Raw genomic sequence first — 265678 nt, forward strand, 5'->3', positions numbered from 1 at the left:
TGCCTCCCCCCATCCCCACCAGATGAGGAGAGCCGGGGCCTGCTGGGTGCTGAGCCCCTCCCGGGAAGGGCAGCGCACCCTGGCCCCGGTACATGGCTGGGAACAGGCACGGGGCCGAGCCCTCGCCTGCCTTGCGCCGAGGGGCGCACCCGGAGACACCCCCAGGGACAGGGCGCATCCGTGCGGAGCGGGCGGGATGGTGGAAGGGGCAGTGCCGGGGGTCCTGGCCCCATCCCCACCAGGCACCACCATCTGTGCGCCCCCCGAGCTCTGCGCCAGGGCACCCCGAGGCAGAGCCCTGCGCACTGCCCCCCCTCTGCTCTGGGGGCTGGGGACACCTTCCCGTTTTGTGACCTGCCCCCTGCTCTCTGCAGCCCACAAGGTCTCGGGAACGCCATCACCGCGCAGTGATTTTGACAGGGGAAGGAGCGCTTGTTTCTTTATGATATGGAATGGTTTCAGCCCTAGTTAGTTCTAAATCGTGCTGGTTTATGAGCAACCACGAGCTCACCCTCATCACCCCACGCTCACCTCCCAGAGCATCCCCCTGTGCTGGGCAGGGGCTCAGGCCGTGCCTCGTGGGCAGCTGGGAGGCTGCAGGGAGAGCAGAGGGGGTGAGAGCAGAGCTGCTGCTCCTCAGCCCTGCGCTTTGGGCTGTTAGGATTTATTGGAGGGGGAAAAAAGACCGAAATAGGAAGGAAGAAAAACAGCAGATACATAAAATTCTGTCACTGGTGAGGTGCTCCCAGGGCCAGCTCTGAGCAGCGTGCCATCAAACGCCTGCCGCAGCCACCACGAGCCATCGTCTGGCAGCAGGAACGCCTGGAAGGGGAAGACAAATGGCACAGGACACAGAAATAACAAGTGCTTTGTGGAAACCGGTAAGAAATAACGAACGGATTAAAATAGAGGATCTATTTTGGGAAGGCCTGGCACAGGATCTGACCCAGAAAGCCACCTGCAAGCCCGGCCAGCTCTGCCTCCCGTGCTCAGACCTGGCCAGCTCTGCTCCAAGGGCCGAGGTGTACCTGCCCTGCCATGCACGAGGCACCCGGAGGGGCTGGGACCCGCTCGGTGCCACCCTGAGGGGCCCCTGGGCAGAGCGAGGGCACCTTGGCAAGGCTGGGGGGACACGGGGGCTGCAGGAGCTGCAGGAGCAGCACTTTGCTATTTGCACGCTGGACACCAGCTACAGGCCAGGTCAAGAAAAACCGATTTCAGACTTTGGTGGCCAAAACGTCACCACCTGTTTGTCAAGGTCTTGTTAGGGGGGTGTGAGGCGATGCCACGTGCTATAGCCAGGGTCCCACAGCCCCTAGAGCCCTGTGCAGGGCTGAGCTGAGCAGTGCCCCCTGCGTGCTGCTGCTTTGCCCCCCTCGACAATCCCCAGGCACTGGGGACAGAGGGCTGGGAGGCGATGGCACAAGCCCGGGTCCCCCGCACAAGCCACATTCCCTGTCCCCCGAGCCGCAGCCTTCCTCCGCTTCCCGGCTCCTGTTCTCCTCCTCCCGGTGCGCCGAGGCTCCTCTCCTGAAACCCTTCTTTGTCATGGAAAGTTCTGCAGCTGGAAAATGCCTGGGGTTGGGGCCAGGCGCGGGGGCAGCCAGGTCTCCTTGGAGCAGCCCCGAGCGCCGTGTTTGTTTTGCTGGCCGGTGCCAGCGGCTCGGCGGCTGCGTGCCGTGGCTGAGCGCGGCCGCTGCGCCAGACCCAGCTCCCTGCGCAGGCACTGGGTGGGTTTTCGGCTGGCTGCATATGGAACGGGTTATGCTTTTATAATCATCTTTCTGCAACCCTTTTTTTTTTATCTCTACACTCCCAATATTATTCCGTATCGCTCCTCCCCTCTCCCCTCCACGGTCTTTCAAGCCCCTGTCCATGGGAGCGCACCCACAGCCCTTCAGAGGCTGCCTCGCACGGTGCCCTCCAGGACAGAGCTCCCTGTCACCGTGCCCACGGCCAGCGGGGGCCACAAGCAGAAGGAAGGGGCAGGGTGGGAGCAGCTCTGATCATGCCACCACGGGTCCCCAGCTTCTGGCACTCCTCGTCCTCACCAAGGAGGTTCCTGGCACAGGGCTGTGCCCTGAGCTGCTCTGATGGGGACCTGGAGCACCACCAAAACCTCGCAGCTCGCTGCCACCAGCCCAGACTCGGTACAATCGCACTGGACATTGCCACTTCCCTCCCTGCACTGGTGCTTTGCCAGTTACCTGGGGATTTCTCGGGCAGGGAGGGTCTCTCCCCCCTCCTGAGGCACAGAACATGAATGGGCCATGGGCATGGCGGGGGGCAGGAGGCAGCAGGGAGCCGGTGCCCCTCTGAGCCCCCCAACACCCCCTGCCCCACGCTGCCTCCCCACGCAGCCATCCCGCGACCTGCAGGCTGGGATCACTGGGTCGGAACAGAAACCAGCGGCGTGCCAGGATCGCTGGCTCTGGGTTCACTGCCCTGAGCCTGCCTTCGTCTTTTCCAAAGAAAACAAGGAGACAAGGCTCCATTTTTCCACGACTCTGACATATTTAAGCCCACCCATGGCCCCACTGTTAAATCTTTGTGTTTAGAGGACCAACCTACTGTGGTTTTGTTTTTTCTTTGCTTTTTCTTTCCTTTTTTTTCTTTCTATTGTTTTTTCTTTCTATTTTTTTTTTAGAAAGAGACTGAGAGTGCTGGTGCTACCTGCTGGAGCCAGCTGCGGGTCCTGTCCTTTGGGGAGCCTGGGCTTGTTTGGATGCGTCCTCAGGACGTTTTGCTGGCGAACACATTCCTCTGCCCCGTCCCCTGGAGCTCAGCACCACGCCAGCCGAGCTTTAGCTCCTGTGCAATGGCAACCTGGAGCCTGGGCTGGGAGCAGCTCGTTGAGCCCTGCAGCAGCAGCTCCTGGGCAGCCCCGGGGGCTCCTCGTGGCCGGACCTGGACCATAAAAGCAGAGGGGGCTTGAGATGCAGGCAGGGCACGGGCAGAGAGCGTGTTCTCCCTGTAAATAAAACGAGATGATTAATTAAAGTGCGCGTCTGCTGCCAGGAGGAAGAATGGGGCTCAGGTGGCTAATTAAACTCAGGCTGCAGATCCAGGCGGAGAATTCCTGCCGTATGGTCGCGCGCGCAACATCTGCTTCGTTCAGATTTCGGGAGATAAAGGCAGGAGAGGTGCCAGAGCTCCGGAATTCCAGGAGAGCTGCGGCAACAACCTGGCTGCCGTCACACCCAGGACACACGGGTGGCAGCCTGAGGCTCTGCGGGGACACGTCCCTGGGGACCCCCCTCCCTGGTGGGAGCAGCGATGCCCCCGTAAGCACTGCCTCCTCCAGCGAGCCGTGCTGTGCTCTGCTCCCGCCCGTGCGGCGCGGTGACGTGGAGCTCCCTCCCTGAACATCTGTGCAGATGTTAACAGGCGTTGCGGGGCTTGGTTTTCAATACGAGAGGCGAAGGGTTAGAGTTGAGCTCTTGGGTAAGCGACACCAAGAGAGCCGACGTTTAATTGGCATTCCTGCCCGGGATGAAAGCCCGCGGCTGCCAGCGGTCACGGGCTGGAAAGGCCACACAGGAGGCCCCGGGGCAGGTCCCCGTGGCAGGAGGCATCGCAGCCAGAGCAGCATCCCCGGCCCCTCTGGTAGCGGTGGGGCAGGACCACGGGGCTCAGGTGAGCCTCCAAACATCCGTGAGCAAAACAAACCCATGGGCAGGGCTGCTCCTGGCCTGGCTTTGCATTGGGGAGGGGGTAACACACGTGAATTACAGCCCATGCAGGACCCAGCACAGCCCCCCTGTCCTCCCCCAGGCTGTCCCTCCCGATGGAGATGCTCACTCTGGGGCACCGAGGGAAGAGCAGAGCCCCGCAGCCCCGGCGCTGCTCCCTCCCTCGTCTCAGGGGCTCCTGGTGGCGGGGCTGGGGCCGGGTTGATGGTTCCCATTAGCGTGAGGTCCCCTCGCTGTGCCGCCGAGCTCTTCCCACGTGAAACGCTTCGCTGGGAAAACGGAGCCACCGAAGGCAGCCAAGGCCCCCCCGTCCCTTTCAACTCCAGCGTTGCAGGGGAGCTCGGGGCCCTGAGGGAGCATCTCAGTTTGGGATCCTCGGAGGAATCAAAGCAAGCGGAGGAGCATCCTCCTGGAGCCGGCCCGTCGGGGGGCTGGCAGGCAGCCCGCGAGCCCCCGCGCAGCAGCCGCCCGCGCCGTGCCCCTGCGCAGGGCGAGCAGCCCCCCCGCCAGCCCCGCGTTGTTTTCAGTTTGTTAGGGAACAGCGAAGCATTTAGTCCTCATTACAGAGCTCTCGGCTGCCAAATCCTCTCCTTCGACTCCACATCTGTTCCCGAGTTGCAAGAGCCACGAGCGCGCAGGGGCTGCAGCCTGCAGCTGGAGGGGGAGCTGGGGGCCAGGGGGGCAGAAACCCCCGGGCATGGGGATGGGGATGGGGACGGGGATGGGGATGGGGATGGGGATGGGGATGGGGACGGGGATGGGGATGGGGATGGGGATGGGGACGGGGATGGGATGGGGATGGGGATGGGGATGGGGATGGGGACGGGGATGGGATGGGGATGGGGATGGGGATGGGGATGGGGATGGGGATGGGGATGGGGACGGGGATGGGGATGGGGATGGGGACGGGGATGGGATGGGGATGGGGATGGGGATGGGGATGGGATGGGGATGGAGATGGGCAGGGACGAGCAGCACAGCTCAGGCTAGGGCTGCTCAGGGTGCCTTTGCACCAGGATGCACGAGCCAGGGGATGAGGATCCCATGTCCCACCTTGGCAGCCGCACAGGGCACGAGGTGACAAAGCCACCACGCCAGCTGAGGACACAGAGCCAGGGCCAGCCCCTGCCGCAGCCCCCAGCCCCCCGGGACACCCCCCAGCTCCGCAGCACCCTGCGGCTGCAGCCCCCGCTGCCGCCCTGCCCGGGCGGTGCTCCCCGGGAGCCTGACCCCCGGGGTTACACGTGAGCTTGTCGGAGGTCCCTGAGAAAGGCGTAGCGACTGGAGCCAATTGTAGTCAGGTGGTTGTTATTATCAGTAGTTTTCATCGTAATTCAGAGCTGCTGCCACTTGCCAAGCGCTTTCTGCAGCAGCCCGTTATTAATAGCACATTGAAACGCGGCCGAGCTTTGCTTTTCCTGTCAGACAACAACTTCTGCTGTCAACTGCTCCCCGCAGCCCGACAAAACTTCGGGTTTCCCCTGCAGACAGTGGGTGCTCGGCGTCCCGGGGCCACCGCCGTGCGTGGCTCCACCTGGCTGCAAAGCCCTGCGGGGCACCGGGGCTGGTGGTGCCTCGTGGAGGTACCCCAGGAGCACGATGAGGCCGCTGTGACCCCACACCCCTGCGGCCAGGCTGGGTGCTTCCAGCAAGCTGAGGGATCCTGGAATTACAGAATTCACACGAATTCATCCTGATCCCCACCAGCCAGCGGCTGATGCACCCCGTGCAGCACGATGGAGCCAGCAGTGCCCTCGGCTTTCACCCAGGGGCTGGCACTGGGCAGGGGGGGACCAGCCCCGTGAGCCCCCAGTGAGGATTTCACTCCCTGCTTCCTCCAATTCCAGTGAAACCGTGATTTTCACACAGAGAAACTCGAGAAAGCAACCTTTTGGCATGTTTGTGAGGCAAAGAAACCCTTTGATTGGAAAACAGACCAAAGCCTAACCCGTATTTGCTTGGAAATTGGCTTTGTTCTCTTTGAAAAACAGCCCGATTTTTCTACGGAAAATTGGAAAAAAGACCCAGATTGGCTTCAGAAGAATGCATGTATCGCAACACAACTTTCCACGAAAATGACGGAGGTGGCAACAAAGCAAAAAAAACCTCGAAAGTGGAATTTTGCCCCGCACCTTGTGGGGCAGTGGGGCAGGGCACGGGGCCGGGCGCTCACACCATCCCTCAGCGAGCATCCCACTTCGCTCCCACCAACGCCACGGCCGCTGTGCAGCCTGAGGAAAGGCAGGTGCCCCGGAAGGTGCGGCTGGTTTTTTTCCAGCCAGCTGGTTTAATACGAGAAATTAACTCACCCTACAAAATTTGCCCTGTTAATGCGATTTTGGCGTGGCATGTTGCCCGATAGGATTTCTATTAAAATGTGATTTCCTCCTGCTTATAATTTCATTATCCGAGGCATTTGTGTAGCACATCGACCACGCAGGTAATATATGGGTAGGGTTGCTAAATTAGAGAGCGGGTACATTTTTTAATGGAAGGTTGCAAACAGACACGAAATAATCAAGGCTGGATACAGCCGCCATCATTTACTGCTGTCTGACACGGTGAAATACTTCATGGAGGGGTTATTGCCATTTAACACATCCTTCACTTCTCCCATCTTTCCTGAATGAAGTGCCCGGCTGTCCCATCCGTCTCCACGCGGGGATCTGTCAGCGCCGCGCTCCGCACAGCCTGCCAGCAGCGCAGTAATTCTGATGGATGCTGCAATCAGCGCGGCCGAGCAGGAAGCATATTTCTCTTTTATTTATCAGCAGCGAAGGTGTTCCCTGTGAATTCAAAGACAGGCCTGTGCCGGTGAGGGGGAAACAGCCGCGTTCATCTCTTGCCCCATCCATCTCACCCCAGATTCTCCGGACCATAAATTCGGCTCGCCGCCCATCCGCGTGTCAGTACAGCCCCTTCCCCACGGCTGCAAACTCCTCTGAAAAAACCTTCTATTCTATTCTATTCTATTCTATTCTATTCTATTCTATTCTATTCTATTCTATTCTATTCTATTCTATTCTATTCTAGCAGCTGGGAGGGAGCAGAGAGGTGTTGTCGTGGTGCCGGCCGTGCGGAGATGCTGTGCCCGGTGCTGCCACTTAGCATTCGCCCAGCGTCTGGCAAATAAACACGGCTTTGTTCTAAGCCCCTCACTGCAGAGGCAAGAAGCACTCAGGGGCTTTCATAAAGCCCATCTGCATAATAATGGTGGGGAATTCTTATCGGGAGTGATCCGAGTGTCAAAAACCGCAAGCCAGCCGTGAATTATGGGGAGGAAACAGGGAGGAGAAAATGACCCCGGCTGCTGCGGAGCCCAGGGAGGAGGAGGGATGGCTGGGAGCTGCTCTTGTGCTTCGCCCTTTCCACCCAAGGTATCGGCAAGGCTGGCTGCATCCGTACACGTAGAGAAACATCCAGAGGTGCTCCTGAAGCCATCTCAGGACCTTTGAAGCACCGTGGCACGGAGAGGGGCACTGCAGAAGGGCACCAGGGCCAGGCCAGGGGTGCTGCCGAGCTCCCTCGGGGCTCCCTGCCCGTGGGATTCGTGCCGTGCCACCCACCAGATGGGCGACTGCTGAGGAAATTCTGATTTACGAGCAGCCAAACCTGCCAACGCCGCCGCTCTCCGGAGGGGGAGATGTGTTTTTTCTGGAGCGCTGCAGGGCCGGGGGCTGCTTTGAGCCCCGAGCCTTCCTGAGCCCCCAGCCCCCGGGGGTGTGAGAGACGCGGAGGTGATAACTTATGCAGACACACACGCTGTTACCCGGCCAGCTGAAGTTAGCGTGGATCAGGAACTCCGGCTTTGCAAGAAAAACAAAGACAGCGAAATGAGGCAGGGCAAATGGAACAAAAGCCCCTTCCTAATTAAGAGGAGAGCACAGACGGGGAGGCAGCCAGGACCAGGGCTGTGCGGCCCCGCAGCCCTGCCTGCCCCAGAACAGAGCTGGGGAAACGCTCCCAGAGCAACCCTGAGCAGCGCAGGGGCTTCGTGAGCCTGGTGCTGAGGTTTGGGACCTCGATCTCTTATGGGGGGTCAGACCAGGGGGCAGGGGCTGATCCTGCCCGCACTGGGACGCAGGCAGCAACGCCTGGGGAGGGGAGCGTCCCCCCCGCACGGCTCCCAGCCCCGACACAGAGGGAGGAAGCTGCAGATCGGAATCACATCCATCAGCCGAAAAGAGCCCTTGAGAGGAGCCAAGAGTTCAGCTCGCACATCTTTAAATCATAATTTACCCTGTCGAGGAGGAGTTCAAAAGTTACTGGCTGCGAGGTCGGCGCAGACCCCTCCGAGCACACCAGGGTATTGCAGCACGGGACACGAAGTACCCGCGGTGCTTGTAAGTCATTCGCTGCTCGGAGCTCAAAACAAACCCACGTGTGTCCAACCCCAGTCCTCAAAACTTCCCCTTGTTCCTCGCAGAGTGCAAGGAGAACATGGACGGGCAGGGAAGGAGCGGGGCTGCTGACAGCCGCAGATCTGTGCCCGGTGTCACAAGCAGAGCCGATGCTCCTGAGCGTTCCCATTCCCAGAAGGATGCTGGGGGGTAGCACAACAAAACACGATCTTATTTCTGCCAAGTTGCATTAGGATTTACAAGGCATTTCCAAGACTGAAAAAAAAAAAGGTGGGGAGGGGGAATTCTTGTGGATGCACATGAATTTCAGCTCCATGCATGAGAAACTTTCACTGACTTTGGCAGGAGCCGACCGGGTCCCCTGCACCCACCGTGCAGCAGCGCCAGGCACCAGCCACAGCCATGGGCAGGAAGGGTTTGTTTTTTACCCTGGAGGGTAAAATAGGGGGGTGGGAGTGTGGGCTCTTGGGCTGCCTTCCCGGCTCGGGTCTAATTTGCTGAGTGACCCCAGGCAAGTGCCTTGTTTTGCTTTCTGTGCCCTCTGGAAGCCACCCATAAAATCGGTTTGTGAGAGGCTTTTTTTCCCCTGAGGAGCCTTCCAACACAGGGAAACGGTTTGCATGGAGAAGTGCCGTGGCACCGGAGGAGCTCGGAGCCCCTCGCAGCAGCGCCTGGAGAGCCCGGGGGGGCGGCTGGGGGTGGCACCTCGCAGCCCCTCGGAGCCGCGGCTCAGCCTGGGGGGACCGCGCCGGCCGCGGGAGCTCTGCAGAGCGAGAAGGGAATTAAGCATGCAGTTATTGATTCATTCCAGTTATTTTAACAGATTACTGGAAAGAATAAAGCAGGAAACCTGGCATGGCTCGGCTCAGCCCGCAGTGTGCTTCCTCCCAGCCACTCCCCGTGATTGCTCCCTGCGGACGCATTAGGGGGAGAAGTGCCCTGCTGCGGGCAGCACCGGCCTCCTGCACCGGCCAGGCTGGAAGTTGGAGGAGGCACTGCTATTCTTAGCTGCCTGCCGCATCCTCTCGCAGCATCCAGGCACGGTTTGCCTAATTTTTTCCTCCACCCCCAGCTGGCTCTGGACAGACGTTTTCGTGTGCAGGAGCGTGAGGTGGGGTTTCTAGGCAGGGCAGATCTGCAGCAGTACCCCGAACCTCAGGGCAGCAAGCACTTACAGCTTTCTATACCAGCGATGGGCACCTTCCAGAGAATTGTTCCTCCTCGCAACCTTCAGCAGCCTGCAGGCTCCCCTGGCAGTGCGTAGTGCCAAGTGCGGGCTGATCGCAGGGCCGGGTGCCTCAGTGCCCACCCAACTTGGTGCCCTCCGTGCCTTTGGTACCCCTGAGCAGCTGCCCTACAGCCACCAAAGGACACCAAAGGACACCAAAGGACACCAAAGGACTGGTGCCCAGCACTTGTCCCCTGCCCTTCACCACCCCCCAGAACTTTGCAAAATCGCTCACACCACTGGGAACAGCAGGGACGTTTGTGGGGCTGCGGATGCCCTGTGAAAAGGGACCTGGAGCAGCCCTGCAGGCACTTGTCCCCCCCCAGACACCCCCAGGCAGCACAGGAGGCTCCTTCCCTCGGGGAGCAGAGCAGCCCTGCAGCACCCTGCGGCACGGCACGCACCACGCACCCTGCACACCCCCCATGCACCGCACGCACCACGCACCCCACACGCACCATATGCTGGTGCTGCGCTCACACCCCGAGGGCAGAACACAAACACCTTTTGTTGCGTTTGCCTCCTATTAAATATTTATCAGCCTGATTTGCATGGCTCCTTTGCATAAGCTGCTGGAGCTGTCTCTGCGAAGTGTCTCTCTTTAAGACAATCTGAAGCATTCATATAAATAATTCTGCAGGCATTTTGACTTCCCAGGACAGAGCCTATGTTTTATGCCATTGCCAGCAAATTCCTGGTCACATGGGTTCAGGTTTCCAGCACCAGATTAGTGCACAACAGTTCCCATTGAGAGCAGCGATGGAGAATTCCCCCATTTCCTTCCAACCCGGAGCAGCGACAACCCAAATCGTGTTGGGAAATCTGGTCCTCATTTAGGTGTCCAAACAGAACCGTGCTGAAAATCCTGCCTGGAAGTGCCCTGGCACAGCAAGCCCCAGCAGCGCCGCGCCGTGCAGCAGCGTTTCTGCTGACATTTTTACGTGCTTTCCTTCCCGAGGCCGCTCAGCCAGGAGGCTCCTTTCTTACTTCTCACAGCTCCACTGAGCGAGAGGAAATAGGGTTGTTATGCTTTTGATTTCAGACCCTAATTAGGCCTCAGGAAAGGAAATAGTGCTGCTAAGGTAGTGCACGCGCTGCGCACTGAAGGGTCCCAGCCCTCGCTCAGAGCTCTGACAGGTCTCAGCCGGGCAGCGTCCCCTCGGCTCTGCGGTCGGGAGCGAGGAGGGGACGCTGCCCCCGTGACAAAAGCCCTATTGAGGGCTTTCGGCAGGGATGTGGGGAAGAAACATTTCCTTGCCACCTGGCACATGGGCAGAATGAGCATTGGGAAAGTGGCTTTTAAATGAAACACCTCAGGGAGCAGAGCCCCCTGCCTCTGCAGCCACTGCCCGGGGGAAGGCGGCAGCGACCGTGGGCACGGCCAAACCCCACGGCCGGGATCCCCGCGGGTGCACGGAGCAGGCGATGCTCGGGGGGGGAGGATGGTTTCAGATGGAGGGAGCTGGAGCAGAGCCAAGGGGCTTGGACTCGGTCCCAGCTCTGCCACAGGCTGCTGCTGGCTCTGGGGACAAAGTGACGCTGCCTTGGTGGCACCTACAGGGAGGCGGCCGCATCGCCTGGCCCCGAGGACAGGGCTGAAGGGGGGGGTGAAGCATCCCCAGCCCCAGGCGGGCAGCTCAGCTCACACACATCCCCGCCTGGGACACGCTGAAGGGCTGGATAAACCCTCCAGAAAATATTGTATTGCAGCGCTGAGCAGCATCCCCCCGAGAGCCATCTGCCACTTGTTTTTTCCCTGAAAAACTGCCCCGTCATCATGGGAAAAGCCCTTTGCCACGGGGAGCCTGACTTCCACACCAGTGTCTTCCCTAGCTCGTGGGGGGGCCATGCCCAGCCTCCTGTCCTTGCCCCTTCCCGTGCTGCCACTCCCAGCCCGCAGCTCATCCGACATCCAAGCAAAGTCCTGAGCCATCAGAAGGAAAGCACAAAAGGCCACGGTTCCCGTTATTTGGTGAGAAGCAGCCACTCCGTGACACATTGCCCAAACCAGCTGCTGCAGCTCTGGCTGGGGAGGGAAGGGGCAGCATGCAGCTCTGGCTCTGGGAGCACTGGGAGCACTGGGAGCACTGGGAGCACTGGTGCTGAAGGCAGGAAGCCTTCTGCTCCCATGGCCATGGGCTCGCTGCACACGCAGCCTGCGTGACGGAGCCCGGAGTGTTTGCCTGGAACAGCCTCCGGCCTGAACAAGGCCATTGATTGAACAATTCTGGAAAAAGGAAAAGAAAAAAATGCCCAGCAACAACCCAATCAGCTGTTTCCGCAAATACATCACTGCCCATTAGGCCAGCACGCGGCTCCTCGGCTGCTCGATGGCTCGGCGGCACGGCGCGGTGGCTCTGCACGCCAGCCCGGATCGATGCCCCCGCCGTTATAAGGCCACTAATCACCCTGATTTATAGGCAACGTGTCTCCGAGGCACCTGGAGGCCTCCTGCGTTTGTTCCAAGAACAGAGCTTGAAACTCGGCTGCTTTTTAGTAATTCTGGTTGGGAGGAACTGGTGGTTTCAGACTGCCTCCAGCTCCTGCCCTGCCGGCAAGAGGTGCACGGGGAAGCCCCGTCTGGGGGGGGGCTGGCCGGCCCCTGGGGGGCTCGGGGCAAGACGCACAGCTTTGGTGACCTACCAGGGGAAAGATGAAAACATACAGTGTCTTTTGTGATGGGACACACTTCCACAGGGAGAATGAATTTGTCTGCTCTCTGCCCTGCCCCAGGGGACGAGCAGTCCCAGGACAAAGCCCCCACGGCTCCCACAAAGCCAAGGAAGCCCCAGATCCCTGCTGGGGACATGGGGCACGGGGCAGAGGTGTCGGGGAGGTGGCGCAGAGCACTAAAAGGAGGGAGCTGGGCTGGGGAGGGCACCTGGCAAAGGTCCCCACCATGGGGAGGGAGCAGGAGAGCGGCCCCGGCACCCCACGGGGAGCTGGCACAGCCTGATTAGCCCGGGAGGCCTGCGGAGCAAAGGCTGCTCAGCTCACCAAGGGGGGCTGAGAGCTGCCTTGATTACGGTGTCTGAGTACCTGCAAGGGCAGAACCGCCAGGTACTGGAGAGCTCTTCAATCAGCTCGTGCAGAGGATGGCACAGCGAGAGCCGGGCGCACTCAGGGACCAGCGAGGATGACGAGGGGAGGACGGGGGGGGCTGCGCCATCTCCATCCCTGCCGGGGGCTGCAGGAGACCTGCCAGCCAGGCTTGGGCACACGGGCCTGGGGGCTACTTCTGGCCCTCGAATCGATGGGTTTTATGTGTTTTCAAAGAATTTCCTGTATTTAAAGAGGGATGCTCTTAAGTGCTTCTCTGGACGAGGGCCAGAGCCGAGCGCCTGCAGGACAGACGCGGGATGGGGGCTGTGGGGCTGCCGGCCTGGGTCTGGAAGGGGGAAATTCCCCGTGCCTGGCACCTCTCACCTCTCCTGCAGGGCTGCAGTGTGCCCAGCCCCCTGGGCCATTTGCCAGCTGCAGGACGGCCCCAGGGGGGCTGTGGGGATGCCCCCCACACTCTCCCATCCTGCGTGTGCCTGAAATGATGGGCAGCAGCTCCTGGGGCCGGCATCATCCGTGGGGAACAGGCAGCACAAACCTGAGAGTTTAACCCTTCATATTAACCTTTGCACTGTTAGCACCTGTTAAGAGGAGGCAATTAAACACCCTCACCTGGGTTTATGGACAGGCTTTGCACATGCCTGCACGCCCAGAGCGGCGCCGTCCCCGCGGCGGGGAGCTGCTCACCACGGGCATCAGGGGTGACACCGGCTGCTCTGCGGCTTTTGAGGTGCACTCAGGTGGATTTTTTTTCCCCCCAAGCCCCCTTTTTTTATGCTATTTCCTCCAGGCTTTCCAAGACAGGCTCTTGGCTCCCCAGAGCTGCCTCCCCAGCCCAGCCCAGCAGCCTGTCCCGAGCCCACAGCGCGCCTCCAGGGGACCAGGAACCCTGGTGCTGGAAAGGGAGGAGAGGTGTGAGAGGCTGCTTTACTTGTGTCTTGTAAATAATGCATTAGTTTGCACTTACAGGAGCCTGAAAACACAGGGAACCGTTTTGTATCTCTGCCAGGCTGCTGAGCCGGCTGCTGCTCCCTCAGCGGCTGCTCCTGGAGGCAGAGGCGCAGCATCTGCCCCTCCCCTGGGCTCCTTCCTTCCCACTAACCCTGCGTTTTACTCTTAATTTCCTCTTTCCTATTTAATGAGCTGGTAAATATCAGGGATGATGCCTTTCTCAGCGCGCCCTGTGCATTAGTGAGAGATGATCCCATTGGGAGCAGCCCAGCTCAGTGCACCAGAGCTGCTCCTGCAGGAGCCCCCCCAGGCAGCTCTGCCCTCTCCCCGGGGAGCAAAATTCCCTGGGGAGCCCCGAGCATGCCCTGTCCTGGCCCTGGCCCTTCCCCAGGCTGGACACGGCCCTTGCTGTGCACCCTGCTGTGCAAAACAAGTGAGGCTTCACCTGGGGAATGCAGAAATTCCCAGAACTGCGGGTCACACTCTGAGAAAAACACGGTGGTTTTGGTTTTCTGCTCGTCAGAAAGGCAGCAGAGAGCAAACAGGTTCTGCTTTTGGAAAGCACGACCTTGTAGCCCAGGGACCAGGACACGTCAGCTCATCAGCGCCCATCTGCCAGAGCCTCTGCATGTACCGGAGGTGTCAGAGCGACAGAGAGCGTAATTGCTAAATAATTCATCAGAACAGGCCAAACAACAGCAAGTGAAAGAGCAGCCCAGCAGAGTACACACGCAGGCAGACCCCAGAACGCCGGAGACACAGCGCGGCTTCCACCCCGCCGCCAGCTCTCTGCTGGCAAGAGCAGCTTGGAAAACTCCGGGCGGCTTCGCTCCCGAGAACACGCCTGTTGGTTCTCCCTCCGTCCCTCCAGCAACCCCTGGGACACCGCTTCCCCTTCTGCCCCTCCTGCTCGTCCCTATTTCCAACCACGCTGTGGGAGGGCTCCCCCCGCACAGCCCCTCGGCTGCACCCCGGGGTCCTCACCAGGGGCGAAGGGGGGGCCCCAGTCCCCACCTGCAGGTGCCGGGCTGGGCACTGGCTCCCCTCCACGGCTGGGTGAATTTCCATCCAGAAATTGCCCGGGGGCACGGCCGGCAGGTTCCTGGCACCCCTCGCGCAGGTTAAATCTGTCTCAGACCACAAATGAGACGTGTCTGCTGGGCTCTCCGAAATTACAGTGTGGAGCAGCCCGCGTAATTAGGAGCTTTGCTCTGAAAGCACAGCCCTGCAATGAGAGCCCTGCACACGCTTCTTCCTCCCCGGCATAAATCAGGGCAGGAGGGCCCTATCCTGCCCCCAAAACAGCGTGCAGGAGGGCTGCACCCCCGGGAGCTGCCCCGTGCCGGCTGGTAGCCGCCTGGTGCAGGACTGCAGCACGGATGTGTGTGCACAGGGCACGGGACTGCTGTATCTCTGCGCCTCGTCCTCCCCCTGCTTTGGGATTTCCAGCCCTGAGACAGGAACACGGGGCCCTACACTTCCAGCTCCTCTCAGAGGGTCTGGCCACAGCGGGGCTTCCCGTGGGGGAACCGCGGTGCGATGGGGATCGCCCGCCCCGTGCCACGCAGCAGCAGCAGCAGCAGCAGCAGCAGCAGCAGGAGCACAGCCCAGCCCTCGCAGCCACCCCGGCCCCTGGCACAGACCCCGCGGCCGTGCCAGGAATGCACTTGGCCGGCAGCTTCCTGGTCCCGTAAGTGCCCGGCTCTGGAGCCAAGTGGCCGCTTCCCAGTGCCCGGGCAGCAGCAACATCTGCGGAGGCGGCCTTGGAACCGCAGGAGCCTTTGTCCTACAGAGGGAAACGGCGAAGAACCCGCATCTGTCAGAAAAAAAAAGCCCTGCAGGAGAACGGGGGCTGCTGCCCGTGTGCTAGAGAAGCGGGGCAGGGCTGTGGGGTGGCAGGTTCCTCCCGCAGAGAAACGCCTGGGACAGGGAGGTTTAGCAGCTGGCAGCCCGGTGAAATGCAATGCCAGCCGCTGTGCAATCTCCTTGCCCATCCATCACCAATTCCTCCGTCTGCAGCCTCCGAGCTGGGCCTTGGCTCCTCCGGCCCCCTCGGCAGCAGCAGCGGTGTGTGCACAGCCCTCAATAAATCTCGCTAATGGAGGGCCTGCAAAATCCATTTCCAGGCTGCAGGGCAGGACCGAGAGCCCTGGCACAAGTGGCAGCTGTCCCCGTGCTGCCAGCAGCGAGGACATGGGCACCAGCGGCACTCATGCGGGGGGACCCCTCTGCGGGCTGTGCCAGAGAACCAGCAGCGAGGAGACTGGGGAGGTTCTCCCACGGAGCTGGCCTTTTTGTCAAAACAAAGCAGAACAGAAAATCTGGAGTTTTGTGTTGTGTTTTTTTTTCACTGAAACCTCACATTCTCCCTAGCAGATAAAATTTCACTTTCTGTTTTTTTTTACTTTAAAACCAAAATAACCTAAAACATCTCAGAAATGCGCTCCGTAGCCCAGCCCCAGCTACCAGCATCCCCGTCCCAGCGGCACAGCTCCCGGGGCCGCTCCTCCCCACCGCATCCCGCGGCGCAGATGCGAGGGCGCAGCCGGGCGCAGGATGCGCCTGCGGTCTGCTGCCAGCCCCACGACCCCGGCCTCGCCCCTGGGCAGCAGCTTCCTGCCCGCCCGATGTTTCCGAAGTCTTGCAATTGAGAGCAAAATTGCTCTTCCCTTCCTGCCCGCGCTGGTTTTGGTCCCGCTTCCAGAGCGGGCGGCTCGTGCCAGCACGGGGACGCGCACGGTGCCGGGGGCGCAGCTCCCCGCAGAGCCCCGGCCCCGGTCGTGTCCTGGCCACGCAGGGTGAGGGACAAGCAGGGGACGCTGCCCGGGATGCGGGGGGTGCATCCAGGCTCCTTGCCACCCCCTCAGTAGCGGTGCTATTCCTGGCCTAATTGCTGCTCCCCAGCCAGCCACGCACGCAGGCTGCGGCTCGGTAATAGCTTTAGTGCTCGCGCACGTCGCTGGTAATTGCATTAAGGCTCGGCAGGATCCTCCATCAAGCCCTGCAAGCTCCGACACTCGCGTAGCGTGTGCGTGTCCTGGCAGGAGGGGCGGGCAGGTCCCACCTCGGGCTCCCTAGACCCCTAGGCCCCCGGTGCCTGCCCCCCACCACCCTGAGCCTCGTCGCAAGCCCTCGGGTGAGGCCACTGCGGGCGCCTCCAGCTGCGTCGCACCAGATGTACGCTTGGGCCGTTGTCCCTGTGGGTCTTTTGTCACCTAAAAATGCCACCTCTGTCTTCCTGCGCACTGGAATGGTTTGTAATCGGTGCATCTAAATATGTACGTCTGTATATATACGCGCACAGCTGAGCAGGAGAGCTATTTAAAGCCCAGGCCAGGAGGAGGACCGACGTCCAGCCCAGCGTTTAGGAAACGGCTGCGAGCCGAGGACACGCACCCACCCTAGTGCCTGTGCTGCGGGGTCACGGGCTGGCAAAAATCGGGCCGTAAGCAGGGCTTGGAGGAAGTTTAACCAAACACCGGGGGCGGCACCTGCCCCACGGGGGGCAGCAGCTCAGCCCCGCGGCACCCCAGGAGCGCGGCGCCCCGGGACAGCCGCAGGGCGCGGGGCGCGGGTGCCGATGGCGCAGCCGGCGCTGCCCTGGCCGCCCAGCACCTGCTGTGCCCTCGCACCTGGGCACAAAGGCAGCCACTGTGCCGGGAACCCGACACCGGCCAGCTGAGCCCGGCCGCCGGGGATTTGCGCAACAGAAACCCCAGGCCCCTGCCAAAGCCAACAGAGGCTGCTGCCGGCCGGGGAAGGCGCGGAGCGGAGTTCAGAGCGGTTGCTCCGGCCCAAAGGCAAACCACCTCCTGCCAGCTCGGATGCAGTGGCTTTGGGGGTTTTTTGCTTCCTCCCCACGATCGTTTGCGTCAGCCCTTTCTGCAGCACGGTGGGAACAAAAGCCTCTGCGAGAGGCTGAGCGCTGCAGCTTCCCCGTGGCCAAGCGCTGCCACCAGCCCTGGGCACGGGGCAGCCCCCGGGCCAGCAGCGGGGCTGGGGTGATGCTGCACCCCCAAACCTGCCATGGCCCCGCGCCCCTCGGAGCTACCTCATGGTTGCATCCATGTGGAGACACTGCTGCTGGGCAGCTCTGCCTGGGAGCTGAGGGTGGAGGTGCTGCATTTTGGGGCAGGGAGATACTGCCGTGGGCACAGACACCCCTGGGTGCGGGACACCCCTGTGCCATGCATTCCCAGACAGCCCCATCCCAACCGTGCCGCAGGGATGCGTGCTCAGGGGACCAACAAGGTCTCATCTGCCCCCCTTGGTGCCAGGGGCAGCGTGCCCGGGGTGGGGGAGCTTCTGGCCCCCAGCCAGCACAACATCTGGGCAAATTAGGAGCGGTGCTAATGAGCAGCCCCCTCCAGGAGCCAAGGCTGGGAAGCCTCCTGCACGGGGCCGGGCGGGAAGGGCTCTCCTCGCCGTGGGGTCGGGTTTGGTTCTCCCTCCCCAGGACCCATGGGGGGGTCGTGCAGCCTCCAGGGGCAGGTACCCCACACAACAGCACCTTGCAGGAGGACAAGACCTGGGGTCGTTCGTGCTGTGATGCCTCTGGGCATCCTCCTCCTCCTCCTCCTCGGCTCCCCGAGCAGTGCTCCCGGCACAGCCGTGCCGTGGGGGTACCTGCTGCCGGCTCTGTCCCCCCACGGCCACCGCCCCTGCTTGGGGCCAGCTGGCAGGTGACGATGCGGGGGCTTTGTCTCTGGCCTATGATGTTGCCCATGATTTATAGGTCATTTTACAGCAGCTGTAAAGAGGCTGTAAATTATAGGAGGGGCATAAATTAGCCATGGACCCCTTTACTGGCCATAAAGATCTAAGGCCCACCACAGCTGCCTTTGGAGCTGGCACTCGGGAGCATTCCCAAGGACAGCCAGGGGTGTCTTCAGCCAGGCCACGGGGGCCGCGCGCGGTTGTTTGGCAGCCCGACATAAATGGGCCCTTTTATTGCAGCGGGGCCCAGGAGCCGGCCGTGACAGGTGGGGAGGGGCCGGGGGCACCCAAAGGGGCCGGGCATGGGGGGCCGGGGGCTCCCTTCCAAGTCCATACCTCTCCAAACCCATTTCATTGAGGGGTCGCTTTGTGCCCCCAGGGGCCCCCAGCACAGCCCCGGCGGGGTTGGGGTCCCACAATGAGCCCCTCACCCAGCTGCAGCGGGGCTGTGTCGGGGTGCTTGGTCTGGGGGGCTGGGGTGGGCGATGCTGTTGGGCTCCTGCTCCTGGCAGGAGGCAGCGGGACCCCCCCGCAGCACCTCTGTGCCGTGGGACGCCGGAGATGTCGAGGTCCCCGGCTATAAATACCGCGGACGAGGGCAGAGGCGGCTGGCACGAGCCCAGGCACACGGCAGCTGAGGCGCAGCACAGAGCTCGCCCGGGGCTGCAGGGGGGGTGCACGGAGCCCCCCGTGCACGCTGAGCTCCCGCAGCATCAGCCCCACGGCCTCCTCCCAACAAGCCCCAGCTCGGCTCTGGCAGCTCCCGGCGGGTCGCTGCCTCCGGTGCCGGTGCCCTCTCCGTGCAGAGCCTCTCGTCTGTGCGAAATTCCCCCAAATTCCTTCACCGTCTGGCCTGCCCCGGCGTCAGTTGGTGCCCTGTTGTTCTCGTGTGTGACCCTGGAGCACAAACAGCTTTGCAGCTCCTCGCCGTCCCGTTAATTACATTATGTCTAACGAGCAGGATCAGGCGGAAGGGATTAAACTTGGATTCTGCTTCCGCGGTCCCAGCGCACAGGAGAGAAAAGCAGCTTTATCCCTTCGGAACGGGGGTCGTTTTTCACACCCGCTCCGATCCCAGCGCTAATCTCCTTGGTTTGCACAGCCCGCAGGCAGCTCCCCGCGGCCGGGCAGGGTCCCGGGCTCTTCCCTTCCCTTCCTTGCCCAGCCCGGCAGTTCGCTGGGTGCCGATGGAAGTGATGGAGCCGAACTTTGCAGCCCCTGCCCCAGCACTCGGCTGCTGCCACAGCCCTGGCCCTTTTGGTGGCTTCTCCCCTCCCCTCAGCCTTCTGCCCATCCCAGCCGGGCAGAGCAGCACGTTTGGGATTTCGGAGAGCTGCCGGAGGCTCAGCGTTTCCCCCTGCCTGGGGCTGCAGCTGCTGACCGCATGGCCACGAGCAGCAGATATCTGCTGGGATTGCAGCACGTACCCCGGCGTTTCGGGGGGGGGCTTCAAACATTCGGGGTCCACGCGTGCACAGCACCCACCCAAAGCCCCACAGAGGGGAATTTGCTGCGTGAACACAAAGGCAGCTGGAATTGCCTGGCTCGAGGGTAGGACCCAGCAAACCTGTCAGCTGGAGCAAGCACGCTGGCACCCTTGCTCCTGGGCGAAGGATTTGCATGATTCTCCTGCATCAATTTGCCTTCGTTACCGTGCAGGGCACATCCAGCATCCCCCAGCAGAGCTCCAGAGACGGAGCGGGGTCAGCTCCCTGCCACTCAGGCTGCTGGCAGGGGGGTGCTTTGCATTTTGAAAGGCTGGGGCACGACCCCTCCTCTCCGCATGCAGCTCTGCGCCTGCCCTCTGCTCACCTCCGTCACCAAAGTGCCGGCTGCCGGCTCCCAGGGCTGCCCAGCTCCCCGGGGAATGGGGCAGGTGTTTCCTGCAAGGCCATCGCCCTCCTCAGCTCAGCCCATGGCACTAAGACAGCTCGGAGGCAGCATTTCACAGCCCTGGCAGGGGCAGGGCACTGAGCACCGAGTGCCGTGGCAGAGCCAAGGACCGGAGAGACGTTTTGCTCTGGGTAAGGGCTGCTCAGCTGGAACGATGCCTTGCAAGCCCCGGGATAGCACCGGAGCTGAGGTTTCTAAGCCCTGTGGAGGACGAGGAGAGCTGTGCCATGATGCTGGTGGGGCAGGGATGTGCCAGCACAGTGCTGGGAGCAGCCTGGCCGCAGCCCCACGGCCGTACCAGGTGCAGGGCCCCGCTCCCCCCAGTGTGCCCAGCATCCAGCCAGCACACTGCCTCTGCAAGCTCCTGACCCCCGGGTCTCCCAGCAATAACAGGGACGACCTCTGCCCCCCGCGCAGCACAGAGGGACCCTTGTGCTCCCCACCGTGCCCAGACCCGGCAGCAGCTCGGCGGCATCGCGTGCTGCAGCTGTCAGAGCTAACGAGAGGGCCGGGGGCTGCCCCGGGATGCCGTCAGCGGGGGCTGTGGGGTGGCAGCCTCTGCCGAGCCCCCCGGTAGCTGCAGCACCGCGGGGGCCACGCGCAGCCACTGCCCCCAGGCTGGGAGCGCAGCTGCCGCCCGGCGCTCCCTGCTCGAGTGCTAGACAGCAGCAGTAAATCTGGGCTTGTTGCTGGAGACCCCAAGGAGAGCATCTGCAGCTTGTTTTCAGCATGAACTCCTGTAAAAAGGGCACCGTCCCTATAAATCCGTCACGGGGAAACTTCCTGGAAGCTTCTGTTCCTCCAGTCCTTCGTGCGCAGACACCCTGCCACCGCCGGGACACGCTGCGGGGGGCTCACACCCCACCCCTCACAGCCCTGCTCATGGCACCTCCTCGGTGCCCAGCAGCGGGGGCCGGAGCTGCCGGACATGGGCACAAAAAGTCCCCACAGAGCCCCAAAAGGCAGCCAGAGAGCTCTGCTGGGGCCCTTCACAGCACGCAGACAGCGCAGGCTTTGAAGCCTTCTTGGAAACCATTGCCCATCAGCCAGGAGAAGGGTAAATACTTCCTAGCCAAGTATCGGAGAACGAGCATACCGCAGGATGGTTCCTAGCCCCGCAGATTAATCCCCGAGGAATTAATCAATAAGAATCCAATTTAAGAAGCTTTTATGCACCTGGGCTCTGTTGCGCTCTCTCTGTGCCACTTGCGCAGCCCTGCACTGCAGGTGCTGGCTGAGGACGAGGCACCGGGGAGCTCTGGTGGCTGCTTATCTCTTATCTCTTATCTCTTATCTCTGCCTGGGGCTGTGGTGTGGGACCAAGCTCTTCCCAGCCGTGCCGTGAGCCCCATCCCCTGCCTGGCCCTGGGGGCAGCGGGGGCGCAGCAGCAGGGCACCCCCAGGGCTGGGGCGGTGTCCCGGGGTGCAGAAGCTGCCCCTACGGAGGGGATGACCCCCCCTCTGCCGGGTTTGCATTCCTGTGTCAATGGGAAATGTGATCCCAAAGCACGGCCCCATTGTGCCCCAGGAAAGCCGCTGCTGACGAGCCGAGGCTGCAGCCCCCAGGACTGGTGGGATGCGCTGGGGGCTGCGGCTCGGCCCCGGCTCCTGGTGCAACCAGGGCCTGGTGTGGGGCTGGGGGCTGCCCCGTGCTGTGGCCGTGCCCCGTGGCTCTCGTCCCTCTGGAGAGGTCTCTGAGGGGCTGGAGGAGGTGACGGGCGGACTGGAGGTTGCAGGGGATGCGTCCGGGCAGGGCGAGCAAGGCAGGAAGGGCTCCGAAAGTGGGCGGTGGAAGAAATGAGCTGGAAAAAGCTAAATGTAGGAACGTGGTGCTTCCATCTCACTGCTTGTCAAAGGGCAGGGGGGAAGCGTTCTGCCTTCATGGAGACACCCTTAGGAGAGAGCCTTCGGCCCCTTACGGCCCCCAGATGCCCGGGGAGGCTGGCAGAGCCCTGCAGGAGCATCCCCAGCCCTGGGGGTGTGCGAGATGTGTGAGCACGAGGGGCTGAGCGCTGGTGCAGGGCAGTGCAGCGAGGGTGGGAAGTGGCTGGGGGGGACGTGAGAGCCCTGCTGGGGTCTGGGGAGGGTTTCTGGGCGGTGTGTGTGGGGGGGGGTGTGATGGGAGCGCTGCCTCTGCTCTGGGTAGCTGCTCTTCCCAGGAGGGCAGGGGCACTTCGGGTGCTGCGGGAGCAGGGAAAGGGCCAGAGGAGCCCAGAGAGCCCACGGGGGAAGGTGAGAGGAGCCTCCTGCAATCTGGAGGGGGTGAGGGAGTTTAGGGTCTGCCTGTGGTTTGCTTTGCCTTCCTCCTCCTCCCCTCTTCCAGCGTGTGGGAGGCAGCTCCGTTCCGGCCTCAGCAGCAGCAGCCTTGTGTGGGTTTGGCAAAACAAGCGGGCAAAGCTCTCTGCCCTGCTCTATAAATACAGCGGCTTCTTCAGGGCTGTCTAGACAGGAAGCCAGCCTGAGAACGGGGAGAAAACTCCCCACGTTAAAGGGCACCAGCAGCCCGTGCCGGGAGCCCGGGGAAATCCTCCCCAAATACCCAGATGTGCGCGGGGAGCTCCTCAGTGGGGCACGGGCACCGTGAGCGGGGTCACCGCTGGGCCGGGTGCATGGACGGAGACTCCTTGGGCTCCAAAAATCCTCCCTGCCCTTCCCTGGGAGTGGGCAAAGCCAAGCACCAAGGACCTCGTGCCCAGCTCCTCGCCTGGTCGGGGGGGCAGCGTGGCCACGCAGCGCCCGTGCATCACTGCGGGGCCCCGAGGGTCGCCCTCCTTCCCTGCGGGCTGGGAGGCTGCTCAGCGTTCGCTTTGCTTTCATTTTGTACCCGTGCAGGGGAAAGCCATCTCCCCGGTTGTTTTGTTGCTGGCTGTGGCTTTTTTTTTCGCTATAAATATCCAAGTGTTGCTTGAAAGAAAGAAGAAGGGAAAAAAAAACAAAAAAACACCACTCTAGGTAGTGGGAGAAAAATCATAGCCCATGGGTAATGACACATAATTGCAGCCTTTCTCCTGATGAAAGGAGCTGCCATTGGGCTCCTAAATGACAGCGTGCACAAAACGCTATTATCAGATTATCTGAGTGGCGGAATCTGTGCAGCACCAGGGGGGCGCAGCGCCCGCTCCTCCCGGCCCCGACGGCTGCTGGTGCCCACGGAGCTGCCTGGGGAGGAGAAACCCGCACCCCCTGCGCCCCCAAACCCAAATCCTGCCCCAGCAGCCTGCGTGGTGCCACCCTGCGCCCCCCGTTCCCAGCAGGAGCTGGGCTGTGCGGATGGGGCTGAGCGGATGTGATAAAGGGAGCAGCTCGTGCCCTCGCGGGCCGGGGGCGATGTGCGCCAGTGATTTGTCTCTTGCTCTTTGCCTGTGTCATGGGGAAAGCTGTAAATTACCCGCATTTGTTATCGGGAGCTTCCTCCTCTGCTAGGCTCAGGCCACAGCCAGCAGCAGCCGCTGTTATCGCCCCTCTCCTGCCTCCCTTTACCCCTGGAGATCTCTGCGGGTCTGATCCTGCAGCCACAGGAGCCCCTCTGGGACCCTAGGCAAAGGGTGCCCGGCACCAAACACCTCGCCCCAGCCCTTGGGACAGCGGCTGCGGTGCTCCTGGCACCTCGTGGGGTGTCCTCCAGGGGCTGACCCGCTCCGTCCCAGGGCCCTGAGCCTGCCTGGGCTCTCCAGAGGGGGCCGAGGGGCGTGGGATGAGCACAGCATCAGCGCAGCTAATGAAAATGCTGCACGTCCCCTGGGATGGTTAATTAAACGCCGCAGCCCTGCGAGAGCTGGGCTGGAGCAGCGCAGCACTCACAGCAGCTCGGCTGCGGCGTGAGGGGGCCATGGCAAGCAAACATCATTAATTTCCCTCCGCAAATCGATCGGGGGCAGGAGTCAGGCCCGCCTCGTACCGAAGGTGCAGGGCAGGGAATAATCCCCCGCACGGCTCCTGCTCAGCCTCCCAAACGCCACGTCTGTGACCCCAGGGTGGTCCCAGGGGAGCCCGGAGCACCCCTGCTCCTGGAGCTGGCCTCTCCTCTGGCTGGTGTGGTGATGCCAGGGCAGGCGGGGGCACCCGAAGGATCCGCTTCCCTTCCTCGCCATCATGACAGCAGCACCAGATGGAGGCTGTTATGGTGCTGCAGGATGCAACCGAGGAAGGCAAAAAGCTGCTTTGGGTCAAAGAAAATAAGCAGAAAAACCTCAGAGTGAGGAGGGTGCTGGGGCAGCGAGCTGAGCTGCAGTCCTGGGGCCCCGCAGCCAGCTCCTCGCCCCGGGACAGCCGCGTCCCAGTGCCCGTGTGGCCAGACTGGGGCCGCGGGCAGCCGAGTGCCTGTGGCTGCAGCCAGAGCCGCTAATAAGGCTTTATTGAGCCGCAGCGGAGGGGCGAGAGAGGGGGCTTCCTGTAAAGGCTGCACTTAGCCTCTAAATCACGCCCGGGAGCTAATGTTTGCTTCCCGTCGCTGCTGATTTCCCTGCGTCACATTTTCCTGGGAAAGCTGGTGCTGTGCAAGCTGCCGGGAGAGCTCCCTGTGCCGTACCCGCTGGAGGCCGGGAGCTCGAGAGGGGCTCGGCTGCTCCCCGAGGTGGCTCCAGCAGCCCTGCAGCAGGCTGCCCCCCCCCCACAGACTGCAGCTGGGGCAGCCCCGGGCTTGGCACAGCGTGCTGGAGCCGCTTGGTGTGATTCAGCTTGCCAAGGTCGGCCAGCACACCTGGGAGCCTCCGCAGCGCGGGGGAAGCAGAGGAATGATGACAGGGACAGGCAGAGGCTCCGGCTGCCTTCACGGCACGGCTCAGGTCTCCTGCCCCAGCCACGGGACTGGGCTGCAGCCCTGGTGCCCCGCAGTGGTGCCCGTCCAGCCTCGAGCACCCACGCAGCACAGCAGCACCCGCGTGTGCAGCCGGCCCCCGGCACCCTGCACGGCCCCTCCTGCGGGCTGGGACCCAGGAGCCCGGCAGCTGCCTGCAAGAGCTGCACCCTGATGGGCTCCGGCCCTTTCAGGGAGAGCTGGAGCTGCCAAAGTCTTTGTCCCGTCAGATCTTTCAGGGGAAAGCTCTTTGTTCTTCAGCACTTGCTCCTGCCTCCCCCTCTCCGAAGCTGAACGAGATGCATCTGCTTTTGTTTTCTAAATGCAGAATTAGGGACTGGGAAGGGCTCCCTTTGTGGTGGGGAGGAGGGGAGAGCTGCAGATCTGTAACTGGGAAACCTAAGGTCAGGGGGGAACCGCTCCATTGTGCCGCAGCTCTCCTCCTCCCAGCTCAGCCCTTCTGGTGTCCCCCCTGCTCGCTCTGGTTCCCAGTACAACCAGTCTGGAGACACAGGGGAACAACTGGGCAGGCTGCACCGGGTGCTCCCCAGCACTGTGCCCGGGGTCCCTGTGTCCGATGGCAGCGATGGTGGGGGTTCACCCTTGGGTGGTGTTGGTGCCACGTGGGAGCGAGTGGGTGGTGGGGGGCACCCCATGGCCTTGGTGGGGTGCTGCTGTGCGTGCTGTGTACGTGTGGAGCCTGCAGCGTGTGTCCCTGCGTGGGGATGTGGATGGGGGGGGCTCCCCAGCACGGTGCAGGTTCCCAGCACCTTTAACTCAGGCCCTGCTGGTCCCACAGCAGGAGCACAGGAGAATGTGCTTTGGAGGAGCAGGAGAGGGGCCTGAGCATGCCCCAGCACAGCGAGCCTCTGCTGAGCCAAACCTGAGCTGCTCCCCTCCAGCTGCTGCCCGCAGGCTGCCCGACGCACGGCAAGCTGCTCGGCTGTGTGGCAGCCACGACCTCCTTCCAGGTTATCTTAATCCTGTTCCTGATTAAGGGCAGTTAGGCTGAAACCAGCCCGGGTTCATGTGAAATTAGCATCTGCCTTGCCTTGAAGTTGCATCAGGTATAGAGGAGCCCAGGACATCGTGCCCAAGGCAGGGAGGATGCCCAGGGGTGGGCAGGGGCTGGCGCTTCCCTGCTGCAGCCAAGTCCTCGTTCCCTGCCCCTCCGCCTGTCCCCAGCAGGCAGCGAGCCCCAGCTCAGCCCCCAGGGCCCTGTTGCTCCTCAGGGTCCCAGCCTGGGCTCTCGGCAGCCTGAGGCCACCCCTGGGGAGTGCTGGTCTCCCCCTCCGTCCAGGAGGACCTGCTCATACTCCAGTTGTGCCACCAGATGGTGACAACTTGTGGTCACTCCCGTGCTGGGCCCCGATGCGATGCTGGGGCCGGGGCTGCGGGCAGATCCCTGAGCATGGAGCAGGGATGGTTCTCCCCATCCAAGCACCCCAGTGATGGAGCGAGCAGAAAACCACAACCAAGGAACGGGAGCAGCAGGGGCACGGTCCCTTTGCCTTCCATCACGAGGTGTCACAGCGCAGCCCTGTAGGACCCCTTCGGGGCCAACTTTAACAAAACCGGGACAAAGCCGGGGGTGGCTCTGCAGCCCCCACGCTCCCTGCTCCTGGCTCAACTCCCCCGTGCGCGGTTTGCTGGGGGAGCATCGCGGCGGGCGTCTCCCCGTCCCCTCCCTCTCCCCGTCCGCACCTCTGTCATCCCGGGGGGAACCCACGCCGGGGGCTCTGCACGGCTGCTGCTGGAGGTGGACGCCCGGATTTTGGTCCAAACGCAGCGCTGCGACCGCCACGGCCGCCCCGGCCGCTGCCCCGCCGCGATTGCAGCGCCGGCGGCACGGAGGTGTCCGCCCCGGGGGCTGCCCCGGGGGGGGAGCGCGGCCCGGGGGGCGCCGAGGGGGCGGCCCGGCGGCGACTACAAGCCCCATCAGGCCGCTGAGGAGGAGGAGGAGGGCTGCGAGGAAGGCGGGGGAGGAGCCGGGGGGAGGCGGCGGGGTGCCGGGGGAGCGGCTCAGTCCGGCGGCGGCGGGCGCACGGCGGGGACGCGGCGGCAGCGGCAGCGCAGCGCCAAGGGGCGGCCGTCGGGGCGGCCGCGGCTCCCGGGAGCGCCTCCCGCCGCCACCTCGGGGCCGGCCCCGCCATGGGGCGGCCGCTGTGAGCGCGGCGGCGGCGGGGCTGCGCCTCTCGCCCCGGCCGGGGCTCCCCTCCATTGTTCCCGGGAGCGGCGGGCACCGCGCCGCCGCCGCCGCCCCGAGGGGCTCCGGTGAGTTCGCGGGGGCGCGCACCGGCACCGGCAGCGCGGCGGGGGCGGGAGGGGGAGCGGGGCGGTGAGACCTCGCTTTGTGCCTGGAGGGGGGGGGGCGATCGGGACCGCGGCCCCTCCGCCGCGCTCCTCGCCCGCCGCCGGGCGGCTCGACGGGGACCCCGGCTCGGGGCACCGGGGGGGCTCGGCGAGCAGCGGCCGAGCTCTCGCTTGCGTGTCCGGTGCCCGTGCGCGGGGGGGGCTCCGCTTCGCCTCCGCTCGGCGCCCGCTGCTGGGGCCGGAGCTGGGCGCCGGGACCCCCCCCTGTTCTCCGCAGGCTCCGTGCCGGGCTCGGCGGCGCTGCCCGGGCCCCGTCCGCCAAAAGTTCGCGAGGGGGGAGCCCGGCGGCCCCCGGGAGGAGGTGGGAGAGGTGGGAGAGGAGCTGGGTTTTGTTTCGCCTGGGGCGCGAGGTGTCGGGGCGTTTCGGGAGAAGCCGCGCACGGAGGAGCTCCAAATCCGCGTTTTGGCTTTGTGCCGCCTCGGTGTGTCCGTGAGCCCCTCGAGGGGAGCTGGGGGGCTCGGAGCTGGGGGGCTCGGAGCTGGGGGGCTCGGAGCTGGGGGGCTCGCCGCGCCCTCCACCCAAATTCCTGCCCGGGGGTCGCTCCCGGAGGCGCGTGGCGGAGGCTCGGGGGGCGCGGCGGTGCCGTTACCGCCGGGTGCCCGCAGCCCACCGGGCACAGCCGGCGCTGGATGGGGCTGGCACAGCCCGGCCAGGGCACGGGGAGCGGGGCCGGGGGCCGGGGGCTGCGTGCCCGTTCCCGACGCGTTCAGGTTCCGCCGAGCAGCGCCGAAGCCGCCTCGCGATTTCCCCCCTGCGCCGGGTTGTTGGATAACTGCGCCGTGCCTCGCGGGCTGCGGCTGTGGCTGCCCTGCGGTGAATGTTTAAACCTTCACGGAGCGCCTCGGTAAAACTGCTGCCGTTGGTAGAACTGGCGGATTCGGAGCTTGCTGGTGTGTCGGGGTCCCAGATGGGATGAAATTGGGATCCGTGTCCGGCTGTGAGCAGGCAGAGGCTGTGGTTTGCTCTTGCTGGAGGTCTCGGGGTGCCTCCCAGCTCCCCAAATTGGTGCCGAGGAGCGGGGCTGTGGGCGGCCGTGACCCTGCCCAGCCCGGGGGTGCTGCGGGAGCAGGGGCGCGGACCCCGCACACCTCTCTGGCTAGCAGCCATTTTCCCCGCACGGGAGCACTTCCTCCCCTAATCTCTGTGGTGGCTGGCGTGCTCTGTTGCCTTCTTGTGTTGCTCAGAGAGGATTAAAACAAACGAGCACAGTCCTTGCCCCGGCGGGCTGAGGGCAGGAGCGGTGCCGGGCGCGGGGCTTCGCTGTGTGCGAGGCACCTGGCTGCTCCAGCTGGGCTGGGCAGGAGCCCAGGTCACTTTTGGGGGCAAACTGGAGCTCCCTGTTTATTTATCTGCCCAAAAATGTAAACTGAACTGGGAGCTGCTTTGCCTGCAGCCCCAGCTGGTTTCGCCCCGGTGCTGCGCTCTCCAGGCCCAGGCTGGATCGCAGATGCTCGCCCGCAATTTGGCTTTCTCCCCGTCGGGGACCTCCTGCTTCTGGGGATGAAGGCAAATGTGAGCAGTAGGGGATTCGTCTGCCGGAGAAGCGCGTGTCCTTCCGCTCCCAGCAGCTTTCCTGGGAGGAGCTGCGTGCAGGGAAGCCCCATCCAGCCCCAGCCTCTCGGGCAGGGGAACCGGCCCCTGCCTCCTCCAGAGGCTGCGGCTGCGTCCTGGGGTCCTCATCCTGGAGCTCTCCTCGGCACAGCAGGCAGCGGGACCAGCCCGGGGAGGTTTTTGGGCGCTGATGGATGCTCTGCAGATCTGAAAACCGAGCCCTGAGGTATGGGGCCCGGGGTTTGGGGATGCCGCTAAACCTGAGCTGGTTTTACAGAGATCTGGGGGTGAGGCTGGGCCTTTCCCCGTCCTTCCTGCCCCCTGTGCCAGACCCCTGATCACGGGGAACTCGGCGCTAGAGACACTCCTGGCAGGCTGTAATGCGTGTGGCTGGGAAGGGTTAACGCTGTATGTGTGCTGCACAGTTGGATATTTATTTTTCCAAGCATGCGTCTGCTTTAAGCATTACAGTTTTTCCCTGTAGTTACATTTGCAGTTGTGTTTGCTTTTTATTTCAGCAAATACTTGGTTCCCGACCTGAGGCCGGGGCAAGGAGTGCTGGGTGAGGGGAAGGTTCTCCGTGTCCCCTGGGAGCTTTGCCTTTGCCGTGCCCTTCTGTCCCAAGGGAGCTCGGAGGGGCTGCTAGCGCTGGGGCTCGGAGAAAAATATCAGTCTGTCTTCTTTGCGGCTGGGCACATGCAGCCTGCTCCCGGGGGGCGAGCTCGGGGAGTTTTGGGAGCCCCCAGCCCTGCTCCAACCCCAGGGTGCCCCAGCCGAGCGGCCACGCTCCTGCTTCTGGCACCTTGGATGCGTTCCCAGGGATGAGCCACGCGCCGGGAAGGGGCTTCCCCGCCACACTCAGCTCAGAAACGCTCATCGGAGCCGCTGACCGGCAGGGGAAGGGCCCTGCCTGTGCTGCGTGCGTGCCGACAGCTCAGCCTGACTCACGGCGTGGGAGAGCAGAGGGCGAAGGTCTGGCCCCCGGTCGCGCCGAGGACAGCAGATGCAGCAGGTTGCACGGGGCTGCTCCCCGGGGGCACGCGGGTGTGCAAAGGCTGGGCTGGGGCGCGGGGTAGGCGGGCACGGGGGTGTTCCTGCCGGCGCTCCTAAATAGCTCCGTGGGTGTAATGGCCAGCTGTAATTGCAGCCTGGGCAGGCAGGTCTCTAAGGGGCACTTAGCCCTGGTTCCTCTCGCTGCTTCCATTTTTAGTTGCTCGAATCCACCCCAAGCAGCAAATTGCAGCGTGCTGGGGCCGTGCGGGAGCGGGGAAGATGCTCTCCGAGGCTTGTGCCTGGAAGGAGCCAGGGACCCTCCCTGCCTGGGCTGCAGCCCTTCCGAGCAAGCGATTTCCTGTTGGGATTTATATAAAAGCTGTACAAACACGGAGCAGAGCCATGCCTTTGTCTGCGCAGGTAGGAGCCCTCTCCACTGCCCCGGCTCCTCGCACAGGGCCCCCGGCTCCCCTTCCACCGGCACCAACTCCTCGCTGCTCTCCAGTGTCCCCAGTAGAGCTGGGAGAGCCCCCGCTTTGTCCCCACGTGCAGGGCAGGTCCCTGTCCTGCTCCTCCGCTCTCCAACTGGGCCGTAGCTGCCGCCTGCCTCTGCTGGGAGCCGAGCACAGAGCTGAGCCCCCGCTCCCTGTGTCCTGGCACGCGGCTCCCTCCCCGTTCCCCCCGGGACTCTACCCTCCGTGGGGCAGCTCCTGGCCGCTGGGAGACCCGTGAGCAGTGGAAAGAGGCCGAGAGGCTGCTGCCGAGCCCCTGAATCAGCCGGCAGGGCCCTCTCCGAGGTGGATCTGGCGAAGGAAGGGCTTCGCTGTGTGCCGAGCCAGCACTGACTCACTTGTCAGGAACTGCCGCTCATCGAGGTACAGCGCGCCCCCCGCCCGCCCCTCGGCACCGAGCCGCCCGGGGGCCCACGCAGACGCTGCGCATTAGGGCATGTTCCGGGGAGCATGTGCTGTCGATAAACAAAACCGCTCAGAGACAGAAAATAATTTCCAGAAACACCGACGACTTTTTTTTTCCACCTCCCCCTTCCAAGCCCTGATAAATCGCTAACACTCAATCACGGCTCTGAAGCGCGCTGCCTGGCGCCCGGGAGTGCCGGGACTGGGAGATAATGCCGGCATTTGCTGCGTGCTGCTCTTCCCTGCCTGGCCTCATGTCAATATTTGGGGTCCCAAACGCTCCAGCACTGGTGAGGAAGGGGCAGCTGGAGCCCCCAAACCTGCTGGAGCTCTGTTTGAGCCCCCCAGGCAGCACCCAGTGTTAAACGTGGGTCTTTTGGGGACAGCAGGGGCAGCTGCCTGCCCCTGGGAGAGGCGACGCTTTGGGAAGGGGAGCGGTGACCCGGATACGGGGCTCGGTGCCGTCCCCACGCGCCTGCTCCCGGAGCGCCCGGCACCGCCGCCCCGGCCAGCGCAGCCGGGCTGGGGTTATGCAATTAGCGGGGCAGGGAGCTCGTGCGCGAGCCCTGCGGTGAAGCCCGGGGGAGCAATTACTGGCTGCTGGTGTCGGGACCTCGGTCGGAGGCTTTGCGGCGTCGCAGATGTTGTGGAGGATGGAGCGCGGGGCCTCGCGCGCGGCTCCCTGGGGAAGCAGGCGGCTGGCTGGGGACGGCCGAGGGCGTCCGGGCTCTGGCTCCAGCCGCACACCCCGAGCAGGGTTTGCTCCTGCTTCTTCCCACGTGGCTGAGGGAAGGACGGAGGGCAGGAGGGACGCGGGTGGAGGAGGCCACATCCCTTCGGCTCCGGCACAGCAGCCACCTGGAAGGGTTCCTCAGCGGAGGGAGCTCTGTGGGAGGTGGAGGGGCTGAGGTCTGTGGGGTTTGTGCCATGCCAAGGGTGCGTGGTGGCACAGGTAACACCGTGATTTGGTCTGGGTATGGGGAATTGCCCAGCAGGAGGTGTGCAGCGAGACCCCTCCTGTTTGGGGGCATCAGTGCGCAATGTGCCTCGCCTCCCTGCAGCGCTGACACCCCGAAAGGGCTTCGGGGGCACCCAGCTTGGGTTAACCACACCGGCACCTGCCGCGTCCCCGGGCTCGGCACGGTTCAGGAGCTGCCTGGGGTGCTTGTAGCAGAAGGTGCAGTGCAAACAAGGAGAGGCAGGCAGGCGTTTGCAAAAGTCCTGCCTGCAGGCATGCGTGCATGGGAGAGAGGTGGCCTGGCGTCCAGAGGAACACCTCTCCGGTCCCGCAGGACGTTCGGATCTTGAGACTTCTCCGTTCTGCATGTGGGCAGAGTTAAAACTGAAAGGCTTCTGCCAAGTCCTGGAGATCTGGCTGGAGTAAAGGGAGATTTTTTTTGTTGTTGTTGCAAAAATTTTACAGCATTTCGATCTGTATTAGACTTGCCTTTCTGGTGCCAACTATGTGAAGGAGAAGGAAGGGAGTCGAGCAGAACCCTCCCCTCTTTTAAACAGCCTTTGACAATTTCCCCCACCGTTCTGGGGAATTCTGCTTTACTCGGGGCTGCTTTGCCAGCAAGTTTGCTCTCAGCACATCAGCACGTTCGGTTTTTTGGTTGTTATTTTTTTCAGAAAAACCTAAATCTGCCGATCTGGGTTGCTGGAGGCTGCGGGGGGTCGGGGTGGCTCTGAAGGTCACCCCTGACGGGCTAGGGACACAAAGGGTGTCACTTGCCGTGGCGAGCACGTCCCAGCACGGTGTCCGTGGGGCTGTTGGTGGGGGCTGCCAAAGGGGCACTATGGGGTAGGGGCCGCGTGGCGTGGGGCTGCTCTGCGCCCTGTCCTGACTCTGCTTTCCTCCTCCGCAGCTTGCAGCAGCCGACGGCCCGGCGGAGACCCCCCCAGTGCCCCCGCCGGCCGAGCCACCCGGGGCCCCCATGGAGTGGGAGCTGCGGAGCCCAGTCGCCGAGCAGTAGCCGCAGCAGTGGGATGTTGACCTGGAGGTGCCTCATCCTTTGGGCTGTGCTGGTCACAGCCGCGCTCTCTGCTGCCAGGCCGGCCCCCACCCTGCCCGACCAAGGTAAGGCGAGCACAGCCGCCACGACGGCTCCTTCTTTGTGTTCCTCACGGGGTGATAAGATAGCTGCTATCTCTCCCCTGCCTTGCAAAAGAGGCAGAGGCTGGGCTGAGGGCCAGTGTGGGGCTGCTGCCCGCGGAGCCGCAGCGGGGGGCTGCCCGGTGCCCTGGGGCCAGGGGCTGGTGCCAGGAGGGCCGTGGTGAGCATCGCCTGCAAAGAGCGAGGTGCAGGGGTGTGAAAAGCCTGTGCACGCTTCCAGCATCACCCATGGGTGTCATAAACCAGGAGGGAAACGGTGGCGAAGCCAAACAAGGGTTTGGAGGAGGATGCAGCCCCTGGAGACCTGGCAGAGGCTGGGAGCTCGGGCTGCCCTCTCCAAAAGCAGCGGGGTTGTGGCCAGGGGCTGCAGGAACTCGCTCCTACGGCCCCACAAATCCCAGGCCCTGGTGGCACCTTGAGACACGGTGGATGGGGCTGCGAGGGTCACCGGGCCCCAGAGAGGGCCGGCCCCGCGCAGGGAGGACCGATAGCATTTCAAAGCCCGGCCTTCCCTTGGTGAGGCAGAGAATAAACAGACCAGCCACCGCCGCCCGGGACTTCTGACTGGCTGCCTTTTGGTTTTAATTACCCGAGAATGTCTGGGCTGTGGGGTACGGCTTTTCTTTTTAAGGCTCGCTCCTCCTTCCCCGCTCCTCCCACCCAAACCCCAAAATGCGGACGGACGCGGGGCTGCCCAGGAACAGCAGCGGTGCTCCCTTGGTGGCTTGGGACAAGAGCACCCACCCCATGGCAGCGGGCACACCAGAGAGCAAACCCTGCTTGGGCTGGGGCTGCAGGCTGCTGCCACCCCCGAGCGGTGCCTGGGCAGAGCATCGCTCACCAGCAGCCTTCCCCGAGGTTTTTCCACTGGCACGTTCGCCGCCTGTTTTTGTAAATAATGCGGCTGACAGCAGTAAACATGTTTTGCTCGGGAGGTTGCTTCTCCTGGAAGAGGTTTCCCGGCAGTGCCTGGGGGAGCGATGGCTCTGGGGGCTGTGTGGGTGCACAGCAGCTCCCGGGGCTCCGGGGAAAGCTGCCCGGGTGCTCGGGCCGAAGGCTGGTGTGAGCCGAGCTGGGTTTGGGGAGCCCCCAGGGAGCAGCGTCAGGCCAGTGGTGCTGGTGGTGGAGGAGAGGAGGGAGCTGGGCCCTCGCCAGCCCCACGGCAGGGCTGACAGTAACTGGGAGCGCTCCCCAGCACGGCTCCCAGCAGGGCGGCCCAATTAGTGCCACAGCAGGAGCCCGGCAGGGGCAGAGCCCGGCCCTTTGGCTCCGGAGCCGGCTGCCGGGAACAAAATGTTCCAGCCCGACACGCGCCTCCGCGCCGGGCCGCGAGGGAAAGGGCCGGGCCCAGGCCGGGCCCCTCAGCACCACCCGGAGCTTCACCTGAGAGGGAAGGCTCCGGGTCCGGCCCCGGGGGGTTTGGGGTCCCGTGGGGGCTGTGTGTGGGGTGCCTGCATCCCACCCCGGGGGTGGTACACCGTCCTTCCCCGCATCGCCCGGCGGCGGCTGCGGCCGCGCTCCCGTCCCCTCCGTGGCGGAGGCAGCAGCTTTTCCGGACTTTGTTCTGGATGTTTATGGGGTTTCAGTTTACTCCTGGTTTTGAGGCGGCTAAGCTCCCTTCCCGGGGAGCGAGTAATCCCCCGCGCTCGCTCGCGCAGGGCGAGCGGCCCCTGCCTTGGCTGCAGGGGGGGGGTTTCAAACCGCCGGCCCGCCTCCTCCTCGTGGCCTGGGGAGGGGGCTCGGAAAACCCTGCCTTTGTCAGGGACTCGCTGCCGTGATTGAAAAATCTGCAGCAAATAAAATATTAATGGGCACTTACTGCATTTTATAGTTGCCTAAATTTGGAGGTGGTAAAAAAAAAAAAGAAAGTTAAGGGAAAAAGCCAAGAAATTTCCATGAGCAACCTCCATCTCCCCGCCTCACAAAGCCAGTCTTTGTCTTCAGGTTAAACAGAAACCTGCAGAAAATTGCAGAGGGGATTTTTTTTTTCCCCCTCTCTCCTTGTCTGCTATTGTCCTCGCCGCTGTCGGGGCTTTTCCACCGCCCCGGGTCTGCCTCATCCCTGCGTGCAGGGGACGCCGGCGGCACGAAGCGCCCGAGCACGTCCCCGCGGGGAGCCGGGTGCTGCTGGACCCATTTGGGGAGCTCTGAGCCCCCTCCCCAGTCCCCTGGGGAGCTCCAAGCCCCCTCCCCAGTCCCCTGGTGCCCCATTTCCCAGTACAGATGCTGGCCCAGCTGGCTGCAGGCTTTATCCCCCCTCCCTGGGGCCCTGCTCCCAGCTGCAGGGCTTTGTTGTGGCCGCCTCGTCCCAGGGGGCTTGCTCTGGACCCAAAGGGGCAGAGCTGGGGGGGCTCGGAAACCTGCACCTCTGCTGAAGGTGGCAGCCCAGGATTGTTTCGGGAGCCTGGGGGGCCCGGCAGCCCCCACCTGCAGCCGTGATCCCACCGGCCGGGGGGGTCTGTCTGCCCTGGCCCCCCGTTGCTGCAGCCGCTCTGTCCCCGGGGCACGGCCGTGTCCGCTGGGGCATCACGCTGCTCCCTTCCCCTCCCAGCCTGTCGAGCAGGCATTGTTCCCCGCCTCCCGCCTTTCCACTCGGATGCTGTCACTCCAGCCCTTAATTGAGGAGGGAAAAAAAAAAAAAAAGAAATATGAGTCTTTGGGAAAGGCAGCAGCGCTCGGCCGGAGCCTGGGCTGCGGAGCTGCCCCGTGCCTTCCCCGTGTGCGTGGGGCTGGTGCTGTCCCCATGGGGTCTTGTTGTGCATGGGGTGTGCAAGGCGATCCTACAGCTCTGGGGGAGAGGAGTGGGGGCCCTGGCAAACCCCTTGCTTATTGCAAAAAGCCACAGGCATGTGTGCGGGTCCCTGGGGACATGCGGGACCCCCGGCTGCCCCAAGCTGCCACCCCACAGGCTGCTTGGCTCCTGGGGTGTCCAGGGGACAGGTGAGCATTCACCTTGGTGGCCTTGCAAGCTGCTGGCGTGCCCGGTACTGAAACACGGCTCCATGTCATGCTGCTGCACCTCACACTGCTGCGTTTCAGCGCTGGCTCAGCCACGCAGCGTGCCCGGGGCTGCGGCGATTCGCCTATGCTGCTGGAGAGCCGGGTGGGAGAGGGCACGGGTCAAAGCCCCGGAGGAGAAACCGGTCGTGGTTCTACGTGTGGGCATCTCCCCGCTCCCCAGGCAGAGGTGGCGGGACCCCAGGGCAGGGGTGAGGGGACCCCCAGCCCAGGGGATGCTGCGGGGGCCACTCGGCCACCTCTGTGCGCGCCCAGGGGCAGCTGCGGGGGCGAGCCGGGAGAGGCACTTTTTAAATAAGAAAGAAGCCAATCCCCACGTCCCGGTAAGCGCTTCCTGTTGGGATTAGCAGAGCTGTGGGGCATGTGTGTGCTTTTTCTTCAGGAAATACCTTCAGTGAGCCCTGGTGGGGTTTCCAGGGCAACCGGCGGCCGGACCCGCTGCTCGCGGCCATTCAGCCCGGATTGTTCCTGCGCCGCTTTGTTGGCCGCTTTATTGCGCTCGCTCTGGCAAACACAGCGGTCCGCGCGGTTTTGTCAGGGCTGAATGCAGAACTGCTCCATTCTGACGGCCCGGCCCTGGCGCGGGGCCATTTGCATGCAAAATCCTTCGGGGTTGGGGGGGAAGGAGGGCGGGCGAGCGGCCGGGCTGCGCTGGGAGCAGGGGGAAAGGTTAATCGGAGCCACCCCGGCGACCCGGCCCTGGCCGCAGCGGGGGCCATGCCTGGGGGAGCGGTGGCAGTTGTAGGAAGCCGGTGACACTCTCCATCTGGCTCGGTTCCATTTCAAAGCTGGGACAAGGCAACAAAACCGTCCCGGGCTCGTATCGAGACGAAGGCGCGTTCCTCCGGGGCCGGGGTCGCCGCTCTTTGCGTGGGATGTGGGGGCCCCCGCGGGCTGTGCGCGCTCCCTTCCCCTGCTGGATGGGGTGTGATGGGGCTCCCCCAGCCCCCTCTGCACCGGGAAGCACAGGATTCCTCCCCAGGCTGAAGAATTGAGGTTGAAAAGGGCATGGCGGAGAGTTCGAGTGTGCCAGATTTAACGTGCGCTGTGCTGGCTTCTCCAGGCCGGTGCAGTGGTGCTGGAGCTGGCGGTTTTCCCTTAAAACCCACAGCAAAAAGAAACACCACAACCAGAATCTCAGCTGAAGGTCCCATCCTCAGCCCTGTGGAGAGTGCCCACTCCTGGAGCTGCTCTGGGGGCTCCTTGGCATCCCTGGGACCCAAATTCCTCCTCTTCCTCGCGGTGCTGCCTGCAAGAGTCCCACGGGCACATGGGGCAGGTGTAGGATGGGAGAGCAGCACCAAGCTCTGCTTCCTGTGCTTGGCTCCCTCGCCAAGCAGCAACGGGACGGGACGGGCAAGAGCAGAGCCAAGCGTTTGTCTGGCCGATTGAGCTTTCGGTGCCGGGGCTTGCTTCGGGCTTGCTCGCACCCTGCTCAGAGCAGGCGGCGGCTCTCGGGGGGAGCTGCACCTGCTGGGTGTAAGTTACAGAAAAACGTCTGAAAGAGACGTCTCCGGCTGATGGAGCCCAGCGATCAAACGGGCTCCCCCTAATTAACGTAGGTGGGGGCAAGACGAGCCCTACCGAGGGCACCGTGCAGCCGGGCACCGCGCTGCCCTGCGCGTGGCCGTGTTCCTGCAGGGGCCGTGGCGGTGCCAGCCGGTCCCAGCGGGCTGCGGCACTGTCCGCCTGCCAGGGCCGCCCCGGCAGCCTCATTGTCCCGCTGCCGCCCGGGGGGGAGCTAACCTGGACATGCTCATTAGGCTGTGAATTGGTTTTCAGGCCGTTCCCACCATGCCGCGTTTTCCGCCTCCTCCCCGAGTGCCAGAGATGTGCTTTGGGTTACCGAAGGGCAGGATCCTGCCTTGCCCTCTGCCTCCCCTCTCCGCCGGGGCAGCGCCCCGTCCATCACACCCCTGCTGCTGCAGGGCCACCCCCGTGAGCCCCCCGAGCCCCAGCAGCAGGTGGGGGTCTCCAAGCTCTCCCCACCTCCAAAGAGCTTTTCCCTGCGAGCCCATCCATGGGTCTGGCCGGGAGGTGTTTGGGGGCTGCAGGAGTTCAGACCTGAGCCCAAAGCGGGCGTTGGATGGCATGAAACGAGGGACAGAGCTCTCCCGGTTTTGTTTTGGGTTTTTGTGGCTGTTTTTTGCTGGCTGACCTTGCCGTGTTTGGGAAGGTGACGGGGCAGGACGGGCAGTGTGGTGGTGTTGTGCCGTGCTCGGACACAGCCGGGGCAGAGCTGCTGCATTGTGTGTGCCGGGGGCTGCCTGTGACTAATCCTTTGAAACACAAATCAGAGCTGCAAGGAGTGCCCGTCCTGTGTGGCTGCGGGAGGGAAGCACAGGGAAAACGGGATGGTGAAAGCAAGGCTCGTCCCCCACCGGGGCTCCAGCAGCCTCCATCTCCCTGCTGCTGGACCCAGAGCCTGGCTTTTGGCCCTCTCGCCGTCGAGGAAAGCGCTGAACTCTTCCCCAGCAAGCTGCTTTCGTTTAGGTGCTCAGCACACAAGAGAAGCTCCCAAGCTGTTCCTAGAGGGTTTTCCCCTGCAGCCTCTCAGCTGTGCGAGGCCAGGAGGCAGAGCGCGGAGCCGGGCTCACTGAGTGAGGCGCTGGAAGCCCCAAACCTCGTTTGCAGCAGCAGGAGGGAGCAGAGCGGAGCAGAGCCTCCCCGTCGGGGCGATGGGCACCTGCTGGGCCGGCCCAGGAAGGTTTTGGCACGTCGGGGAGCTGGCAGCCAGGCAGCCCCAGGGGCTGCTACGAGGGAATCCCGGGATCAATGCACGGTCACAGTTGGAAGGGACCTCTGGAAGCCGTTCTGAACCTTGGCACTTGCAGGAGGTGTTCCCGAGGATTTGCTTTGGGGCTGCCTTGTGAAAAGGCTCTGTGCTGAGCCGGAGCGAGTGGAAGGGGACGGCTTTTGCTCTCAGCCAGCCTGAAGCCAGCCAGACACTGCCCAGGGAGTGGCGAGGACCGGGAAGATGCTGTAGGAACGCGGCTGCACCCACCCTGAACGTCGGTGCCTGTGGAAATAAATCGTGACAGAGATCTGCAAGAAAACCGGTGGTGCTGGCACTGGGAGGAAAGCCAGAGCTGCACCTGGCTGAGCCCTTCCTTGGGCCAGGAAATTGGACGAGATTGTTTGAAACCCGGACATCTGCGCCGAGCCCAGCACCTGGGGACCAACAGCTTTGTGCAGCGGCACCGCCGGGCGAGGGCAGCGCTGGGGGACACGGCCCCGTCTGCGACACCAGGGACAGGAGGGAGCAGCCCGCATAGCACCGGGATGGATGGGCAGGATTTTTGTGCTGCTGGCACGAACATCTCAGGACAGCTACAAGCCAGGAGCACCCCGCCGGCCCTCCTTGGCTGGAGCTCCCCTGGGCTGAGCTTTCCCAGCGCTGCTGCTCTCGCTGAGCCTCGCACCCCGCCTGCTGCCCCCCTAATTGACCCGGCCTTCTGCCCTTCCCCGAGGTGCTCTGACCGGGGCGGGGGTCCCTGCAGCATGGGGACCCCGGGGCCCGCTTCGCTGGCTGAGACCCCTCCTGGGCAGGGGGCACCCCGGGACCCGTGAGCAGCAGCGGGGCAGAGCCACCGGGGTTGGTCCCAGGTTGCCCATTTCTCCCCGTTTTAGATCCCTGCCCCAGCACGCTCCCTCCTCGAGGGACGGGGCCAGGCAGAGCCCGAGGGCGCTCGGTGGTTCTCAGCTCCCCGGCTGCCGCCTCGCCGTGCTGTGGGGCCCGGCGCTTGGTGCTGCTTCGGCCGCTTTCAGCCTCTGCCTCTGCTTCCCCCGTGCCCCCCAGGCTGCGTGGCCGCGCTCGGGGACGGCCGGCCCCGGGGCCAGCGGCAGCGTCCCAGCAGCGCATGTTGCCTGATTAACACAGCCCCTCAGCAGCTTGGTGTCCTTTTGTCTCTAGTTCTTTTCTCCTTCTTTTTTTTTTTTTTTTTCCCTTCTCTCCCTCTCTCCCCTAACTCCTCCAGTTCTGCCCAAAGCGAAAATCGAAGTGGAGTCCTACTCGGCCCACCCCGGGGACCTCCTCCAGCTGCGCTGCCGGCTGCGGGATGACGTCCAGAGCATCAACTGGGTGCGAGACGGCGTCCAGCTGGCCGAGAACAACCGGACGCGCATTACCGGGGAGGAGGTAGAGGTCAGGGACGCTGTGCCCGAGGACTCGGGGCTCTATGCCTGCATGACCAACAGCCCCTCGGGGAGCGAGACCACCTACTTCTCCGTGAACGTCTCAGGTTCGTAGCGGCGCAGGGAAGGGGCGGCCCAGGCGGAGCGAGGAGCGGAGGTGCCCGTGCGCAGGCGTTTGCATGCTCGCCGCCACGCGCAGGTTTGTTCGGTGGCGGCGCTGGCCGAGGGTCCCGGCCCCGCACCGACCCCGGTGGCACCGCGCTCCCCACGCATGGCACGGCCATGGAGCCTGGCTGAGGAGCTGGGAACTTGGTGCGAGGGCTCCCTGCCGTGCCCAGAGGCAGCCGGGGTTGTTGCGCCCACAGGGCACGGGGTGATGAGGATGGTGGTGCACGGAGAGCTCTGCGCAAGGGCCGGCACCGCCGGGTGTTGCTGCCGGCCCCGCGGGGCAGGGGGAGGCTGAGGCTCCCAGGGGGGAGCACGGATGGTGTCCGACGCCCCCGCTGCCCCTGCGAGCCCACGGGGTGCATGCGTGGGAACACGTGTGTTTGTCTGCATGGGCTGGCAGGGCTGCACGTCCCGCTGCCACAGCGAGCACGCGCTGGGCTCAGGCCGAGGGTCGCTTTGGTGGTGTTGAGGCACGATGCTGGAGGCGAACGCTGCGGGTCGGGAGGCGTCGGCTGAGCCTTGGGGGCTCAGCTGCCCCCTGGATGGATTGGTGGCACCAGGCGCGGTGCCTGGGGGCGCAGCATGGGGCGCTGCCTTCCTGAGCCCAAAATCAGCCTCGGGGGGCAAATTGTGCTTGGACAGCAGGCGCTGCTAGCCGGGACCCCGCTGGCTGTGCCACCAGGAGCCTCGCAGCTCCCCGCCGTGCCTCGGTGCTGCCCTGGTGTCGGGTCCCGTGCAGGAGGACGGGCAGGTCGGTGGGCGCACGCTCAGCCGGGCGTCTCTTCTCTTGCAGACGCGCTGCCCTCCGCGGAGGATGATGATGACGAAGACGATTCCTCCTCAGAGGAGAAGGAGGCCGATAACACCAAGCCCAACCGTACGTCTGCCGGAGGGGTTTGCCCCCAGGCTGCCCCGACCCTTCCTCCCCTCTGCCCTGAGTTTTTGGGTGGGGGCCAGGGGAAGTCGGGCACACACGTGGGCATCACGCAGGGACCCAGGAGAGGGTGGGCAGGGCCCTGCTGCAGCCCATGGCACCTGGAGTCAGAGAGGGCTCGATGGGGGACCCCTGGGTGCCCTGGGGTTGTGATGGGGAGGCTGCTGCTGCAGCCGGGCTGGGCATACGCCTTGCACCGTGTCCCCATCCTGCCCCGGCCATCCCCATTTTGAACCATGAGCAAACTCAGAGCTCCCCGTGCCCAAACCCCCGCCATCTGCCTGGTGCCCTGCGCCCACCGCGCTGAGCCCCCCGCTCTGGCTCCCCAGAGGCCGTAGCTCCCTACTGGACCTATCCCGAGAAGATGGAGAAGAAGCTCCACGCCGTCCCCGCCGCCAAGACGGTGAAGTTCAAGTGCCCGTCGGGCGGGACGCCCAACCCCACGCTGCGCTGGCTGAAGAACGGCAAGGAGTTCAAGCCCGACCACCGCATCGGGGGGTACAAGGTATGGGGCCGGGCTGGGGCAGCACCCACGGGTGGGTGTTTGTGCGGCTGCCCGGGCTCCATCCTGATGGGTCCGGGCTCCGCGAGCACCTCGAGGGGCCGGGCTGGGGGCTCGCTCTGGGGCGGCGCGGGGAGGAGGGGGAAGTGAATGGGCTCTGCAGCTTAAGAGGCACCGAGCCGCCTGTTTGTGCAGCCCCGGGCCTCCAGAGGGGCAGATGGGCCCCCTGACATTCCTGTTGCAGAACAGACCCACGGCAGTGACCTGCTTCTGGGTCATGTTTGCACCAGCATCAACCTTTGGGGGAGGGGGAAGGACGAAACCAGCCAGCCTTGGCCGGCCGCGCTAATCCCCCCGCGGAGCGTCCGCCCCGGGTGCTCCTCCTGCACCCAGGGCCACCTCCAGCCCCGGCACCCCCAGCTGCTGGGGGGCACCGTCCCTTCCCCATCCCTTCACTTTTCCATGGGGGCTGCTGCTCTGGCAGCCTCTGGCTGCTCCATTTGGTTTTGGAGCTGGGCTGCAGCTCGGGGTGCCAGTGAAGGCGGCTTCCCATGGGGCTGGGGAGGGGAAATGGGAGAGGTGGGGGGGATGCAGGGGCTCAGCGCTGCACCCCGGGGCAGCAGGTCCCTGTCTGTGTGAAGCAGCTCAGCTGGAAGCTGATGGCACGGTGCCCGGGGTGGCTGCTGGGGCCGAAGTGCTGGGCTGAGGGCATCACCAGGTCCCAGCTGAGGGAGGAACGTGGCAGCCCGGTGTGGGGCAGAGGCAGCCGGAGCCCAGGAGCGGCAGGGGATGGGTGCAGGGGGCTCGTCCCTGCGCCCCACGGCCAGGGGGGACCTGGGAGCGCTCACAGCCCTGCAGAGCCACCCGGGGACGGGCTGGGAGGAAAAATGCTCCATCAGCAGCACCCAGGACTCCCCGGGACGCACTGTGCCCTGCCCGCTGACCCCCATGGGGCAGAACAAAGCCGCTCTGTTCCCTCGGGGCGGGCGTCCCCATGCCCGGTGCGCTCAGCTCACAGCATCTGCTGCTGGGCTCCGCGGCGAGCCCGGCCCGGCACAGCTGGGAGCAATTACAGCCCCGCTGCAGGAGAGGGGAAAGGTGACCTCGGACCCAGATTTATGTCGTGCCGGGAGGCGGGGGCCGGGGGGCTGAGCCGGGTCTGATGCGTGCGCCCGGCGCCTCGCACCTAACGCCCCCCCCTGCCCCCAGGTCCGCTACGCCACCTGGAGCATCATCATGGACTCGGTGGTGCCGTCCGATAAGGGCAACTACACCTGCATCGTGGAGAACAAATACGGGAGCATCAACCACACCTACCAGCTGGATGTCGTGGGTGAGGATGGGCTGGGGGGGCACTGCCAGCGGTGCCACCGGTGGGCTCTGCTGCTCCGGGCGCTGCTCCCAAACCGTTCCCATCCCCACGGCCGCCCCTTGCCCGTCTCAGGGGGGTGCTGAGCCCTCCAGCCGCCTGTCCCCAGCACGGGACGGGGACACGGGGAGGGGAGGCGCGGGATGCCCCCTGGTGCAGAGCAGGCGAGGCGGAAGGATCACCCCGAACCGTTCTGGGGGTTTTTAATTGTGGTGGAAATAATTTCATAGACCAGACAGAAACTTTTTCTAATCGCCTTATTAGCCATAATTCCCAGCTGGGAAGGCTGGTCTGAGCAGTTCCACATGTGGAGCTGCTCTAAATGCCAGTAAATGAACCATTAAAAATGTGATTTAATTTGATTACACTGAGCAAACTGAAGGGAACAGTCAGCGAGGTGAACAAAGGGGTTTGTTAATGCTGACTCACCACAGTGGCAGCCGCTTTGTTAACGGCCGGGGCCCTCGTTAGGTTTGTTTGACCTCTGACCCCCCAATAGGTAGCCAAGTCCCCGCACCGGGGTGTCACCTCCCGGGACGTCACCTGTCCCCGGGCCTGGGGCTGCGGGAGGAGACCCCCAGGGACAGGGGATATCACGGCCCCCCCATCCCCAAGTGGGGTCCCCACACGGGGTGCCCCGTGGTGAGGTGGCCCCGTCCCTCCGGCCCCTGCAGAGCGCTCCCCGCACCGGCCCATCCTGCAGGCAGGGCTCCCTGCCAACAAGACGGTGGCCCTGGGCAGCAACGTGGAGTTTGTCTGCAAGGTCTACAGCGACCCCCAGCCCCACATCCAGTGGCTGAAGCACATCGAGGTCAACGGCAGCAAGATCGGCCCCGACAACTTGCCCTACGTGCAGATCCTGAAGGTAAAGCCGCACCCCGGGCTGCCCCCGCCCAGCTCCCTGCAGGGTCCCCCTGGGCACAGCCGGGGGTCCCACAGAGCCGGGGACCCTTCCAGGTGGCACCGAGGCAGCCGGAGCCCCAGCGCCACCCCCAGCCCTGTGTGCTGCGCTCCAGGGGTGGGAGGTGGGCAGGGGGCAGGGAGGGCAGCGTGCAGGGGGGGCATTAAGCCTTGTGGTGCCCCGAAGGTGCACGCTGGGGGGCTGGGGGGGTCCTAGCAGCCAGCATGGGGGTGGATGGCTGCGCCCTGCTCCATCCAGGCAGGAGCAGCACCCTCCGTGCACCAGCCGCTCAGCACCCTGGGGGGCTCGCCTCTCCCCATCCTCACCCCGGACCCCAGGGCACGCAGCTGTCCCTTCCCATGCCCCTGGAGGCGATGCAGCAGGGAGCAGCGCTGCGGTCCCTCGCCTGCTGCTGCCCCCACTGTGCCCCCCAGCCCTGCTGCCCGTGGTGGTGCCGGCTGGGGGCAGCCCCCCCCTCGCCGTGCCGGCGGAGCGGGCGCCGCGAGTTTTGACGCCGTCGATGTGACTCCTCTGTTGTTGGTCTGTTCCAGCACTCGGGAATTAATAGCTCTGATGCGGAGGTGCTGACCCTGTATAATGTGACAGAGGCGGAGAGCGGGGAGTATGTTTGTAAGGTTTCCAATTATATTGGCGAGGCCAACCAGTCTGCGTGGCTCACTGTCACCAGACCTCTGGCGAAAGGTAATCGGAAGGACGCCCAGTGGGAGGCTTCCTTGGACAGTCCGTCCCCAGCGGTGGAGAACAAAACTCTGGGCTCTCTTGTTTCTGCTGTATTTCTGGTGCAAAAAGCCATGGAAAAATACCCAGCGAGGCCGGCTAGGTTCTGTGCTCTGTCCTCCCCCCCCCTCCGTGTGCTTCCCACCCCACTGCGCAGCCACCGGAGCCGTGCCGGGTGTGTGCCCTCCCTCCTGTCTCCGTCCTCGTGCCCCCCCCCGTCCTGAGGCTCAGCCAGCCGGCTCTCCCTGAGCTCTATTTTTCCATGTAGCCCATTGCCAGCATGTTCAGATGGGCAGGACACTCAGTTTGGTGAAGGGTTTTAACCGGCATCTCCGTAGGGCCGCTGGATGAGTGGTCATCCTGAGGGTCTCTGTAACAGGGCTGCAGTGGTCTCTGTCTGCTCCCGGGGGTCTGGCAAATGAGACTGAGCTCCCTCCTCTCTGGCCCGCTTCCCAGAAGATCTCATGTCGTTTGCTTCTCCGTTTTTTGCTTCCATTTTTCCTTCTAGACGGCTGGCGTTAACACGACAGACAAAGAAATGGAAGTCCTTCACTTAAGGAATGTCTCTTTTGAGGATGCTGGGGAGTATACATGTTTGGCGGGTAATTCTATTGGGATCTCCCATCACTCTGCATGGTTGACAGTTCTCGAAGGTATATACTCCTTTTCCTGTCCCTTTCCTCCCTCGTTTCCACGCGTTGTATGCATTGCGGCCGGGGGCAGGGCGCTTCCCCGGCGGGTAGGGAAGGGGTGCGCAGCCCCCCCCCCAGCAATGCATACCCGGCTGCTTTTAACCCAGGTTGGACCCGGGGCCAGGCCAGCATCCCAGGCACACGCCGGCAGCGGGGGGCTTTGGGGGGGCTGGGGGTGCTGCCCGGCTGCGTGTGCCCCCGAGGAGCTGGCCTTGCCCCGCGGGGTGGGAGCGCACCGGGGCTGTCGCTGTGCTGCGCTCCGGGCGCATCGATGCTGCTCCTGCCCATCGATGCTGCCCGGCCCCACGGCTGATAACAGCAGCCAGGGAAAGGTTTTTGGGGTGCTGCCTGCTCCTCGCTTGCCAGCCAAAAACTTTCCCCGTTATCAGCCGCCGCTTGGCGTGCTCGGAGGTGGTGGCTGCAGGGACAGGAGGTTTCCGCTCTTCGCCTCTCTCTGAGGCTCTGTTCTCTGGGGGTCAGGTTGGGGGTGCTGTGGGGGGGGGGGTACAGCAGCTCCCCCACTGTTGATTGTGGTTTGTGGCTGCCCCGAGCCACTCCTGGCACCGCTGCCTCCTGTGCCACCGGCAGCCACCAGCACGGGGTCTGCACCGTGGCACGCGGGGCTGGGACCCCTCCCCAGCAGCCCGGGGTCCCGGCAGGCTGCTGCTGCTGGCGGCGCTTCTGGCTGCTCCGCTTGAGCTGCCCCAGTGTTCCCAGTAACACCCGGACCCCCCCAGAGCTGGCAGTGCTGCATGGCCCCCTCCACCCCGCCGTATCCCTGGGGGATGCCCACAGCTCAGCAGCGGGGCAGGGACCCCAGGGGGCGATGCAGGGAGCATCCCCCACGCACACCCATGGGTGAGCTCAGCCGTGCGGTGCCACCAGCACCACCCCACCCCATATGGAGCGGGGACAGGCACCGTGCCCCCACTTCACACCTCTCATTTAACCCATCCCAAGGCCCCATCCTGCCTCCCCCCACCCCAGGTGCCTGCCTGCGGATGCAGCGCACGGCCCAGGGGTCCCCATGCAGCCTTCCCACAGCCTCCCCGCTCCCCGCTGCGCCCCAGGCAGGGCTGACCCCGAGCGAGGATTGGGGCCGGGGTGTCCCCAGCACCGCGGGGTGGGCTCCTGCTAACGCCCTCCCCGTGCCGACCCAGCTATCGAGGACACGCCGGCCATGATGACGTCCCCCCTGTACCTGGAGATCATCATCTACTGCACGGGTGCCTTCCTCATCTCCTGCATGGTGGTGACCGTCATCATCTACAAGATGAAGAGCACCACCAAGAAGACGGACTTCAACAGCCAGCTGGCCGTGCACAAGCTGGCCAAGAGCATCCCGCTGCGCAGACAGGTAACAGAAAGTAGAGAGGGGGTTTGTTTGCACCTACTGCTCCCCCAGAGCCTTTTTCCCTGGATTAGGGTGGGGGGGACCAGGGCCACCCCTCACCCACGGCACGGTGCGGGGTGGGGGCCGTAGTGCGGAGGGCCAGAAGGATTTATGGCCACCCAGTGTTTGGGGCAGAAGAGCCTGTTGTACCCACCGAGGAGACGGGAGGCCCCCCAGGCTGTGCATTTCGTGGTATCAGCAAGCAGGAAATTAATTAAAAATAATTTAGTTGCGCTCCGACTGGAAGCAGCACTGCAGGGGCCCCGTGCCCGCAGACAGCATCGGGGATCCGGGCAGGACCGGGGGGGCGAAGGGCCCCGGTCAGCGCCTTCCCCCCGGCGGGGGCGGCCGGCCGCGGCCCCAGGCACCACGAGAAGGTAACCCACGGCCCCGCTGCAGGTGTCGGCCGACTCCAGCTCCTCCATGAACTCGGGCGTGATGCTGGTGCGGCCCTCGCGCCTCTCCTCCAGCGGCACCCCCATGCTGGCCGGCGTCTCCGAGTACGAGCTCCCCGAGGACCCGCGCTGGGAGCTGCCCCGGGACAGGTGAGGGCACTGCGGGGTGGGAGCGGGGCCGGGTGCCGTCCCGCTGTCCTTCCCCTGGCGTCAGGCCGTCCGTCTGTCCGTCCTCCTGGCAGGCTGATCCTGGGCAAGCCCCTGGGAGAGGGGTGCTTCGGGCAGGTGGTGCTGGCCGAGGCCATCGGCCTCGACAAGGACAAGCCAAACCGCGTCACCAAAGTGGCCGTGAAGATGCTCAAGTGTAAGTGGTGCTGGGAGCCTGGGGGGGGGCCCTGCACGGTGCCTGGGGCCGGGGGAGCACGGTGTGGGGGGGACCCCAGCCTGGCCCCCGCCCCGACCGGCGCCTCTGCTGCTGCAGCCGACGCCACGGAGAAGGATTTGTCCGACCTCATCTCCGAGATGGAGATGATGAAGATGATCGGCAAGCACAAGAACATCATCAACCTGCTGGGGGCCTGCACGCAGGACGGTGAGCGCCTGGGCGGGGAGGGGGCGTCCCGGCTGCCATGGGTGGGGGGCGAGGACAGCCCCCGGGGGCTGAGCAGGGGCTGGGGTCCCGCTCAGCGCCACCCGGCCCCGCTGCCCCCAGGTCCCCTCTATGTCATCGTGGAGTACGCCAGCAAGGGCAACCTGCGCGAGTACCTGCAGGCGCGGCGCCCCCCCGGCATGGAGTACTGCTACAACCCCGCCCGCGTGCCCGAGGAGCAGCTCTCCTTCAAGGACCTGGTGTCCTGCGCCTACCAGGTGGCGCGGGGCATGGAGTACCTGGCCTCCAAAAAGGTGAGAGCCCCCCGCTGAGTCCTGGATGGGGGGACCCCAGTGGCCGGGCTGTGGGAAGGGGCTGTGAGCCCCCCTTTGCCATGGGGTGGGGGGGTGCTGGGGTTTTGGGACCGGCTCACGGCCCCGCGCTCTGCCCAGTGCATCCACAGGGACCTGGCGGCCAGGAACGTCCTGGTGACCGAGGACAACGTGATGAAGATCGCTGACTTCGGGCTGGCCCGTGACATCCACCACATCGATTACTACAAGAAGACGACAAATGTGAGTGCCACGGGCAGGGGGCTTTGTGGAAGGGGGGGGCAGCGCTCGGAGAGCCCAGTCAGGTTCCCAGTTATCCCCTCCGGATCCTCGGGCTGCCCTGGGGCTCGGTGCTGACGGGGGATTTGCTTCTCCCCAGGGTCGCCTGCCAGTGAAGTGGATGGCCCCGGAGGCCCTGTTTGACCGCATATACACTCATCAGAGCGATGTGTGAGTACCCAGGGCACGGCCCGGCACCAAACAACCCGAATTCTGGGCACGCACCCGAATTTCTCCGGTGTGGCCCCCGCTGGGTGCAGCGGGCTGAGGCTGTGCTCGCCCGGCAGGTGGTCCTTCGGCGTGCTGCTCTGGGAGATCTTCACGCTGGGCGGCTCGCCCTACCCCGGCGTGCCGGTGGAGGAGCTCTTCAAGCTGCTGAAGGAAGGCCACAGGATGGACAAGCCCAGCAATTGCACCAACGAGCTGTGAGTGCCGTGCCGGGCTGGGGGACGGGGGGTGGCCCCCAATGCACCCCCTGCAGACCTCAGGCAAACCTCGTGCTCCCGTCCCGGAGTGCAGGCAGGTGCACGCCGGGGAAGGCAGATGTTCAGAGTTACTTTTCCAGCAGTTCCCGGCCCCGTGAAAACATCAGCTCAATCTGTTTGCAATAATCAACATCTTCCCCTGGTACTGCTCAGCAGGAGCGAATCCCAGAATGACCCCAGAGCAGGGACCAGCTGAGTTTAGGTTAGGTCCTACCAAAACAGCCCCGTGTCCTTCCCCGTGCCCACAGCGGGGGCTTTCCCCTCCTCCCACACAGGAGATGAGCACAGAACAGCACAAAATCCCCCCAAATCCCACCTCTGCTGGCTGACGGTGCCAGCCCACGGTGCAGAGCTCCCCGTGCGCCCGCGGGACCCGGCTCAGCTCTCGCCCCTTGGCCCCCCCAGGTACATGATGATGCGGGACTGCTGGCACGCCGTCCCCTCGCAGCGCCCCACCTTCAAGCAGCTGGTGGAGGACCTGGACAGGATCGTGGCCATGACCTCCAACCAGGTAGGGGACCCCCCGTGCGCCCACCCCATCCGGGACCCCCTCCCGGTGCTGCACCGTCCCCGCCTGAGCCCCGTCCCTTGCAGGAGTACCTGGACCTCTCGGTGCCACTGGACCAGTACTCGCCCGGCTTCCCGGACACCCGCAGCTCCACCTGCTCCTCGGGGGAGGACTCTGTGTTTTCTCACGACCCTCTGCCGGACGAGCCGTGCCTTCCCAAGTACCCCCCCCAGCACACCAACGGCGGACTGAAGCGACACTGAGGCTGGCACGGCCAGCGAGGGACCGGACGCCCGCGGGTGCCGCGGTGCCGGGGGGGTGCCGCCGCGGGGCCCGGCCGTGCCGAGCTGCGAGAGGGGCCTCGGAGGCACGGCCGCAGCATCCCGGCACCAGAACCACCCACGTCTCCTGCCAGCTCCTCCTGCCGCCTCCGCTGGGAACTCTGCAGCCCACAGGCTTCGCTCGGTGTTTTGGGTGTCGGGTGTTTCCTTTCCTTTCACCTCCTCCGTGAGCTCTGCGCTTCGATCTCTCCACTTGGTTAAGCCCAAATCCTCCCCGGGGGCCAGCGCCCTGCTGGGACGTGGTGTCCCGGGGGGAAACGGGGAGCCCAGGGGGGTGATCCCCGACCACGCAGGGGTCCCACGGCACGGCCTCGGGTGCGCGGTGCTCTGAGGCTGCCCCCGGTGACCAAACCCCCGGGACCTCGGAGGGGGGACCCAGCGCGGGCTCAGCACCGGCGGCAGAGGCAGCCGACGGCCGGTGCTGGGAACAAAAGTCCTGTGTACATAGCTAAAAATATGTATAAATATGAATATATATTTACATGTCTTTTTAAAAGGGTTGTTACCAGAGATATACCAGTTTGGTAGTAAGGTACTAGTGGCTGGTAGATATCAGTTGCTATAAAAAAAAAAAAAAATCATATATTTTGCTACTTTTGCTGTTTTTATTTTTTTAAATTATGTTCTAAACCTATTTCAGTTTAGGTCCCTCAATAAGAATTGCTGCTGCTGCTTCAGTTTTATATGGGGTTGTATTCAACAGTAATAATGATGTGTCGATGCCTTTTGGGAGCACGTTGTCATGGTGTAAATGGCCTTTCCTCCCCCCTGGCTCCCGGGGTCTCCGGCGCTGCTGGGCCGGCTGCAGCCCCCCAACACCAGGGCGCTGGCACAGCACGGCCCCCGCTCCCGGGCAGCCCCCGCTCCTGGGCCATGCCCTCCTGTGCCTTACCGGCGCCGCGGGGAGCGTCCTGGTGCCGGGCAGCCCTCCCCGGGCCCTGCCCTGCCCGGCGGTGCCGGTGCCGGTGCCCAGCCCGCGGAGCTGCCCGGCGGTGCCTTGGTGGGGGCGCGCGTCCCCGTCCCTCCCCGGCACGGCAGAGCCAGGGCGCTGTTACTTGAAAAGTTTTATTTTGCCTTTGTATGGAGAAATATTATTTGTTGTAAACTCTTCTGTAATGAATCTGGAATTCTTGTAATTATTAAAGACTTTAACCAAGCCGCGCCGGAGCCCAGTTTTGCCAGTTCCGCATGCGGCCGGGTCCTGGCCCCCGGTGCTGGGAGACGCCGCGGGCCCTCGGCTCCTCCGGGCTGCCCGTTTGGGCAGGAGGAGTTCAAAGGCTGCGAGGAATGCGGGCTGCTCTGCTGGGAGCTGTTTTTCCTGACCCCAAAATTCCCCGTACCAATTCCACCCCGTTCAGCAACCTTTGCCTCCTCTCCGCCACCAGCGCGCGGTGCCCATGACGGCGGCGGCGTCACCCCCACGTGTTTCCCACCCCCAGGCTGGACCCCCCCGGCCGTTCCCCCCCGCGGCCGCTCCATCCCCGGGCAGGGAGCCCCTTCCCAGAGCAGGGGGGGCTCGGCCGGGGGCGCAGCCAGATGTTCTGGCAGCCGCGTGCGCGCCGCCGTCCTCGCCAAAAGCTCGGCGCGCGAGGCCAGCTGGGCTCCAGCCTCCAGCACTGGGGATGACCCAGGGACCCTTAACCCCCTCCCCGCCACCCATCGGGAGCTGCTCCCCGCGAGGAAGAGGAGGCTGAGCAGCTGGGAGGCTCTTTGGAGGCCGGGGGGGGACAGGTTTGTGTTTTTGGGCCCCCCCTGCCCGGAGGTGCCAGGGATGTCTCCAGCTGGGCGGCCGCGCGCAGCCCTCCCTCCGCCCTGACGTCAGCCCCGGGTCGCTCCCTGCACTTTTTTCGTCTTCTCCTCCTCCTCCCAGCATGGATCCGGTGCCAGCTCCAGGCCGTTTGCCTTCAGCTGTGAGCTGCTGCCCGCAGAAACTGCACCGGCCCTGGGAAAGGAACCGGGGAGCACCGGGCGGTTACGGGCAGCACCGGTAGTCCTGGGGGGGATGTGGTGGGGGGGTCCCCAGGGCTGGCAGCGTGGCTGGGACCTGACTCACCCACCGCGAGGGCGAGGGGCTCGCAGCCCCTCTCCTTAGCCAGGAAATGGTTAAGGCTGCAGGCTCGCGGTGCTCCCTGTCTCCCCGGCCCTTTTAAAAGCATCTGCTTGTTGCTATTTCCATGTGTAAATTAAATCGATCAGCTGCGCTCTCGCCCCCTCCCCTCCTAAATTAAGTAGGGCTTTTAATCAAGTGATTTATGTTGAATTCGCAGCCCTAGATTAAACTCGCAGCCCAGGCAGGCAGCGGCGGGGGGAGCGGGGCTGGGGGCATCCATAAATCACCGCTCTCCTTGGGACCGGCTTGGCAAGGCGGCGGGGAGAGATGGAGCTCGTGTTTACATCATCAGAAACTGCTGCTATCACAATCTTCTGCTCATTTCCTGGGGTTACCAGGAGGGCAATTAAATATGATAATAAGCAGAGCGACTCCAGCAGCGCCGCTGGTGCCTGCCCTCACACCGCAGGTTTGGGGGTTCGGGGGTTTCTGGGTGGGCACGGGGCAGCACCCGGGGCAGGGGAATTCTGCAATTCTGCCCCTCTGCCCTTCCTGGGAGCATCCCCTTCGAGCTCGGGGACACCACAACACCCCGACCCCGAGATGGGGACACCCAGACCCCAAACCCCATCCCACACCCTGAGCACGTGGCCGGCGGCACCGGGCACTGGTGGCCACCGAGCACCTCACCCGTGGCCACACTTTTGGCTCCTGCAGCATCCTTTGTGTCTCCCACTCCTTGCCTTCCTCCTCCTCTCCTTTTAAAGCCCTCCGGCTGCGCAGCACCGAGACAATCTCTTGGCCCCGGCCCAGGCTCTGGCTGCTCGGCTGGGCTGGGAGCTGGGCTTTGTCTGGCTGCCAGCGCTGTCAGGAGCCTTCCTCGCCATCCCACCTCGCTGCTCCGGGTGTGCAGGGCCGGGAGCGGGGCTGGGGGCTGGGAGCAGGGCTGGGGGCGTCCCGGGCAGGGCTTTGCCTGCTCCCACCCCATGCCAAGCACAGGAGCATCCCGCGGCACCGGGGGCAGCTCCCCAGCCATAAATTATTTCCCTGGGAGGAAATAACCCCCAACCCCAGGGGCGGCCGAGCAGAGGAAATGGGGTGGAAGCTCCAGAGCCCTGGGCAGGGCTGGGGGCTGGCGGGGGAGCCCCTTCCCCCTCCTCCTGCATCCCCACGGGACAGGCGCTTGTGCGGGAGCACCGAGGGCAGGGGATGGGGTCTGGATGCGGCCGCTGGCACCCCGGGCTCTGCGCCCCAGCGCCAGCCCCAATCCCGGGTGGGTGTGAGGGGTGTGAGCCCCCCAGCCCTGCTGGAGCCCCCCGCCTTAGCAGGATTTCGGCAGGGCGCTCGGCGGGGCTGTCCTGCTGCCCATCACCTCCCTGACAGCGCACACCAGCCCCTGTCAAACACCGCGGCTCGGCTTGATTTCATCCCAACAAACCTGGGGCTGCGAACCCAGGCAGCTGCGGATCCTTCCCGCTCCCGTCAAAGCCCTGCCACTGTGCGGGGGGCTCGGGGGGGATCCCCGCACCCCCTGCTCCCTCTCCGGGTTGGGGATCACCAAAATCCTGGCTGCCCTCAGCACCCACCCACCGGCACCCCCGGCCCTCCCCCTGCACCCCAGCACGAGGTGGGGAGGGAAGATCCTGGCTGATCCCGGGGGATCCCCGCTGTCCGCACCCCGTAACTCTCCCAGTTCCTCTCCCTGCCAGGTTTGGCTCTCGAGCCCTTGTTCTACATTATTTTAAGCTGGTGTAAGCCTCGGCCGCCTTTGTTACAAATTTATACCAGAGACAGAAAGCCTGCGCGGAATGTAATGCTCTAATACCGAGGGCCATAAATCTCAGCCTTTGTTGTGCTTGGGCCCCACTAAATCAGCGCTGCTCCCTCGGAATATTAATCTGCTGCAGAAGTGCTGAGCGCGGCATCTTTCCCCGGCAGCCTTCGGAGGGGAGAGGCTGACGGGGGGCCGGGGATGGCCGTGGCACGGGGACGTCTCAGCAGAAATCCCCCACAGCGGGGCCAGGCCGGGGGGACAGAGGCAAAAAGGGGTCAGAGCCACGGGTTTGGGGTCCCTCGGGGCCGAGCCCTCCCCTGCAGCGAGCGGTGGCCGTGGGGATGCCCAGGGGGAGGACAAAGCTCCAAGGGGAGGGCTGGAAGGTGTCTGGCACCGAAGGGCTGGAAAAGCTCTCCCCACGCCAAAGCACACACGGCCTTGGAGCTCGGCCGCGTTTCATTTGCCCCACGTTGCAGAGCAGAATCCAGAAATTTACGGGGCTCTGCTGGGTTCGCTTCCTCCGCGATCTCAGGGGGGGGTCGCGTAGCGAAAACGCTGATTTTCCCCCAATTTGGGGTCGGGGAGGGGGGGGCGCAGGAAGCTGAGCCCTGCAGCACGGCCGGGGGAGGCTGCGCTCTGCCCCCCCCGAGGGATTTGGGGTCTGGTTTGGGTTTGTTCAGAGCGGTGCGGGACTGCTGGGGGACTGCTGGGGGACTTCTGACTGAAATCAGAAAAAGCCCCCAGCAACTTGAAATTCAGCTCCCAATTCTCTGAGCGCCCGGAAAGCTTTGGGGCCGGCAGGGTGGCGCCGTGCGTGCCGCGTGGCTCCGGCCGTGGCTGATTTTGGGAATCCAAAATTCTTCACCAACGATGGGCGCCTTCAGCAGGGCCCTGCCGAGGGGGAATTTCTGGGTAACGCTCCCTCCCGGAGCTCTCCATTGGAGATAAAAACGATTTCTCCACCAAATTTTTGAGGCCAGGAGCAGGGTGAGATCTGAGGGGTGTGAAATCTGAGGGGTGTGAGGGCAGCAGGGCGCGATCCCAGCCCGGGAGAGGTTTTGCTCCTGGTTCTGAGGCTTCTCCAGCACCACATTTCTCCCCAAAGCCTGAGGGCTGCTGCGACCTGCCGGTGGGAAGCGGCACTGGAAGGCTCGGAGGGGCTGCGGGAAGAGGCAGAGCCCCCCCCGCCTGCACCCTGCGGGGTTTTGTGGCTGAGCCCCCCACACGGCTCTTCCAATAACCTCAAGTTCAGGAATTGTACCTATAAATTCAGGAATTGTACCTATACATTCAGGAATTGTACCTATAAATTCAGGAACTGTACCCATTTACCTGCTGTACCCATAACACAGAACTTACTTCCATTCTTCTACCCCTGCACGTTGACCTCTGCTCCCAGCATCACTGGAATATTGCACTGAATGCTCGTACTCAGCTCTTTAGGGGAGAAAATGCTTTTTCAGGCCCTGCAGATGTCAGGTCCCAGTTCCCCTGGCAGCTCAGCAGCTGGCAGTGTTTTCGGGGAGGCGAGGCGTCCTGCCTCAGAAGCAGTCGAAGGCTGCTCCAGCTCTGACAGCAGAGCACGGCCGCTGGCAGCACCGCATCCACGCTGCAGTGAGGCAGGAGTAAGGTGTGAGCAATGGGGTTCTTTTATTGAAGCCACGTTTGCCCTCATTTACCAATTAAATACCAATATGCAGCACTGTAACTACTGGTAACTAACGAGGCAGAGGCGCAGGTACCGAGCTAAAAACACAGCTGCCTTCTGCAGGAGCCTGGAGTCAGGTGCTTGAAGTGCTGATAACGCCTCACCTTGAGATGACTTTTTTGCCCTAAAGGCTGCCTGGCCTCTAGCAAAGACATTTCGTGCTGCTCAGCACCACGTCTGACTTTACAGTAAGTATGAATACCCGTATCTATTGTCCATAAAGTAATCTCTGAATATTTACACACACACTGTGCACTTTTTAATCAGTTAAACCACACTGCCTAGGATCAAGAGCTTGAACCTATCAAGCCGCAGCAGCAGGGCAAGCTGCAAGCCCTGAATACATGGCTGTGTTCTTGCTTGGGATTTCAAACCACAGAGCAGGCTTCACTGGGCGTCTAGCCTAGTTCCTTGTGTGCCCGGCCCTTCGTGAGGATGGAAAGCTGCCTTTCCTCGGGTTTAGGAGCACGAGCACCTGTTCAGTAACAGCACAGACAGCAGTGCGGGTATCAATGTATTTACAGTGTAAGTTAAAATGGTGGGGGGTAGAGGGAGTGGAGCACAAACGAGAAGCCGGTGTCATCTGGATAATCTTAGCACTGCCCGGTTGCTAATGGGCTTGGAACAGAGGGAGAGAGCCCCTCAGGACGACTGACACGTTTCTGTGTAAAAGCAGCCAGCTGGAAAATCATTCTTCCCTTTTAAGGAGGTGGAGAGATGAAAGCTTTTCTCCTCCAGCGGTGGATTGTCTTTGCTGGCTTCAGGCTGGGCTCCGCTGGCACCGGCCTTGCTGCTCTGAGGTGCTTCCAGTTTAGTCTGAGTATAAAAGTTGCAGATTTTAGACAGTACCAATGCAAATGCTTTTTAAAATCCTTTTTTTTTTTTTTCTATTGCTGCTTTTCTCAGATTGGACTAACACAAGAACTCTCTTTCGGACAACCAGCCGCCTCACACAGGGCGGGATGTGCCGGCACACCTCCTCGTGCTGTCCTTACCTCCCAGGACAGGGCACACAGCTGGGGCTCTCAGGCTAAACCACGTCCATAATACAGGAACCTGCATCGCTGATGTGCTCTGTGTGACGCTGTCAAACTCCTTTTTCCCCTCCTTGCCCTCAGAAGGGTCGCTCACACATTTTTCCCTCAGGCCACAGCTGCATTTTACTTGCAGGCCGCTGTTTTTTAACCTTTCCTCCCTGTACGGCGGGGGCAGGGACCAGGAGGGTGCCTTGGTGCTGAGTGGAGCTGCACCTCCTGGGCTGCACCTCCTGAAGGAAGCACACGCAGGTCAGCGCAGTTAGAAATTACACTTTAGAGGATCAAAAATAAAAATATAGGATTTGTGTCACAGCGCTGCGTTTGTATAATTTGTATTTGTCATGGTTAAACCAGGAACCTCAGAGCCTTGCTCACACCACTCACCTGATTTCCTGGTGCAGCCCGTGCCTGATTTAAAGCACAATTATTTAAACTTTTTAAATTATTTAAATGTTATTATTTAAAGCACAATTTTATTATTTAAATTGTTTAAATTATTTAAATGTTATTACTTAAAGCACAATTTTGTTATTTATTTTTTTTAATTATTTAAATTTTATTATTTAAAGCACAATTTTATTATTTAAACTTTTTAAATTATTTAAATTTTATTATTTAAAGCACAATTTTATTATTTAAGCTTTTAAAATTATTTAAATGTTATTATTTAAAGCACACGGCGCGGGAAGGCAGGCTCCGAGCAGGCCGAACGCCCTCGTTTCAGCGCAGACCCAGCCACTACGGGCAGAAAAGAGAAGGAAACTTTATTTAATCTAACCCGGTGCCCGTTACACAGCCCGGAGCTCACAGAGGCCTCGTCCCGGGGAGTCCCGGGGGGGCTGGGCCTAGGCCCGGGCCTACCCCGGGGCCTACCGGTACCGAGCCCGGGCCCGGTCCGCCAGCGCCGTCCCATCACGCCCTGCGCCGGCCGCTCTAGCCTTAGCGCAGCGCTCTATGGTTTCCCCCCCGCACCAATGCGTCGCGGCCGCTTCGGCGGGAGCCAATCGGGAGGCGCAGCTGCGGCCCTGCCGGCGGACAGCCAATGGGAGCACGGGGGGCGGGGCGCAACCCGAGGTGCCCCGTGGGGAAGGGAGGTGATTGGTGGAGACGCGCGAGGAGGGGGAGTGACGTCACGGGGCGGGGCGTGACGGCGGCGCGAGAGCGGCGGCGGGGACGGGGCGGGACGGGAGGGGCGCGGCGGGGCCCGTTCGGCCCCGTTAGGGCCCCATTAAGCCCCATAAAGCCCCGTTTAGGCCCTATTGGGCCCGTAAGGCCCCGTTAAGCCCCATTAGGACTCGTTAGGCCCCATTCAGGCCCTGTTAGGCCCCATTGAGGCCTTGTTGGGCCCCGCTAGGCCCCATTCAGGCCCAGTTAGGCCTCGTCCAGACCCCGTTCGCCCCGTTAAGCCCCATTCAGGTCCCGTTCGACCCTGTTTAGGCCCAGTTCAAGCCCAGTTAGGCCCCATTCAGACCCTGTTAGCCCCATTAAGCCCCATTCAGACCCAGTTTGACCCCATTGGGCCTCATCCAGGCCCTGTTTGCCCCATTAGGCCCTTTTGCACTGGCGGGTTTGGGCGGGTCTCTTAATAAATAAATAGATAGATAGATAGATAGATAGATAGATAGATAGATAGATAAATAAATAACAAGGAGTTGGGAAACGGGTGAGAAGCGAGGCAGACAGCTCCCGAGGCCGGCCGCCAGAGGTCTCTCGCTGCATTTCCCATCGGGGCTGGTCTCCAAACCCCTAAGTTCTGGGGAAAAAAAACTCCCCGCTGCTCCTCCAGATCGGTTTTTACGATCAAAAACATTTCTGCGGTGTCAGTGCGGGCTGTGCAACGGTACGGCTTGGTGCCCGAGTGCTTTATGCTGCTAACGTGCGTTCTGCTCCAATGGGATTTCTTTCCTTAGGAGAGGTTCTTGCCCTCGGGGGCTGAGGAGGGTCAAGGTGCTGCTGTGAAGCCTCTGTGGCGTGGATTCAGTGTTAGCTCTGGGGGCAGCTTCCCAACCAAGCGGCCATTTCACATAAAAACTTGGGAACGGGCAAAAGTGGCGTGTGAGAAAGCTGAACAGGGAAAAACTGAGGAGAAAAATGGAGGAGGACGAGGATTGCTGTCAGGAGGAGTCAGTGGGAAGCAGCAGCTGTGCTCCCACCCCGCAGCCACGAGAACAGCAGCAGCAGCCCAGCAACTGCGGGCACTTGGGGCTGCAAACGCGCAGCAGGGAGAGGAACAAAAAGGGGAAGGGGAAGGGGAAGGGGAAGGGGAAGGGGAAGGGGAAAGGGAAGGGGAAGGCTTTGGGGCCGGTTTGTAGTTCCCCCAGAACTACATCCCCCAGCATGCTCCGCGGCGGCCCCTCTCCGGCGCAGCCAATGGGAGGCGGCGTCGCGCGCAGGCGCGGCTCAGAGCGGCGGGGGAGCGGCGGGGGGCGGAGGCGGCGGCGCGGGAGCGGGGCCGGGGCCGGGGCCGGGGGCTCGGAGCGGCGCGGGGCGGGCCCGGGGCGGCCCCGCAGCGCAGCGCAGCGCCTCACCCGCCGCCCGCCTCACCCCGCCGCCCGCCCGGCGCCTCCCCGCGGCCGCGCAGCCCTCCCGGGGCGGGGCCCGGCGGCAGCGGCGGCGGCGGCGGCGGCGGGGGCGCGGAACTCGAGGCCCGGGCTGCGGCCTGCGGGCAACGGGCGGCGGCGGCGGCGGCCTGACGGGACGGGACGGGCCGGGACGGGCCCCGCCGCCCCCGCCGCCGGCCTTTGTCTCCTCGGGGCTCGGCGGGGGCGGTTAGAATGGAACTGACGGAAGGTGAGGGCGGGGGCGGCGCGGGCGGGCACCGGGGGGCGGCGGCGCCATGTTCGCGGCGGGCACGGAGCGGAGCGGCCGGGGCGGGCCCGGCACGGCTCGGACAGGCCCCGAGAGCGGCTTCAGGGCCGCCGGGCCGCGCCTGGAGCCTGCCCGCGGCGCCGCTCCGTGCCCCGGTGCCTCGGGGCTGTGTCCGTGGGTCCCGCTCCGTGGGTCCCGGTTCCCCTCCGGGGCTCGGGGCACGGCCTGGAGGCGGCTGCGGGGCGCTGAGGGGAGGCTCAGCCGCGGCCTGGGGGCTCCCGGGGCTGTTGGGGGAGCTGGGAGCCCCGGGGAGCTGCTCGGAGCCTGCCCCAGCCGCAGCGCGAGCGGCTCAGGGGCTCTGTGGTGTTTGCTCGCAGCCTTTGGGTGATTTTGGCCCCGCAGCGCTGCCGGGTTTTGGGGTGGTGCAGGGGCTGTGGGGCCGTGGGGCTGTTAGCCTGGCCTTGGTGCGTGTGAGCGGGTTGTGATTCACACAGCGCTCGGTGCTGCCAAAGCTCTGACTCCTGGTGTTGTGTGGATATCGGGCTCTGAGCCTCCCCAGAGAGCCAGAGGGTTTCCTCCATGTCCCCCGCTTGAGTCCTGAGGCTCTTCAGAACAAGCGAGTACCCCACACTCCTGTTACCCCTTCTGTTTCTAAATGCACAGTGTTTGTGTGAGGTGGCTCCCTCCATTCCCCCGCGGGAAGCTCGGTAACAGTGGCCGTGTCAGAGCCCTCTGGCAGACGGGGCTGTTTCTCCTGGCACTCAGAGCCTGTAGGAAGGTGCCCAGGGAGGTGCCCAGCCCCACCGCGAGCTCTAAACGTTGAGCAAAGTTTGTCAGGAGGCCTCTGATTCACCTGCGGTGCCTGCTGGAGGAGGCTGCTCGGGCCAGCTGAAGTCAGTCTGAATCCACAGGTGCAATTTGTAGCTGACGAGTCTGCGCCCGGCTGGAAAGCACGGGCCTAGGGTGTGGAAGTGGAAATACTGCGGGGTTTCATACAGGTATCCAGGACAAAACGAGACAGAGCAGCCCGTGAACACCCAACGCAGCAGTACCTACAGGTGGTCGCTGCACTCCTGCCTCTTGCTGAGTTACTTCTCACAGCGCAGGGGCTGTAGTGCCCCGGGAGGTGGCTCCCCAGCTGGTTTTGACGCGGCTGCAGAAAAAGCAGGGGCACGGTTGGGTCTAGTGAGGTGTTTGCTGTCAGGTGTCCGTGCTGAGCTGCTGCAGGACGCCAGCCACAGCTGCCAGGGGCACTGAGCTGGGCAGAGTGGAGCCGGGAGGGAAATCAATCGCAGCAGTTCGGAACCAGCCCAGCCTGCCTGGGCCAGACCCATGGGTTTGGAGGGCAGTGGGTGCTGTGAGGCTCAGGGCTCGCTGGGGGCAGGACATGAGCAGGTTTGCAACTCACTCTGATGTAGGTGTGCGTGCAGGGAGTGGGGATGGGAGCCCAGCAGGGCAGGTTCTGCTCCCTGTGTTTCTGTCAAATGCCTCCAGCCCAACAAGTGCCGGGCCATCATAGGTCACGCACGTGGTGGCTGGCAGTAGGCAGTGAGAAGAGGTAAAATCATTCCAGGAGGTTTTATGGGCACTGGGTGTAAAATATTGGTGTGCTGTGCCGGTTTTATCAGCGGCTGGTACCTGTGCTCGGGGCCAGCCAGGTCCTGCCCCCAGCAGAGCTTGTTCCTCCCGGTTTATCCCAGTTACCTCTTCCCCCGATGCCTCGAGCTGTGACTCCTGGCTGCAGCATGAAGCACGGGGCTGTGTTTGCAAACAAAAACAAAAAGTTTTTGCAAACAAAACCAAAACCAAACAAAAGTCCTTAGCACTGACGGGTCCTGGTTCTCCTCCAGGCAGGGCCCTGCCCGCAGTGCTAGGGAGCAGGCTCCTTTTTCTCCGGGTCGGAAATTCAGCTGGGGTCCTGAAGGTCTCTCTGGTTCCCCATTGCTCCCAGTATTGCTAAAAAGTACCAGTTTCGTGCCTAAATGACTTGGAATCATTTCCTGTGCTTGAACTAATGAAATTGCATGCGTTACCTCTGCCTGCGGGGTGAGTTGCGGTGCCCCAGCGGTGCAGTGCCCGGTGCGGGTCCTGTCTGGAAGCTGAGCGCTCCCTGCAGGGTCTGAGGATGTCGTTTACGGGGTTGGAGGGAGAGGAGTGGTGCTGGGGGCGCAGCACGGGGCGCTGCACGTTGCTTGTGGGGCTGGAGCCTGCCCTCGGTGTCTCGGGGCCTGATCCTTGTGCTGGGACTCAGGAGGCTGTCACAGAGCAGCGCTGGGTTTCTGTGCTGAGCTCAGGGAGGGAATTGCTTTAAAAAACTGCTTGGGTTTGTGTTTAGCTGCCAGCTCTCGCCCCAATCCCAATAGTGATTCGAAGTTTGCTAACCCACACGTGTTTCCACATCAGGACATAAAGCAGGCTGCTGACCCAGGGCCTGTTCCAGCTCGGGACTTGCTCCGAGAGCTGAGGAGGAGCAGCCCCTGCCCTGCCCTGCCCCTGGCTCTCCCCGATAGCGCTCGGGTGGTGCCGGGGGCTGAGCAGGGAGCGGCTGCTGCTCCCCCAAGCAAGGCAGGGACAGCACAAAGCAGAATTGCTCACACAGCGTGTGCCACGAGCAAAGCCCTGCTCCTACACGGGGTGCTGCGTGGCTGCCTGCTCTGCAGGGCTGAGCTCTCCCAGGGCTTGTTGCGTGCTGTGCCTCTGGGATATCCCCACCAACATTTGGGGTGAGCTGCGTTACGTGGGGCTGGTGCTGAGCTAAACGCCTGGGCAGCTGTCAGAGCGCTGGGTAAAGGAAGAGGAGAAATCCCTATTTCAAACCCAAAGTGCTGAGCTGGGTAACTCCAGCATTTCTGCCCCTGGTCCTGCTCTGTCCCTGGTGGGTGAGCCCTGCAGGACGCATGGGGCTGTAAGCCTGGGCTCTTCTGGAGCGCTGCAGAGGAGCCCCATGGATTGGTTCTGTTTTTAGTAACAAATAACAACAGCCTGGGGTGAAATTCCCTACCAGTGGGAGAAATCTGTGTGCTCCTCGCTTTGGCAGATGCAAAGCAGCAATTAATTTGAAGCTAGCACAGGCAGTTCCTCTTCCTCTTCCTGGAATGGGCGGGGGCTTGGGGTGCCGTGGGGTGATGTGAGGAGCTGTGGGGTGCTGTGGGGAGCTGTGACCTCGATAGGCAGTGCTCTCACTGCGTGTGCTGCCCCTGCCACCAGCAGCAACACTTCTCTTAGGGGTTTTGTGGCTGAGAGCTGCCGTGGTTTCACTGCCCCAGGATTTGAAGTTGCTGCAGCTGGCAGGTCCTGCTGCACGGCTGTGTGCTCTTAGGTTGCTCCCCAAATTTTCTTAATTACGGTTCTGGATGTGCCCCGGCTGATGGCACCGGGCAGTGGGGATGAGCACAACATAAATATAACCCCAGGACGGAGCTGGCAAAGCACATAACACCATGCTGGCCAGGTTCTCGTTGCTGCTGTAACTCAGTTTCTCCTGGCAGCCCCTGAGGAGGGCACTGCTGGAGACAAAACCTCACCTGAAAGCTGAGAGGTGGGGGACGGGGCTGTGGGGGCTCCTGTGACAGCGGGAGGTGTTGGTGTCACACCAAACGCTGGCTGAAAGGGCACAGCCACCCTGCTGTGTGCCCGCGGCGAGCAGAATAAATAACCCGGGGCGGTGTTTGCTTTGGAAGGGCTGAGCTGACCTTGCACGCTGCTGTCCGTACCTGTGCTCGGGTCACCCTGCATTCTCCGTGCTGAACATCGGGGTTGGTTGGGGAGGGCTTTATTAATGATAATAACGAAGGTGAGAAGCTCCTTCTGAGCCTCTGAGTTCTGGCAATCTGACTGTGGTTTAGTCTGACTTTGGTATTTAATAGAGATGGCAAATGGAAGGCGAGCGGCGTCTCCCCCCCTGTGATACCTCTGTGACCGAGCACAGGTTTGGGATCCTTTGTGCCGGGGCTGCTCCCCCTTGGATTGGGATCAGCCTTTATTTAAGCTCTGGGTGCTCGGTGTTAACATAAGGAGGGGAAGCGAGGGAGCAGCACCCCCCTCTGCCTGCCCGGAGCCAAACGGGGCAGGCTCTGCTCTGCTTCTGGTGAGGGAAGGGATGGGGGAGCCCCCCCTGAGCTCTGCCAGCAGCCGAGGTGGGGTGCGGGTCGCTTCAGGCGCTGAGCAGAGGCCCTGCTGTGGGTCTCTGCCATCCAAGGGCTCCTCCCCAGCCCTGAAATCTGGCAGGGAGGACGAGGAATTGTTTCTGTGTCCTTTGGGTGCTCTTTGTGCCTCCCCTGGCGTGTTCAGCCTGCAGGGGCCGTGGTGTGGGGGCAGCACGGGGTGTTCTGTGCGGTGGGGCGGGCTGAGGGCCTCCTCCCCCTGCCCTGCGGCACAGCCACGCGGCCCAGCACCACGCGAGGGGGGCTCCGTGGTGTGGTTTGCTTTTGGGCACCACTGCTCTGGCCTCCCAACAGCCGGCCTCGGAGCTCCAAAGCACCTCCAGGTGCTTGTATCACTTCTTCAGCTGTCTGGAGAAGCAGGAGGGGGACACGGGGGCACGGGACAAGGGAGCAGCTCCCTTGTGGGGGGCGGGGGGAGCCCGGGGGTGGCCGTGTTCAGCTGTGGGGCTGCTCCCGTAACACTGCCTCCCTCTGCCCTGTGCCCGCAGGCCCTGTGAGAAGAAGGGAGAGCTGAGGATGCCGGAGCAGAACAATGGATTTCTCGTTCTCTTTCATGCAAGGGATCATGGGAAACACAATCCAGCAGCCACCTCAGCTCATCGACTCCGCCAACGTCCGCCAGGAGGACGCCTTTGATGCCGGCAGCGACGCCGCGGAAGACGCCGGCCCCGCGCCGTACGACAGCGCCCTGCAGCCGGGCTTCCAGTACCCCGCGCCCGAGGAGCTCCCGCCCCTCACCAACGGCTTCCCCCCCGCCGGCGGCGGCTACGAGCCCCCCGCCAAGTACCAGGCGTACGGCCAGTACCCCAATGGCTCGGCCAACGGCTTCGGCGCCGTCAGGAACTTTGGCCCCGCAGAGTACTACCAAATGGAGAACTGCAGCGCGCGGCCGCACGAAGTCCTGGACAAAGCTCCCCCTCCCCAGCCGCATCCTCCTCCTCCGCCGCCGCCGCCTTCAGGTGCACAAACGGGGATCCCAAAGAAGACTGGCTCGCCAGAGATCAAACTGAAAATAACCAAAACTATCCAGAACGGCAGGGAATTGTTCGAGTCCTCCCTTTGCGGGGACCTTTTAAATGAAGTACAAGCGAGCGAGTACGCCAAGGCGAAACACGAGGGGAGGAAAGAGAAAAGGAAAAAAAGTAGCAAGCACGACTCTTCCCGCTCGGAAGAGCGCAAGTCGCACAAAATTCCCAAACTAGAACCAGAGGAGCAAAATGTAAGTGGAAAAAGGGTGTCAGCCGTCCGTGTGCCCGCTGCTGGTGCTGCAGCGTGCGCCTCCAGCCGTGCGTTCCCTTGCTCCTGGGTGCGCGCACCGAGAGCCCTGAGGCCGTGCCTGCTGTCAGGGGCTCTGTATTAGGTTGCTGGGAATGTGTTTGTAGAGCAACAGAGTTGTGGTGAAAAGCCTGCAAATGAAAAATAAGCATCAGAAAAGTTGATTTAATGCTTTTTAGTATTAGTGCTTCAGCTTGCTCAGAGGTGGCTGCGCTGTGGGCAGTGTTGGAAGTTGGAGCTCTTGACCAGAAGCTCACAGGTACACGCAGTTCCTGAAGCTGCCTCTCGAAGCACAGCTGGGCTGTTCTGGGTTACCCAGAGCGTTCATCACCACAGCTCCCAAATGTAGGAGCAGTCTGATTCCCCAGGGGAAACGATCGGCTGCTTCTCCAAAGCACAAATCCACCCAGAGCGCCGTCCCTGGCTCTGTGCGGTGTCTGAACGTGCTTGGTGTGTGACTGGTGTTGGCCACAGCCATGAGGTCTTGGTGGATGTGTGAATGTTGTGATGTTGTACAAAAAAACAGAGCTGTTGATGTGGCGCATGCAGGAGCTGGTAGAAAGCAGTGCTCCAGGCAAATCCAAACAGCTGGCCCAGCAAACCCTCAGAACTGTTGGTGCCTTGTAACAGGGCTGCACGGGGCTGTTCCAGGTTACATTCCAGGAGGCAGAGGCACTGGCTGCTGCTCTTTGGTCCTCTCAGCCTTTTTCTTTCCTCAGGCCCTTCGGCCACTTCCTTGCTTCTGCTTCCTTTCCTCTTGCCCATTCCTGCTCGCTCCGTGAGGCTGTCTCTCCATGTCCCAGGCTGGACGTGCCCGCTGCTTTTGGTGGGCTTGGGAGAAGATCTCGCGCTTCAGATCAGGGCTCTGATCTGGTGTAGCAGGTCCATACGCTTGATTTATCATTATTTACTTTTAAAAGTGTTTATTTGAATGGAAGAGCTGCTGATTTGGCCCCTCTCTTACCAGGACTATTTACAGGTCATAGAGCCGCTAATCCAGTGGGCAGAGTTCCCCCAGGGGTTAGCTCGGTGCTGCAGCAGGACCCCGAGCTTCTGCTTTATTTGAGCCTAGCGAAGCTCAGTAAGATTTTAAAATAATTAAATAAAAATAAATAAATAAAATGGACTGTCCAAGTCCTCCGGGGCTGTGTCTGTGCCCTCCCTGCTGTGGCGGTGGTGCTGAGGGCTTTGCTGCTGCGATGATGCGTTCCCCCCAAATTTTGCCATAAACCTCAGTGAGTGCAGTACGTTCGGAGGTGAGTGGGGGCAGGCTGTTAGCACGGCTTTCTGCCCTCTTCTCCAGGGCTGCCCCAACGGCAGGCTGTCAGCTCTGCCCTCTGCTCTGCCTCTTACCAGGGCCGGGCTCTCACAGCTCCAGCAGTGCCCGTCCCTTTGGCTGCTGCTCTCGTATTCGACAAGCGGCTCTGGTGTATACCTGCATGATCCTTCTGGTATCGATGGGGTGAGACTTGTCCCTACCACGCTGAGTTTAGTTTACAACCAGGACTCCTGCTGGAGCTTTCGCTGCCCCTGCTTTCAGGCTCAGCAGTTACCCGAAAGCAAGGTGCCGCGCGGTGGCTTCCTCCTCCCGGTGCTGCAGTCTCAGTGCCAAGCCCTGATTGTGGCAGAGCATTTGCGCAGGGAACACTGATTGGAAAGGAAAATGTTATGCAAACACCGCTGAACTTTACGCCGTGAGGATTTGTTCTAAGAAGTTGTTCTGCTCCTGGGCTGCGCTCTGCGGGCAGCGGAAGCCGGCGGCGCGTCGTGCAGGCTTCCTGTGTACCAGCACAGAGCTTCTGCCAGAGCCGAGGTTTCCACGAGCTCACGGAGGGGAAAGGAGGGCAGACGTCAGCGCCGTGCTCTCCTGGGCCAGGCAGGAGTGATTTCTGCCCAGCAAATCCAACGTGCTTGCTGTTAACGATTGTTTTGTGGGCTCTGAGTGGCCAACTGGGGCCTTGGCTTTACACGCGCTGGGTGTAATTTGGGTTAACAGCACTGCTAGTTCCCCACTGCATGACTCTGGCTTCTCTTCCTGCTTTTCCCTGAGCCCTTTGGCTCACGATGTCTCTGCTGCCTGCTCTGCGTCCCGCTGGGTGCTGGCAGCCCGCCTCTTACCTCGGGGCTTGTCCCAGCGCCCTTCTGCCAAGCCCCTGCAGCCCTCCTCCATGGGACAGAGGGCACGGGCTGCTCAGCCTGCCTTGGAAACACCCTCAAAGGTCTTTTGTTGCCATTCTCTGTTCCCCCAAACACTCATCAACTCCCTGCAGTCCAACACAGATCTTTCAGTTTCCGTATTGAATCTTTAATACCAGTTTTTAATGCACTTCTTGCAAGTACCGGGTACGCGGTGAGGCTCACCGTGTTCCTGCGGATCTCCTCCTTGGAGCTGGTACGTTCATTTGGGTGGGATGTCAGCTGGGTTTATGCCCCTGCGTGTTTTCTGTCACCTGCTGCAGCAGAGCGGTGCTCTGTGGAGGTGTGATGGGAACAGAACTAGTGGAGAGGGGAAGAGGCGTTTGGCTGCGATGCTGCTTTTGTTTTGAGCTGGGAATAAGGAATCCTCACACTTCTGTTCTCTGGGTTCATGGTTGCTTTTCTCTTTGCTGTTTATTTTTCCTGTTTGGTTTCATTACTATGCTTTCTTTGCTTTTACTGCCCCCTTATCTTGTTTGTGTTTATTTTCCTTTTTTCCTCCTCATTCTTACCCATGTCCTAGAGACCAAATGAGAGGCTTAGCATGCTAGCAGACAGACCAAGAGAAGATGCACTGTTGGAGGAAGCCCCGGTTAGTACACCTACTGATTAACGCCTTCTGAACTTCCCTTGTGTTACTGTTTGTGTTCTAGTTACGATGTGGGTACCTTAATTTGTCAGATTAATCAGTGGCCATTTTCTGAAATGCTCGTTAATCACTGCTGCGTCAAACCATTTCTCACACTGTGTTTATTATTTGAGTCTACAACATTCATAATCAACTTACAAAGCAGAAACTGTTTAAATTTTTATTTTTTGTTTGTTCTTTTTTTGTTTTGGTTTATTTTTTAGGTTGTTTTTTTTGGGGCGGGCTGTTGTGGTTTGGTTTGTTGGTGGCTATCGTGTGTAAACCCTAGCTGTGTGCAAGCCCTTGGTGCCACGTTGTTCAGCAATGTCTGTCTCACGCTAGATGACCAAACCCCAATGATACCCAAGAGAAAAATAACAAATCCCTGCGACGGCGTGTGTGTATCTGCAAGTGCATGGAGTTGTCTCCCGTGGCTGCTAAGCTTGCCTTGTTCTTTGTAGGTCCAGCAGTTCTTGCCTTCTCTTCCAACGCAAGGCGCCCATGACGTCAAGTTTCAGGTTGGCGATCTGGTTTGGTCCAAGGTGGGGACGTACCCATGGTGGCCTTGCATGGTTTCATGTGACCCCCAGCTTGATGTTCATACCAAAATTAACACAAGAGGTAAGGGAGGAGGCTGACTGCTAGAACGCCTCAGGTGTCTGTACTTGTTCCTTTATGCAAAATCTCATCCTTGAGCTCCCCTCGTGGGGTGGATTCTGCTCGGTTGTATTCTGAGCTGAACGATTGCTGCAGTGCACAAAACCAGAGCTTTTTAAGTTACTTTTGCAAACGAGCCTGTGCAACCCCTGCTGGTGCACGTCTCCCAGGGCAGTGTGTTAGGAGAAGATGCTCGTGAGGGTGAGAGCACTCGGGGTGGGCAGGGTGCGCTCAACTTCCCGTCTTACCCTGCCCTGAATCTGGGCCTGTCGTAGTTCTGAGCTCAGCGAGGTGTTTCCGACCGCAGCAGCGGAGCGTTGTGGGGTAGGAGAGCGTAAGTTGAACGCAGGAGGTGGCATTAACAAAACTGCTGACTAGAATTTCTCAATTCCAGGTGCCCGTGAATACCATGTTCAGTTTTTTAGCAACCAGCCGGAGCGGGCGTGGGTGCACGAGAAGAGGGTTCGAGAGTACAAAGGACACAAACAGTACGAGCAGTTATTGGCAGAGGCTGCTAAGCAAGCCAGCAACCACTCTGAGAAGCAGAAGGTACGGTGAACACAAACTGTAGAAGAGCATTTACAGTGCCTGTGAAAGTGAAACTCATGGGTGCAGCTGTGAAACACGGCAGTGCCTCGCTGCGTGAAGGGTTGTGTGTGCTCACGAAGATACCTAAAATGTTTCCATGCTCCTCCTGAAAAATTTTGGTAAAATTCTGGTAGCTTAACTTTGTCTGCTCATCGTGGCAGTTGTCATCCTAGGCTTTGGAGATGATTTTACGTCTCCATCAGAAAATTAAATAAATACATCTGTGTGTTCACTGTTAACCAGTTCTGTGGCAAATGCATATTTTAAAGGAGACTCTTCAGCCCCTGCTACTAGTGCATATGTCCTGCATTGCTGTATTTGAAAGGAAGTGTTAGTTACAGCAATTATTTTCTGTGTAGATGGATTACTTGAGTCAATATTTATGCTCATCAGAATATTGATGTGGAAAGGAAAGGATGTTTATGGAAAAACATGGAGAATTTGGAAGTAGGTAAATCAGGTTTCATTCTGTATCCCGTAGCAGAATCGTGGGCGTGATTACTGCCTGCTCGTCTTCAGTGAATTCGTAATTTAGGGCAGACACTTTTAATGGTAGTGGTGGTACAATCTAGCTGGAGTGTCTGCTTGTGCTCCGAGTGGGGGAATTCTCAGTCTACCTTTCAAAAACACACTGTAAATGGAGAGTAACCGTAAATTTGCTGCCTGAGAGATTTGAAGAGCCTCGGGATTCTTCAGTGTAATTAGCTGCTTGTCTTTGTTCCTTAAGATCCGCAAACCAAGGCCGCAAAGAGAGCGAGCTCAGTGGGATATTGGTATTGCCCATGCTGAGAAAGCGTTGAAAATGACTCGGGAAGAAAGGATAGAACAATACACCTTCATTTATATAGACAAAGAGCCAGAGGAGGTTTTGTCAAAAGGCAAAAAGACTGCTGCTTCTAAGTCAGAGACCAAGAAGAACCGACGTCCAAAGCCAGCACTGAACACCCAGGCAGAGCACGCCAACGTGGTCGCAGCGTCGCCTTCCAGTGCGGAGTTGCGAAGACAAAGCCAACGGAGGCAGTCGAGCGTGGAAGAGGAGGAGCCACCTCCTGTGAAAATCGCATGGAAAACTGCTGCAGCTAGAAAATCCTTACCAGCCTCGATAACCATGCACAACCTGGATCTTCAGAAATGTAACATGTCTCCAGTTGTTAAAATTGAACAGGTTTTTGCTCTTCAGAATGCTGCTGGGGACGGGAAGCTCATCGATCAATTTGTTTATTCTACTAAGGTATGTGCCTTGTGGAGTGACGGCTCCTCTTCATCGTTACCCCAAGTCTGACTGGCTGTGGAGCTTAAACTTGTGTCCACTGTGCGTTACAATACGTGTTTCTTTCAGTGGAGAGATCTAACAAAAGCCAGGCTACGATAACAATCTTGTATTGTATTAAACCTCTAATTTCAGGGCATCCCAATGTCTCTGGTAGTAACTACTTTGACTGTCGGCCAAGGAGCTCCCTACAAATGGTCATACTTTTGCTAAGAACGTGTTCAAAATACTAAAGTTGTTTAATTCCAGCTTACTAGTTAAAATAATGGAGCAATTATCTGAAAATCTTAAAAGCAGTTTATTTGTGGGAAACAGATAAGGTGACAAAACTGTTAATAATATTTTGAAAAATAACTACGTTTTGCATAAGACTTCTAAAATGAGTTCTGCCTCCCAGCTTCCTTCAGGTGCACAGCAGCTTCTCAGAGTCAGTGTAAGGAAAAGGTTTAGGACTATTTCTCTGCCTCCTCCTTCTGCCTCTCTACCTGGAGAGTATTTATTTCATCCTAAGCATTAGAGAGAAGGTAATGTTTAGAAAAGTCACTGGAATTTTTTTTTTTCCTTGTATATAAGGGGAGATGGAGAGGGATGGAAAGTTCTGCAAAGAAGCAGCTCTGTAGTACAGCTCATGATGTGTGTGTGTTGTATTGAATGTTTCTGTTCTGGGACTGAGAGGGAGATTAGTACGGGTGGTAGCAATAACACAGATAAATAGGCTAACACAATCTTTTTTATCTTTTTTAAGGGAGTTGGTAACAAAACAGAAATAAGCGTCAAAGGACAAGAAAAACTTAATTCTTCATCAAATCAGAGAAACGAAAAAGCAACAGTGCAAAATGCGTCCTCTCCTGAAACAACTCCTGGGTCAACAGGTAGGCAAAATTGCCGGGGGTCTGCACTGTAACAACCGAGCATTTAAACTCAGATAGCAAACTGGCATTTTCTCGTTAGGAATAAAGGGATTATGGACATTTGTGTTCACATAACAGCTGTACCAAACCTGACTGATAAGCACGTGCTGAGCCCAGGTGTTTGAGAAGCACGGGGTGTTTTTGTGATGGCATTTAGCTGCTTTGGCCTCTGAACTTTGAGCGTCTGCAACTGGCAGGATCCAAGCCGTCTTATTAGAAGGAGGGGTGCCTTGTGGAGAGCAGATGGCTTTTTGTTTTAGAAGATAACGCAGCGGACGTGTGGTAGCAGGGTACCGTAATGGCTTTTGGCACCAAATGTAAAGTATGATGACTGAGATCAAAGGAAGAGAATCTGGAAGTGGGACGAGTGAGGCATGGATCTGAACCGCGGTGGGTGTGTGACCAAACTTTGCCGATGAATTCCGGTGTTACCTTTGTAGAGGGCAGTGATTCTGCTTCTTTTTAACTGCTTCCGATCACTCTATCAACAACATGATGTAATGCTTGATTCTGCAGTTGTTCTAGGGGCCCTATCAGAAAACACGGAGTTTTGGAGTGCTGTCTGAGGGAGAACCACTGAAGCAAATAATGGAGCTTGAGGCTGAAAAGGGAAAGCCCGGAATAAACTATCTGAAGTTTAGCTTGTAGTACAGTAGTAGGGAAGAATGAGAAAGGAAAACAGATTGAGTGCTTTCTAGACTTGGAATAGAAAACCAATGCTTTTTTCATGTTTTGGTTCTGATAAATAGCTAATGGGCATTCTTCCATACGGATTGATCTCCCCACCAGCAGAAAATTCCTTCTGCAGTGTTCTCTCAGCATCCCCAGAAGGAGACGTACCCCTCTGGGGAAAGGATGGAGGTTCCTGAAAAGAGGCAGTTTTGAGTCATCCTAAACCAAGAGATTTTCACGTTCCTCCTGTCACTGTAGGGACTTCTATATCTCAACCACAGATTTTCTACAGTCCGTGTAAAAATCATTAACTGGTGTGTGTTCGTTGATGTGCTGTATCCTTGGGATAGCCTTGAACATAAGTATTTCATTTTACATTGGGCATGCAGAAGTAATTTTTAGGTTGGAGAACACAGCACTGATTTTCTCTCATAGCAGGATGAGCAAATGCTCCTGGTATGGAAGAAAAAAAAAAATAAAAATGGAAGGCTCATTACAGTTAGCATGCCAAAAAAAAACCCAAACCGCAACATCTTTTCTTGAGAAAATCTTATAAAGTTACTAAGTGCCACTTCTGCTTTAACTGTTTGATTATTTCTCCCTTTCTGGACATAAAATAAATGAGACTCCAAGTCAAAAACCTCAGTCACCATGGGTGGGAACACTCTCCTCTGCAAACTCGCTTCAGTTCCTGCACTTGTAGAGCTTTTAGGTAGGCTTTCTTTTACACTACTTTCTGGACTATTTAGGGACTTTACAATGCAGGCTGAGCAGTCCGGATGTTCTGGTGCGAGTGGGGTTTCCTGATGCAAGTGGGGTTTCCTCTGCTGTTGTCGACAGTGGTTCTTTTTTCCAATTTTAGTCACTATGGTTACTTCAGCTTTTTCAAGCAGTTGTTACTTTAATTGCCTTGCAGCAGGAGAGGTGATTTTTTTTTTTTTTTTTTCACCTGGGAACTAAAGGCTTCACCTTCACCATGGCTCTTCAGATGTAGGGGGTGAGAATTCTGAGCCTCTCTTTTCTCATTTTCTTAGGTTTTGTGGATACGTAAAACTCCACCTGGTAACACCCTATAGAGTGCATGAGCTTTACTGCAGTACACACTCCAAACAGTCACTTTCAAAGCCATTTCCAAAGTCCAGACAGTTATTGATCCCCTCTCGTGGAACATAACTGCGAAGTCCTTTTTTCAAATTTAAGGTCACCGGGACGTCAGAATACCTTTACGGTAAAGTATTTTACAGAATGACTCTGGGAGTCCTTATTAACAGCCTGCAGCTAGATGTACACAGGTCCATAAAGCTGGGAAAAGAATTCTGTAACTTGAAGTCTGGTCGTAGGAGAACAGCCGTGAGAATTCGTAGTGCCTCTGGTTCCCACAATCAGCCGAAACAGGATTGGCCTGGCCAGTAGGGAGGTAGATTGCTGGTCTGAAATCCGTCCTGAAACCGGATCAAAATACTCGTGAAGACGGGATAGGAGCATTGTGGAGGTGATGCACTGGATCCTCAGAGAGCAGGAAGAGGAAAAAAGTGCCTGAGTGCCTGTTACGTTCAAAGAAACTGCTTTCAGCCAATGTTAGATGCACTGATTGGAGAGTTTCTCCTCCGACATAGGGCTGGTATCTGAATTCCATGAGTACAGCGAGGCAGCGTGGGGAGGAAATACATTATTGATTAAATTAACTTTCTGGTCACGCCCGTGGCGTGGAGCCTTCAGGACATGATTCTCAGTAGGGCCTGAACAGCAATTCATACTTTCTCTCTTGAAATAACATAATCATCGTTAATCCGGGTTTCTGTTCCATGATAATATTTTTTAAAAACTTGTTTTTCACTCTAATTATAATAACGCATCGCAATCACTGCTTCTGTTTGTGCTTTCTGTTTTCTTCGACTCTCCAAATCTTCAGTTGTCCATTTAGATTTCATACTGATGGCACGTGTTCTAGCGGGGCTCTTGCTTGAGATGTTTGTGGTAGGCAGAGTTGCAAAGGAAGAGCAATGCTCCCCGCAGAGCTGGGGCACAGGACTGGCTTTTCACTGGGAGTGAAAAAGGGGAAGCTCTGGTTTGCGTCTTGATTTTTTCTAGCTTGTTTTAGTTCAAGAAGTTCATTGTGGATACCTCCCCATAAGCACCAAAGATGGACTGTTTGGTTAAAAATAAACCAAAGCGAAGACTGAGAGGTGTGTTACGAAAATCCATTTGCCCTAAACTGGATCCCAGCTTTTTGTTTTGTGCTGTTCCTGGTGTCTCTTTCTGAAGCTGCTCCCTCTGTCTATGGACTCAGAACATGTTCTCTGCAAACCATAGCACCAGTTGGCAAACAGCTTGGAACTGAATTTTAAAATAAAACATTCAAAAGAGGAAAAAGTCTTGGTTTCGTTACTTTATCTGTTGATTTGGTGTTGAACATCTTTCTGTAGCTCAGAAATATAAGGAACCATATAATAGAAACCCTTTTCCTTCTTCAGGTTCTTTAGAAAAGAAGCAACAGAGAAGATCGATTCGAACCCGCTCAGAGTCTGAGAAATCCACCGAAGTTGTGCCAAAGAAGAAGATCAAAAAGGAGCAGGTTGGCTTCCTCCATGTAGAGAGTTAAAATATATTGTATTCATAAATGTTGTGGCTTATATTGGTGCCTTTTTATTTTTCTCCATTTTTCCCCATCGGGTTTCGTTTTGGACTATCCTTCATGAAATCCCCTTGTCAATACCATTGCTGTGACTCTGCTACTGGCATCTTCACAGTATCAGTCAGGCTATGGAAAATGGGAACTCAATGATGCAAGACTCCTAACGAACCTGCCATGTTTGCTATGAGATTTCTGTTATGAGCAAAGTGATTTTGTTTCAGTCACTTCTATTTGATGGAATTGCCACCAGGTTCCTTCCTTTTGCTCTTGATTTAGCTGCTGGTTTGTATTGAGGTTTTGTTTTTCAAATGAAGTTAGACTGATTAATCTGACCACTTCTGAAAATGGACTCTGAGAATGATTTAACTTAACGATGAATAGTCAGACTTTATGTTGGCAGACATCAGCAAAACAGGTCTTCTGGGATATACGTTACCTTTCCTTAAGTAGATCTAACGTGTACAGGGCATTCCTTTAATCTGGATGTCAGAGAGACAAATGTTGTTGCTTTAAAACACACACACAAAAAAAAAGAATTCCACGTGGAAATGAGTAGGAAAGTTCAGTGGATGGACATACTTTAATATTAAAAACTGAGTACACTTTTTAACGAGTTTGTCAAAGTTGTTGGTTCTTTTCCTTATGTGGTCAAGTTTCACTCTCCAAGGGCCTTTCCACTTGAAACCTGAGAATTTTATATACAATGTTTCATAGGATAGCTTTTTTCAATGAGGGTTTTTAAAAAGGGACAGTCAGGATAAAGATTTTATATGGGAAGGGGAAAATTTTTGTTTTTATCTCTTTTATTCTAATTTATTCTTTGCCCTTTACACTTTGTTTTGCACTTCATTCATTTCAGAGGTTGAAAGTAGACCCAAGTTGCTTTTTTTCACGTTTTTCCTTTGATGCTGTAGCATTTACATCTGTATTCAGCCGAAGGATGTTCTAGCTCTAGGAAGTCTCAGCGAGAAACTTGAAAGCAACTTAAATGTTGGGCGTGAGTTACCTGACATAGCCCCGTAGCCTCTTGCCATGGGGCGTTGCAGCCTCCATGCTTTCAAATGAGTTTTGTGTTTGTAAATGCTTCTTAAATTAACTAAGGTATAAGAACCAACAATATGAACTTCATGGGTCCCAGTTAGCTTTGCTTGCTTATATTACCTAGCTAACTAAGACTATGAACATCAAAGTGCTTTTCTCAGGAAAAGTATATGACTGAAAATTAAACACAGATGCACTGTAATGCGCATAACCTTGAATGTATTAAGTTATATTAAAAGAAGAAAAACATACTAACTCCTTACAATTATGCAACAATATTTGTTACCCAAAGTCAAGTTTTCTTGCAACTGATTCCCAAATTAGTCTGCAACAACTTGGTATAAAATTATAACTGGAACGAGTACAATTAATGGGAAAAACAAAATGTTAATGCTACTGTTACAGTGACTAGTGGAGAAATAAAAGTGATTGTTTAGATTTTATATTTGTATTACGAAATGTATCCTATACAAATCCTTCTATTGTATGTTTTTACCTATTGTACAACAAAATAAAATATTTTTTAAAAAAATTAGAGAATAATCCTTAAATATTTACTAAATGTGTTTCTCCATGCATATGTAACCACATTGTAAAGCAGTAACTCGTAATTCCTAACCTTAAAACCAGGACCGTAGGCAACAACTTTCTCCTCTAATTAGCGTACATTCGCCAAATTCTCACCTTACACGTACATTGGCAGAACAGTTCCTAAACTTGCCCTTCTGCTGTAGGATCGAGGACTTGAAGTGCTTTTGCAAGACTGTAAGCTTGTCTGCTTAAGTGTGTCCTGGCATTGAGTTTCCAGCTGTATAGAGCCCTGCAACGCGCTGCGCCAAGCCCCTGCCTCCATCCCCGCGGCCTTGCAGCACTCTATACAGAACCAGTCTGTGTTCCCAGGAGCTGGAGAGTGCATGCTTGGTGGATGTGCCTTAAAATAGCGATGCATTAAGTGTCTCTAACCCGAGTGTCATGCCTGTTCAGGTAAACTTGTGCTCACACAGGTGTGGGGTTTCACAAAGGCGTCAGGGTTGGCTGCCCAGCTGAACCCCGCTCCTGCCTGCTGGACACGGCTAAAGTTTTCCTGTCATCTTCATGCCCAAAGGGAGCGATGGGGAAGGACCTTGTAGTGACCGTGTGGCTGCCCTGGCCCGTGGCACCCAGCGTAGGCAGCTAGGATAAACCCCAGCACGGCAAGAAGGCTCGCGCTAAGAAGGGGATGACAGACTACATCTGATGCTAATCACTTAAACGTTAATGCTTTCTTTTTAATACTAGGGGAAAAAATTCGTCTGTTTTTAACTCTGGATTTTCCTATTCAAACAGGTTGAAATGGTTCCACTGACAGCAGTGAAGACAGGATTGCAGAAAGGTGAGTTGCACACCAAAGCAAACCGTGTTGAAAGTTTCTGGCTCTGCCCCATCAGCAGTGGTTTTCATTCTGTGTGAGCTACAGAGGTCTTGAAACTTTCTGGTGATGAAGGTGGTTTTTTTTTTTGGTTTTGTTTTGGGGTTTTTTGCACTGCTAGTTGGAGGAATAGCCTGTGTTGTTCGTATGCTGTAAGTACATAGTAAAATATAAGATGATATCTTTGACCAGATGTATTTTAAATAGGGATGATGAAATCTCCTAACAGCTTATCCTCTGTTATAGACAATTTCGTAGTTTCCTCTACTATGTCAGCATATTCAGAATTTGTCAGAAGGACTTTCTGAGGTTATTTTCAGTTACTAAATTAGCTTTTAATAGAGAATTAAATATGTAAGTTGCAAACTGAAAATTAAGGCTAGCAAACAAGGTCCAGTTTCAGGCTGTCTCATCTTTGTTGTTCCTTTACTAATTTCAAGCAAAAAAAAAAAAAAAAAAGAATGTACATGAAGACTAATTTCAGTGTGTTGTGTTAAGGTGCCAGCGAGATTTCAGATTCTTGTAAACCATTAAAGAAGAGGAGTCGTGCCTCAACTGACGTAGAACTGACTAGCTCAGCTTACAGAGATACATCTGACTCTGACTCAAGAGGACTTAATGATTTACAGGTAAAGGCAAATTGTTGCTCACGGATACCTGGTTTTTAATTGATGAGTATAATAGACTCCTCAGTTGTCTGTTACTAAATACATGAATGCTGTATTTCCTACAAATCTTGTAATTTGTATTGTCTGAGAAATAACTTGTGATCTTATTTCTAACCCCTCACATTATATCGATGTAAATAAGATACTTTTTTTTTTTTTTTTAACAAATGTTTATACTTTGACAAAACCTTGGTTTAGGTCAGTGACTCATTTTGCCCTTTGAAAAGCTATTAGATTCCTTGGGAATTTGGGAATGCTGCTTGGTGTGAAACTAAGAGGTGTCTGGAAAGAGTAAAATAGACAACTTTTTTTTTGCTTGTATAGGTAGAAGTTTTATGTCAAGAAGGCAGCAGTTCTTGTAGCATTGCAGTGAAGTCCAGCATCTTCCAAGGATGGTTGTATCTCTTGGCATATCGAATGATTTTTTAATCAGTGTTGATGCAATTATTTTTTTCACAATGTGATTGTCCTTTGGAAGTGTCTTGTTTGAGTGTCTTGGATTTTTCCTCTTTGTAGGGTAGTTTTGGAAAACGCTCAGACAGCCCATCAGCGACTGCCGATGCTGATGCTTCTGATGTGCAGTCGGTAGACTCTAGCTTATCCAGGAGGGGAACTGGAACAAATAAAAAAGACACTGTTTGTCAGGTAAATGATGGTACTGTGAAGAGATGAATGCTAAAGACGTATCGATAGTTTCTGTTCATTTGCGATTGTAAATTTATGATATATCAGGCTGGTTTGTTTTCCTCATGCCTCATAATTAGACATCTCAGAATATCGAGGCTTTTAGGACTCTGTGCTATGGAAATAATTCATAAGCTCTGCTACATGCTGGAAAGCTCAGGTGTGATATCTAACCTGTACCTGCTAACAGGAACTGCTGGGATTGCCTCCAGCTCGTAGGTTTTGTCAGGTCTGCTGTGGGACGTGGGGCAGTTCTGGCTTACTGTAGCTCTGAAGAGCTTTCAGCCCATTTCTGTTCTTCCAACATCTCGTAGTCAGTCGTGTTTCAGTACATCAGGTACCCATTGTTCTCTGACTGGCTGTCTGCTTGTTTTAAGATCTGTGAAAGCTCTGGCGAGTCTCTGGTGTCCTGCGAGGGCGAGTGCTGCAGCGTCTTTCACATGGAGTGTCTGGGCCTGAAGGCGATGCCGGAGGAGAAGTTTTTCTGCACGGAGTGTAAGAATGGTGAGTGTGCTCGCACGCCCAGGAAACGGGGAAGGATTTCCTGCTCTGCTGAGGTGCCAGAGCATGGTCAGGCCGAGCTGAGATAGAAAGATTACAGGTTTTACAAGTGCATTTGTGCTGTTCTGTTACTTTTCAACTTCTGAGGCCAGATCCTCATGTTCCACTTAGCAAGTGCTTGATAAGAGAAAAAGTAACAAACCATTGAGGGTACACTCAGCATAAAGCAATTTTGGGTTGACAGCAATGAAGTGGTTACTGTGAATTATTGTGACTGACTGACCCGTTTTACGGGGGGAGCCTACGTGTCTCAGTGATGTAGCTCTGTTCACTTCAGATTTTTTTTTAGCAGCATCTGTGTCCCCGGGTATTGGCAGTTACATTCAAGCTTCTTTTTCTTCTCTTACAAGGAGAACATACGTGCTTCTCGTGCAAGCTTCCTGGCAAAGACGTGAAGCGCTGTTCTGTCAACACGTGTGGTAAATTTTACCACGAGGCCTGTGTTCGCAAGTTTGCCACTGCTCTCTTTGAGTCGCGAGGATTTCGTTGCCCGCAGCATTGCTGTACGGCCTGCTCAGTGGATAAGGATATCCATAAAGCAAGCAAAGGTGAGAACAGAGCTGGTTCTGGACAGGAGGAGGAAACTCAAACACGTCATCACAAAACAATGAGTGTAACTCTGCTCTCGGTAATGCAGCATGCAGCAAGGAACGAGGGTTTCATTTTTAGAAATGAACCAAAAGATGTTAACAAAAAAAAGTTGCCTCTGGAATGATTAAACCACCTTTTTTTTCTTAACAGAGCTTTGAAGTGAAAGTTGAGTTAACTTTTGTGAACCTTTGCAAAGATGTAAATGTCTCTCTGATCTAGCGCTCTGGAATAAAAATCAGTCCTGCATCTGTCTATGGTGTCTTCTGCCATATCCTGACTCCAGGGTGACACGGTGCATTTTTCTGCATTTATATTGAACAGGTCGCATGGTGAGATGTTTCAGATGTCCCATTGCCTATCACTCAGGAGATGGCTGTATTGCTGCAGGAAGCTTGTTTGTGTCATCCCACATTCTCATCTGTAGTAACCATTCCAAAAGGAATCACTCCTCATCAGCTGTAAATGTAGGCTTTTGTTTCGTTTGTGCAAGAGGTGAGCACACTTGATTTTTTTTCCCCCTGTTTTATAGTTCTTCTATTGTCACTTGTGCAGCGTAGTGATAAAAATAATGTATTTCATTAAAGAAAAACATCTCTTAGGGCTCTGAGGGATTTTAATGCTTCCTGGGATTTTTGGATTAGTCAGCAGTTCTCATTAAGCTTTCCGTGTGCTATTTTTGGCCTTAATATTCAATATTCAGAAATACCCAGCTATAGCTAGTCGGAAGGCGTGCTTGTGTTGCCAGTAGGAAAAGCGGCTGCTGAGCCCCCAGTTCTGCCATTGCAACCTGAGAATGAATGTGGTGGTGTTACTCAGTCTGTTAAGCAGAAGGGGATTCCTTCACACCTCACAAACTTAAAACCATTTAAAGTAAGCCTAGAAAGCAGGATTTACTCGTGAGCTAGAAAAATTCATTTTAATTTTTAACTACCATCACATCTGAGAACTTCAAAAGGAAAACATTTACAATACCATGCAAACAAGTTTCATGGTAGGATTTTCCATGTGCCAAACTTTTCTTTTTTTCCTTTTACTTTCTTTCTTCCTTTTTTCCTTTCTTCCCACTTGTTATTCTTAGGGCTCTCCAGTCACCTGACTTGTGCCAGACAGCAGGTTGAAAGGTTTCGCTGCACCAATTAGTCACACAACACAAAAACATCGTTATTTTCTCAGAGGAATCAAACTGTCGATATTAGGAGTTTGCATAATAATAATACATATCTTATACAGTATTTCAAAAGTTTGTTGAAAAGAATATATCCAACATAGCTTTGAAGGTTACTAATAAGGAAAAGGAAATGTGACAGAAATCCTGGATCCACTTGTTTTTGAATGTGTTCGTTGAGTCGTTGGTTTAGTATGGGAAAGATTGTCTTGACTTTGCAGGAGCAGAGTAGCAATTAAAGATCTCTGAATGGGAAGGGAAGGATGGTGCCAGAGTCTTTTCTTTTCCACCTCTCTCTTTTCTTCCCCTTTCCTCATTTCCAAGTAATTTAGGAGCCATCACAAAGGATCAAGTTTAAAAAAAAATCTTCAATAAAAGTGTATTTTTTTCCAGAGAAACGATAGCCAGAAATTCAAAGAGGAACAGTAAGTTTTAGAATGAGTCTTAGAGAAGTTCCTCAGAATGTGTAGAAAGGTGTTTACGTGGTTCAGTATTTTCCCTCTTGTGGACTTAGTCAAACATATCTTGGGCACCCAAAACAAGACACACGTGCTCTGAGTCACATTGGCATTGCTTAAATTCACATGAGCAAATATGACATTGCGTGTGTCTTTTATGTTTTTAGGTAGTGTTATGTATGTTTTAAGATGAATTTTATTTAATATGTACAAATGCCCAGTCTGAACAATCCCAAGCCAGTTGCTGTGACTCAGTACGCTATGTGATGTAAAGCTGTTCAGTCTCTTTGAAGTTGCATTTCATTCGCCCTGTGGCCAGCTCCTGCAGGTGACTGAAGCCGGCAGAAGATCTGAATGTTGTAGAAGAGCCTGCTCAGATTAGAAATCTGCACGAGCTTGTTTTAGGTGCATATGAGGGTTAATCTCACTCCGTGCTTTGGCTATGCATTCTGCTGTAAAGGCAGAAAATAAGAGAGGCCTTGTACTTCTCTTGGGTAGGGCCCATTTAAAAGTGAGTGAAGTGCAGAAGATGATGGTCGGGAGTTACTTTTGTTTTTTTTTGACGTTGTTTTAATAATTCTGTTAGACATTAGCTTCAGGTATAGAGATGAAATTACAGCACTCTGTACTTTCTCCTGGCAATATAAGTGACCTCAACCCCAGCAGATGGAATTTCCCATCCTTGCATTCACTGAAGCTGAGGAGAACTTCAAACACTACAAACGCTGCTGCTGGCTGAGCCCTGCGTCTGGCCATGCACTTGTTCCAGGAAATTTTAGTGGGGTTTGTTTCTAGCAGGCATAGCTGGGGTCAGGAGCCAGGGAGCTTCACCAAAAAGGTTGGGCAAGGTTTATGGTTAGCAAAGTGCCCGGGGGGCTGAATTGAGCCCTGTCCTGTCGTGTGTGGGCAGCGTGAGGGGCATCAGGTGAGGACAGCACTGAGAGCACCTGCCCAGAGGGAACTGGGGACATGGATGCTTTAGAAATATTGGGGCATCTCGATGTGAGAACGGTTCCTTAGTTTTAGTTGATGGTAGGAAGGAGAGACTTTGTGTTTGGATGCAAAACATTACTGGTGTGAGAAAGTGCAATAGCAGATTATCTACAGAATATTAAAACTTGCTTTTCGTGAGATACTTTCTGGAAAATATCTTCCTTATGACTTTACAGCCCACATAACTTCACGTGTAGATCCTTCTTGTTCATGAACTCTTTTGAGGACGTGCGTTTCAGGTAGACTGGTGCTTACGTGAGGTTTTGTAGGCACCCCAGTTCAAAAGCTTCTTTGCAGCACTCAGCTTTGTGCCCCTGTCCCAGGGGAAAGAATTTGTGGCTGTCTTGGTAGCTCGTCTTCCTGCTTCTTTGGGTCTCAGCTGTGATGCTGTCCCCAGGAATTTCTGGCCACGTGCTTCTGATCTGCAGCTGGGGCTCTCTGACCTCCGCTGCCTGACTCAGAGCAATGTGGAAGAACTCTTCTTAGCGGAGACAGGTGGAGAAAAACGAGCACACACCACTGGAAGGAAAGGCAAACGTACAGCAGAACCGAGTGCTTAGCTGCTCCCGGGTGTCTGATTTGGGAGCTGATGTGGCCGGGCTGGTGCAGCTCTGCTCAGCGCAGCGGGCGTAGGGCACTGCTTCCATCCGCTCCTTTGCCCCTGGTGCCTTGCAGAATCGCTGACCCCTAGGTACATCTCTCTAATGCAATTATGAAGGCAAAACACTTCCATAGGTAAGATCTTGGACTTCTAGTGAGAGGGATGTGGGCTCTGCACTGTGCGGGGCCACGGATACGTCTGTTCTTGCAGCCTGTACCCCCAGCATTACCTCTGAGCCATGGCTGTCATCACCCAACGTCTCAAATCCGCTCGCTTTTTTCCACTGGGGAGGGAGGGTGGTTTGGACAGGATTAAAATTGGTTGCTTTTCTTGTGCTTTCCTGTAAATGCACAAATTAAGAGTAAAAGCACTATTGAAATTCCACCTAGAAGCAGCTTATTCATTGTAGGATTTCCCAGTTACAACTGAATTTAGTCTCTCCGACACATAACCTCTTTCTTAGTGAAGAAACTTTGCCAGACTCTTTCTTTTTCTTCATTTTCTCTTTTTTTCATTCGCACATATATGCATTATAGGTGTTCATTTGGTTTATTTTATTTTCTCCTTTACGGAATCATGGGTAGTTTCATTGCAACTCATCTCTTTCTGTTTGTTTCGTATAGGGCTGGTAGTGCAGGATCATTCAGACCCCCTGTTCAGTTCATATGCCTATAAGTCCCACTACCTACTGAATGAATCAAATCGTGCTGAGTTGATGAAATTACCTATGATTCCTCCTCCTTCGTCAGCTTCCAAAAAGAAATGTGAGAAAGGTAACCAAAATAGTTTCTTTCTCTTTAATTTACTTTTGCTTTTCCTATTATTTCTTTACCTTTAAATCGAACGAGGAATGTGTGCTTGTCCAGCATCACTTACTGCTTTTCAGTAAACTTCACTCATTGATTATTGTGAGCGTGTTCATGTTGTTGGCAATTTTTTTTTTTTTTTTAATTATAAAAGGGCTTAAAATAATTGCTGTCACCAAATTCTCCTTGAAAGAGGCGAAGTCGTTCAGTACCTGGCTACTCCAGCGTCAGGGAGCGTTTGCACAGCACAGGGAGAGGTGGCAGATAGAGCTCAGTACCTCAGTGATGGAAAGGCAACGGCTCCTTAAATTGGTTTTAGGACCAGAAGAGGGGTGTCTGGGTCAGATCTTACAGGTAGCTGAGGCCAAGCCCAGAGGAACAGCAGATTTTCCAGGTGGGACACTGGTGGGTGCTGCCGGTCCAGAGCAGGCTGGAGGGGGAAGGCGGTGTGAGGCTTTGCCTGTGTCTGCTGCAGTCCGTGGGCATCGCGTTCTGCTCCCGTTCCTCGGGGACAGCCCGAGCTCCTTCCTCTCCTCCCGTGGCCGATGCTGCTCGGGGCAGGAGGTGCTGGATCTGGAGGGAGGGGGGCTGCGTCCCGAGAAGAAAGCCCCGCTGCCCAGGAGGGAACGGAGGCCCCGCGTCACGGCGGTGCGGTGGTGCCGGAGCATCTCAGGATATTCCTCGTGGGGAGATAACGGTGGGCTCTGTGAAATGCTCAGGTGTAACGTTTTATTCTTCACAGAAATTTGATTTCCCAAGAGCGTTCAGAAACGGTGCCCCCTTAACCATTCCAAAGTTAGGTTATTTTCAATGCCGGTGGCTTTCAGTAGTTTCTGTAAGTCCTGAAAACAAAAATTATTTTGAGCCCTCTGCTTAGCTTGAGCAATATCTAACTAATGCATCCCGAGAGCAGTTTTGTTTCTTGCTTAGCACTGAAAGTTTTATGTTTGATTTTGTTTTGATTTTCGCATCTCTTGGCATTTTACCATGTTGGATGATGCTTCGGTAATTGACACTGGGTCTGTATTTCCTCTGAAATAACAACTGCAAAAACTTATTTAAAAGTTAAAATTTTACTGTGGGTTTGGGGAACTCTGGAAAATCCACGTGGTTGGATTTACAGACTTTAGCAGAGGAAATACAGTATTGGTTGTGTAAATGATTTGTGGAATGCTTATTGCAACATTCAGCTATCAATTAATGCAATGACGTATTTGAAAGTCTATAGGTGGACAAGATTTTCTGATACATGCGTGAAAGTTATCATTCCCATTTCTTTTGATACTGTGATTGAAAACTGCTTTCAATCGCCTCAAATATCTCCTGGATTTTCAGTCTGGCACCCAAAATTTTGATGATTTTTTGTTGTTGTTCTTGCCCTTTAATTCACGTACCTTGATATATATATATATATATATATATTTGAATATATATATGGTATAAAATATTACAGCATGTATATTTTAACAAGTCTTACTGTACGAGTGGCTTTGTTTGCTGAGGGTGGCTTAGAGCTGCGATGTGGTTCTCCACATTTAATACACCCACCAGGACATAAGCCAGCCAGAGCAACTTTTGTCCAAGTAAGTGTAAACTGCAGCCACCTGCACAAAGCTTTCCTTTGTGCACAGAGGAAACTTCTGGGATGGGGACAACCTGAGTGTCTCATTCTTCATTATATAGCTGAATTCACATTGCTGACAGAGGTAAATTTTTTTTTTTCGTGAAATAAACACATTGATCACGTATTGATCATTAGAACCCTTTTATAATGCTGTTACTACAGAAAAGTATTGATCAACCTATAGGCTGTGGGTTTTGGTTTTTGTGCACACTAACTGATTGCTAAGGGATTCAGTCATAACAATGTTGACTTAAAAAGTGTTTCTTAAAATTTGGTTATTTGTCATGATTAAAGGTTTGGTCATCCCCAAAGAAATTACAGCTAACAGCACTGCTTTCCTAGGTAGTGCTTCATTTGGGAATATTGCATCTACTGCCAACGCTGCTCGTGTTGAAAAAATACGATTTGCTTTTTAGTAGATTGTTGATGCAGTTAAGAGGCACAACTTGCACATTGGAAAAGTGCACTGCAGTCTTTTTTTAATCCAGCATTGTAATTTTGGCTTGATCCCTTCCTTTGCCGTATTTTTGCTGTGAAACAAACCAAGGTGTAGAATGTCTGACTTAAAACTGATATTGATTGCTATGCGCAGGGGGAAGCAAATCCTTACTTCTATAAACCAAGCAGGGTTTCTTTGTTTAAGGTGGGAAACTGCTGTGCTGTGAGTCGTGCCCAGCTTCCTTTCACCCTGAGTGTCTCAACATAGAAATGCCCGAAGGATGCTGGAATTGCAATGACTGTAAAGCTGGCAAGAAGCTACGTTACAAGCAGATTGTTTGGGTCAAGCTTGGAAATTACAGGCAAGTTCGCTACTTTTTTGGTTTTTAATACTTGAGATGTTTTTAACGTACTGTAGAATTCCAGGAAGATAACTCAAAGCAGCTCAGTCCCAGCAAGCAAGAACTAGAAATGCGGTGCTTTGTTTCCTTTGTGTCAGACGTTGGTGTTGCCTTTCCAATTGAATTCTCCTGCTTTTTCCAGGCACTGATGGACACTTGATTGCACTCACGCTGGCTCTGTAGGATGGCACAGCTCTATGGAAAACCAGGGGCTGTCCTAGAGAGCCACCATGTCCTAGCTCGTGTTTGCTGTGGGTCACCTGCAGGAATACGAGCATCTGTAGGTGATCTTAGAAATCCACTCTTGTGCCGTGTTCTCACGAGGCTTTTCCAAAATAAGGAATAAAAACACTGAGAGCCAAGGGCTGCTTGTGTTTTGTGTGGCACTTCCCATTTAATTCCAGAAGGAGCCTCGATTGCGTAAGGGAGGAGTTCGTTTCTTTGAGAAAGGAAAACTGTCTTTTATTTCTCAGTCAAGCTCAGCACATGCAGCAGCTGAGGCTGTGGCTCACAGAACTTACATGTTGCTTTTTTTCTGCTTCCAGGTGGTGGCCAGCAGAGATCTGCAATCCCAGGTCTGTGCCTCTCAACATACAGGGCCTCAAACATGATATCGGGGACTTCCCAGTATTTTTCTTTGGTTCACATGACTACTATTGGGTACACCAGGGCAGAGTTTTCCCTTATGTTGAAGGAGATAAAAGCTTTGCTGAGGGGCAAACTAGTATTAACAAGACCTTCAAGAAAGGTAAAATCAAACAAAGTTTATAGTGGTTTATGACAAAAATTCCACGTGTTTGTGTCTCCATCACCACTTAACCTGCATGGGAATATTTTATGCCTAGTGTTCTGTGTTCACATAAAATTGCAAACATTATGCAGATTCCTTGACCGCAGATAAAGATATCTTTAAGTGCCTACTCATTGTGTATTGTTGTGGGCAAGTTCACTTCTTCCACAAACTGGGAAATGTTAAGATGGTGCTTGGGCTCTGCTGCATGGGATCATTGTTCAACATCTCAGTACTGCCGAAAAGTATGATGAAATAGATTCATGATGTACTGTAATAACTCATTTTAGCTTGTGTTTTGTTTATAGACTTCTATTCCTAGCTTTAAAAAACAAAAAATGTAAATACATGTACGTATTGGATTAGCAGCAGCTGGTGCTAATTGCTTTCTATTTTCAACTCCCTTGCACAGCACTTGAAGAAGCAGCAAAGCGCTTCCAGGAGCTGAAAGCACAAAGAGAGAGTAAAGAAGCATTAGAAATTGAAAGGAATTCAAGGAAACCTCCACCTTATAAACACATTAAAGTGAGTTGGCTTCTTTCTTTTCCTTTTTCTCCTCTGTATGAGCACACCATGTATTTAAACAGCCAGTGTTCGCAACAATTCCGGGATAGCAAAATTCAAATAAATCAGTTTGCTTTTCTTTTCAAGAACCTTTTGTTCTGTCTTCTGGTACCATAAAACATTGTTTTAGCAGAGGATCAGCAAAAGAGAGTAAGATCAACTTTACCTAAGGCAGAACTTTGCTGGTCTCATCCATCTTAGATACATCCTGGCTATTAAAACTTAGTGTACTTAACTAAATGTTAATATGAATACAGACTGCTTAGCCTACTGAAGACCTGTAGAGCCTTCTCACATCAGCTGATGACGGGCTTCGAGTGAAGTTGTTCTGAATCTTTGTACATTGTCCTCATCTTTTATTCTTTCTTTTCCCTTTGTTGCACAGTCCAACAAGGTGATAGGGAAGGTTCAGATTCAGGTAGCCGATCTGTCGGAAATCCCTCGCTGTAACTGCAAGCCGTCTGATGAGAACCCGTGTGGCCTGGAGTCCGAGTGTCTGAACAGGATGCTCCAGTACGAGTGTCACCCCCAGGTGTGCCCAGCGGGGGAGCGATGTCAGAACCAGTGCTTCACCAAAAGGCTCTACCCTGATGCTGAAATCATAAAAACGGATCGACGTGGATGGGGTCTCAGGACAAAACGGAACATTAAAAAGGTAGAATTACAACAAGCAAAGGCTGTGATAGCCATCAGTGTGGTTTTATGTGAAAACACTGCAACTTGGTGCACCTTAAGCAAATGCGTATTAAAATTTCAGCCCTCTCCAGTAAAAGTTTTGTATTAAAAAGGCTTGAGACTTCTGTAGGTGCAGCATTAAGGGTGAAATCTGTTTAGCTGTTTTGACGGAAGTGTCATAACCTTGATCTTTACTCACAGAGCAGAAGTTAGCTTCAGGTGACTGTGAATTTGAATTCTATTGGTGGAGGGGAAGAGGTGACCGTATCGTACCTCTAGGAGGAAAGAGTCTGTGTTTGTTCTCTCGCATCAGGAAAGCAAAGAGATTCTAAATTGATTCTTTTGCCATTAAGCAGTGTGTTCTTTAGCTATTGTACGTAGGTGTTTAGGATAATCCACTCAAGAGATCTTTTGTCTTAGTAAGATGCAATAAGCATGGATTTCTTATTTTTATTTTTCAGGGTGAATTTGTGAACGAATATGTTGGTGAGCTAATTGATGAAGAAGAGTGCAGATTGCGGATTAAACGTGCTCATGAAAACAGCATGACCAATTTTTATATGTTAACTGTTACAAAGGTAAATATATCTTCATTCAATGTAAATTGTTTGCAGCTGAATGCAAAGTGAGGGAGGAATCCTCACTCCGTGTTTGATGTGCACAGCTCAATTTCTATACATGTGAGAAGCAAAGCTCATGAGATTCAGTTCAGGCAAAAGGTTTCCAAGTCTTCTGTTTGTAAAGTGCATAATTTATGGCTTTAATTTGCATCAATTTTGATTTAGTGGTGTTAGTTTTGTGTGGAGTGGAAAAATGAATGTGTGGCCTGTTCATAATGTCTCTGAAGAGCTCTGCAAAGACGTAGAGTGGGATGTAGACAACCGCTAGGAGTTCATAGCAACGTCAGCTTATTTCCAGCTGGCACTTGGGTGCTGGTAGGAGGATAACATCTCTCTTTTTCTTGAATAGAATGGGTAAAGAGATGAGACCTGTATCTTAGGTTATTCGTTCTGTGCCTATTTCACTTCCGTAACCACAAGTTTTCAAACGCTTCTGCTTAAGACTAACCCTGTAGGGAAAAGTTCCCTATTTTCATTAATTTAAAGTGGACATATTTTTTTCCTGCATTAGCCACAGCTAGTCACATGTCAGCAGGAAACATCTGTTTGTTTCGAAGTGCTAAGTTTGATCTATGATACCTAAGATGTGTCTCTTTTTTATTTGAAGGATCGGATAATAGACGCTGGTCCAAAGGGGAATTACTCTCGCTTTATGAACCATAGTTGTAATCCAAACTGTGAAACACAGAAATGGACAGTGAATGGTGACATTAGAGTTGGACTGTTTGCTCTTTGTGATATCCCTGCAGGTAAAAAGATGGCACTGTTTTGTGGGTATGGGCTTCTCTTACCATGGCAAAATTCCTAACTTACCCAGCTTCTCTCTGAAGCTACTTAATACAAGTGATGTTTGTGGGAACTTCTGTCACTTGTCAGGGTGGAGACAACTATTTGAGTTCTAGTTTTAGCAGGGATCATATAGTTAGTAGCTTTCAGCCTCAAACTGTTTCTGTTAAAGCTGAATACAGAGTTTGCCACTAAGTACAATGTTAATTCTGTGTTGTGTGAACACGTACAGTATTGATCCCTTCACCAGTACCTGTCTGGTTGGTAGTGGGTTTCTCTGTTAGGTGCTTTTACCCAAATTGTCATTTTAACCCAGTCTGTATGATAGCGTAACACCTGCTAGTTAAGCCTGAACTGAGTAGAATTTGCTACTTTGAAAAATTTTTAAATCAGTGCACTATTGCAAGCTTGCCCTTCTGAAACATACTGCTGCTAATTCCCACAGACTATAAAGAGAGAAGTGCTAATAAAATGTCATTGTCACAAGCCTGTCTTCCTCGACGTATGTGTGGGTGAACTGTTTTTCTTTTCATTTTAGGAATGGAGTTAACATTTAATTATAATTTGGATTGCCTTGGCAATGGTCGGACCGAATGTCATTGTGGAGCAGAAAACTGCAGTGGTTTCCTAGGAGTGCGTCCAAAGGTACGTGGATGCAAACTGAAGCTGCTTCTCCCAGACCCAGAGATCTGTTGAGAGTAGGGCAAAGAGAGATTTTTGGTTTTAACTTCTTACTTTAGTCTGTGTAATACTTTCCTCCCTTGAAAGTGTCCAGAGACTTCAGTTATGAAACACAGAGCTGCTGGCTCTAGGTTGCAGTTAATTTTCCAGGTGGTTACTTCAAATTCATGTGAACGTGCATTCCTGGCTCTTAAAGCTTAAAAACTTATTTGAGCAAACTTAAACGTAATTTGTGCAAATAACAAACCAAAGTTGATTAAATTTATTTTAATGCAAGAGATTTATAAAGTGACTGCTGTTATCTTTTGTAATTGCTAGACAGCATTTGCAACAGCAAATGAAGAGAAGGTGAAGAATGCAAAATTAAAGCAGAAGAAACGGAAAATAAAAACAGAACAGAAGCAGATGCATGAAGACAACTGCTTCCAGTGTGGAGATGGGGGAGAACTAGTTATGTGTGATAAAAAGGACTGTCCCAAAGCATACCACCTCCTATGCCTTAACCTGACTCAACCACCTTTTGGTAAGAGCTTTCATACGGATTCCTTTTCCTTCCTGCAGTAAGGCAATGTTGGAGCTGAGCCGTAGTATCCATTTACATCAAAACCAGCGTATTTGCTTTTGGAGTACCACCTGTTTCTAGAAATGTATTGAGTAGCAGTGTTCCTGAATGGGAACCTGCGGAGAAGAGGCACTGTGATGCTTTCTAACATTCTTCTTGATGCTTCTGTTCCTTGGATAACTTCCCTTCTTTTATTTTGGTTGAAATGCAGGCATCGTCTTGATGTGCCAAGCTTGTCAAACACAATTGCATGATAGTTCAAACTGCTGACAACACTGAGCACAGCATATTAGGGCTCAATCAGAAAATGTATTTAAATTATCTGTGGTATCCTGATGCATTATCTTCCATTTGGCTGTTTCTGTGTTAAGGTGTAGCTTTTTGCAGCCAGGGTTCAAATTATTCAGTAACACAACATCTTAATCCAATTGCAAGATTCTGTAGAAATCCTTATCTCTTTAATCTTCCTGATCCCAAAGCCTTCAATGAAAATCATTGCAAGTCCAGATTAGTCTATGATTGAATTAACCTGAAGGCTGCCATAAGCAGAGCTGAATACGCCACGTGCCTTTTTGCCATATTAGAAGCGTAGCAGCGTTCCCCAAAATAGCTTAGTGGCTGGAGAAAGAAGCGATGGCATCTTATCACCAGAGCAACCTGAGCGAGAGTTCTCAGTGTGGGGTTTTGTTGTTGTTGTTTTTCTGAACTTTCTTTGCATTCATCTGAACAGTTACTACATGGAATAAGGCCTGAAGCCCAGTGCTGTCCCTAAAACGCACTAATTGCAGCATCCTGTCTCTCTCTTCTCCCCTCCCCTTCCACCCTCAGGAAAGTGGGAATGTCCGTGGCATCAGTGTGACATCTGTAGCAATCCTGCAGTTTCATTCTGTGAGTTTTGCCCTCATTCATTCTGTAAAGATCACGAGAAGGGAGCCTTGGTGGCATCAGCTTTGGATGGCCGTCTCTGCTGCTCCACACATGACCCCAAATCTCCTGTGGCACCTGAGTACTGGAACAAGATAAAATGCAAATTGGAACTTCAGAATCCTGTAGAAGAAGCAAAGGAATAAATTGGGTTGGAAAACAAGGGAGAGAAGACGGGCAAACAGGCGATGAACTTGAAGAGACTGCTACCACGCATTCAGTCTTTATCATCGGAGCCGTCTTGTGTGACCTGCGAATGGGACCATTCAATCTCAACAACAGGAGCAGGCAGTGGCATTTGTTTTTTTTATTGTTTGGTCTTTCTTTTACCCTTGAATGTGCTACAGCAGCTCTTACTGTTGGAAAGCAGAAACGTCTCGGCCTTCTAAAGAAAACAGTAGACCTTTCGACAGTGAAAAGAATCTTCTGTTTAAATATGTTCTTTGAGTGTAGAAAGCAAAGCATAGCAACATATTTATTTATTTAATTTTTAAAGGGTGTTGAAGATCTGGTTTTGATCAGTCAACGTGTCTTTAAAAACAGCAAAGCCAATGTAACTTTTATGTCTAGTTTATGGAAAGAATAAACCCTCCTCACTCTGTGTAACATTCAGATACCGTAAAGGCAAATGTGGGTTTCAGACCAGGTGACGGTGAAATGCCTCCATTCCAGTACTTATTTTTAAAGGCATTTTGAGAAGGTAGGTTACGTATCATGTTAACTTGTGAATATTATTGTAAAGCTTTTCCTATGAGAAATCAGGCGGATGATTCTTTGGAAGTGCTCGTAGCATGAGGTCTAAAATTTTAGGGGAAGAAATCATGGTTCCTTGCTGGAGAGCTGTAACTGGAGGTGTCTGCAGACAGGTGGAATTTCAGAAAGAGCTTAATTTCACAATGGTAATTTCTTTACCCTGCCTAATTTGGAAAACCGTCCTAGTTAGGGGAGCGTCCTGGCCTTGGTCACGCACTGCAGCACACGCAGAGCTGGAGGCTGGATCCTGCACTCCCTTTGGCTTCTTTAGGTGGAGGATTGCTCTGTGAGGACGTGTTGGTCCTCTGCCAAGGCTGCACTAACCTCGTGGCAGTTGTATTTCTGTGGATCTCTGCTGCCTTCTTTTCAGACACCCTTTAGCTTTAAAGGAAATCTGAGTGCTTGAGGAATCCAGCCCCCATTCACGGGCTTTTTGATTGAACATTTAGGGTTTTTATTTCTGGGCAGAGAGATCTTCTAGCTTTAATGTTCATTGCTATTGGAGCAGGGCAGGATGTTAGTTCCCTACAGCACTCCTTCAGTGCGCAGGGTATTTGCCCTGGCTTGGTAATGGGAGGTATTCAGAGCAGCCAACTTCAGCCTCGGGAGCTGTTTCTGCCTTGTGTTTCTTTTGTTAATCTGCAGAGGGACGGGCTGCTTCGGTGAAGCTTTTGAAGTGGCTTAGGTAGGCTCCTGCTCCAGATTTTGTTTTGGAAACCTATCCTGTCCTGCAATCCTTGCACAAGGAGCTTAGGGGGATTAGTGTCCCCAGGCTGAAGTTAGTCTTTGGCCAATCTCCTCCCCTAGCCTGCAGTCTTAAAGCCCTGTGCATTTGCCCTGGTGTGGTTACAGCATGCTCCTGGTTTGTGTGCTGATGCTGGCCAGCTTCAGGGGAGCTTTTTGCTAATGGGTGTTGAAAATAACCCTGAATGAAAAGAATTAATATTAAGTGTTGCTGGTATCTGGCTACGTTAAGCCTTTGATTTAATTCTCAAGAACCCTCTCTCTGGAAAGCTCCTCGTGTACACCCAAGGAACATGCTGACTGCTCAGCTCCAGACAGCGGTAGGCTGGAAAAGTTCACGTGGGGTTTTGGAACGTGTCCTGCTTCTGGCTGGTGTCCTCCTCATTCTCAAATTTCTGTGCAGGGGAAAAATTGTGTGCAATTGTAAAGTCAGGAAATACACTACAGTTTCTTTAAGCAGCTGCTGTGCCATTGAGCTGCTCTGGCAGTTCATCTCCAGCACAGCCTGCAGGTGCCTTTCCTACAGACCTGAGGGTGTCTGGGGGGCAGAACCGTGCAGATATTTCTGGGGTCAGTTTATGGTACAGAAGGCTAATGGGAGATACAGAACACTTGGTTTCGCGGTCCATACTACAGTGAATGTCTGAAACACTAATCTTGCTTGAAAGCAGTGCTATTTTTTGGTATTTTTTACAAAAGAAATTTACAAGAAGGATTTTATTTTTCTTAACATTTTGTGTGACAAATGTCTCTTTTTAAGCTCTTACTGGGGGTGTTCAACCTTTCAGAAATTCCAAACATAGCTCCTGCTAGGATGTCTGTAGGGCCTGATGTGTTCACTTTGTTATTTATTAGGCTGGGTAATGTTCAGAGGATTTTCTCTTGGGAAGTCAGAGCATCCTGAGTACTGCAGACACGATGCAGTGTGAGTGTACCCACGTGCTTCTCCAGCCCTGTGTCTGTGCTGACTTCCCAGTGAAGCAGCAGGGAGTGAGCGTTAGCTGCCACGTGCGAGGGCTCGCTGTGCCGAACCGGTATGCTGAATAGCACAGAACATGTGAAGGTTTGCAAAAGGCTTTTAAAAATTTCTAAAATGCTGTGAATTGAGGCCTGCTGCTACTCGTGTGCCATGCCACTTGATGTCTTGGTTAACTTTGTTTTCAAACTTCTTACAGGTGCTCCTTTTTCCACCAAAAAATAATAGTAGCCAACAGGTGGGCGTGAACTCAGAAGGGAAAAGAGGAGGTTGGTTTATAAACGTGTACAATTTATGAACAAAAAGTCTGAACTGGATTTCACACTGCTGGGGTTAAGGTGAATCTTTCAAAAATCTTTAGGATTGAGATGAGTGAAGTCGAATCTTCTGTTCCGAACTGCGCTGTTCCTTAGCTGGAACACGCAATCACGCTTTTCCCTTCCTTTTGTCTTAAATTTCGCGGTAGTACCGTGCTTCTGGCGAACACCTGTCTCCAGCTCAGCAGCCTGTGCTCTCTGTGTAGTGTGCAGCCTCTGAGCTGCTCTGCAAAGTTAACGGGACGTTGTTGTTTACTGGAGCTTTTACTCTACAGTACGCACCTTAGCACAGCGCAGATGCTCTGCAGACCATGGCCAAACGGTGCAATGGCGAGTTCCTACAGGATTATAAATACTTGGTGCAAGCGTTAGCTATCGTAGTTTTCCGATTAGTAGCGTAGATTTGTCTTATCGATAGACTGTAAGAATTGAAGGCATTTGCAGCTCAGGAAGGATGACGTTAAAGGCAATTTTTGGGCAAATTACCTTCTCTGGTCACCACCATGGTCTTAGAGAATCTGTTAGAATGGAGTAATGGGGCTGGAATGTTAATTTTGGCCTTTCTTCTAAGAACTTGTTATCTTAATTTCAGGATAGAATGGGAAAGACACAATTACTAGACGTAATTAACAATGAGCATAAAATCTGTATATATTGAAACTTTACAGAACTATTCGGGTGGGGTGGGGGAGGAGGGAGGGAGGGGGATGTCCGACGCTGGTACGAAGTAGTCACTTTAACATTGAAACCTCTGCCTCATTGAATTCAGGGTTTAATGTACTTGAAGCTCTGCAGTTCCTTATACAGCTTTTTGTTTTATTTTCTTTTAATTTATACATGACTTTTTTTGTATACTACATTGAAACTGTCTTTAACATTCCCGCAGTTACTTTCTGCTCCCAGTGTACAGTGAATCTATGGCAAAAGGGAGAGTTTTTCCGAGCAGCTGTCTCAGAGCCGTGTGCTCGGGGCGTGTGGTGCATGAGACACGGCAACCCTTGGGTAACGCTGTCCGTTTGCTTTCAGTTCCACATCAGCTTCCCCCTGCCATTATCTTTGTGTAGCAAAACCATTTGCACTTACGATACACTCCTGTGTGTTGGATGTATTCACAATGTTGTTCTGAGAAAAAGAAAAAAAAAAAAGAAAAAAAAATTCCCTGTTCTGTTCTGTTCCTGAGCGGCGAGCTCAGGTCCTTGCTGCCCCCTGAGGGGCTCTCACTGCTCGGGAGTGGGGAATCGTGAAGCTGGAGACTTTGGGAATTGATGGGCAAGCAAAAAAGGGAAATCACGAATTCGCCAAAGCCATTCGCCCACCTCCTGCGGTGCTGAGCCCTCGGGGCGCCCCGCAGCGCGCTTTGGGGACTCCTCGGTCACTTTGCTTTGTGAACGGACTGGATGGGAGAGCTTCACCTTCCTCGCTCGGACTGTCCCTCACTCTGGCGTCGCTTTTCCTTTCCACCCCGATCACGTTGCCACAGGACGGGTGCCGGGCCCCGAGGCCGGGTGGGCGCCCGGCGCAGACCCCCGCAGGCTCCGTCTCCATTTCCACGTGCTGTCTGTAACGATGACCTTTGTAGAGTCGTTATTTCTGTAGACTTTGTTTATCTGTACCAAACTTTGTAGATTCTGTGAGATGTTATTTTACCGAAATCACTCGAGTCTTTACCAGCGGCGCGTCGCCCTGCGGCGGGCGCTGCTCGGGGCTGGCGGCGGCTGGCTCCATGCTCAACACTAAGGAAGTGTCCGATTTCCCTGGCCGTGTTCCACGGGGGCATTACTGTATTATGACTTGATGTTGCCGCATAGACTTTGAGATCTACGATATTTTGGGGGGTTTTGTTGTTCGGCCTACGTTCTCTTGCATAGTGTGAAACCTGTAAAGCTTGGGTAACCTGTACATAGGTAGCTGACTGTCCACTAGCTATAGTGTACTTAGCCTTGCCTGTAATATTTTAGCTTCTTACTGAATGTGTGTGACGGTAGGACCATATAATTTTTGTACATTCTATTTACCGAGATGTTGGCCTTTTTTTTTTGTTGTTTTATTTTTTTTTTTGTTAATTTTCCGACTCCTTTGGAATTCCGATGTGGTTTTTTCGCTTCCGTGGAAGGGTTCATTTGGAAAGGTTTTTAACGACATTCCACTGATCTCGATGAACTTTTTTGCTTGAGGTTTGACTTCAATAAATCGTTCTGAATGTTCCGAGGCCCGGCAGCTTCCCGACAATTTTGGGGGGGGGGAAGAACCGGGAGGGGGGAACCGGGCGGGGGCCGCTCCGCCCCGGGCTGAGGCGGAGCCGGGGCCGGCGCCATGCGGGCGGGCGCGGGGCTGGCGGCGGAGGCGGCGGCTCGGGGGGTGCTGGGGGCCGCCCTGCTGTGAGTCCGGGCTGGGGGGACACCGGGGGGACAGCGGGATGCCGGGGGGGGGACGGCGGGGGCCGCCCCCCGAGCCGCCCCGAGCCGCCCCGCTGCCCCCGCAGGGTGCTGGAGGCGCTGCCCCCGGTGGAGCGCGCGGTGCCGCCCGAGGAGCTGCGGCTGTACCACAAACCCTTCCTGGAGGCCGAGCACGTCCCCGCCCTGCCCATGTTCGTAAGTGGGGCTGTGCTGCAGCGCTGCTGGGCTGCCCGTGGCTGTACCGGAGCTCTGAGGCAGGGCTGGGGGCCAGCAGCATCCCCAGTGCCTGGGGTCCCTCAGTGACCACGCTGGAAGGGAGCTGTGGCGTTGCCAAAAGGCACCGGTCACGCTCAGGGGCTCCGTCCTCGTAGCCCTGCCTCATCTTCTGGGTCTCAACCGAGCTTATAAACACCAGCGGAGGCTGCCGTGCGTTATCGGTCACGGGGCTGGGTTACAAGGTCCACGCTGTGTGCTTCCCGTGAGCAGTTGCTGCTTTGTTTGAATCTGCTTTGGTTTTGTGGCAGTTCATCGCCTTCCTGTCGCCGCTGCTGCTCATCGGCCTGGCGAGGCTGCTGCTGGGCGCTGACCACGAAGACACGCGGGAGGCCTGCCTGGGTGAGCGCCTGCCTCCCCCCTGCCCTCCTGCTGCTCTCGTGGGCACAAACACTGAGCTGTGAGGCTCCTGCCGGCCTTGGCAGCATCACAGCACATCAGGCAGGGGCACGGGGCTGTGCTCACGGGGCCGTCAGGCTCTTGATGGGTTCCTTCCCAGCACGGCTGGGCTGCGCTCAGCCTCCCTGCAGCCCCTGCCTGGGGGTGACAGCCCCTTGTGCAGGGTTTGTGCGGCACTGACGCGAGCTCTCTGCTCTCTCCTAGCTGCCAGCCTTGCTCTCGTCCTCAATGGGGTCCTCACCAACACCCTGAAGCTCGTGGTGGGCAGGTGAGATGGTTGGTCTGCCCCTAGCTGTGAGGGGGCACGGCGAGGCCTCCCGAGCATCCTCTGGGCTTTCCTTCTCTGCCCCAGGCCGCGGCCGGATTTCTTCCATCGATGCTTCCCGGACGGACGAGTGAACGCGGAGCTGGTGTGCACGGGTGACCCCAGCATCGTGGCAGAGGGACGCAAAAGCTTCCCCAGCGGCCACGCTTCTTGTAAGTCCTCAGCATCCCCAGGCAACGAAGCGTGGTGAGCAGAAACTCCAGCGCCGTTCCTGAAGCAAATCGTTCTCTTCCAGTTGCCTTTGCTGGTCTCGCCTTCTGTGCCTTCTACCTGGCCGGGAAGCTGCACTGCTTTGCCCCCGGGCAGCGTGGCACAGCTCTGCGGCTCTGCGCCTTCCTCCTCCCCCTGTTCCTCGCCACCCTCATCGCCTTGTCCCGCATCTGCGACCACAAGCACCACTGGCAAGGTGGGTCGGCAGGCACCGCTGGGTGCCCTGAGCTGAAAAGCAGCGTGCTGGAAAACATTGCTGAGGGTTGTGAGGGCAGAAGGAGGCTCACTCTTTCCTGGTCTCGCCTTGCAGATGTGCTGGTTGGCTCGGTGATTGGCTTCGTGCTTGCGTACCTCTGCTACAGGCAGTATTACCCTCCTCTGACGGACTCCATGTGCCACAAACCATCTCTGTCTAAATCCAAGCAGCTGCCAGCGCACCAAGAAAAGGCTGCGGCTGCCGGCTTTCACCTGGACGTCTAACGCTGGGCTCTGTCCTGCTGGCACCTTCGGGAGGCTGGAGGAGGTTGGTCCTGGCCCACAGGAATTGTCTCAAAGGGGGATGAGCCTGAAAACCAAACGGGAACTCTTCTCTGCAGCATTGGTAAGTTGTGCTGTCCAGGGGCCTGTGTTTAGTTTCTGTGAGTTTTGTAGGTGTCCCTTCCTCTGGACCCGATGGAAGGCGAGGTTGGCAGCCTGTGCCAGCAGGACAGCCCTGCGGAAGGTCCTGAAGCTGGAACCCGGAGCAGTGGGACTGTGCTGTGCCCTCTGGGGGTGTTCCTGGGCCAGACAGCTCGGGCAGATGTCCCCCTTCCACCCACCCTGTCCCACTCCTCCTCACGGGAACTGTCCTAACGAGTGCAGGGCCTGTCGGGCGCTGGGGTGATGTGCATCTGTCAGAGCTGAACTAATTTAGAGTGATAAGTGCAAGGCTGCAGCCTTTAACCACGGCTTAAGTGCGGGAGAGAGAAGATGCAACGAGCGTGATTGTTCTGTGCATTATTGTGCTACCCTGGTTTTTGGTTTTTGTTTTTTCTCCAATTTGGTGAATAAATGAGTTTAATTTTTCAAATGAGCTGTGGTACTGAAAACTTCACTTCAGTGACTGGGCTTATGGCTGTATAAACAAACCATTTACTCTGGTTTGTCAGCATGGGCCTCTAGGTGGGGATTTCTCTTTCTTTGCTGCTTTAATCGAGGTGTGAAGAGATGACGATCAGCAGAAAATGCAGTAGTGTTTTAGAGCATCCTTTCAGTGGTGTTCTCTTCCTATGCCATGGTTTGCTTTCTCGTACAATGGAAAGGCAGAGTGCTGCTGAGAAATCCAAGGTATGACCCTGCAGCTTTAGTAAAAGTTACAGAAATACCTTAACTTTCCCTTAAAATTAGGCAAATATAAGTTCTTCAGCCCACTCCCTCGCCTCCAAACATGAACACACCAGAGTCATCTATGTATTTATTTTGGCTTTTACTGGAAAAGACATTAAATAACATTTAAAATTCTTTTTTTCTTCCTTTCCGTTTTTTGTTTTTTTTAAACAAAGTGCATAACTTAAAAAGCTGATCATGAGTTGAATGTCCCATGTTAAGACTGTTCCTTTTCCTACTCTTGTAGGAGACGCTTTAGCAATCAGTAATTCAGGCTCCGACTGAGCAGCATGTCTGTTTCTGCCGTCAGGTAAAAGAACAGCGTCAGTCCCTTTGGGGTGGGAGGAGGTTGGAGGCTGCAAACAACACCTTTCAAATAGTGCAAATAACGTGGTACAACAGAGGACAAACAAACCGAGGCTGTGGAAACAAGGCTTATTACCCCATGCAGGGCAAAAGTCAGGGGGAGGGAAGGGGGCTTGGCTCTTCCCAAAGGCTGTCCCGTATTATCAAAGCAATGGCCTTACACGTCACCGAAACATCTGCCTCTGCCCTGCTCTGTGCTCCAGCTCCAGCCCAGGCAGTGAGTCAGCCTGGATGCTTTTGGTCACAAGGCATGGATCACCTGGGGCTCTCTGGCCCCGCTGCCCTTAGAGCAGAGCTAACAGAGCAGCAAGCTGCAGCCCACACTGCATGCAAAGCTGCTTTTGCTTCTTCAGTTTTGTGTGTTTGCAAACAAAAACAACAACTGGAGCCTGGCTGGCGTGAGATCCCTGTGGGATCCCCTGCAAAGCACGGGAGGGAGCTGGCCCTCCAGGCCTCCGCAGTGCCTGGGGCAGCTGCTTTCCCCCCAGCCTAGCTGGAGTTGGGAGCTGGAGGTAAAACTTCCCTCATGCATGGTTACACCTAGCTGCTAGCTGTGGTCCTGGGGGGGCCCTTGGTGTGCTGGGAGGCTGCTGCCACGGTGTTAGAGCAGGCAGGAGCCTCAGTAGGTCAGGTACTCACAAACATGCCACCCTCACCACTTGTTGATGGGGCAATCCCGCCCCACACAGCCCAGCATCAGCGACAAGGGAATGAGGACAGCTGGCACACAACCTCCTACCTGTTTACCAGATGCCCCTGCTCCTTGTCAGCACCACCCAAAGGCTGCAGCGTGAGCCTCGTGCCCTGTGCTGCGGCAGGGAGAAAGGCAGCGCCTCGGCCTCCCAGGAGAAGGCAGCATCGCCTTCCCTCGGCAAGGCTGCAGGAGCTCTCTCCGTGCTGCGTGTTTAAGGCTTTTATTTCTCAGGGTTGCAAGCTCTCAGTCGTGTCGCTAAGCCCGCAGCAGGGTTCAGGCCCCTCCTATGTCAATTCCTAGCTCAGGCACCCGGTCTGCATCAGTGCTGCGGAGCTGGTGAGAGAACCTCAGGGTGGGCAGACAGCTCAGGGCTGAGGAGTAGTTATTGCACAGGGAGTCACAGTGTGAGTGCTGTGTGTGTGTGTGTGTGAGCAGAAGTGGTTTCCTTTAATTATTTTTTTTCACCCTACCCAAAACGGAGGAAAATCGTCCTTATCTCCAGGTAGCAGCAAGTACTGGGGAAGCAGCATGCGGGACACAGCAGCAGAGGAGAGAGGAAGGCAGAGAAGAAGTCTGGACTTTCCTGGTGAGTACTCGGTTGAATCATATCTAAAAAAGCCAACAGAGAACACAGGAATAGACTCAAAAGCCCAACACAGATCCCTGCCTTGGCTGCAGGGCTGTAAGGAAGGAACATCATTCCCTCAGATGGACCCCGTGTCCTCTGAGGTATCCCAGGAAATCTGAAAAGCACAGCCAAGGTGACTCACGTCAGGCGGCCAGAACAGCCCAGGTAGGTCATTGGCTTCCAGGCAAAGGTTGATCCAGTGTAACGCCTTGGGTCTGGTAGATCTCCTTCAGCACCAGCAGGACCGTGTCCTCTGACTCCCTGGAGGAGGGGGACATGGGCATTAGAGGGGGACACTTCCCTCTGCTCTCAGGACATCGTGATGGCCACGGGGTAGGTGCAGCCTCTGCCAGTGCCAGGCAAGAACACAACAGCCTCCTTCCCACCCCCATCCTGCGTCAGTATGAGACAGGAGTGTACCTTGCTTCCTCACTTAAAGCTTTTCTTATTATGTTGGCTTTAAAAATGAACCATTCTGCTGATATGGGGCAGAAATTTGGAGCTTGACAGCTACGCAGAAGCTTACCAGTAGCAGAGGTGCCCTTGTAGTGCAAATAAATACTCGTTAAAGCTCTCGATGGGCTTCTCCTGCAGCACGTAGTCGATGCGATTCCCTCCGTTCAGCCTCCCCACGTTGATGGGGGAGGCCTCCTCCTTCGCTGCTGGCGGGGGCTCTTCTGGCTTTACGTCTGGAGGAGCAAAGAGGAGTGTGCTTCAGCCACGGGGCACCAGCACCCAGCAAAGTGCAGCCCATAGCCGTGCCCCCCCACGGACAGGAGGAGGAGGGAGAGGTCACAGCATTTGAAGAGACCACGGGTGCAGCTTGAAGGCAATCTGCTGAGTGCAGAGGGCAGCAGCAGCGCCTGGCTTTGACACCAGGATGGGTAACGGGCAGCCCCGAGGAGCCTCTTTGGGGGCTGCTGGTGATGCTGCATCCCTCGTTCCCCACCGCCCCACGCCCCCCACCAACCTGGTGGACCCGTCTGCTTCTCCACGCTGTCCTCGGCCTCCTCTGCCTCCACGTCGGTGCTCCCGGCCTCCACAGCTGGCAGCGGGGCGCGGGTGAAGGACTGCCAGGCCACCCGCAGGGAGCCCAGCAGGTTGTTCTTCAGGTCCACGCTCATGCGCGTCAGCCCCTCTTTCAGCTCTGAAAGGCAGGGGCTCGGCGTCAGCCCCGGGGCTGCAGCTGCGGCCGGCTGAGGAAGCAGCCGTGCCCCTTACCTAGGTGCATCCTCTTCCTGCCTTTGTGGTGAGGCAGCAGCATGGGCTCAAACTCCACGTCCGGGACAATCATGGGCTCGATCCTGTACGCCACCGGGTCGAACTGTGCGGAGGAGGAGGGCAGTGAGCGAGGCGCACACCGTGCCTCCCGCACAGCAGGGCTCTGCCTCTTATACCTACAGGGTGGAAGATGTTGAAGAAGCCTTTGCAGGTGGGCAGGCTGTAGTTGGGGTTGATCCTCTTCACTCCTCGCACCGTGAGAAACATCCCAATGGGAGACCCAAAAGCGAAGAAGATGGTGGGCTTGTAGATCAGCTGGGGATAGTTTGCCGAGACCTAGGGGAGGGAGATTTGGGTTTGTTTTATGAGACAGACTCCGTGCTGGTGCTGCTGGTGCTTCGTTGTTCAAGGACAGCAACGAGCTCAGCCCTTACCTGTCCTAAGCCGATGTCCCGGTACTGGCAGTCCCTGCTGTCACTTGTGCCATCGGGGCCAGCCTGTCCGCTGTGCCCAGGCGCTGCTGCGCCCTGCTCGCTGGCGCCCTGCAGCAACACAGAGAGAACCCTGCAGGGGCAGATCCTGCAGCGAGGCCGTGAGCTGCCCTCACCCCTACCCCTCCAGAGCCAGGGCTGGCGGTGGTGAAGGTGAGAAGCTCCTCCTGAGCACTTTCCCTGTGTTTGAGGCAATGCTACCCTTCCCCAGCGCTTCGGTGGCTGCCACCATGGGCACAGCATCCTGCTCTGGGGTCACCCCTCCTGGCTACGGGACAGAGACCCTGTGGGAGGGCCACATCCATAACACTAGCTCCAAATGTGAGCCCCCGAAAGCTGTCTAAACGGGAACAGCTGGGAATGAGGTGTTTGGGGTGCTCAGGGACTGACACCTCACATCCCGCGTACCACGATTGTAAATGGTGATGCTGCTCCTTGTCTGAGCGAAGGGACGTGGCCTGGGGGAAGGTAAGCCACCCAGGAGACATACCTGCCTCTCCTTCTTGGAGCTGATGTAATTGAGGATCTTCATTCTTGGTCCTAAGGGAATTCCCACTTCTTTAAGGTTTTCCTCTGTGCACAAGAACTAGAAAATAAGCAGCGCAGCTGTTAGCCCCAGAGCAGAGAAGTTTCATGTACAAGTGACTCAGTACCAGGAAGACAGGTGGGAGGACTGGCAAGAAAAATAAAGAAGAAATACAAGAGATGGCAAAAAAAAATAATAAATAACAGAGCTCCTTACCAGTGCTTCCCTGTCCATTTTCTCCTTCTCAAAAACATCGCAGTATTCAGACAGCTCCAGCTTCTCCAGAATTTCTTTTAATTCCTCAATGCCTGTGTTGCTCGAGGCTGTCCTGGAGCCCTGTGAATAGAGCCACCAGGGACTGTGCTTTCTGCTCATTTATTTTCCTGCATTTTGGACCTTCTCCTCCTTCCCCCGCCCCAGCACAGCTCCCCACGCGGTGCTGTGGGAATGCCCTGGCTCCCTGCTCAGCCAGCGAGCTCCTACCTCTCTGCTCTGCTCATCCTCCTTGGGAGCAGCCTTCTGGTTCGTCAGGAGATCAAACAGAATTAGTGACCCTGGAAACAAAGCACAGATGGATCGAGCATCAGCATCTAGTCAAGAAAAACCCTGAGCCATCTCCCTTCAGGGCTGGGAAGACCGGTGCCCTCCCTGCTGCCATGCTTTGGGGACACCGTGGTGACAGCCACCTCGCTGGGACTGCGGGGAATTCCTTACCCAAGCTGTGCCCCGCGATGGAGACCCCCCCTTTGAAGTGGGGGTTCCTCTGCAGGAAGAGCTGGTAGAGGCGGTTCATTTCGGACGCCACCGTGTCCACGATGGTCTGGCAATAGGTGGAGCTGTTGTAGAAGAAAACGTCCAGGATGGTGTCGTTGATGAAGTGACGCAGGCGATTGATGCTCGGCAAAGTGATTCGCTCCAGGTCCCTGCAGGGGCCAAGAAGAGGAGAGGAAACTGCTGTCAGAGGTGCCCCTGAACCCTAGCAGATTTCTAAGGCAAAACTGAGGCTGAGGGAAGGACTGCCACATCGCAAAGGATGTGATGTTGTAACCCAGATTCTTTAGCAGAGGCTAAATCTGGAGCACAGCCTGTGCTCTGCCTGAGCACCCAGGAACCTCCCTAGGCAGGAGCACAAGAGCCTGTCCTTCCTTCCCCAGGAACCCAACCTGCTTTTTCCCCCTCCTAGGGCACTGCAGAGCGGTCTGTAGGTGCTGAAATGGGGTATTCCATTTCCAGAGGTCCTATTTAAAGAGATGTGGATGCCCATGGCCCCTTCTAATCTTAGCTAAGAAAAGGCAGAAGCTTCTTCCCTCCGGCTGCGTGCTGATCAGATCAGGCACCTGCTGCGCTCTGCAGAGCCGGGCTGGGCAGAGGGGTGGGGGTGTGCACGGGGTGCTCCTTGCCCTGGTCACCCGTGCACACACAGCCCTGAACACTCACGGCTTTCCCTTTGTCTGCAGCAGCTGCCACAAAAAGCAGCATTTCGGTGGGAGGGGGCTGGCTGCGGACACTTACACGTCCACCCCGGTGGAGTGGAGGGAGCTGTGCCAGTTCACGGGCAGGAACTCCACGCGGCCGATCTGCTGCTGCTCCTGGGCTTTCTTGAAGTGTGCTTGCAGCATGCTCAGGGAAACGTTCCTGAAGTCGTTCACTGGAAAAAAACAAAAAAAAACAAACATGAACTCTTCTCAAGAGCAGCAGGGCTACAGGGCAAGCCTGCTGCATCAACAACACTTAATAAGATAAAAGAAAAGATCATTACCGGGGGAAATCCCACCAGGGTCTTTAAGCTGCTGCTGCTGCTACCCTAAGACCTTGAATCTTTAACTACAAGATCAGGGGACGGCTCCATGTCCTTACATGTGTGTTTACTGGATTTTGCTGCCCCATCTGTAACAAGCCTCCTTTCCACGTGTGCAGGGCTTTAACCCGGCAGTCAAGATAAGGAAGGTACTTGTAGGAATTTAGAAGAAAGAAACCATTGTGAAGGTGCACACGTTAGAAGGGGAATCCTAAGGGAGATGAACTTGAAATTACTGTTTTGAGGAGGGTGAGAGGCTGATTTCCCTGATTTCAAATGAGCAGCCTTGGAAATAGTTTCACTGGGTGAACGTATAGAAGAACAGACTGCATTAAAGACAGCCTGCTGTGAAAAATCCCAGCTCCCTTGATTTCTACAAGTTAGGTGGTGTTGGGCTTCCAGGCAGTTTCGGTGATGACCTCTCATCAGAACTGAATGTCTCGGAACTACAACTACGAAACAGGTCAGGCTGGAGTTCGTTCTGCTTAGTGTCCTGCCTCGAGTACTGATCAGTGCTGGATGTCTGGAGGAGCACACGACAACAGCACTCAACAGCTTCCTCTTATGCTCCCCTAGCCTGCAGGGATTTGCACTTCAGGGATTTCCTGAGCCGGAAGCAGCGTCCCTGGGGTTTTGTCCAAAATCATGCCAGAGGCTGCCGGGTTGGTGTTACACCCAGCGAGATTAACCTGGAGCAATAGACTGAGCAGGTTACTAATTAGTTTAGCAGGTTTAGACAGTTGGAAAATCTGTATCCAGTTCGGGAAGCTCACTATTTTGAGCAGCAGCGGAATGCAATGATGAAAAGTGGTTGCCCAAACCTTTCCAGATGGTAGGATTTAATGGATTAGCAAGCATTGTATTCACACTCCCCATTGCAGTCAGCAAATTCAGCAGCACAGCTTGCCAAGATGAGTGTCAGGATGGTTTGAATGCGCTCTGACAGCGATTCCCACTGTCCATGCAGAGGGTTTGCTCGCTGTGCTGAACGCAGCGCATGGGAGGAGCTCCCCGGCCAGGCTCGCCACCTACCACACTGGACGATGCTTCTGAACCGAATGTCGCAGGCTGGGCCGATGCCGTGCACCACGAACACCAGGTGATCGATCTGCAGAGGTTCCCCTGCAGATAAACAGAAGAGGTCAGGACGCAGACCCTGCCAGAGACCACCACTGAAGGAGGAGCCGACCCGGTGACACCACGTGCTCTGCAGGACAGCGCCAGCCTGCCATCCTCATCTCAGTCCAGGTTAAAAAAAAATTATTTAAAAAAAGTGAGTTGGTGCCCTGAGCGTGTGCCTTAAGGCAGTGGCACTTCTCAAGTTTCTGACCTCCTTGTCCTGCTGAGTTCTGTCCTGCTGAATTCCCCTTCCCACCTGGGATGGGTCCAGATGGAGGGGACAGCGCAGGAAGGTGAGGTGGCTCGAGGAGCTTCACCCATGCTGTCACTCTCCACGTTTGGCACAGGGAGAGGGCACGACCCCGAGGACTTGTTGCAGCTGCCCTGTGCACAGCCTCGAGTCACCCAGCCTGAGCACGGCCGAGGCTCAGCACTCCGGCAGGAGCTGCCTCTCAAGCATTTTGGTCCCGACTTCCCACACACTTTAGTTTGCATAAATGCTTTCCCAAAGGCAAACGCGCATGGAAAACAAAGGCGTTAGATGGGGAAAAATGCCTGTCCTCACCAACAGGACAAGTCTTGCAGCCTGACAGCAGCTCAGAGCTGATCCACGGCTGCAGAGACGGGGAGAGCACACGAGCCAGACAGATTCCAGCACGGAAGGCTGGGTGGCACGCTTTGGTGTCCCCAGCACGGAAGGAAACTCCCTCCTTTAAGAACATACCTGCCAAAACCTCAGGAGTAATTTCAGGCACCCCAGCGCTCTCAGCAGCTCTGGTTTCAGAGCGCAGGAGCTGGGAGCAGCTCTCTTCCCACGCGTCTGCCTCCTCTCTGCACTGATGTGCACTGGGGGCACTACGAAGGTTTCTAACAACCTTTCGTATCCTTTTGGCACAAAACTCTTAGACGTGCCCTTCATTGGTCAGGATTATGGATGTTTCTGATGGTCTTTTTGAGAAATTGTGTGGAAAACAGACTCGCCAGCTTTGGTTGGGCCTAAGGGAGGGAGAAGCAAGCTCACCGTTGGGGATCTCAACGGCGATGTTTTCTACTCCTCTCTTCACAGTCCGAGGCCGACCTTGTTCTGTAGGAGTTGAGCCCCAATCATCAGAGGTGGCAACCGGGTGGTAGTGCACCATCAGCTGTAAACAAGGAGAGCCTGTCATTAAGCTGCAGCGCACGCTGTGGTTAAGCAGAGGGGACATTTCGCTGCAATGGCTGATACGGGAGGTATGGAGAGGTCCCAGGTCATGCTGCTGTAACCGAGCTGCAACGAGCCCTTTGTACAGAGTGAGAGGTGCCTGGAGATAAATGTTACAGTGTGAAACCCCGCTGGCATCGCCCTCGGCTCTACAGCAGGCAGGAGAGGGGAATGCCATTCAGACAAAATTGATTTCTAAGCAGAGGTGGTTAAAAGAAACCGCATAAAAGCAGAATGACAGGCTCCCAAGAGAGCTAAGGGGAGGCACGTGATGGCTTTCTCCCATCGCTGAGGAATGTCCTCGCCAGCCCGCAGAGGGATCACTCTCCTCACCTTTGGGTTGTGCAAGATGATGATCTCCCTGCTAGGGGACTCCAGTTTCTTCTTCCACTCATCCAGGGTTACAGCAATCATGTAAGCTTCCTGAGGAAAAGAATGCCCCCATGAGTCAGCTGGAGGTATGCCCACGGATATTCAACCACTTGAGACATTTCCCATCCATTTTAAGGCATCACTTTGTGAAAGAGGAATAGAAATCAGCTAGGTCGAATTGGGGAAGCGGCAGGGTTATCTAAATATCACCTCCTAGGAAGTTTCTAAACGTCCCCATCTCCATGGCAGCAACAGACTTCCCCATCAGAATCAGTTCAGAACTGCGTTTTTGGCACATCGGGATACGGACGATTGTAAGTAAGTGCGTAAATAAATACTCTTACATTTACAACTCCTTTGGGCTTGGTGGAGCTGTGAGCATGGCGAGGATGATTCTCACAGGGAGAAGTTGTAACAGGCAGGGTCAGGAGAAAAAAAAAAAGAACAAGGATGCTAGGGAGAGGCTGCAAGCATGGCCCGAGCCGCACGGCTCGCAGAGAACAAGCGGGCTGTTGAGGAGAGGGATGCAGGATGCTGCTGGGTGGGGGCAGGAGGAAGGGGAGGCCGCCGAGCTCCAGCAGGCCAGAAGGGAGACAGTGGCAGTATTTACAGTTATGTTAATCAGCTGTGAAAATGTCCTGCCAAAGCCTCTTTTGAGTTCATGTCCTCAGGCGTGACCGCGGTGCCAGTAGCCCCATATGGAGTTTGGGATGTCAGGGCCAGGGTTTGAGAATTAGAGGGCCCGGTGGATGCTGTCAGGCAAGGCGTGTTTACCTCCAGCTCCTCGCTGAAGGCCTCCGAGTAGGGAATGTACTTGTTGTCCTTGTCTCCCTTGTAAAACCAGGTGCAGCGGCGCACCTCGGACACCTCCTCCTCCCAGTACACCGCCACGCGCTGCCTCTGCTTCAGGTGAACGTCGTACCGACCCCCCGACGTCGGGACAACCACGGCTTCTTTCTCTCTTCCTGCAGGAACCAAAGCCCGAAATTACTCACGAGAGGCCCAGGAAGGCAAAATACCAGAAAGCTGCGTGCAGTGCACAACCAGAGGGCTGCGACCAGAGCACCTTCCATGGGCAGCACACAAATACCATGGATGAGCAGCAGCGATGACCACCCGTGTTCCCGGTACTCGAGCACAGGGAATGGTGTCGGAGAGCACCCCAGGAGGGCGATGCCCCATGTCAGACATCCCCCAGGTGAGCCGAAAGCACCGAGCCCCTGGCTGAGCACGAGGGCCCTGTCCTGAGCCGTGCCGCTCGTGCCAGGCACCGCCGGCTGCCCAGTGCCATTTGCACCATCCCATCCCCTAGAGAGAGGGGCCCTTCGCAGCATGATTACCCATCATTTTAATCAATTACCCATCATTTTAATCAATTACCCATCATTTTAATCAATTACCCATCATTTCGACCACGTGCCGCCGAACCAGGTCGGCGCACCCGCTGCACCCAGTGCCCGGCCACGTTGGCAGCTGGATCTGTGGGGGTGCTGCCACCTCCCCGGGGGTCACTCCGCACCCCCACACCCCGGGACTCCCCAAAATCCCCCCAGCGTGCTGCAGCCCCCCCGGGAGCCCGGTGGTGTCCGGGACCCCCGCTGGGGACCCCCCGCACCCTACCTGCACCGTGCGCCTCCTCCAGCCGGGCCGAGTCCTGCGCGCTGAAGGGCACCCAGCGCTCCCGGGGCTCGGCGGCCTTGCGGTAGAACCAGTGCGGGGCCACCGGCTCGTACCGGGGCTCGGCGGGGCCGGGGGGGGCCGCCGCCGCCACCGGGGGCTGCTCCGGGGGCTGCTCCCGGCCGGCCATGGGCACCGAGCACCGGGCACCGGGCGCGTACCGGGCCGAAGGGCGCGGGCCGGGCCCCGGCTGCTGTCGCCCCCCGCCGCCCCCGTCCCCGTCCCCGTCCCCGTCCCCGCTCCCGTTCCCGAGGCGGCTCCACCGGCGGCGCAGGCCCGGCCCGGCCCCGCTCCCGGCCCGGCCCAGCCCGGGGCGGCGCTCCCCGACCGGGCCCCGCCCGCCGCTGGGCCCCCGGGATGGGGTCGGGGCTGGGGATGGGGTTGGGGATGGGGTTGGGGTCGGGGTTGGGGTCGGCCCCACAAACGCGACCCCCCCGGTTCGGTGGGGCCGGAGCCCGGTGGGCCCCGCGCTGTGGCAGCGGCTGCCGGGGAGCCCTTTTAGAGGCGGGGGGCCCGGGGGCTGGGGGAGGTTCGCCACGGCCCCTTGACAGGAGCACAGAGCTAAAAATACCAGTGCAAAAAACCCCAAATCCTCGTTTTCCCACCCGCAGAGCAAGGGGCTGTGAGCATCACCGCTCCGCTGGGCACCCATGGGTGCTGCGGCCCCGCGGGGAGCAGCCTGGGCCCTGCTGTGAGGGGGTGGAAGGCATTGGGGACCCCACGGGGGGCACCGCCAGTGTGCCCTAATCACATTGCTGCCCCCCCACATTGGGCAGGGATTTGGGGAAAGTGAGGGGACCCCATCTGCACGAGGGCCACGCCGGCTGCTGCTCGGTGGAGGCGTAATTCGGAGTCACATCTTCACAGATCTGCCCCAAATTACCAGCCCTGCCGGAGCACGCTGCTGTGTCAGCCCGCTTTTTGGTTTTATTTTGTGTGATTTTGATTGGGGTTTACACAACCCCCTGCCAAGTCCTTCCCATACACAGGGACTGAAGCTCCGGAAGAGGAAATATCGTGAAGGGATTTGTTACCTGGATGGGTTCGGCACCAAAACACCAAAAACCAAACCCACCTCCCCTCCTCCAGGCGTTGTCTGCTGCTATGCCACGCGCACACCTCCAGTTTTCCTTACGATTAGATAAAGTTATCGCTCACACCACATCCCCGCAGCAGGAAAACCTTTGCACCAGTGCACAGAGCGCTGGTGATACAGCAGCTGCGTGTGCAGCTTTGTGTCCTCTCCCTGCATTGCAGTGCCAGGGAGGCTGCAAGGTGCCCGGGGTCGCTCCAGGCGCCTCCTCGCACGGCTGGAGCCGGGCTGCCTCTGCTGGCAACCGGCGGGGCAGAGACGTGAGCAGGAGAGCAGGCAGGGGCAGGCTGCGGGCACCCCTGCAGCTCTCCGTGCCGTACAGGGCACCGGTTCAAGAACCGAGTGATTTCACTTTATTTCATCTTCGTTGAGGTGTGATTAACGTACCGCCTCTTGCGAGAACCAATTCCAGCCTGTGGCTGGATCCTGCCCGAAGGGAACCCAGGCCTTTATTTCGACACCCACGCCAATGAAACAAAACGAATGTGGTAACGGGGAGAAACGAGCTCTTTGGTAACTCCTTGGGGAGCTCTGGCAGCCTGGGCCTGGACGTGGAGCTGAACCTGGGAGGGCAGAAGCGAGAAGAAGCAGGGTGATCGTGCTCTCCTTCCAGGCCTCCCCCCTGTCCTGCAGCCCTCGCCTGCAGCAGCGTGCGGTGCGGTGCCGCCCGGCCGGCTCCGCCAGCTCGCCCGGTGGCTCACCCACACGGCCTCAGTTACCAGGAAAGCTCCGTGGGCCGCGCTGGGGAGGGATTTCCAAAAGCTTCTGACCTTTGCTCAGGGGATCTGCCCTTCCTACAGCTATCCACGTTGACGCACGGTAGCGTTCCTGAGCTGCTAACCAGGACTGAAGGCGAGCAAGCTGCTGCAGAGCATCGAGGAGCAGCCTCTGGGGCTGTCGGTGATGTGTGACCCCTTCTTGGGGGCAAAGCCCCCTCCTCCCCGCTGCAGAGCACGTCTGTGTCAGCCCCCCACCCCACTGCCTTGCAGGCTGTGCCTCTCGGGTGGGAAGGGAGCTCACCTCCTGCTTGGCCACCTCTGATCCAACAACTCCAGCACACCGGGTGCCGATGTTGTTGCCCCTGTTCCTTTCCAGAAAACTAAATGAAGTTATTGCTGGGTCAAACTCACTCAGCGAGCCTGCAGCAGGCTCCTGGGAAAGATTTTGGGGCCTTAGAGGCAGCGTTTACCAAGACTTTCAGCCCTAAGATGAACCGATAAGGGTAATGACACCGCAGCGCTGCTCTTCGTTCCTCTGGGGGTTGCGCGGAAATCATCCCCACCACAAATAATCTCCCCAAAAGAATCACCCACCGGCAGCACAGATTAATTAATGCCTGGAGAAGCAGCAGGCTTGCAGACAAGAGGACGGCACGAAATCGCCGTCAGGCATTTACCAGTCCCAGGACATTCGGCTTTTTCCTGGCTGGCCTCCAACCGGGCCATTCCTGCGGGCTGCCCGCCGCATGTGATCGCATCCAAAGAGCCCCAAAGGTCAGTCCCGTGCGCGCAGCCCGCTCCGTCACCGACGTGGCATCTGCCGGGCTCCTTGGGGACAGCAGCTGGCTGCCAGCCTGCGGAGCACAAGGTCGGGGCTCCTGGCCTCAGGAAGGCTGAGTTCCCTTCCAGATCCCTTCCGAAACATGGCCACCACCCCTGCAGCAAGGCGAGGGCTCCTGGAGCCTCTGCTTGGGAGCGGATGGGGGCCCCCTAACCCCAACACCCCCCAAAAAAAACACCCTCGGTGCTGCTGATGGGCTGCGTTCATCCCTAACCTTCAGCTGCTGAGACAACCCGGCTGGTATTTTGGTCATGGGCAGGTCTCAGTTACGCAACCGTGCACACGACTTCCCTTTAAAAGAAGAGACTTCAAGAGATCGTAATTACAAAACAGCATTTAAAAGTTGTCAGGGTTTATTATCTCGTTACACGCAGTAATGATTCACTGAACGTGGTGTGACCCGAGGGTCAGTGGCAGGCTGAGCTCCTCCCGTCCCTGCCCCGTCCGGTGCCACTGAGCAGGGGGTGTGCAGCGGGACACAGACCTCGCAGTAGGCGAGAGGACGTTACAATTAAAAAGAGGATTTTTACCCGAGTGACCTGAAAAGCATTCCTATGCCTCCCTCTGTCCAGGGCTGCCCTGTGACATTTCTGGCCGTGCCCGTCTTTTCCAGAGGCAGAACTTGGAGGGCTCCGGGCTGCGTTCCTGCAGCCACACCGGGCACCACGGGGCAGCTCCCCCCGACAGGAGGAACGGCGCGACGCGACGGGCGCTGGTGCTGCCGTGCTGAGCACGCTGCCAGCAGGGTCACGTCCTGCAGCACTGAAAACAAGCAGCACCCCGAGGACACGCACCAGCTTTTATGGCAAGGGATCTGAAGCTGAAAGCACACGCAGTGGTCGGCAGGCTCAGGGGCTCGGCTCACGGCTGCACGGTGCCTTTGTGATGAGATCTGGGGGGTGTTCCAGCTGTTCCCAGGGCTGTGGCTCCACGAGGTGGGGAATTTTGCTCTGTGCGGTGTTTTTCTTCTTGTTCAGAGGATGCAGCCTCCCCAGGGACCTGTGCAGGGGTTGGTACCTCAGGTGGTGCTGCTTTTCCAAAGCCTGGAACACACGATTCGTTTTGCTGCTTCCATCTCCTCTTAATTTGTCCGTATCTCGTGGGGCTGGGCTTTTCCGTGGTTTTGTTTTGTTTTTTTAAATCAGGGCTTATTGCTTTCCATTGTCAATAGTGCTTAGCAGAAAGAGCTGACATTGAGCAGAACTAAAACTCTTTGGAACCTCAGCAGCAGGCTGTGTTGTGGCTGTGTTGTGGCTGACAGGCTCTCAAAATCCCTTTCTTTCCAGTATTTCCAGAATGGCCTGAATTCTATGGACAGCTTCTTTCCTGGCCTGCCGGACGCCGTCCTGGCCACCAGTCTCAATGGAATCCAGTTCCAACAGCAGCTTGGTCAACATCTCCTCCAGGAGCCGGTAGGATTTATCTGTCTTTTTCCCTACAAACTCATCCACCTCTTGCTCCAGCTGCGCAGCCGCCCTGGTGATGTGCAGGATCCTCTGGATCTCCGGCTGGATCTGCTCGCCCCCCCTGAGGCCTCCCTCCTGCTTCCCAGCCGGGGGCTTCCGAGGGGCAGCGCCGTACATCTGGGGCTGAGCGCTGTACTGCACCCGGGGGGCTGGGGGCGCGGGGGGTGCCTTGTGGTCGCTCGTTGCCCCAGCCTGCTGGTGGCTGACATCGCAGTAGTAGTTGTGTTGGTTTGGGCTCGGATCAGGTTTGTCGTAAGCGGTTTCCTACAATCAGAGCGGAAAAAAAATAAATGCTGAACAGATCCCAGCAAGGTCCCCCCTGGCCCTTCCAAAAATCCTTCTCCCCAGCTGACAGCACTGAACTGTCACCTAACCCCCCCCCGGGGCTGCTGCTGCACGTGGCAGCCTCTGGGTCAAACCCAGAGGGATCCGAGGTGACAGCCCCCCCCCAGGTGCATCATTTCCCTGTATTTGCTGCCTAAAAGATTTCTTATTTAGGAGAAGCCTGGGCAAAGAGGGGTCCGACCACAATTGGGACCCAGCACAAAGCATCCCCCATACCTTGGAGTCCCGGGGGGGCGGGTAGGACGCGGCCCCGCTGCCACCACCCCACGCAGGGTGCGGGTCGGTGCCAAAGGGGGTCCCGTGCGCCGTGGTCCAGGCGTTCCGTGGCTGCGCCCCGTAGGCGGCGGGGGGAGCCCAGGCGTCCTCCTGGGGCCGGGGCTGCGGCCCCTGCGGGGTGGTCCCGAGGTGGCCGTCTCCGTACGGGTACTGCGGGACCGGCATCCCGGGGGTCTGCAGGAGGAGGAGGGGGGGGGACAGGCGTTACCCCGTGGGTGCCCGCAGCCCCCCCATACACCCCTGGTGAGCCACAGCATTGGGGTTGCCACCCGCTGCCTGCTGCCCCCCAAACTGTGGGGTGAGTGGAGAGAGGGGCGGTTATGGGGATTTATAGGGACGAGCTTTTGGGGACATTAAAGCCATTTAGGGCCCCAAAATCCCATCAGAGGGGGCACAGGGGGGGCCTCCCCTCCCCTCCCCTCCCCCGGGGTCCCACAAAACTCCTCGCCCCCCACGGCCGCCCTCTTACCTGCGGGGGCGAGTACCCGGGGCCGTGCTGCCGCCGCAGCGGGGCCGCTTCCAGGCTGTCCGCGGTGCCGTAACCCCAGGGAGCGGCGGGGGCCGGGGGGGGCCGGTACCTGGCCGGGGGCTCGGCGGGGTAGGGGCTCCGGGGGGGTCCCGAGGAGCCGAACCCCCGAGGCTGGGGCAGGCCGGGGTGGTGCGGGGCGGCGGGGGGGTACGGGGCGCTGTAGGCTCCGGTGCTGTACGGGGAGTCCATGCCCTGCGGAGGACGAACGGGGACAGGCGGGGGGAGCTGCCGGGAGGCTCAGCCCCGGCACCGAAACCGGGAGGTGCCCAAACGCCCCGGGGGAACCGGCCGGGCCCCGCTTCCTCCTCCCGGCCCCACGCACACCCCCCCCGGGGGGGGGCCGCTCCCTGCGCTCCGGGCCCGGGGCGCTCCCGGGACGCTCCCGGGACACCGGGGCCGCCCCGAGCCCCCCCGGGAGCACCGGGCACAGCCCCGGGACCCCCCGATCCCCCCCCCGGCCCCCCCCCGGCCCCCCCCCGGGACCCCCGGGCCCCGCCCCCCGGCCCCCTCCTGGCCCCGCCCCCCCCCGTTCCCGGCCCCGCCCCCCCCGTACCTGCCCCGCCGGCGGCCCCGGGGCCCAGGGCGCGGCGCTACCGCGGGGCTCCATGGCCGCCGGCCGGCCCCGCCCCTCCCCGCGGCTCAGCCAATGAGCGGCGGCGCCCGCCGCGGCTCGGCCAATGGGCGGGCTCCCCGCGCGCAAGGCTCGGCGCGGTTCTTAAAGGCGCAGCGCCCCCACCTCCCTGCTCGGTGCCGCGGGGCGGTTCCGGGGCGGTCCCCGCGGCGCATGGCGGCGCTTCCGCTCGGCGCCGAGGCACCGGCACCATGAACTACATGCCGGGCACGGCCAGCCTCATCCAGGACATCGACAGTGAGTGCCGCCCGGCAGCGGGCACCGGGCACCGGGGCGGTTGACCTCTAGTAACCCCTCGGTTGACCCCCGGTAACCCCCCGGTAACCCCCCGGTGCCCCGCAGTAACCCCCCGGTAACCCCTCGGTGCCCCCCGCTTAACCCCCAGGTGCCCCCGGTAATCCCCTGGTGTCCACCGGTGCCCCCCGGTAGCCCCCCGGTAGCCCCCCGGTAACCTCTAGGTGCCCCCGGTAACCCCCCGGTGCCCACTGCTTAACCTCTAGGCGTTCCCAGTGTCCCCCCGGTGCCCCCCCGGTAACCTCCAGGCGCTCCCGGTAACCCCCCGGTGTCTCCTGATCCCCCCCCGGTAGCCCCCCGGTAACCCCCCGGTTGACCCCTGGTAACCCCCCGGTGCCCCCGTCCCCGGTGCCGGCTGCCCCCCTTCCCCTGCAGGCACCGCCCCCCATGGGGGCAGCCGGGTCCCTGCCCCCAGCCCTGTCCCCATCCCCCGGGGGGGGTCCCGGTACCGGGTATTGCCCACCGCCGTTACCGGGCCCCCCCCTGGTACCGGGTCTCCGCCTGATGCCCGTTTCCCGCAGAGAAGCACCTGGTGCTGCTGCGTGACGGCCGGACGCTGATCGGCTTCCTGCGCAGCATCGACCAGTTCGGTACGGGGGGGTCAGAGGGGGGTCGTGCCGGTCACCGGGACATGGGGGGGGGGCACCCGGTGTCAGCATCCCCGGGGTCACCGATCCCGGCCCCGGCTGGGGCTGCAGGGTCGCCCCTTCCTTCCCAGCTGCTGGGTTTGGGGGTTTTGGGGGGGCTCCCCATAAATTGGGCAATTTTCGTTATTTCTCTCCGTTCCCACCCCCTGGGCTGAGGCTGCTCCCGCAGCACAATTTGGCCACGGAGCCCGGGGTTCACTGCCCAGGGCTGCTCCTTTCAGCCACAAAATGCAGTGAAAAATGTGATTTTTATTTTTTCTCTCATTTTTTTTATTTTTTTTTCCTTGTAATCGTCACAGCGAACCTGGTGCTGCACCAGACCGTGGAGCGCATCCACGTGGGCAAGAAGTACGGGGACATCCCCCGGGGCATCTTCGTCGTCAGGGGCGAGAACGTCGTCCTGCTGGGGGAAATAGTAAGTAATAAGTAAGTGCTGGGGGTGCCGGGGGGGGGGGATGGAGCTGTGGGGACAGCCTGGGGACAGCGCTCACCTCCCTGCTGGCCCTGAGGGGTGCTGGGGGGGCGGCTGCTGTCCCGTCTGGTGTCACTTTGTCCCTCTGTGTCCTGCTGGGTGCTCCCCAGGAGCCTGCCCCAAAATCCAGGTGCCCGCCCCAAAATCCAGGTGCCCCCAGCTGCAGGCACTCGGTGTCGCTGGGGGTGGTTCCCTGCTTGCCCCCCCGCCCGGCGGTGCCCCCATCTCTGCCCTCAGACCTTCAGGGGCTGCCCCGACTTCACCCCCTCCGGGCACATTGGGGGCTCACATGGAGGTGGCTTTGCCCCAAGCACCAAATCTGAGGTTGGGACCCACTGCAGAGCCCACCCCGGGCTCGGGAGGCAAATCCTGCCGTGGCTGCTCCGCCCGGGGACCCTCCTGCCCCCAGGGACCCTCCTGCCCCAGGGACCCGGGCACCAGACGGAGCAAAACGCCCTGGGTGCAGCAGCGCCCGTGGTGCCGGGAGCGCAGAGCCCGGTGCCCCCAACGGTGCCGCCCCCGCGCTTTGCGTTGCAGGACCTGGAGAAGGAGAGCGACACGCCGCTGCAGCAGGTCTCCATCGAGGAGATCCTGGAGGAGCAGCGGCTGGAGCTGCAGGCCAAGCAGGAGTCGGAGAAGCTGAAGGTGCAGGCGCTGAAGGAGCGGGGCCTGGCGGTGCCGCGCGCGGACACCCTGGATGAGTACTGACGGGGCCGCCACGGATGCGACCCCCGCGGCGGGGCTGGGGGGCCGCCCGCCCGCGTGCTGCTGATGGAGCTCCCCGGGAAGGCTGCCTTTATCTCAGAATTGTGTTTTCTGTGGCGCAGACAACTTAAAAAATCATGGTTTGGGTTCCTCCGTGTGGAGAAGGAGGAGCGGTGCCGTTGGGCTGCCCTCTGAGGCTCTGGTGAGCGAGAGGGGGTCTGTTCCGAGGGGAACCCCTCGGGTCTTTTTGTTTGTTTTTTCCTCATGACTCTGGGCAAGAGTTCCCCCTGATGTGTAAATAAATCCCTGATCTCAACAGCAGAGTTTTGGGCTGTGTTTTGGGCGCGTTCCTTGATTTTTGGATGCTGGCACGTGGGACCTGCCCCGTGGGGTGCCGGGGCAGCGAGGGGACCCCTGCTGCTGTGGAAGCTCCAGGTGAGACCCCCGGGGGCAGCACCCTGGGGGCTCTGCCCCTGCTCCCCAGGTGCGGCTCCTTCCCAGCAGCTGCAATTAATTCCCTGCTAATTAATGACAGAGCTGCCTCACCTGGGCTGCCCCCACCCCCAGCACCATCAGTCCCTCTTCCTCCCGAGGTTATCTCCAAAATTCAGTGCCTTGGTGGAGCTGGCACAGCTCAGGCAGGTAGGAGAGGTGGGGGTCGAGCTGAGTTGGGTGTTTTTGGGTGCCTGGGGGTAAGGCAGCGCCCTCCCCACACCGGGTTTTGGGCAGCAGCCGGGAGCTCTGAGGGTAGGGAGAGGCAAAGCTGGGGGGCGAGGGGAGCTGAGCTGGTTCCTTCCCCCTGCGAGGCTGAAACGCTCCGTGGGGAGGGTGCCCGAGTGCTGCTGGGGGGGGGGGGACCTGGGGGAGCGGATTTCTCCCAAACCCACTGCTTCCTCTGTGAGTAGGGTGGGCGCTGGCACAAAGGGGGCCGGAAAAGCCACCGGCATCGAAGGGGCTGGGGCTGGGTCCGGCCGCTCTCGGGCAGCCCCCCCGGGGCCGTTTGCGCCCCGGGGCCGTGGCCGCGCTCCGAGGGCTGCAGGGGGAGCTCGGCCCGAGGGAAGGCGCAGACACGGAAACGCCGAGGGCGGGGGGAGAAGAAAACAAACCCGGAGGCGCCGCGGGGCTCCCGGGGCTCGGCTCGGGGACGGCACCGGCCGGGGGGGGACCGGGGGGGCGCCGGGCTCCGTGGCACCGACCCCGATCCCGGTGCCGCGGGGGGGTCGCCGTGCCCGGAGGGGAGGGAATTTGGGGCAGGGGGGCGAGGGCTGCGCAGCCCCCGGGGGGGGGGGTCCCCGAATTGCGGTGCCGGGAGGAGCCCCGGTGCCGGGGAGGGGGGGGGGTCCCGGGGGGGGGGGCGGTGCTGCCCTTACATAAGGCGTGACGCCAAGGGGCGGCCCGTGACGTCACGGCCGTGACGCAGCCCGGGGGCGGCGGGAGGGGCCCGGCCCGCCCCGTGCCGCCGGGGCCGGGGCTGGAGCTCGGGGGCTCCGCCGCCCCCTGCCGCCCCCCCGCCGCGCCATGGAGCTGGAGAACATCGTGGCCAACACCGTGCTGCTGAAGGCCCGCGAAGGTAGCGAGGGGCGAGCCCGGACCCCCCCCTGTGCCCCCCCCGTGTCCCCCCGGTCCCCCCCGGCCCCGTCCCGGCCCCCTCGGGTCCCCCCCGCCCCGCCCCGGTCCGGCCCCTCCGCTCCGCTCCGGCCGGGGGGAGGCGGCGGCGGGGCCGGGGGCGCGTCCCGGTGCTCCCGGGCGGGGCGGCGGCGGCGGGGGGGGAGCCGCGTGTCCGTGTGTCCCGGGGCTGGGCGCTTGGAGGGGTCCGGTGCCCCCCACCGCTTCTTCCCGGTCCCCCCCCCCCCGGGGCTCAGGGTCCGTCCGTCGGTCGCTCCGGGCCGGGAGCAGCGCAGGGGGCGGCGGGTGCCCGAACCCCCCCATCCGATTTGGGTCCCTTTGGGGGGGCGACCCCAAAGCCGGGGGGGCGAGGGCCGGGGCCGGGCCGGGTTGTTCCGTACCGGGCTCGGCCCCCGGGGCGCACAAGCGCCGCCGCCGCCGCCGCCCTGGCTCGGCGCTGCCCGGTGCCGTCGGGTCTCGGGGGGGGGACACCGGGGGCTGCGCTCGGCGAGGCGGCGCCAGCGGCCCTGGGGGGCGGCTGCGAGCGGGGCTCGGCCCCCCGGGAGCACCCCGGGTTCACGTCGGGGAAAGGCTCCGGGGGACGGCTCCGGCGCCGGGCCGGGGGCTCCCACGGTGTTGGGGGGGGAAATGGGGCCCCTGCGCCCCGGGGCTGGAAGGTGCCGGGGTCCCCTTGCCCCGCGCCTCCCCACACCCCGGGGGGGTTCGTCCCGGCAGCGATCAGCCGGTGGGATTGCTCCGACCCCCGGTGGGCGCTGCTGGGGAGGGGGCTCGGCAGGATGGGGGCCCTGGGGGCATCTCTGCACCTCCAAAGGGATGGGAGCGGCTGCACCCCGGCTGTAGGTTGGGGTTGGCCTCGTGGCCCTGCTGCCACCGAGCGGAGCCGAATTCCCCGGGGGCTCCCAGCACCGGGAGGAGTTCCTCTGAGCCGCAGGCTCGGCCGCCCGCGGAAGTGCCCGGGGTAAATAACCCAGGAGTTTGTAAGCAGCGAGGAGATAACAGGGCAGGGAGGAACTCCTTATGGCTCACCCCGAGCCGGCGACGTCCAAGGCGCCAAGGCGCAGAGGAGCAGCGACCCGGGGGGCTGGGGCTGAGCCCCCTGCTCCTGGGGGTGCCGGGCAGAGGGGTGCCCGTGGTGGGACCCCAACCCCTTGGCAGGGGCTGGGAGCTGCAGGGCCTTGGGCACGGGGCTGTTTGGGGCTTTTCCTGCCGGCAGCTTTGTTGGTGTAACACAGCTCCTCGTGCGTACGCCTCGCCATGTGGTACGTGGGCTCCGTTCCGCAGGGGAGCAGTTTGATTTTGCTTTCGACAGCTTTTCGCGTGGCGGAGGTCAGCTCGGCAGCAGGGAGGCTCCTCGTGGGGTTTCTCGTGTGCCCGGCGCTGATTTCTCCTCTTATCTCTGCTGCCAGCTGGCGAGGTCCCCGTGCAGCGCTGGGGCCGGGCACCTCCACCCCGGGGCATCCCCGCTGAGCGGGGTGTGGGGAGCTGCGGGGCCACCTCGCCACCTGCCCGGCTGCTCCCTGGCCGCGTCCTGCAGGAGTTCAGGGCTGATCGCAGCCCCTTGGGGCCACTTGCCCTGTTGGGAGCCGGGGTGGCCGTGCCCCGGTGCCATCCTGTCACTGTGGCCGTGGTTCTGTTGGACGTGGGGCTCTCCACGTGCGTCCTGGCTGTCCCCAGTGCGTGTCCCCTCCTGATGCCACCCTTCTGGACGCAGTCTGGGCTGTGCACAGTGGCAGGGCAGGTGTGCCCCGTGCGGCCTTTCCCATTCAAAATGCACCCAAAACACGTAGAATAACATCACTTTATTACGAGATGAGGCACGCGCACTCTGCCCAGATCTTAGGGCGTTTTTCTCCCCTCCTGGCCCTGGCAGGATGGGGACAGAGCAGGGGGACCCCGCGGGGATGCGCTGGGTGCGCGGTGCCGGCTGCCCCCTTCCCGCTGGCTGACGCGGGGCGATTCCTGCCGGAGGAAGCGCGCTGATTCCTGCAGGAAGCTCTGCCCGGCCGCCTCCCCGGGGCCGCCGAAATGCCGGAGCCCGGCGCAGCGGCGTCCCGTGGGCTCGGCTCGGCGTCACCGGGGCGGGCGGCGCTGGCCGGCCACCAGCTGGGAGCCGCGCTGATGTCAGGTCCCTGCAGGGATGACTTCACGCGCCAAGTATCTGCCCGGGAGGAGCGGCTGCAGTGGGGCCGTGCCGCTGCCCCCTCCTCGTCCCCATCCCCATCCCCATCGGGGACCGAGCGGGATCTGGCCGGGCGCTCGCAGGCCCCGCGCGCTGGGGAGAGAAGGAAACCAGATGTTTACGGCAGGGAGCCCGCACGGGACGCGGCATTGTTCAGGGAGGAAGCCTGCGCCCCTCCGGGCCCTGCCCGCCCCACCGAGGTGGGCACGGGGCCCCAAACCGGGCAGGGACCGGGAACAGGACCGGGGTTCTCTGCTGCGGTCAGAGCCCTGTCCCTGGGGTCAGGGTGCCCTCCCCGTGTCCCTGGTGGAGCCCGAAGTTTTGTTTTTCCCACGTGAATTTAGATTTTGCGCGGCTTTTGCTAAGTGTGAGAGCAACGGGGCTTCGTGTCCCCCGGGTCTCCAGGGCGCAGCAGCAGCGGGATGAAGGGAAGACCCCAAAATGGTGCCCGTGCCCCCCAGCATCACCTCCTCTCCCTCCCATCCACCCGCAGGTGGCGGCGGCAAGCGCAAAGGCCGGAGCAAGAAGTGGAGGGAGATCCTGCGCTTCCCCCACATCAGCCAGTGCAACGAGCTGCGGCGAGGCCTGGGTGAGCTCCCGGGGGAGTGGGCGTTTTGGGGCTCAGCACGGAGCTGTCCCCAGCGAGGGAATGGGGGGGGTGTCCCCAAAAGCAGTGGCACAACGCTGGGTCACCGCTGTGCCGGCTGAGCCAGGGGGCACGGTGTGAGGCCGCGCTGGCACCGCGTGGTGGTGGCACGTCCCCGCTGCCCCTTGCAGAGCCCGACTACGGCAGCCTGTGCGAGAAGCAGCCCATCGGGCGCCTGCTCTTCCGACAGTTCTGCGAGACGCGGCCGGAGCTCCTGCGCTGCATTCGCTTCCTGGACGCTGCGGTAAGGGGCTCGTGGGGGGGATCTGGGGGTGCTGCGGGGCTGGGAGCGATGCCAGGAGGAGACCTCAGGTGCTGGGGAGTCAGAAGCAGGAGCATCACCAAACGGGCTGTGCTCCCTGTTGCTGGGATGGTTGTGGGGTCGGTGGGTGCCTGCAGTGGGGTCGCTTGTCCCAGGGCTGCTCCGGGGTGCTGGGGGCTCGGTGCTGCCCGTCCCCAACGCCCTCCTCCCCAGGCGGACTACGAGCTGGCCCCGGATGAGAAGCGCAAGGAGATGGGCGAGGAGATCATCCGCAGGTTCCTGCACCAGGAGGTGAGCCCGGGGGGAGGTTCCTGGAGCAGGACGGGCGAGCAGGGGCCGGGAGCGGGGCCACGTGTCCCCCGCTGGCTGCGTGCCCACCCCAGCCCTGTCTGCTCCCCGCAGTCCCCCGATTACCTGCCCGAGATCAGCCAGGCGCACGTCAGCCGGTGCCTGGAGGAGCTGCAGAAAAGCCCCTGCAAAGAGCTCTTCAGCAGCTGCCTGCAGTGAGTCCCGGCCCTGCTGCGCCCTCATCCCTCCGTCTTGGGGACCAGCCACGGGGTGGGCGTCCCCATGGGGGCTGCTGAGCGTCCCTGGTGTCCCCGCAGCCCCCTGCGCCAGTACCTGAGCAGGGCGCCCTTCGCCGACTACCTGGACAGCATGTACTTCGACCGCTTCCTGCAGTGGAAGTACCTGGAGAGGTGAGAGGGGGGCACCCAGGGGGGGCGAGGGGCCGGCACCGAGCGGGGCTGACGCACGGGGCCGTGTTGCAGGCAGTCGGTCACCAAGGACACGTTTCGGCAGTACCGGATCCTGGGCAAGGGCGGCTTCGGAGAGGTGCGGCCGGGGCAGGAGGAGGGCGCGGGGCCGGGTCCCCGGGGTGCTGACCCTGGTGCGCCCTGCCCCAGGTGTGCGCCTGCCAAGTGCGCGCCACGGGGAAGATGTACGCCTGTAAGAAGCTGGAGAAGAAGCGGATCAAGAAGCGGAAGGGGGAGGCGATGGCCCTGAACGAGAAGCAGATCCTGGAGAAGGTCAACAGCCGCTTCGTGGTGAGTGCGGCACCCCCGGGGTGCGGGGTGGCTCTGCGGGGCCGGGGGCTGACGGTGGCACACAGGTGAGCCTGGCCTACGCCTACGAGACCAAGGACGCGCTGTGCCTGGTGCTGACCATCATGAACGGCGGCGACCTCAAGTTCCACATCTACAACATGGGCAACCCGGGCTTCGAGGACGAGCGCGTGGTCTTCTACGCGGCTGAGATCTGCTGCGGCCTCCAGCACCTGCACCAGGAGGGCATCGTCTACAGGTGGGGGCGGCGGGGGGGGGCACGCGGGGCTGGATGGCCGGAGTGCTCCCTGCTGAGCCGTCCGTCTGTCTGTCCGTCTGTCCCCACAGGGACCTGAAGCCAGAGAACATCCTGCTGGATGATGATGGTGAGGAGGAGACCCGCGGGGTTGGGCTCTGCGCACGCTCCTGGATTTGGGGCCGGGTCTCCGTGCGCCCCCGTGGAGGCAACGTTGGGGCTCCTGGGTGTGTTTTTGGGGAGGGCGCACAGGGGCCGTGGGATGGACCCCCCCAACCCCTCCCTGCCTCAGGCCACATCAGGATCTCCGACCTGGGGCTGGCGATCAAGATCCCCGAGGGCGAGACGATCCGGGGCCGCGTGGGCACCGTGGGCTACATGGGTGAGGTGTGGGGCCGTGGCGGGCACAGGGGGGGCCGGTGGCTGTGCATGGCCACTGAGGGTGCGGGGCCGTGGCCGTGCCTTGCAGCCCCCGAGGTGATCAACAACGAGCGCTACGCCTTCAGCCCCGACTGGTGGGGCCTGGGCTGCCTGGTGTACGAGATGATCGCGGGGCAGTCGCCTTTCCGCGCCCGCAAGGAGCGGGTGAAGCGGGAGGAGGTGGAGAAGCGGGTGCAGGAGGAGCAGGAGCACTACTCGGATAAATTCAGCGAGGACGCCCGGGCCATCTGCACGCTGGTGAGCTGGGGGCACGCCGGACCCCGTGGGGCTGGGGGCTCTCCGCCACCCCTCTGACCGCCCGTCCCCCTTCCCCAGCTCCTGGCCAAGGACCCCCAGCAGCGGCTGGGCTGCGGGGCGGACGGCGCCGCCGAGGTGAAGCGCCATCCCTTCTTCAGGACCATCAACTTCAAGCGCCTGGAGGCCGGCATCACCAAGCCCTCCTTCGTGCCAGACGTAAGGCTCCAGGCCGTGCAGGTGCCGTGGGGCTGGAGGGGGGGTGGATGAGACCCCCAGCTGATGGCACTTTGGGCCCCCCAGCCCCGGGCCGTGTATTGTAAGGACGTGCTGGACATCGAGCAGTTCTCCACCGTGAAAGGCGTCAACCTGGACCAAGCTGACAACGATTTCTACGCCAAGTTTGCCACCGGCAGCGTCTCCATCCCCTGGCAGAACGAGGTGCGGGGGGGTCCCCATCGAACGAGGGGCTCAGCTCTGGCTCCGCGACCCCACTGAGCCCCCCTCTGCCCCCCCAGATGATCGAGACCGAGTGCTTCAAGGACCTCAACGTCTTCGGACCCAACGGGACCCGCTCCCCGGACCTGGACTGGAGGCAGCTGCCCGAGCCCCCCAAGCGCAGCCTCCTGCAGCGCCTCTTCCGCCGCCACGTAAGCGCCGGGGTTGTGGGGCTGCCCCGTGGCTCCCCGTCCCCCTCATCTCACCGTCCCCCTGTCCCTCTGTCCCTCCAGCCAGCCGACTGCCCCATCGGTGCCCCCGTGCCGTCCCCGCAGCCGGCAGCCACGAACTCGCACCTCCCCGCGGCCGGCGCCGCCTGCCAAGCCCGGAGCACGGCACCGGCACCGTCCTGACCCTGCTCCTCCGTCCCCGGGGACCCCCCGAGCCCCCTCCTCACCCCCTCCTCACCGTCTCAGGGCCACCTCGGACCGGGGCCGGGGTCTCGCAGAGGAGAGGTTGGGACAGAGACCACCCGGGGCTGGCGTGCGCGGTGGCCAAGGGGTGCAGGGGGGAAGCGGGTCCCAGCCCCTCTCCCCCAGCCCCCCAGCTGCCTGTTTTTTGGGGGTCAGCACCTGCCGAGGGCACCCTGGGGGCTCCTCTCCCCCCACCCCAGGGCTGGGTGCAGGTGCCGTGAGCGGCAGCACCCATTTTTGCTGCGTTTGAGCCCGGGGCAGTGCCGGCCTTATCTTATCGCCAGCTCCGAGCGTGACCTCTGCGGGCGCGGGGGGGCCGCGGGTTTATCTGAGCTCTCCAAATAGAAACAAAGCAGCCTTGGAGCGGGGGGGCTGGGAGCACCCCGGGGTCCTGCACGGGCTGGGGATGTGGGGAGGGACCTTCTGGGGGGGGCACAGCCTCGTCCCCCCTCGCTTGAGCCACCGACGGCCACCAGAATGTGAAACGGGCTCAGAAAAGGGAATTTTTGTGCAGGGGGCAGCAGCGCACGGGGTGGGGGGGTGCTGCCAACGTGGGGCTGGGCCCCACGGCACTGGGGGGGGTCAGGACCCCGTGCAGAGCCGAGCCCCCCAGCAGAGACGTCCTTTATTTTTGTACGGTGCGCGGGGGGGGGCCCCTCCATCCCCCCTGGCTCCTGCGCCTCGGGTTTGCGTTCGGTTTGGGTTTTGTACATTTGTAAAGAGCTGTAAATATTTGTACGCTGAGCGCCTGGACCTGCGTTTTTGAGCGAAAAGCTGCGATCCGAGCCGCGTGGCACCTTGGTGTGGTGGTGTCGGGGGGTGGGTGAGCGAAGCCCCCATCCCTGGGGTGGGGGGCTCCCGAATGGTTGCTCAGGGGTGGCTGCTGAGTGGCTCAGCTCCCTTTTTCCTGCACCCCACGGGGGTTTGGGGGGGGTCTGGGTGCTTTTCCCAGTGCAGGATCCATCCCAACATCACCAGTTGGGGGCCTGGGCAGGTGGGGCTGGGGCTGGGGCCGTGTCCTGCGTGTGCAGAGCGGCTCTGCTCCTCCTGCCCCAACGGAGAGCTGCGGTGAGGTGGGTGCTGGGGGCAGCAGGCACGAAGCCCGGCCCCGCTGCTCCCCTTCCCCCAGCACCCCGGGGGCTTTCCCATCCCGGTGCCTCTGGGGCGCGGGGGGCTGCGGGTCCCTCTCCCTCCCTGCAGGCTCTGCTGACCCGTGGCACGGCGACACCGTGGGACCCCCTGGGGACGTCTGGAGGAGATGGTGACCCAGCATCGGGGAGCTGGTGAGCAGCCCGGGGACATCCCCAATTTTCCAGGTTCCCCCCCCAAGGGCCCTTGGTGCCCTCCTGGCACAGCCCCGGAGCCGAAGGGGTGGCTCTGCCCGGGCTCTGTTTTGGCTCTTCTCAAAAACAAGAGCGCGTCCTTGTGCCGAGGCCTTGTGTGCGGCAGCGGCTGCTCGGGCTGGGATAACAACAGCCCCGGCTGCCTCCCGGCATGGGGGGCTCCCTGCACCCCCCGGAGGGGGCTGCTGCTCCCCAGTGGTGCTGCAGTAACTGGGGAGGGAGGTGCACGGCTTCTGGCTTCCTCCCAGTGCCACCAGTGCCTCCATCCAGTCACACAAGCACAAGGTGCCTCTCGTGGCATGGGTGGAAAGCAAATTTCTGTGCTCCTGCGTGCAGGTGGTGGCCGTGTCCCACACGTGGTGATGGAGAGCGGCTGTCCCGGAGCAGTGGGGGGGGACCAGCAGGGCCGACCACCCCAGGGGCTCTGCCCAGGGCTCCCCGGGTGCCCCCAGCCCATTTTGGGGGGCTCGGGGTGTCCTCCGCTGGCACAGCGAGCGGCTGACCTCCCCCTGGGCCAAGCTGTTGCAACAGCGAGGAGGAGGAAGGTCAGGTTCCCCGCAGGAGGGTGCAGGAGTTGACGTCAAAGGAAGCAGCTGGTGATTCACGGGGGCTCGCGAGCGCTCGTCTCCGGGGCCGTAACTCATCCCAGAAATGTCATTTCATCCTTGAGCGTTATCGCTGCTCCAACGTTGCCCACCCGCAGATAACCAGCCCTGGGGGGACCCGGGGCTGCCCCTCGGTGCGGGCAGGGGGCTCGGGGCTGCTCGGGGGCTCCGAGCTTGCTGGGCTGTGCCCGGCGTGGAGCCGCGGGGTGCCGGAGCCCGGGGGGTGCCTCCTGCTCCCCGCACAGACCCCTCAGCAGCAGTCCCACAAAATCTGGTCCCGGTAACGGGTGTGAGGTGCCCGTCCCGTGTCGGGGATCTGGGTACGGTGGGCTCTGTCCTATGGCCAGGGCTGGGTCTGGCTGCACGAGGCTGCGAGCGTGCGCCTGGTGCCCAGCCCATGGGCGACCTGCGGCCCCCGGCAGCTGCGCGGGGAGGGGGCTGGCCTTGGCCCCCGGGGCCCTGCCGTAAGTGACGGCTCTTATCTCCCTGCTGACAAGCCAGCATCCTTCAGCGGGCGTATTTAAGGCCGAGCATCCAGAGGGCTGGGGCAGAGGAGCTCTTGCCGTGCAGACGCCAGCCCCGAGATGCTGCCCGCCACCTTCAAGCTGTGCGCTGCCATCTCCTACCGCCACCTGCGCAACATGACCGGTGAGGGCACGGGGGGCTGCCTGGGGGGGTGTTGCATTTGGGTCTCCGGGTGTTGTGTTTTGTTCCCTGGGACCCCTTTTTGCTGTGTTTCTGGGGCTGATGGGGGAGGGCTGGGCGCCGTTTCCAGCGTGGCTGCGCCTCCGCTCTTTGGGAGCGCTTTGGGAGCGCTCAGCCCACTGCAGGCTTCTTGCTCTGGAGCCCGGGAGGAGCAGCTGTAGGTAACAGCCCCTTGGCTATCAGGATCTTGTGCTCATATTCCATTTCCTACAGCCTTTCCTGGGCACCTGCTCGTGCCGTCAGCTCCCTGTGCACAGCTTGGGCTTGGAGCAGAGCCCGCGCAGCTCCTGTGCTCCCGTGGCGCGAGGGCAGCAAGCGGTGGTGGGGGGCGAAAGGAGTCGCACAGGGGGTTCTCAGTGCTGTAAGCTTAAAGGAAAGAAGCACGGCCTGGCAAACGCCCCGCACGGCTCAGTGATGCCCTCTCTGCCCCAGGTCTCCGCCGACAAGCCGCGGTCGCCATCAGCCAGGAGCTGAGCCGGCTGGCCTGCCGCAGCGCGGGGCCCGGCGCGTGGATTAACCAGGTCCGCCGGAGGAGCTCCCTGCTCAGTAAGTGACAGGCAGGGGGGGGACTCTGCCTCCTCCTGCTGCGTTTTGGCCCCCAGGGGTCGGTGCTCGGGGTCTGGCTGGAGGGAAGCTGCTGGTGGGTGTGCTGAGCACACGGCAAGCGCGGGCTGGGGGAGCTGAGCTGAGCTCCTGAGCCCCTGGGCACTGCAAAGTCAATTTGGTGTAGATAAAGCTTATCTGGTATTAGGACTCTTAGCCCGTTGTAATGTTCTTACGCTCCCTCCTGGCTTTTGTCTGCCGCCTTCCAGGCTCGAGGCTGGAGGAGAAGCCCTTCAGCGAGGCGGAGATGTCCTACATCAAGCAAGGGGAGGAAGCGCTGCAGAAATCCCTCAGCATCCTCGGGGACCAGGAGGGCTGGAAGACGGAGACGGTGGTGGTGAGCTGTGCCAGGGGGGTCCTGCTGCGGGTGGGGGTCCCGTCCTGGTGGTGCTGACCCTGCCTTCCCCTCGGCAGGACAACGGAGACAAAGTGCTGAGCAAGGTGCTGCCTGACGTGGGCAAGGTGTTCCGCCTGGAGGTGGTGGTGGAGCAGCCCCTGGACGCGGTGTACAGCGAGCTGGTGGACAACATGGAGCAGATGGGAGACTGGAACCCCAGCGTCAAGGAGGTGAAGGTAGGGAGCGGGGGTGCCAGGCTCCCTTCTGACCCCCTCAGATCCATCCGCTGCTCCATGTGGCCTTACAGGGGCTGGGGAATCACTTTGCACATCACAGCAGGGGTTTTTCCACCCATTCCTTGGGGTTGGACTTCTAGTTTGGATGTTTCCTAGTTCAGACGTGCTGCCTGTTTCGTGGTAATCACACTGCTATTTCAGAAGAGCAGCTTGTGTGCAGAGGGAGGGCTGTTGTTACCGATTCCGCAGGAAATGCACTTGCTCAAAAGCCAGCTTTTAGCTACCTGTAGCCCTTTTTTGCCATAAATGTCTCACATTACGATTTGTACCATCCAGATTCTGCAGAAGATCGGAAAAGACACGGTGATCACCCACGAGAAGGCGGCTGCCACCCCCGGGAACATCGTAGGGCCGCGGGACTTTGTCAGCGTGCGCTGCGCCAAGCGGCGCGGCTCCACCTGCGTCCTGGCCGGCATGGCCACCACCTACGGGGCCATGCCAGAGCAGCAGGGCTTCGTCAGGTAACCACCTTGTGCTCGCTTTGGAGTGCTTCATGAATGTTAAATTCACATCCCAGCATGGGCTCGGCCTTGCTGTGGTGTGTTTCAGTAGCAAAGTGAGTTTTGTTTTGGGGAAGGCAGAAATTGCGAAGGAAACCCTAATTTATAAAGTGCTTCAGCGCTTTTTAAGGTTAAGCCAGAGGTTGTTTTTTAACACGCTGCTGCCCTTGTAGAGCTGAGAACGGTCCCACCTGCATGATCCTGCGCCCGGTGGCCGGCGACCCCTCGCAAACCAAGTTGATATGGCTGCTGAGCATCGACCTGAAGGTAAGCCCCACAGGGAACTATTTCCCCCTAAAATCAAGAGTTACGTCCGTGGTGAGTCCCACTAACCGGCTGCTGTCTGCTCCTCCCTAGGGCTGGCTGCCGAAGACAATAATCAACCAGGTCCTGTCCCAGACACAGGTGGATTTCGCCAACCACCTCCGGGAGCGCCTGGCCCGCACGGTGGCCGTGAGCTGCTGACTGCGCCCAGCCCCGGGCAGCAGCTGCCCTCCTTGTGCATGGACTAGTATTTAATGCTTTGTTCAGGGGTAAAAGTAGGGATCTTGGTAATTAGGTAAGTCAGATGCAGTTTAACTCCAGCCTGTTCTAACAAGCCAGGCCTCTAATAGCAGACATTACTAATAAAGCTTTAACTAATTAGCTGGGAGCTCCCAGGAGCCTGATTTAGAAGGCGAGCCCAGCCAGCACAGGCTCTGAGTGCACGTGCAGGACAACCTGAAATTTTAGTCCCTTCAGGTATTGTGTTTGCACATACAGCATGTGCTGGCTTGGCCTTCTGCATCAGTTAACGCTTTATTAGTAATGTCTACTATTAAAGGCCTTGGCTAATTAGTTATTAGGGAGGTCCCAGGAGCCTGATTCAGAAGGCGGGGCCAGCCAGCACCTGCTCAGTGTGCAAACACGGGACTTAACCTAAAATTTATTCCCCTCCTTTCCCCCAGTGAAGCAGCTCTAACTTATTTGATTATAATTATGCATGTCTGTACAGGAAAACTATTTATTCAAAGCTCTGTAATGATGGTCATTGGCAGGAGTCCCTGTAAAGACAGTCAATGCTTTCATGCAGGTAGCTGGAGGAGAGCTTCAGATTTGAAGTAGCTACTTCGAGTTTACAGGTTACGAATGAAACTAGTTATCTAAACAGAAGAAAAATCACAAGACAAAAATGTAAGAGTTTAAAGAAAGGTTTATTTTTAAACTGGCTGCCAGTTTATGTAAAAAAAAAAATACAGTTTGGGCAGAAGCCCAAATTTCAGTCTTACATGCAGTAGTCTTGTTACAACACAATCCTTCTGGATGGAAGCTGTTTACAATTAGCCAAACGCGGGTGAGCAGAAGTGTCAATGTTGCTTCTGCACGTATACAGACAGCAGGTAGGTCCAGCTGCAGCCTGCTCTCACTGCAAAGTGACTGTTACAACCCCAGTACATCAGGTGAGAAGTTATCTCAACACAATAGTTGCTTCTTCAGCTAGCTACGCCGTAAGTTACTGAAGACTCCGGGAGATGCTCACAAATAGCACAATACATACTAGACCTGCACTCACTTAGACTCCAGCAGAGGGGTAGCGCATGAATCTTCAGCAGGTAACAAATATACATACAAAACACCTGCCAACAAGAGCTGCATTGGCTTCATCGTGTTTGTTCATTGACAGATTGTTCTGAGTGATGCACCTTCTCCTAGAATAAAACCCACTTGATTTGATAGCCACCGTGTCCGTGGTCTGTTACAGCTGCACCTACTTCGTTTAAGGCTCCCAGGGTGGGCTTCGTCTCCCATCAACTTCTGTCTCTACGTGATAGAGAACATCTGCCAGCGTGTGTTCTACCACAGCACCCCAGCCCATGTCACTCATCTGCAAGGGGAACAAAAGGCAGTTAGCTCGATTCAAGACACGCAGGCTCAGGACAGAGGGACAAGCCCTGCTGGCCACTGCTGTTGGTACAGCAGTTGGGGTAGTGCCACCCCTGCGCCTGTACTCGAGGACTGTGTCCCCCCTGAAAACAGTAGCAGAAAGAAAAATACTGCAATTTCCTTAAGCAGCCTCATATTAAAAAGCTATCACAGGCATAATCAGGGATTTATAGTCTGCATATGAAATATTTAAAGTTATTCAAAGGTGGATTTTTTTTTTTAAAATGCTATTTGTCCTTCAAGATTTTTACATACATTCCTTTCAGCTGCAATATCAAGCTACAAGTGCAAAACCTGAAGAGGCTCAGATCCAGGCTTGCTATAAATCTACTCCTCCCCACCATAGCAAATTTTCAACCACATTTAGTGATAGCCCCAGGGTATTTAAACAAAGTAGGGGGGAACAGAAGTTCAGTCATTACTTACTGGCCGGTAAGTGATATCTCTGGGTGGGTACTTGAAATAGGGTCCAAAGTTTATAGAAACCTATGGAAGACATTTGCATTAGAAAAGTGAGGAAAAAAGAGATAGGAGTGTAAGAGGGTGAGGCCTGAAGAATTTTGCCTGAGCTTAACTGCACCCTGTGCAAGAACATGGGGACATACATCCTCCCACCAAAGGACAGCACTCACTCAGTGAAATAAAGTTAAATCCCACATGTGAACAGCTGCATTGCTCTAGACTGCTTTTAATAAAACAACTCCCCATCCTTGTGCAGTTAACTGGGCTTGCTTGATACCCTCCCAGCTTGACACCCTCCCAGCATGTCCACTCTGTGCATTAATAAAACTATGGCTGGACTTAGGCAGTATGTTTGACAGTTCGTTACTTACCGTGCAGCCTTTGTACAAAGAAATAGCAGGAAAATAAACGCCTTCAAAAATGTCTTTAAAAGCAACGCCTTGGCTGACACCGTTCTTGAAGAATATTATCTGAAAAGTAAAATGAAAAGTTTTTTCCACTGATGCTGATGTTCAGGACCTTACTTGTAAGCCACAAAGTAATTGTCAAAAGGCAGCTTATCAGTGACTCCCCTTCTGCCTGATGCCAGACATTTTTAACATACTTAAGTGACAGCAAGAACACTACAGGCAAAGCATGCAGCTGGTTTGGTCAGTTCACTTGTATTCTTTTTGATGATCAGCCTCCCTTTGTGGCCGTTAAATAGAAGTGAGTAACACACAGAAAACCCAGTCCCAGCAGACTCACCATTCTTCAGCTCTGCATCCTTCCACTCCACCTCCCAATGCTTAACTTACCTGGCTTCCAGGTGCTTGCTTTAGGCTCTTCTCTGCTTTGTCCACAAAGTCCTTCTCTTCAAAGTACAAGTAGCTTTTAAATTTGATCAAAGCCTGAAATATTAGGAAACACATACTTCAGAAATAAGCCAAAGATCTGTTACCTACAGTGACATTAAAGAACGGCAGACCTACAGGAGCCCTGCTCTGGGATGGGTGTGCCTATTGTGCCAAGAGTACCCAAGAAGAGTGATTCACACAGCTCAAATATTTGAGAACCAGGAGGGGAAGAGTAGATGAAACAAGATGTGGGCGATCTCATTCAGCAGGGCACATGCAGCGTTCCCCTGCAGAGCCTCTGGGTGGGGGTATTTTGTTTTCTTGAAGTCAACACTTCAGACTTCCCTGCTGTGAAGCAGAGTGACACCCAGAGGTAGGCTGGGAAGGTCACACTCAAGGAGAGGAAAAACGGGGTTGCGCAAGGTGTTTCCCACTAGTCCCCAGTCACCTCTTCAGTTAACGAAGCCCACATCTCACCTTATCTTTGTAAGTATCAGGCAGCGATTTGGCAGTCTCAGTATCTTCCGGAAGACTGATGTAAAAGCCCAGGATATCTCCCTGGCCATAGCCAGATGAATAGTGCTTCCCTATTGACTGATGAAACTTGGTTCCCTTCTTGCTGCGCCAGGAGTAACTGAACTTGTCGTATCCCAGAGGTGCCTGGAGGTTCCCTGCAGGAACCAATGCATTCAGATCGTATCAGGAACACTTCTATACGCACAACCCTTCATGTTTTGGGCTAATAATTACATTCAGTTAATAAATACAACTGTCATTAGCACAAATACGGTGACTAAAGCTTTAAGCAGGGCCAAGCATGCAGCAGCATAAAGGATCTGCCAGTACAGCAGTTCTGCACAGCTCAGAGCACCTACAGAAAGAGTTTATCCCTTGGTAAAGCAGTGACAAACTAGTCAGGCTGAACACCACTTCCTCTTCTGAGGCTTAAATTACCGGGAAAAACAACAACAAGAAGTAGGAACTAGTTAGAAACCACTGCCTGCTACAAGTACTTGGTACAATTATTTACCCAGTGGCTGTGACCAGCCTAATCTGGCAGCTGTGTCCGGAGGCATCTCATCCATGGATATTTCAAAGTACCACGCTCCTTTCCGCACTCCGTGTGAGGCTCGTACCATGGAATAGCCCTTCTCGCCGATGACAGTCAGTCTGTCATCCGAAATCTTCAACTGAGGAGCTGCAGCAGATAAGAGCAGGCTCACAATTCATTTGTGATTTCTACACCACGTGGCTACACCACGTGTCTGATCAGCCAGCTGCGTACCTCGGTCGTGCAGGGCCAGGAGGACTCGTTCGTAGAGGCAGGCTCTGTAGAGGTCCCCAGGAATTGGCTTCCCTGCCCAGCAGTCCAGCTCCAACTTCTCTGGGTCAGGAGCGTGGGGGTCGGGCTCAGCCAAGATGTAACGATAGCCATCTTTATTAAAGGGGTGCTCCAGAGGATAGCCATGGGGCGGTAGCCGCTGCGCAGAGAACAACGGGTCGCTGTGAAGCACAGAAACTACAGGTTGGCATCTCCAAATGCTATAGGTGCTCATCATTGTGTCACTATGCCCTCTTTCCTCTTACCTTCTGGTTTTCTTGGCCGTTCCTGTGGTCCCTCCGTCCTGCTGCTTGCGTTTTGCTCCCCGTCCCTTCCCACTGCCTCCTGCAGCAATGCCCCCTTCAGAGAAATGACAGCATGGTAAGCAACCGGTGACCAAAGAGAGCCCGTGAGTGTGGAATCTCCATGAACAGAAGAGGCAGAAGCAGCCAAGTTCACATCTGTTCACTAGCTCGTGTGCCTTCTTCCACACAGCTATGCTGGAGACAAACTTCACCAAGCACAGAAACACCCAGAACTTTTTGTAGGTTCCAGTCAACTTGTCAAGTGTCATAACTTAGAGTGGAAGTGAAATGAGTTTTACCAATACAATGAACTCCACTCCAGTTTTTACGATAAGAATTATAAAAACCTTTTCTCTTGCAGAAAGATCTCCAGCCAACAGCACCAGGTTCCTGTTTGAAAGCATTATTATTTGTTTTCATGGAGATTCCAGCCACACAATTCAAATTTATTTCTGCAAAAGCAGCAGAAAACCCAACCTACAGCATACGCTATCTGACTGTAAGCAAAGCTGTCAGCTCAGTGACACACGATGCTGGAGAAACACTCTGACACCAATACCTGCACACGCAGTAAGCACTGCACTATGTATTTTAATCTATAAAATACAATACACTGAAGTTGGGTAAAAAGGAAAAGCACTACAGGTGTTTCTCTTCAGTATTACCACAATTAGTACTATGCTTAAAGCACGTGTCATTTCATGTTATGGCCCCCAACTTCTAGTGATACATAAAAGTGTTACAGGACAAGCTACATGTCAAATTTTACCAAACTACTACCAGTATTAACATTTCAATATGCTAAATTGCGTATGCATTTTACCATTACACTATTTCAAAAAGCATTACTATTGATTTACAAGGAACACTAGAATTTCTCTGTACTGCAGACAAACACCTTTAAGAACCACAAACTGGGTTGAAACTAGAAACATCGCAAGCTTTGAATTATCAGCATTCCCCTTGCAGTGTGAGGGGCTCAGACCTCTGAAGGGTTACCATATTCTGCACACACGTGACGTGATCTAAACTGCACCTGCTGGCTTTAGTGCAGATACTGGGACTCCCCAGGTTGTCACCACGTATTTACCTAAGCAATCAGGATGTCATAGACTCAGATCTCTTATTTATAATTTTAAATCACAAAAATATCAGGTTTAGACTGATAACACAGACTAAAAATAAACTTAACTGAAAATAAAACTTTAAACCAGTCAGGCGGGGCAGAATATGATAAATTAAAAGCTTCTAATTGCTAGACATTACAAGGTGAAATTGTTGGTTTGTATTAAAATATTCTTGCAATCACATCAGGGCACACTTTTGATTTTTAAATTGAATATAGCTTCTAAGATAACTGAGCAAAAAAGCTTTCCAAACCACAATAATACTTAAGTTTTAGAAGCTGAAAGGTAAATATTCACCACCCAAAGAGGCTCCACCTGTAAGAACAGAAGTGGCACCACACATTTGAGAAACTTCCAATAGTTAAAGGAAAAAACAACCAGTGCACGAAATGGAGACAACGCAGCCTTAGATGCTATTTTAAAAAGCCCAAATCGCCTCCTGTTAGGTAACAATTCAGCACATTTCACATGGAATGGTCCAAGGAAATGTCACCAGCTCTTAATACTACTACAGTAAGATAGCTAAAATTACACGTAATGAGTTGGGGAAAGTTCTTTGCACAGCTGTCATCCCACAAAAAGGAGTAACAGTAAAACACAAACAGCGATCAGAAGGGATCACATTACTCATACCGACCCTCACTACTTGCAAATCTCCAGGGTGAGGAAAACAGGAAATCCGAGTAATAGAAGTATGCAAAATAAAACACTTATGTAAGGAAACCATGGAGCTCAGCTTTTTTGGGAGCACCTTGAAGTAGCTGGCCACCACGAAGAAGAAAGCTGAACCTTTACTGTAAGTTAATCTCTACAGAAAGGGATGGTGAGATTGGCTCGACGTGTTTGGAACATAATAAACACGACCTCAGTCCACACAACAGGTTTATCTGTTGCATCTCAGCTGATGTAACTGCACAAGTGCTAGGCTACAGGACAGGGAAAATGCAGCTTCAAACCAAATACTGGAAAAAGAAATAGTGAAGAACTTGCCGTTTAAGCTTCCACTTGTGGACACAGCGTTGTTCTGCTTCTGGTTGTCGTACGCAGGACCAATATTGGCAAGATCCTGAAAAAGGAAGGAAAGAAAGAGCTGAAGTACAGGCTCAGACAAACTTACAATTCCAAGTCCAAACAGGGCACTAACACCTCTCCCTCCCTCCCTTCCCTCCCAGCAGCACATCTTCCTTCCAGATCCAATTCCGTACTTGGTCTAGAAGTCCAAATTTTGGGTAGTCTTCTTCTGGATCTTTACTCCCTGGGTCCGGATGCTCTTTCACTAAGAACACATCCCTTTCTTTACACTGAAACAGAGAACAAGTGTAAGCCACACGGGATACATGATCACAGCAAATTCATTAACAAATGCTTAAGTCAAAACACATACTATTAGTATGTCCTACCAGTACCAAATACATAAGCAGCTGCAGGAAGAAGCATTAGAATCTTCAGCATTTAGCTCTAAGTCTAGACCTCAAACATGAACATCAGACAACTGTATCGCTCACAGAAAATCCCCCGTGAACTTAACTCCAATTACGTACCATGGTTTTGACAATATTATTAGGCCAAGTCATTTTCCCAGGCCTCTGTCTTGTTGTCATACACTCCCAGTATTTATCAATAAACGGGATAATATCCTGTAAAAAAAAAAAGAAATCCTATCAACAGCAGTTAACAACACAAGTCTGAAAGTCACACTGCCCATATTTGTTTGAACTTGCTCTTCAGCGACATTGTAACTTACTTTGGTCTGTGATAATCTTCTAGCAGCCTTACCTTATCTTTTGAGAACATGGTTTTTGGGTGCTCATCTTGTGTCCTTGACTGCCACGTCAAGTTGGCCAGAGCACTAAGGCACATTTCCTTGAGATCTTAAAAACAAAGATACACCACAGCTAGGGTCAGGCTTCACGAGGAAGATCAAACACACGAGCACTCAGAGTGATAACAGAGCACAAAGCACCCGTGCTATCTCGAGTAATGACGAAACCACCACAAGTTCCATCCCACCCCACCAGCAAACATCGAACAGATTTTCACCTTTACAAAGTTAGTGCCCAAATGGCAATCGCAGACTCTAGATAAAATGAAGTCTCTAGGATTATCCAACACAAAGTTTCAATGAGCAAGCTTTTAGACTTACTTGCTTGTTTTCTTAAGAAATACGTGTTCCCACTGTGATGGCAAACATTGCAATGGAAACTGTAGTTGGTCATGAAAGGCAAACACGATCTGGAAAAGAGCACAGTTTGTAAGTTCTGGTGCATGCCTTACCTTCATCAGGTTAGGAAACCAATTACTCTCATGCTCCCACTACAAAAAGAACATCTTACAGGTTCCATAGTATTTTCATCAAATTAATTTTATCATGAGCAGTAACAAAAGCCCCAGAACTCATTGGAAAACTGTAAGCAAACTGAGTGTCATCTTGTTTCAGACAAATCCTGGAATTCACCCAGCAAAAACAGACCAACCCTCTAGCCATGGAGCCCAACCAGAGTCAATCAATTAAAATTAAGTGGAACTTTGGGGAACTTTTTAGGCACAAAATACACAGTCCTGGTCCTTGAGAATCCCACTCTATGTTTCCATTTTTTCTTACACAAACCAATAATCAATTTAGCCTCTGACGGACCTGGTAGCAACCTTTCAAAACTCATTGATTTGAGCACAAAAAGGATTTCTAACAGCACACTATTAATTAAAGCACTGCACAGAAATATGAAGGGTTAATGACTGCACACAACGCTGTGTTCAGACTGCCCATTAATGACGTTAATTTTTTAGCACATTAATGATGTTAATTTTTTAGCTTCCTCCGGCTGCAGCTTCTGCACGGATTTCTCTTACTGAGCCCCAAGCAGACTGTCACTGCTTACAGGGGGTGGACAAGGGCAGCGCAAGGCGAAACCCGCACATGATTTATGCAGACATTTTGCTTTTTTTAAAAAAGAATATGAGGCACAAATAAAAAGAGACACCACAGCTTCACACCCAGCCCTAAGCAGAGCTTACGCACGTGGTATCGATGCCAAACGTGTCTGCGGTGAACCACTTGGTGCAGATCCCGCACTGCAGCTCGATCTCGCCGAGCTGCCGCCCGTTCTCCTCGTCCACCGAGCCCGCCTGCGTGTCCAAGGCTTCTGAGGCATCGCCGGCACCTTCCTGCAAGCAGAGCACGGGGCTGAGAGCCTGACCCGGGCAGGCGGCGAAGGGTTGTGTGGGGGCTGCCAAACTGATAACTGGCAAGATAGGGGAGTTTGGGGGGAATATCTGTACCACCCCCCTCCCTGATATAAAGCCAAGCTGCGAGTGAGCCTGAAACACTTTGTAGCTTGGGGTAAAAGCAATGAGGTGCGTAATGAGGTGACTGCAGGGATCACAGAGCCCCAAAACAGCTCCGATCAGAGGGGACCCCCGGGGATCACCCAGGCAGGGTCCCTCCGGGCGCAGGGTGGCATCCCGGGGGGGGGGGTGGATATCTCTAAAGGGGGCTCCGCAGCCTCTCTGTCAGCTGAAACCGTAAGGAAATGCCCCTCACACGGCGACGGGACCCCGGGGGGCCCCTCACACCGGTTACAGGCCCCGTTAACACCCGTTAAGGGCCCCCCCCACCCGTTATGTCCCCCCCTCACACCCCTGCCCCCCGTCCCGCCGTGACCACCCCCCAAAACCGCCCCCCCCCGTACCAGGGGGTCCTTCCCGCTGCCGGACTCGGCCTCCAGCGCCGCGGCGACGTCCCCCGGCGCCGCCTCTGCCCTGAAAGGCACAAACGGGGCCTGAGCGCGGGGCCTGCACCCCCGGCACCCCCCCGGTACCGGCACCGGGATCCTCCGGTACCCCCCTCCCGGGGCCCGGGCCCGGTCCCGCACCCGCTGTCGCCGTCGGCAGCGCCGGGCTCGGGCGGTGCCGGGGTCTCTGCGGGGGGCGGCGGCTCCGGGGCCGCCTCCGCGCCCTCCCCGCCGGGCGCCGCCATCGCCGCCGCCGCCGCCGCCGCCATGGCCGCCGCTCTCGCGAGACCGCGGCGCTCTCGCGAGACTTGCCGCTTCTTCAAAGGGCGATGCCCGCGGTGGGGCCCACAGCGAAGGGGCCGGCGGCGCCCCCTGCCGGCGGCGGGAGGGGAGGGCGGGGAATTAGGCGTGACGTCAGCGAGACGTCAGCGTGACGTCAGCGTGGCGGGGCGTGACGTCACGCAGGCAGCGGGAGAAGCGGGGCTCGGGGCTGGGGCTGAGCGGGGAGGGGGAAAAAAGGGGCAGGGAGCCTGCCGGCACCGCCCGGCCGCTCCTTTGGCTGGGGGGGCGCTCCCAGTGTCCCCCCGGTGTCCCCGTGCCCCCCCCGGTATCCCCGCGGTGTCCCCTCGTTGTCCCCGTTCACCCCCCGTTGTCCCTCCCGTGTCCCTAGGGTGTCCCCCGGTGCCCTGCTTCCCCCCCGGCATCCCCCCGTGTCCCCCCCGTGTCCCCCCGCTATCCCCGTGTCCCCCCCGGGGTATCCCCGAGGTCTCCCCGTCCCTCTCCCGTTGTCCCTCAGGTGTCCCCGGGGTGACCCCGGTGTCCCCAAATCCCCCCCGTGTCCCTGATTCCCCCCCCCGGTGTCCCCCCACATACCCCTGGTGTCCCCCCCGTATCCCCGTGTCCTCCCCCGGGATGTCCCCATGGGTATCCCCGTTCCCCCCCCCGCATCTCCCTGGGGTCCCCCCGGTATCCCCGTGTCCCCCTCCGGGGTGTCCCCATGGGTATCCCCGCGGTGTCCCCGCGGTGTCCCCGGTGTCCCCCCGGCTCCCGCACCCCCGGGAAGGGGCCGAAGGGCCGGGCGGGGGCACACCGGGGGCGGGCGGGGAAGGGACCGGGGGAGGGGACCGGGCGGGGAGGGGGCTGCGGGGGGCCGGGGGGGGCCGCGGCCGCTCGGGGCGGCGCTCGGGGCCGCCGTACAAATAGCGGGCGGCGGGCGGCCCGGGGCAGCCATGCGGCCCCCGCTGCGCTCCGCGCTGGCTCTCTGCGCCCTGCTCCTGCTCCGGGTGGGCTGCGCCCCCCGCGCCCCCCCGCGCTGCCCCCCGCTGATGCTGCAGCTCCTCCGCGCCCCCCCAGCCCCGCTCCGCGCCGCCGCCGCCGCCGCGCTCAGCATCGCCCCGCACGGTGAGTGGGACCCCGGCCCGGAGCTGTCCCCCCCCCGGGGTCTTTGCGCATCCCCGTCCCCGGGCGCTCCTGTCCCGAGACCGGCTCTGCCCCCGGGTGCCCCGTCCCTGAGCATCCCTGTCCCCATCCCGGCGCTGTCCCCGAGCGCTCCTGTCCCGGGTGCCCCATCCCTGAGCATCCCCATCCCGGGTTCTGTCACTGTCCCCCGGTGCCTTTGCGCGTCCCCGTCCCGACACCGCGCCATCCCCAGGCGCTCCTATCCCGGGACCGGCTCCGCTCCCAGGTGCCCGGTCCCGAGTGCCCCATCCCTGAGCATCCCCATCCCAGCACCGCGCTGTCCCCTGGTACCTTTGCGCATCCCCATCCCCAGACAGCGCCGTCCCAAAACGTCTGGCTCTGCCCTCAGCTGTCCTGTCCCTGAGCATCCCCGTCCCCATCCCGTCCCCATGCACCCTGTCACCCCAGGGCCACCCTCACATCCCCTCTCCTGCCGCAGGTTCCCGGCGGAATGGCTCCCGCTGGGCGCTCTCCTTCGACATGTCGTCCCTGCGGGGCAGCCAGGAGGTCAGCCTGGCCCAGCTGCGCGTCCACCCCCCCGCGCTGCCCCCGGCCCCCAACCTCACCCTGGACGTCTTCCACAGCCGGCGGCGGTGCCCGGCCGGAGGGACCTGCCCTGGAGAGCTCTTTCTGGGCAGGTTTTCCGGCAGCCCCTCCGACAGCCAGGCTGCCTGGGAGGTGTTTGACCTCACCGGCACGCTCAGGTCCTGGCTCCACCAGGACGCGGCTCCTGGCAGCCCGGGGTCTGCAGAAATGGGGCTGTGGGAGGCGAGCGCGGTGCCTGCCCTGGCCACCAGCACGCTGAGCTCGTGGGACACGAGTGTCCTCGTCCCCGAGGAGCCGGCCGTGCCCCAGGAGCTGGCGGACAGCGCCCTGCTGCTTGTCTTCTCCAAGGACAAGTCTCCAGGAGACCACAGCCTCATCAGGACGGTGGAGACCTCCAAGCACGTCATGCGCGACGGCGGCCCCAGGGGCTCGGGGAGCCGGCGGCACCGCAGAAACAGGAAGGAGAAGCAAAGGATCAAGGTGAGCGACGCTCCCGGCCCCGGGGAGGACGCCAACGCCAAGTCCTTGTGCCGGAGGGTGGACATGATGGTGGATTTCGAGCAGACCGGCTGGGGCAGCTGGATCGTCTACCCCAAGAAGTACAACGCCTACCGGTGCGAGGGGCAGTGCCCGTCACCCGTGGACGAGACCTTCAAGCCCACCAACCACGCTTACATACAGGTAAGAGGGGTCCTGCTGCCCCCGCTGCCCCCGTTGCCCCGTGCTCCTGCCGCCCAGCCTGGCGGCACGGGGCATGGAGCTGAGGCCGTGCCCTTCCCGTGTCCCCGCAGAGCTTGCTGCAGCTCTACAAGCCCCACCAGGTGCCGTGCCCTGCCTGCTCGCCCATCAGGATGAGCCCTCTCTCCATGCTCTACTACGAGAAGGGCGAAATCGTCGTCCGCCACCACGAGGACATGGTCATCGAGGAGTGCGGCTGCAACTGAGGAGAGCTCCTCCCGTGCTGGGGAGGGGACAGCGGGGCTGCGTGTCCCCAAGGACTGGCTGCCAGCCACGAGCAGCACATGGATGGGGCATCTCTGAGCCCCCAACACCTCCGAGACCCTCGTGCCTGGGGGTTTGGGACACAAGAGAGGAGACAGCACCGAGACAGGACTGCGGGAGGTGGATGGTGGCGGGGGGGTGACGAGGGGAATGTCCCTTGTGGTGGCAGTGCTGCGGGGCAGGGACAGACCCAGGTGATGCATGGGGAGGCTGCTGGGCTGGTGCTGCTCCTCTCGTGCTCGTGGAGCATCCCTCCTCGGTGTCGGTGCTGCCCTTGCACACCCCGAGCACTCCCAGTAGCCGGAGGCTCGCCCAGGGCCACCTGCAGCACCCACACCCGACCTCGCTCAGCACCCAAACAGCTGAGATTTGCAGCGTCCCCCCCGGGGTGGGCGTTTCTCTTACATTTCCTATTGTATTTCTGTGAAAACTCTATCAGATTTCTATTAAAAGTTTCTAATAAGAGCTCACACTTATAAGCTGGGTGCCCCTGGATGTAACGCAGCCCTGAGGTCTGTCGGGGTACCTCTGAGCCCCCCCAGCCCTCCTGCCTGCCCTGGAAACCTCAGCTGCTTTCATCTGCACAGCCTCATTCAAACCTTTTCAACCCCTCACTGGATGGGGCGGTAGGGAAAGGGCCGTGTTTGTACCATTCCTCAATAAATTATGTATTTAAGAAACGCCTGCTGCATGCTGCCTGCTTCCACCCCCTTTTTGCTGCTGGGTGGTCTCTCGGGACGTCCCCCCCAGCCTCCAGCTGGGGTCTGGTGTGAGCAGCTGGGCGGCGAGCACTTGGCAGCCCCCTCCCGATGTGACCAACATGCCACCGGCCTTAAAACAAGGGGATAAGGCTGCAGAGCAGCAGCACCAGCCCAGCTGCGGGGTGCCCTGTTGGTACAAATGGACTTTCTGACCCCCCAGGAGTAACACACCCACGCTGCCCCCCACTCCGGCCACCCTCGGGTGCTCTGGGCCACCCTGCCCGGCCGCCACGAGGAGAGCTGGGCTGCTCGTGCAGCTTCCCATGGGATGTTCGGGGCAGATCGGGGCACGGGGGGGGTGGATTTGGGAGCCCCCAGCACTAACACAGCACGCAGAGGGCGCCGGGCTTTGTAGAGCAAGGGGACCCCAAATGGAACATCAGGAAAAGATGTGACCCCACTCCGGGGACGGTGAGGGTGCCGTTCCCACCCTGATCATGTAGATTTTGGGTTGCTCAAGAGCCACCGGGGAAGCACCTGCGGCCTTTGAAGCGAGGAGAGGGGCTAAGTGGATTTCCACCTTTATTTGCCCCTGGGAGATAAGGGCAGGGCATTCCCTAACAGCACTCATTTGGGGCAGGCAGCTCGCTTTTGGGGCACTGCTGCCGGGGGTCCCTGCCCAGGCAGTGCTGTGGGGCTGAGCGGGGACCTGGGGCTGAGCCTGGCCCCCCCGTAGGACCCCCCTGCCCCGACTCCACATCCCCGGCCCAGCCTGATGGGCCCCAATCCACATCCCTGGCGGTGGATAAACAAATCTCGTCTGGTTCTCAGCCCCCTCGCCTCCCCACCAGCACCTCGCCCCCGCAGCCGTCATTAGAGGGTCATTTGCGGGGGCTGTTAAACGCTGGGAGAGGGCGGCCCTGGTGCTAACCCCTGGCAGGGGGCAGACACCTGGGGAGCGGGGCTCTTTCTGAAATAAAACCCTTTTATTTTTATTTTATTATTTATTTTTTGTGCCTTTTCCCTCACAGGCTAGGAGCTCGCTCTTCAAAATAACCACAGGGAGGACAGCTCAGAGGGCCGCTGCCTTTCTCCCCCCTCAGCCCCCTGCCCTGCCAGGGACCCCCCAGTCCCTCCAGGGCCATATCTCGACATCTCAGCCCCTCCATCGTGTGTCTGAAACCCAGCAGCGGGTTCAGAAGCGACCCTGGGGAAGGAAGGGGGGGGGGGGCACAGCCAGGCCGGGATTGATCCCAGGCTGGACGGGAGACATCAAAGCTACGTGTGGGGCGGGCAGGTGTCTGCCCGGGGCCCCGTGTGTGGAACGGGGCCTGCTCGGGGCCTGCTGGGCCCAATACACATCGGCTGCGGGGCACAGGGACCCCCAGACGGGGTCGGTGGTGCTGGGGGGGCAGCTCCAGGCCCTGCCTGCTATGAGGTCCTGTGGGGCCAGGCCGGGGCTTGGGGGACGTGAGCCCTTCAGCACCCCAAGGCCTTGGGATGGGAGGGAGGGCAGGGACCGTCTGTGGGCACATGCCCTGGGGAGCCTCGGGGCTGGGCAAGGCACGGCCTCCATGTGCCCGTGGGTCGGTGCCCGAGTCCCTGGGAGCCGCACGTGCTCCAGGAGGTGAAGATAAGCGTGGTTTGCTTTGGCTGTGTGAGGAAAGAGCGCGTGAGAGCAAACAGAGCAAGGGTTTATCGGGCACGGTAACAGCCCTTCAGCTGGCTGAGCGAGGCACAGCTCGGGGCAGAAGGCATTGCTCCAACCACCAGGACACGGACTGGTCGGAGGGGCCCTCCGGGAGCTCTGCTCTGCCTTGCCCCAGACAAAATGGGGTGGGAAACGCCGTGACAAAGCCAACACTTGTCCCCCCCGGACCTCCCCGGAGCACCCCAGCTGTGCAAGGCCACCACCCACGGCTGCTTGGCCCCCCGCTGGGTGCACAACTGCACCCACACAGCTGCCGGCCCCGGGACAAAGGCGGCTCCGAGCGCAAGGTGTGGGGCGAGGACCAAATGCCAGCACGGCAGGGACCTGCCCCGGCAGCCCGAGCTGCTCTTTCGCACGGCTTCGGCGAGCCTGGAGCCCCGCAAACTCAGCGCAGGCAGGAGACAGGGCCAAAAAACCCAGCTGAGGGATGTGGCATTGCTCAGGGGTGGGAGGAAAGGAGGAAAACTGCAAAGGGAGCAGGGGTGGCTGTGGCTGCATGGTCCCACAGCCCCAGCAAGGTCAAGGCCTGGGCTCGGGCTGGATTGCATCAGCGCAGAGCACCCCAGGGTCACGTATCTGCCACGGGCTCACAGCTTCTCCAGGTGAAGGCATTGATGTGCCCATGGCCCCAGGGCGCTCCTTCTGCAAACCCCGCAGGAATCCTGACCTGGATGGACCCCGTTTGACACCTGGCCAGGTGCTGTGGGTCGCAGCCGGGGCTTTGATGCCCCCCCGGCCCTACATATGCACGCAGATAGCGATGCACCGCGGCTGCCACAGGCATGGACAAAACACTTGGCACTTAAAATAATCCACGGCCCTCTGGGCAAGGGGGGTGGGATGGAATTTAAGGGCATTACTTGCAATAGCTGACACTTGCTCAAAAAAAAAAAAACCTGCAGAGTTGCTTTTGTGCTGACAAAAAGCTGACATCACACAGCTCTCACTCTGGGGATGCTGACCAGGAGCTCAGATCCCAGCAGTTTTAGAACAACCCCAGCCCCAAATTCCACCCCAGGGAGCACACCATGGCTCGCGCATGGGTTAGTTTGGTTAGGAGAGAACATGAAAACTCGCTTCAGCACGGAGTGCATGAATTTAGTTACTGCAACTACCTCCCCAAAAGCTTGTCATGGCTTTTCTGTTCTACCCCCAAAGTAATCAGCTTCAGAAATTAACCTAACAGGGTAAGGGCGCTCAGAAACAAGGCTCCTGCTTCCTCCGCCAGACAGCACAGCCACAGAGCGCTCTGATTTTGCAGTGACCAGGAAAAGCAGGATGGCTCCGAGCACACCGAATCTGCAACCACTGTGCAGGCTGTCAGCAGCCGAGCAGTTCGGCGGTGCTATTTCTGAAAATATTTAGCTGGAGAGGGGTCGCTGCCAGCTGCAGCTCACAGCGCATGCTCCGGCAGCGATAGCGGCTGAATGCACGCAGCAGAACTCGGCACTTGGTACGGAGCTGCAAGACTGATAAGGGGGCACTGGGAGGCAGCTTCGATCTGTTCCCATTACGGGTTCAGAGAAACACTTCACCTTATCGTTAAAAATGCAAGCTTTATCAGCAGCAATTGCTTTGACTCTTTCTTCTGTTAGTCATTATTAAAGGCTTGCATATCATAATGTCACAATTGGGCTTAATTAGCGGGTATTTAAGTATTATCTACTAAGACAGACTCGAACAGACACTTATTGTCTGTTAGGAAGCCCCGAGTTCAGGCCATGTCCTAATACGCTTTCTTTTCCTTTGAGGCACCTCCGCAGCCATGGGCAGGACCAGGCACCACCAGCACCACCTCTAAAGCAGAACCAGCAGCGTGTTAGGGACTGCCACGCAATGCACACTTGTTAGAAAAAAGGGCTTGTGGACATCTGCACCGTGACCTATCACGAGAACCATCTGAAAGCAGGTGGCAAACAGCCTGGGTTAACTATTTCTGGAAGCAGACTTCCTGCCGTGTTGTACCAGGTGTCGCACGTGGTGCACACAGATGTTTTCAGAGGGCTGAAGGCAGCTCAGCTTTCATCTTTGGGTGAAACCCAAAAGCACGGTGCTGATCTCAACCCTGCACATGAAACTGCTCCACCAGCTCTGAAACGGGCTCGTGGTTCCCTTGCTGGAACAAATAAAGGACAGACGCTCATTTTATTGCATTGATCTCCATACCAGGAGAGTCCAAATGATTTATTTCTCCCGTATATTGCATTTCGGTAACTCTTACGGTATTAAAATGATTAACAAAAGCATAAAACTGGAAACAAAAACAATCAGTGAGACTGTCTCCCCTGGCGCCCCAAGGCCCGCCAGCAGGGGCTGTACTCGTGTGCTCACACCCACACGGAGAGGCTGAGGTTCAGTCCTTGGAGCAGGACACGCTGTGTTCTCGGCAGGGAAGGAGCTGCCTTGCCCGGGAAGCAGGGAGGCACTCAAGGCACGGGCTGCTTCAAGCCTGGCTGGTGGGAATCCTCAAAACAAGGTCCTGGTTCTTCACGGATGAGCACTCTCAGGGCATGTGCTTTAGATGTCCATGTCAAACTGTTCTTCTTCGCCTGTGGAGAAGGACAGAACCTGAATGAGTCCTCGAAGCTCCAAGTTAGACACCAAGCATCGCACCAAAGCAACAGCATCCAGTTGTGCACCAAATGTGTCTGTCTGGGCTTCAAATCTGCACCCAGGCATCAAGTCTGGTACCAGAACAGCCCGTGCGAGCAAAAAGCAAGCTCTGCCCTCAGAGAGGATCGTACCCAGACTGAAAGACAAGAGCAGAGGTAGAGAGGGGGTGCCCCGTGAGTAACTGCTATGCCTGGGATTCCTGACAAAGGAACAAGGAATAGCATTGATAACCTCTGGCGCAGAATTCTGTTACCAAAGTCAGACAAATCTGCTTTCTGCATCCTCGTATCCGTGGGGCTGCCATCCCAGCCCACGCAGTTCCACAGGATGCCAGCACGAACAGCAGCCACCTACTGACAACACGGCTCCTCTGCAAAGAGCTCACAACCCAGCGGGCACCCAGCACGCTTGCCAGAGAAGCCAGGGGGGCACGAAAGGTCAGCAGTGTGTGCAAAAGCATTGAGCAACACCGACCCTGCCCAGATTTCCCTGAAGTAAGCAGGGAAGCCAGCTGCTGGGTACTCGGAGCTTTATTTTTAGGGACAGGGTCGTTGATCATACGTGGCATTTGCAGGTTCCTTCAAGAAGTGAGCTCAACTTTTTATTTTTAGACTGTTTGAGAGCAATCCTGGCGTTTTTCCTACTACGGTGCCTTGGATGTGTTTGTGTGCGCTGCGGGCAGTGACCCCAGTTGTGCCGTGGGCTAACTTTTACCTTCCTGTCTCATAAACAACCACAAACTTCTGCAGGAGCCACGCAAGACAGCGGTGGGTTCTGGAAAACCGACCTACATAAAGCAGCCACTGTGTGTTGCAAAAAAAAACCCTGAATTCCCAAACAAATCCTGCTCTGAACTGTAACCTGATCGCTTTCAAAAAGGGCAAAACAGCTGCAAAACGGCAGAGGATAAGCAGGGGCAGGAACAGCTGCTGCCATTCCCTCACCACAGGACTCTCGGTGCAGTGGCATTCTGCTAAATGCCAAATTAATGAGAAAACTGATAACAGGATACAAACTACACCAAAACAAAGACATTTTCACATTACTGCGGGCCACAGCAGAGCCTAACGGCCACGAGAACCCCGCAACCAGGTCCCACGGCACCTCACGGGGATCCGCGTCAGCCCCCAGGGCCCTCCTGCTCCCTCTGTGGGACCCGGGGGTGGGCTCGGGGCTCGGGCACTCACCAACGCTGGGTTTCTCATCGTCGTTCTGCACGTGGTTGTTCTCAACCTTCAACTCCTCCACGCTTGGGCTGGTGACGCCTGGAATGTCGGGAAGGTCAGAAGGTGGTGTTTTGGCAACCGGGGAGTTGCGGCACTCCATCAGAAACTTGCGGTCGTAAATAATCCTGGTACCTGCGGGGACGAGGCAGCGCTGTCAGGAGAGGCTCAGGGGGGCTGCAAATACCCCGGGTCACCCACCCGGAGCCCCCTGAGAGGGGTTTGAGCCACGTCCTGCTCCTGGGGGCACTGCAGCAGGCTCGGGGGGAGCCGGGGCTGTGCGGGGATTTCTAGGAACTGGGCTGAACGGCGTGTTCCCTGCGAGGGAGCTGCTGGACGAGGCCCCAACCCACAGGCACAACGGGTTCCCTCCCACCAGCCCGCAGCGTTAACCCAGGAAGTGCTGAAATCCGCGGCTCCTTCCCCAAAAGCCGCGCTGCAAACCGCTGGGGCTGCCCCCTGCCGCTCTGCCTCCCCTCAGCCAGAGGAAAAAAAACTTCTTGGGCATTCCCTGAGATTTTTGAGTGCTTTCTGTGGGGTGAGGCTCGGTGCCCCCCCCTTCCATGGACTCCCGTCTCGGCTCCCTTCGTTCCCTGCCCCCAGAGGTGCCCGCAGCTCCGGGCAGCCCCCCAAAAAGGGGACACCCAGCCCCAGGCACCCCCCCCTCCCTGAGACCCCCGCCCCAGGTGGAAGCCCCCCAAGGACTCCACCACGTCCCAGCCCCTCTCCAAAGGGGGATGCAGCCCCAGCCCGCCTGGAGCCGGAGCCCCCTCCCCAAAAAAACTCCCCCAAAGATCCCTCTGGGGAGCCACGCACCCAAAAACCGCCCCCCTGGGGACCCCCTCCAAGGAGAGGAACCCCCCTAAAAAGAGGAAGAACCTCCAGAAAGGGGGAATCCCCCCCAAAAAGAGAGGGAACTCCCTCCAAAATGGGGGAGAACCCCCCAAAAAGAGGAGAAAGCCCCCCAAAACGGGGAGACCTCCCCAAAAAGAGGGAGAGCCCCCCCAAAAAGAAGGAGAGACCCCCAAAAATGAGGGAAACCCCCCCAAAAAGAGGGAAACACCTCAAAAAAGGAGGGAAACCCCCCAAAAAGAGAGGGAAACCCCTCAAAAAAGGAGGGAAACCCCCCAAAAAAGAGCGACCCCCCCAAAAAGGTGGAACCCCCCCCCAGCCGAGCCCCTCCCTCCCCCCTCAGCGCGTTCCCGGTCCCGTTCCCCCCCCTCCCCCCGCGGCCGCTCACCGCCCGGCGTGGTCCCGAAGACGGTGCCCCCCGGCGTGGTGCTGTAGTCCCCGGGGGGCAGCGGGGCGCCGTCGGGCAGGGCGAGGCGTTTGCCGGGCCCGGGGATGTCCCGGCTCGGGGTCTGCCCCTGGCAGCAGCGCCCCGACATGGCGGTCCCCCTGCCGCCCCGCCGCCCTGCCCGCCGCTTCCGGCTCAGGCCCCGCCCCTTCCGGTGAGGGCGGCACGGGGGAAGGGGGCGGGGCTTCCCTGGGGGCGTGGCCCGAGGGGTGATGTGGGGGCGGGGCCTGGAGGGGGTGGGGCGAGAGGGGGCGTGGTTTAGTGTTGGGGGCGGGGCCAAGAGCGGCACCCGGCGCTGGGTCCCTGTGCCCGCCGCTGCCGGTGCCCGGCCCCGGGGCTCTGCGGGGGCTCCCAGTGCTCCCAGTGCCCCCAGTTCCCCCAGTGTTCCCTCAGTGCTCCCGGTGCCCCAGTGCTCCCACTACTCCCAGTGCTCCCCCAGTGCTCCCAGTGCTCCCAGTGACCACCAGTGTACCCAGTGCCCCCAGCGCTCCCACTATGCCCAGTGCTCCCAGTTCTTCCAGTGCTTCCAGTGCTCTGCCCCCAGCGCTCCCAGTGCTCCCAGCGCTCCCCATGCTCCCAGTGCTCCCCCAGTGCTTCTAGTGCTTCCAGTATCCCCAGTTCTCCCAGTTCTCCCAGTGCTCCCAGTGCCCCCAGTGCTCCCACTACTCCCAGTGCTTCCCCAGTTCTCCCAGTCCACCCAGTGTTCCCAGTGCACCCAGTGTCCCGGCGGTGCCACCGGCTGGCGCTGTCCCTCCACCCAAGGGAATCGGGGTCCCGGCGGCGGGGCCGGGCCGTGGCCGTCAGCGGCCCGCAGGGGTCAGCGTGGCCCAGCCCCGGCGGCGCCCCGGGCCCCACAGGCGGAGCTCGGCTCCCGCTGGCCCGGGGCTGCGGCTGGAAACGGCACCGGGAGAGGAGCTGCGAGCGCTGCCCTGCGGCACACAGCGCTTGGCTAGGCTGGGCTGAACTGCCAGCGGGGGCTCCCCGTCCCCATCCCATATCCCCATCCCCATCCCATCCCATCCCATATCCCCATCCCCATCCCCATCCCATCCCATCCCATCCCATCCCATCCCCATCCCATCCCCATCCCATCCCATCCCATCCCATATCCCCATCCCCATCCCCATCCCATCCCATCCCATCCCATCCCATCCCCATCCCATGCCCAAACCCATCCCATCCCATCCCATCCCATATCCCCATCCCCATCCCATATCCCCATCCCCATCCCCATCCCATCCCATCCCATCCCATCCCATCCCATCCCATCCCATCCCATCTCATCCCATCCCCATCCCATCCCCATCCCATCCCATCCCATCCCATCCCATCCCATCCCATCCCATCCCATCCCATCCCATCCCATCCCATCCCCATCCCCATCCCATCCCATCCCCATCCCATCCCATCCCATATCCCCATCCCATCCCATCCCATCCCATCCCATCCCATTCCTATCCCCATCCCCATCCCCATCCCCATCCCCATCCCCGTGTGGCTCCTGAACGGATTCCCAAGCACTGTGCAGGCTGCCCCGCTGCTGGGCACCCAAAGCCACACATCGGGGACCAAGAGGGGGCTCAGGGACTCCACGGGGGTCCCGGGGGTGCTCCTGCTGGGGGCTTTTGCCCACCCCCCGCAGGTTTCTGGCCCCGCTGTTCCAGGCTCGCGTTGGCAGCGCCCGCTGGTGCCAACGTGTTCATCTCCGGGGCGCTTTATCTGCTCTTTCCCCGGCCCTAAAAGCCCTTCACCGTCCTCATGTGACACCTTATCACCGCGCCGCCTTCTAAATCGGGAGCGATTTAGCCCCCAGCAGCCCCCGTTCGTCCCCGAGCCGCTGGCACAAATCCCGATCGGGGTGGGGGGGTGGGATCCTGCCCGACCCTGGGCACTTCCAGCGGCTGCTGCTGAAAGGAGCAGGAGGAAAAGAAACCCGGGGGGGGGGAGAAAAACCTCCCCTGGGGGTGTGAACACGCAGCGAGGCTCTGGAGCCCTCCCCGGCCCCGCAGAGCATCCCTGGGGCTGGATCAGAACCCTCGCTGCTGCCACTGCCAACGGGGCGGGGGGCACAGCCTTGGAGGGTCCCCAAACCCCACTGGGGTCCCAAACCCATCCAGGATCCCAAACCCATCCAGGATCCCAAAACACTCTGGGATCCCAAACCCCAATGGGACCCCAACCCCCTCCAGGATCCCAAACCCTCCCGGTGCCCGCCGCGACCCCCGGCAGCGGGGGGGCAGGGATGTCCCCGTGCCATTTCCCCGCCCGTGTTTACATTCCCCTCCGATGCCGCTGCAGATAGGCAGCAGCCCACACCCCCCCTGCCCTCCCCGGAGCTGTTCCTGCAGATAAAGCTGCCCCCGATAAACAACCCCATCCTGCAGGGAAGCGCCGCCGCCCTGCCGGGGGGGGGGGACCCCCGGGCTGTGTCCGTGCCCTGTGCGGGTGCAGGAGCTGGCAGAGGATGCTCAGCGCCCCCACAGCCCCCCCCGGGCCCTGCTGCTCGCTCCTGCTGCTGCCCTTGCTCGTGGTTCGGGAGGGGGCTCGGTCCCCCCCCTTGGTGCAGCCGAGGCTGGCAGGCTGAGTTCTCTTACAAAACTTTTCCTTCGCATCCAGCCGCGCCACCGCTGCCCCACAGAAGTGCCCGGTGTGGGGCGAGCCCCCCAGCCCGCTCCCACATTTAGGATTTCGCCCCCAGCACCCCGCCTGGGGCCGTATGGACTCGGGGAGCCCTGTTCTGGGGGGGGCTGCGGCTGAGCTTCCAGCACGACTCCTGTCTTCCCCTGAAAGCCAAAGTTTGGGAACTGGCTCGGTTCCTGCCTCCTCCTCCTCCTCTTCCTCGCTGCCCTGCACCTCCTTGCTCCCCGAAAAACAGCCGCGGAGAGCTCATTGCATAAGCGCAAGAAGCGGGCTCTGGGAATGATGCGAAATATGCTCCGAGGGGAGCCCCAGGCCAAGAGAAACAGCGGGGCTTAACTGGGGGCAGGCACTGGTACGAATGGGGCCGTGCCCAGCGGCTGCAGCATCCCCGAGCCCCCCGCCCGCACCCCCCGGACCCCCACGGGGCATCCTTTGGGGGCAGCCGCCCCTCTCCAGCACCCGGGGGCGCAGCGCTCGGGGCCGGACCTTTTCCCCATTTGCCTCCCTGCTGCAGTTTCTGAGAAAGAAGCGGGGAGCGGGAGGCGTGCACGGCTTAAAAATAGCCCTGGTGACATGGGAGCCGCGGGCCTGACGTGGCTGCTGTCGTTGTCCCTGCTGCTGTTGTTGTTGTTTTCTTGTTTTTCCCCTTTCCACGAGCACAGCCCCGGCCTCGTGGGGCTGCAGCCCCGGGATGCCCCGGCTGGGAGATGGGGCTGGATGGAGACGGGGCTGGGGACGCCTGCGTGGCAGGAGTCCCCTGAGGGTCTGGGGGACCCTCGAAGGCAGGAGGCGAGCAGGCAGGTGGCGGCTTGGCCAGCATCTTGCAGGGGGGACACTCGCAGCCCAGCACCAGGATCTGTCCCAGCCCTGCTCCCAGCCCCGGGGACGCTGCCCCGCATTGCCCAGAGTAGCCCTTCCTCCCCCCCCACCGCCAGGATGCTCCTCTTCCCCCCCAAAAAAAAACCCTGTCTGGGGAGCCCAACTGCTTTCAGATGTTATTTTCGTTGCTGACATTTATTTTTATTTTTTTTCAGAGGTTTCCACATTTTTTTTTGTGAAATTTGTGTCACTGTTGTTGCAAACTTGTCCCTCCTTCCCCCCTGCCTCTGTTTTTCTTTAGCAATAGCTGCTGGAAAACCAGTTAGCGGAGGGAGGGAGGGAGGGAGGAGCACCCGTGAACATGGCCCTAAAACCTCTGCAGATGAGGCAAAGGCAGGCGAATCCCCTCAGTCCCAGGAGGTGGAAACGTCCTGGAGGATTTTCTGTCTGCTCCCCTGTTCTGCTCCTGGCCCCAGAGCAGCTCGGGGCTCTGCGCCCCCGGCCCCTCACCTGCTGGTGCTGGGGGGCTCACGATCTTTTTATCCCCTCTGATGAGGTTTTGCTGTTTTCTGTGCCTTTTTTTTTGGGGGGGGTGGGGGCAAGACAGGAACGTCAGACCCTGCAAGGTGCCGTGAAACCAGCGGGCATTTTGGCCTTGCCACTTTGGGACTTCCCTGCAGCGCCATGGGAAAGAAAACAGCCTTATTACCTTCTTTCTTCCTTCTTTTTTTTTTTTTTTTTTTATTCTTTTTCTCAACGCAGAGACGTAATTGCGCAGGGATCTGGGGGGCAGGAGAAGGACCCGGGATTGCTTTAGCGCAGCCTTTGACACTGGCTGTGTTTCAGGCCCCGGCTGCCCCTTTCCCTGATTCTCACAGGGCAGAGCCGCGGCCGTGCGCGGGCTGCGGGGCAGGGGCAGCCCCGAGGCTCCTGGTCCTGGGGGGCCCCGCACGGCCCCGGGGGCTGCCCGGAGATGGGCAGCCGGCTGTGGGAAGGGGCCGCTGAGCAGCACGATGGGGACCTCAGCCCCTTGTGGGCATCCAGCAGCGGGCTCCGAGCTCCCGGTGCCCTTGGCACGCTGCGCATCGCTCGCCCCTCTCCAAGGAGCATCTCTGGGAAGCGGGACCTGAGCGTGCGAGGTCGCCGCTCGCCTGCCCAAAATTGTGGCAGCCCCCAGGCTTCGGCACCGAGCCTCACCCGCAAGCTCGAAGCTGCCCCAGGGGCACGGAGCATCTCCGGGCAGCGACGGGACGGGCACGAAGGGCAGGGGCATGGCCACGGCGTGCGTCCCGCTGCGGGGATGGTGGGCATGGAGCACGGCTCACCAACACGAACCCTAAAATTGTCGAAGTCAAGAGCACATTTTTGTCGTTTTTTTTTTATTGTCCCGGTGCCGGGAACGCTTCCCTTCCTGTGCCCGGCCCCGGAGCCTCGCAGGAGGGGGGCTGGTGGGGAGCCCGCAGTTTATGGCCGGCTTCCTCCGGGCCCCCCCGGGACAGGCAGTACCCAGCGGGTTAAAGCTGCATCGCGGCGTGTTTATGTGCTGCCGAGGAAGCACGATGACAGATAATCCCAAACAACTTCAAAGCGAGATTGGCGAGGCCGATATGGGAACTATTCCCCAGTCCCGGCGCGGTGCCCCAGCCCCGTTACCAGACATTAAAGGCAGAGCAGGACCCGCTGCAGCGCCGTGCCCTCGCCCTGGTCCCCCCCGCCCACCCACCGAACCCCAGGGCCCCCTCCCCACGCTGCAGCAGGAGGATTTGGGGCAAAACCCTGCTTCTTGAGCAGCTCCTGCTTCAGTGTGCACGGCCCTGGGGACGCACAGAGACCTCCCCACAGCCAGGACCAGCCATGGGGGGGGGGACAAGGATGAACCAGGGGCCCCACCCCAGCTGCGAGGTGTTTGGGGATTGGGGAGGGGGCAAGAAGGCACCCTGGGGTACCTGGTGGGGCCCTGGGGTGCCTGGTAGGGGTGGTGGTGCTGGGTGTCCTGGCAGGGCTGGTGCCTTGCTTCGTGTCCCACCAGGGTGGGCTCCCTGCAGCACCGTGGGGTGGGGGCAGTGGGGGTCCAGGCAGGGCTTTTTCGGGGTGGTGATGTGGATGTGGGCACGGGGGGGCTGGGATGGCAGCATTTATGTGCTGTGTACCTGCAGCTCGCGGGGCACTGCACACACCTGGTGCAGGTAAACTGATATTTGGGGCTCTGAGAGCTCTCCCCTCTCAGCTCCGTGCAGGGTCCTGCTGTTTTTTCCCCCCCTGGGGGGGGCAGGGGAGCTGGCAGTGCTGTGAGAGGCAGTGCTGCCGCAGTCACGCTGCGTTTATCGCCCGTCCTGTAATGGTAAGCATGCAAACAGGGTGCTGGGGGACAGCGAGAGTTCCCAGCTATAAAAAGGGTTTGTTTTATCCTGGTGTGGCAGCAGCCTGACCCAGTCTTGGCACGGCCTGGCTGTGCTGTGCTTAATGATGCCGGGAGGAGAAGCCAGCCTTGGCCCAGCCCTGCCTGGTCCCCCCGAGCCCCTGCCTGGTGTCTTGGGGTGCTGCCAGCCCCGGTGAGCTCACAGATGTGACTAGGAACTGAAAACGGGGGCGAGGATCAAAACCGTGCTTAATACCCGCGGTGGCACGCCACGGGAGCTTGGGCAGCAATCTGATAGCTCTCCCTACCAAAAACCTCCATCCCTGCCGCATCCCTGCCTCCTCTCCCCTCTCAGGCTGCAGGACGAGCACCCTGCGGGTCCCCCAGCTGCCCTGGGGCTCTGCCTGGCCCCAGTGAAACCCCAGTAAAACCCCAGTGAAATCCCAGCCCTGGGCTGAGGGAGGGAGGCCAGAGCTGCCCGCTGCCTGCCCGGTGCTGCTTTATCTGCTCCTGCTTTATCTGTGCTAACACCTCATCCGCTCGCTGGGCACGGGGGATTAGCGGGACCTGAGCCCTGTGTGGGAGCCTTCAGCACCTGAGGGTGCTGTGTGTGCAGGATAAGGGGCGGATAAGGCTTTGGGGCAGGGATTAGATGTGCAGGGACTTTGCGCCCGCTGAGGCAGGAGTGCCAGCGTGCTGAAACTCTGCGGATCAGGCGGGGGAGATTTGCACCTAGTGCAGGCTCAGCACTGCCAGGAGGACAAACCAAGGCTCTCCTCACCCTGTGTGGGCTGAGAGGGTGCAGGCCTTGGTTTTGGGGGGGATTTGGGGCCATGCAGGCATTTTGCTGCAGTGCTGGGCTGTTGGAAATGAAAAATACCCCATGATGAGGAGCTGCTAAGCACCCTAGGGGAAGAGGACCACAGCTGCTGCTTTCTCAGCCACCTCACCCCTGCAGCTCCCGGGCAGATGCTGAGCCCCTCGGCTGCTGCCTGAGGCCAGCTCCGTCCGTTCCCTCTCTCCAGGCACCCAGGGATGCCGGAGCTCCAGGAGCAAGGAGCTGCTCCGCGCCCTCCTCTCGTACCCCAGCTCTCCCCCAGAAGGGATCTTCTCTAATCCACCCCGCCTCTATATATAAAGATGTATTTTTAAATACCCATTGTTTATTCTGTAGCAACAGCCAAAGGAATGGCTCTGATCCATGGCATAAACATATTTTCCCAGAGTTTTCTAAACAGCCACTTGACCCGTTGGCTCCCTGCAGGGTCTGTGGGGCCGGGCTCCTGCCTTCTCTTTCCTGGGGCAGAGGAGTTTGTCCCTGGCTGCTCAGGTGGTGCTGGCGTGGGGCAGGCGATGGGGACACGTCCCGGGGTGGCTCCCAGGCTGCTGGGCTGGGAGGGAGGGCAGCAGGGAACGGGGAGCAAAACGAGGCAGGAGAAGGTGACAAAGAGCCTCGCAGGAGGCATTTCCAGCTGCTTCAGGGTCTTCACAGCACTTCAGGGGTGTTCCTGCTGCCATGAGCTGAATGCTGCCCTGGGGGAGCGGGGACGTCTCCCCGGGCTGGGGGTGCAGCCCGATCCCCAGCACCTCGAGGGCTCGGGGCAATGCCCGTGGTCGGAGCAGGGCGCTGGACGTTGCGTGGCTCTGTGCAGGACCCAGCACCTCTGCTGCAGCTTTCCCAGCTGTAAAACTGGGGCAAAGATACAGAAGCACGTTACTTCCCCTGCCGTAATGAAAGGACTGGGACTCTCCCTTCCTCTCCCCATTGAAGTCATCTGGCTGGGAGGGAGGGCTCCGGGCCCTGGCTGTGGGGGAGAGAGGAAGGATCTCCGCTCGGTGCCAGGAGCAGGGCTCCGGGTGCACCCCGGGGTTGATCTCGCTGTGGGCAGACGGCAGCGTGGAGGTGGTCTGAGGGTGCCAGCAGGACCCATCGGCAGGAGGGTTTGATGTAGAACACCCAGGCTTTGTCCTGCAGCCCCTCCAGAGCCCAACTCCCTCATTTTGGGCATTCCCGCAGTACCCCTGCTTTGTTCTTCGGGCACAACCCAGCCGTGATTCCATCCTCCAAGATGCACTGGGGCTGTGTGTGCAGTGGCACTGACGACTCGTACACGTGCACATTTTGTCCATGCCCATTCAAGCAAAGTCACAATCCTCCCTGGAGCAAATACGCTCAAGACTCGGCCCGAGCCAGCCATTAGTGTAAGAGCTGGGAGCTGAGAGGGGTTGCATCAAGCACGCATCCGACCGCTTTGAAGAGCCAAAACAGGCTTGTAAAGATCAAGCTCGTAAAAAGCAGTCCCTGTTTTGCTAGCTCATGAATGGGAAGAAATGCCAACTGGATAATTTTTTACACATATTTTTTCGTCTTTGTCAACATTCCCCCATTTGGCTGAAACTTCAAATGCCATATTTGGAGAGTGGCTGTCTTAGAAGTCCCAGTATTTGTATAAATAGCTGATAGTGAAAAAATTACCCGCCCTGGAGCCTGCCCAGGGGCCTTCAGGAGGAGCAGGGCTGGGGCAGCGATGGGGCCACGGCTGCTCGGGCTCTGGAGCAGGGACGTGGGCAGCCCGGTGCCTTCCAGCCCGACGTGTCCCGGGGGAGGAAGCGTTTGGGGGCCTCCAAACACCGGCACCCACCCAAGGGCAGGAGGGGAGCAGCGGGGGTCTCCGTCCTCAGCCGGGGAGGGGGTCGTGCGACAGACGGGGGGGTGAAAAACGGCCGCGGGTGTCCCCCTTTGGAGGGGGGCCGCTGCTTTGCCACCCCTCTGCAGTCGTTTTGCCCCCGCCCTGCGCCGGGGGCCGGTGCCGCACCGGGGCCAGCCCGCCCTGCCCGGGGGGCGCACGGCGAGGGGCGCACGGCGAGGTTGCCGGGGGCGCGGTGCGGAGCCGGGGGCCGGCGGGGAGGCGGTGCCGGCTCCCGTTCCCCGTCCATTGATCCCGGGAGCGTTGCGGGAGCCCGGGGCCGCCCCGAGCCTTTAAAGGCTCCTCCCCGAGCGGCGGCCCCGGGAGCGCCGCCGAGGGGAGCCCGGCGCCGGTGCAGCCCCGACGGCCGGTCCGGTGCGCTCCGGGCGGCGGCGGCGGCGGCGGCGGGGAGCCCCCAGCCCCTCGCCGGCCCCGAGCCCAGCCCCGACCCCGACCCCCCGACCCCCCGACGGGGCGCGCCCGGCTCGGGAGCGCGGAGCGGCGGCAGCGGGAGCGGGGCGCGCCCTGCCCGGCCCTGCCCGGCGCGTCCCGGCGGCGATGAGCCCGCTCCCCGTCGGCAACGGCAGCGCCTGGGGGGCGGCAGCCCCGGGCCCCGGCCCCAATTGCAGCGGGGCCGCCAGCCTGAGCCGGCAGTGGGCGGTGGGGGCCGCCCTGAGCCTCACCGTGCTGGTGATCGTGGCCGGGAACCTGCTGGTGATCGTGGCCATCGCCAAGACGCCGCGGCTGCAGACCATGACCAACGTCTTCGTCACCTCGCTGGCCTGCGCCGACCTCATCATGGGCTTGCTGGTGGTGCCCCCGGGGGCCACCATCCTGCTGAGCGGCCACTGGCCCTACGGCACGGTGGTGTGCGAGCTCTGGACCTCGCTGGACGTGCTGTGTGTGACGGCCAGCATCGAGACGCTGTGCGCCATCGCCGTGGATCGCTACCTCGCCATCACGTCGCCGCTGCAGTACGAGGCGCTGGTGACCAAGGGCAGGGCGCGGGCCGTGGTGTGCCTGGTGTGGGCCATCTCGGCCTTCATCTCCTTCCTGCCCATCATGAACCACTGGTGGCGGGACGGCGCCGACGAGCAGGCGCTGCGCTGCTACGACGACCCGCGCTGCTGCGACTTTGTCACCAACATGACCTACGCCATCGTCTCCTCCACCATCTCCTTCTACGTGCCCCTGCTCGTCATGATCTTCGTCTACGTCCGCGTCTTCGCCGTGGCCACGCGGCACGTGCAGCTGATCGGCAAGGACAGGGTGAGGTTCCTGCAGGAGCCCCCCAGCCCCGGCTCCAGGGGCGGCCGGCGGAGGCGCCCCTCCCGCCTGCTGGCCATCAAGGAGCACAAGGCGCTCAAGACCCTGGGCATCATCATGGGCACCTTCACGCTCTGCTGGCTGCCCTTCTTCGTGGCCAACATCATCAAGGTCTTCTGCCGGCCGCTGGTGCCGGATCAGCTCTTCCTCTTCCTCAACTGGCTGGGCTACGTCAACTCGGCCTTCAACCCCATCATCTACTGCCGCAGCCCCGACTTCAGGAGCGCCTTCCGCAAGCTGCTGTGCTGCCCTCGCCGCGCCGACCGCCGGCTCCACGCCGTCTCCCAGGACCCGCAGCACTGCCCCTGCGCCTTCAGCCCCCGGGGGGGTCCCTCGGGGCACGGCAAGGCGGCGGCCCCCCTGCGGCACGAGGAGGATGGCGAGGCTCGGGATCCCGGTAGGGCAGAGGAGACGGCCCCGGCCCACGGCAGCGCCCACCAGCAGCGGCCCCTGGGCGAGTGCTGGCTGCAGGGCACCCAGACCACGCTGTGTGAGGACGAGTGAGTACCTGCGTGGGCTGGGGGGGCCGCTGGGGGGGCACGGGAGTGCGGTCTGGTGAGCACGGAGCTGGGGAGCAGGAGGTTCTGGGGGGGCTGGGGGTGCGGGCTGAGAACCGCTGCGCTCTGCCTTTAGGGTTCACTAAGCCCCAGCCCCTCTGCTGGGCTGCAAAACTGGGGTCTTCGGTGCCCCCCCCGCCCTGTCCCTTCCTGGGGAGTGTCCCCACCACCAGAATAATTCATTCTCTCAGATAACGCTGGCGGTAAATAAGGAGGAAAATCAGCCAGGCAGGAGTGTCCCAAACCCTGGGATTTTGTCCCGTTTCCCCCCACTCCCGATTTCTTTCAGGGAGCCCCTTGCGATAGGGCGGGCCGGGCGGGGGGGGTCTCTGGCTGCCGGTCCGGGCTCCGTGTGTCCCTTTGTCCCCTGGTGGCTGCAGTTTGGGGGGGGGGGAATTTATCCGGTCAGCCCCGTCCCTGCAGCCAGCAGCCCGGGGCTGTGCCCTGCCCGCGGTGTCACACTGCTGAGAACTATGGGGTGTATGGGGCGGTTTTTTTCTCCCCGAGCTTTTTATTGTCACAAAATGTGAATGTTTTTCAGCACGGGGGATTTCAGCTGCCTTCCTGTGGCCAGAAACCGCTCACCTGAGGGCAGGGAGGCTGCTGGCAGAGCCGCTGCTGGGGGGGGGTGTGTGTGGAAGGAGCTGCGGGGAGGATTTCGGGGGGTGGGTTTCGGGAAAGGATCGGACCCCGCGGACCCGGGGCAGCGGCTGTTCACGCCCTGCGCTCTCCCGTTGAAGGTTCACCGGCAGCGAGACGCCAGCAGGTCCCTCGGTGTGACCGGGAGCAGCGCAGAGGAGGGAGCACAGTAAGTGCGCTTTGCCTTCCCGGGGGAGCGGGGAGGGGGGCAGCCGAGCCGTGGGGGCCCCCCCAGGCGTGGAGGCGGCCGCCCCTCGTCCCTGCAGCAGTCTCCTCTGACCAGCTTGGCCGTCCCCTTCCCTGGGGGAGCGCAGCCCTTGGCTGGCCCGCAGGCATGTGCCACTTGGGGCGCGTGAGCCTGACGCAGGCATCTGCTGACCGTCGGGGGTGCTGCAACCCCCCCGGAGCAGCAGAATCGGCTGTGCTGGCTCCATGGGGACCGGCACTTTGGGGCTGGCTTCAGGGCAGGACCCCCTCTTTGCACGCTCCCCTTCTGGGGGGGTTGGTTGTGAGCCCCGGGGGATGGGGGTGCTGCGAGGGATGCGCCCCACACTCTGCCAGCTCCCCTTTTTGGGGGTTACTTGTGATCCCCAGGGGATGGGGGTGCCGCGAGGGGTGCACCCCGAGCCCCCCCCCCCACCTCCTCTCGCCTCCTTGCAGGGCCGGGCGCTGCGACGGGGACGCTGCGTGGGGACAGAGGAGCAGCACAGGGGGTGGCGGCGCTGGAAAGACCCCCGGAGAGGAAGGGGGGCACCCGCTCGGGGAGCACACCGCGCTCCTCCGCTGCCGGAGAGATGAAGCCAGCAGGGAAAAAGCTCCCGAGCCTCCTGTCCTGAGGCTCCCCACGGCAGCACGGCCGCCAGGGACGGGGGGGAAGCCGCCCCCGTGCCCCCCGACGTGGCCGGTGCCGGGACGTGGCGGCCAGCGGCTCTGCTCCCCCGCAGGACCCTGCCCTCCCGGCCGTGTGGGGAGAAGGGTGCCCTAAAAATGAGACCTCGCCGGGTCCTGCCCCCACCGCGGCTGCGAAATTCCCGGGGCCGCCGCGATGCCGGGAGCTGCAGCGACACCGCCCGCTGGGGAAACGTGCGGGGAGCGAGGGGATCCCCGCGTTTGGGGCAAAAGATGCGAACCGAGCTCTTGTGCGATGGACACGGGGCCGTGCCACGCGCCCCGAAACCCCGGGGGTGCCCGGAGCACGGCCGAAAGCAGCCGGGGCTGGGCAGGGATGGGGAGCCCTGCAGGAGGGGGGGGTCACACTGGGGGTGCTGCGGGTGCAGGGGGTGAGGGCAGCGGAGCTGTGCTCTTTTTAAAGCCTCTGTGCGTGGCCAGGAGGGCGACAAGGGGTGGCAGCACCCACGCAGGGTGTGCGCAGAGGTGCCTGTGGGTGTCCGTGCCGGTGCCACCCCGCCTGTAAACGTGTCGTGGTGACCGTGAGGTTTTTCTGCCTTGTTGTCCCCCCACCCGCTGTGTGAAATAAATCTTGGAAACCCCTCCGTGATGCCTCCGGGTCTGTGACAAGCAGAGGGACGGGGCCGGGCACAGCATCTGCGGTGGTTGTGCTCCCACCGGGGGGCTTTGTGCCCCCTCCCGGGGGGCTGTCAGCCTGGAAAAGCACCCAGAAAGCAGCCACCCCCACCCCACCACCATTTGGGAACTCGTACAGATCATTTGGGAGCAGCTGGGGTGGGGAGAGGCAGGGCACGGGGGCAGTGCTGGGAGGGATGGGGCAGCACCGGGGGCATCGCCCCCACTCCAGCAACCCCCGGAGCTCTGGGGGCGCATTGATGGCACCTGGGGAGAGCTGCCGAGCACCTGGGCTGCATTCCCAAATTGCCGGGTCCCCTTCCCTTTATTTGCGGCCAGCGGGGGCTGCTTGGGGTGTCCTGCTGTACCCTGGGTGTGCGGGGCAGGGGCAGCTCCCTCCGAGACCTCTGGGTTGTGCTGCTGCTTCAGGAGGCTCCTGCTCCTCGGGGCTGGTTGTGTCTGTGCGGGCACTTTGCCGGCTCCTCCTTTCCCCAGGGGATGCCCAAGGGGTTGGGGGGTTTATTCCTCACTTAGCCCTCCTCTCCTAGCTGAGGGGGTGCTGCTCCAGCTGCCTTCACCCCTTGCAGAAGGCAACCTGTGGTCTGGGGGCGTGGGAGTTTGCTCTGAGTGCTCCCAAGTCCCGTTTCTTCCAGGTGCTGCTGTTGCAGCCCAGTTTCTCTGTTTCACTCTTTCCTCCCCTCCTTATTTCACAGGAGCCAGCTCCCGGGGCTGGACCAGCTGCAGAGGATGAGCTCTTCTTTTGTCTCCAGTTTGCTGTCGGAGGAGAGGCCGGTCACTGCCCTGTGGGGTGAGCAGCGGCAGCCCCCACCCCAGTTTTCCTTTTCCTTGGCTTCCCCCCCAGCTCTCCATCCTGGCTGCTCTGCTCCCTTTGAGGCCAATTTCCCCCTGCACTGCAGCAACCTGCGCTCCCCTTGCTGTGCAACCCCTGGGGGGCTGAGGGTTCCCCACGGCACAGGGGCACCCCATGGCCCCGGGAGGTGTCAGCCCTATGGGACCACCCCGGGGACACCCCCTCTGCCTTCCCCACACCTGGGGCTCGTGGGGGGAGCAGCTCCTGCGTGCAGGGACGAGGCTGTGTGTCCACAGGCTGTGAGCTGGGCACGGGCACACGGCGCTGCGTGCTGCAGGAGGATGACAACTGCCTGGAGCACCTGGTCCTGCTGAGGACGGTAAGGCGCAGAGCTTGGAGCCCCCCCTGGCTGTGCTGGCCCAGGACTGGGCTCTGTGTGCCACGGGGCTCTGCTGGGCTCCGCAGGTCTCCCTGGGGGCTGGTGCCAGGGACGAGCTGCATGTGGTGGCCGTGGAGTCGAAGAACACGTACGGAGGCTGCAAACCGGTGCCCATCGCCTCGCTGCGCGGCTCCGTGCTCCCCATGGTAAGGGCAGGGAGGGGGGCAGCACCCTGAGAGCCACCCAGCCTCTGGGGGGTGCTGCACAGGGGTCTCCAGGCAGTGCTGGGGGCTTTTTGGCTGTGCCTGCAAACCCTTCTGCTCTGCCCAAATGAGCTGGGGCAGAGGTTCACCCTGTGCTGGGGATGGGCTGGGGGTGCTCTGAGCTTTTTCCTTTTTTTTTTTTTTTTCCAGATCAACCTCAAAGGCCTGGAGTTTGTCCCTCTGGTCACCTTCGTGCTGGAGTGTGGAGCTGGGCCGGTCTATCTCAGCGGGCAGCACGTCACCTGTGAGTCCTGCTTTGGAGTGGGGTGGCACTGGGGGTGCTCACTTGGCCCCGTGGGGCTTTAGTGTTAGCGGTGTGTCTCCTTGTCCCAGTGGAAGATGACCACAGGTACGAAGCCCACGAGGAAGAGCTGTTGGAGGAAGATGCAGATGATGAGGACGATGCCGGAGCAGCGCAGGATGGGGAATAGCCACAGCTCGGGGAGGATTTCTGCGTCCTGGGAATGCCTCTGGTGGATGGCAGGGCCGTGGCAGAGGCTGTTCTGTGCCAGGAGCTGCGGGTGCCTGGCACCAACCCGGCTGGGTCCTTGCCCAGGGGTACAAACTGCCTCTGCTTTGCATCCTTGCCTCCTCTCCCTGCCCGCTCTGTTCATAACGTGCTCTCAGAAATGCTCCCCCCTTCCTACCACTCCTCCCACCAGGATGGGGTCACCCCCAGCTCCCTGTGCTGCCCTGGGGGCTGCTCTCACCCCCTCCTTCCTCCCAGGGGCATCGCTCTGATGGTGCCTGCTCAGCTGAACCGAGCAGCAGCACGTTGATGTCTGCACAGCAGCCCAGGGGAACGCAACCAAAGGCTGCTCAGAACCAGCAGCTGCCGAAATAATTCAATTAAAGCCCCTCGTGGAGGAAAATTGCCCCAATCCATCACGTGTGTGACGTTAGCTGGCAGGGGATGTGTCTGGAAAGGGGAGCAGGGGTGCGGTGTGGGTGCCCCCCTGGGTTCCCCAGGAGTGGGGTGGATGTGAACCCATCCTGCTGGGCGCAGCAGTGTGGGGCTGTGTCTGGCACAGCGCTGTGGTGTGTGGCTGTGGCAGGGCAGCATCGCCAGCAGGTGGCTGTGGCTGAGCTCTGCCGTCCTTTGTGAGCAGCACTGGGGGGTTTAGTGCGAATTGAAGGCAAAGTGGCACCAGGCAGCGCAGCCTCTGCTCTCCTCCAGCCGCCTTCTCCCTCCGAGTGCCCGGGTGTGCGCTCTGCTGGGCTGGGTGCCTGCTGAGGCAGCAGCAAGTGCAAGCTTTGCACACCCACTCTCATCTCCCCCTGTAAAAGTGCCACTTTTGTGTCCCCATGCTTGCATTTACCAACTTGGTTGGGGCTCTGGGATCATGGCAGTGAGTGGGGGCCAAGGGGGGCTGTGGTGGGACTGATCCTGCCCAGCCAGCAGCACGTTGCTGTCCTAGCGAGGCCCTGGTGAATTCGTGGCTCCTGATTCCTCAGGCAGGAATTAAATGCACCGTTAATTGGAAGTCTTGCAGCTGCATTAAGACATCTCACTGGGTGCAGATTAAGCCTTATAAAAAAATCCAGGAAGGAAAGAAACACAAAGCGGATTGAGGTCGGTGCCGCTGAACTTGCACAGTGGCCTCTCCAAAGCCCTGAGCTTGTCGGGGAGGTGCCTGGCAGTGAAGTGCACAAGCAGCCGGCGTGGTGCTGGCTGAGCTGCCCACACTCGAGCCAGAAATCTCCCAAAAGAGCTGCAGGAGCCCTGGGGACAGCAGCACCTGGCTGCTCCTCTCCTGGTGTCCTGCACCCCGTGGTGATGCTGCCCCGTGTACCCTCCCTGCCCTGGGTTTATTTCCCCGGGCTCTGCCTTCACCCCCTCCCCGTGGCTGCGGAGTGCTCACAGCGTCCTGCACGCCAGCATCGCGTGGAGGGCTTTGGCATAACCATGGCAACTGCCAGGTAATTAACAGACGGCTCTCAATGTCATGGGAACAAACCAGGAGCAAACAGCGGGTGCTGGGCCGCACGCCTCCCTGCCCCCAGGTGCAGGATGTGGCCCGAAGGGCTCCATCTGGCCTGCCCCAAAACTGGCTCCGTGTGCGCTGCCCCCGGCGTGGCACTGGGCAGCCCGCGTCCCCTGGGCACCCGTGGCGGGTCTGGCATGAAGAGGCAGCCCCCAGCTCTCTGTATCACTAATGGCCGGCACGGATATTTAATTTTTATTAAATTAACGCCAGCCCGTGACACAAAACCAGGAGCTCATGTTCTGAGTGCTGGAGGGTTAAAGATTTTCCGTGGAGAATGGTGGAGAGTACTTCTGGCAGGGAACATGACAGTAAGAGTGAAATTTTAATACAGAAGCTGCTCCATTCGGGGTAAAAGCTCCTCTAAAACTGATGAAAACAACAGATTGTGCCCCAAAAGCTTGGAGGAGACCACGGTGCGAGGCATCACCACTGGTGCAGGGAGCAGGGCTGCCTTTTGTTCCATCTCCAGATGCTCCCTTCGTGGTGGGGTGCCCTACCAAGGCGTGGGGCGCAGGGGAGCTGACCTAAACCCACAATTAATGCAAATTTGGGCTGCCGAGCTTGCGAGGGGCTTCTGGGCAGCCCTGCAAAGCTCCGAGGCTGGCTGCAATTCTCTGCTCGTTTCCACTGGAGACTCCAAACCTGCGGCGGGGTTTGTGCTGGGGAAGTTGGGCACGTAGAACAACGGCTGGCACAGAGAGAAAGGAACGCGGCTACGAGTCCTGCGCTGCCAGAGTGGGAGATAATGCATGGAAATAGCTCGGGAAATTAAAGTTTGCCTGCAGCGCGTTCGGAGATGATTCAGTGGGCAGCAGGGGAGGGAGGGGACGCGTGCGGGAGGCAGGGCTGCGCCTGGGGCGCACCGGGACCCGCTCGTCCTGGGCTCTGCCCGCCACCGCTCTGCTTTTTTGCCCTGGATTTTGCCTCGAATTCCCTCCTCGCCCCCTGCCCCTTCTTCAGAGCGGATGAAAGGAGAGCGCGGTGCTGTGGGAACACCTCGGTGGAGCCGCTGGAACCGCAGCAGAAAGGCGAGTCCAGCCGGGCTGCTGCCGGCGCCGACCTCGTAGGAGAGCGCGGCTGAGCTCGTTAGGGGCGCACGAGGCTTCATTGAGCGCAGAAGTGGCAGCGCATCCGTATCCATTTCCCCATTAACGTCCCCTGCGATTTCCAGAGGCATCAGGAGCGACTTTGGGGCTCGGCTGCTGCTGCCGGGAGCTGCCCGTGCGCAGCGGCTGGGCGCAGGAGGGGCTCGCCGCGACGCTCGGGCTGCAGGGCTGCAGGTGAGTGCCTCCTCCTCGGGGCTGACCTGCCGCTTTTCCCCCTTTTTCCTTCTCCCCACAGAGCCGTGGGTGCTGCTCAACCCCGTGCTGCCTCTCCTAGGGGGCCGTTTGCCAGCGTCGCTTCCTTTCTGACCCTCGTTTCCCATTTCTCAGGGAGCCGCAGCGAGGAGCCACCACCCCGGGGAGCCCCCCTGGCCCCCAGCCTGGTGTGGGGCAGGACCCCTCGGGGTGGCACAGCCGTGAGGAGGAGCAGGATGCGCCCCACGGCCGCCTGAACCCTGCGACTGACAGGTTTTGGGGGACCAGGACGTCCCAGGGAGCTGGTTAGGGTTGAAGGGGCCATGGAGCCCAGCAGGGACGGGGCCAACGCCACCGCCTCCGAGCTCGCCCTGCAGAACCGCCCCAACGCCAGCGCGCAGTTCACCGGGGTGCAGCTCATCCAGTCCTTCAAGCCCCTCATCATCCCCTGCTACGCCCTCGTCGTCCTCGTCGGCATCTTCGGCAACTACCTGCTCCTCTACGTCATCTGCAAGTCCAAGAAGATGCACAACGTCACCAACTTCTTCATCGGGAACCTGGCCTTCTCGGACATGCTGATGTGCGCCACCTGCGTGCCCTTCACCCTAGCCTACGCCTTCAACCCCCAGGGCTGGGTTTTCGGGAGGTTTTTGTGCTACTTCGTCTTCCTGATGCAGCCCATGACCGTCTACGTCTCCGTCTTCACGCTCACGGCCATCGCGGTGGACAGGTGAGGTGGGCGCAGGGGGTGGCAGAGGGGGGCAGGCACACTTCTGGTGTTAACTCTGCTGGGGGGCTGGCATCCAGGGGGCTCTGTCTGGACCAAGCCCTCCCTGCTTCAGGGGATGCTGCTCTCCCTGATGGTGCTGGGTTTGGAAACGCGAGCCTCCTGCCTCCCCCCACCGTGTTTTTTTCTCCCAGGTTTTCATCCTGCGCTGTGTAAATTCTGTGACCAATTCTGTGTTTTCCCCACCAATCAGGCACCCATGAAATCACACTGCCCTCACCCCATTCATGCAGCAGCCTTGGGATTTGCACCCAACGATGGCTTTGGCACGAGCCCTCCGGCTGGGGCTCAGCTTTGCTGCAGCTCTGCCGTCTATTAACAGGATATTAACCATAATGGGACGTTAATAACGGGATGTGAACAATATCCCATTATTGCTGCTGAGCAGGGAGCTCCCCGGACGCAGCCGCTCGGTCACAGCCACATGGAGAGGAGCGGGGGGCGCACAGGGGAGGGGAAATTGGGGGCTGACCGGGGGGGTTGCTCACTTGGTGCTGCCTCCAGCCAGAACGGTGTTACAGGAGGGGCGCCCTGCTCCCCAAAACCACACAGCGGGGCACCCCCGACCCCATGCCACGGGGGTCTCCCCCCCCCCCATGTCCCCGCAGGTACTACGCCACCGTGCACCCCCTGAAGAGGCGCCTGTCGGTCGCCGGCTGTGCCTACGTGGTGGGGGGCATCTGGCTGCTGTCGGGGGCGCTGGTGGCGCCGGCGGTGGCGCACACCTACCACGTGGAGTTCCAGCAGCAGGGCTTCGCCATCTGCGAGGAATTTTGGGTGGAGGAGGAGGCGCAGCGCCTGGCCTACGCCTACAGCACCCTGATCCTCACCTACATCCTGCCCCTCTCCGCCCTCTCCCTCTCCTACCTCTGCATCTCGGTGAGGCTGCGCAACCGCGTGGTGCCCGGGCACCCCACGCAGAGCCAGGCCGAGTGCGAGCGCCTGAGGAAGAGGAAGATTTTCCGCCTGGTGGCCCTGGTGGTGGCGGCTTTCGGGGTGTGCTGGCTGCCCATCCACGTCTTCAACGTCATCCGGGACATCGACATCGGCCTGATCCACAAGCGCTACTTCCTGCTGATCCAGCTGCTGTGCCACTGGTTCGCCATGAGCTCCTCCTGCTGCAACCCCTTCCTCTACGCCTGGCTGCACGACCGCTTCCGCGGCGAGCTCAGGAGGATTTTCTCCTGCCAGCGCCGCGTCCTCCCCGCCGCCACCTGCGCCGTGCTCTGAGGGTCCCCCACGCTCCCACCCCCGGGGGTCCCCCACGCTCACCCTCATGGAGCCCGATCCTTCCCCGTGGTGGAGGCGAGGTGTCGCCCCCCGGCACGGCTCCCCCCCCTCTCCCCGGTGCCCCCGGGGGGGGTGAGACCCCCGGGCTCTCTGCCGGTGCCGCCCCAAGGTCTGTGCGCCCAGCCCCGGTGGCCAGGGGGTACCCGGGGAAAAAGGGGGGGATGGTGCTGGGGTGGGCAATGGGGCTCCAAAGAGTGCCCGGGGAGCTTTGTGCTCGGTTTTGGGGTCACACGGGTGTCATTATTTTGAATTAATCGAGGAAATGGGGCTGTGTTTGGCTGGAACAAGCTTTAGGGTGGCGGTTTGGTGCCCCTCGTTAAGCGTGGCCTGTAATTAATTAAATCCACTCCTGGTGTCAGAAATGGGGATTCTCCCGCGAGATTGTTTTCAGAGGGACGGCTGCTTTGGGGTGACCTCAAAACGGGCGAGGGTACGGCACCGGGGACAGCACCCCTGTGGTGGCAGCCCCCAGTACCCCCCAGTAACCCCCAGTAGCCCCCTTCCACACCGAATGCCCCCCCCTAGTAGTGGGGGCGGTGTGGGGGGTCCCCAGCACCCACCCCCTGGGTTTGGGCAGGGGGCACAGTGGGGGGGCACAGGGGAATGGGGGGGGGCTGCACCCATGGGTGGGGGGACAGGAGGAGGAGGGGGCTCCATGCACACCCCTGCACACACACCCATGCACACCCCTGTACGTGTGCACGCCTGCACACCCCCAGCTGTACAGGCACAGCCCTGTGCACACGCACACCCACTCACACACCCCTAGATGTGCACACACACCTGTGCACACACACACGTGCATTCACACCCCCCCCGTACTCACACTCACCTGTGCCCACCCCCACCTGTACATGCACAGCCCTGTGCACACACTTACACACCCCTACATGGCACACACTTGTACACACTTGCACACGTGTGTTCACACCCCCCTGTACTCACACTCACCCATACACACCCACACCCCCCCTGCACACCCCCTTGTGCACCCCCCGTGCATTCACCCCCCCATTCACACTCACCCGCTCACACTCATGCTCCCCCAGGCCCCGCCCACTCCCCAAGGCCACGCCCACTCCATCAAACCACGCCCACCACCGCTCCCAAGCCCCGCCCACCACCATTCACCCCACCTTCCCCAAGCCCCGCCCACCACCCATTAAACCCCGCCCCCTTCCAAACCACGCCCCCTCCACAGGCCCCGCCCCCTCCCCGCCCCTCCCATCCCTCTCGCGAGAGGGGCGGGGCGGGGCGGCTCCGCTGGGTCCCAGTGCCCGCCGCTCCCGGTGCCCGCCGGGTCCCCGCCGCTTCCCTCCCGCCTCCCGTCTCCCCTCGCCATGGCGGCCCCGGGCTGGGCCCCCACTCACGTTCAGGTGACGGTGCTGCGGGCGAGGGGGCTGCGGGCCAAGGGGGCGTCGGGCGGCAGCGACGCCTACGCGGTGATGGCGCTGGGCCGGGAGAAGTTCTCCACGTCGGTGGCCGAGCGCTGCCAGGGCCGGCCCGAGTGGCGGCAGGAGGCCACCTTCGAGCTGCCGCCCGCCGCCGCCAGCCTGCGCCTCACCGTGCTGCACCGCGCCCTCGTCGGCCTCGACAAGTTCCTGGGCCGGGCCGAGGTTGACCTGGCGGCCCTGCGGGGGGACGGAGGCCGCCGGCATACCAGGTGGGGGCCGGGGGGGGTCCTGAGGGGAGATGGGGGGGCTGAGGGGTGTTGGGAGGGGTCCTGAGGGGAGATCGGGGGGTCCCGAGGGGCTGGGGGGGGTTTGAGGGGAGATAAGGGGGTCCCTAGGGGCTGGGGGGGGGTCTTGGGGGCAGCTGGAGGGGTCCTGAGGGGAGGTGGGGGGGTTCTGAGGGGCTGGGGAGGGATTTTGGGGGGCCTCAGTGGAGCTGGGGAGCCCCTGAGGGGTTGAGCGGGGGTCCTGAGAGGAGCTGGAGAGGTCTTGGGGGCAGCTGGGGGGTCCTGAGGGGAGATAGGGGCGCCCTGGAGGGTGTGGGAGGGTCTTGGGTGGGCTCTGGGAGCTTGAGGGAGAGCTTTGGAGGCCCCTGAGGGGAGATGGGGGGGGTCTTGAGGGGTTTGGAGGGGTCTTGAAGGGATCTGGGGGGGTTCTGAGGGGTTGGGGGAAACTTCAGGGAGCTCTGGGGGCTTGAGGGAGAACTTTAGGGAGCCCTGAGCAGAGATAGAGGGACCCTGAGGGGTCTGGGGGGGGCTTTGAGGGGTCCTGAGTAGAGCTGAGGAGCCCTAGAGGGGTTTGGGGGGGGCTTTAGGGGGCCCTGAGAGGTTGTGAAGGTCCTGGAGGGGAGCTGGGGACTCCCAGAGGTTGAGGGGGACCCTTAGTGGGCCCTGAGGGTTTGGGGGCAGGGGGCTGCTGCCCCCCGTGGGGGCTCGGAGAGGTGGGGAGCCCTGGGGGGGAGCAGCGGGGGCTCTGGGGGGAGCCCCTCATACCCTGCTCAGGGTGACCCCAGGGGAAGGCACCTGGTGCTTTTCGGGCTCTCCTTCCCCACGCTCAGGTTTCCTTTTTAAATATTTACCTGCCAGCGCGAGCGATTTATGCTGGGAACAATGAGGTTGTCTGAGGAAGCCTGGTGTGTCTGAAATGCCCTCTCGTTGGGACAGAGTGCGAGCCCTGCCCTGCCAGCTGTTTATATATTTTTCTTAATAACTGCTTAGCAGAGCCTGGTGGTGTAGGAGCAGGTAACTCAGTACTCTTCAGGTTCTTCCTGGCTGCGAGGCGCCGAGCTGCGAGACTTCTCCTTGAACACCGAGTGCCAGACCCGGGTCACGCTGGCACCTTGGAACGTAAACACTGGTGCAGAGCCCTGAAATCCCAGGGTGGTTACTGGGAGCGCTGTGCTGGGAGCCAGCAGCGCTGGGAGAGCCGCGAGGCAGCCCGTGAGTCAGCTCCTCTCACCCACCCCAGGAGCCGGTGTTTATTCACAGCGAAGCCAGGATCTGCTTCTCAACAAAGCCCTGGCTGCCTGTGAAGTCCTAATTACAGCGTGGCTGTCATTAAGGGCTGCGAGGCTGCTGTCAGGCCCTAATGTGTTTACTCTTGGAGGCCAAGTGCCTGCAGTCAGCAGAGGGCAGCGAGTCAGCCCTGTAGGGCGGTGAGGGGCTTCTCCCAGGTTTCTTCACGTCTGGGGCCAAGGAAAATTGCAGAAAGATGTAACTTTGGTGCTTCTGGGGGAAACTTATGGTATTTCCAGTCGTTAGCCTCCCCCTCGCCCTCGATTTCCTGCATGAAGCTCGTTCCTTCCATCGCCCTCCTGTGAACGCAGGATTTACCCGCAGCATGTGGGCTGATCCCTCCTTGTGTGCCACACCAAGGCTTGAAAATGTCGGCTGTCTGCAGCTAAAACCAGAAGTTAAAAGTTTGCCTCTAGTTTTGGGTGGTTCTGCCAGTAAATCATTTACTCTCCCCGCTCGAACTGCAGTGGATGTGGTGGCGTGCTCCTCAGAAACAGCAGCACGCTGCGCTGCCCTTTGCTGAGCACGGGGTTTTTGCTTTGTTTGCCTTTCAGACAGGGCCCTCATTGCCCCCGGGAGGCTGCGCAGGACAGCACTGACGCTGAACAAATGCAGGCGTGCGCCTGGAAAGACCTCGAGGCAGGACAAAAAAGCCCAGCCGTGGCTCATGTGTGCCTGGATTGAGCGTGGCAGGTGCCTGGCTGGTGCTCAGGAAGGTTCCAGCCGTCACTGCGGGACTTTAGGGCAGGATGAACCTGACAAAACATCACATTTTCTGAAAACCCAACCCTTGTAGCACTGCTTGGTGCTGCTGTCCTGTACCCTCGAGTCAGAGCAGTGACTGAGCGTGCTGCTCGTGCCCGCATCCCTCTTGTGCCATCCTCCAGAGCAGGCTTCTGAGCCCCTCTTTGGTTAACCCCCTTCTGGTTTTGTCTTTTTGAAGAAAATGGCTTTTTCCTATTCTCTTTCATTGCTTGCAGTGCACGATCAGAGTTTTGAAGTGCAAATTTTCTGGAGAGGCGGGTTTGCACGGTCCGGTTCTGTTCCTTCATTTCCCTTCGCTAGCTGCGTGGAGCCAAAGCCAGCCTTGTCCACGCGTCCTTCCTTCCCTAGCAGGAGTCAGCAAGTCTGTGGCTCTTGGAACAGCCAAAAAAAAAAAAACAACAAACCCCCCCACATTGGTATGCAGCTGATAATTTTTCTTCCCTGGCACTAACGTGCTGTGGATGTCGGTGAGGAGGACGTAGGGGTGGTAATTGAGCGACTGGAGTGGTGGCAGGCAGCGAGGTTTCCCCGAGCACTCGCTGCTCACTGCTCCTATTCCGGGCTGGGTTTCAGGAAGGGGGGATGAGGCTCTGTCTGTAGCAAACCTGGCTGGTTCGATCCAACCAGCACCGCGGAGTTGTGGAAATCCCCACGAGTTCTGTAATGCTTGTTTTGGTTCTCGTGGCGCTGATTAGGGGTTCCTTAGCTTAAGAAGCATTAAGATAGCAGCTGAGAGGAAGCTGGAATGAAAGGTATGAGGGTGTGGGCTGTGTGCGTAAGCTCTCCGGTACCAGTGTCACCTCTCGGAGGCTCCCTTAGCACCCACTTCAAAGCTTTAATCTCGGTGAATTTCAGGGAGGCAGAGAAAAGTACAAAAAAAAAAGAGTGGCTGAGCTGACCTACAGGAATTCCATGCTGTGTGGGTTTTTAACCCTTTCTGGTTTTAGTTTAATAAAACAAATTTCACAGATTTCACAGATTTCACTTTTTCTGTTTGCAGTAAGAAGTGTTTTCCTGTGGTATCTGGGGTCATGACTGTGACGTAGTTGTAAGACTGAAGGTTTTTCTTTTTTTCTACACAGAGGGGTTTCAGATCCTTAAAACACGGAGATCCTCTGCTGTTTTAAACTATTTGTGAGTCTCAGGAGCTTGTTGCTGAAACGAATCTCCTTGTTTTGGCAGGTGGTACAAGCTTCGCTCCAAACCGGGGAAGAAGGAAAAGGAGAGAGGGGAGATTGAGGTGGACATCCAGTTCATGCGGAGCAACATGACAGCCAGCATGTTCGACTTGTCCATCAAAGACAAGTCTCGCTCTCCGTTTGGCAAGATCAAAGACAAGCTGAAGGGGAAGAGGAGCAGCGGGCTTTCCGACACGGCCTCCGAGATCGTTCCCAGCACCACTCACTCCCCAGCTGATAGCGAAGATGAGTCAGCCGAGAAGGAGAAGGAGAAGAAGAAATCAAAGTTCAAAACCCTGTTTTCCAAACCTGGCCTGCAGAAGACTTCCCTCTCCCAGTCCATGTCTGTCCTGCCTACGCCCCAGCCCGGGGCCGAGCGGGTCAGGCTGCGGCCCAGTGACTTCCAGTCGCAGTGGGATGACGACGAGTCGGAGACCTCTCCGACCTCAGAAAGTGAGTATGAAGCATGAGGCCTTTCCCCAAAATTCTTGCTTGCACTTCTCATGCTCCTCAGAATATTAGTAAGTTCTTCTTAATGAACAAACCCTAGGAAGTCACTTCTGCCAGTGGTGGTGTGTGGGTGTGTAGGATACTGGGCACGGCCAGCTGAGCTTTCCTTGGGAGAGCTCAGAAGCCGTGAGCAAAGCGTGCACCCGGTGGTGGTGCAGTGTGGCACTGAGCATCTGCGGTACTTTTAGGCCACTGGGAGGCTCGTGTGAGCCTGCCTGCTGAGGGCAGACCCTGCTAAGGGACACAGGGGATGTGGGAACGGCGGTGCAGTCACACTTGTGTCTGATGCTGTGCTCAGTTAGCGAGCTGTGAAGCATTCAGGCTGTTAGGAGGTGTTCTTAGATCTTGAATTTCTCCCCATTATTTTTTTCCAGGAGCCTTTGGAAATGCCCTGGAAGAGAAGTTTCCTTCTCCTGTGTTTAAATCTCGTAAAACAGCGACTTTGGACAACAGGCAACTAAACCAAACGGCCACTAGCAACACCAAGAAGGAAGGGCTCTCCTTATTCAGTGGCCTTAAATCCAAAAATGATCCGGTCTCCAAATCCAGCCTGTGCATCAACGGCAGTCACGTTTACATGGAAGAGAGCGCGCTGAAGGACAACACTCCAGCTTCTTCCCCCTCTCCTCTCAACTTCAGGAGGAAGCAGCTCTTTGCTTCAGAAGAGAACCTGTCTTCCAGATCTGCTAAAGGACATGAAGAGGTGGGCAGAACGTCTCCCAGCCATGCTTTGTCTGGGTCTGCATCCCTGGAGACCTTTAAATCGATGACTTTGCCATCGTACAAACTGCTTAGTGGTGAGGAGAACCCGGAAACCAGCACTCCCCTGACCATCGAGGTCATTAAAGAGACCAAAAAAACGGACCACAAAAAGTCTGCCTTGCTTTCCCTGGTGACAGGGAAGAAGGAAGCAGCGAAAACCAGTGACGCGGAAAGAATTCCAGAGAGGAATTCTGAAAGAATTCCAAAGGAAGAGGAAACCAAGGCTGCAGAAGAGAAAAGCGAACAGGAGGCCAAACGGCTTGAGTCCTCAGCAGACGTGAGCAGAGGAAATCCTCCAGAAGACGGTCGCCTAGAAGAGGTCCCCACGAATAAACAACCACACAACCCTTTTGAGGAAGAGCAGAAACCTGAAAAGGCGGCTGCAGCAGCGAAGACCAAAGCTGTGAAACCCAGGTCAGTCGTGTTCGCTTCAGATGTTGCTATGATAGCAGCACGCCGTGGTTGTAGGCTTGAACTAGACAGCTTCCTACCACAGAGCAGCACCTGGGGACTTGGTGAGCTGCACGCAGCAGGACTGTGGTACTCTGGGGGTACCTGGTGGCTTTGAGCTAGGTTTTGGACCCAAATAATAACTTTGAGGTCCTTCTCAGTATGAAAAACACATGATACAGGGCTGTTCCCTTTAAGCAATGCCAAAAATACTGGTTTTCTGGGTGCAGGCATCTTTCAGATGCTGCAGGGGTAATTCTTCTTGCTGGATCTCTTGCACAAACTAACATTCCTTCAGAGCTGTGTGGCTTGAAACATACCCAGGGGCTGACATACCAGTTCTAACATCTCTACTTCTCCCTTCTCTGTTTTGCTATGACCTTCAGAGGAGTTAACCTTGGAGCCCTTCTGCTAGTGGCGTTGTTCACAGCAACACGAAGTACGTCTGTGGCAGTTACACACACGGCTTTTTCGGAAATTCTGCTCATGTGTAATTATGTATGTGATTTCATATATATATTTTGATATATATGTCTAAATACGTGTGTAAATACATTCGTCCTACTAATAAGGCTGTTCCGTGTCCTCCTCCCACCCTACTTCCAGTGCTTCTTCACGCTTAAGCACCTTGCCTGTGCAGTGCCCTACTAACCAAATCGCTTGGGGTGCATCAGGTGAGGTAATTCCTGCGATGCCTGCTGCTCAGCGCTGCTTGTGCAAACTACAGCCAGGGTGTTCTGACATAACGGAGTGTTTTGTGAAGGTGCATTCAGGTATATTAACTCGTCCATTAGGCAGGCTCAAGTCTCTTGCCGTGTAATTTGTCTCCAGTGTTAGGCGTTGATGGAGGCTGGTGCTAAAGCTTGCCTGCTCCTGCCTCGTGTTGCATCCGCAGGTGACGTACATGCCAGTTTTTTGTCCCTTTTGCAGACTGGGCGTGCCTTCACAGGAGGAAACCAAAGCCACGCTTCCTACTCTTGCACCTGACTCCCTTCCCACTTTTCTTTCCCTACCCCGCATCAGCAGTGGAAATAATCCCTTTATTTCTAAAGCGGGACAGAAAGTCCCAGCGCCAGGCTCTGACAGCATCCCTAGCTCTCCTGCATCTCTTCCTTCTCCTCTCGCTGCAGAGCTTTTGAGTGGCAAGAACCCCTTTAGTCCCAGCTGGGAGAGGGCGTCCCCAGCCCTGGATCCTGAGCACGCTGCCCGTGTGCCCCATCACCTCGCAGCCCCTGCGCCTCGAGCTCCCCTTCCTAGGCAGGTGTCTGGCAGTGGCAATAATCCCTTTGCTTCTGACTGGGGGCAGGGTCCCGAAAGCTCTGCTTCGCGTGCTTCCTGGGCTGCCTCTTCTCCTCCTGCGCCTTCCTTCCCTTCTGCTCTCCCCCTCACTGGCAATAACCCCTTTGTGTCCCAGCTTGGAGGAGGACCAGGCGTGCCAGGCGTCCCAGCTGGGGCTGCTCCTTCCCCTCCCTGCGATGCAGGCTGCTCCTCCTCAGCACGCCCCGCTGATCAGAAACGCTCTGTGCTTACTGCTTCGGGGGGCTCTGCGCACGTGGCTGTAGCTGGTAACGTAAAGGCTGCACCAAACCCTCCTGCCGCTCTCTGTGTCGGTCCGGCTCCAAAGCAGCAGTGTGACTCCACGCAGGTCCAGGCAGACCCTTCTTTAAAGGGAGGCAGGGTGGTGGCTAGGAAATGCGTGTCCTTTCTGCTCGGGGACCCACAGCCTGCTCCGTCAGGGGACGAGGCTTTGGGAGGGCAGCAGCACGAGGAGCAGCGCTCTGATTTTGGGGGGGTGCTACCCAGAGATGCAGACACTGCAGAGCACAGAGCAGGGCTTGCTGACAGACCGGAGGCAGAGAGCTGCCCATCATCAGAGCTCTCTAGTAGCAGTGTAAATCCCATCCAGAAGAGCAGGACTGGGGTGGAAGTGGGCAGTGAGAACACCGAGCCCTGCACGAAGGGTGGCAAACACCACGCACCGCTCTCAGAGTGCAGTAAGAGCCTCTTACCAGGGAACGGAGCTGAGCGGCCGCCGTCCTCCGAGAGAGAGCTAAATGAGAAGCAGGAGATCTTAAGTGAAAAGAGGAGGGAGGAATGCACACCCACGTTAGAGCCCCGGGCGTCTCCATTTGACGAAAATGACTCATTTTCCCGAGCAGAATGTACGAAAGCAGCCCTGGGAGCTTGCACGCAGTCGGGCACGCCGAAGCCAGCACCACGGCTGTCTTTAACGCTGAAGAAGTGCCCAGCAGCCCCTCAAAACGATGAGTTCAGGGATGTGCCTTCTTCGGCTGAGGCTGTGAAATCTGCGTGTGGGCTCTCACCGCATAACGAGGAGCCCTCGGATGCTGGTGGATGCCTCCCCCCGCGGGGCTCAGGGACAGCTCTCGCTCCAGCAATAAAGCTGCGAGCTGACAGCAGTAACAGGCGCTCAGAAACCGAAGGTGACGATGATTTATTGGGCTGCCTCACAAACCTGAGGCCTGCCCACGGGTTGAGGCTGTCTGGTCTTCCAGCTATTCCGGAGGGAGGCTCGGATGATGAGCTGCTGGGGGACTGTCAGGAGAGCGGCGGTGTTGCTGCAGACGATGGAAATGTTCTGCAGGCTGGGAAGCTGCCTGTGGGCGCAGCGCCTCTGCGGGAGGAACTGGAGGAGAGCTCTGGTACTGCTCTGGCGGCTCAGGGAGGAGGAAATGCTCCTGGTGTTTGCACGCCACCTGTGAGGGTGCACGTTCACAGTGTCAATAGCCAGAGAGCTGACTCAGGCCTACGTCTGGCACCTCATTCCAGGGAGCGTAGTGGTTGTTTTGAGACACAGGGGTTAAAAATAGGTGCTGATGCTGAGGAGCGTGCCGAGAGTGACTTCTCTGAGCCTTCTGTTTCCTCTTCCTCTCTCTCAAGTCCTTCACAGCCCTGCTCTGCCTTTCGCTCCTTCTCCTCTGACACCCCAAGTCATAGAGCAGAGTCTCCGAAAAAGCCAACAGCAGAGGGCTGCGCAGATAAAGCAGGAATTTCTGGCAAGAAGAAGCTTCTTCAGGCATGGGTTTCACCCTCTGAAACGTATCCTAACCAAACTCAGCAGGGTGGTGAAACCATGTCTCCTAAGCACAGGTGAGAGAATAATCGTGGCTGTAACTTAGCAGACGGCACCAGATAACTCGGAATGTCCACGGAGGATGCAGAGAGCACTTGGGGGGCCTGCTGTTCGTAACAGTGCTGCCCCTTAGGAAAACTGCTGGGGAAACACGGTCATGTTTTAAGAAATGGGGTCATTTAACCAGAGTTGAGAAATAGACTGGGAATGATCCTTCTCAGAAATGGGAGAGCAGTTGCAGGAAGCCCGATAAACTGGGATACTTGCTTGTCTACTGGAATCAGGCTGGGTTGGCACGTGCTGATGTACAAGTACAATTTTCTTCCTTTGTTAAAGCTGGCAAAATGAATCCTGCCTGAGCAGTTGAAGATGACACATTTTGGCAGCTTATGGCGCACGCTAAGATGGGATAAGATGTGACGCGCTTGTCACCGGGTAGTAGAAGTATTTGATATTTTGCAAGAACCATGACTGTGTGCTCATTAAGAATGCCAGGCTCAAATGCCAGTGCACAAGGGATTAGAGTAACTGCTGGTTATTCTTCTGTTGTGGTTTAACCATGCAGACTGACCTTGCTTTTCTTTTATGACGCTGTTCAAGATATTTTTCCCTTGTTACTGTTTCTTTATCTCCAATGCCTTAAGTCAATAAAGGTAATAAAAAGAACTGGAGTGTACTTATAAAAAACCTTCAACTTAGACAGAAATGCCTTATCTTGGAGATAGAGAAGGAGTAGGGTAGGAATTTTCCCTGATTTCTTGCTGTATTTGTTTTTTACTCTGCAGATCTGTGTAGTGCTAGTATAATATCTACTGCCTGCCTAACGTGAGCCTTTTTAATGTTACAGACTCCATCCTGTGAAGCCAATGAATGCCACAGCAAATAAGTCTCAAAGTAAAAACCTGAACGTCATCAGCACTATGAACGAAAAGCTGATTGAGATGAACGTGAAGGTATGGAGGAACATGGCACTTCAAAGCCAAGTTTAAGCAGCAAACTGAACGGAGTTTCAGATTCCAGATAGTTTGTCTGGGCTCCTGTCGCATGTCCCAAGTTGTGCTCAGCCCACGGGGAACGCGGAGTTTCCTTCTGGCAGTCCCCAGGGGTGGGGACAGCCTTTGTTCTTGCAAACTCCTCAATGCTAGAATTAGCAGCTCCTGTTTGTGTAGGGGTTTCCCAGTGGGGAGGATGGAGGGGAGCTGTCTGACTCCCCAGAGCTGAGTGGGATGTGTCTGAGCGATGGTAGCTGCAGGAGGAGGGACGGGTGACTCACTGCCTGCGCTCCCTTGGCACACAGTCGTGCTCGTGACGTGTTGGAGCTGCGTAACTTGGATCAGCCAGAAAGATCGGACAAATTAGTCACTGTTTATACGCGAGCCTGATTAGTCCCCAAAGCTTCTTTTCACCCCGAAGTAAGTGTGTGGCTCTTAAAGCTGAGAAGGAGGGAAGAAGTACCCTCAGGGTGGCTGTTGCCTTGCGGTGTGTTGCGTTAATACCCTGTGCCCTCTGAGAGACCAGGTGCCTGCTGTCGAAGCAGGGCTGGTTCCTAAAAGCAGAGCTGTGCAGCTTGCATAATCACTCAGCTTTAAAGTGATTTTTTGCATAATCTTTGTCTCAGAAGACCTCTAAAGCGAATGCTGTAGTGCCTCCTCCTGGTGTAAGTGGAAAGAAGAAAATGTTTTATTTGTGCAATTTAAACTGCCTCATTGCTGTTTTCGTTGAATTGAGAACTTGTGGCTGGTGTTCTGGTCTGGTGCTCTGAGTCCACAAATGAAGTTAGGCTCGATGCTGCAGTCGCTGGAGCCCGTTGAATGAGTTCTCCCTGCAACAGAAACGTCTGGGCTGGCAATCTGGTCTTGCGTCAGAGACTGTTTGGACTGAATTGGCAGAAGCTGCGGAGTATTTGTCTAGTTTGCTGAAGAGTTAGAAGCAGGCTTCTCAGAGAAGCTGTGTTGTGATGTGTGCACTACAGTAGGAGTGAAATGGCAAGTCCTCGTTGAGTGGTTTGTGCTCTTTAACCTGAATTTGACTGCCCAAGTCTTAGCTAGATTTTAAACCGTAGCTCTCCCCGTGCTTGTCACGATGCTTTTTCTTGTAGTTGGTGGTGCATGGCTCTAACGTCTGTGCACCTTCGCTAAGCTGGATGGGCTGTTGCCTGGAGTCAGCATGACATTCTTTCAGCATAAATTGCAGCAGAGAGTTGAATTATAGAACTGACGTTATGCAAAGCCTTTATGCTCAAAGCAATTGCCTGGTTGCTTTCTGTAACGGCTGACATGCTCTGAGCCTGCCTGCTGTTCTGGAGGAGTCTTGGTAAGCTCTGTAAGTTGGGTCTGTGCCATAAGTGAAGTACTACGCACCTACTCCAAAGCAGTTGCTCTCTTCCCCCCCCAAAAAAAATTAAAAAGCTGTTCTGCGAGTGCATGAATGTACAGTGTTGTGTGTGAAGTTCTCTGGGCTGTGTTTGATAATGGCCCGACGGTGCTTTATTGCAGAGAGCTCGTCTGGCCTGGCCTGCCAGCCTCTCGTTTTTGCACAGCTTGGGTCTGGGCAGCCTGCTCTGCGCAGTCATAAAGCTTAATGAGCAATGTTCTGTAACGTCGTTTGGATGGAGCTTACCTTTTAAGATAGCACAGTAATACTGCTGAGAAGCAGCTGTGTTTCTGCAAATGCTGTGTGTAACTGCTCGTTGGTGCCTCAGCTCCCTGAACCGGCTACCAGATAGCATTCGGTTGCTAGTTTGCGATGCCTGTATGTCTGTAATAACCCTGCCTTTCTTCTCTTGAAGAAATACGATCCTTCAGATCCTGCCTATGCTTATGCTCAGCTTACACACGATGAGCTGATCCAGCTGGTCCTGAAACAGAAGGATACGATTAGCAAGAAGGATCTCCAGGTGCGGGAGCTTGAAGACTACATCGATAACTTGCTTGTCAGAGTCATGGAAGAAACCCCAAACATTCTTCGTGTTCCAACTTCGGGAAACAGGAAAGCTGGAAAGATGTAAAAGCTCTCTGGACGTTGAACAAAGAACGGAATTCCCGCCAGCAGAGTTTGATTAATAAGGAGACAATGTGAAGTAGGTGGTACCGGTTGTGCTGCCCACACAAAATGACCTCTTTCCTGTTTCTGCCTTGAGCAACTATCACTTCGGTTAGTGGTTACATCAGGTCTTGTACAGCGAGTCCAAAAGTAGAATTAACTTACCATATTTATTTTTTGGTCTTTTTCCATTATTCGGGAAGATTTGTTCAGGCATCTAGTCCAAAGGATGCTTGCGATAGGAAGGATGAAAGGTTTTCTTTGATGCGTTTTCCTTGCCAGCACTGCTGATCCTTTATGAAGATTTTTTCATAGTTCAGTTTTGTAGCTGCTTTGCTAGATCAGTTCCTCCTCTGCCCACGTCTGAAGTTGTAGTGCAATATACAATCTGGTACAGTAGAGCTTGAGGATTTGATTTTTTTTTCTTTGTTTTGAATAACTACACTGGAGAAGTCCAAAGATGTAAGCTTCAGAACGGGGCTGCATGAGCTGTACTTTAAAAGCAATTAAGGCCCTAAAAGTGGAATGCAATTTAAACCATAGACTGGAAAGTAAGGAACAAAGCTAAATTAATGATGTAATGTAAATCTGGTTTCAAAGCAGTTCTCCTAGGGGAAGGTTTACAGGTGGTTTTTGGTCAAGGAAACACTGAGATGTCATGGTACGTTTGCCATAGGAATAAGTAGTAGTAATGCATTTGGGCTGAAGGTACGTTAAATTGGAAGTTGTTTTCCTATAGGCTTCAAATGCCTGATTCAAAGCTTGTTCGGATAAGGAAGGCAAACGTACATCTGGTTTCTGTTCTGTATTCTCAAATAGGGATGGATTTCACTGTACACGTGCATGGCCTGTGTCACTTGCTGTATGAAAGTTCGGTGATAATTTTGGTATTATACTGTTGCAGTTTAGTAAATCTCAGTGCCTTGGTTTTTGGAGCTAGTGCTTACCTTGGAACAACCTTCTGAGGTGATCAGTCTTAACACTTTCTTATATTTGTTATACGGCTATGAAAAGAACCAAATTGCCCTTCCCTTGGGATGGGAACAGTTAAAATTCTAGCGCTCAGATCTGATTTGCTTTTCTTTGTGACTTGAAGCTCGCAACGGCATAAAAATTTATGTAGCTGAAAAAGCATTCTGGTTTTGCAAGACAATCAGATACCTCGGTCTGCTTCCTTAACTTCTGGCCTCTTTGCAGCTCAATAGAGACAGGTACGTTCTCCCCATCTCATCAGGCAGAAAAGAACAGCTTAGCACTATCCAGCAGCCACAACAGGCTTCCTCTGCTGAGAGTTAAATGTGGCTTTTCTGTGGCGAGCTCTTGCCAAAGATAACAAATCAGATGTGTCTTTGCAGCTCTTAGATTCATCAAGGTTGTGAGAGTCCAAGAGAAGTTCAGAAGAAAGCTGAAATATCAAAAGAGTGGGTAGCAGATCCAAAGTAAATGCTTCTGCCTTCTGGAATTGAGATAATCTATTCAGTCACTCCAGATGTAGCTCGAAAGGGGTGAGTTTCTAACGCAGTTTTCCTACAGTAAAGCACTTTAATGAGGGACTAGCTGGATTAACTATTAACCTCTTAGTAGTCTTCTTACTGGTTTCATAAAACACTGAAAACTACTGGAGACTTCTCAAATACTGTGTTTTTGCAGTGAAGAGTAGTTTAATATATTTGCCTAGAGATGTACACATTTATTGGAAAATTCAAAAAATGCCGTTAATTACATTTTGGTACTGTAAACTGGCTAACTACCAAAGTCTGGCCTAGCAATCAAATCTGTTCCGACAGAGCTCTCCTTCACGGGAAGCTCGATTTGAAACAAGCCTTTTAAGCGTTAGGAGTCTTGTAAGACTTCAGGTACTTCTTTACTGTACCCTCTTCTGTGAATGAAGGGTCTGAAATACAGAAATTCTTAGTGGCATCTTCAGCTTTTGGCTGATGGTTTTAATTTTGAGTGGTACTGGCTGACATTACTGGAAATTGATGCTGCTTCTTGTGCCTTGAAATAATGAGGAAGATGAAGAAATAATTTCAGTTTCTTCCTTGTGCCTCAGTGGATCTCTGGAAAGAAGTGGTTGCCTATACCTCATGAATGAAATTGTCTTCTAGACTTTTTTCCACAACTTCCTGGTTTTCTACTTCAATCAGAAAAACCAGCAGTGCCTTTGAACAGTGGCTTAAAAGTTTGAAATAAAAAATGGTATCACTGGTGGTCGTAACTGGACACATGTTAAGGAAGACTTGGCTTGGTTTTTGCTGCCTTTTTTTTAAAAGAATAAGGGTACTACCCTGTGGCTGCTGAAGTCACTGTGATGCTGCGTGTAATGCTCTTGCAGTATGGATCTCATGAAGTTCTTACAGTGGATTGATTACGTGCATTCCTTTTGGCAAGAATATGTATCTCGAGGTTGTATACACACAGACAAAATGGTAATGTGTGCTAATAATAGTCTCCTTAGAGACCAAGCCTTAAAATTTGTAATGTCCTCTCTCAGTAGCCTTCTGCCAGTTTCAGCTTTGTCCATTGAGGTGGGCTTCGTTGTCTGGCTTTTGCACCTTGGGTGGTTATCTCCTGTGGTCGCAGGCCTTGCTGCAGGGTGGCGGTCCTGTGCAAGCCACGCTTCTGCTTCCAGAGCTGTGAAAACACGGCACAGATCTCGTACCTCAGTCTTTTATCAGCAATATTGTTTAAAGCCTTCCTTGGGTGTAAGGGGACAGGCATTTTATGTTCAGCAGGGTGCTTCACGCTGACTTCCAGGGGCCTAAGAATCAAGTGTGTTGTTTTATTATTTTATTGTTGAAGGATTTGAATATATTTTTCCCTGTTTATCTGTCTGCTTTTAGCCTGGGTTGCTGTTTGTTTTTAAATGACCTTTGGTTTCATGGAACACTAAAATAAAAGATACCTTAAATCCAGTGTCCTGATCACTTATTTTTTGCCTGAAACTGTGGTTTCAGAGAGTGCTGAAATACAGAGAGCTGGGGGATGTCTGGGTGCTGCTCAATAGGTGCCTTTGCCTCTTGCAGCCTTCCTGAGGGTTTTATTTGTGCCCCTCGGTTGCCTGATCTCTTTAACCTCTAACTGAAGTGTGAGATGCGTGTGGTTTTGTGTGTGCTGTGGGCTGGTGCTTTGACCTCCGCAGTAACTCGCAGAGGTGTGGGGTGGGGGGATGCGCTTTGGAGCACGTTGTGTGTATTGAGAACAGGCTGAAAATGCAATGGTTGTGCATCAGTGACCTGCAAAATGAAACCAGTCCTCGGTGCTGCAGCCCCAGGACCTCACCCTTTCCTCGTGACCAGCTCTGCTGGCCGAAACTCCTCACCCTGCAGGTATTTTGGGGCTAGCTCCATCCCTGAGCTATCTGTGCAGGAAGTTCACGGTAAACACCTCATGGGGCGGGGGAACCTGATCGGCCAGCTCATCACCATCACGAGAACCGAGACTTTCTGTGAAGCAAAAAAAAATGTGCAAAAGCTCCTTGGCGGGCAGCCTGGCAAATTACCCCGGTGGCAGCAATGCGGCCCCTAATTGTAATGGCCCCGCAATTGTGGGCCTGATGGAGAGAGACCTGGTGGTAATCAGCCTCCCGCTGTCTCGAGGGCCATTTACCCCGAGACCTGAGCTCAGGAGCCCTGAGTGGCCTCAAACGGTGCTGGGGCCATGATGAAAGACCAGGGGGGGGAAGGGGAGGGCCTCAGCCATGGGGAGCCCCCATCTGAGGGGGAGAAGGCAGCGCGTGGTGCCCCGGGACCCCACAAACGATGAGTTGTGGGTGACAAGGCCCTGGTGGGGAAGGTCTTGGTGTTTTCTGTGGTGTTTTTGTTTTTTAATTTATTTACTTTTATTTTTTGGTGATTTTTTTTGGGGGGGGAGGTGTTTTGTGTTTTCTTGGGGTGTTTTTTTGTGTTCTTTTTTGGGGGGGTGTTTGGTGTTTTTTGGGGCATTGTTTTGGTGGAGTTTTTTTGTGGTGTTTGTGTTCTTTTTTTGGGGGGTGTTTTGTGGCTTTTAAATTTTTTTTTATTTTGTGTGTGTGTGGTGCTTTTGTGGTGTTTGTGTTCTTTTCTTGGGGTGTTTTCTGTTTTTTGGGGGGGTGTTTTTTTGGTGGTGTGTTTGGGAGCGTTTTATGTTTTTTTTGTGGTGTTTTATTTTTTTTTTTCTTTTTAAATTTTATTTATTTCTTTTAAGCGTGTGCTTTTTGTGTTTATCATGCCCTTTTTTCCGTTTATTCCCGCCGTTTACCCCCCTCCCCCCGTTACCACCCCCCTCCCTGAGGGCGGAACCCTCGAGGCCGGAACGTTTCGAGCGGGGCCGGGCGGGAAGGCCCCGGACGGACCGGGACGGACCGGGCCGGCCCCGGGCGGGCGGTGGCGGAGCGGGGCCATGGCGGAGCGGGGCGGGGACCGGGACCGGGACCGGGGCCGCTGCCCCGAGTGCGGCTCGGCCGCGCTGGTGGAGGACTCGCACTACGCCCAGCAGCAGCTGGTGTGCGCCGCCTGCGGCTGTGTGCTGGCCGAGGGGCTGCTCACCACCACCTACACCGACGAGCAGCACCTGCGAGGTGCGGCCCGGCCCCGGGGAGGCCGCTGAGGGGGGCTCCGAACAGCCCCTGGCAGCGGCTGCGGTTTAATTGCGTGTGATTTAATTACTCTAGATGCAGTTTAATTGGCTCTCTCGGTGCCCTGCATGGCAGGAGCCCCACTGGGTGCTGCCAGGCTGAGACCCAGCGTCCCCCTGCCCTCCCCAGGCCAGAGAGCAGCGCCCGGTTGTCTCGTTATAAATTCAAACTGAGGGCACCTCGGGGTCAGGCTTTATGCCCAGAACACACAAACACACACACACGGTGTGGGGCTTTTTGGCATCTGAACCACCTGTAAGTGCACTGCAGGAGCCCCCAGGCCGTTTGCAGCTGCTGTTTTAGAGGAGCAGTGGCCCAAAGGGGATCCTGCACCTTAATGTCATTCATCCCCTGCCACCAAGTCTTGCTAAGTGGCCTCAAAGGGCTGGCGGTTCTGAAAATTGGAATCTGGCACCGTGGCCGTCCAGTTGCCCAAAATCTAAATGATCCCCCTGTTGATCCAAAACAATCCAAATGATGCAAAATCTAAACAGCCCCCCTGCTGTGGCCGTGAGGTTACCTGCCCTAACAGTTACTCTTTTTTTCAGAGGTGGCCTATTCCCAGAGCACCGGCCAGAAAGAGCAGCTGAGCCGCTGCATGCAGCGAGGTAAGAGCGTGCCGGTCGGTTTCATTTGTACATGTTGATTCTCTTCTGCTGCTTTCTGCTTTGCTGCAATTTGTTCAATGCATTTCTGAAGCTCTCTGGAATGGGAAGAGCCTGTGGGGACTGGCACTAAACGAAGGCAGCAGTTAGTTCTGCGTCCAGTTTGCCTGAAGCAAACTGTGTTACACACACAGGGCTGGGGGAAAAGCCCTCGTGTCCTTGCCTGGGGCCGGGTGAATGCTGGTTGCACGGTGGCATTGAGGAGAGATGAACACACAGATAAGAAGCTGTGTGAGCTGATTGTAAAAGCAGTGTCTTCTTGCAGGGATCCGGCGGGTCCAGGATCTCTGTAAAGTCCTGCAGCTCCCATCGGTGTTTGAGGAAACGGCCGTGGGGTACTTCCAGCGAGCGCTGCAGCACCCTGCCTTCCACCTGGTCAGCCTGGAGAAGAAAGAGCTCCTGGGGGGCTGCTGCGTCTTCGTGACGTGCCGGCAGCACAGCTGGCCGCTGACCATGGGCACGATCTGCTCCCTGCTTTACGCCAAGCAGGAGCTGTTCGCCGGTGTCTACCTGAGCGTGCAGAAGGAGCTCGGCATCTCCGTGCCCGCGCTGAGCCTGGTGGATCTGGTGAAGACACACCTCAGCAGGTAACGTGGGCCCTTCCATCTGCCACTTCAGCATCCTGCGTTGGGCACCGATGTGTGCAAAAGCCTCTAAAATGCAGCTGGGGGTGGAAGGCTGCAGTCAGACGCTGTTCTGCTATGAAAAAACATTCCTGTGGGCAGCTCAGAGCCCCAGGAGGCACTCAGCACCTGAGCCTCAGCGCTGCAGCCAGGTCTGAGGCTTCCCCGCGCTGTTTCTAGCTCTGGGCTCTGTCCTCTTCCAGCTTCCACTTGTTCCGGCGCGCTGAGGATGTCCCTGCCCCCTTTGTGGAGGACGAGGAGCGGGTGGTGGCCCGCACGCTGCAGGTGGTGGAGCTGGCCAGCGAGACGTGGCTGGTCACGGGCCGCCACCCTGTCCCCATCGTCACGGCCGCGGCGTTCCTGTCCTGGCAGTCCCTGAGGCCCGCCGCCCGCCTCGCCTGCTCCTTGGCGCGGTTCTGCGAGGTGGCGGGCATCCCCCTGCCCCCGCCAGCCCGCCTGAGGCTGCGGGAGCTGCACGAGATCCTCCTGAGGATGGCATCCCAGCTCGCCTGGCTGCGGGTGTTCCACTTGGACAAGAAGACGGTGGTGAAGCACCTCGGGGACCTGCTGCAGCACCGGCTGGTCCTGCTGAAAAACGCCTTCAGCCTGCAGGATGCGGAGGAGCAGCACGGGGAAGCCCAGGGCGAGGGATCCGCTGGCTCTCCTCCAGCAGCAGGGCCAGGACAGGAGGAGGGCTGCCCTTCGGAAGGGAAACGCCAGCGTGACAGCAGCCGGAGGCCCCTGCTGCCACCCTGCCTCATCCATCCGAGGAAGAGGCTGCGGACGGCAGCCCTGAGCGAGTCGGATGCTGCCCTCACCGGGGACGAGCCCATCTCGGACAGTGAGATAGAGCAGTACCTGCGGGGCCCCCAGGAGCTCCGCGCCTTCAGGAAGGCCAAGGCATGGCAGTGAGGAGGGCTGGCAGCAGGATGGCCCGGAGGGCAGTGCCACCGGGGCACCAAACTGGGACCAAACCACAAAACCTGGTGGTAAACGAGCTGCTGGACGCTGCGGGGACAGTTGGTGGTGGAAATGGGCCTGGGGGGGAGTAGGGTGCGTCCTGACTCATGTTCTGGACCAAAACGGGTCTTTTAAGGAGCTCCTCCTGCTTTGGGGTTTGTTATATTTTGTTAAATACAGAAGTACAGGAATGGTTTCTCGACTCTCTCTCGTTGCAGTCTCTGGTAAAACGTGTTTTGGTTAATCCAGGAGCTGTGGGGCAGGTGCCACGGGTGGGTGTGCTAACACACAGGTGAGGGAGGGATATCAGCATGCCGGGGAGAGCCAGCCCAGCCCTGCCCGCTCCTGAGTCGTGCTGCAGCTGGATTTGTCCTGAAGTTGGCCTGGATTTTATTTCCTCGCTACTACGTGGCTGGAGTTAGCGGATGTGCTCGGAGCTGGTGGCTTTGGCTTGCACGTCCCAGGCCCCGCGGTGTGGCAGCCGGTCCCTGCCTCAGTCGTGCCTGTCGGGGGCAGTGTGAAGCTGCTGCAGCGAGTTTTTTGTGCTTTGGAGGGCAGAGAGGGAGCAGTGCTGCCTGTCCCTCGGTCACAGCGGGAGCAACGTGCAGGGTGAGGTGGAGGTTTCCAGCACCTCGCTCCGCAGTGGGTTCCTGGAGCTTTTCCATGGGTTTCTGCAACTTTGTTCCAGCTTTTCCAGGGGTGTTCTCATGTTCTGAGCTTCAGCAGGGTGGCTTTGGGAGCAGGCAGAGGGGTGATTTAATTTGCTCCCCATATTCCCAGGCTAAAGCAGCTCTGAGCAGCGTCCCTCTCACCAAACAGCGTGCGTCGCCTGCCCTGGGGCTGCGTGGAGCCGCCCGAGGAGGGACTGCCAGGGTTAGGGATTTGCAGCCATCCCCAGGGAAACTCAGCCTGGCTCATGTCACAGAAAAACTACCCAGTTTTTCAGCTAAATAAGCATGGGGAAGCTGCTGGAAATCTGTGGCAAAGGTAGAGCTGTGGCTCGTGTGAGCAGAACGGCGCTGGCTGCTCATTTCAAAGCATTGCACAACTCGGAGGAACACTGACCCCTGTGAGCCTCGCGGGCTGTTGTGTTTGAACGCAGAGGCTGCGAGAAATAACAGGAAATCTTGGCAGATTTGCAAATCTTTAATATATTAAACAAAACATATCTGCTAGAAACATTCTATTTATATAAAAATGCAAAAGACCCCTTTAAAGACATTTCTTTGGCATATTTTCCCCTCCCTCCCCCACGTATATTGCAAGAAGCTCTCTGTTGATATGTCATTTGCTTGTAATGTAAACAGACAAAAAAAAAGTGTAATTAATAATACAAAGCTTTTTATATAATACTGTCACAGTGCAGCAAGCATATATAACAACTCAGCATCAGCAAGGCCACGTAGGCTGCGTATTGACATAAGGATTGGAATTGTATTAAATACCAGGCACAATAAAACGTGTTTTTAAGCAGGCGGTTGGTCAGAGAAGTGTGGCAGAACCGCAGCAAACCCAGCGGTAACCCAGCCCTGCGGGACGAGGGGCCCAAAGAGAGAGGAGCTAAGTCTGGAGGGGAGAAAATTCTGCCAGTAAGTGCTGTGGGCTCCAACTTCTGGATCCCGTGGGCCCCTTGCCCGTGGTGTACATGGAGGACTGGCCTGGGAGCCTCCTAAGCGCTTCTCAGCCCCTCGCTGAGCCCTGTGACCCTACAGGAGGTAGGGAAGGGTCGTTAAACCCACCTGCACGCACAGAAACGGGCACAGGGAGGCTGAAGATGGCACAGGAGCAAGTATGGCTCTGTTTCCGTGTTGGAAAAGCGGGACTTGTTTTCAATGGGGAAAAGTAAGTGCTTAGCCAAGTCCCAGCCCTTTGGGCAGCCCACGTCAGCAGCCCATGGGAAGCTCCCTGCCACCACCAAAACATCTCCCTGACGGACATCTCCCTCCCACCACCTCGGATCTGCTGGGGTCTGCGCCCAGGGTTGGGCTCTTTGGTTTGGGGAAGCGATGAATGATCCCCGTTCATTTAGAAGCCAGGCTGTGGGGCTGCTCCACCAGCCCCCGGTTTGCACAGGTCACACCTGGGAGGGGCTGGGGGCACCTCCTCGCGCTGATTTTAATGCCTGGCATCCAAACGGTGCAGGCATTGCCTCGTCTGGCAACGGAGGCTTCTCTTACCTCATGCTTGCTTCGAAATATGGCTTTCACTTTGGCAACTGAGTAACCCACAGGGCTCAATACTGTCTCTGAAGAACAAACAGCTGAGAAGGATTGCAGGTGAAAACATTTCCAGCTGAGCTGCTTCTTTCTGACTCCTTCAGAAAAAAAGCTCGTCTAGGTTGGCAAGCGCCTGCAGGATGGCGTCCTAACATCAAGGGCACTTGGTGTGGTCCCCTCGGCCCCGGTGGGAATATTGCAGTCGTGGCACGAGCGGACTATTGCCAAAACCCCCAGGGGCAGGCTCGCCCCGTGGAGAACACTGGTCGGTAACACGGAGGCACTCACGTCGGTTACGGCTCTGTCTATACATATATACATTCAATAATATAGAAATTCTGAAAAATAGACATTTCTTTCCTCTGTATATTATAAAATAGCATTTAGGATCAGTCCGAAGTGACTTGCAGGAGCGATGGAAGCGCGGCTGCCCTTCAGGCCGCTGAGGAGCAGCGCTTGCCGTTCACCTCGAGCCCGGTGCTGCGGGAGGCCGGGGCCTCCCTGGGACCACCGGGCCCGGCGTCGCCCCCCGCCCCGACCCCCCGTAGTGCACGTAGCGACGCTCCCGGCCCCCCGAGGACACCCCTGGACCCTCCCGAGGAGGGCCGCGCTCCAGCGCCGCGGCCGTCGGGTCCTTCCCCTCCCTCACACCGTGGTTTCGCTCTTCCAGAGGCCGGTCCTCATCCCGGCCACGCCGTCGGCGCTGGCGAGGTTGACGTCGTACTTGCTGCCCTTGAGGCCGCCGTTGTGGCTGGCCACGTTGAGGGGGTAGGAGCGCCGCTTCGCCTCCTTCTCCACGGCGCCGGCCTGCCGCAGGTTGTCCCTGCTGGCGCTCCTCCGCCGCGCCTCGGCGAAATCGGGCGCCCGCCGCCCCCCATCGCTGCCTTCCGACTGGCTCGGCGCCGTCTCCCCTTCCTGGGGGGCTGGGGGCCGCACGCGGCCGATATTCGGGGGGCTGTTCCTGCTGCTGTGGTAGCTCTCCGAGTGGCTGTTGTGCACGCTGCCGCTCTCGCTGGAGGGCTGCTCCGAGGAAGGGCCCCGCAGCATTTTCAAGCGGTGGTGCTTCCCTTCCCGGTGCTGCTTAGTCCTGCCCTTGTGGTTCCTGCGCCCGTGGAGGTTGCTGGCGTGCCGGCCCGCCCCGCAGCTCTTGCCATCAGGCTCCGGCTCCTCGCAGGAGCCCGGCCGGGTCTCGGCCTGGCTCTGTGCCACGTGCAGGTTGGTGAGCTTGCAGCGCCCCGCGGCCGAGCCGGCGCTGCTGGGCGAGGAGGACGACTCGGCGGAGCGGGCAGCCTCCGGGGCGCAGCCGATGAAGACCTGCGAGCCGCCCAAGGTCGCCGCCGTGCCGGGGTGGACGTAAGCCTGCATGGGCAGCGCGTCCCGGTATGAGGGGCAGCAGGAGAACCAGGAGCTGAGCACGTCCCGGCGCCGCACGCAGTGGTGGATGAAGATGAAGAGCCCCAGCGCCACCGCCGTCACCCCGTAGAGGCAGCTGAAGATGATGTTGAGGTACCAGCGCTGGGACACGGCCACGGCCCCGAACGTCCAGAGGGCCACGTAGAGGGCGTGCGTGGTCACCAGCGCCCAGAGCTGCACCTTCAGGGAGTAGACGCCGTCCGCCTCGGGGCACGAGGGCCCCGAATTCAGCGTGACCGAGATGGACCCCGAATCCGTCAGCAGGTCCCCGCCGCCGCCACCACCCCCCAGCCTCGGCGGCGTCTCCAGCGCCTCGGGGACTTCTTTCTGCGGGGAAGGCCGGCACTGGAGGTTGAGCCCGGCGCAGAGGAAATACATCCAGGTGACGAGCAGAATGAAGGCCACGGGGACGTAGAAAGCGCCCAGGCTGGGCCGCCACACCAGCCAGCAGCTGTGAGGGAGAGAAGGAGCCTCCGTCAGCAGAGCTGTGGCCGTGCACTGCGGCGCCTCGCCGCTCAGCACCCTCCTCGAGGTGGCTGGAGCCGGTCTCCGTGTCCCACATCATTTTCCCAATAAATGGAGAGCCCCCAGGGAAGGTCCCCCCCAACCCTTCCCAAACGTGCCCAGGTTCCCAGTGCGAGGGAGGAAGGCGGGGAGCAGCCGGCCACCTACTAGGGGTTGTTGTCGTGGTAGTTGTGGATGTTGACGGCGGCCGTGATGCCGCAGATGATGAGCGGGATGCCGCCGGCGATCAGGTAGAACCTGCGAGGGGAGAAGGAGGGCGCTGCTCACCAAGGCACAGGGACATGGGGACATGGGGACACGGGCTGGGCGACAGCTTCTGGACAGGCAGGAGCCGATCCTGCCCAGCCCGGGGGTCCCAGCAGGCGGTCAGGGTTTGGGGTCAGGGCAAGGGGATGTCGGTACCGGAGCATGGGCCGAGGGGCCGGCTGTGCCGCGTCCCCGTCCGGCTGCCGGGGCGCCCTCCAGGTCACCTCCTTGTACAGGACCCGAGCCTTCACTGCCATCCACAGCAGCGTGGACAGGGAGGAGTAGTGCAAAATGATGCCGACCTGCGGGGCGAGGCGCTACAGTCAGCACGGGGACGCTGAGGTCGTTGTGCCCGTGTCCCCCCCCGCGATGAGCCCGGCGCGGGGGCGCGTACCGCCTGGCAGACGAGCAGGTAGCCGGTGAGGGTGATGCCCCCCGCGAACACTGCGGACGTCATGGCGATGTGGAAGCAGAGGTTAAGCAGCATGTGCCAGCACTTGCGCGTGATGTGGATGGTGCTGGAAGAGAAGCAGAGGGGTGGCGCTGAGCTGTGGCCCCCACTGGAGAGGGCTGTGTGCCCGTGCAGCCACAGCCCCGCCGGTCGGGGCCCCAAAACGCTCACCCGTGGTTGACGATGTAGGTGATGATGGTGGTGAAGAGGCAGAGCAGCAGCACGGCCGTGCAGGTGTACATGGCCGGGTGCAGCACCTCCACGGGGCCTCGCGCCTCGCTGGGGAAACCGCTCAGCTCCTGCAGGGCGCCCCGCAGCCCGTCAGACCCCGCTCCCTGCGCCCCTGACCCCAGCCCCCTTTTCTCCCCCACCTACCATGAGCACGGCCACGTTGCTGAGGTGCCGGCAGTGCAGGGAGGTGACGTTGGGCTCCCTGGCGGCCAGCTGGCAGCCCTCGGCGCTCCAGCCCCCCATGCCCCCCAGCACCTCGAAGTTCCAGTAGGCGGCCACGGGGTCTGCGCCCTCCCCGGGGTGCCGCAGAGACACAGCCACCGGCTCCGTCAGGTTCCCAACGCCGCAGCCGTCTGCCAGGGAACGGAGTGAGCAGGACAAGAAGCACCGCACACCCCTCTGCCTGCACCCCAGGGCACGGACACCACACGGGCACGTTGCCACCCCTCTGCTGTCACCACCACCCCGGGAGGACCCCTCCAGGAGCACAGCTGCCCCCCCGAGATGGCTCTGCTCTGGAGCAGCAGGGAAATCACCCCAGGAGCCCCCATCCCCAGCCACCAGCAGCCCCCCAACACACAGCCCTTACACGTCCCGGCGTAGATGACCGGCGTGGCCACGCTGCGGCGCTTGCCATCATCCGCCAGGCGCGAGGAGTTGCCGGTGCTGCAGAAGAGCTTCCCGTTGCGGAAGACCAGCAGCTGCAGCTTGCAGTCGGCCGGCGGGGCTGGAGGGACGGGGCTGGCGAAGAGGCTGGGAGGCAGCTGGATGGAGGCCAGGGCGATGCTGTTCTGCGGGGCGCATGGGCACCGGTGAGCACGGGCTGGCCCCTCCTGAGTCTCCCACCTCGCCCTGGCCCCCAGGGGACCCGTACCTTGATGTGGAAGCTGGTCAGGGAGACGTTGGGGCGCCCCGTGGTGCAGCGCAGCCGCAGCTGCTGGTCGGGCTGGGGCTCGGCCGCCCGCTCAGCCGGGGGGCTGCGCCCAGCGGGACCCCCGTCCTGCCGCTGGAAAGCCACGCAGCTCAGCCCCACGTAGCTCTCGGGCTTCACCACGTACGCCTCGAAGGCGATGTTGCGGGAGTTCTGCTGGGCATAGGGCGGCCGTCAGCCCCGGCACGGGCAGAGACCCCCCTGGGATGGGCAGAGACCCCCCTGGCACGAGCAGAGCTCGGGCTCACCACCGCCATGTGCTGGGAGTTGCTGCTGAGGGTGTGCGCCGCGATCTTCTCCAGGGAGCGCACGATGCTGGTGCAGGCCTTCTCCTCCTTCTGCGACATCCACAGGATGTGGTCGTCCACCAGCATGATGTTGCTGGCCATCTCCACGATCACGTCTGTGAGCTGTGAGCAGAGCGGGTGGCATCAGCTGCGGTTCGCTCCCGTCCAACCACCCCCAGCAGCAAACACCCCAATTCACGCTTTTAACCCCCCAAAAAAAACACCCGGCAGTGCTGGGAACAGCAGGGAACAGGAGCGGCGTTACCTGCTTGATCTGATCCACGTAGCCGATAAACTTCTCTATCATCTGGGCCACGTAGAGGACATCAACCATGTCCGAGAAGTTGGCAGCCTCGGCCGTGTAGACGCGCAGCTGGTGGGCCAGAGTCAGGGCGTTGGAGGCGTTGATGGGCATCTGTGGGGGGGGACACCCAGGGTCACCGGCTGTGCCCAGCCCCTCCGGGGGCAAACACAGCGGAGAAAAGCCCCAGACTCACCAGCACGAAGGTGTAGAGCACGCGGGTGATGTCGTTGGTGTAGAGGCAGTGGGAGTAGTCGCCCTCCTCCCAGCGCCCGGTGCGGTCACAGCGCCGCGACGCCTGCTTCTCCGCCGCCGGGCCCCCGCTCGCCGGCCCCGAGGCGAAGGGGTACTGCAGGCACGACTGGTAGGCGGTGATGCCCGCCAAGGTGCGGGGCCACCTGGAGGCGTGGAGACACCGTGACCGCGGGGCGATGCTCCCCAGAAAGCTGCCCCAACCCCTAACCCCAAATCCTGCTCAGCTCAGCACAGAAAAGGTGGTGATTGGGGGGTGGGGGGCGCACCGCTAATTTAAGCCACATTGACTGTACCGGGAATTTATATTCCGTAACGGCCCCGCTGAGGTTACGGCGGGCGCCCGGAGCCTTTCGTCTCGTGCCAGAGAAATTCCAACACCTCTGCTGCTGGAGCCGGGCTGCGCTGCCGGCACGGGAAGCCCTTCAAAGGCGCTCGCGCTCCCCGCGGCCGCTAATTGCTACCAGACGCCCGGTCACCTGCGGGCCCCCGCCCGCAGCGAGCCCCCTGCCCCGACACGATCCGCACACGGGGGGTGGGAACGAGGTGAGGGGGCTCCGCACCATGCACGGCCCCGTCCCCCGTGGCCACGCCGCCGCCACCGCCGGTCCCTACCTGAAGTCGCCGCGGTTGTTGGTGACCCGCTCGGCGGGGCAGTAGGACGCGGAGGTCTCCAGCACCACGATCTCCACCTTCTTGCTGACGTTGCCCTGCGAGGTGGAGACGGCGCACTCCCACTCGCCGTTGGCGGAGACGTGGATGTTGGAGAGGATCAGCTCGCTGCAGGGCAGAGGGGACGTGCCAAAATGTCCCACCCACGGCGCTCGGCACCCTCGAACCCCCACCCCCCTCCCCGCGGTGCCCCCATCCTCCCCGTCCCGACCTGGTGATGAAGGTGCAGTCGTGGATGAGGCTCTCCTCCACGATGACCCCCGTGCGCTCGTCCTCCTCCACGGGCTCGCGGTTGTGGTACCAGCGGATCTGGGTGCTGTTGTCCAGGTAGGTGGCGGTGCACTGGAAGGGCAGCCGGTCGCCCTGGAAAACCACCTGGCGCAGCGACGGGATGAGGTGGTGGGTGTGCAGCTCCGGGGTGCCCGCTGCAGGGGGGTTGGGGGGGGACACAGGTGGCTGGATGAGCCCCCCCAGACCCCGGCCGTGCCTCCTGCCCGCGCCCCCGGCCCCCGCTCACCGCAGCGCAGTTGGCTCTCGCGCGCGCCGCGCAGGGGGACCGCGTGCAGGTGCCGGGGGTAGACGCACAGAGTCCGGTCCGAGATCTGCGCCGAGCGGTTGCGGGCCCAGGGCAGCACCCAGCGCAGGTTGCAGTCACACGTCAGGTACTCGGTGGCGAAATCCCTGCAAGGGGCAGTGTCACGGGGGGGGTGGCGCGGCCGGGCACGCAGCAGGAGGAGGGGATGTGCCCAGTGCCAAGGGCTGGGTGGGCTGCAGGGCACGGGGATGGACGTGGCTGGGTACTCACACGACTTTCAGTGAGGGGAGCTCGTCGAAGACACCGGGCGGGAGGCTGGAGAAGATGTTCCCCGACATGTTGCTGTGAGACAGGAGAGAAAGAGGGCATGGAGGGGACCGGGACCCCATGGACACCTCTGCAACCCAGGCTCCTCGCCGTGTCCTGAGGCTCCTGCTGTCACCCACTGCTCCAGCAGGGCTCTGGGCTGTGCCCCACACACCAGGAGGGGACCCTGGGGCTGGCCGGGAGCCCCAGGGTGCCACTTACAGCCGGAGGAGGCTGGAGAGCCCCTGGAAGACGCTGGCGCTCAGGCAGCCGATGCGGTTGTTGGAGAGGTCCCTGCAAGGCAAGCGGAGGGGACATCAGCGCTGGGGACACCCCGCAGCCCCCAGCCCCCTGTGGGCAGCCCTCGCAGGCACTTACAGGCGCTTGAGCTCGGGGAGGCCCAGGAAGGCGCCGGGCTGCACCGTGCTGATCAGGTTGTTCTTCAGGTCCCTGCGGGGAGACGGGCACAGGCTCAGGGTGCTGGGGGCCCTGCGCCACCATCCTGCCCCCTCCCCGTGCGGTGCTGTGGGGTGTGAGTGCATCCCGTTCCTCCAGCAGCGCTCGCCAAACCCCTCCTCTTCCTCCTGCCCCCCTGGCCTCGCGCCCGGCACGGCCCCAGCTCCCGCCAGCAGCCTCCAGGAGCCACGGCCAGGAGGGAAGCGTCGCTGGATTCGCATTACAGGGGAATTACTGCCCGGAGAACGCGGCCACGCTGCTGCCACCACACCACGGCCATGCTGCTGCTGCTGTCACCACCCTGCCAGAGCAGAGAGGGGCTCCTCGGGGGGACGCAGCGGAGCCCCATGGGCTCCACAGCCCAGAGGAAGCTCCTTTGGGTCGTTGGCCTGATTGGAGGCACCCATCGGGTATCAGATCAGACACATTCCAGGCTTGTGCCGGCACGGGGCGGCTGCCACCGTGTTGGGGACCCAGCCGTGGGGTGGCCCACTCGGCTGCAGCACCCCCAGCCTGGCTGCTCCCATGAGCAGAAGTGTCCCACCGGTGTGTGGGGACGCCCACCCAGCTCTAGGATGGGTGCCAAGGGGCGTGCAGGGGGGTGTAAAGGGTGTGCAGAGGCGTGCAAGAGGAGCGCAGGGGTGTGCAGGGCGGCTCAGGTGAGGCAGGTGCTGAAGGAACAGCTCCCCTCACCTGCGCCACCGCCCGCACCCGTCCCCAGACACATCCCAGCCACCCAACCCCAGGACACTGACCCCAAAAAGCGGCCAGCACAGCCCCAAACACATCCACTGCCAAAATGAAACAACCCCAGCTCTGGCAAGCATGCAGCCACAGCTGGGGGCTGCCACCCCAAAAGCCACAGCCAGGGATGGGGCAGGAGGGACCCGTCCTGGCCAAGCCCCAAGCCCTGTGCAGGGAAAGCAGCGGCCCCGGCGCGGGTCAGGGCGCTCCCGAGTGGGGCTGTGCTAATGAGGGCGGCCCCGGCTGCATACCGGCCCCGCTCACCCTCATTAATCTCATTAGGCCGCTGCACATCAGCGGAGATGCCGAGCTGCCAGCCCCGAGGGGCGCTGCCCGTGGGGCTCCCCTGCACGCCGCGGAGGTGGCTCGGAGACCCTGGGAACAGCTCGGCCCCGGTGGCCGCATCGCACCCGGTGCCAGCAGCGGGCACGGGGTCCTGGAGCCCCAGGAGCAAAGTGGGGGCCCCCGGAGCCCCCCGGCACGTCCCCTCCACGGGGCACGTCTGTGCCGCGGCCCCGCTCCGACCCGATGAGAACAATTAGGGCTGCTGTCGGGGGCAATCAGGCGAGGCGCGGCGTGACGCTGGCCGGCCCGAGGGATGGGGGGAGCGCGGCCCTTGGCCAACCCGTCAGGCTCCGAGCAGGGTTTGGTGCAGAGGAGGTGAGCAGGAGCCTGTGCTGTGCTCGGGCAGCACGGGCTGGCTGCTTGCTCAGGGTCCCGGAGCACGGAGGTGTTTAGGAGACCTCCAGTAACCAGGGGGCTGCAGAGCTGGGGTCCCCCCAGGGAGCTGCCCCCAGGGCGCACGGTGCCCGCCGACCTGGGCTGCTCCCTGCCCGCCCTCGTTAATCCGCCCGTTAATGAGAGCTCGGTGCCAGGAGGAGGGAAGGAGGGAGGAGGTGACCCCAAACTTCCAACCACAGCAGGGGGGGACTCGGCTGTGGGGGATTACAGGGATGCAGGCAGTGAAAGTTGGGTCCCCAAACCACTTCGAACTAAGACCTAAAACAGCGCCATGGGGATTTCTGTGGCTTTAAAAATCCAATTTTGGCCCCAACACCAGGCACCAGGCACCATGCATGCACCCTAACCCAGCCCAAAGGCAGTGCCGAGCACAACTCATCCCAGTGCCACGCACAACTCATCCCCGTGCCATGTCCTGGGCACCCCAGTGCCGTGCACCGTGCCCCGGCGAAGCAGCTGGGCTCTGCTGGGGCAGGTGCAGGCCGTGAAACTCCACCAAGATCCACGTGAATAAACGCTGCCTTGTTCAGCCTAACGAGATCCAGGCTGGGCTGGTCCCCGGGGAGCCGCCGCCCCCCCCGGCAAGACCCTCGGGTGGCTCCCCAAAAGGAGCCGCATGGGGAGGGCGATGTCCCTGGCACCGCGTGCTGTAGGGCACATCCCCAGGGGTGACCCCACAGGGACCCGTCAGCGGGGCCACCACCCTCCCGTGAAGGGACGGGGACCCTTGAGCTGTCCCCAGAGCAGGAGCCTCCCCCCAGCCCCGGGGCCACCCCAGCCCCGCGGGCCCCATTTGGCTCGGGAATGCGCGAGCCCCTCGACGGGGAACAAAACGCCCTCAGTGCGCCCGTCCCTTCTGCATACCTACAGATCAGATCCATATGGGGGCCATAAATCTCCCCTTATTAAGGCTCCCACCATAGAGATGCCTTTCATGGGGAGATAAGAAAGTTGACTTTGTTCGGGGGGACAATGTCGCTTTTCATACCGGCCCCCACGGAGCGTGGCCCCCCCCGGTGCCTCCCACCCCGACGCAGCTCCCAGGGACCCGGGGACGCCCGCGGGTGCCGGTGGCAAACCCAACGCCCGGGGGACAGTGCCCGGCCCCACAGAGCACCCCGGGAGCATCCCGCAGCGATTTTGGGAGCGTGGCCCAAGCTGCACTGCTGGCACCAGGCTCCTGCCCGCCCCCGGCCCCCCTCCTGCCCCTGCCCCAGCCCCCCGGGCACTCACAGCTTCTCCAGAGCCCGCAGCCCGAAGAAGGAGCCGTTCTGCAGCACCGTGATCTTGTTGTTGCTCAGGAGCCTGTGGGGAAGAGAGCACAGGGAGGGGGTCAGGGCCGGTGCCGTTATTTGGTCTGCGATAGGCGCTGTGTGTGCCGAGTGCCCGTGGGTTGGGGGAAAAAGGGTCCCATGGCGAGGTGGTGGAGGCTCAGAGACAGGTTTATAGGGCCAGCTGGTGACACAACAGCCTTGCACCCTCATGGGGACACTGTGCCATGGTCTGCGTCACGGTGCCACCAGGCTGGAGGTCCCCAGGGCTGTGCCGGCTCTCGCCGCTTCGCTCCCATCACCTGCCCAGCCCTGTGCGCACAGATGTGGGGGTGATGCCCCCAAAACCTGCACTGAGGATTGGTGGGGGAACCCCTGGGACTCCTCCAGCTCTTCCCCACGAGCTCTCGGAGCTCACTGAGGTGCTCGGATGGCGCTGGGCACCCCCGACCCCGCTGCCCCACGCCTCGCTCCCCGCCAGCCCCGCGGCGCGCACCGATGAGAGGCAGAGGGAGAAAAGGCGGCGGTGGGGAGGGCGCCCTGGACACGGCGTCCGGGGGAGAGGAGCAGGAAAAAGGGCTCATTGACGGCCACCACGGGGCTGTTTACACACGGGCGGTTTCTGCAGCGGGGCTGAATGGTGGCTGTGTGCTGCGGGCAGGCCTGGCCCCGCGCTCCGGCCGCCCTCCTCCGAAAACCCAGCGAGCGGGCGGACGTCGCCGCCGGCGTCCGGGTTTCCCTGGCCCCGTTCCCACGTTGTGGCCAGGACCCGGAGGCCCCCCGGCTCCCGGGGGGGCTGTGGATGAACCCTCCCATGGGCTCAGCTCCCGTCCCACTCCCTGCCCTGCAGCATGCGGCGGGACGGGGCCGCATCCTGTGCTAAGGAGGAGCTGGCACCGGGCAGCGCCGTGCCCGTGGGGCCCTGTGACCCTGCCCAGCTCCCCCCAGCAGCCACCAGCACTGGCACCAGTCCCCACCAGCAGCCCCAGGACGCTGGATGTGATGGCAGAGGGATGGCAGCACCGTTCCCGGGGCACAGCGCGCTGCAGCCCCTCACCACAACGTCAGCCGGGGGCTGTTGCTCAAGGATGGGCTGGCCCCAGCGGCTCCAGAAGGTTTTAATTCAGCAGCAGCAGATTTCACAACCCAGCAGAGCCCCCGCGGGCTGTGCGCGTGGGGACGTCTCGGGGGCTGCCCGATAAAGCGGGGCTGGGGCAGCAGAAATCTGCTCAGGAGCCCCCTGCACCAGCACCCGGGGGCTCAGATCCCCTCCGCTGTGTGCTCCACGTCCCGAGGGCGCAGCTTTGGTTACAGCCAGGGCTGAAGCACGGGGAGCAGGAGGACGGGTGCCTGCACATGGGGGGCTCAGCACCACCGGGATCACAGCCCCAGGCATGCCCCGAGCCCACCCCAGCCCAACGCAGCCCCCCCGGAGCGAGCCCCTGTGCCGGGAGATGCTCGCTTTGTTCTCCGGACCCCTGGGACCTTCGAGGCTTCTGCCATAAAAACAAAACTCCCCTCCTTAAAAGGCGAGGCGCAGGCAGGCCAAGATGAAATCAGCATCCTGTGTGATCTGCAGCCAGGCTGCGGGCCGGCCGTGAAGGCAGAGCTGGGGCGGGGGCGCCCTCCCCTCGCCCACCAGGCTCTGCCCGGTGCAGCGAGTGCATTTGGGGACCCCCCACCCTATAGCTGGGTTCCCTGGGCGTGAAATACATCCACCAGCACCCATGTGTGAGGCTGAAGAGTCACGGAGCCCCCACAACGCAGCTGATGAGTAATGGGGGGACATGGGCACGGCACGGTGATCGCCCCAAGGCACAGGCACTCGCCCCCTGCCCGCACGAGACCCCCGGACACCTGCTTGGAGCTGGGGCTGCCGCAGACCCAGCACGTCTCGGCTCTGCCACGATGAAGGGAAGCCACTAAAACAAACCCAAACCCCTCCCCAAAACCCAGGGGTCCGGACACAAACACCAGGCTGGGCACACGCTGCTGCTGCTGGGCGCATTGTCCTCGCTTGGTGAAGGAAACGAGGTCCCCGACCAAACCGAATATTTGGCGCATGAAATTTGCAATTATAACAACGGTTTGATTGAAAGCTTTCTTCCTGAGGAAACTTTTCCAGCTAGCCACCCTCCTCATTCTTTTCCCTGCCCCGCAGAAGCCAGCCCAGCCGTGCTGCCCCGCGACATCCGCAAACGCGCTTTCATTTTGCTTTCACTGATTTTGCGGATATTGCGCTCTGCAATGGCTCGGTTTTACTCTGGGAGCCCCACCAGGCTCCAGGACACCCCATGGCCCCCGCATTAGCAGTGACAGAGCAGCGTGTGGCAGGTCCCCGCTGCACCCTATGGCACCAAAATAACCGAGTTTCCCCCCAAAACACGATGGGACGAAGGCGCACGAGGCCGGCAGGAGGGTGCTGGGCCGAGGGCTATTTCAGGCTTTCCGCTGCTGTCTGGAGGCAGGACGCGGAGCACTACAGATGTTCCTGGGTTTGTTTGGCTGCAAGAAATTCCCCTCCTTACTCCAGTGAGGGGAGGAGGCGGCGGGAGGGCGAAGCAGGGGGTGACCCGGAGGAGCGCTCGCCCTGCGGCTGATGGCACCGGGGGGGGACCCAGCCCTGGCACGGGATTTGGGGCAATCCCCCTGCCCCGTGGCCGATGCTCACTGAGGTCCTTGTGGCCAGCGGTGCAGGGGGGACGCGGTCCCCCCACGTCCCAGCTGTCTGTGGGGCTTGGCAGGCCATGAAAGCACAGCTCTGCTCCTCAAGAGCTTTGCTTTGGCTCCAGCCCAGGCTGGGACTCTTCACCTCCGAGCAGGGCGCGCAGGCAGATGCCGAGGCAGGAGACACCCCAAAAACTGGGCTTAAACAGCTCGGAGCGTGCCAGGGCCACGTGCCCAGCACAGGAGCAGCGCAAAGCTCTGGGCACGTCGTGCTCACACAAAAACCTCAGCGCCCTCGCGCCTCTCCAGCATCCTCCTGCCCCCAAAGGCTGCAGCCCGCGTCCCTCCAGGGCAGCACCAGTGGCTCCGCAGCCAAACAGCCCCAAAATGTGCCACCAATGCGGGACGACCCCACACCGACGTGGGACAACCCCAGCAAGGGGCACAATAATCGGCTAATTGAGCGGCGGCTGGAAAAGCCCCCTGGACAATGCAGGGATTAGAACCAGGGCGTGGAGTCAAATGCAAAGAGCAGGGAGGGGGGCGGCGGGGTCCCACTGGGGAGCACCCTCCCACCCCCGAGGGCTGCCCGGGGTCTCGCATCCTGTCCCCAGCCCGCTGGGTGTTGGGGGCACCCAGACCCCACAGCGATGGAGGAAGCCCTTCTTTTTTTCCCTTCTTTTTTTTTTTTTTTTTTCTCCCCCTCCCATCTCAAAAAAGAGGAGCCAAAAGTGGAAAAAAAAAGGAAAAAAAAAAAAAACAAGATTGTTTTTTCAAGCGTGCTGGAATCCACTTGGATAAATAACGGCTCCAGAAACTGGGCTGCTGAAACAATAAACTTCCTATGTACCCAACCAAAAAAGGAGGCAGGAGACGTCGCTCCCCGCGGCCGGGCGCGCAGCAGAGAGGGAAACGCGAGCGGCGCGGAGGTTAATAACGGGGTGACGGCCGTGGGGGCGGGGAGGGCCAGCTATGCTTTGCTCTGCGAGCGCATTAATTTAAAGCATATGCTCGCAGCAGATACGGCGGAGGCTGTGCCCTGCGCAGAGCTCGGCGTTCGCAGGGATTTCGGGAGGAGCGGAGCGGGGCCCCCCGGCCGGCGAGGTGCTCTGGTGCCCTTCCCTCCCTGCAACGTCACGCCGGGCTATTTCGGACGGTGAAAATTATTGTCCCAGCCCTCGGCTTTGGTTAGCGCAGGAAAAATAAGCCCCAGGAGCCGCAGGCAGCACAGTGTGAGCACGGCCTGGGGGGGTGAGGGCTGGAGCCTGCAAGCAGCCCCCCAAAGCAGCCCGACGCAGGGCAGCTCCCTCCAACCTCCCTGCTCGCATCTGCGCCTCCGCAGTTCCCGTCTCCAAACCCTCTCCACACTGCAAATGCCAGAAGCCTCCCTCTTTTTTTTTTTCCTTTTTCTGTTTTTTATTTTTTTTATTTCCCCTCCCAGCGAATGGAGGCAGCAGCAGGGCCGGGATGCTGCGAGGCTCCGGGCAGCTCCAGCCCTGTCTCCGGGCAGGTCACCTCCCCGTCCCCTACACGGACACTGTGGGGGTCCCCCTCAGGCCCTCACCGCTTCAAGGAGGGCAACAAAAATTTTTGGGGTGGAAGGAAGAAAAAAACAAACAAACAAAAAAAAATACTGCCCGATAAATATTGAATAAACAGCTCAAAAAGGTTTCAGAAAGAAACCATCTGCGGGGCTCAGGACAAACAGGCCTTGGAGAGGGGAGTTCAAGTAGAACTGGAAATTGGTCGTAAGTCAAAGCCCTCTATTCCCTGCAGACAATCTGTAATTTAGTGCAATCAAGCTGTGCACATAAATGAGGCCTGTGCTGGGATTCCACATCTGGAAGAGGTTTGGGCTCCTGCCCGTGTGACAGCGGGGCTGGCCGTGGCCAGGGCGGCTATCTGGGCCTGGGGAGGGCCGCGGTGCTCTTTCCATCGGGCTATTAGCACAGGGTCAGCCGGGGGGAGGGCATTAAACCTCGTTAGTGCACCTCTGCACAGCCCCGGCCCCTCGTCACCACGCCGCAGGGACGTCCGGGGCTGTGATGTGCAGCACCCCGGGGTGCCAAACGCCCCTGGCACAAAATTTGGGGAATCCACAGCCCCAGGGCCCCGATGGAGCGGGATGTGCAGGGAGCACCACGACGGGATGAGGGCAGGTCTGAGGCCGGCACAGCCACACGCAGCTCCGCAGGCACCAAGGGGATGACCTGGGGGGGGGTCAGCATCCTTCCTTCCTCCCCACAAGGGGCGAGGACTGCGCTCAGGTTTCCTCCGGGTGTAAAAGAGGGCGGGGGGCAGAGCGCACACACCTTTGCTCAGGTTGCACGGGGGTGTCCTGCTCGCTGATCCCCACACGCTGCACCGGAGCGAAGCAGCAGCTGCGCCACGAGGGAGACCTTAGCCCTGTAACGACGTGGGCCGGGGGCTCTGTACCTGCAGCATCCCATCCCCAAAATGCCTCTTGGTAAGCCCGGAGACCTGCTGACGTTTAGGCAAGAAGCGCAGGGTCCTGTCTTGGTCAGCACCCCTGGCACCCACAGCTGGGATGGATGAGGGTGGCCGGTGCCCAGCACCCTGCTCCGAGGCCAATGCAGCCCCCGGGCACCCAGGCAGGGCTCCTGCCACCACTTCTGCCCCCGTGGAGTTAATTTTCCAGCTCAGCATCTCTGGTTTTACCTCCCTGCCACGTCCCCATCCTGGGCAGTGTGGGAGAGGCTGGAGTGGGGGTAAAACCATCAGCGGAGCCGTGTCCGTGCCCAGCACCCCCTGCCCCGTGCTGGCCGCGCTGCCAGCCAGAGCTTCTCGGTCACAGGGGGGTAAATAAGCAGCAGCTGCTGCTGAGGCAGCCTTGGATTCCTCAGGGCAGGGCTAATCATTAAAGATAAATAAAGAAGTAAACCGAGAGTGTGGGAAAAAAACAAAAGCGAGGCAGAGCGAGGGATGCGCGGCGCGGAGCTCCCCCGGCCAGCCGGGAACGTCCTCCTCCCGTCCTCCTCCCGTGCGCAGAATTAGCGCCGCTCATTAGCGCGGGCGCATTCCTGCTTCCAGGCCAGACCGGATGAAGCCTGGAGCCGTTTTGGAGCCTTACCCTGCACCGAACACACCCGTGGCTGGGGCAGTGCCGACGCCGAGCATCCCCGGGGCGTGCGGGAGCCCTGCTCGGAGCCGGGGTCGTGGCTGTCCCCAGCAGGACGTCCCCGAGGCGCGTGCAGCCCGGGCCACGCCGCCTGCTCCTGTCCTGCCCGCACCCCAGTGGCTCCAGGAGACGCTCACGAACCCGGAGCCTCTGGTTTTGATTGTCCCATCTGGAAAGGGTTTAGAATAAATCATGTTTACTGCGAGAGAGCAGAGCCCAGGGTCACCGCATATTTGTAGGTTTCTGCCTACGCCTGTAGGTTTCATGTCACGTTTTAGTGGGATCGTGTAATGCCCTAATGCTGCTGCACGGTCACCCCAGCCCCGTGACCGCCCTCCCGGCACGGCGCCACCAAAAATCCCCTTCCCTCTCAGCCCCAATGCTGTGGGAGCCACCCTGGGCACTGGGCAGTGCCATCGCCCTTGCTCCTGCAGAAGAAAACCCAAGAGCAGGCAATGAGGCAGGCACTTTTCCCAACCACGAGCTGGCAAAGGGCTCTGAAGTCCCCGCAGGTATTTCCAATGGGCCGACACGTCAGAGGCCCTGGGGAGAGAGAAATTCAGAGCAGAGCCAGCGCGAGGGAGGGCACGAGCACAGAGCCCAGCCTCCACGCGCCCCTGCAGCCTCCCAGCACGAAGGCGAGGCCCTGGATGAACGTCACTGCTGCTGCTTCGGGATGCTTCAGGCTTTTATTAGGACTGCTGCGTTCAGAGCACGCTCACGATGCCCGCATGGCACAGCTTGCACGGACACACTCCACGTGCACCGTGATGGGTCACCATCACGGCCACCCGACGGTCACAAAACGAACATCACCGCCCCAAAGCGAAGCCTCTCCAGTGGCACACGTGGGACCAGGAACCTCCTTGAAACCAGGAATGCCCGGTGCTGATGGGACAAAAACGTGGCCAAGTGGGTGCGCGAGCGCCAAGCTCACCGCAGCGCTCCCCAAACCCTGCCGAGGGGCAGGAGGTGGCAGCCGGAGCCCCGGCTCCCCCAGGGACAAGGCTCTGGGCAAAAGCGACGTCCCCTCCCGCAGCGGCTGTGCCGTCCCTGCCCTCCGAGCCAGATTTTAATTCAAACATCTCCTCGGGAGTTATAAATAAACACCGTGACCCGCCGCCGCAGCGAGGAGGCGCGCAGGCTGCCAGCGCCTGCCCAGAGCCCCAAAACCTCCCCGCGCTGAGTTTTTAGGAAGCAGGCGACGGCTGCAGCCCCCTGCACAAAGCCAGAGCCCCTCGCTACTTCCCAGAGAACGTTTCCAGCAAAAGCAGCCGCTTTCAAACAACAACATCCTCCCCCGGAGCTCCAAGCAGCCGGAGCGATGGGAGCCCCCCCGCCCGGCTGCCCGGCCCGGGTCCCCTCGGAGCTCGCGGTGCCGTGAGCCCGGGCACGGCTCGGGGTTCCAAGGGGCAGGAAAAGGGTTTTTGTCGGGGCACAGCTGGGGAAGGAGGGCAGCAGGGGAGGGGAGAAGGAGGGCAGGAGGGGAGGAGGGCAGCAGGGCAGGAGGAACGCGCGGCGCTGCGGGGCGAGGGTGGGCGCACGAGGGGGCGAACGGGGCCGGGATTTGGGGACCCACGGAGAGCGCCCCACGGGCACCCCACGGCTCGGGGTACCCCCACAGCTCGCCCCCACTCCTCTCCCTTCGCCCCCCTCCTCCTCCTCTTCTTCCTCCCCCCCAGCATCCTCCCCATGGCACCGGGCAGGACACCTCCGGGGGTCTCTCCGGGGGTCCCCCCCTTTCTCCCTCCCCCTCTCCCACCCCCGCGGGGACCCGGCGCCCCTTCCCCCGGTACTCACAGCGTGGCGGTGCCGTCGGGCAGCAGCCGGGGGTCAGGCGGCGCCGGGAGCCCCCCTCCGCTGCACAGCACCCGGCGGCGGGGCGCGGGGGGGCCGCTCGCCTTGTGCCGCTCCGCTGCGCACTTGCAGCCCAAGCTCTGCACCGGGCAGCCCCTCGCCGCCGCCCCCGTCCCCCCCCCGGCCGCCAGCAGCAGCAGCGCCAGCGCCGCCGCCGCCGTCCCCGTCCCCCCCCGCATGGCCCCGGCACCGGGCACCGGGCTCCGGGCTCCGGCTCCGCGCCCGCCGCCGCCGCCGCCGCCCCGATCCCCGGGGCGGCTCCGGCGGCGCCTCCCCCGTTCGCCGCCCTCCGCCGCCGCCGGCCCCGGCGCCTCCCCCGGCCCGCCCCCGGCCCGCCCCGGCCACGGAGCCGGGAGGGAGCCCGGAGCCCCCGGGGGGAGCGGGGATGGGGGTCGGGGGGCAGAGGAGAGGGGCTCATCCCCGTCCTGCGCCCCCGGGGGGCGAGGGGTGCGCCAAAGGGAGAGAGGGGGCTGTGGGCAGGGTGGGGAGGGACAGGGCTGGAGAATTGGGCAGTGGTGGGGAAGGGCTGGAGATGGAGCCCTGGGCAGGGTGGGGAGGGGTCAGGACTGGAGCCCTGGGCAGGGTGGGGAAGGGACAGCCGGAGCCCTGTTCCTATAGCACACCCCCCGTCCATACAGACCCTGCTGGGACCCAGGGGTGACGAGCACAGGGGGCTGCAGCCCCACTCACCCCCTGCCCGGGGGGGCTCTGTGACCCCCCCTGTGACCCCCCAGCCCCCCGCACTGCCCCCATCGCCCCTGCCCACGCTGCAGCCACTTCGGGTGCCTCCCCCCTGGCCCCGCTCGTCCCCGCTTGCCGCAGGGTTCTGCTCGCTTCAGTGCTCCCCACGCTCAGCTCAATATTTTCCTTCCTGCTCCCCCCCTCGTGTCCCCAGCTCCCTCTCCTCCCAGGGCTCATCTCGTCCCCGGGCACGGCTCGCTGCAGTTTTCATGGAAAGGGATCAAAAGCAGGCGATGAAGCCTTCGGGACGCCCACGCCAGGGAGCAGAGGAAGAGGGTCACGGAGAGAAGCCAGGGCGCTGCTCGGGGAAGGCGCTTTCTCTCCAGATCCAGAGCGAGAAGAGAAATCGCCTCCTTTAAATAAATAAATACAGGGAGAGGAGATGCTCGGCAGCACGCTCCCAAGCTGCTTCCACACACGTTTTTGTTTCGGGATCACGAGCAGTCGAGGTTCCTGCGTGGTTTGTGAGCGCTTCAGCCGGCGGTGGCCTCGCTTTCCCCCCCACTCAGCGCCGAGCTCCTGGGGTCCCCGGCTGCGGGAGCTTGGCACCGCGTCCCCAACGCCTCCCTCCCTCCCCTCCTCTCTTTTGTTTTCTTTCCACTGAGCACAATTTCCAGGGCAGGAACGCCCCGCCGGTGCTGAGCGCCGCAGGATGCCGGGCCCGGACCCTGCCGCTGAAAGTGGAAGAGCAACAGGAAACCGCCTGCGCCCGGCATCCGCCCTGGGATCCGTGCGTGTGCGGGGCTGCCTGTGGCAAACGGGAGGAACGGCCTCGTTCCCTCAACTCCCCCCAAAAACAGGGAGCCCTGCCTCGTCCTGCCTCCCTCTCAAACCCCTTCCCTTCTCCTCCCGCAGAACAGCAGCCTGGGGGCTGAAGCCCACTCGGTCTCGTGCCCCTTTCTGGGGGCAGCGACCCCATAACCATGGAAGGGCCCCAGAAAACCCCAGCATTGATTCCTTGTGCATGGACAGGATGGGACTTGGCACGGATCTCGAGCCCTGGAGGAGAGCGGTCAGTGCTGGAAGCATCCGAGGACAGTCCGGGCTCTGGAGCTGCCTCCGCAGCACATTGAAGCAATCAAGCCCCCGTACGTGGTCCTCGGAATCTCAATCCCCTATAAAGTTACCTCCAAGAACAGTCAAAACCTTGTCCAAACCAATAACAAATGCGAAACGCTCAGCCCCAGCGCGTCCCACGTGGCTCGGGCCCTACGGAGCTCGGCTTCTTTCAACTCCTTCCAGCCCCTCTCGACGCCTCCCCAGCCCCGATCCCTTCCCGACGCCTCCCACCCGGGAGACGAGGCAGGATCCGATTCCAACCCCAAATGAAGGACTTGCCAGTGCCAAACCCCGCGCCCCTCGCTCCCAATTCGGGGGCAGAAGCGCTCCCCGTCCGCTGCAGGCGCGGGGAAGGACCCCGAGCACGGGGCTGGAGATTCCTTTCACTGGGATCCAACAAAAACCTTGGCAGTCGCCGGCCTTCCTGCCGGAAACCCGATATCCAAGAAATAAACACGCTTCCCACTTTGAAGGGCTGCAGCGGGCTGCGGGGCCGGGACGCGAGCGGCTCCTGGCTGCCTTTGAGCCCTCACCTGCCCAGGACAGCCCCGCTGGGTGCTCCTTGGGGGCTGCACCATGGCCCTGAGCTCCCCTGGGACAAATTTGCCCTGGAAATGGGGCAGCGACGAGCTCCAGGAGCTCCTGGCTCCTTCTCCCAGCTACGGGGTGGCCACGGTGGCAGGAGGGGGCTGCTGCGGCCCCGCTGCTTCCCCGCGGCCGGCCCCAGACGCTCACCGAGAGCCACGAAAGGAGAAGCAGCCGCGCGCTGCCCCGGCCTGGGATAATCTGCAGCTTCATTCCTTTCAGAGGCAGCCAACGCACAGATGTTCCCCAAATCCCCGGGGATGAGTTCCTCCCCAGCAGATGTGCAGCCCTGCTCGCCTGCCCCGCGGTGCTGGGGACCCTCGGGGGGGGGTCTGTGGGCCCCCAGCCCACCCGGCACTGCAGGGGCTGGGCACAGCCGTGTCCTCTGCTCACTGCTGAGGCTGCGAAATCACGAGGAGGGGTCCCTCCGGCCACAACCGAGCCTTCTCCTCCTGGATGTGTTCCTCCAAGGCAAATATTGACAGTGACGTTGCCCCTAGGAGCTGTTCAATAACAGGCTGGGAGCCTTTTCCTGCGCTTTGCTGGCTCTGATTCCGTGCCCAGCAGTCGCCAGCTCTGATTCCGTGCCCACCAAGTGCCCAAGGAGGGCGAGCAGCCCGGCTGGGAGCGCAGGCGGGCGCTGAGGACGCAGGAGCAGAAGGCACCTGCGGGTGCTGCACCTACCTCGGCGAGGCAGAGCTCTCAGACACGACATGCTCGGAAAAAAAAAAAGAGCAGCCTGCTGGAAGTGGGATGGGCGAGAGAAACAGCTGCAGGAGCTGCGCCGGGCTCCTCTCCTCCTCGGCGCCTTGTCAGCGCGCTGCAGCTGCGGCTGTCGGGGGGCAGCACCCGCGGCCCCGTCCCGCAGGCCACCTGCACGGCCCGGCTGGAGGAGAGGAGAGGAGAAGAGAGGAGATGTCCCGCAGCTGGGAGCCTCGCAGCACCACGCACGGCTCCCCCGAGCCGCACAGGGCTCGTGCAGGAGGCCGGCATCAAAGCCGAGGGAGCTCTGGATGGAAGAGATGGGAAAAGCAAAGGACCACACACTTCTGAGCGCCGGCCTGCGCCTTCAGAGCCTCCAGGGCACGGAAGCCGGGAGAAATCCTGCCCTGCCACGCAGCCCCCCCTGGAAGCTCACCTTAACTGCTTCATTAAGCGTGGCTGGTGTTCGGTTTCAGCTCAGGAAATAAGCACAGAACGCTGGAGAGAGGGAAAGCAGGAGGCTGAGCCGTAAACCAGACAGCTCCCACACATGTTCTGTGTAAAACCATCCCACCCTTCGGAGCTCCAGCAGAAAGAACTGTCACCGTGCACCAACGCCTTAAGAGAAGCACTTCTCTAGCAACCAAACGCTGCAGGGACACCGATTTTGCACATTTCAGTCAAATTCGGATGGAAGAAGACGAATCCCGAGGTTGTTCTGCAAAATAAACAGAGCTTTTAACGTCGTGAAGTTCGCAGGCAGATCTGTGGCCAGCGTGTTTCACTGCTGCTGAAACACTGGGGAGAAAGAGGTGGAAGAGGAGGGGATTAAATCCAACCACCAGATGGAAAATAGCTAATTGGAGGGCTAATTACTGAGCCGTACCTGCCCCGCGACGAGAGGAGCTGCTGTCCCCGCGCGGTGCCCCGGTGCTGGGGAGCAGTGCCACCCAGAGGGCTCCTCCAGAAATAGCTCACTGCACCTCGCCTCTCGCCCAGAACAGCATTTTTTTCCCCTCCTGATCAGCCTTCCCCTCTCTTTGCAGCCCTCTTTCACTCCACTCCCTCCAGAGACAACCGAGTCTCACCAGACAGCGACTCCAGGTTATGGCAAGGCTTCGGCAACCCTCGGGGCATTTATTCACCACGCCAGAACATAAAAATAACATCTTTAATAGCTTTATAGCTGGCACAGATGGCATTCAATCTCACCACTTTTTATTAACAAGCTAGGAAACAACACACGGTGCAGTTCCAAGGAGGGCAGCTCGGGCCGCGTGCGGCTGGCAGCCACGTGGCCGTGACAGGTTGGAGCTTTCCTCTGTTCATTTACATTCAGCGTTTATAGTCAGAAAATAAAACCAACAGCTAGCTTTAACCACACACACACACACGCAGGAAAGCCCAGGAAGGATGTTTCTGCTGGCAGCCAAAGTCTCCTCCTCTTGGCAGTGCACAAAAGCCCAAAAAATGTGGTTGTAACATGGGTTAGAGACTTGCTGCAGCTACCGATGGCCAAACAGCACGTGACGGGACGCAGGAGCTTCTACTCACACCTCGAAGGAGCAGTTACTACGAGGAGAGCCCTGTCCCCTCCTCCAGGAGAAGCCAGGCCAGCACTTCACACAGTAAGATGTGGTCTAGAAACTGTCAGTGGTGAGAGGATTTATTTCAGGAACCCAGAACCCAGCGGGATACTTTACTTTCTTGAAGTACCTTCCCCAAACGACCTCTAGCAACCTCGCTGCTGCCCTCTGAGATGAGCCGGCTGCTGCTGTCCTCACACAGATGCAGACGGGGTGGTGGAGGCACCAAATGGTTGCGTGACTTGCCTTGGGAGGCAACAGCAAGCCAAAGGTAGACTGAGGAGCTGGTAGAAAAGCCCCTCTTTGACCAAACAGAACACACGGCGTCGAGAACTACTGCGCAGGACAAAAATAACTCCCAGCCACACCTCACGAGGGGAAGGGGAAGGCTGAAAGCATCCCAGAAGGTCTGAGCAGACATGTAGCTGATGGGAAGTGTTAGCAGCGTCAGCCTGAAAGAACACAGACGAATGTCAGACGAGAAGACAGTCCCCCACTCACAATCTGCATCCAAAACACGAGGCCATGAACTCCTTCATGCTGGCGGCTGCATTCTTCCTCCATCCAGATGTGCTCGTTGCTCGCCTGCTGTTTAACTGGATGCCATCTCTCCAGCACCACTCGGTGCCACTAAGTGTTCCAGCATGTCCCTGTCACGTAGCTCCTCTGTGAGCATTGCTCAATGGCAACCACGTGCAAAACTCTTACTGGGGGAGAGGAAACATTTACAGGTCTCTCGTGATATTGCGATTTGCTTAACGGAGGGTTTAGTCCTCAGCAACAACAAAATCACTGACACTGCTGCGGATACACCTTGCTCATTGGCATCTCCATCCTGACAAATATTTAGTTTCTTCAACCTGGTTATCCAAAACGAGCCCGAAGTAGCCAGGATACTCCAGTCACTTTCAACCTTTAATTTTCTTATCATTTGTTGGTAATAAAAATGTCCAGTTTCTAAGGGTATGCTATAATCACAATAAATTACGAGGCATTTCTGGCCTCTGCTCTGCTATGAGGAATTCCCTCTCACCGTCACGATCAGGTGCCGACGAGGAGGGAGGTGAGAATGCATAGTGTGAGGTCTCTGATCGTCTGTCCTCTGTGGAGGCCACTTTCCCACCTAGTGGCCCTGCGCTGCTGAGGCCTCTGTTTTTCCTTTAGTTTCACCTGGGGCCTTGCCACCATCTGCTTTGTTGGAATAATCTCGCTCTCCAAAAATAGTGCTTCCAATCCTGACGTTTGTGGATCCAACCTCGATCTGGGAGAGACAGAAAGGAGGAGTTCAGAGCAGGCTGCACCCACCCGCCAGTGCAGTCTGTAACCAGTCTCCACTCCCCCCACCTCACAGCAGGACAGCTCCCCGTGTATCACCATCTGCAGCTACAGCCAGGGACTACTCTGATCCCCAGAAAGGTATCCTGGGACCAGGGGAGCTGTTCTTGGTGGAACAGCACCACCAGGATCTCCATCCTGTTACAGCTGGATGCTGCTGAGGGTAACGTGGCTCCCGGGAGGAGCTCAGAGCGCGGGACTTACTGCGTGCTGGAAGTCTGTGGACATGCCCATGCTCAGCTCCACCTTCTCGATGGGGAGATTCAGCTTCTCACACACTTCCTGCCGCAGAGACAGCAGCACCTAGGAGAAAGGAAGAACGAGAAGGTGACACATTTGGTGCCAGCCACACCAGCTCAGCTCCAAGGTTTCACGGATAACAATTTCTGTCTTTCTTTGTGGTCTCCTTCACACAGAAGGCAAAGTTCCCACATTTCTTGCTGATTTGTGCTCTGCAGCACTATAGGGCACTGGAGAGTTCCCATTACAGGCTGCACTACTGACAATACATGCACCTACATCCTTTGAAGACAACCAATTATCACACCAGCACAACAGACAAGGAACAGAGACCCAGTTCCTCTGCCTGGTGCAGCCCCGTACAGTGTGCAAAAAGGGCTGGCAGAAACCTCACCTGAAAGCAGAGGATTTAGGATAAAAATTGCCACATGAGGCGCCCCTGCCAATATCCTGCCTACAGCTTCACAGAAGAGACGAGACCAAAAATAAATGCACCCCTGGCCTCTGCAGAAAGGAGCCCATCACCTTTAACACTGACCCTGCACAGGTCTGTACAGCTCTGAGCCAGGTGTGCTTTTCTACCAGACATCTCCAACCAGATTCGTATCCTGACTGAAACGGGAAGCCACAAAACAGCTGACTTTTTCTAGGAAATCTTACCTGGAAGTCAGGATTTGGCCCCTTGCTAAGGTCATGCCCGACGCTGCCAATTGTCATCAGCCCCACGAATTCCAGGCTCGGACACTTGTTGATGACGTGCTCCACGGCCGCTGTGGTGTCTCTGGGAGGGAGGCCATGCTTACCTGGCAAAAAGCGGGGTGATTTGTGCCAAGCTCTGCCAGAAAATTCCCCTCCCCACAGCCAGGCAGAAGCTAACTGATGGTGAAGTTTCATTTTAGCATAGAGAAACTCCTTAGGAGCACAAACCAACAAATCTCACTCAAGTTTCTCTTATCAAGTCAGTGAGACAAACACACATATCATCAGAGAAAGCGTCTGCCACTTACTGTCCTCTCCACTAGTGTTAACTTGCACCATGACTTTCAGCCTCTGAGGTGAGCCCTTCTTCTGCCACGAGCTGTTGACTCTGTCTGCCAGCTTCACAGAATCCACCGTTTCCAACATGAACAGGTTCGGGACAGCTACAGAGAAAAAAAACAGAGGCTTTGGGCTGCCTGTGTGACACACAGAGGTATTTGCAGTTGTGCACAGCTAGCAGCAGACTATGGCAGGAGACAGCAAACAGACTGAATCAGGACTGAAAAATGGGGCAGTATCACATTGTTTCATTTGCTAATTGGCGTTTCTTGCTAGCTTGCAATCATTAGTACTAATGGGTGAGAAAGGTGGTTATTATTTGAACATCGGAAGAATACTGCCCCTGGGGTCAAACAGAGATAACCAGAGCTTACCGATCAACTTGTTGACATTATTTTTCTGCAGATGGCCAATGAAGTGCCACTTAATCTCCGGGCAAGAAGACAAAATCTGGAAGCAGAGAAGAGCAGTTAGGTTTGAGTGACAATTCCCCCTTCCCCTATGCAGCACTGAGGTCCCTGTTTGCCCACAAACAAAACATCAGACATCCACTCTTCTTCTTTTGTTTACCAGACACAGGTTTTGCTTCCCTTGCCAGGCAAGGTGCTTTTCAGCAGCAGGATCAAACCGCCTCCATAACAAACTCCCTAAGAAAAGCCAGGACTTTGAACAGCTCTTGGGACACAACTATGCAAGGAGAGAGAACACGTAAGAAACTATCAACTTACTCTGGAGTCCGATGCCTTTTCCAGCAACTCTTGAACCTAGAAGAACCCGAAACAACCTCTTGTTAAGACCACACCAGCCAAGATCACGCCGTAGGAGCAACCTCACTGGAAGCGGGGCTCCTGGGGCCGCGTGCACCCCAATAAGCACAGTGCTGGGACCCCAGCGAAGGCCGGCACACTCACGTAGTTCTCCCCGAAGCTGCGCTGCCCGTGGCTGTAGGCGTCCATCACCATCTCGGCAGGCTTCGTCTTGCTGACGGCCACCAGCCGCGGCTGCACGTCCGGGAGGCCCTGGGGGAGCAAGGAGGTGAGGGGCGGGGGGGTCCCAAGCCCCCCACATTGTCCCCCAGGCCCCCAGCCCCACTGACAGGCCGCCAGGGCCTGGGGACACGACGGAGGGACAGGGGGGGGCCCGTTAGGCCCGGGGGGCTCCCGTTAGGCCCGGGGGGGTCCCGTTAGGCCCAGGGGGGGTCCCGTGGAGGACCAGGCCCCGTCTCCATGGCAACCGGGGCCTGCCCCGGCGCTGCGGGCCCGTCTCCATGGCGACGGAGGCCTCGCCGCCATGACGGGCGGGCCTACCCCGTTTTGGGGGCGCTTCTCCCCCAAAACCTCGGCCTCTCACCTGCGGTCTCCGTGCCGCCGCCTGCTGTACCCGCTCGGTGACGGCGCGCAGCGCCGGGCCCAGCCCTTCCCCGGCGGCCATGCCCGCTCTCCACATCCCCGGCCGCCTTCCGCCGCCTTCCGCCACACCTCCTCTTCCCGCCCCCCGCGCTCAGCCAATCACAGCGCAGCGTCGCGGATCCTGGCCAATGGCAGCGGGGGGCGGGCGTCCCGGCGGCGCCGCCATGTTGGGAAGGTCAGGGCGTCATGGCGGCTGGTGCAAAGGGCACCCCAAAGGCGGGCAAAAGCAGCCGGGGGCGCCCCAAAAGCACCCGAGGGCGCCCCAAAGGCACCCAAAGGCCCGGGGACAGCTCGGGGGTGCTGAGGGGAAAGTCTGGGTCCAGTGGCCCTGCTCTGGTTGCCTGCAGTGTGCTCCCTTCCCTTCCCTCAGGCCTTACCTGGGTGGTTGCCCAAATTTGTGAGCGCTGCGCCAGGTCCGAGGTCACTGCCGGGCTGTGATGGGCGGCGAGGAGCTGTCAGCATCCATCCTGCACCCCAACATCCTCCTCCTGCAGAGGAGCTGCATCGGGTTTCCACCAGTTGCAGCTTCATTGAAAGAGAAGGCGTCGAGCAGGCGCTGCTGCCAGGCTCAGGGCAAGGCCCCTGCAGCAACCCACGGCCTTCAGGAGGAGAAATAAAATCTGGTGGGCAGCAGCTCTGGCTGCTCGGAGGGCAGGTAGCCCCCGATGATGCAGAAGTGACTGCGAGCTGCGTGGCTTGCACAGTGAAAAGCAAAACGCCACGAAACCACCCCAAGATCCACCCCCGAAGAAATGGGATTCTTGCCACCCGCACAGAGAAGTTCCTCCAGGGTGCAACTTCCAACCCTAAACAAACAAATAAACCATAAAACCAGCGCGGGCTGCACCGCTTGCTCTGCACGCCCTATTTGAGCAAGCGACTGTGAAGGCAGGGATGTGCGGTGGGAGATGCTTGGAGCGCAGCCACGGGACGCGGCAGCCACCCGTGGTAGCCACACAGTCCGAGCTAAGCCATGGGGAACTGCAGGCCCCAGGGCTGTGGGGCTGCAGACAATGCCAGGCTTTATCGCAGCAAGTCAAATGGAAAGAATGGGAAACTGCCAGCTGGAGCCCATTAACTAAAATATTTGCCTTAATGCGCAGAACTCGCCCTCCCTCCCCATGTTCTGAGCGGTGACAGTATTTACACAGCTGTTCCCAAATACCCAGAAGGTTCCTGCCCTTTGTCTGGTAAAACATGACAATGATTTTCTGCAAACTTTACCAAATCCTAGACGTTTGCCACCGGAGCCTCGTTCCTGTGTTTTTCACTACCCGGTTTAGCTAAGCGGGGTCGAAACGCTTGCAGCGTTCCTCAGCTGGCTGCTGAGCCCATCACCTCTGCCCGTTTTCTGCCACAGCTCTGCTTTCCTGCTCCCTGGGGAGGGAGAATTCTCACAGAGCAGCAGCCCAGGCACTCGTCGGCCCCTCATACTGCTGATCCCCTGCTGGAGATATACCCCGGTAAATCTTTTACCCCTGGTAAATCCTCCCCTGCAAATATATCCAAGCGCTGTGTTAAAGGTCGTCCATAAAACCAGACAAATTAAAATTGAAGGCCATTTTATTATCATAGCAAGTATCAAAATAAAAAGGCTTTTAATTCAATATGTAAGATCAACAACCATGCTGGTAAAGCATTACCATGCTCCCGCCAGCAATTCCCAGCTATCAGCAATGCCACAAACCTCTATTTCCTTCGTTAAACAGTGGTTTTAAAATTCAGATCTTCGTTTCAAGATTGCAAGATCATGGAGATTACGACAGAATGACAGTTAAAGAGTGAGATCAAATAAAGATTTACATGTAGTGACTACTCTGGAAAATTGAGGAAATTATACATATAATGAAGAATCTGAACAAAAAATAACAATCAATTTTGGCTTGTAAAGGCTGCTATTATTTCAACTTGTTTTTGCGTTTTCCACTCTTATTACAGTTTAACTAAATTACTCGGTTTTCAGTGATGCAGAATCATGACGGTTCCATAATGGTTTAAAAATGCAGGTTTGAAATTAATAATACTGGCTACTCCTTTTTCTATTCTCCCCCCTCCTCTGAGAAATACTTTAGCAGTCATGTTTTCAATTAAAAAAGAATCCTTAGGACCTATTTATTCCAAACTATTGTTTTACTGTAAAGTCATACAAAACCGTATTTTATAATACCACTTTGGTTTATTTGGGTCTTTTCATTAGTGAAAACACTTGCATAAAAAGCAGTTTTTTTAGTTACTAATGGAAATCCTTTCTGTGAATGTAGAACGATCCAAAACAAAGGTTTAGGTACTCAAAGATTTAGGTACCATCACCTCATTCCTATATTTCTGCTATTCCCTGTTCATCATCTTCCTGCAGAGGCCAATTTACAGAAGTGAGTAGTATTTCAGCCTACCTATTGATGCAATTTTGGACCACTGTTTTCTAGTGTATCAGTCTGGAGATGGAACTTTTCTTAGCTCGGCTTTTCCAGCAAATACAAAGATGACATACGAGATGGACCTTTTCTCCAGCAGAAATCGATGGTATCTTTTATTTTGCATTTTCAAGTATCAACTGTCATTTTCCTGACAGGGAAAATAAAGCTGAAGTGAAAATACTGGAACGAGCAACAGAAATTCATCTCATTTCTATCTTAGTGTGACTGCCTTATTAAAAAGACTAATGCATATTTAGAACACTGAAGAGTGAAACCAAGAGAAATAGGTAGCAAGCATTTAGGGCAGAAGATCATAAATTCAATAGGTTGGTCCCTGACCAACTTAGTGCTTTCTCTTTCATCATCTTATATGGGTATATTGGCTGCAAATTATAACAGCAATTAATAAAAACAGGCTCTCCTGCCAAGTGGCAGATGGATTTGCGGGAGAGGATGAAAAAAAATTCTCCTGAACTTTTGTCTTTAACACCCCCTCCATTTTTGTATCTGTGTAAACTAAAAGCCTCTTTGCATCTGGTATGTGAAAACTAACCAGTTTTCTGAAGTGAAAGGTACACTACATAGCATTGTTCTGAGCAAAGAAGGAAAATTCCTCTTTGAACAGTCCAGCAACAAGAGGTTGTCATCTTTGCCCTGTAGTTTATCTCAGGATGATGCTTTGTGTCCTTTGCCACTAGCAAATCTTCCTCTCGAGATCTATTCTAAAAAATGAAAAGAAAAAAAAGAAGAACCAACAAAGCAAACAAACAAAACCAGTAAAACTGTTCCGTTCATTTCTGTTTACCTCAACATTATCTCTAAAATGGAACTACAAACACTGAAATCCAGTCGGTCTTGCAGACCAGCAGATGATGTGCTGTATGACCGTGGGCCTGGTCATCCAAGCAGATACTCACTAGCAAGGCTTTTTGCAAAGTCAGGGTCCCTGAGACAAAAATTCTTTTTCTCTCTAGTTTTTCTAACTATGATGACTGTGACAAACAGCACGCTTGCAGTCTGGTTTCACCAGGAGCTAAGTCCAATTAGCCACTGGCAGGCCACTGCCCCTGCCAGCGTATCTAGCAGATAAACTGCTGGCAAGAAAATTCTGACTCCCCTTTGCCCAACCCAAATATGACAAATGGAAAACAAACCAGTGTTATGATGCAGAAAATGAGTAGTGTGGGCCACTACCTGCGTGATGCATGGTCTAAGGTTTAGATCCCCCTCCAAGGTAATTAGGTAACCTGCAGCACTTGACTACAGCTATTACAGCTCACTGTGCACGTGGTCTTAGCTGCCCTACTGAGGTAAAACACGGTGGCTTAGACCTCAGTAAAAGGTGGTTTCATGTATTTGCTACACCTTGCACTCAGGATGGGCCTGGAGCGTACAAATAAACCGTTAGTCCCAGCGCCACAGAGCACAGGCAGTGACCCACCATCTGGCCAACGTCCGGGCCTTCAAGAAGACACGGGTAGTGTACAAAAGTCTAGCACCTTTTGTGTTTTTTTTTTTTAAAGGGGTTTGAAATTAAGTACTGGAAATTTCCAACTAGAAACAAAAAAGGTCATAGCAGCAATCCCCCTCCCACCAAAATCTCAAAACTTACTTACTTTCAACTGCTACAAACCACCTCAATCCAAAATCAAGTACCTATCTAAGCTGGCTGCAGAACAAATAGCCTAGCTAGCCTCGCCAGAGTAACTGGGTTTATGAGCCCATCGGCGAGGAGAGGTGCATCTAGCAGACATATCTGGAGCAGAGTGCTTAGAAGTTACCAGAAAAAAAATACCCCATAAATACCAAAGTCATTGTGTCCAATTGTCATACAAAAGATTGAGAGGATTAAGTCTTATCTTAAGTCTTTCAGTACAGGAAAGGGGGAAAACAAAAAGGAACTTCCCAGTTCATGTTTCTTTTGATATAAAACAAATATAAATGTTTCTTTTCAGTTGATGTTATGAAGCAATTTTGTGTCCTCACTGGCTCCTGCCCCATCCTCTTCGTGGATTCCTTCTGCCAGTCCCTCTGCAAATTTAGTCTGGCTACCTGCATAGTCCATGAACATGTTGGGGATGTCTTTGCCAAAATATATCTTGCTGTTTGCTGCAATGGCCTTGTATTTCATCAGCTGCAAGTACTCAGGAGTTAACTTCATCTGCACAAAAACAAAACAGATCACCAACAGCTCAGATTCATTCCAAAGCAAATTTCTCATGCGAGCATACAAGGCGTCCACTTTTCCACAACACTCGTGGGCACGCTCATCCTCCCTGCAGCTGAAGAGCCGCAGTACCCAGAGGGCAGCTCTCCTTCAGCGTGTCTAAACAAAGCTCCAAATTTCAGTGACTAAATGGCAAAATGAGAAAGCGATGGGAGCAGCTGGGGAAAAGTTCCATCCACAGAGATGGAGAAGCTCTAGAGCTCATAACTCACTGAAAGCTCTTGCAATGTGAGCTACTAGAAAGAAAAACACAACTGGCATTTTTCACAGAGTAGATTGAAGAGTTTGTTTCAGAAAGCAGCAATCATTCCTTCAGGATAACGACACTACAGCAGAGAATGGAGTAACTGGGACAGAACTTGTGCACAAACATCTCAGGCCTCCCGCCATTCTTACTGACCCTTACAAAACAAAGTCTTCCTGCTGGGACGTCCTGGGAACTTGCTGGAGGCAGTAACAAGCCTGGCAATTGTATCCATATATTTTTTTGTTGTTTCCACTGTTTTGTTTTGACTTTATTTTTGCAGGAGCAAGACTTTGCCAGGCTAATTAGTTTGGTGTATAAGAACAGCTCCATTTGTTGTTTACCTGAACGCTTGTTTGCTCTAAGCCTGTCTGTCACTTGGGAGATCTCCCTGCCTTGACTACCTGCCAGCTCGCAGATTGAAATGAATCAACACTTCTGACTACAAAAGGATGAAAGGGCAACGCTGAAACCAATATTCTATCTACAGCACCTGGCAGATGTCTCCACACATAACCAGGTATTTCATATATCCTGACACAAATGTATCTGTCGAGAGAAGAACGTGCAAATAAGGATCTAATTATTGTTTCAGTTTCAAAGATAACTTCTGTGTCTTTGGCTTAAAGGACAAGACACCACGAGCAAACAAAGACAGACTGCTTTTTTGCTGAGCTCTTCTGTATAGCCTAACGTAAGGAGCCCTGCTTCAAGGCACAGAATAAGGGAACAACAATACCTTGTTGGCCTCGGCAACTTTCATAGCAGTGTAGCATTCAGCATCAGCTCGTGCCTTCTCTCTTGCAAGAAATGCAGCATCTGGAAGAAAACACGCTCCCGCATTCAGATTTTTATTTCCAGTCACGTTAGCACCATTTGCAGCTGGAAAAATTTTAAAGCAGCCAGTACCACATCTAAACCATAAGGGATACAACAAGGGCAAGAGGGAACAGAATGGGAAACCCAGAGATGGGATCTCCCTTTACATCTAAAATGCTACAGGATGATAATATTAAATAAGTAAATTGTATCTGCAACTGAAGGCCTCAAAGCATTTCATAAACATAAGGTTTTTATTACCACCCCGTCACACAGGCTGAGAATATTCTTTCTTCTCTAGCCAGCCACTAACTCTCGTGCTGCAAACGAAACAACTGTTCCACTGCAGAAGTGGTATTTACCCACGACATTTGCACAGGACTCCAAGAACAGTACAGCAGACTGCTCTACAGATGAAGTTTGTTGATGCGAACGCAATTCCCCAGATGGGATTCTGTCTGGGATACCGAGGTTAAGATTCTGGCACACAGAGGCAGGCGATTTTAACCTTTACAGGCTCTGCCCCTTGGACAGATGTTGGAGAGCTGTCTTGCTGCAATATCAAAAATTGCGTCAAGGGTCTGATCCTGGGGGATAATGAACTTCCCTCACTGCTAGCAAAGACATGCAAGGAAAGAAACACTTCCCCTTTCTGTATCACATTCCTGGTTTTTTTCTTTGCATGTCAGATGACACTGATGTGGTATAAGGCCATCAAGTTAAAGCTGAGCTTAATCTGTCTGATTCAAGGTTCTCTCTTTACGCTTCTTCTGTAACAGGGAGACAATATAGTATAAATATACACATATAATATACAAATATATTTGTAATACATGCCAGACTGGATCTGAGAGCAGCACAGCTGGACGAGCCATTTGTTTACCTATACTAGCAGGGAGTTGCGTGAGCAGCTACACTTAAAAACTGGATGGATTTTCCTGAAGACTTCCACTCCTCTGGCTAACAATCAGAGCAGTCTGTCAGGGACACTGGAAAGAATGAGGGAGACCCAAATCCTCTACTGGCATGGAGTTGAACTGGCATGCAAGCTCCCCCTCCCTCTTTTCTTTAGGATCTTTAGGTCAGTCACTACAGAACATTTACTTACTGGAAGTTATCACTCACCTTCAATCTCTGAAATTCGTTTCTCTGTTTCTTTTTCCATCACTTTCTGTCCGTAAGTTATTTCAGCAACTTGTGCAATTTTTTCTGCCTCTGAAAATGAAAGAGAACATGTCCACATTGTTATCACACAGTCTTCCTATTGCTAGAACCAACTTTACCCATGGAAACCCTTCCCACCCTCTTCTGGTAGCAGTAAATTGTGGGGAGAATTTTCAGCCCTCAGAAGGTGTCTGCCTGTTTGTGGATAAAGCTGGAACCCGTCTGAGTTTCCCTGGAACAACATCAGATCAGCAGCAAAAAGCTGCAGCAGAGAAATCACCCAACAGCAAACCAGGTGCATGCCTTCCCCTCCCAGTTTGGATTCTATTTTCTGCCTATCCCACCCCTATAAGCTACTGCCTTCAGGGAAAGCTGTACAGACCGATGAGGGCCTTCTTCCTTTCTGTCTCTGCTTCCTTCTCTACCACCTTCTGCTTCTGTGCTGCAATCAGGAGCTTTGTCTTCTCGCTCTCCCTAGGAAGCCAGAAACAGTCAGTTACAAAACACGAGCATCTCAGGTGGCCTGGCCTACCTCACCTTCAGGGTGAGCCGTTGGCTTAATCCTCCTTGAAGTGTGTGGTTAGGGCAGACAGCAATGAAAGTGAGTGCATCTACCTGCAGAGCTGCATTTCTAAACTAAAGCACCTTTTCCTCCCCTTGATAGCAGGAGGATTTTTCAGTCAGGATGGTGTGAAACGTTCCCTGCTACTCTCTGCAGACTGCCACAATGCCTTCCAGCAGAGGCACGTCACAGAACAACATCTTGACTATACACACGTGCAAGTTCAATGGGTTACTATTGACAAGGACATTATTAAAACAAAGTGAGAAATTAAAATCCTGTAACTTGCCCTCACAGCTTGTTATAAATTTCCCACAAGACAGATGTACACGGCTTTGAAATCACCCTTCATTCAGTGAGATGGGTCTGTGCGTTTTACTTGCTATAGCCTTTTCTATCTCACTGCTTTGAGCACTCACTGAGAAGTTTTAAAAGCGTGTGTACACATATGCAAAAAAAATTAAATTATCTGTTCCTGCTCCCAGTCGGGGAAGAGAGATTAGAGTCAAGAACAAGTCCTTCTCAGCCGGATTTATGGTAACAGATAAAAACAGGCTGATCTGAGATCCTATCATGACCTTACTGCACATGACTTACCATGATACCAAAAGGTCAAGCAGAATGGATGAGAGGGATCTTACTCTGGCCTATGTAGACTCTGTTGGCAGAGTGCTCAGAGAACATAAGCATTTCTGAATGATCAAGTGCAAGAAAAAGCAGCTGGCTCACAGCATTGAAAAGGGATCAGTATGTCAAGTGCTATTAAAGAAAGTTATTTCAAAGCTTTGCAGGTCCTCAGCCTGTTGAATCAACAGTTTCTCCATCCTAGTCAAACAGCAGGATTAGTGGTGGAATCCATCCACCTGCCACTCACTCGCATGCTCGGGGAAGTGTTTGTAAAATAGGGCCAGTGTCAAGGGGAAGGAGGCCCCGGGAAAATAATTCCTACACTCGAGTGTTCAAAATGGAGCAACACCCTAACTCAGCAGTGACCTGCCAGCCATTTACAGTGACAGCCACATCTGCTGCAGCCTCGCCAGCCCCTTTCTGAAGGGCAGCAAGGCAGCACGAGGCTGAGCACAGGCCTGGCAGAGGGCACTCTGATCAGTGCCCGCTGTGAAAACACATTAATCTGGATGAGCGACTCCTTTTGGTAACAAAGGTGCAAGTCTCAGGCACTTACATGAGCTCATAATTCCTCCGGATTGTTTCAGGGATGTTTGGCTTTGTAACTCGAACTGCCTGGAAAGAGAGACAGAGGAAAACATCGGCAAGCAGCCAACAATCAAAAGGCAAATGGCCCTGAGGCTGCAGAGGGTGGGGGAGCTAACGCTTATGACATGCTCTGCCAGACAGAGCTTTTACACGCTGCAGAGATTGTGGCCAGCTCCAAACTACAGAGAGCAAACACCGGACCCACTGATCTCCTGACATGACAGCAGGTTACAGCCTGTGTGAACGAGTAACCAGGGAAACACCGAGAGAAACCCAGCGCAGCAAAGCCATAAGGGGACAGAAATGACACTGCCCTCATTCCCCACATTAAACAAACTGGACCATAGAATCATTAAGATTGGAAAAGACCTTTTCAAAAGGAACTTTATAGCTGTATTTTAAAGCAGATTTCTCAAAGTTACAGCTTATTTCCTGTTATCCCTTAACCCTCATGGACATCTCCAAGGGGCACATCTCCAAGCAGAACCCCAATTACCTGTATAATTAATCCGGGGGCCATGGTAGTTAGGTCTTGCTGCAATGCCAGTTTAAGGTTTTCATCAATCTGATCTGATTGGAGGGAAGGAAAAAAAAAAAAGTGACTAAAAGCCCCACAAAGGCAGCTTGCTGCCAACAGGTACAAAATTAGTACTGGAACAGCTCAGATTTCTTATTCCTGGAAAGTAAGTGGGAATGTAAGCTTGGTATAGAAGTGCTGGGCTGAGAAAGACCATCCCTGACCTCAGGGCAGGTTCACATCTCGGCACGTCAAGCAGCACTGACCAGTGGAAAGGACTTGGGAGAGACTACAAGAACATGGCCAGCATAAAATGAAGACCTTTCCAGTTTCCAATAACCTGCAACTTGGACTCTTTTTGAGCCAAAAGTAGCATTTTTATGGTAAAGAATCTCTGTTCTAACCCACTTCCCTACTGATACCTTCCCAACTGGATCCTGAAGCAGATGTGGTCCAGCTAAATCATGACTGATTAGTGACTGTGCCTGTGCCAGCAGCAGACAAAGAAAATGGAAAAGGAGAAATGTAAAATGGCTGCATTAGTTATTTTAATAGGCTGCAAAAATTTCATCAGTAAAGCCTGTTTGGCTCGATGCAGAACATTTAACTCCAGCACAGCTAAGAAATTTCAAAAGGAAACACAAAACAAAACCCTTCTTCAGTGAAAAGCTCTAAGGACAGCAGTGTTTCCAGTTGGGGCCTGCTGAGAAATGCAAAGGGAAAATAAAATGTAATAGCCTTGAAAGTGATCACATCGCACTCCTTGATTATTTGCTTTGGTCCCAGTTTAGCTAGCTGGAACTCACACTCACAGTGAAGTTCAGCCAGGAGTTTAGGAAACAGCTGTTATCAGTTTCCTGCACCTGCTTGCAGATGTGGGGGCAGAGAATGACATAAGTCTGCCTGAAATGGGCTGTGCCCCATTTCATAACGCTGGAGCCAGAAAACATCCAGCTCAGACTGAAAGAGTTACACAGGGGTTTATACAAGTTCCTTCTGTGCAAATTGGTTGTCTTGAGTCCGTTTCAAGCAGTTGTCGTCAGCAGCTGCCGACATCTGGAGCCTCCATCGACAAAGAACCAGAACATTCACTAGCAGCCCCGTAAAGGAAGAGGAGGGGGAGCCGAGTCCTAGTCCCACACTTGGTGCGGAGGCCCTGTCAGAAAGGGGACAGCCAGGCTTCTTGGAAAGCCTCGCTTACACAGAGAAGCGGTTTGCAAACACCTTGTACTCTTCCAGGCACTTGGCGCTAAAAAATCCCAGCCACTAATTCTGTCAGCCCTGGGTCCAAACCGGTCACGGCAACACTTCACCCACGGCCAGCAGCGCTGCGCTGCCAGATGCTGGAAGGGATTTCTTATCAAAGGCCATAAAGCAAGCACTCGGCCTGGCAGGGACTGGCCCATTTCTCCTCAGAAACCAACACGTTTCTCCAGGCTCTCTTGTGCCGTGCTCCAAGTGTTTGAGCTGCCTGATTTCCCACTGGTCTGGAGAGAGGAAGGGAAGGTCAGCCGGCCCCCGCCAAGCAGCCCTGGTTTCTAGCACTCACTCGCAGAGCCCAGGAGCTGCAGCGATGTGCATGACACACGAGTAATCAAACCCACGGGGCTTTTGGTACCAGCAAAGAACAGAAGACTGGCTTTTCCTTCTGGACTATTAAATCCTGCCCCTGATTAACCAGTCACATTTGCTAAACACACGTAACACAGCAGAATTACTGCTCCCTCTCCTAAAACCCTCTGCTGCCACTGGCAGGTTTGGGGGATTTTTGTTGTTGTTGTAATACAGTGAAGCACTCAGCACCAGAAGATGATAAGGAGCTAATAGCTGTAACTGGTTAACAATTCTAACCAGACTGGATTGTAAAAGGCCCACCAGCAGGGGCAGTGACTTCTGTACCAGCAGAACAGGCAGAGAGCTCACAGAGACATTGCTCAAGGAGCCAGCAACCCGGGAGTGAAAGGCAGAGGCAGCTCACCGAACAGCTCGATGTAGACCTCCTGCAGTGTGTGGACACTGCAGAACTGGTTCAGCTCATGGTGAATCTTGTTGAAGATGAGAGCTTTGTCGTAGTCAGCGGTGTAGTTCTTCACTATGTCATAGACTGCAAAAGGAGACATGGAAGTGGCGTTAAGAGCTGGGACAGAGGGACGCCACGGACTGGGCGCTCGCAGGGGAAGGCTCCTGGCTCAGTCACAGCAGCAAGAAACACAGAGCCAGACTGAAACGAGGAAAGCACCACAAGAGAAGGCTGCACCACAACCACCCACTTAATTCAGGGGAGTTTTAATTATTGCTGGTATTTCACCGCATCCCAATCAATATTCTGCCACATGCCTTGTAAGCAGAATGACACCTTACTAACAGCAGCCCTTTCTGATTTATCTGCGAGTCTCTGTCCTGCAGAAACACACACACACACAAAAGCCTACTCTGGTCATTCTCTTTGTGCGTCAGACTCCAGCCTTCTGCCCGCAGACACCCTGTCTCCCCTGCCCCTTTCACACCTCGTTATTCAAATTAGAAGTTTATCAGCAGGATTCTCGGGGGTCACAGGGGAAGAGCTCACCTGCACTTTGGATCAGGAAATTCACCACCTCAATTCGGTCAAAATAAATCATCACTCCTCCGCTGCAGAAGGAAGCAGAAGGAAAACGAAAGGGGGAAGTTTGCTGGAGGCCACGAGCTGTGCCCTGCAGCCGGTGTGTGAGCGGGGCACACTCCCCTCTAGCGGGGGAGCGCAGCACTCGCACCTCCAGCGAGCACCGCTGCGACACCACGGCAGGGACCTGGGGCAGGCTGCTGGTGCCTCCAGGAGCTGCATCACAAAACGTGGAATCAGGCTTCGAAAAATCATCTTTTTAGAGGAAACTCCATGGAAATACAACCCCCCGATCCCTGACCTATTTAATACCAAGCAATCCACTTTCCTGCTGTGCTCCAGCTCAGGCAAGCACAGTAGGAGTATCTTACTTACAAAAAGGATATAATTTTAATATTAAATTCTTGCCCATAAGTTGGTACGAAAAAGATGATTGTGGAAGGTGCAGCCTGCTTGTGGCAGAAGGTAACTGCGCTGAGAATTAGAGCACCAAGTCCTGCGGCACCTGCATTAATGCCAAACGTGGAAGCTCAGGGAATTGGGTAGGGCTGGAGGTGGGAGATGGAGCTCCTGGGGAGCAGGACATGCATTTTAAAGCAAATTTGTGTTTAAAGTACATTGGGGTCAGGAAGGGGATAGGGAAAAGGCCCTAAAAGAGCCCAGCAAAATCAGGGAAGCGCAGGGACAGAAGCTAAGCGACTCACCTGGTCCCGCAGGGCACATTTTTCACCTCATCCGTCTGCAGCGTGGTCTGCACAGAGAAATACTTCAGAAAACCCCCTCTGGAGCCAGGCCTCCCACAGCACACGGGGCTGGGCCCGGTCCCCCGAACACCCCCAAACACCCCCAAACCCCCCCCCCCCGGTCCCCCTGAACCCCCCCCCCCCAGCCTCACCTGCACCGACTTGTAGGACGTGATGAAGGGCAGCATGAGGTGGAAGCCGGGCCCGCTGGTGGAGGTGAGCAGCGCCCCGCCGCTGAGGAGAGAAGGGACAGGGAGAGAAACGCGGCCGTCAGCGGCAGCCCCGCACCGGGCCGGGCCTCGCTCAGCCGGCCCAGGAGAGCCCGGCGGAGGCCGCAGCGGCCGCCTCACCGGTAATAGACGCCGATGTGGCCCTCCTCGATCTTGTGGATGGCGGAGAGGAAGGCGGCGGCCAAGCAGCCGAGGCACAGAGCGGCGGCGGCCCCCAGCTGGGCCATGCCCGGCCTCGGCGGGACGCGGCTGCCGCTGCCCGCCCGCCCCGCGTCATCAGCCGGCGCCCGCCGCCGCCCGTGGGGAGCCGCCGGGGGGCGCCGCAGGGCCCGGAGATCCCGGGGCCGCGGGTTCGAGACCCGCCGGGGTCTCCGCGCAGCCCCCGCTCAGTGGGGAGGGGGAGATGTGGGGGCACAGCGGGACCTGCAGCATCCTGGGTGGGTGTTGAGGACGGGGAGAGCCCCTCACAGGAGGTTATTCTATGAATTGAGCTCTTCCTCATGTTTACAAAGCACCACACTGAGCCCCTAAGCACTGCTGAGCCCCCACCGGGGTCTTGTGTCCAGAGAGACCCCCTCACAGGAGGTTCTGCCATGAACTGAGCTCTTCCTCGTGTGTACGAAGCACCACACTGACCCCCCGAGCACTGCTGAGCCCCCACCAGGGTCCTGAGGCCCCTCAGAGGAGGTTCTGCCATGAACTGGCCTCTTGCTTGCATGCACAAAGCACCACGCTGACCCCCCCGGGCACTGTTGAGCCCCCACCAGGGCCTTGCGTCTCAAAAGACCCCCTCAGAGGAGCTTCTCCCATGAATTGACCTCTTGGTTGCATGCACAAAACACCACGCTGCCCCCCATGGCACTGCCGAGCCCCCACTTGGGCCTTGTGTCCAGAGAGACCCCCTCAGAGGAGGTTCTCCCATGAACTGCCCTCTCGCTCGCACACACGAAGCACCACACTGTCCCCCCAGGCATTACCAAACCCCCAGCCAGCCCCAAGGCCACCCAGCAGGGTCTGTGCCCCCCGACGAGCCCCCCATGGCCTCCCCGCCGGGGCTCGGCTCTCCCACAGCAATCTGTTCCCCATCTGGACCAGGCCAGACCGAGGGGCAATAACGGGGAAAGTGACAGAGCACGCGAAGATATATTAAATCTTCCGCATCTATAATTGTTGAAGGGGACTTAAAAAACATAGGAGAGACGTATAAAATGTCAATAAAGTAAAATAATTTGATCTTTACAGTTGATAGATCTCCTAGGGTTATATATAACAAACCTGTCAGAAGGATTCAGCGCCGTTTAGAAGTAGGGAATGAAATATCTGCTATATTTGTCAATCCAAATTTTACAGCTCTTAAATAAGCGCAAAAGGGCGCCAGAGATGAAATACACCCTGTATTAGATTTTTTTTAAAAATGCTTGCCCAGATTTAAGGCCCTGATAAAATGTATTAAATCTTTAAAGGTTTTAATGAATCTAGTATGTGTTTCATAAATCAAGAGCCTCTGCTCAGCCCCCTCTCAGTTTAATAAGGGTAAACTAGGAAATTGCTCTGAGCTGAAGCAAAATACATTCATATAATATTGAAAAGTAATAGATTTTTAAATGTGGGGTGTTCTGGCTCGCAGGCGAGGTTTTGCTTCATAACATCGGCGCTATATCATTACCCTGAATGGGAAACCATCTGTGGCCACGTGTTTAACAGCATCAAGATGTGAACTAGCACAAAGGTAAATATTATTTGTAATAATCCTGAAAAAAAAAAAGCCAAAAAAATCATTACTTCTAGACCTCAGGCCAGGAACATTCGGGGGTGTCTGTGCTGGGACTCTGTTTTTAGCAGCGTGGACTTTTTTACACTAACAAACGGTTTATTGCACCCACTTCTCACTGGAACTCGAAGCCTTTTTCATCTCTGCCCCATTCTTTCCCATCCCACTGAATTGAAGCCCGTGTAAAAGTATTTTGTGGGTTTTACCGCAAAGGCTGAGAGGAGTTTGAAGGTCTCTGAGGCGCTCTGCTCAACGCTGTCACCCCCAGCCCCCGTTACCTGTCCCCCTCCCTCCAGTACAGGACGGGGCAGGACGAGACGGGACCGTCCCAGTGGGAGGTGAGGCCGGGACCCACGGCAAGTGCTGCGTAAAAGTCTGTCCAACCTCATTAACTGTCACGGGTAACAATACCAAGCTGGCAATAAAGGCAATTTTGAGCCTGTTGGCCATTAATCACCGCCTGACAGTTGTGAATAGAGGTGGAAAAACTCTGTCCCCGCAGTTCCTGCTTTGGCGTTTAAGGTTACCTCCGTGTGCAGCCTGCAGGGAGCAGTGGGGCAGAAAGCTCGCACTCGCCCAGTCCCCATCCCTGTCCCCATCCCATCCCATCCCATTCCATCCCCATCTCCATCCCATTTCCCTCCCCACCCCATCCCATTTGATCCCCATCCCCATCCCATTTCATCCCATCCCTGTCCCCCAGTGCTCCCAGCATGTCCCTGCTCTCCTCCCCAGGCTCGGCCACTCCTAGGGAAGCTGCTCTGAAAGGCAAACCCGGCACTTCGCTAACCACGGGGCCTAATAGCAATTTAATAAGGTGTTGGGAAAGTGCCTCGAAGTCAAAGCGAGCGCTGTGTGCATGGAGTGCCATCGTAGCTCCTGGCTGCCCCAGAGCTGGGGCTGGATGTGGCGCTCTGCAGTGGGGCATTAGTGGGGGCCCAGGGCAGAAAAGGCATAAAAACCCAATTTGGGTTGGATGGGGAGGAGACACGGAGCTGCTTCCCAGCCTGAGCCTAAGGAGCCAGAGAGGCTGGAGGGGCTGCAGGACAATACGGGGTGCCCCCGCCGCCTTGCGCCGGGGTTTTGAAAGGGAAAGAAGGTGGGGAGAGGGAGGGCGCGGGGGGAGAATACTTAACAAATTAAGTCTATCGAACGTTATTTGCAGATTACGGTGCAGAATTGTGTTAAAGTATGTCCGGGCTCGTTACATGTCAGCGCTAACAATACAGCACTTGGCAATCAAGGCAGTTCTCTGGCGCTGGCCATTAATCATCCCTGACAGTCCTGAGCTGGAAACGAGGAAACTGCTCACATGTGCTAGATGCACCTATTTACCCGCGCTGTAATCACGGCAGGAAAAGTTTTCTTTGACTCCCTGCCTGCCCGAGCCTTGCTGGCGGGGCGATAAGCAGAAGGGTCCCGGTCCTTATTTCATGTCCCAGCTATTTCGAGGGGCACGGGGGCACGCGGAGAACACGGTTTGCATTTCAGCTCCGCCGCGGTGGGACACGTCATGCCCCAGGGGAGCATCCCCCCCGGTTCCTGGGCACTGTGTTTTGGAGGTGCTGCTCACCACCGGGATTTGGCTTTTTAGGGCTGGCCCAGGGGGGGCCATGTGGGGGGGAATGAGAGCAGAGTGGAGCTCGCCCCGCAGACGCCAGCGCCGTGGCCGGGTGCCAGGGTGCCAGGTCACCCTCCCAGGAAATAAAGGAGCAATGTGTCCAGCCCCCCCCCCCCCCCCCAGTGCTGTTTTCTAAGGGGAAATGATTAATGGTGCTTGGAAACCACAATTCATCCCGGGAAAGAAAGTAGATTTACCCAAAACATGCGTGAGAATTAGTGTGCGGATCGGCTCCGAGGCAGAGGCGGGGAAGCTCCGGGTGAACAGAGCCCGACTGTGCTGGGGAAAAGCCCTGGCCGGAGACTTTGCGGAGACGGTGGGGCGGGAGCAGGGCCTGGGTGCCCACGGGACATTGGGGTGGCTTTGCCCCTCATCTGGTGGCAGCACAGAGGGTCACGGTGGAGGAGAAAGGAGATTTCAGCCATAGGACCCACGACAAGGGGCCCCTGCCAGGGGATGGATGGTGCTGGTGGGACCCAAACTGCTCGTTCCCAATGTCCCCCTGGTACCGGGGTCCAGGGAGAAGCAGGAGAGGATTTGCACCAAAACCCAGCAGATTTCCTGACTGTAAATGCCAAATGTTTTAGCAAAAGCTGATTTTCAGGCACGGGGGAATAGCCTCACCCTGCTTGTGCCCGGGGGAACCACGGGGATGAGTGGGGTGGAGCTGGGGTGCAGCGAGCATCGAGCCATCACCGCGACGCTCCGGCTGTCCCCGTGGCACTGGGCTGCAAGAACCCTCGGAGAGGGGCAGGAGGTGCCTTTCCTCCACAGCACATCCTGATGTATCTGCCAGCATGCTGCAGGAGCGAGGCACGGGCCAGCGGGTTAGGAATTGCTTTAAAGGGTTTTCAGGCATGAGTCCTGACCGGGATCCAAGCAGCTGCGCTCTCCCCACAAACTGTGCAATGTTGGGCTGGGGACAAGAGCAGGCAGGGAAGGGGACGGGCTCCCTTGGAAGGAATTCGGGACGGGTGGCGTGGATTTATGGCCCGATCCCGGGGATAAAAACAACAGTCTCTGCTCTGGATCAAGGCAGCGGCCACGCGCGGTCCTGTCCCAGCGAGCGGAGGTGCTCAGAAAGGGCTTCGGGCGGCTGATTTATTTGTGGGATTCCGGGAAGGGCTGGGGAAGCCTCGGAGAGGTGCTGAAGCCCAGGTCAGGAGTCAGCGGTGTCTCGGTGATATATTTAGAGCGGGATAATGCGAGTGACAGGAGGAAAAAAAAATAAAGCTCCGTGGAGGAGGTGCAGATACATTCCCTTGGCCGGGGAGTTACTGGATGATCTGAGCCAGGGAACAGATAGTTGGATTTCCCTGGTTTCTCCCTTCAAATAAATCACAACTCCAGAGCCCTTTAAACTCTGCAATATGATCTGTTCCAATAAGGAAGGGAATGAAAGGCTGCGTCTCTCTGGAAGCCTCCAGAGCCATAAATCTACTATGTACAAACACATACCAGATTTCCAAGTGCATTTATTTTATTGTATTGTTTTAACAGAAAAATCAAACTGCAATAAACTCAGTCCCTCATTAGCTGTCTCTGTGTCCTGGCCAAACGCTGCTAACGAATAAAATCAGGACAAAGGAATGTGGCTGTCGGTCAAGAGCCCGGCCGGGCGCTGACCCCCCGAAAAGCGATTCCCTGCAGCGGGGCAGCCGGGGGGGATGCGAGGGGCCGGATCCTGCCCTGCTTATGGCCAGGGCTGTGCTGGGTTTGGCTGCTCCGAGTCCCTTTCTGGCCAGCTCCGCAGGGTTTTCTGCACTGGTTTGCAGTGGACCTGGTTGTGCCGAGCCCCAGTTTGGGCAGGGGCGTGCGTCCCCCTGCCCCAGCCCCCTGCGTGTGGCTGCTTGCAGAAGTGCTGGTGAAGCACGGGGCAAACGCTCCCCGGGCTGGCAGTCGGGGCAGTTTCAGGGCTGTTGGTCATTAATCATCCCCTGACAGTCCTGCAGGGGCCGGCCACACCAGCAGAGCTCCCTGGGGATGGGAGAGCCTGGGGAAGGGATGTGCTGGCACCGCGCTTTGGGTTTTCCCAGGAGGGGGGTCCCAACCCGAGCCTCCACCCCACAGGACCCCTCTGGGCTCCGCTGTCCCCAGCAGCACCACCACGCCTCGTCCCTCACAGCTGGTCTTTTCACGCCCTGTCAGCAAGCACCATTTTGGGCTTAAAAACCAGAAACGAGGCCAGAAGCAGGGGTGGCGGGCGGGGGGTGGCAGGGGCACGGAGCAGAGGGGGCCGGGCACGGAGCGGTGCTGAGTGCAGGAGGTGCAGCGCCTCGGGCTGATCCTGGAAAAAAGGAAAAGGAAGGCAGAGCCGCCCGGGAGGGAAGGAGGCGGCTGTCCCCCAGATTTATGGAGCCGCAGCGGCCGGGGAGCCCCCCCAGCGCCCGAGCCCTGCCTCAGCCCACAGAGAAATTCTTTACTTATTGAATCACATTTGTCATCCCTAAATACATATGCAGGCCCGTGTTTCTGAATCCATAAACATCTTTAACTAACTCCGCTCAGCTAGGCCTCTTTCAGCAGTAATTTATATTTAACTTTTTCCATATGCGGGGCCTGTCGCGTTGGTGTCATTTCCGGGAAGGCCGGGGGGGCGCGGGGGGCGGCGTGCTTGGGGCTGCTGGAGCAGCCCGGCTGCTGGCACGGCGCGAGAAATCCACCCGGCAGAGCCAGTGCTCATTAATCATTTGAACTACCAAACTGCCAGCTCCTTTCAAGATCTTTCAAGAAGTGTTTTCACCCAAAATAGAGTTGAAAACGCGCCGGGCCCTACTTTCAGAGTCTCATCCATCTGGCCATTATGGGGAGTGTCAGGCGGCTCTGACAGACAAGGCTGCTCTGTTCGAGGGGCCCCCGGCTCCCGCAACCTGTCACAGCGCGGGGCTGAGCGCTCCTGACAGCTCCATTTGTACCTACAGAAGAGATAAAAGCGCCCTCGCTGCGCCGGGCGGCGGCGAGGGATGAGCGGGGGCACCCCGGGGTGCTGGCGGCATCCCCCGTACCCCACTTTGTCCCAGGAGAAACCCAGCCCCTGTCCCCAAAAATCCCATCATCGAGTCGTGCCGGCTGCTTGGGCGATGGGCATCGTGCATGGGGTGGGCTGCGGGGCTCGGAGCCCCCTCCTGTGGTGCTGCAGCCCCGCGCCCTGGCACCGAGCATCCCGGCACCGAGCATCCCCTACAAAACCACCCGGGGCCCCGTCCCTGCTGGAGGCTGAGCCCCCCCCCAGCTCTCTCCCCGCTGGCTGTGCGCAGCCCCCAAGTGTGAGCGGCGTGAGTCAGCCCCCAAAAATAACACCCTGGGTCCTGGTGCTACGAGAGCTCCCTCCAGGCTGCGGCTCTTTCTCACGCAGAGGATGCAGCAGCGCAGCGGGAGGCTCCTGGGGACCTCGAGCTCTTCTCGCAGCTCTCCTGGGGAGAAACCCCTCCGGACCCCGACCCGGGGTTTGCTCCTTGCTCTTGGACAGGCTGGCAGCAGGGCACAGCCGGAGAGGTTTGGGAAGCAGCGAAGTGGCAGCCGAGGGCACGGCACGTTTCTGCAGCTGGAGGAGCAGGCGAGGCGCGCAGCGAGCGAACGCTTCCCGAGCAGTTGTTCCTCATCTGAAATTCAGCCAGAGCCTGAGAAACGTGCATAAACACCAGAAGGCATGGAGGTCTTTTCAGCTCCATTCCTCGGTGGTAAATTCCTGTTCCCACCCCTGCCTTGCAAGGGTTTGTTATCTGGGGTGGGTTGAGCAATAATTTTCTTAAAAACATGAGGTTGCTCCACGCCTGTGACAAATCAGCGGCTCGGCGCGAGCACGGCTCGCGCTTTGGTTCATGTCAGAGACATTTTCCACAGAACATGACTCTTTCCACCTTGGAAGCCGGACCTGGCCGCCGTCCCTCTGCACCCCACGGACGTCACTGAGGCTGTGCAGAGAACTGGAACAGAAAGCCGTGAAGGTAACAATTGCTCCAGCAGAAACAATTAGTCACTTTTACAGGAGCTCTGCCCAGCAAAGCTCCCAGGCTCGGCGCTGGGTTCACAGCCAAGGCTGCAGTTACCAGCCCCATCCGAGCGAGGCTGCGAGCAGGGACACCCCCGTCACCGCACCACGGGCACGAGAGGGATGATTGTCCCCAAGTGCTGGTGGCAGAAGGGGTCCTGTCACCACGCTCAGCTGGGGGAAGGCAGGAGAGGGGCACAGCAGAAGCCAGCTCTGGATTGCAGCAAGCGAGCGTGCCAGGAAAGAGCAAGGCAGCAAATTGTTCGAATGCTTCCAGCTCCCCTCGCCTCTGCCCCAGGGAGAGGAGTGTGGCGAGGGCGGCGAGGGCGGCATCTCAGCAGAAAGCTCCAGCACGATTTGAAGTGCCTCAGTCCCCTCTTCTGCCCTCTGCTCTCCAGAGCCACCTGCCCGTGGGGTGAGCACTCACCAAGGGCAGGCACCGAGCACCCCGGGCTCCTGCAGGTCCCTTTCTCCCTGGCAGCAGCGTCTCCTCCTCCTGGTGATGCACCAGCGGGGGTCTCAGGGGTCTCAGGAGGGTGCCGTGGGGTGGCCGGTGGAGATCCTCGAGCCGCTGCCACGAGTCCTCTTGCAAACACGGCGAGGAAAACCAGGCCATTTGGGTTCTCCGATCCGGCAGGGTGCCCGCGGTCGTGCTGCAGGAGGCCTGATTTATGGGCGATTATAAAACCAGCCGAGGCTGCTGCGTCTGCTCGCCAGATGCCAGGGACGCTGCGTGTCCTGCAGCTGCCGCCTGCTTGCTGGGCCGCGAGGGCTCCAGGTGCCAGCAGGGACCATCCCGGCGTTCGGCACCACGAGGTGCTGGATGTGCCACCCTGCTCAGTCCCCACGTCGCCATCACTTTGCTGGTGCAGCATCAGCTCTCAGCATCTTGCCAAGGCACCGCCGGGGTCGCTCTGTCCGCGGGGAGGTCGCATTCCCCCCGTCCCATCCCGTGCACGGTGCTGGAAGGTGGGGTGAAGTCATGGCAAAGCTGCTCCGGGAGGTTTCCATAAACGCTGTGTTAGAAAACATTATGGTCTGTGGAAATCTGTTTGTTATTGTGAATTGAGCTCAAGGAATACACTCTGTAAACTAAGCTGTCAGCCGAGCGTCTCCCCCAGCATTCTCCAGCGAGCGTTTAGCTGAAACATTTGTGTATACAGAATTACGACTCTTCAGTTATTCATCATGATAATAAACAGAGAGATAACTATTAACCATGCATCACAGTAATGAACAGTATCACTTACACGCGCGCCGGGGTAAATCTGAGCGAGCGGGGCCGAGCTTTGCAGGGAGCCAGCGCGGGCGCAGCTCCGCCAAGGGACCGGGGCAGCTCGCAGCCCGACGGTGCCCCCGTGCCAACGGTGGTGCTGAGCAGGAGCAGGCACTGCAGGAGGTGGCAGGAGCCACGGCCACGTGCGGTGCTCACCCTGGGTGCTTCCCATGCTGCTGCCAGCACAAAACAGGCGTCCTGTTATGGGGAAGGCGTTGGTGCATCCCCGCTGCAAGCAGGTGCCGGTGCCGCCGGGAGGATTCGTGCCACGCACCGGGTTTTGGGCAGCGAAGTGACAGCGGTGGCTCCTCAGCAGTCTTACAAAGCCCCGTGAAAGCCTTCTCCCATTCTCTGCAGCTTTCCAGGCCATTGGGCACCCTCTGGCCGCTCCCCTGCGCTCCTCTGCCTTTGGGGCTCTCTGAGCACCTCGAGGTCCTCGCTCTTCTCCACGCGCCTCCTCTCGCTGGCGCTCTCCTGCTACTGACATTGCCTGGAGGCAAACCACAGGACACCCCTTTATGCTCCTGAGCCCTTCTCCCTTTGCTCCCCCTCCGTCCCCCCATCTCCAAGCTCACTCTGCACAGCCCCAGCTCCAGCCAGGGGGGGCTCAAGGGGACGCTTCCCCCTGGGAAGGCTCCTGCGGGGCACTGGCAGGGGGACAGGCGATGTCCCCAGCGGGGAGGAAACACAGAGCCTGTATTCTCCAGGGCTTCCACCAGGGCTCAGCAGAAAGAAAAGCTGCTTTATGCAGCCGAGAAACTTCTCATCCACCCACCAGCGCTGCTGCTCCGGCCCTTGCCTCCGCAGCCTGACCTGACCTCCCCTCGGCGGGCACGCACCAGCCCTTGAAGACTTTTGGTGCTCCGCTCTCTGAACCGCTTTGTGCGCCCGCGGGCAGACACCTCCGCACGGGCATCGGGGGGTTGCGTGCCGGAGAGGAAGGAAAACAACAACAAAAAAAAAAGAAATAATAATACGGCCTTGCTCTTTCGCTCGCATATTTATTGGGTGGACAGATCGTTTGTGGTCAGATGGGCTTCGGGCTTTACAAACGGGGATATTTATACGGCGCGCAGCACGGCCGGGCTGTTTTGCATGTGCGTCCAAGTCATTCCTTCCCCGGCACAAGGTATAATGTTGCCTTTGTTCAGCTGCCTTCCACGGCCGGGGCAAAGCGGGAGCGCACCGTGCCTTTCAGCCGGAGCCCCCCCTCGGCCGCTCGCCCCGAAATCCTGCATGTTTTCCGCTGAAATAGCACACAGTCGCGAAGTGTCCTGACTCCTTCCACACACACTGCGGCCTCAGCAACTGCTGCAATAAATCAATAGGAAAATAGAGGCTGCCAGTTAGACTAAACAAGTGCATTTGCAAGGATTGCTAACCCTCATTAATCACTCTGACAGTCCTAAAAACACATTTCCCCTTTAATGACTGTATTTGGATAATCAGTGCTTTTTCCTCCTCAGTCAGAGCCGGGGTAACTGACAGCTGGTGTTATTATAGCCGTCCACGGGAGAGCGCTGGGATCAGGGTCACCTGAGAGTCAACCGCTGGAGGTCTCTTGCAATTCAGGGCTAGCTGGAAAAGTTGTTGTTATGCAATAAGGAGGAGAGCTGCTCGCTGCCAACGCAGCCTCAAACACACATTTCCCGTGTCCTAACACCCACCTGTGTTATCCGAGCCTCAGCCCGCTCCCGGCCCTCCCTATCCCACCTCCTGCCCCAAAAAGCACCCCCTGCCAGCCGGCTTTGAAAGGCCCTTTCTTGCTGCTCCGCGCTCCCTTTAGGTGACTTTTGCTTCCCGGGGAGGTTTGAAACCTCGCACATTTTTCTGTATAAATGATGCAACACATTAATGCACAGCACATTATGAAAATGGTAATTCAAACCCATACAACTCTAAATTAAGCCATACATTATCCGACCCACTCAGCCATATATTTTGCAGAAAGACAGGATTGAATCAAATCAAACCGAAACTGTGGAGTGCAGGTTGTTAGACAGAATGATTAATAAAGTGCATCCCAGTGCTCTTATTATAAAATGAATTCTGCAGTAACCTGGGCATACATTAGATAGGGAGTTATTTAATATATCGGCAACACAATAATTTCCTAGCAGATAAAGCCCCCGAGTGTCGGCTGCTATCAGATGATACTTTGCAGTGTTTACACATTCTGGCCCCGGTGCTGCAGTCTTTAGGGAGGGGAAAAAATATTCCTCGGGGAGCCGTCTGCACGGCAGGATGCATCTGAGCAGCATCCCGGGCTGCCTGGAGGCGGGGGGAAGGCGCATGGGGAAGGCGCATGGGGCTCGCTTTTGGAGCTGGGAGCATCCCGGTGCAAGGAGGGGTTTGGGGAGCGAGGGGGGACAGACCCCACACCGCTCACCCGGGGCTCTCCCTGCACGCAGGGGGTGCTGCCCATGGACCCCTCGCCCCTGCTGCATGGCAGCATGGCACCGCAGGCACGCTGTGACCCCGCAGCCCGAGGCCCTGAGCATCCCCCGAGCATCCGCGGGCATCGCGGCACCGCAGCATCGCCTTCCCTGCCCCGTGGCGCAGGGAGAGCCTGCGCACAGCCCCGCAGCGCTGGCGGCGAGGATGCCTCAAAGCCCAGCAGAACAAAATACCCGCAGCAGGCGTGGGGTTTGGGAGCTGTGGCTGAGGAACTGAGATTTACGCCAGGGACCAGTGGTGCCCGAGCGAGGCCGACACCGAGCAGCCTTGCCAGAGGGCTCAGGGCAATGCCCAGGGAGAGGCGACGCTGCCAAGGGGCAGGGGAGACGTTCAGGGGGACCATCGCGCCTGCAAACCCTCCGCAGCAGCAGGGACTGAAGCACAGAAGCTATCTGGCAGCGCCTTGGCCTGCCACCCTGTCCCTCTGCGGGGAGCACCCGCTGCCATGCCCAAAACCTCCTCGCTCCCAGCCCGGTTCTGCAAACCCGCGGCCCTCACCCTGCCAACACCGCCAGCGATTCCACAGGCAGACCCAGCGCAAAGCCAGACCCGAGCTACAGCCCCAGCGGGGTAACCACAGACCCACAAAACTGCTCCCCGCATCCTGGGGGGCTCAGGGTCGGGGCTGCCCACCCCTCTGAGGGGCCACTGGACCCCGGCCTCCCCATTTCCAGCGATCGAGCCCCGGCCACCGCCCACCCTCCGGCCACGCGCCCGCGGCCGCGCTCGGAGGAGCGGGCAGAAAAATAAAAATCTCACTGGCAAAGCGAGCCCCCGTGCTAAGCGCATTATTTTTCAGCTCAAAGGACACAAAGGAATTTCAACGCGGGGCATAAGGCAACGTAGAGAAGGCAATTAACTGGGATTAATTGCATGACTCACCCAAAACGCAACAGGAGCAAAGCACTCAACAGCAGAGAGCAGCCGTGTGGGGCAGCACGGGGGGCTTCACGGGGGGCAGCCGGGGGTCCCGCTGCCAGGGTCAGGCTGCGGCTGGAATAACAGCTCGGGGATGGCCCCGAGCAGCGGTGTGGGGTGGGCGCAGCGGGCTGCAGCCCCCCCAGTCCTGCCCGTGCTGCTGCAGGCTCAGCACCCAGCGGGAGTGAGGGGTCTCGGCGCCCCTCGCCAAAACCCACCGAGCTCCTCGCACGGCTGCGATCACGCGGGGAGGGCAGCCCGAGCCTGCCCCACACGAGGTGCAGAAGCGGGACTGGGGGCGCGTTAAGCTGCAGCCCCCAGCCCCAAAACCCAGCCCCTCCGGTGGGCACAGCACCGCGACCTCTGCGCCCGGGGGTCTCGGGGAGGAACGGGACCGGGGGGCTCTTGGCATCGCTTTCAGCTCCGCCGCCTTCTCCAACCATCCCCGCGCCCCCCCGGCGCTCCGCTCCCTCGGGACCCCGACCTCGGGACCCCCCCGCTCCGCAGCCCGGCGGCACCCAGCGCTCAGCACCCCGAGCTCAGCACCCAGCACCCGCCCCCGCCGCAGCCCCCCCCCGGCCGCCGCCGCCGCTAGATGGGGCTCGGAGCTCGGCGCTCCGCGGCCCCGGAGCCCTGCGGCGGGTGCGGGGGGCACGGAGCCCCGGGAGGGGGGTGGGGGGGGGATGGAAGAGAGCACACACCACAGGGTGAATATAACCAAGTATTCATTTATTAACAAAATAAGACTTACCAAGCCGGAGCTCTAGGCACCCGAAATGCTCGCAGCCCTCCCGCGGCGGGGCTGGGGCTGGGGGCGGCCCCGCGCCCGTCGCTGCTCCGTCCTCGGGGGGGGGGGCCCGGGCCCGGTGCCGGGGGGGGGTGGCCGGGCGCTGCCCGGAGGTGCCGCTGCTGGGCGAGGGGCGGCACGGCCGGGCCCGCTCCCGTCCTTCCACCCGCGGCCACCCCCGTCCCCAAAACACATCGCAAAAAAAAAAAAAACAAAAACAAAAAAAAAATCAAAAATTAAAAATTAAAAAAAAAAAATTACATCTGTTAACTTTACAAATGGAAACTGAATCCCAGAACGATAAACGAGGAGGGGGAGGAGGAAGAAACGTTCTCTTTTTTTTTTTTTTTTCCTTGTGTGTCAGGAGTCATGCAAGAATTTCTCAGGGGGGAAATTAAGAAGGGGAAGAAAAAAAAAAATCAAAAGAAACAGAAGGGAAAAATAAAAGCCCCACACCTGCAAAGTAAAGAATTTTTTTTTTTTCTTTTTTTTTCTTTTTTTTTTTTTTGGACACAGACTTTTTGCATACCATTGATTCATTGGTGGATTAATGCACTTATATTCCCAGCTTTAAGCTAACATACAGTAAATAAATACACAGTCCAAGGAGGGAGCGGGGAGCTCGGGCAAGGAGGAGACCGGAGGAGGGGAAGGGGCTGCTGTAGTTACTGGTATCCGAGTGCAGAAGCTGAAGTTAGTCTTTGGCCGTAGAGCGCGTACGGGGAGTAGTAAGGTCCGGCGGCCGGCAAGGACGGCACCGGCAGGGCGCCGGCTGTGGGCAAATGGCTCTTGCCGTAGGGGTGGTACCTGTTTAGTCCCAAAGTGTGTGGGCTCCTCAAGGACAGGGAGGCCGGTAACGTGTTGGGGCTCCCGGGGGCGGCGGGCGGGAGGTGGAGGTGGCAGGAGGCCGCGGAGCCCAGCCCGGAGGTAGGGTAACCCGCCAAGAGTTTCTCCGCCCCCGGCAGGGCCGTGTGGGTCCGTAGGTGGGTGAGCAGCTCCTCCGAGGTGGCAAACCTCTTGTCGCAGGGTCCGCTGGCAGACACCCAGTTGCATATGTGGGGCAGGGGGTCGTTCTGCAGCATGAAGCCGTAGGTGTAGAGGGGGTGGCCGGGCAGGCTGGGGGTGCCGCTGGAGGAGAGCGTGGTGTGCACCGAGTGCAGGGGGTGCGTGGGGTACACCAAGGGGTATCCGCTCTTCAGGCTGCCGGGGTCGTGCACGCAGCTGGAGCAGTTGCTGGAGCCCAGGTGCGAGGCGCTGTGGTAGCTCAGGCAGTACGGGTCCCGGCATAATCCCTGCATGAAGGAGGGCGGCGAGGCCCCGGTGAGCGGGCTGGAGCTGGGCGGCTTCCCCGGCAGCCCCAGGGCGCCCGGCAGCTGGCCGCCCACCAGCCCCGGCTTGGTGGGGTCCAGCCCGGGCACGAACTGGGAGGGGTAACCGGCGTAGGCGCCCACGATGGAGCCGTGGTAGCCGATGCTGGAGGGCGGCAGGGGGAAGACGGAGTGGCCGGGCTTGTAGGGGGACACGGGGGCCACATGGCCGGCGGGCGGCAGGGCGGGCGGCTCCGACTTGCGGCCCGAGGGGGGCTCCCCGTGCGCCCCGGGCTCGGCCGCTCCGCGCCCCAGCGCGCCGCCCGCCCCGTCGGGGCTGGGTTTGGCCGCCTCGGGCTCCTTCTTCTCCTCGGCGCCCTTGGGCTCGGCGTGCTGCGGGGAGGCGCCGCGGGAGCCCCCGGGCGAGGCGGCGGCGGCGGCGGCGTGCGGGGGGAACGGCGGGCAGGCGGCGCTGGGCACCCGAAAGCCGGCCTTGTCCGCGCCGCCCTCCTTGCGCGGCTCCGCGCCGCCCTTGGAGTAGGGCTTGAAGCTGGATTTGTCCTCGGGGGGCGCGTCCCCCCCCGGCGGCTTGAGGGCGGCGGGGCGGGCGGAGGGCTCCTTGTCGGCGGCGGGCAGCCCGGCGGCGGCCACGGCGTTGAGCTTGGAGGAGGGCGGCGGGTCGGGTTTGCCGATCTGCGAGCAGGTCTGGGCCAGCAGCGCCAGCGGGCTCTTCTTGGCGTCCAGCTGCGGGCGGAGCGGAGCGCGGCGCCGGTCAGGGGGGGCCCCCGACGGCGCCCCCCGGCCGGCCCCCCCCCCCCCTCACCATCGCTGCACCCCCCCCCCTCCCCTTCCCTCCCTCACCGCGGGGCCGGCGGGCGCCGAGCCAGGGCGCGGGGAAGGGAAGGGAGAGGAGGGGAAGGGAAGGAGAGGGAGGGAAGGGAAGAGCAGGGAGGGAAGGGGGGCACGGGGCGGGGGGCCGCGGCCGGCCGGGAGGGAGGGAGCCGGGCACGGGCGGCACCGGGGGGTCCGGGGGGCGTCCGGGGGGAGCGGGCAGGGGGGGAGCCGGGGCCGCGGGGGCGTTGGGCACTGACCTCGATGGGGCTGACGGGCGTGGAGGAGAGCGGCTGGAGGTACTCGGGGTGCAGGAGGTGGCCGCTGTGGGCGCTGAGCATCTTCAGGACGCGGATGGGCAGCCGGCTGGCCTGGCGCAGCGGGTCGGCGGGGGGCGGCCGGGGCGACGGGGCGCCCGCGGCTCCGCGGCTCGGCGGGGTCCTCGGCCGGGGCCCGCCGGGGGCTCCGCTCATTTGGGGCGGGCGGCGGCGGCGGGCGCGCCGGGCTCCGCGGGGCCGGGCCGGGCCGGGCGGGCGGCGGAGCGGCGGCGGCGGCGGCCCCGGCGAGACAAAAAACCCTTCCCCTTCCCCACCGACACGTCAAATAGCCCCGATGGCGGCCGCGCTCCGAGGGGGCCGGCGCCGCGCACCAATCCGAGCCCGGCCGGGCCCCCGGGGCGGGGAGAGCCGCCGGTGGGGGGGGCGAGCCGCCGTGCTGCCGCCGCGCCGCCGCGTGGGGGAGAGCCGCCCGGCTCGGCTCGGCATCGCCCGGCTCGCCAAAGCTCGGCATTGCTCAGCTCGGCATCGCCCGGCTCGGTTCAGCATCGCCCGGCATCCTCCGGCATCCCCCCGGTCCGGCACGGCTCGCCCCGGCACGGCACGGCTCAGCTGGGCATGGCACGGCTCAAAACGGCATGGCTCAGCTGGGCACAGCACGGCTTGGCATCGCACGGCTTGGCATAGCCTGGCACAGCTCGGCTGGCACGGCTTGGAATAGCACGGCACGGCCCTGCCGGCACGGCTCAGCTGTGATATCTTATCACGGCACAGCACGGCTCAGCTGGCACATGGTGTGTGTGGCATGGCTGGGCTGCTGCGACATGGCTCGGCTGGGACCAGCCTGGCACAGTTTGGCACGGCTCGGCTCAGCTCAGACCCCTGCCCCGGTGGGGGGACCCCTCCAGGACGCAGCGCAGCCCCTGTGGGGTGGGTGGCAGGGCAGCGGTGTCGCCCAGACCCCAATTGTGCACGCACTGATTTTGCACCTGGTACAATCACCAGCATTTAAGTGCTTTTTAAGTGATCACAGTTCTGTGATTCTGTGATTATCGCAGCATTGGCCATCGCACAGCGTTTGCTGTGGGCAGGGGGTCGCTGCTCTCACCCCATCAGCATCCCGCAGCCATCAGGGCCTGCACCCCATGCACCTGCAGCACTGTGAGCAGCTCAGAGCAGAGCCAGGCCCACAAAACATGAGATTTCCTTGCGTTGCTACCAGGAACACTCATTTCTGCCAGTGGTTTTCCGCTCCCTTTGGTTCAGTCTTAAAAATTGCCCAGTGACAGCGCGGACTCCTGTATAACTAATTAAACTTCTCGACAATTATCTTCTGATTTCTAGTTACCTTTCCTGGATGGCTTTGCATTAAGTTCACACACCCAGGGGGCTCCATGGTCGGGGCCTGGAAGCCTTCATCCTGCCGGGCCCTGGCTCTTGCAGGCTTTGGCTGGGGGAACGGGGGCTTGGAGAGACCTGCAAGGGCTGGGGGGCACCACGGGGGTGTGTGAGGCTGGGTTGGGGCCAGGACTGGCAAATTTGGCTGAAGGTCGCCAACGGGGCGCTGCGTGGCGGCGGCATGCGCGTGGCCAGGGCACGGACCCACCTCTGCCATCGCTGGGCTTGGGTTTCGGGTCCCTGCCGCCTGCCCGGAGAGGGAGAGAGAGACAGGGACGTGTAATTAATCATATTAAACCCTGACAGATGCTTTATGTTACAACAATGTTGCTATTATTAAGTTCATACCGCCACCCCTTCCAGAGCCTGTGCACGCCCGGTTCTGGGAAAAAGCCTTGGCTGGGTCTCCCCCAGCGCGCCGGCATCGCCGTGGCACAGCGCGGCGTCCAGCCCGCGTCTCCAACCGCTATCAATCACGCCGATTGTCGGACCTGTCAATTTTGCCTCTTTGTGAGGCTTTTCTCTCTTCCCCCCCCCTCCCCTCCACCAAAGCTGACCGCAAGATTGATTCAATCCGGACAGCGTGGATGTAAAAGGAGAGGCCTGCCTTTCAAAGGAGCCATTCAAGTCAGAAGGAAATCGAAAAAAAAAAATAAAAAATCTTTCCTCAAAGTAATTCAACTTGCATGCCAACAACAACACGGCGTTAACAAAATAAAATAAAATAAAATAAAATAAGGTGGGACAAGTGTGTAACTGCCGGGCCATCCAGCAGCCGCTCGCGGGGCAGCGGGCGCCGGGGCTGCTTCGCCGCCTCCCCAAAGCTCCCGTGGCACCAGGGAGGCAGCACCTTGGGTGCAAAAGGCCCCAGCACCAGCGACTTTTCCACCCTTAACAGGAGCTGGGGTGCAGCAAAGCTGCTCATCGGGCTGGGCTCCTTTTCTATCCAACGAGCTGCTGGAAGGTGAAGACGCGCAGGGAGCGCCGGCACCGCCGCGTGCACCGGGGAGAAAACTTCTGCATTCGGCTGGAATAAAACATCGTGGAAGGATCAGTGCAGACAGTGAACCCTGCTCCATGCTGCGCTGTTACGAGCGCTTGCTGCCTCTGATTTTATTCTGCATGTTAAAATCTGTGTGGGTCCCGTTTCCAACCCGAGGGAGAGAAAGCAAAATGTCCTCACTTTGTGCCCAGCTCTGCCCCGCCACAAGCCCCCCTGTGCCTGGAGGGTGCCAAGGGTATTCAGGTGAAGCAGGCGAGACCCCTCGCCACATAAGAATAACACGGTGAGTTAAATGAAGAGCAAAATATTTTGAATGGAAGTACAGCCAAAAAAGACAGAAAGCCTCCACGAGCGCTTTCAGAAATGACTGATGGTGTTTTGCTCATTAGGCAGTGCCAAAAGGTGCCGTCCGGGGAAGGCGCAGGCCACGCCGCAGGTATTTTGAAAGAGGGGAAGAAGAAAGCAAACCTGGCAGCCCAGCACCAGGACGGGGACAAGGGCACGGGAGCACAACTGCCCTCAGCCAGGTCCCACAAAGGTCCTGGAGCAGTTGTGGGGTCCCCAGGGTGCGGGGAGGAACCGGGGGGACCCAACCTGGCTGCGGGCTGGGGACCCCAGAGGCTCATTTAAAGCCCAGCTTTCATCGGTGCTGTGGACCTGCTGCTCCGTAGGCGAATTGCTTTTGGGGAGAGGTTCTGAGTGGGATCCCAGCCGCGTGTGCAAGGCAGAGCTTGGAGCTGTCGGGCTGCCCGCGCCGCGTCCACCTTCCCCGAGCGCTGCGCCAGCCGGGGCCGCGCCGCGAGCTGCAGAACAAGTGCATAAAAATGATCTTATTTATTACAGGAGACATGTTTTAAAACAACTGACAAAATTGCAAGATGTAAAACGACAAGCGAGTGCTTTTTCTTTTTTAAACCCATATAGACTTCTGGCAATGATAAAAATAGTGTTTTCTTTTTTAAAGTTGGAATTAATCTTTCTTTCGAAAGCAATCATGTAGCAGGAAAGGCAGGAAGACACTCAGATATTAACTGGTGCTCACTGGATGATGGTTACTTATTGGGTAGCCTGGTAGCTGGCTTTCCTCTGCAGAGCGATTAACATTAAAGAACTGCGCGAACATTAAAGGAAAAAAGGTGAGATTTTTTTCCCCCCCCTCTATTCCCTTGATGTGTGACTAACAGCTGTTTTTCTGTGTGACAAATCAGTGGGGTCTTCCTGTTGTTGATGTAATGAAGCTGTTTCCTGGTGTGAAATTCTACAGGATAAATTGCATGAGGGGGAGGAGAACATCACACCCTTATCAAAGTGCTGCGGAGGGAAGAAAAGCGCTCCTCTATTCGGCAGGGATGGGCAGCAGATCAAAACGCCCAGCGTGGCTGACATCGGGTCACGGTGACATTAGTTAAGACTTTTTTTTTTTTTTTTTTTGCCTGTTTATCTTCTCAGCGTTGTGCCGCGCCGGGCAGAGTGGCGGTCTTTACAAAGACGCTTTGTCCGTGGAGAAAATTCGGGGCATTTTCCCCCGTGACCCAGCCCCAGTTAACACCGTGGGTGCACAGGGAGGTGTCCCCGCAGGGTAAAAGGCTGCAGGGATCTGCACCACGGCGTCCAGCTCATGTGCCTCAGTTTCCCCATCTGTAAAATGGGAATGTGAGAGAGATCCCCGTGTCCTTTAGCATGGGGAAGGGGCCGTGGGTGGGTGCTGGCCCCCTCCAGAAGTGATGTGGGGACACGGATGCACCCCAGGGCTGGCACCCGGGGCTCTGTCTCCGTGGGTGCTCCGAGCCCTCAGACACACACGAGATCTCTTGTACCTCTGCTTTCCTTTTTTTCCTTGCCAGTGTTAGTTAATTAAACTATGCAAATTAAAACAACTTAATTTATATAATATCAGTACCAGAGCCTCAAACCATTTGGTGTAGCTCATCTGGCACGTACGTTACATAAAATGTTTGGAGCGGCTCTAATAAAAATGAAAAAGGCTGTAAATCAAGTTTAATTTATTCATTTTCTGTATGGTATGAAAGCATGCCAAAATCAGATTATTTATGAGCCCTTCATAACAATAGGCATTTTTATTGGTTGCAAATGACAAAAGGGCTTCTCAGAGGGATTTTTTTCTTCTTTTAAATTTTTCGAATGCCTTTTCAGAAACATTTACTTTTTGGACTCTATGATCTCAAAGAAAAATATTTAATCATTGATACAGTAAAAATAATTTATATTTAGATCCTGAAAAACACATCAGACTTTAGAACGTAAATATACAGAGCTAATCCGGCCCAAAGGCTCCGGCTTTCCTGCGCACCACAGGTCACGGAGAAGAGCTGTGATTTGTGCCCACTTTCTTAAATTTCCCATTAAGAACAGAACCTCCCATACGTCTTCAGAAGACGTCGGAGCGACTCGGTTGTTTTCTGGGTTTGTTTCTTTGTTTGCTTGCTTTAAACGATGATCTGGGGGGTTGATGGGCACCCACGTGCTTTAGGTGTGCTCTGCCCTCGTGGTGCACATTTGTGCGCGGCCACACGCTCGTGCCTCTGCGCACAAGCTCAGCACCCCGCGGATTTCCTTCTCCTCACCCATCTGCAGCTAATTCCCAAAGTCTCTGTCTCGGTGCTGTAACTGCATCCCATGAGCCCTCCCACCTGGTAAGGTCGGTCGGCCGCTCGGCCAGAAAACCACTGCCTGGCCTCGGCCTCCCACCTTTCCCTTCCCTTCAGCCACCTTTTGTCCGTGATCTGATACAGGTGGAACCAGAGCTGGGGCTGGGCGAAGGCTCCCTGCGGAGTGCCGGGGGCGATGCTGGCGCCTGGCATGCCCTGACCCTGTCCCCATCCAGGCCAGGGGACGCTGGCTTGGCCAGGCACCCCCCTGCAAGGGATGGGGCTTTCCATGCGCCTGGCCTGGCCCATCCTGAGAGAGAAAGGAGGAAAAAAAAAAGAAGAGAAAAAGAGGGAACCCCCTCCCCGGGAGATTTAGCATCCAGGATCTGTCAGTCACCGGGAGCTTTTGGTAAAAGGGGCCCCTTGTCAACCTCTGCCTTTGATGTGACTGGGACGGAGGTGCTCAATTAAAAGCCTATCAGTCTGTAAGTAAATCAACGCCTATCAGGCTTGTCACATCAAACAAACGATTATTGCACGAACCCGCCCACCCCATTAATCTGGCTGTTCCTTCTTGACAGCTCAGGGTCAGGGCACTGTAAATCCTGCACTGGATTGCAGCCACCTGGAGCAGGATTAAAGCAGCCCTGCAGCATGTGCTGCTGCACCCAATTACTCCCCAGCAGCGGGGGGCACCCAGCAGCCGTGGGGTGCTCGGCACGGGGCTGGGGTCCCCATTGGCATTGGGATTTGCAAGGCCACCAGGGGTTTGGTGGTGCCACGGGGCCGTGCCAAAGGTTGGAGAGCGTTGGCACCAGGGATGCTCGGCTGCCTGGTTTGGAGAGCTCGGGGGTACCAACACCCAGTGCTGGACCAGCACCACCAGCACCCACCTGGATAATGTGGGAGCAGCTCCAAAGGAGGCTCTGGGAGGCTGTTGTCTTTGGGGTGGTTGTGCTTCAGCCAGGAACTCACCAATTTGGAGGGTCAGCTGTGCGGCTGTGTCTTTCCACGGCTCGCTCCGTCCCCCCGTGCGCTGCGCGGTGCGTGTGGGATCCTGAGACCGCTGGCAGGGCTTCACCCACGGGTGCCTCTCACTACCTCGTGCTAAAAGGAACTGAGGGGCTGAGCCCTTGGATGCTCCTTGGGGCAGCAATGCCAGCACCACTTGGGTTTTCCCATGGGACAGCACGAGGCGAGGAGCTCTGGGGAGCAGCAAGCACCCGAGCCGGGGATGAGGCTGCCCCGGGGGAGCACCCAGTGAGCGTGGCCGGGCTGCTGGCTGCGGAGAACAAGCGGCTCCATTCAGGGGGAGGCCGGAGCCAAAGCTCCTTGAAAAGCCTCTGTGCTGTGGTGGGGCAGCCTGGGGGCAGCTGGGGCTTGTGATGCCTCCGCACAGAGGCGAGGGCTGTTTTCGCTGAGGGAAAGCCCGGCCTCGCATCACATGAGGGCAGCGTGTGGGGCAGGAGCGAGGGAGGATGCAGCCAGGATTTGCTCCTGTGGTCCCCACCCCACGGCCGTGCACAGCCCAGGGGGCACAGCCCCAAGGGACGGGGACGGTGCGAGCAGAGGTGACACCAAATAGGAGCCAGACTCGCCGGGCTGAGTTTGATACGGTGACACGGCATCTTGTGCCGATAAGCACAAGAATCTTGTGTCGGCCCCGGGCGGATCGCCGTCACCCCTCACTGCCACCTGTCAGACCCCCGGGCACCCTCAGATCCCCAGGCACATCGGGTGACACCGCTGGCCCCGTGCTGATAACGGCACCGTGTCCCCCAGCCCAGCCAGCGCTGCCTGCCCAGGGTGCTGGGCGATGGGGAGCTTGGGCCCCCGGGAGTTTATCTCCCACACATGATCAATGCCGAGTTTAAGTAAGGTTTATTGGTATCTGTAATTTAACATGACATATTTCTAGCACGAATTACTCTGAGATCATCTTGTGCATAAAATATGACAGGAATCTTTTAAGTGCAAGCATAGTTCTCAGCTAATTTAATAACTGAGATGGAAAATGGAATAGCATTAAATTTAATATTATACATAATGCTCCTACACTTCCTTCACCTGCTGCTGGCATCATTTGTTTTCCCTTCTTCCTCATTTACAGCCCTCTTGGCCCAAATTGTCCTGGAGCTCTGCCTGCCCGCCCAGCCGGGGGGGCCAAGAGGGGCTGCGACCCCCAGGAGCTCGGCTCCCTCCTGCTCCCTGCGTCTCCCCATCCCATGCAAAGACACCGGGATGTGGTGGGTGCCCCTGGCCTCTCCCTGCTCTGTGGCGAAGCAGCAGCTGGCTGGAGCATGAAGCCCCGTTTTTCCCCGTAATCCCCCTGCAGATGCGAGCAGCGTGCCTGGCATGGCCTGGAAACCCTCAGTCCTGGTGGTCCGAGTCCTGCGGCAGAGCTGCTTCGCTCGCCTGTTATTGCGCTCTGCTCCTTCCTGTGGGTCTCCCCAGAACGACCTGTTTCATATGCCACATGCTGAATAACAACGTGGATGGCCTTCGTGGCTATGAAACTAAACTAGCTCTTTATTAAGGGAACCGTTTCCAAACCGAGCCTGCAGCCAGCATCTGGCCCCGTGCGCGCAGGCACGTTCAGGGCTCCTCTTCCAAACTCTTCCCACTCGCCCTTTCCTCTGTCCCCCAGCTCTGTGCAGGCAGCCACCAAGAGCAAACTCCGTCTGCAGCTGTTCCTGCTTGGTGCAATGATGAAACCAGGCCCTGCTGCAGGACAGGGCTGCTTGGAAGGCAGAGCAGCAGTTGCATGCGAGAGACCACGGTGTGTAAAGATGCTTCTGGAGCAGATCGCAGCAAAGCCTCATCTCTGGCACTCACGGCACGGGCAGGATGCTGGCTCTACTGGGAGCCACTCGGTGCCTGCTCTGCTGCTCCTCCTGCCTCTGCACCCACTGCCAGGAGGTTGCAGGATGGAGCTGGGAGCGTTCAGCCCTGGAGACGCTGCTGAGCAAACCAGAGCTGCACAGAGGGAGTGTGCAGCCAGCTCCGAGGCTGGTGGCAGACAAGGGGTTAACTCAACCCGCACCAGCTAATTCACCCTTCTGCTCAATCCTTCGAGAGGAGGGGAGGACAGGGTGTAATTGCTGGGCTAGCAGAGCCCACTTGACCCCCTGAGCCCGTCCCTGTTCATGTCTTGCTCTTGCCCCGCGCTCTCAGCTCTGCTGCTGATCCCTGCAGCCGCTGCTCTCCATCAACGCCTGCCTGAAAACAGCTCCTGCTGTAATTACCCAAACGGCCAAACCCACCCCCCAGGATGGCTGGTGGCAGAAAAACAGAGCTGACCCAATTCTGCGAGAAATTTCCCCAACGGCTGCACGTGGTGGCACAGCCCGACCTCCCCAAGGATGTACCCGGGATGCGCAGCGGGCACCGGGGATGTGCCCAAGAGGGGTCCCCGATGGCGAGGGGGGGGACCAGGGGCCAACATCCCAGGGTCTCTTTGCCACCATGGCTGGAGACATTCCACACCAGGTTTTCTGTTCGCTGCAGGATTTGGGAGCTTGGCAAGCGCTCGGTGAATGCCCGCGCTGCAGAAATGATCAATAAAGCTCTCAGCCTCGTCCCTTCCCATCCAGCCTCGGCGCCTGATTTAAGGGGCTCCGGTGCCGTGCGCATCACCTCCGCCAGCAAGGTGCTAGCGCCGAGCCCCGGGTTATTGCTGCCAAGGGGCTGCCGGCAGGATTGGTGCCTCCAGCCCTCGTCTGGTGTGGTTCAAAGGGCTCCCGTGCTGCGATGAAAGCGGTGTTGTCGGAGGGATTACGGCGGGGAGGGGAGGCTGGTGTTGCTAGGAACGAAGTGGGCTCTTTATCAGAGAGTAGCAGAGCCTGACAGCGCTGTAACTCTCCCTTCTTAAGGAGATGAGCTTGCAATAAACCGAGGAGCACATTAGAGGTAACGAGACAAAATGGCAGGGTTTTGAAAGCCCAGCAAAAGCAATAATACAGCCTCGAACAGAGAGACCACTCAGCTTACCTCTGGCTTTTGGAAACACGACAATGTTTTTGCAATGCTGCCAGAACAGTTCTTTACTGTAACTTGGAAAGTCTCGCGCGCGGGTTTCAACACCTCACTCTCACACCACATAATGCAAAAGCTAATTCTACTTTCAGGCTGATGTCAACATTCCCCTTTATTGCCACGGCGAAATGTGAAGACTACATTAATTTGCATTTGCTGTGTGCAAGTAACGCGTTCCAGATAATCATGGTAACTCCTCAAAGGTATAGACGAGAATTTCCTGGATAATGTGCTGGATGGAAAAAGCTGATGAGATCCAGGAGAAGGAAACGGCATTGTGTGTTTTCATAACTCCACCTGGAAGCCGCGGAGCCGAGAAATACGGGCTGCGGCGGCGCGGGCTGGGCTGGGCTGGTTTCCTCGCCGTGGGGAGAGAGAAACCGGGGGGCTGGAGGCACGGGGGGCATCTCTGCCCCTTCCCCAACCCACTGCAGCTCAGCTCTCAGCTTTGGTGGGAGAATGAAGACTCTGCTCATGGTTTTGGTGGGCAGAGAGGGAGCTTTTCCCATCTAAGTGCTGCCTGGAGCCCTGGGCTGTAGGAGGCAGCCAGCGGCGGCTCCGGCTCACGTAGGAGCAGAGGCACGGAGCCGAGACCGAGCAGGTCACGGGGAGATGCGCAGCACCGCTGGGAGCTGCCTGGATGCCTTCTGATTCCCACTTCAGCAAATTAAAACTCACCGAATAAGCCTCGGCCTTTCCCACCAGATGTGTATTTCTACGGAGAAAGAAGCCAGACGCCGTGGTGACTGGCTGGCTTTGAGCGGACATTTGCATTCCCTTGCTGGAAGAGCATCTCCCGGTGCCTACAAGATCCAGGGTTTAAGAAACAAGACATTGGAAAGCCTCGGGAAGGGGCACAGCTGCACCATGAAGCCTTTAATACCCGGTTGCAGCAGGCGTCCATTTCTCCATGAAACAAATAGCCCATCACTAACGAGGAGTCACACAATTATTACTTTAAGCAATGTGCTGAAAATACAGACACTCGGCCCCGAGATAATAACGACCCTTTGTCTATGGACCTGATGAATACCTCCAGCCCTGGCTGCCTGCACAAAACTCGCCTCGTGCCCTGCAGTAAATTTACGGGGGTGGACCCTGAGGCTCCTCCTGTACGTGCGCGCCCCGGCCGGGGTACGTGGGCAGAGGGGATGGATTTTCCATCACCCCTGATGTATCGTGCCCCAGACGATGGCAATGATCTCGCATCTAGGCAGCATCTATCCTGATGAAGCCTTTCAAGGGGCTCTGCAAGCCCAGGAGCTGGGAAGTGCACCCAGAGCTGCCAGGAGGAAAGAGCCTGGGGTCCCTCGTGCCCCAAATCTGCCCCAAATACCATCCCTTGCCCCTGCCCCATGGAAACTGCAGGCAAGGATCCCGCGGTGGCGTGTGGGAGCGATGAATTCATTTCCATTTATGATCTGTTATGATGATACCCCTGAAGGATAAAAGTCTATACATAATAATCTCTCTCTTCAGCTTTGTTAACAACTTCAATTAACAGAGAGCTGTGTAATGCTTCATCAGCCGTTTGGATTACAGATGAAATTAAGCCATCATATTTATGAACTACGCGGCGAGTTCGAGGAGGACTCCACATATTTTACATTTAATAACTTGCCCTCTCCTTTTATTTATAATGTTAATAATGATTTGGTGGCTGCTTTGGGGGGAAAACATAAATGACAAAGCGAGCGCGGAGCCGCGCTGTATGGGAGCAGCTCGCTGCCAATACGAGCTGCGTGGCCCTGCTTGGGTTTGCTGCGTGGCCCCTTTTGGGTTCGTTTTCTCCTTTATTTCTGGAGGAGCAGCTCCGCAGTGAGGTCCGTGGGGCCAGGAACAGGCGGGCAGCGCCGCCAGGACAGCGCCTCGGTGCCACCCTCGCCGATTAATCTGCAGCTGGGAAAGTGGCTGCAGCCCTCCCAGCCCCGTCTGCAGCCCTGGCACACCGAGAGGCTGAGCAAGGTTAATTAATTTGAGCAAGGACTGAAGCCTAAAAGATGGGGAGCAGCGCCTTGAAAGATGATGGCTGGCAAAAATCATTAGAAGCATCTTTCAACAATCTATATACCGTTATCGATCCTGTTATAGATCATGTTCCTTTCCCCTTTTTTGCAGGATCTTCTGGATCGATACAGCAAGTGCATTGAGACTGTAGCAACACATTTAAAACCTTATAAAAGGTTATTTAGTTGCTAACAGTGCAGCAGTTTCTGCAAAGCCTGCCAAAAGGTTACAGCTTTTTGGGCATCATAAATTACAGACGACAGGGAAAAAAAGTAAGTGCGGTTTTCTTTATTGTCTCAATGATGGATGGGCTCCTGAACAAGACACAAAATACATCATATCACCTTTAATGGGACCACATTTCTGTAGCCATAACTCACAATTTTAAAATAGAAAATGGTGAAATATGGCGTTGTATATTCCACTCCTGACATATTTATGAGTCCTTCCCTTCTTATAAATACAGTGATTGCTATTTCAAAGCAGCATGTCAGGTATGAACAGAGCACAAACAGCTGGTGCGATTGAAAAATTATAGCCAGAGTTGGACGTTTTCAAAAACTCTCTCTAGCAGCAGTAAATTTACAATGTTTGCACTAACTGTTATTAAAACCAAATCCATATCTTGGCAACAGGAATCCGCCGCTCCGAAACAGCTGGCGTGACGGCGCTGCCGACAGCCGGGGCGAGCCCCGGAGCGCGCCCGGAGGGGTGGGCGCTGGGCTCAGGGCTTCGCCTTGGGGCCGACCCGGGGGTCCCGTTCCCCCAGCCAGCACGGATTGGGGTCCCCAAGGGGAACCAAACAGCCCCCAGTGGTCCTGTTGGAGCAAGGGGTTGCGGCTCTGGATCCTTTCCCATTTTATTTCAGCCAGGGCTGGCCGCTGGAGGTGCCGCCCGCGCAGGTTGGGAGCCCGGTGCCGTTCCTGGCTCATTATTTCCATCCCCTCCGCAGGAGCGCTTTGCTGGTGAATACCTCGCAGGAGAAGGACGGCTGCCAAGAGCCCTCCTGAACATCGCCGGAGCCCCTGGGAGCCCCGGGAATTCTCCAGCCTCATTTAGGAGCACAAAAGGCCTCTAATTAGCTTTTTGTTTAGTCCGATTATGAATGTGAGTTTTGACCTTTCAAAGTGATCGGCTTCCTAAGCTCACCAATTTGCATCGGGTGGGTTTCTGGGGCCTCAGCCCCAGCCCAGGGCTGGGCTGCAGCCCCCAGCCCCTGCCCAGCCCACCCCTGACCACGGATGGGGACCAAGGGCATGGGGGCTCCCGACCCCCTCCCGCCAGCCCGAGGGGAACAAGGGGCTTTGGTGGGCTCTGTGGCAGCGAAATCCAAAAGCCTTTATCGCTGATTTACATTCCTTTATCTGGGCAAGGCTCTCCAGAGGTGCATTTTATTACCCTGGCTTATTAAACAAAAACTTTTTGATAATGAGACGTCGGGAGCTCGGCGCTCCTGCCGCAGCCGCCTTATCAGCCGCGTGCTCGGCGCGCCGGCCCCGCGCAGCCCTCGCTCGGGGTCGCTCCTATCTCCGGCTGCGATTAGCCGGCCCCGCTGCGAGATGTCCTGGCTCCCGGATCATGAATAAAAGGAGATAAATTCTCGCTCGGGGTAAGGCTTCGTGGAGAGCTGCTCCTGGTTTTGATAGCTGGAGGCTTTGGGGGCTGAATGGGAAGGTGGGGGATCGGAGATGTGGAGATACCCAGCCCCTCCAGCCCCACTGCAGCCCCTCCAGCCCCACTGCCACCCTCCCATGGAGGCTGCAGATTTGGGGCAGTGATTTCTGCACTAAACACCCCCAGTCCCTGCATCCCCCTCCCCTGTGACCCCCACACCCACATCCCTCATCCTCGGCATGCCGTGAGCCCCCTTCCTCCCCGCAGCCTCCTCCCTCCCCAAAGCGGTGTCTATAATATTTTCTTTCCTGCACACATGCAAGGACCTTTGAGTTGACTGCTCTGTTTTATAACATTGCTGTTTCCTGGCCTGGCTTTATTACATCTGTTCTTTGGGGTATGGTGTTATAAATTGGGTATGTGATGACGTGTAATCACTAACTGCAAAGCCAATACATTTTCGCTGCAACAGCAGCAAGACAAATAAAGGAGAGAAGGAGAGGCTGGCGAGGCTCTGACAAAGGGAGATATACACACGGGCAGATACAGACATAATTTAAAAATCTGATTGGGGATTGAAAGCAATGTTATCCTAAGGAGCACCGGGGGTGCGGGCATCCTCGCTCGCCGGGCTCTGTGAGTCCAGGACCCAGCACATCCCTGTGCTGTGCTCCCAACAAAGCCCCAACAGCCCAGCCCGGCACGGGCGTCACGCTTGGCAGGCGATTAAAACACTTCTGAGCCCTGTAACTACGTCTGGTGGGGCTGAGGCTTGAGTCAGCGCGAGCCAAACCCAGCCGGAGCTGCTGCGGCAGGGTGAGCTGAACCAGCCCTGCTGTCCTTAGCAGCAATAATCACTTGTGCAACTGTGCAAATGTGGCCGGCGAAGATGGGACGGGAGATAAATGGGAGGGAGTCAACCAGCTGCAACTTAAGATGTGCCTGTATGCTGCTGCACCGGTTTATCATGATAAATGTCATCGGAAAATCAATTCTCTGTGTACTTTTGGGAATTACAACTATCATTTTGGTGTGATTTATTTGCTGTATAACACGGACAAGGGCTCTTTGTTCATCATTTTGAAAGTTCATTTAAAATTGCTTGGAGTTCTTGGTTTTCCACGACGGCAGGGCCGATGGGCGTCAGCTCCTGGTGCAGTGCGGGGAGGGAGAGCCCCGCTCCCCCTGCACCCCCCTCGGGTCTGTGGGGTGCGCAAAGCCCCCGGCCGGGTGATGCCAGCACCCACTGCAGCGCCGCTTCTTGGGAGCGTCTGTGGCTGGGAGCTGTGATGCACCAGGGGCAGACGTTCCCTTTTTTTGTTCCCTGCCAGCCACCAAACCTGTTCCTCCTGCCCTTCTGCTTGCTCGGGGAGGCCGGGAAGCTTCCCCGTGTGCGTCCCGCCTCGTTTCGCTCTGCTGCCGGCACCGCTGCCCTGCACACCCACACCAAGAGGAGCTGCCACGGGGCCATGGCGCAGACACCGGGCAGGGGACAGGCTTTGGGGGAGAAAGGACTGAGTTGGAACAACCTAAAATGCGGTAAATTGGCCATGCCAAAGATTTAGGCTGGAAATTAGAATGAAGATGAGTGAGCACAGGCTGCAAGGGGCTCTCGCCACCACCAGACCATGGTGAGCCTCAGTGTTCATGCTGGTTTCATCCCATGGGACTTAGGTAAATCTCAGGAAAACCATTGCCATATAAATCTCTGAACCCCTGGGAAGTTTAGACCTACCAGACATTAATCATTTGTTGATAAAACCCCCAAACCAGCCCTGGAACTGCGCCCTTCCAGGGGAGGCTTCAAGGAGGAGAGCTCCCTGGGATGCCTGCAAGGGATGGGCGAGGAAGGGACCCCTATTTCTGCCCCAAAATGAACACCAAAATACCACCTCAGACCCAGGGGCTGTGTGAGGCCTGAGCCAGCTGCATCCCCCTTGCACTGGGCAGCCCCTCTCACCCGCCGCTGGGATGGGCACCCGGTGTTGGGCTGTGTTCCCAGCACCTAAAAACAGTGCTGGCGCTGCACATGTACTTTTTTATAGTTGTTTATACCAGGTGTGTGCTGCAGCATTGGGGGCTTTAATTACAAGGAGGAAGAAATGCGCTCGGTGGTTTTGCATTACAGATTGGAGCGTAAACCTCAAATAAATCACGCGGAAGCAGTTGACAGTGAGCAGAGGCTGTCGCGGGGAGAAAGCCAGGCCACAGCAGCTTTCCTGCAGCCCTGTCCCCAAGCTGTGAGCGTGCTGCAGGGCCCCCTGCCCACCGTGCTGCCCACATGGCCAGGCTGGAGGTTTCTGAAGCCATCGGGCTGCTCGCAGTGCAGCGGCACCGTGCAGTGCCATGCAGCGCCGTGCCATGCCGTGCAGCACCGTGCAATGTTGTTCAGCACTGTGCAATATCATGCAGCACAGTGCAATGTTGTGCTGCGCCGTGCAGAGTCGTGCAATGCTGTGCAAAGTCGTGCAGCACCATGCGATGTCGTGCAGCGCTGTGCAAAGCTGTGCTGTGCAAAGTCGTGCAGCAGCATGCGATGCCGTGCAGCGCTGTGCAATGTCGTTCAGCACTGTGCAATATCGTGCAGCACTGTGCAAAGTCGTGCAGCGCTGTGCAGAGTCGTGCAGGGCTGTGTGATGCCTTGCAGCACCCTGCAGCACCGTGCACCTCTTGCATTGCAGCACCAGGGCTGCCCACCCTCCGCCCAGGGACCCGGTGCCCCGTGCACAACCGGACTTCTCTGCTGCCCCGTCCCCGTCCCCTGCCCCCAGCCAGGCTCTCGCCGCGGCTCCCTTCTGGTTTTCATTACCCTCCTCCGAGCTGAACACGAACAGCCTAATTTGGAATAACAGCCGAGTGAGTGCGAAGGGGAAAAATCCTGCACTCTCTCTTTTCCTGAGCTAATCCCCTGACAAATTCTGCGCAGCCCTGGCTGTGGTCTTGTTCCAGAGATGCCCCTGATTAAAATGGAAATACTCCCCGATCCTCTCCCTTAAAGGAGAAGCTTCCTTCTGTTTATAAAGCTTTCCAAAGGGGGGTTTATGATTTTATTTTAATGGCTGGCCTTCCCTAGGAATGTGGCAGCCGGCTCAATAGCTGCAGGAAACATTGCTGCCCATAAACCCCCTTCATTCAGCGCTCCCTGGCTGACATTGTCATGAAACGAAAATATTCCTGATGCTTATCAGAGGCCCACATCAAAGCGCTCAGGTCATAAATCTCCTGGGGACTGTGCTGCAGACTCCAAATAAAAGCAGCTCCCTGGGCTGGGGGTGTCCCCTCTGCATCCCAGCCCCCCCCTCCCCCCAGCGCTGGGCTTTGCACCAGACCTTAGCAGGGCTCCCCCTGCCCCAGCCACAGGGCTGGCAAAAATTCCCTCTTATTTCATCCCCAGCTGGGGCTTAACCAAAGTTGAAAAACATCAGGCGTGTGTCTGCGTGGGTGGGGAAGGCTCTGCAAAACGTGTGTGTGGTGGGAGAGCTACGGTGCTGCTCCCCAGCTGGTTTTGGGTGCCGGAGCGCGCCGGGGCGCACAGCTTGGGGTGACCCCGTTGTCCCCAGGCCTGGGCAGGCTGACAGAGCAGTATGCAGCTTGCCTAGCTTTTGTTGCAAACTGGAGCCAGGAGTATTCCCGCAGATCATTTAGATTCAGGTAAATCAGCGTTTTGTGCTCCCAGGAGGATATTTCCCACCAGTTGGGGTCACCTCCAGGAGCGGGCGCGCTGCTGGCGGCAGGGGATCGGCTGCTCCGCGAAGACCTTGAGTGATGGATCCTCTGTCTCCCAGGTAAGTTGTTCCAAAAGTTAATTATCTTCCTGGTTGCTCGCTTGGGAATTTAATCATGCTCTGCTGAACTGACGCCCTGATGAACAATTACAGAAGAGCCCAAAGGGGAAGTTTCCAGCTACCCTCAGCAGCCGGAGCCGTGCCCTGACAGCAGCCGGATTTGCAGCCTGCGATGCAGCCCAGGTCTGGGCCAGCCACAGGGGGCTTCTCCTTACTTCTCCCTCATGGCACCAGCAACCAGGGCAGCAGCAGCAGCAGCAGCAGCACCCAAGGGCCCCAGCTGGGCTTTGGGGCTGCAGCTCTGCCCTGCACTGTCCCTTGGGAGTGAGCCCCTGGTGCAGCACCCACACGTTCCCCTTCCCTCGAAGCAAGGCGATGGAGCTGAAGCCTTGATGAGCAAGGTTTGAAATGCAGCAGCTCTCGGAGAGCCAGACACTAATGTGACATCTCTCTCCAGCACTTGCCATTCCCTCCCTCCCATGGCTTTGATGTTAACTTCTTACAAGCTCTGAGACGGCTGCAGGATTTGATCAGTAAACCATGCATGTTAATGGGGAGAGGCGACAGCGCTGCGAGAGGCTCCTGTCTTCCAGCAACACGAGGGGTAGGTGCAGGCTGCGTGCCCTGGGCGTTGCAGCCCATTTGCTCTTTTGGGGTGTTCACCCAGGTCTTTTGGGATGCTGCAAGCCCTCGGCCCGGTGTGCCACGCTGCACCCACCCGGATGGATTATTCCCCAGCCAGGAGTCCTCGACAGGGGCTGAAACCCACTTGGCCACACGGTTAGCACGTGGTCCTGCCTCTGCTGGCATCCTCCTCCAGAAGTAGGTTACCTTTCCCCTTGGCTATCAAGGCAGCGTTCGTGATGCTCAGGCAGTTCTGATATTTAGTTGCTGCACCGGTGTCGGATGGGTCTTAATTATTTATAGCTTTTCTATCCTGTTTTCTCAAGTCATTTGGGAAGAGGTGACAGGTGAAGACTTCTTGCAGCAGATGCTTATGAGGCGGGTGAGGTGCCTGCCGCTCAGATGAGAAGAAAAGAAAAAGTGTCTTCAGCAGGGGAAAAATGACAAAGCTGCATAGGAGCTGCCTTAGTTAATAATCAAGAAAGGAAAAAAAAAAAAAAAAAAAAAGAAACCCTCCTTAGGTCTCTGGAAAAAAAAAAAACAACACATTCCTCCTAAATAGATGGATGCTCTGGGGAGCAAATGCCTCCCCTTTGCATCTGTGGCCCTTCATTTCGGCCTTTATTGCTCTTTTATGATGTGCTGCAGGGATTAGGGCCAGGGACAAGCCGGAGCCGTGGAGCTGCGCAGCCCTGTCCCCGGGGAGCTGGCAGCCCGAGGCTGCAGGAGGACAGAGACCAGCGCCCGTCACAGCCTGCACAGCCCTGACCCTGGGTCTGCAGGGCAGCAGGAGGCTGCCTCGTCCCTCTCTGCCCCTTCCTGCCCCATCCCACCCCAGCTGGGCCAGCGTCGGGCTGGGGAGGTGGCCATGCGCAGGGCACAGGGGGGCTTGGCTGGCTCAGCCCCGTGCTGGTTGGTCCTGGCCCTGCAAATATCACCTTGGGTGCTTTAACCATGGCAAATCCCTGCTAATTAACACGGATTCACCACCCAACTATTTTGGGGTGAAGGCGCTGTTAGGTGCAGGGAGGAGAGGGAATTCGCCTTTCAATCAGTCTCTGAGGGACCTGGGGCAGCGTGGGCAGCCTGGGGCCGTCACAGCACGGCTCTGCCTCGCACACCGTCCTTGGGGTCAGGCACAGCTCCCATCCCATTGATCCCCGTTCCTCTGGGGTCTCTGGCAGCAGAAACAGCCTCGCAGTTACGGGGTGCAGCTCCCCTTCCCCCCCGGTGCCGTGCTCGGTGCGGGGCAGCGATGAAGCCCCGGTACCTGCCGCCGGCTGCAGGTATGACACATGCACAAAGGTGCCTTTTTATAGGTAGGAAATTATAGGTGCCACGACTTCAAAGGCTTTTGCAACGAGAGCTTTCCCTTTGATAAATGACAGCATCATTAATAGTGATTTATTACACGGGCTATTTCGACAAACAGAAATAACCAGTTTCTTTTCATTTGGCTTGGTGGTTTTTTTTGCTCTGGGCTACCCAGACATACGAGGTGGCTGGTAACAGCTGTTTTACTGCTGGTAAGACATCTCATTTATTAACTTGTCATCATGTGTCATAAAGTTTAGCAAAATGCTAGATGATTGTGTACTTAAGGTGGGTAATTACCCCATTATTAAGGCTGCCTTCTTTATTTATTTGCTCTTCTGGTGGTTTGTTCCTACCTTTGCTCCACATATTGCCTGAGTCACAGGGCACGGAGATGCGCTGCCTTGTAATTATCAGCGTGCTGCCTTCCACTCTGCTCTCAGCGAGACATGAAAGGTGTCGTGCCAGCTGTCGCTGGCTCCACGGGGATGGGAACGGAGCCGCTGCATCCCAGGGATGCTGCTCGGGGAGCTTTGGTAACCCTGGGGCCGCCTCCAACCTGGTCCCCGTCACCGAGCACCTCGAAAGCAGCTGTAGCAGCAGCCAGAGCTGGGAAAACCCGTGCTGGAGGTGTCCGAGAGCCGGAGGTCCGACCCCAGGGAAGGAAGCAGCCAGGGCAGCGTGCTGTCACTGACCTGGATGGGGTGATGGCCTGCATGAAGCATTCCTGTGTCGTAACTTTGTCCCGCCGTGCCAAACTTCTAATTAAAACTCCTGGAGATGTCCCATGAGCACGGAGACAGAGGCAGATCCACACCTTGGTGAGGAGCTGTCTAGGCAGAGGGAACCTTGGGTGGCCCCTGGGGCTCCCCAAATCTCCCTGCCCCTGCCCCTGCCCTCCACTGCGGAGGGGAGGCTGCCCCAAACCTCTTCCCTATCTCCCCAACCCCAGCCCAGACAGCACCCAGCTGCCCGAATAAACCTTCTTGGGTAACTTTATAAGAGCTGAAAGTTTGGGAACCACCTCGTAGCCGGCTGCTAGCCGGGCAAGCAGCACCTACAGCGCTGGCTCGTGTGGATCCTCTGCTCCAGCGCTCGGCCAGGACATGGGACACCCCCTGGGGAGGTGGCAGTGGGCTGGGTGCCCCTAAACCCACACCAGCTCCAGCCTTCGGTGCCGTGTCAGTCCCCCAGTGAGCAGGGTGACACCGGCTGCACCCTTGTTCTCTGCCTGAGGATGGCCAGGACCTGCCTCAGCCCGGCTGCTGTGCCAGGGCTTTGTCTTCTTGGGCAATAAGGGGAGATTCGGCGTGCTGCAAGGGGATTTCAGCAGCTCCTTGCCCCGCAGGGAGCTGCTGTCCCAGTTGCCAAAGCCCCCGTGGCCAGCACCGCCCCGACCCCGTTGGGAAAGGCTCCTCCAGGGTTAAGCCTTCCTGCTTCCCTTCCACAACCTCCAAAGTCAGACAAGATCAAAAACCAAAACCAACCAACCCAACCCAACCCCAAAACAAACCCCAGAAAGTCCCCACTACCTCCGACGTTTCCTTCTGGCTCCGCCGTGAATGTTGACCGGGGAGTTTCAGCCATAAATCCATCCCGTGCGGAGAGGCTTTGTGTTGTAATTAACCACTGAGTATTGCACGGCAATTACTTGTAGGTTAAGATTCAATTTCCATAGCTACCGAGGGCACAGCGAGTGGCTTTTTTTGGTCTTTCTGGGGGAGCTGATGCCCTTAATACCATAAAGTGTGTGCCTTGGTCAGGGCCCGTGCCCGGGGTCTGTACCTGCTGGGAAGGAAAGCCCCGGGGTGTGCGGGGAGAACGGCCCCCCATGCCCCAGGCCCCACACCCACACGTCTGCAATGCCTGCTCTGAGGGATTAGGAGGGGTTTGGCAATGCCCAGGCTGTGCACGGGGAGGATCCCATCCACCCAGCACCTGCGGAGCTGGGGAAGCAGCGAAGGGACCCTGGTGCCCTGCGGAGGGGGACAGGGCTGGAGGTGAAGGAACCTCGGGGGGTTTGGTACTGAGAGAGCTTGGGGATCAGGGCATGGATGGGAAACCTCCAATGCCCAGGAGTGAATCTTCCCCTTTTCATGTATTAAAACAGCACTTTTAGCACAGAGAGATGTTAAAAGTGAAAACGGGCAAAATGCCTCCTGCATCCCCCATCGATTTCCCGGGATATTTACCAGCGCAGTGGTATCGATCCCCCCCCAGGTGCTGGATGTGCTCGCTTGTTACGTTCTACACCTGCAGGCAGAAGGCATTTTCTGCACAGAAACCACGAGCAGACCGTATAAACCGATCCCCAGGGCTCGGGGCTTTGCTGGTAGCGCTGCCCCAGGTGCTCCCGGGACTCTTGGGCACAGCCCCCGGGTGCCCGTTGTGCCGAGGGACACCTCTGCCCCCCTGAGACATCCTCATCCCTGTGCATCCCTTCATCGGGGTGGAGATGGGGAAGGAGACTTCAACCCATGGTTCCCCATCCAGGGGGGAATTTCCTGTTTTTGTTTTTCTCTGTTTTGTTTTATGTGGGATTTAACGTGCCAGGGTGAGATATGGCTGGTGGTGAGCACGGTTGCCCAAGTCTGATGGCAGCGTGGTGAGGAGTGGTCAGACCTCAGCGGCTGCCCTTTGCCAGGCAGCAGAGCGCGGTTCACACCCTTGGAGCTGGCTCTGGCAGGGCACGCTGCGGCTCTGCAGCTCCTCAACCCCAATTTTCGTGTGCTCCAGGCTGGGCACTGCCTCCGAGAGCAGCTTCCAGCCAAGAGCTGGAGGGCGCGGGCGTAGGAAACCGCGCGGTGTTCGGTTTCTGGAGATCCTTTCTGCCGCGGTGTCAGCCCTGATTACATCAGTCAAGTCACATTACGCGGCCGGCGGGCTCTAATGGGAAGTGACAGACGTGACGGGGCGCGGGCGGGCTCTGGAAACGGCACCAGGGTCCCCGAGGACCGGTCCCCCTGCCCCTCTCGCTGCTCCAGGCACGGTCCTGCCTCGGCAGCGCAAATCCTGCTCGGATGGGCCCCGTGAGCCAGAGCAACAGCTCAGAAGGGAGAGCACCGAGCTACCCAAGCTGGCTCAAAGTCCTGGTTGTTTGCTCCTCCTGGGGCTCGCCTGGCTCCCAAACCTTTGTGGAGAGGTTTCCCAAAGAGGCTGAGACCTCTCCCGAAGAAGGAACCACCACAGAGCCTTCGGAGGGGATTTTCACCCCCTATCAGTCCTCCCCGACCTTCAAGGTCTGTGGTTATTGGCGTTTTGTTCTGGCCGAGTCAATATTAACTTAGGCCAATAGAGAATAAATAGAAAATAATAAGCAATGTACGGTTGAGATCGATTTATGATTATTTGGGTCCTTTGCATGAGTTTCCCACATGCAAAGTAACTCTCAGCCTGCGAGGCTCACGCGTTTGTTAGCACCAAGAGACGCGAA

The 265678-nt window shown here is 58.2% G+C and overlaps 20 protein-coding genes and 2 long non-coding RNA genes across 43 annotated transcripts; 12 read left to right on the plus strand and 10 right to left on the minus strand.

Moving 5' to 3' along the window:
- Window positions 1-627: 627 nt before the first annotated feature.
- LOC137845223 (uncharacterized) lies at window positions 628-26577 on the minus strand. Of its 2 annotated transcripts, XR_011090140.1 has the most exons (3): window positions 26401-26577; window positions 2674-2971; window positions 628-822 (listed from the first exon to the last, which is right to left on the minus strand). It is a non-coding gene; the product is annotated as an uncharacterized lncRNA (long non-coding RNA). The 2 variants fall into 2 exon arrangements; XR_011090139.1 differs by lacking the exons at window positions 628-822; window positions 2674-2971 and adding an exon at window positions 6158-6478.
- Window positions 26578-26708: 131 nt separating this feature from the next.
- Window positions 26709-50581, plus strand: FGFR1 (fibroblast growth factor receptor 1). 5 transcript variants are annotated; one of them, XM_068662246.1, is made up of 18 exons: window positions 26709-26970; window positions 32400-32611; window positions 39643-39906; window positions 40761-40844; window positions 41231-41406; window positions 42613-42736; window positions 43447-43637; window positions 44920-45064; window positions 46264-46466; window positions 46896-47041; window positions 47134-47255; window positions 47373-47483; window positions 47604-47794; window positions 47933-48055; window positions 48192-48262; window positions 48379-48516; window positions 48982-49087; window positions 49171-50581. In XM_068662246.1, exons 2-18 carry the CDS (start codon window positions 32521-32523, stop codon window positions 49345-49347), a joined length of 2463 nt encoding a protein of 820 aa, XP_068518347.1. In that variant the 5' UTR covers window positions 26709-26970; window positions 32400-32520; the 3' UTR covers window positions 49348-50581. The 5 variants fall into 5 exon arrangements, with proteins under 5 accessions (XP_068518347.1, XP_068518346.1, XP_068518345.1 ...); XM_068662245.1 differs by lacking the exon at window positions 26709-26970 and adding an exon at window positions 28696-28847; XM_068662244.1 differs by lacking the exon at window positions 26709-26970 and having other exon boundaries at window positions 46264-46460.
- Window positions 50582-55383: 4802 nt separating this feature from the next.
- On the minus strand, window positions 55384-56956 carry LOC137845273 (uncharacterized). Its single transcript, XR_011090160.1, has 2 exons — window positions 56379-56956; window positions 55384-56221 (listed from the first exon to the last, which is right to left on the minus strand). It is a non-coding gene; the product is annotated as an uncharacterized lncRNA (long non-coding RNA).
- A 1446-nt stretch (window positions 56957-58402) lies between these two features.
- On the plus strand, window positions 58403-95837 carry NSD3 (nuclear receptor binding SET domain protein 3). Of its 4 annotated transcripts, XM_068662540.1 has the most exons (24): window positions 58403-58784; window positions 63454-64184; window positions 66960-67028; window positions 67526-67685; window positions 68116-68270; window positions 69037-69540; window positions 70325-70451; window positions 73637-73737; window positions 76165-76210; window positions 76745-76875; window positions 77431-77559; window positions 77976-78102; window positions 78510-78707; window positions 79072-79242; window positions 82591-82740; window positions 85041-85197; window positions 85782-85984; window positions 86439-86551; window positions 86976-87245; window positions 87727-87843; window positions 88493-88634; window positions 89210-89316; window positions 89671-89875; window positions 90743-95837. In XM_068662540.1, the coding sequence occupies exons 2-24, from the start codon at window positions 63498-63500 to the stop codon at window positions 90982-90984; spliced, it is 4311 nt and encodes a 1436-aa protein (XP_068518641.1). In that variant the 5' UTR covers window positions 58403-58784; window positions 63454-63497; the 3' UTR covers window positions 90985-95837. The 4 variants fall into 4 exon arrangements, 3 of the variants coding, with proteins under 3 accessions (XP_068518641.1, XP_068518643.1, XP_068518642.1); XM_068662542.1 differs by lacking the exon at window positions 82591-82740; XM_068662541.1 differs by lacking the exon at window positions 66960-67028 and having other exon boundaries at window positions 58404-58784.
- Window positions 95838-95878: 41 nt separating this feature from the next.
- On the plus strand, window positions 95879-98300 carry PLPP5 (phospholipid phosphatase 5). 2 transcript variants are annotated; one of them, XM_068662560.1, is made up of 8 exons: window positions 95879-96006; window positions 96111-96219; window positions 96549-96639; window positions 96901-96964; window positions 97049-97173; window positions 97257-97427; window positions 97542-97754; window positions 97883-98300. In XM_068662560.1, exons 1-7 carry the CDS (start codon window positions 95942-95944, stop codon window positions 97709-97711), a joined length of 795 nt encoding a protein of 264 aa, XP_068518661.1. In that variant the 5' UTR covers window positions 95879-95941; the 3' UTR covers window positions 97712-97754; window positions 97883-98300. The 2 variants fall into 2 exon arrangements, with proteins under 2 accessions (XP_068518661.1, XP_068518660.1); XM_068662559.1 differs by having other exon boundaries at window positions 97542-98300.
- Window positions 98301-98681: 381 nt separating this feature from the next.
- DDHD2 (DDHD domain containing 2) lies at window positions 98682-108983 on the minus strand. Its single transcript, XM_068662545.1, has 17 exons — window positions 108633-108983; window positions 107787-107977; window positions 106974-107063; window positions 106461-106581; window positions 105353-105442; window positions 104035-104170; window positions 103237-103445; window positions 103006-103076; window positions 102739-102858; window positions 102487-102582; window positions 101940-102047; window positions 101686-101841; window positions 101506-101608; window positions 101255-101431; window positions 100811-100973; window positions 100427-100545; window positions 98682-100265 (listed from the first exon to the last, which is right to left on the minus strand). Exons 1-16 carry the CDS (start codon window positions 108817-108819, stop codon window positions 100455-100457), a joined length of 2109 nt encoding a protein of 702 aa, XP_068518646.1. The 5' UTR covers window positions 108820-108983; the 3' UTR covers window positions 98682-100265; window positions 100427-100454.
- A 2681-nt stretch (window positions 108984-111664) lies between these two features.
- BAG4 (BAG cochaperone 4) lies at window positions 111665-114668 on the minus strand. Its single transcript, XM_068662556.1, has 4 exons — window positions 114512-114668; window positions 113899-114150; window positions 113370-113603; window positions 111665-113072 (listed from the first exon to the last, which is right to left on the minus strand). Exons 1-4 carry the CDS (start codon window positions 114563-114565, stop codon window positions 112608-112610), a joined length of 1005 nt encoding a protein of 334 aa, XP_068518657.1. The 5' UTR covers window positions 114566-114668; the 3' UTR covers window positions 111665-112607.
- LSM1 (LSM1 homolog, mRNA degradation associated) lies at window positions 114666-117023 on the plus strand. Of its 2 annotated transcripts, none has more exons than XM_068662562.1 (4): window positions 114666-114826; window positions 115405-115473; window positions 115830-115956; window positions 116540-116679. In XM_068662562.1, exons 1-4 carry the CDS (start codon window positions 114781-114783, stop codon window positions 116643-116645), a joined length of 348 nt encoding a protein of 115 aa, XP_068518663.1. In that variant the 5' UTR covers window positions 114666-114780; the 3' UTR covers window positions 116646-116679. The 2 variants fall into 2 exon arrangements, with proteins under 2 accessions (XP_068518663.1, XP_068518662.1); XM_068662561.1 differs by having other exon boundaries at window positions 114669-114826; window positions 115830-115945; window positions 116540-117023.
- A 1028-nt stretch (window positions 117024-118051) lies between these two features.
- LOC137845394 (G protein-coupled receptor kinase 5-like) lies at window positions 118052-125049 on the plus strand. 3 transcript variants are annotated; one of them, XM_068662549.1, is made up of 16 exons: window positions 118054-118277; window positions 121006-121101; window positions 121290-121402; window positions 121634-121711; window positions 121823-121923; window positions 122026-122118; window positions 122191-122254; window positions 122326-122466; window positions 122532-122722; window positions 122812-122849; window positions 123012-123101; window positions 123189-123397; window positions 123476-123613; window positions 123698-123835; window positions 123913-124044; window positions 124126-125049. In XM_068662549.1, exons 1-16 carry the CDS (start codon window positions 118226-118228, stop codon window positions 124243-124245), a joined length of 1794 nt encoding a protein of 597 aa, XP_068518650.1. In that variant the 5' UTR covers window positions 118054-118225; the 3' UTR covers window positions 124246-125049. The 3 variants fall into 3 exon arrangements, with proteins under 3 accessions (XP_068518651.1, XP_068518650.1, XP_068518652.1); XM_068662550.1 differs by lacking the exon at window positions 123012-123101 and having other exon boundaries at window positions 118052-118277; XM_068662551.1 differs by lacking the exons at window positions 118054-118277; window positions 121006-121101; window positions 121290-121402; window positions 122191-122254 and having other exon boundaries at window positions 121670-121711.
- A 133-nt stretch (window positions 125050-125182) lies between these two features.
- STAR (steroidogenic acute regulatory protein) lies at window positions 125183-130409 on the plus strand. Its single transcript, XM_068662557.1, has 8 exons — window positions 125183-125588; window positions 125985-126901; window positions 127391-127504; window positions 127771-127898; window positions 127976-128134; window positions 128471-128655; window positions 128868-128961; window positions 129052-130409. The coding sequence occupies exons 2-8, from the start codon at window positions 126838-126840 to the stop codon at window positions 129157-129159; spliced, it is 852 nt and encodes a 283-aa protein (XP_068518658.1). The 5' UTR covers window positions 125183-125588; window positions 125985-126837; the 3' UTR covers window positions 129160-130409.
- ASH2L (ASH2 like, histone lysine methyltransferase complex subunit) lies at window positions 129869-138699 on the minus strand. 2 transcript variants are annotated; one of them, XM_068662546.1, is made up of 17 exons: window positions 138541-138699; window positions 138358-138427; window positions 137688-137833; window positions 136812-136900; window positions 136445-136539; window positions 136210-136305; window positions 135874-135969; window positions 135659-135734; window positions 134966-134983; window positions 133503-133596; window positions 133201-133418; window positions 132946-133113; window positions 132393-132586; window positions 131877-131969; window positions 131451-131549; window positions 131044-131103; window positions 129869-130558 (listed from the first exon to the last, which is right to left on the minus strand). In XM_068662546.1, the coding sequence occupies exons 1-17, from the start codon at window positions 138666-138668 to the stop codon at window positions 130451-130453; spliced, it is 1848 nt and encodes a 615-aa protein (XP_068518647.1). In that variant the 5' UTR covers window positions 138669-138699; the 3' UTR covers window positions 129869-130450. The 2 variants fall into 2 exon arrangements, with proteins under 2 accessions (XP_068518647.1, XP_068518648.1); XM_068662547.1 differs by lacking the exon at window positions 134966-134983.
- An 817-nt stretch (window positions 138700-139516) lies between these two features.
- On the plus strand, window positions 139517-142085 carry NODAL (nodal growth differentiation factor). The gene is made up of 3 exons (XM_068662554.1): window positions 139517-139800; window positions 140297-141084; window positions 141195-142085. The coding sequence occupies exons 1-3, from the start codon at window positions 139629-139631 to the stop codon at window positions 141345-141347; spliced, it is 1113 nt and encodes a 370-aa protein (XP_068518655.1). The 5' UTR covers window positions 139517-139628; the 3' UTR covers window positions 141348-142085.
- Window positions 142086-145960: 3875 nt separating this feature from the next.
- Window positions 145961-149098, minus strand: EIF4EBP1 (eukaryotic translation initiation factor 4E binding protein 1). The gene is made up of 3 exons (XM_068662349.1): window positions 148894-149098; window positions 147618-147788; window positions 145961-146366 (listed from the first exon to the last, which is right to left on the minus strand). The coding sequence occupies exons 1-3, from the start codon at window positions 149039-149041 to the stop codon at window positions 146335-146337; spliced, it is 351 nt and encodes a 116-aa protein (XP_068518450.1). The 5' UTR covers window positions 149042-149098; the 3' UTR covers window positions 145961-146334.
- Window positions 149099-157984: 8886 nt separating this feature from the next.
- Window positions 157985-160802, plus strand: ADRB3 (adrenoceptor beta 3). The gene is made up of 3 exons (XM_068662359.1): window positions 157985-159281; window positions 160079-160146; window positions 160638-160802. Exons 1-2 carry the CDS (start codon window positions 158014-158016, stop codon window positions 160116-160118), a joined length of 1308 nt encoding a protein of 435 aa, XP_068518460.1. The 5' UTR covers window positions 157985-158013; the 3' UTR covers window positions 160119-160146; window positions 160638-160802.
- Window positions 160803-161896: 1094 nt separating this feature from the next.
- LOC137845277 (nucleoplasmin-like) lies at window positions 161897-163845 on the plus strand. Its single transcript, XM_068662362.1, has 6 exons — window positions 161897-161953; window positions 162215-162309; window positions 162609-162691; window positions 162778-162897; window positions 163105-163198; window positions 163288-163845. Exons 2-6 carry the CDS (start codon window positions 162249-162251, stop codon window positions 163383-163385), a joined length of 456 nt encoding a protein of 151 aa, XP_068518463.1. The 5' UTR covers window positions 161897-161953; window positions 162215-162248; the 3' UTR covers window positions 163386-163845.
- A 155-nt stretch (window positions 163846-164000) lies between these two features.
- LOC137845276 (prolactin-releasing peptide receptor-like) lies at window positions 164001-168718 on the plus strand. Its single transcript, XM_068662360.1, has 3 exons — window positions 164001-166222; window positions 166376-166970; window positions 167636-168718. Exons 2-3 carry the CDS (start codon window positions 166564-166566, stop codon window positions 168255-168257), a joined length of 1029 nt encoding a protein of 342 aa, XP_068518461.1. The 5' UTR covers window positions 164001-166222; window positions 166376-166563; the 3' UTR covers window positions 168258-168718.
- Window positions 168719-169545: 827 nt separating this feature from the next.
- On the plus strand, window positions 169546-183999 carry RAB11FIP1 (RAB11 family interacting protein 1). Of its 7 annotated transcripts, XR_011090115.1 has the most exons (7): window positions 169546-169980; window positions 173230-173678; window positions 174110-174911; window positions 175878-178058; window positions 178889-178994; window positions 179660-180026; window positions 180830-180968. XR_011090115.1 is itself a non-coding variant. In XM_068662110.1 (6 exons), the coding sequence occupies exons 1-6, from the start codon at window positions 169658-169660 to the stop codon at window positions 181046-181048; spliced, it is 4080 nt and encodes a 1359-aa protein (XP_068518211.1). In that variant the 5' UTR covers window positions 169547-169657; the 3' UTR covers window positions 181049-183999. The 7 variants fall into 7 exon arrangements, 5 of the variants coding, with proteins under 5 accessions (XP_068518211.1, XP_068518212.1, XP_068518215.1 ...); XM_068662110.1 differs by lacking the exon at window positions 179660-180026 and having other exon boundaries at window positions 169547-169980; window positions 180830-183999; XR_011090117.1 differs by lacking the exon at window positions 175878-178058 and having other exon boundaries at window positions 169549-169980.
- A 1403-nt stretch (window positions 184000-185402) lies between these two features.
- Window positions 185403-188244, plus strand: BRF2 (BRF2 RNA polymerase III transcription initiation factor subunit). Of its 2 annotated transcripts, none has more exons than XM_068662552.1 (4): window positions 185403-185641; window positions 186247-186306; window positions 186629-186950; window positions 187190-188244. In XM_068662552.1, the coding sequence occupies exons 1-4, from the start codon at window positions 185464-185466 to the stop codon at window positions 187896-187898; spliced, it is 1269 nt and encodes a 422-aa protein (XP_068518653.1). In that variant the 5' UTR covers window positions 185403-185463; the 3' UTR covers window positions 187899-188244. The 2 variants fall into 2 exon arrangements, with proteins under 2 accessions (XP_068518653.1, XP_068518654.1); XM_068662553.1 differs by lacking the exon at window positions 185403-185641 and adding an exon at window positions 185658-185953.
- Window positions 188245-189073: 829 nt separating this feature from the next.
- On the minus strand, window positions 189074-207445 carry ADGRA2 (adhesion G protein-coupled receptor A2). 2 transcript variants are annotated; one of them, XM_068662543.1, is made up of 19 exons: window positions 207131-207442; window positions 199487-199558; window positions 196691-196762; window positions 196535-196606; window positions 196277-196348; window positions 195989-196152; window positions 195683-195896; window positions 195415-195579; window positions 194744-194945; window positions 194512-194661; window positions 194208-194369; window positions 193903-194112; window positions 193618-193819; window positions 193173-193381; window positions 192969-193096; window positions 192741-192864; window positions 192503-192648; window positions 192248-192337; window positions 189074-192026 (listed from the first exon to the last, which is right to left on the minus strand). In XM_068662543.1, the coding sequence occupies exons 1-19, from the start codon at window positions 207364-207366 to the stop codon at window positions 190808-190810; spliced, it is 3909 nt and encodes a 1302-aa protein (XP_068518644.1). In that variant the 5' UTR covers window positions 207367-207442; the 3' UTR covers window positions 189074-190807. The 2 variants fall into 2 exon arrangements, with proteins under 2 accessions (XP_068518644.1, XP_068518645.1); XM_068662544.1 differs by lacking the exons at window positions 192741-192864; window positions 192969-193096 and having other exon boundaries at window positions 207131-207445.
- A 3986-nt stretch (window positions 207446-211431) lies between these two features.
- PLPBP (pyridoxal phosphate binding protein) lies at window positions 211432-215982 on the minus strand. Its single transcript, XM_068662558.1, has 8 exons — window positions 215824-215982; window positions 215385-215492; window positions 215202-215237; window positions 214848-214923; window positions 214443-214577; window positions 214096-214238; window positions 213400-213498; window positions 211432-213121 (listed from the first exon to the last, which is right to left on the minus strand). The coding sequence occupies exons 1-8, from the start codon at window positions 215917-215919 to the stop codon at window positions 212984-212986; spliced, it is 831 nt and encodes a 276-aa protein (XP_068518659.1). The 5' UTR covers window positions 215920-215982; the 3' UTR covers window positions 211432-212983.
- A 1445-nt stretch (window positions 215983-217427) lies between these two features.
- On the minus strand, window positions 217428-228907 carry ERLIN2 (ER lipid raft associated 2). Its single transcript, XM_068662555.1, has 11 exons — window positions 228743-228907; window positions 228545-228626; window positions 228354-228400; window positions 227617-227678; window positions 227026-227151; window positions 225027-225100; window positions 224499-224557; window positions 223136-223227; window positions 222715-222804; window positions 221510-221589; window positions 217428-220460 (listed from the first exon to the last, which is right to left on the minus strand). The coding sequence occupies exons 1-11, from the start codon at window positions 228847-228849 to the stop codon at window positions 220251-220253; spliced, it is 1029 nt and encodes a 342-aa protein (XP_068518656.1). The 5' UTR covers window positions 228850-228907; the 3' UTR covers window positions 217428-220250.
- Window positions 228908-238262: 9355 nt separating this feature from the next.
- On the minus strand, window positions 238263-244218 carry ZNF703 (zinc finger protein 703). The gene is made up of 3 exons (XM_068662233.1): window positions 243842-244218; window positions 241408-243494; window positions 238263-238592 (listed from the first exon to the last, which is right to left on the minus strand). Exons 1-2 carry the CDS (start codon window positions 244052-244054, stop codon window positions 242109-242111), a joined length of 1599 nt encoding a protein of 532 aa, XP_068518334.1. The 5' UTR covers window positions 244055-244218; the 3' UTR covers window positions 238263-238592; window positions 241408-242108.
- Between the last annotated feature and the right edge of the window lie 21460 nt (window positions 244219-265678).

The sequence above is a fragment of the Anas acuta genome, chromosome 27, assembly GCF_963932015.1.
Source record: "Anas acuta chromosome 27, bAnaAcu1.1, whole genome shotgun sequence".
Lineage (NCBI taxonomy): Eukaryota > Metazoa > Chordata > Aves > Anseriformes > Anatidae > Anas > Anas acuta.

Coding starts and splice junctions, on each gene's coding strand:
- FGFR1 (XM_068662245.1), top strand. CDS start 28,816: ATGCTCTGCAGATCTGAAAACCGAGCCCTGAG. Junction 42,737..43,446: donor CTACCAGCTGGATGTCGTGG/GTGAGGATGGGC, acceptor CGGCCCCTGCAG/AGCGCTCCCCGCACCGGCCC. Junction 48,263..48,378: donor TACACTCATCAGAGCGATGT/GTGAGTACCCAG, acceptor CTCGCCCGGCAG/GTGGTCCTTCGGCGTGCTGC.
- NSD3 (XM_068662540.1), top strand. CDS start 63,498: ATGGATTTCTCGTTCTCTTTCATGCAAGGGATCATGGGAAACACAATC. Junction 70,452..73,636: donor AACAACTCCTGGGTCAACAG/GTAGGCAAAATT, acceptor TTCCTTCTTCAG/GTTCTTTAGAAAAGAAGCAA. Junction 78,708..79,071: donor TATCCATAAAGCAAGCAAAG/GTGAGAACAGAG, acceptor TATATTGAACAG/GTCGCATGGTGAGATGTTTC.
- PLPP5 (XM_068662559.1), top strand. CDS start 95,942: ATGCGGGCGGGCGCGGGGCTGGCGGCGGAGGCGGCGGCTCGGGGGGTG. Junction 96,965..97,048: donor CTGAAGCTCGTGGTGGGCAG/GTGAGATGGTTG, acceptor TCTCTGCCCCAG/GCCGCGGCCGGATTTCTTCC. Junction 97,174..97,256: donor CCCCAGCGGCCACGCTTCTT/GTAAGTCCTCAG, acceptor GTTCTCTTCCAG/TTGCCTTTGCTGGTCTCGCC.
- DDHD2 (XM_068662545.1), bottom strand. CDS start 108,819: ATGGCCGGCCGGGAGCAGCCCCCGGAGCAGCCCCCGGTGGCGGCGGCG. Junction 107,978..108,632: donor GGAGGAGGCGCACGGTGCAG/GTAGGGTGCGGG, acceptor TGGTTCCTGCAG/GAAGAGAGAAAGAAGCCGTG. Junction 101,842..101,939: donor GGGACATCGGCTTAGGACAG/GTAAGGGCTGAG, acceptor TCCCTCCCCTAG/GTCTCGGCAAACTATCCCCA.
- BAG4 (XM_068662556.1), bottom strand. CDS start 114,565: ATGGAGCCCCGCGGTAGCGCCGCGCCCTGGGCCCCGGGGCCGCCGGCG. Junction 113,604..113,898: donor CCGGGTACTCGCCCCCGCAG/GTAAGAGGGCGG, acceptor CTCCTCCTGCAG/ACCCCCGGGATGCCGGTCCC. Junction 113,073..113,369: donor CGCCCCCCCGGGACTCCAAG/GTATGGGGGATG, acceptor CTCTGATTGTAG/GAAACCGCTTACGACAAACC.
- LSM1 (XM_068662561.1), top strand. CDS start 114,781: ATGAACTACATGCCGGGCACGGCCAGCCTCATCCAGGACATCGACA. Junction 114,827..115,404: donor CCTCATCCAGGACATCGACA/GTGAGTGCCGCC, acceptor CGTTTCCCGCAG/AGAAGCACCTGGTGCTGCTG. Junction 115,474..115,829: donor GCGCAGCATCGACCAGTTCG/GTACGGGGGGGT, acceptor TAATCGTCACAG/CGAACCTGGTGCTGCACCAG.
- LOC137845394 (XM_068662549.1), top strand. CDS start 118,226: ATGGAGCTGGAGAACATCGTGGCCAACACCGTGCTGCTGAAGGCCCGC. Junction 122,255..122,325: donor GCAAGGGCGGCTTCGGAGAG/GTGCGGCCGGGG, acceptor GCCCTGCCCCAG/GTGTGCGCCTGCCAAGTGCG. Junction 122,850..123,011: donor CATCCTGCTGGATGATGATG/GTGAGGAGGAGA, acceptor TCCCTGCCTCAG/GCCACATCAGGATCTCCGAC.
- STAR (XM_068662557.1), top strand. CDS start 126,838: ATGCTGCCCGCCACCTTCAAGCTGTGCGCTGCCATCTCCTACCGCCAC. Junction 127,505..127,770: donor CCGGAGGAGCTCCCTGCTCA/GTAAGTGACAGG, acceptor GCCGCCTTCCAG/GCTCGAGGCTGGAGGAGAAG. Junction 127,899..127,975: donor GGAAGACGGAGACGGTGGTG/GTGAGCTGTGCC, acceptor TCCCCTCGGCAG/GACAACGGAGACAAAGTGCT.
- ASH2L (XM_068662546.1), bottom strand. CDS start 138,668: ATGGCGGCGGCGGCGGCGGCGGCGATGGCGGCGCCCGGCGGGGAGGGC. Junction 133,114..133,200: donor CCTGGCCCTGCACGACCGAG/GTACGCAGCTGG, acceptor TATCTGCTGCAG/CTCCTCAGTTGAAGATTTCG. Junction 130,559..131,043: donor GAGATATCACTTACCGGCCA/GTAAGTAATGAC, acceptor TTCCCCTTGCAG/ATGAGTGACATGGGCTGGGG.
- NODAL (XM_068662554.1), top strand. CDS start 139,629: ATGCGGCCCCCGCTGCGCTCCGCGCTGGCTCTCTGCGCCCTGCTCCTG. Junction 139,801..140,296: donor GCTCAGCATCGCCCCGCACG/GTGAGTGGGACC, acceptor CTCCTGCCGCAG/GTTCCCGGCGGAATGGCTCC. Junction 141,085..141,194: donor CCAACCACGCTTACATACAG/GTAAGAGGGGTC, acceptor GTGTCCCCGCAG/AGCTTGCTGCAGCTCTACAA.
- EIF4EBP1 (XM_068662349.1), bottom strand. CDS start 149,041: ATGTCGGGGCGCTGCTGCCAGGGGCAGACCCCGAGCCGGGACATCCCC. Junction 147,789..148,893: donor CTTCGGGACCACGCCGGGCG/GTGAGCGGCCGC, acceptor TCGTCCCCGCAG/GTACCAGGATTATTTACGAC. Junction 146,367..147,617: donor CGATGAGAAACCCAGCGTTG/GTGAGTGCCCGA, acceptor CCTTCTCCACAG/GCGAAGAAGAACAGTTTGAC.
- ADRB3 (XM_068662359.1), top strand. CDS start 158,014: ATGAGCCCGCTCCCCGTCGGCAACGGCAGCGCCTGGGGGGCGGCAGCC. Junction 159,282..160,078: donor ACCACGCTGTGTGAGGACGA/GTGAGTACCTGC, acceptor CTCCCGTTGAAG/GTTCACCGGCAGCGAGACGC.
- LOC137845277 (XM_068662362.1), top strand. CDS start 162,249: ATGAGCTCTTCTTTTGTCTCCAGTTTGCTGTCGGAGGAGAGGCCGGTC. Junction 162,898..163,104: donor GCGGCTCCGTGCTCCCCATG/GTAAGGGCAGGG, acceptor TTTTTTTTCCAG/ATCAACCTCAAAGGCCTGGA. Junction 163,199..163,287: donor CAGCGGGCAGCACGTCACCT/GTGAGTCCTGCT, acceptor TCCTTGTCCCAG/TGGAAGATGACCACAGGTAC.
- LOC137845276 (XM_068662360.1), top strand. CDS start 166,564: ATGGAGCCCAGCAGGGACGGGGCCAACGCCACCGCCTCCGAGCTCGCC. Junction 166,971..167,635: donor ACGGCCATCGCGGTGGACAG/GTGAGGTGGGCG, acceptor ATGTCCCCGCAG/GTACTACGCCACCGTGCACC.
- RAB11FIP1 (XM_068662110.1), top strand. CDS start 169,658: ATGGCGGCCCCGGGCTGGGCCCCCACTCACGTTCAGGTGACGGTGCTG. Junction 173,679..174,109: donor GACCTCTCCGACCTCAGAAA/GTGAGTATGAAG, acceptor ATTTTTTTCCAG/GAGCCTTTGGAAATGCCCTG. Junction 178,995..180,829: donor TGATTGAGATGAACGTGAAG/GTATGGAGGAAC, acceptor CTTCTCTTGAAG/AAATACGATCCTTCAGATCC.
- BRF2 (XM_068662552.1), top strand. CDS start 185,464: ATGGCGGAGCGGGGCGGGGACCGGGACCGGGACCGGGGCCGCTGCCCC. Junction 185,642..186,246: donor CGACGAGCAGCACCTGCGAG/GTGCGGCCCGGC, acceptor TCTTTTTTTCAG/AGGTGGCCTATTCCCAGAGC. Junction 186,307..186,628: donor GAGCCGCTGCATGCAGCGAG/GTAAGAGCGTGC, acceptor GTCTTCTTGCAG/GGATCCGGCGGGTCCAGGAT.
- ADGRA2 (XM_068662543.1), bottom strand. CDS start 207,366: ATGCGGGGGGGGACGGGGACGGCGGCGGCGGCGCTGGCGCTGCTGCTG. Junction 195,580..195,682: donor GACTGCACCTTCATCACCAG/GTCGGGACGGGG, acceptor TCTGCCCTGCAG/CGAGCTGATCCTCTCCAACA. Junction 192,865..192,968: donor ACCTACATCGTCAACCACGG/GTGAGCGTTTTG, acceptor CTTCTCTTCCAG/CACCATCCACATCACGCGCA.
- PLPBP (XM_068662558.1), bottom strand. CDS start 215,919: ATGTGGAGAGCGGGCATGGCCGCCGGGGAAGGGCTGGGCCCGGCGCTG. Junction 215,493..215,823: donor CGGCGGCACGGAGACCGCAG/GTGAGAGGCCGA, acceptor TTGCTCCCCCAG/GGCCTCCCGGACGTGCAGCC. Junction 215,238..215,384: donor GCAGCTTCGGGGAGAACTAC/GTGAGTGTGCCG, acceptor GGGTTCTTCTAG/GTTCAAGAGTTGCTGGAAAA.
- ERLIN2 (XM_068662555.1), bottom strand. CDS start 228,849: ATGGCCCAGCTGGGGGCCGCCGCCGCTCTGTGCCTCGGCTGCTTGGCC. Junction 227,679..228,353: donor AATGTGCCCTGCGGGACCAG/GTGAGTCGCTTA, acceptor TTCCTTCTGCAG/CGGAGGAGTGATGATTTATT. Junction 227,152..227,616: donor TTTCCTGATCCAAAGTGCAG/GTGAGCTCTTCC, acceptor CTCCTTTTGCAG/TCTATGACATAGTGAAGAAC.
- ZNF703 (XM_068662233.1), bottom strand. CDS start 244,054: ATGAGCGGAGCCCCCGGCGGGCCCCGGCCGAGGACCCCGCCGAGCCGC. Junction 243,495..243,841: donor CGCCCGTCAGCCCCATCGAG/GTCAGTGCCCAA, acceptor CTCCGCCCGCAG/CTGGACGCCAAGAAGAGCCC.